This window comes from Manis javanica, chromosome 4 (assembly GCF_040802235.1).
Source record: "Manis javanica isolate MJ-LG chromosome 4, MJ_LKY, whole genome shotgun sequence".
NCBI lineage: Eukaryota > Metazoa > Chordata > Mammalia > Pholidota > Manidae > Manis > Manis javanica.
Genome location: NC_133159.1, coordinates 170,197,110 through 170,485,467, shown reverse-complemented (window position 1 = coordinate 170,485,467; position 288,358 = coordinate 170,197,110). Strand labels below are relative to the sequence as shown.

General features: G+C 41.8%; 3 protein-coding genes across 3 annotated transcripts in view; 2 read left to right on the top strand and 1 right to left on the bottom strand.

The window, feature by feature from the left end:
- Nucleotides 1-20,563: 20,563 nt before the first annotated feature.
- On the bottom strand, nt 20,564-43,534 carry PSMD12 (proteasome 26S subunit, non-ATPase 12). Its single transcript, XM_017652793.3, has 11 exons — nt 43,342-43,534; nt 36,566-36,625; nt 36,351-36,479; nt 33,116-33,223; nt 30,925-31,029; nt 27,740-27,889; nt 27,518-27,652; nt 26,688-26,800; nt 25,853-26,027; nt 23,995-24,072; nt 20,564-23,017 (listed from the first exon to the last, which is right to left on the bottom strand). Exons 1-11 carry the CDS (start codon nt 43,447-43,449, stop codon nt 22,808-22,810), a joined length of 1,371 nt encoding a protein of 456 aa, XP_017508282.1. The 5' UTR covers nt 43,450-43,534; the 3' UTR covers nt 20,564-22,807.
- Nucleotides 43,535-60,277: 16,743 nt separating this feature from the next.
- On the top strand, nt 60,278-268,469 carry PITPNC1 (phosphatidylinositol transfer protein cytoplasmic 1). Its single transcript, XM_036996854.2, has 10 exons — nt 60,278-61,155; nt 160,398-160,546; nt 172,803-172,891; nt 173,923-173,930; nt 193,523-193,594; nt 229,955-230,050; nt 252,777-252,932; nt 255,733-255,796; nt 264,422-264,540; nt 268,316-268,469. Exons 1-10 carry the CDS (start codon nt 61,108-61,110, stop codon nt 268,319-268,321), a joined length of 807 nt encoding a protein of 268 aa, XP_036852749.1. The 5' UTR covers nt 60,278-61,107; the 3' UTR covers nt 268,322-268,469.
- A 17,939-nt stretch (nt 268,470-286,408) lies between these two features.
- NOL11 (nucleolar protein 11) overlaps nt 286,409-288,358 on the top strand; it is a 26,493-nt gene continuing 24,543 nt past the window's right edge. Inside the window, exons 1-3 of the mRNA XM_036997374.2 lie at nt 286,409-286,592; nt 288,012-288,125; nt 288,237-288,293. Of these exons, the coding sequence (XP_036853269.2) occupies nt 286,452-286,592; nt 288,012-288,125; nt 288,237-288,293 (312 nt within the window). The 5' untranslated portion in view covers nt 286,409-286,451. The remainder of the gene's footprint in view (nt 286,593-288,011; nt 288,126-288,236; nt 288,294-288,358) is intronic.

Genomic DNA, 288,358 nt, shown 5'->3' with positions numbered 1-288,358 from the left:
CAAGAGTACTAGGTTTTAACAATCAAAGACCTGATAAATAGAACACAGGAAATCATTTTGACAAAATGCAGAATTCTTGTTTGCTAGCCAGATTACTTTTAAAAGGTAAAGAAAAACCTTTTCACAATCTCTTATCAAAAGCAAACGAATAATCCAAGAAAACTTAATCCTGTTAACAGGGTGAAAACTAAATATTTCATATCAGTTTATTTATGATAATAAACTCTTTTACTTAATTAAATTCATTCTGTTCTTAGCCAGTTCTACCAACACATAAAGTTCTTTTCCCTTCTTATTTTTAGTAGTTTTAGTTACATATATTAAATTTTCAACAGTCAGAAACTTTTCATTTCTAGTGAAAACTAAGAACTAAGCAATTATGAACTCTCTTTTACATTAGCATTCTGTGGATTGGTAGACTTACGGTTTTTATAATTTCTAGAAACATGCTTTCTTGTAGAAAATTTCAGTATGGCATAAAACATGTTTACTAGTAAACCCAAATATCTTTAGTTTCTCTGGAAAAGGAAGCAAAAAGTAGCTAAGCCTATGTGCAGTAGTTAATGTTTTGGTGTTTTATCTTATTCAGAAAGAATCCTGATATTCAATGCATTTAACTAGACTCATCATTTAACTTAACCTAGCAAAACTTTAAGGTTTCAGGTTACCAAAAAAGATTTGGAGAATCAATTTAAAAATTTTATTTAAAACTGCTTTTTAAAATTAAGTTATCATTGATATATAAAACCTTTTTATCCTACTTGTATCCTACTTGCTCTTAACAATAGTGTTTAGATTACTCATGAAAATTTCATCCTACGAAGTTATTTTTCTTGCTGACAAATTTTGTAACAGAGATAAAATGAACTTATTTCATTAACAAACCTAAGTAGGATAAAAGTTGTATGTCTGCATTATATTCAGTGCTGAACTCTAAATACACATACAGTTTAATTAAACCAACAAACTTAAATTAGCTTTAAAACAGGATATTTTCCCAGAACACATGAACCTGAAATGCATTTGGGTTAGTTTTTCTTATATTTTTGTGAATTTTTATGATACTAAGTTTGTATAAGTGCTTGTTTATTTAACCTCATTAAATAGAGCTCTTTTACAAGTTAATTTTAGTAATTCCATTCAGGTAGAAAATACCACATATCTACAATGTGCTCTTTTAATATCAAGAATACTAGGTTTTAACAATCAAAGACGTGATAAATAGAACACAGGAAATTATTTTGTATGTAGGCACACAAAAGCATACAGACAGGTGCAAACAGAGGCCTTACAGTTTCTCTACACTTAAAGATTTCCTATTAGCCTGAGTTCTAAATTACCTCTCCCCACTTCTTTGTTCTGTTAAGAATTACCTCCTTGAAGTTTCTACTTTAACATTCACACCTCAAAAGTACAGGGAGGAATGCAAATTACAATATGCCTTCTAAGACAAATAGGGTAGATCTGGGGATTTCTAAAATGGAATAGGTGAAGTTTGAACCGCCTCTACAGCTGCAAAGATTTGTAAGATAAGGATAGTTGTTCTCAATTCCTCAAAGAATTGGGTTGTACCGTAAATGACATCATAGGTTGATTCACCCATAAATCCTTTTACAAGGACATTAGATAGTTTTTCTTCCCCTCTGGGTCTTTTTTAGCTCAGGGGAGAGGACCTAAATTTTTTCTCCACTGGGCTTTGCATTTTAGACAATTTCTGATCACTGAGCTATGTAGTAGTTTTTAGCCAGAACAAACAGTAGATTTTTCTGGCAATACTGGATAACCCCTTCGACTCAAGAGGCATCCCTAAAGAGGATGCAAAGGATATTTTATTTTCCTCTTTCTACAAGGCACTATAGATAGAGGTCCAGGAGAGCTGACACTGGCAAAAATTCTCACCCTTAGCAGACTTCTGCCAACTTTTCCAGGATCCTATCTATAGCTCTGGTATTTAACAGAATTTGGCAAGGCTTTTCATCATTTTTAATTTTAGTTTTCCCTTGGCTGTTTAAGAGAATGACATAGTAGTTTACCAGAAAATATGCCAGAGTCCCATCAACTTTGGGAGGGAACCATATAGGGGCACTCCTTTGAGGGTAAACATGAGGTGTCTGTAAGGTCATTAACATGGCAGGCTTTTGTTTATGGTTGTATAATGGCAGTTCAGACAAAGTATTACTAGAATCTGAGTACTCATTGAATAGAGAGAAACAGTAAAAGTTATATCAGTCTTATTGTTTTTGTTTTTAGGTACCTCTTGTATCTTTAATTTTTCATTAGCCTTTGCAACAAATCTTTTAATGAAGCTATTTTGGATTTTTGAGGCCTTTTGGAGGCTTCTGAATGCCAATTGAAATGGGTATCCTATTTTGTTTGTTTGATTTGGGAGCTCTTGGTTTTAAATGCACTTCATAAATGATCTTACCTAAGTGGAACATTGCTCATACAGGCCATTATGACTAGGTTGTCATTCTCCTGAGGGCTGGCCCCACTTTGGTAAGACCATAGCCACAAAGGGAGTTTAATCCACATTGTTTTGTCCCACCGCATCAGGCCCCAACAGTGCAGTGCAACCCACATATCCATCTGGCCATATTTTGAGGGCCCCAGTCAGATGGTTAGGAAGCCAAGTTCTCAGGACACAAAATGAACTGAGTAAGATTTTGCCATTTTTGTAGATATGTACAGCTTGCAGGACCACAATTCTTAAATACAAAATAAGCAGGTAGGCCAGAAGGTGGTGTGCTTATCTCTATAGATTTTAAGGGTCACATTTTTGATATTTTATTTTCAGCTAAACGTTTGGGTTCCTCAAAGTCAAGCTAATACCTAAAAGGGATGTGCCCCTGTATTGGGGACTATGCAGTAATTTATAATGTACCTTTTACACAGAAATTTTCTTGAAATTGGTGGTTGACATAGTGTCAACCTAACCCATTCCATGACCAACGTATCCTAACACAAGTGTCTTTGAGTTAAGTAGCAAACACTCTAGTAGCTTTTAAGTGGTCATCCTATGCGCATCAATTCTTGTGAGTTTTGCCATCCAAGATCCACATTAGCAGTAGCCTTTATCTATATAAAACTAGGCAAACTGTGCCCCTTAACATACCAGCAGCAACCAGAGGTGTTGTGGTGGACTGACCAAGAGGAGGCCACACCCACCACCAGCAATCCCCAGCACAGATCAGACCAGCCGAGTCCAATAAATGGGGACCTCACACTGGGACTGGGGAAAGGGATTCCAAACAACTGGGAACTTGTGGAGTGACACAAGGATTCTGGATGGAACCCTCTTTACCTCAAGGTGACCTGATTAACTCTGGACTGAAAGCAGATTAGATTGGGAGCACAACACAAAGAGGGCAGAGCTCAGAAACAGGAGAAACTTACCACAGCCCTTAGAAAATCAAAAGGGTCCCCAGGGTACCAGGACACCTCTCACTGTCCCCAAAGCTGTCAGAAGTCTCCTTTGATCCCATCACTGCCACCAGATCTGTTAAACAACAAAAATTCAACTGATCAAATTTAAAGATCAAATTGGCTTTAGTCAACAATTCATGAATTGGACAGCATCCAATCTAACAATAGGAAAGAGTTTCACTAAGCTATAGGAAAGGAAAGGTTTTTAAAGGCAGAAAGGGGACAGAAAAAGGAAATTATTAGCAAAGAATGCTTTGTTTCAGACAAGGCCACCTTCCCCAGGGAAGTAGAAGGGGCCTATCAAGTGGATTATCTCACTAGTGCTGAACAGGTAATTCCATGTTCACTAGTCAAAGGTTACAATCCCAGGGGGTTGAAACTGCAGTTAGGTATTAAGTCTTGGTTTGCTGATATGTGGTGTAGCACAAGTGACTCCATTTTGAGCCTACTGTCTTTTTTTTTTTAACAAGTCAAATGTTTAACTTGCTGAGTTTATGGCTTCAGTTTTAAGGAGCTTTAGATGATGAATTCCAGATTGGTATCATATTTTTATTCAGCAAAACAGCTGGACCTTCTTGCTGTTGACTGAGCTTTGTCAAAAAGTACCATAGACCCGGGTCAACCTAGGACCCTGATACACCAGGGTTTCTAAGCTAAAGCAGTGGATCTCAACCTTCTCCCCACTTTCCTCCGTACATGTAATCGATCACATTCCATGCTCCCACATCAGTCTGCTTGCTGCTCCTCCAGCAGATCGAACTGTTCAATGCTCTATTCCAACAACAGCCTTCCCCACGGCCTTTCTTGCTGCAGGATGCCCCTTCATAGAAGCTAAAAACCAAGACTTGCTCTTACCCTCATTAAGGCTGAAGTATGGGAATGTAGCGTGATGTTTCAAGGAAAGATTTCCCCCTATTACAGAGACTCATGGGGGGAAATGGCTTTTTGGCTGGATGTGTGCATGTCTTCAGTGCCTGGAACTGCTTACCTGTCTTTTGGCCATGCAGAAGGGTTGCTGCTGACAAGCTGAGCATGGCCAAATGGGAAGATGGAAAACACCCTGGTCCTTAAAGTCATGACTGAACCACTGCATCTACCCCCGAGCCCACCACTCTGCCTTTTCACGTCCAGTTATGTGAGATAAATATCCTTATTGGTAAAGTTGGTGATTCTCAAACTTCTGATCTCAGGGCCCCTTTAAACTCTTAACAAGGACCTCAAAGAGCTTTTGTTTATGTGTGCTGTTCTTCAATATTCAGCATGTTAGAAATTGAAACAGAGAAACAAAAAAGTTTAAATATTTATATACTAGTTAAGTTTCAAATAAAATTAATAAGCTCATTTGTTAATATAACCAACAGGATTATATAAAAAAGTAATTATATTTTCCAAAAGCTAAGGAACTAGTAAGAAGAGTAGTTGTTCTACCTGTTTACAAATCTCTTTAATGTCTGAATTAACAAAGGACCGCTGAATTCTAATCATATGTGCTTCTGTACTTGATCTGTTGTGATGTCACACATCATATGGCCCCTAGAACACCCCCACTTTATACCTGTGAAAGAATGACGGCAGTCCTGGTATTATTGTGAAAATGCTTTAACCACATGGACGCCTTGAGAGAGTATTGGGAATTCCCAGGGGTTTCCCAGATCCCACTCTAAGAGAGGGTGGCCTACGCCATTCTTGATTGGATATTCTACTACTTGGAACAAAAATCCCGTAATTGATACACCTCCTCAGGGTTGGTGTGCCTACTGAGTCTGCCCCACCCCTCCACACTCCTTCCTCAGACTTCTGCAGGACCTCATTCATTAAAGTCTCCATCAAAAATTTCACCTCCTCAGAGAAACCATCTTAGACTTCTTGGCAACTGTTACCTTACATAGCATTTATTGCCACCACACACACACACACACACACACACACACACACACACGCACGCACACACACACACACATATATATATATATATACTTTTTACTAGTTTGTTGTTTAAGAACCCAAGCTTTATGTGGGCAGGTGTTTTGTTTTATTCACTGGCATGGGCAGTCAGTACATGTTTGTTAAGTGAATAAACGAATGTGAGTGATGATATAAGGATAATCTTAATACACTCTAATTCGTATTAAAAATACATTTTCCAGAAAGTAGGATAATGGTTGTCAGAGGCTGGGGGTGAGGGCGGGAGTGGGGAGTTCGTGTTTAATGGACAAAGTTTAAGTTGGGGAAAATGAAAATGTTCTGGAGAGGGCTGGTGGTGATGGTTGGACAACAATGTGAATGCATTCAATGCCTCTGAACTGTACACTTCAAAATGGTTAAAATAGTAAATTTTATATGATATCTGTTTTATCCCAATTAAGAAAAAGTATTTGCAAACCTTGTTATTTTAACCATCACAAGGAACACATTTCCTACAATCTGGCTCACACCTGAGGAAAGCTACTCCTCTACTAAAGCATCGATTATTTTCATCCTCTGCACAGCTCTGGTCCAGCTGTTAGTTAGATTCATTTGCAAAAATTTTCATTCACAATCACCTCTTTATAACTGCGTTGGCTAGCAAAGGATAGATTATCTACTTGCACGAAAGCAGGGGGAAACAGAGCCATACCATGTCCTGAGCTGTTTCATACTATCACAGAAATAAAATCACAGGTCACGCACACACACACACACACACACACACACACACACACACACACACACACACACACACACACACACACGGTATCAGGAAACAGCCTGTCCATTTTGGCTGCAGAGGCAGGATTTTGGTTTCCTTGCCTTCTGGGATGTTCTTGGAGCCGAGCCATCTAGGGAAACTGAGCAAGTACTCGGGTCCATCAAACTTGGGCCTGATCCATCAAGGACACAAGAAACAGACTATCCAGCCCTCTCCCCCGAGTGGAGGAGACAAAAGTGCCGTTGATGTTGAGGCTGTGGAAAGCTTCAGAGGGCCCCGTGGGAGGAAGCTTGGCATGAGCAGGCACGCAGCTCTGACTGACCCTGGAAGGGAACAGCGGCTGGGGCAGGATCCAGGCCTGTCCTCAGCCTTAACTGCTGACACCCGGTGCTTCCAGGGAGTGAGGGAGGCAGCCTGGGCCCCGCAGGCTCTGCCTGCTAGGTTTCCCTGACATCTGAGGAATGTTCTCAAAAGGACACCAACCATGGAAAAAATGGTCATGATATAATGTTAAATGGGAATGTCAAGATGAAAAGATTACAGATATATTTGTCTCACTAAAATCCTTTTTTTAAAAAATGCAAAGCATGCATTGAAAAACAAGACCGGGGGAAAGACATTATATTAGTTATCAGTGATGTTCTCTGGGTGTTTGGATAGCAGGTAATTGTTCATCTCTTATTTACATTTTTCTGTGGTTTTAGAATGCGCTATTTAGTAGTCATAAACACATTTTGAACACCACCAACCAAGTAGCCCCTCAGTATGGGGGAAGGTATGGGCTATGGAAAAATGGGTGGGGAGCGCTGTTGAAGTATTTGGCAGTTGCAATAAGCTTGCTGCTGCGGGGCAGAGGGGAAACGTCTGGAAGGCTAGAGCCAGGGTACACCCCTTGCTTTTTTGCCTTAGCGTTCCTCTCAAAGTTACTCCAGTTTCCTTGACTGTGGGTCTGCTTAGCAAGAAACACAGTAACAGATGTTATTTTTCCCAGCAAAATGTAGTCCAAACTCCTGGAGCAGAATCAGCCTCCTGCCTGTGCTCCCCACCCCACACCCCTCACCTGACATCCCGGGAAAACTTTCCACAAAGGGTTTCCTGGCTGCATAGTTCTCAGACCTCCATCTCTTGACACTCTGAGAGTGTGACTGTGACCCAAGGCTGGGGGTGGAGGGGGTGGGCCTGGTTGTTCTCCTACCCCATGCGGCTTCTGCTTCAATTTAAACAACCCCTCCTGCCTCCTCGGCCATATTGGGACCATGTTACTAACACCAGCCGCCACTGTGGGAAATGACATAGACAGTTTGTCCTCTGGAAACGTTCGGCTTGTTGTTGGAAGGAAAAACTTAGCTCATCCCAAGAAACAGGAGTGAGTTGGGGATGGTACAGTAATCTTTGGATTCAGCAGAAATCTATTTCTTGTCCTGTTGTGTGTTTGTTTTTACTATCACCAGATTTTTTCCCAAAGAATGAATATTTTTCACTGTGGTGAAGTGATATCACAGCTCACCTCGGGATAGTAAAATCATGCCCTCTTCATAACTTAGTTTCAAGGTACTTTCTCAGAATTTGCATTTTGTAGTCTGGGCTGGATGGAGCCTTAGAATGTAGCTTTAGGAAAGTTCCAGTTGCTTTGCAAGATGGTCTAAGAGTTTAGGGTACAGTGAGGAGATACAGGTAAGTCTGAAACTAGGTAAGTGCTAGAAAGTGGCCCCAGCTTGAGTGAAATGTGTGGTGAGGAGAGCTAGAACTTTCCCTGCTGCTGCAGCAGCTACTCCTCACCACTCCCAGGTGTAACATGCACACACACACACACACACACACACACACACACACACACACACACGGAGTCACAGCAGATGGGAAGATGTGGCATCTTTAGGGCATGGTGTGGGAGGCTGCCCTGCTGCTATGATCTCCGAGGTGTAGCTCCAGAGATGGCAGTGAAGGAAAGCAGGAAAGGAAGGGAGTTAAATGTCAAGGAGGATGCTGGTTCTCTGTCCCTGGGCAGTACAGACGTCTCTGTTCTGAGTACCCTTGGCCTGAACTAGACCCTGATGTGTTTTTTGTTCTCGTCATCCTTTCCCTGCTACACAAGCGGCTTCGTCCTCAGAGAGTAGGAATGAGGACATAGTTTTCCCACCCAAGGGACCAAGGCCACTGCAGGGTGTGCCCTCTATGTCATGCCATGTGTCCCTGCAGGGCCTGCCTCTTGGCTCAGTGGGGAGGGGGGACAGCCCCAGTTCTGTGCACCAACAGCAGGGCATCAGCCACAAGACGCTGGCTGTGGTTCATACCCCCCTTCCTCACACCACCAGCACCTTCACCATTCTCCCGGGCCTTCCCACCAGCTCCCGGAAGTCAGCCACCCCTGACCTGGAGGGAGTTCCCTATCCGCACGGCACCTCCCCTCCGTGCGTCTGTCATCCCAGTGCGGGATGTGAAGGTGCTGGTGGTCTTTCTAGCTATCCTTGACTTAAACAGAACCGAGCCCAGGGAGTGGCAGTCTACTACAGGCTGGACTGTGTCCCCAAAATTCATGACAAAGGCCCAACCTCCAGTGCCTCAGAATGTGACATACTTGGGGAGAAGTTCTTTGAAGTGAAGACTGGGATAACGTGAGGCTGTTGGGGTGGGCCCTAATCCTGCATGCCTGGTGCGTTTGAAAGAAGAGGAAAGAGGCCTCAGAGGAAGCCAAGCCACCTTGATCTTGGACTTACAGCTGCCGGAACTGTGAGGAGATAAATTAATTTCTGTTGTTTAAGCCACCCGACTGGGAATTTGTTATGGCCTGAACTCACACACGCACAGGATGGCTGGCCTCTGTCGCGGGGTGCTCCCCCTCAGTTGGGTGGGCAGGGGTTTGTTTGAGGTGGAGAGACGGACAGAAGACTTAGTGAAGAAACTCCTCAACCGTCCACAGCTCACCTTGCCCGAGAGTCGGGCCCTCTCCGATTCCCTGCCTGGGAGGGGGAGCGGACACCCCCCAGCCCTGTTAACCTTGTGGATGAACCCAGCCTTGTGGGTGGGTGCTGGGGAAAAGGGAAAGTCCGTCCCTCTGCCTGCTTTCCTCCTGTTCTCCCCGCTGGGCTCCTCCCAGCCCTGTGCCTCCAAGTCACAAAAGAAAATGCCCCAGGGCTCACTCAGCCTCTGCGCCTCCGGCAGCCCCCATTCACCCGGGGGCTGCAGGCCTTGTGATTGGCATCAAGGCCCGGGGCGACTCAGCACGCGAGCCACCAGGGCCACTGGAGCCCGCTGAGGGAGACAGCGGCATTTTCTCCTGCCGTTTGAGAGCCTGGAGAGCGTGCTTAGCACAGGCCCAGCACGTCCATGGGGGGCTAGCGGGAGCCCGGATGGCCCGGGTTTCAGACCTTCTAACTGGCGCAGAAGGGAGAGCGGGCGGGACCGTGAGCAGAGCTGCCCCCTAGTGGCCGCTAGGGGCCATGCCAGCTTCTCCGGGAAGTCTCGTACTAGAATGGCTTTAAAAAAAAATTAAATGTGGGAGAGAATGCTCATTACCCTCTTTTCTTTCTCTTTTCCCCTATGCCTCTGAGGAAGAGGGGAAGGAGACGGGAAAGAAGATAAAAAAAGCAAGATGGGGGTGGTGCAAGAAGGACCAAGGAATTTTTAGCCTGTTTAATTAACATAAAGCGAAGTTGAATATTCTCCTTGAAGAGCTATGAGACCATTTGCTCTTTGCCACCTGAAGCCTGACCCCTTTTGGCAAACTAGGTAAGAATCCAGCCTGGTAACTGTGCCAAATATTTTACTAGATGGGTAAATTAATTTAATCCTTATACTAACCTTATACTAACTAGGCAGAGGTATGTTTACATTATTATTATTATTATTATCATTATTATTATTATTATTATCATCATCATCATCATCATCATTCCATACAATTTGGGAAACTAGAGCCCAGAGAGGTTAAGTGACTTACCTAGGGGTCACAGAGCCATTGAATAAGGAAGTCTGAAGTCTGGATCTGTGTCCAGGCTGGAACGATAGGACCACATATTAACCACTGTGCTGAGCCGACCCCCACCCAGGTTCAAGGCTCTCCGGGTTCTCCTGTCTGGGGACTCACAGCACGTTAGGCCCTCCAAGCCCTGACATTCTCCAAACCCACACAGGGGGGAGGTACAGGATGATTTTTGCTTCTCACAGTCCCACCGCTCTTTGGTGATCCTGACTCTTTAGGCAAATGAATAATGTAAATGTAATGAAAGAAAGGCAAAGGAAATTTATCTCTTAATGGGCAGAAAAGTCAGTTATTTCCAAAGATTGCAAACCACACTCTTATCCCCTTTGTGTCAAGTCTTTAAAAATAACCTATCAGGGGGAAGTAACTAACCTAGAATTCTCCCACATACCATTCATTAATTCAGAGTGAATTCCACTTGTGTATTCTACTTTCTAGGGACATATATTAGAGAACAGGACAAAGGTAGGTCCACCCTCCTGGGTCTAGTTTAGGACACGGAGACAGGCAGTACTTAGACAAAGGAATAAAGAAGGAGGAAAATAAATAGTGAGATCATTTCCAACAGATAAGTGATGTGGCTCAAATAAAGCTGGGTAATAGGATAGAGAGGCTCTAGCGACCCAGACCACCTTGACCAGAGAGGTCAGGGAAGCCCTCTTGTGAGAAATGTCATTTGAGCTGAGCCCTAAGTGATCAGAAAGAGCCCAAGAAGAGCCAACCATTTCAAGATCTGGGCAAGAGTATTTCAAGGAGAGAGAGATTAGCACAGTGAAGATGCTGACCCAGGATAAACTCAACAAGTTTGATTGAGAAAGAAGAGGGAGAGGTGGATCTGGGCAGGAGACCAGGGAGGTCAGCAGGGGACCTAAGGGTTAGGACCATGTGGATTTTATTCTCCCTGCTGTGGAAATGCTGTTGGAAGATTTTTTAACAGGAATGAGATACGATCCAATTTAAGTTTTATAAAAATCACTCTGATTGCATTTGGAGGGCACAGAGGTTCTTGAAGCACAGGCAAGATGTGCCAAGTGGCTTGGGTCCGAGCGGTGGCGGTGGCAGTGGTGAGAAGTGCTGGATGCAGGCTGAGTCACGGAGGTAACACCAGCAGGCCTTGCTGATGCACAGGAGGAGGAGAGAGAACACTGGGATGCCATCTGAGCACTCTACCTGAGCAACTGTGTGCATGGCAGTGTCGTTCCCTAAAATGCTGAAGACGTAGGAGAAGCAAGTTGATGATGAAATCAAGTTCTCTCTGAGCTGCCTTTTAGATACCCGAGTAGAAGTGAGTTGATGGCTGGAGTTTGAGTTCAAGAGAAAGGCAAGGGCGAAAAATAGTAACTTGGAAGTCATCAGCCTAAAGCCATGGGGGTGGATGAGATTATCTGGGGAGAGATGGATGGAAAGGAGAAGGCTGAGGAGAGACCTCATCACCCCTCAGCTGCCGGCCTTCTGGCGGTGTTGGAAGAGGAGCAGCCACTGAGGAAGGGTGTGGGCGCAGCTCCATCGGAGCAGAAAATGTTCTCATGAGGCAGTGGGTAACTGAGCCAAATGCGCCGAGAGGCCAAGTAAGACGAGGCTAAATAAGAGCACTTCTCACCACCTCCACTGCCACCAACACCTGGCCACTGGACGTGACGTGATGGAGGGCACTGGTGTCCCTGGAAGGGCCACTTGAGAAGAATGGGAGGGGCGCAAGCCGGATGGCAGTGCGCTGAGGCCAGAGCTGTCGGAAATGTTTGTGTCAGTCTCTGCCACGTCCTGGGCGCCTCCGGCCTCTCACGCCTCTCTCACCCAGAAGGGCAGGGAGCGGCTCTGCATTTGCCATGCGCCCTATTTTACAATCCCGAGAACTCGAGATTCTATTTCAACATTGGTCACTGGGAAGATTTACAGATGGCTTAATTTAAAGTCAGTATAATCATGTGGAAAATACCAACGGTCTTACCCTGGATTCCCCTGAAAGTGAAGCCTCAGGCAAGAGCTTAGTGCTACTAATTTCCCGAGAGTGCAATTTCAGGGAGCGGGAGGGGCCAGGGGAGGGAGGCCGGGAAGAACGGAGAGGCCCTACCGAAGGAGGACGCATCATCAAACTGGCCACTGCTACATGGGGCTGACCGCTCCATTCTGGGGGACTGTCCTCTAAGAAGTCGTGCAACCTGCATCATAGGACCGTCTGTGCAGTGGGGAGAAATAGGAAAAAAAGCCCCCCCCTCCCACAACTTCCTTCTCTGATTGGTCCAAGGTTCACCTTATGAGATGGTGATTCCCCTCCCTTTCGGTAGCACAGGCTGATGTGGGTGCCAACCTGGGGTCCTGTCAACAGCGCAGTCCCAAAGCAAGACATGGTGTGGCTGCCCCAGCTTGAGATGAGTCCACACAAATGATCACTGTATTGGTGGCTGGACAAGTGACCCATGAAGCCGAGAATGTCTGAAGTGGTGCCCTAAGGGCACCAGAAATGGCATCTGAATAATAATCTAAAATGTCACCTTAAAGAATATAATAAACAGAAATGTCAGTGAGACCATGTCTGTAAGAGCACTGAATCTGGGTAGGCGATCAAGGATGTTTACAGCAGTCCTGTTTGTCATAGGAGGAAAAAAAAACCTCAAAATCTAGAACAAAACCATTCAAACTGTGGGGACTGGTTAATAAATTATATTTAATAAAATAAAAATAAATGCCCTCATGAAAAATAAGGATGATGGGGGATGGTAGGGAGGGATTATCAAGGGATACCAGGAAAGTTTTGGGGGGTCACAGATATGCTCACTATCTTGATATTGGTGAGAGTTTCATGGGTAAATACATACATAAAAACTGATCAAAGTGTACACTTTAAATAGGTGAAGTTTATTGCATGTCAGTTATACCTCAATAAAACTTATAAAAATAATAAAAATAAGGGGTGGGAGGAAATGGGGGATGTTGGTCAAAGAGTATAAACTTAAAGGTAAAAGATGACTAAGTTCTGGTGCCCTAAATACACAACACAGTGACTTTCACTAATAATAGTATACTTGAAATATCCTGAGAGAGTAGTTATTAAGTGTTGTCACCACATACACGTGACAGGTAACTATATAAGGTGATGGGTATGTTAATTAGTTTGATTTCACAATTTACACATATAACAAAACATGGTGTAGTAGTACACTTTAAATATAGACAGTTTTTATTTGTCAATCATACCTCAATAAAGCTGGGGGACCATAAAAATAATAAAAAATGAAAAAACGAAAAAACCCATCAACAACCATTCAATCAATGTGGACTAGTTAATAAATGATGGTATTTAATACACTGAAAATATGCATCCATTAAAAATAAGAAGTTATGAAGAAATATATTAAATGGCAAAAGCAAAGCACGGAGCAGCAGTCTCTTTTGTGTACATTTTTGGAAAAAGTAACATGTAGGCACATCAGGATGTTTTGGGCTGCAAAAATAACAGAAAACTGAGACTACGTGGCTTAAACAATAACATTTCCTTGTCTCATAATTTATAAGACCAAAGGTGGCTCGCGTTTCAGACAGGTGTGACCATCCCAGGCGTGGTCACCTCTCTCCTCAGCGAGGGAGTTATGCCTCTTTCCCCCCAGCACCCTGACCCCAGCATCTACCTCCCTGAATAAATTGCTCAAGACAAATCCAGCAATAGGGGAGAAAGTTTCCTCATCATTTCCCTTCTCAGCCCAACACCACGCAATGAGGGGTGAGACACAAAAACACAAAGGCTTGAGGGAAAGGAGAGGGAAAATTACCCCTCGTTCATCTCAGCAGGGGGAACACCACACAGCTCCATAAATTATCTCCACATGAGTACATGGCAGAAAGAGCCCCACACTCCTCACGCTCTGGATGGATGCACAGTACCTTATCTTGCTTCCGTTTGCCTGTATAAAGCTCCAGATGTTTTCATTTCCAAATGTTTTGCCCAGAGTGGTGGGCGATACTGTAGCACATAAATGTTGAAAACCACTGGGTGTCTCTGTGCTTCCAGGTACTTCTCAAGGAAGGAAATGAAAAGAGTTCTCAGCGGTTCTCCAAGCCTAAGTTCACTCTGAGTAGCAAAGCTGAATGGCTTTCTCACAAACCCCATGATTCCAGGAAACCATTTCGACATTCAGTTTATTTACCATTTATAGATGTAGCAGGTAATGCATAAACATACACATTTCAGCATGATACCATCTCAAGAGATATAGCATCTGATGCAACTCTACCAAGCTGTAGTGCAATTACGATGACTTGCAATTACTATGATTTTCAATAGCTTGAAAATACTTCTCACAGAAAGAGCTTGAATCTAGTACCGGTCAATGTTTTCCTCAACATAAAACCCTGCCATAAATATTCACAAATAGCATGGGAATTTAAAAACCCGGAAGGAAATAGGTGATAGTTATCTCATGGGAAGGAACACGATTTCCTTACAAAGACACAAGTTTATATATTCACTTGTATCCCATCCAGCTACTCCCTGACAATTGAGTATACTTAAAATGACTTCAAGTAGTAAATAATTTGCCTGACCCTATCAGCAAACATTCAGTAGTCACTGGAGTTTAGCAAACTTATTTCAACAATATCATGTATCTCAAAAACCAGAAAAGTACATAAATGATTAAACACTTAATTTCAAAATATGGAAAAAAGACAGTCCTGGCCAAAGATGAAGTTGTTAAAGTTCAAAATAAGAAAAAGACTTCTTCCTCTGACTGGAGATAGGACAAAATGCTATCAAGAAAGATTTTACTCAATCATATTTGTTACTTTGGACAATTTTCTATGCCCAAGTCTGACCTCTGGCCTTATAGGCCCAGAAACTCTGTGTTTCCAGCTCAAAGAACAAATCCATCTTTTAGAGATAGATAGACGTTATCCTTCCGTTGGAATGCTAGTATATGAATCCAGAATGACCATTTACTCACCACTAATGAGAAACTGAACCATCATCCAAGAAACCACACGATCAACACTCCTTTTCTGGCAGGCAGGCATTTATAATGTCTGAAAAACTATTGAACACTTGGAAATAGGTAAAAGAGTATTGGGTTTTCTCTTGGAGCAATGCTGAGCTTGACTTTCTATTATCTGGGTTATTTAAAATGCTGTAGGAGCAGAGACTAATACAGAGATTTTTGTTCACTAGAGATGCAAATAATACCTGTCTGGCAAAACAGATAACAGATACCATAATAGCACATGGCCCTGTTGGACATTTACCAATTTCGTGTCTCACTAGCAATCTTATTCTTATATAAATATCCCTTTGAACTGGTTTTAACATCACGCTGATCCCTTATTAGTTGTAAATTGAATAAAATCTTTGGTACGTGTATTTTATATATTTATATGAGTCATAAACTTACTTACCTTTTAAAAAATTGAGGTGAAATTCACATAATACAAAATTAACCATTTTAAAGTGAAAAATTCAGTGGAACTTAGTATATCCACAATATTGTACAGCCACCACATCTATCTAGTTCTAAAACAATTTTATCACTACAAAATAAAGCCCCTTACCTATTAAATAGTCCCTGGTAAACACCAATCCATTTTTTTTTGGATTCACCCATTCTGGATATTTCATATAAATGGAATCATACCACATGTAATCTTTTGTGTATGAGTTTTCACTTGGCATGTTTCAAGGTTCATCCTTATTGTATGTATTAGCATTCCTGCTTTCCCTTTTCATTCAATATTCTCTTGTAGGGACTACCACAATTTATTTATCCATTCATCCCCTCATGGCCATTTGGGTGGTTTCTGCCTCTTCGCAATTTCGGATAATGCTGCCAGGAACATCTGTGGACAAGGGTTTGAACACTGTTGTCAGTTCTCTTGTGTATATACATAGGAGTAGAATTGCTGGGTCAGATGGTAGTTCTATGTTTAAGTTTTTGAGGACCCACTAAACTGTTTTCCAGACGTGGAAATGGTTCCACATGACTGAACCATTTTACATTCAATTTTACCCTTTTGAAAATAAAACTTGGTAAGTTGCCAAATAGTATTTGATACATCATGTACTTAATGATATTAAATCATAAGTTTGCTTATTGAGCATGGGGTCAGATAACGGTGAGCTCCTTACATGATATTAGGCTATTTTTGCCTGCTGAATTTCATTGTTTCCAACAAAGGGATAGTGGACTTCTGGCTGTTAATTCCTGCCTGGAGCCATGCTGCTCAAGCTGTGTAGCGAAGCTCAGGCTGGAGGAAGACCCCCACAAAGCAGGGGCCTTGGCAGCTGGCTCCCTCTAGTACTCACCTTGATTTTGTTATTCTCCATTATACTATTGGCTTTGTTTTTGCTTGCATTGTTGCCAAGGGCTAAGCTAACCTTTGCTAAGCAGCACCGAAAGGAGGAGAACATAAACTTCCCAGAAGCTTTTCAGGACAGTGGTCCTGAAGAATAGAACATGCAGAGGCCAGACGGCGATCTTGGCATGGAATACCAAAACCTGCAGGTGTTAGTCAAACATTGACTACCCCATCTCCACCTAAGTGGGAATGCCCCCCTTTTTTGCAATGCTAGTGAAATTAGTGATGGAGAGTTTTATAGAAATAGAGTTATGAGAGAATATTGAATAGAATAACTCTGACAATCAATCTTCTCATGTTTTCTTCTATTTGCTACTTCTACAACTTTTCTTCTTCCTTCCTAATTAGAGCCATTTACTAAAATTTATGCCGTATATGTGAAATTACCAAATACCATAATTTTCCAAGAAGTAAAGATACCTCAAGACAAGTGCTGGGCATAGAAGCCACGGAGCATAAATCTGCAAAGAAGTGAAAAACTAACCTTTTCAAAGAACATTACTTCTCTCTCACTTACCAGCTTTACATCTCCCTGTATGGCCCCAGAAGATGGCTGGTTAGCCAGAGATGGGTAAGAGTCCTCAAGGGAGGAACAACCTAAGACAGGCACAGTCGCAGGGGGGCCATCAGGTGAGAAAATGGGGACCAACAGAGGTGAGGCTCAGAACCTCACCCCCCCCAGTTTTGAGAGAAATTGTCTACACCCGTGGGTGTTTTGTTGCCCTTGTCTGGCATGGATTAATACCTAGTCTATAGGCACAAACCTGATCATCTACATTTGCCTTCTTACAGTTCTAAATCATGCTTTCTATCTTTATCTTGCATCTACCTACGATAGAATAAATATTATGAGATAAAATGTATCCATTGCATTAGAAATATAGATGATGATTCCTGCCTAGCTAACTGAAGTAGTGAGTGACCTGTATTTCACCCTGAGCTGATAGACTCCATTGTCACTGCTACACACTGCATGCTCCTGCGGTCACATGCGCTACTTAGAAACTGCATTGCATAGAAACGTAAAACATGCTAGAGTACATGTTGTTAGGAAAAGTTTCGGTCAAAGAACAGAAAACGATCACCTGTCTAATACTTGACCAACCATGAATAGATTAGAAAGAAGAAAGAAAAAAGCTTGCCTATACCTATTAATCAACTGCCTACATCAATTAATCAACAGAATAAAAAATTATCATATCCTTGTGCAAAATGGTATAAATAAAGCTGTCATCGGCACTTTGTTAAGAGACCACCTCTATCTGACTCTGTGTCCTGTCTCTCCGTGCACCGACTCCGTCTCATCCTTTTGGGCTTCACCCCCCCACCCCACCCCCCTGCTGGAGTTGGACTCCCGGCAAATTCCTGTATCCATTTCCATGGTTGGGATGGCTTTGCCTCCAAGTTCAGAATACTTGGATTCAGGTGGATTCTCTCCCGTACACACTACCCGTATGTGCTTCTGTAACTCATTTTTCTAGCTTCATGGCTAACTCCTTGATTAACACATTCTTTCTTTAGTTATGCACCTTTAAGGTAGCTAAGTTTTCTGGCAATTCTTCGAGTCCATACATTTTGTAACTATGTCATTGTTTCAGATGTTAGGAATTTAGTTGTCAACTAGTTGTAGAAGTTGCCCTCTAGAAGTTTCCCTTCTTTGGGGTCATATTTTGCCAGCCAGGGAGCCATAATGTATTTGCTTAGTCACTCTGGTCCAGAATCTGTTACTATTATAATCTAAATCTTAGAAGAATTATTTCCATATCTTACTATAATCTCTTAAGTACTGCTAGCAGTAGAAAATCACTTTATCCCCTTTCAAGATTCGCATTCTAAAAGGGGAAGGAAAAGTGGTCTTATGGAGCAATTCCATTAAGTGGGAACACTTTGAATATCTGCCCTGCATTCCACACGCAGTGGAAATCGCTGCGGAAGCATCAGGAAACCAGCTATTTAGTATTCTGTAGAGAGGCATTATGCTGTGCATTCAACAGCAGCAGACATGATATGCATTTTAAGAAACATCTTCTTCCTTCCCAGCATTATCTTTATTTCTTGAAGGTTAGTTCTTTTAAAATGATCTAATTTTCCAAATCCTCAAAAATTTTAAATGAATATACTAAAATTTTGATCAAGTAAAATTAGTTTACATCACATTAACCTTTTTACTTCCTGCACTTTTGACATTTAAGCATTAAAAAAAAAGACATGAAACTAGAAATTTTTCTTTCAGTTCAAGGAAAATGTCCAAAGTTGAAATTAAGATGTGAACTTGAACAGGGTACTAAATTTAGAACTATTAGACTTCTTAAAGACGTAGACAAGTTTTAATGCAGAGTTGGTACTCACTGCATATTAAATAAGGCTGTATTTATTTATTTAGCTTTTATGATTCATACTGAAGAATCCTTTTCATTTGTACCAGTGATACCAAATGTTCTTTAGTACTTTGGTTCTATGACCCTAAAAAGTCCTTAATGGGTTTCAGGTATAAGACAATCTACTATGAAAGCAGTGTCTGTATTTAATGCTAATTTACTGTGGTTATTCACCAAACAAGCTCAACATAGCTGATAACTCTGATCACAAGTAATTCTATTCCATTGACTCTGCGCCCCCTTGACAGTAGGTACAAGAGAGCAGTTTTTGTGGAATTTGTCTTTGTGCTTAGTGTGATAAGACTTAAAATAGTAACAGCTCTGCCAGCATTTGGTCCCTCTCTGGTCTACCGTATCATTCATTTGTACATAAACATCCTTTTGGCTTTAAAAGCCAATGTGCAAACTGAGTGAAGGGCATAAAGAACCTCTCTACACAATCGTTACAATTTCCTCTGAATTTTTTTTTAAAGCCACTATGCAGATATACCTAGACTTCAAACAGATACTCATACTCCCATGTTTACAGCAGCACTAATTGCAACAGCCAGAAGGTAGAAACAAACCGAGAGACCACCCATGGATGAGGAACAGCACGATGCAGTACATATACCCACACAATGGATTCAGCCATAAAAAGGAATGAAGTTCTGATGCACGCTACACAGTGGATGGGCCTGAAAACATGCTAAGTGAACAAAGCCAGGCACAAAAGGTCAAATATTGTATGACCACTTATATGAAATGCCTAGAGTGGGCAAATTCATAGAAAGAGCAAGTAGATTAGAAGTTCCCAAGGGCTGGGGAATTACTGCTTAATGATTACAGAGCTTCTGTTTGGAGTGGTGAGTTTTGTAAATAGTGGTGGTGTTTGTACACCATTGTGAATGTAACTAAGGGCACTGAAATAAGCTTACAGGAGAATATAAAGTTGGAACTGATGGAAACAAAATCCCAGCAGCTATAACAAAGGGTTAAGAAAACTGGTTAGGAAACAATTTAACTCAATAAATCTTTGTTTCTACTATGTAACAGAAATGATGGACACACAGAGAAACATGGTTCCTAATATTATGGAGAGAAAAATAGCATAACAAACTTTTGCAATCTTTAAATAGCTGTCATTCAATTCTTTCAATATAGTAAATACAAGGCTCTAAGTTAAGCAACTTGTTACATACCCACTCAAAAAGTAAGAACATCTAAATCTCAGGTGGGATAAAACTGACCCTTCAAAATCACTAGACTAAAAAACAGGCACTAGCTAGTCGTTTCGGCTTTTAAAACCAACAAAAGTATCACACTGTAGAACAGGCCCAAATTTTCTGATGTCTGTGTTTATTCAGTACTTTTTTCTCACAAAGATCTTTAAAAAACCCAACATAGTTGTAGCATTTACTGCAAATGTCGTGAAGAGGGGTGCTTCTCAAAGTGCAGTTATGGTCCAGCACAAACTCAGAAATCTGTTAGAAATGAAACCAGCTATCTGTACTGTTAACAAGCCCCACCAGTGATTCTGACATGCTCCAAGTTGGAGAACCACTGATTTAAGGGTATACAGTAACGCACAGATAGTCAACAACCCCAAATCAAAAAGAATTCAGTGGGAAAAAAGCCAACCAGTTAGCTCCCCAGCTGTGTACGATATTTTCCCACTGCTTAAAAACACATTTAGAAAGAACATAATTTTTAAAGAAAAATGACGATCATCTATGGCTTTCTGTTTAAACAGCAAGAGCATTGAAAAGAAAGTGATTTTTTAAAGTTTGAGTTTATTCTCCATGTTTTCTTAAATACCCACAAATTAGTGCTTTTATTGCAGCTATATCCAGGAGCTGAAAACAATTTAAAATACGTTTTTATCATACATTTGACACTTACAAGAGATAGAACAGAACAGTTATCAATTTTAAAGATAAGTTTTTCAGTGATTTAATAAGCATATGGGAATTGAGGATAATTACAGAAATAGCTATTGAACTCTAAAATAAAAACATAAATTATATAGAAGTAAGACGGTTCAAGGTATTTCATTTAAAAAACAAAAACAGAACAGTGGCTTATCACCTCTCCTGCTTTTTAGTAACTTAATGAAAATGATAGTGAGTCAAGTGTTATCTTTGCCATATTTAAAACAAAGTGGTTCAATCCTTTTCATGAATGCCAGTTTGGGTCAGAAATGTAAGGCAGGATTTGGGGTTCTGAACATGTTGAATATTTCACTGCCCTGTGCTGATGGCGTCTTCCTTTTAACACTAAGAAATTGGTAGTAACTCTTAAGTTGGCTTGTACAGAGAAAACAAGAAATGGATGAGCTGTGAATCAAGTCAAATGAAATTTGGTCACTGAGACAGTTACAAATGGCCCAAAGCTTTGTTTGAGGGTGAGCATGTTAAATAAAGGCCAAAGAAGAGTATTTGAGATCTTTACAGCAACTTATTTGGCCATTTAGTCTAGATTTGACAAGTACAAGGAAAATGAGTTAGTGAGTTAATGAGAAGCTAGAGTCAAATTAGCTCTAATTTGATTTATAAATTAACAATGCAAAATGTTTTTATTTTCTATCCTTTTTTTTCAAAAGAAAATCCAAACCATATTCTTACTGCTAGTGTGAACTTCTAATGTTTCTGAACCTGCCATTGTTTTGGTTAGACTTTTAAAAATAAGTGATAGCAGATGTTGATGTTATTCATGTGACCAATACATTAAATTTCCAAAGGATGAAATTAGGTTAATACTATGTTATTATTCACAATGACTCAGTAAATAGCAGAGGTCCCACAATTGTTCCCAGTCCTGGGATCATGAAATAGGACAATTTAGTAACCATTAAACAGAAAATGAATTATGAGAAATGCTGTTTCCACAATGTTTTCGTTCCCCCTCATTTCATTTGCATTTTTAAAAAAGTATATCTAGTACTTTCATTTAAACATCATTTTAAATAACCTAACATTGTGTCATTTTTCTATTTCCCTGAAATAAATCAAATTTAAAAACTTCCAAAATTTTCTCATATTGACCTCAGATGTTTCTTTTGACAGTAAGACTACTTTCCTTCTGTAAAAAAAATGTAAACACTACACCATTTGCTAAGAGGGTGATTGAAGTCTTTTTTTTTTTTGTTCATTTTAAAAAGCATTTTAGGTTGTTATCCAGTATTCATAAAATGTTACTTAAGTTCCTACAAAAACATGATGAATTTGAGCATTAATGATGTAATTAGACCTCTAAGTTCAAGCCACAAAGAAATAACATTAAAACAACTTTCTTTTAAGTTGTGTCAATGCTATATCACTTGATTTTGTTTAACAGAACAGCTGGTCAAGTCAGAGAAAAGGGGTAAAAATAATCAAGCTCCCGCAATCGAAACCAGTTTGACTAAAAATAAAAAGTGAATAGCCTACCAGATCGCTCTATGCATACTCAGTCTAGATTCTCTGCCACATTACTAAAATACAAATTCTTCACAATTCACAGCTCTATCCCAAATGTTCTTGTATGTTCTATGATGCTTTTTAAATTCTACTAAATAATCAGTATTTTTACAACAGAATTTATTTTATTTAAAAAACACTTAAATCACTGCCCGACAAAATGTTCCAAAACACAGGTAACAATAGAACATAAATGTGCATATACTGCTTTTATTATTATAATGATGGGTGTTAGCTGAATGAAAACAAATAAAAGTTAAAAAGATGTCAAATGATAGAAAAACATGTTGGGTAAGTCATGACACAATTTTTTTGAGTACTCAAATAATAGAAATAAATTTTTGCACCAATTGTAAATGCAAAGTTAATAATGAAATTAGGGCATTGAAAGGTTGAAAGGGGCCTTAAACATATTCACTATCTCTTAAATTTTAGACAAAGTAGCTGAGAATAGGAAAAAACAAAAAACAAGCCCAACATATACACCATAACAGTCTTTTTTAAAAAAAGGACTTCCAATTTTAACTCTTTTCTAAAAGCATCAAGGGTGCTGAGATCTTTATTGTAGATTATGTATCATCTCCTCTTTGGCTATGAGGTGTGTAGTTTTGTTCACTAAAGACATCAATGAGTTCAGTTTCTGAGACCAGTCATTTAATAAATTATTTGGATCCTTGGGTCTCTGGAAGTTGATAATTCCTGCCAGCCTGTCTACTTTAGCAAAGATGGTCTTGTTAACTACTAGATTTGATAGAAAGGCCTCTGACTCCTGCAAAAGAGAAAGACAAACTGGATTAAGACAGTATAACTACAGATGATAAACAAAACTTGGGAAAAACCATTTTCTAAACTCTTCACCCAAGAATATGCAGGGCTAAAATTCATTATTAATAGTTAGCCAACTGTTGATTTCCCATAATAACATTTACTTGAGTGTGAGTCTAGGGAATGAACGGAATCTGAGTTCACTCAGTCAGGGCTGACTGTGAACCTGGGCACTGCTGGCACAGGCAAGAGCCTGCTGCCAACAGCAACCCATCCTTTTCCACCATGTCTCCCTCTCAAAGGCAGTAGCATACCTGTATACACTCACTATGCTATGTTAGAACAAATGCTTGGCCCCTTGGCAACTGCATAGCCATAGTCAAGGCACTTTACTGCTCAGGACTCTGGTACCTGTGGTCCAGAAATGAGCTAACCAACCAACGGTCAAGACTTCCCATCCTAAAACCCACAGCTCTTCTCTTTCTCCTAGGCGGTCACAATTCCTTCTCGTAACAGACATGGCTTTTAGACCACTCTATATACTTCACTTAACTTTATCTCTTTGGTACTGTGCAGTTTATCAACATGAACCTGGACCTGAACACAATATGGATCCTCCCACACATGTCCTGGCACCTTTTCAGATGAACCACAGTCAAGTCCCCTGACATCTTTTATTTCTAGAGTTCACTTTTGGGAACCTAGACGTAGTTATTATAGAAACACATACCCTGGACTTAGAATTCAATGTAAAACTAACTTACATAAGTGAAGATTTTAACTAGTATATGTAGTATTAATGTAACTAAAAGGTTGATATTTAGGTTATTTTTTGGGCATTCAAGACAGCCTGGGGAAACTTCCTATCACCTAAACTTAAATTAATAATTAAAAAATGATTTTCTCATTTGATTTTACAAGTCGACAGATATTCAAAATGAAGAGCTACAAACAACTCTAACAGTGGTGTTTACTACTTACATCAACAGAAAGGTCCAGAAGTTGAGCCATCCTCTTCATTGTTATCCTCGTATAATACTTGGCCATTATTCTAATATTCTGGGGAGATGATAGAGGGCAAAGGAGGACAAAAAATAGTTGTCAGGAAAGCTAGAAGTCCATTTGTTTTTACACCCAAATAGGTTTGGTTAAAATGTCAGACTGAGAGCTCTTATTTTTCTACAGCCCACTACTGGAATGAAGCCCATTCTAACTCCAATGACAAAATGAAATATTTAGATATTTCAGTGTTTGCCATTATTTGTAAGTTATTCTGAATACTCTCCACAACTCTATTTAAATATATATAGTAAGAATATAGACTTCCCTTCACTAAATTAGTGGTTAAAAATTCTAAAATATTTTTGCTAAATGCCAGACTCTAAAGTTAAGCTTTTCTAATTATGATACAACTGTTTAAAAGGCTAAAATTCAAAAAATGATCATGATCATCTCAAAACACTGCTTCATAACTAAAGGTAACTTGAAATTAAATGGCGAAGTTAGAGACCTCCCTTTATTACTCTTAAAGTTAGTAACAAAACAACAGCATTCACAAGGAAAAAGAGGGAACAGTGGGGAGAAAAACAAACCCATCTCTGAAGATGCTGTACCTCCTCCGTCTGTATCAGGGTTGACGGCAACACTGACCTCTCAGGAAGCATAAGAACCATTCTAGACCCCATCTTTTCCTTCATCCTTTTAATTTTATCATTGACTGAATTCTATTTTCTTCCTTAAAATACTTTCGTTCCACCCATTCTTGAATCCCTTGGCCACGGCCTTAATTCCATATAGCTTGATTCATATAGCCTCTCACTTGACGAGTCCCATCTCCATGCCAAACCCGTTCTCCATACTTACTTCCAGAGGGGTCTTTGTAAAACACAAGCTGGTCATTATCCTCGCAATTAGAAGTTCTCACTACTAGGGTGCGTCAGCTGTAAGACCCAGACCCTTTCTGCCTCTCTGACCACCTTCCTCACTGACCCCTTTTCCTGGAGGCTCTAAGTTCCTCTGCTGGTTTGGGGCCCCATGCCCTTCGCTCAGACCGATCCTGTGGCCTAAAGCAATGGCCCTCCTTTGCCTCCCTGCTGACCACTTACTGTTCCTACAAATTCTACCGCCTCTGTCAATTCCTATGCATCTGGTCTGACGACTCTTCCAGGTAGAACCAATAAATTCTTCCCTTAAGTTCCACTCTACTTGTACCATAATACTTTTATAAATACATCCTTCCTTATGATTTATTCTTAAGCTCTTTGAAGGTAGAGACCATGTCTTATTCTCACAGGTGTCTCAGCAATTTGTAGTATCCATCACATAGAAGGCTCATGATGAATGGATGCTATGTGAATGAATAATGACAGAACTCCATTTGTAGTGACACCAAGAAGATCAAAGGTCAGGTCTAAGACAGGTTCCCACTTCCAACACCACCAAGTGAGTATCATATAGAAACCACCCTCTCCCCCCCATCCATCTCACACATTCTCAAGAAATTCCTTCTAGTTTTATGCTGTACAATTTCCAATTCTTGAGAGGGCCTCTCAAAAAAAGCATGCTAAAACACAGTTATCTTTTCTGAAAAGCTACAAATAGGGAGAAGACAAGAGGAATGAGATAAATTCTGATACACTTTGGGAAATAACAATAAACATTTGAGCAACAAATTTATATCACTACAGTATGCATAGAAAAAAAAATCCTAAAGCAAAGAATTAAAAGGCATAACATCTAAAAGAAACACTTGACTGCCAAACTTGAAAACTAAAAGTTTATGCTCAAATTTGCAAAAGTTTACTTCTAAGTTGTCATCTCTATCATGCCAGATTCTTACATGTTCAACAACTCTGTTCTTCAAATCTTTCCACCTTTTTTCACCTTCCTCTGTATAACCAAAAACATCAGTGGCAGGACTCTCAAGAGAACCTTTTCTTAACTCCATTCCATAGTCTTCAACAAGTGTGGACCAACGCATCAACTCCATTGTGGTAAAAAGCTTTAAAAGATCCCTGTAAATTGTGTAAAATTTAATATTCCAAATCTGTAAAATTTAAGTTTCATCTAATATAATAGCAAACATTTAAATGTCAACAGACCATTTTTATAAATGTATATTTGTAGAACAAGGCAAAAGTTGATCATTATTTTATCTACTTCCCTGCCATATTTTCCCACAGTAATTCTGAATGCAGCATTCCTCTACTTAACATTCTGCTAGTTCTCCTGTATTTTATTTTCCAATCTCTGGAATAACTATAAACTTACTAATGAAACAGATGAAAGAAAAATAGCTTTCAAAAAAACAAAAGCTTTTGTGCTTGTGAGGTTTATGTCTGTTTTACATAATATGTAAGTACATGCTTATGAAAATCACAAAGCCCCGAAAAACTGATGATAAAACTATCAAATGGTTAATTAACCAAAAGCTGCTAAGGTGAGCCTGAAATACAACTTCTAGTTGATAAATGATCTAGAATGAAGTGTTACAATCTCATTACATTCATTTCTAAAGCAGAGCTAAATAACATCTCACCATTTTCTTATCTCTAGTTTTATTTTTTCATACAGTCTATCAGCAACCAATTAAAAGTATATACTTAGGTTAACCAATTTCCTTTCAAAATGAAATTTCTATTGAGATATGCTATACTAATTACAAAAGTACTTACTTGTACTTTGGAATTTCTTCTAACTTCTTGTCACCACTTATTCGGTGAACCAAATCTGACTGTTCATTGTCAAAAGGAGCCAATATAACATAGAGGACAACACTTTTCAGAGCCTAAAAAAGTTGTGCAGCACAATAGATTACATACAAGATAGGACACAGGTAAACTGGCAGGAACTGAAAAATCACAGAATAGTTGTATATAATCATTTTCAATATTGTACTCAAATATCTTAAGGGATAAACATCTTTCCAGGCTGTCCTTTTCATGTCTTTCTGTAATATTAAGTTTTAAAATATTTAGTGTTCTTTACTATTACACATTATTATACAATAATACAGTGAATAGAATCATTAATAAGTCATAATTATTGATAAAAAGTATTTAATATTAATAATTGTAAGAAACAACTATAGTAAATCTTTGCTAATTTGAATTACTCCCTAGACTGACATATTTTTGGATGACAAACATATAAAGAAAGTTCTTACTAATAAGTTAACAGCATAAATGTGGAATACACATTTACGTTGTTTAAAGTAAGTTTTTGTGAACAATTTTCCAAACTAATACTAGGTCTTTATCTGTAACCTTTATTAGCAGGTAACCTGCTATACATATTTTAAACAATAAGCTTATACTTCTTCAAAAGTGTTAAATAATTTAGAGTACTTCCACAACTCATTTGAATAAGCTAAGTTAAATTATCAATACATGGAACAGAAAACAATCAATTGCATATCATTACTGGTTAAAGTTATTTCAAAACAAATTAAAAATATAATTCTTCCTAATAAGTATCAATGTCAAGTATAAGAATATATTCTTACCTGTTGCCACTTTTCACTCTCTGCCTGTATACAAGGAGTATCATAGATTGCTCTATAGTGTTTACAAATAGACAAATAGGAACCCTCATGTTGATCCAGCTGAATCATTAAGTTATAGTATTTCAACTTCAATTTCTGAAAAACAAGTTGACAAAATAAATAGGAGTTTATGTTTTTTTCCAAACATTTTTAAAGTTAGCTTGTAGAAAGAAATTTGCTTGCCTCTGTATTTTCCTCCTGGAAAAACTTGGTGTTAATTTTCTTGCTGATGATTTGTGTACGAATATAATCCTTCACAGCTAGGCAGAGCCTCATTTGCTCCAAAATAAATTCCACTCGCTCTTTCTTTTCCATTGACCCGTAGGTTTCCACCTAGCAGAGTAAGTCCCCAAGTAAGTTTACAATATTTAGTAATTTCTAAAAATTTCAACAAAAGTAAATGTATTAAAATATGCACCCTTGTCAAATAATAAGATCCTTCACTCATATTGGGAGACTGTTGACAATGATATAAAAAGCTAGTTTTCTCCAGGAAATTATAACTTTAAAAAATTATTATACAGTAAAACAGAGTTTTTTCTTTTGGTATAGAGTTCTATGAATTCTAACATGTATAGATTTGTGGAACCATCATCACAATCAAGATATAGAATAGTTCTATCACCCCAAAAACTTCCTCATGCGACCTCTTTATAGTCATGCTTCCCCTACTCATAAACCGACAACCAGTGATCTGTCACCCATCACTACAGGACTGACTCTTCAAGACTGAAATGTCACATACAGTATGCAAGCTTCTGAGTCTGTTTTTGTTCACTCAGCATAATGCTCTGAATACTAAGATTCATTCAAGTTGTCATGTATATCAATAGTTCATTCCTTTTTCAGACTAAGTAGTATTCCATTGCAAGGACAAACCAGTTTATCCATTCACCAGCTGAAGGGCATCTGGACTGACCCCATTTTTTGCCTAACACTAATAAAGCTACTCTGAAATTAGTGTTTTGTGAACTTAAGTTTCCATTTTCCCTGGGTACCCAGGAGTGGGACTGCTAGATCATCTGGTGAACATGTGTTTAACTTTGTAAGAAACTGCCAAACTGTATTCTGTAGCAGCCACACCATTTTGCATTCCCATCATCAATGCATGAGAGCGCCATTCGCTTTGCTTCCCTGCCAGTGCTTGCTTGGTATCATCAGTGTTTTTCTTATTTTACTATTCTAATAGGCAGATAGTGGCATCTTGTGGTTTAAATTTGCATTTTCCAAATGGTTAATAAGGAGACTGTAATTCTAAATATAAAAAAGACAGGTTGCAGACTATTTATATAATAGTTGAAACCATTATATAAAAAAGAGGTAATAAGGCTGAAATTCAGGTAATAAGGCTGATATGACTCCTAATGGATGTAGAGTGTAGAGTTGTAATAGATAGATACAAATACAATATAGAAAATCAATTATAGCAAATACTATGAAAAAAATTTCTTATATTTGGTATACATATATTACAAATGAATTTGTAAAATGCAGAATGACATATTTACAAAGTAGAATGAAGTAAGGCTAGTACTATTATTACTATTATCATTATTTGGTCTGTGAAATGTCTTTATCTCACTATTTTATATTTTTTCCTAAGGAAAATAAAAATACATACGATGAACCACCAATGTTTCATTTATATATCTTCACCCACTCTCCATGTGTCCATAACTTTGAAGCCAATCTCAGACAATATTATGTAAATATTGCAGTATGTATCTCTAAAAGATAAACTTTGAAAAAAAAAATTATCATACCTAAAAATTACTTGTATCACCAAGTATCTAGTCCAGTCCCCAGAAGTGTTAAAAAATAAAATAGTCCTGAATTTTGACTGGATCAGAATCCAAATAAGGCTCCTACTTTGCAATTGGTAGCTATGTTTCTTAGGGCTCTTTTTTCCTTTCCATTTACTTACTGAAGAAATCAAGTCACTCATCCTATACCTCCCTAGAGTCTGAATTTTGTTCACTATGTTATCTGTGTTAACATTTAACAGGCTCCTCTGTCCCTGGTAAAATCTGTAAACTAGTAGTTAAACCTAGAAGCTTTATATAATGGAGGTTAATTTTTTTGTCAAGAGTATTTCACAGGGGATTTTAATTCATGAGGCATGTCATCCTCCTGGTTAAAAAATAGAATTTGAAGCAAAATTATGGAGACAGTAAGAAGACTGTGATTATGGGGATTAGGGAGAGGGAAGGTTGACTAGGCAGAGCACAGAGGGCAGTGAAACTATTTTATATGATACTGCAGTGGTGGGTACATGTCATTATATACTTGTCCAAACCCACAGAAAGTACACCACTAGGAGTGAACCCTGTATGTAGAACCCTGTATGTAAACTACGGACTGTGTGATAATGATGTGTGGGCTCATCTGTTGCAACTAATGCACCACTGTGGTGCAGGATGCTGAGGGCCAGGGAGATGGTGTGGCAGGCAGGGACAGGGATGCAGGGAGTATATGGGAGCTATTTGCACTTGCCACTCCATTTTGCTGTAAACCTAAAACTGCTCTAAAAAATAGTGTTTTAATTTTTTTTTAAAAAGAAAAGAGTTTGAAGTCAAACAGAACTAGTATGAATCCAAACTCCACCATTTCTGGGCAAAGACTTTAGGCAAGTCACTAATTTGAGTTTCAGCCTCCTTGGCTGAAAAATGGGGATAAAGACTATTGTGTGAACATTAATGAGATAAAAGTATACAGAGAATTGGACATGCTAAGAAAAAAAAAAACAGACAATGGGCAGCACACAAGATTCCCCCAGTATTATTTTTTCCCTTCATAACTGAAAAGTTAGAATAATCAATTAAACTTAATCCTTGATGTGCCAAAATAATATGCAAAATTTTGAGAGGAGTTCAGGTGCATTTTTCTGGTGAGAGCCTATAGGCTTTTCTTGTATTTCTTGGCTCTTTGTTGTCCCATTTTAAGGTATCTTAAAAATTGCCCTGAAATATGGCAAACTATTAGGCAGTTTTTCTTTGTTAAACCAGTTTAGCCTAGAAGTTGACCACCAATCAAATATGCATTAGTACAAAGCTAACAGTCAACAGCAAATCTCTGATTCATAGTATATGAATCACTGATTTTATTTAAATTCTAAAGAGAATTAAAATGTACAAATGCACAAAATCAAGACTAATTTGTTGATTCTAACTTTTCTTCTAAATCTTTTTAGCTGTTAAACCTAGCTGGGGCCATAATTACACAATTTCCAGCTACATGAATAACCTTACACTCTACTGCACTCACTCTTGATCTTGATAGTTTAGAAAAAAGTGCAGGTGCTCAAATAAGCTATTTCCACAGGAAAATATTGCTTAATATGATGTCACACAGTCTAAAATGTACCTTACCTGTAACTCTTGTAAAATGGAGGCTGCCTCTTTCACATCACCATTTTGCTCTTTTATAGTTGCTAATGTTTTAGTCAGTCGAGCACGCTCAATTTCAACATAAATCTACAAATACAAGAAATTTATATCATCAAAATTTCTATAAAAATGTGTTAAAACTTAAAAGGTAAAACTGAACTATTACTCAAACGAGGTCTCAGAGTAGTTATCTTGAGGTTGTTGTGTAGTTTGACTTCCATGTACAGAGAGCTGGGTGACATTTTACACTTCACAATCACAGTTTTTAAGAAAATGTCTGTATAAAACATTATCCATATGTTGCAGCTTTGCTTTGAGAACTTAAATATGAAATCACTGTGTTTAATGAGTAACAGGACCACAAGCTACATAAATGACACAGAAAATGGAAAGTACCTTTCAAGATTTATCTGAAAACACACTTTAGAAAGAACATATCGTAGACCAGTATCTACATTTCAACCAGTACTCTAATTCTGATTTATCTTTAAATTCAAGGTTACTTTCTTTAAAAAAAAAAAAAATCTGACCTTGCTATTAAGTACAAAAGTTACTAGCACTTTTTATAGCTATAAGTAACATCAGTGGATTTATAATTTCCAACAAATTAAACTTCAAATTATAACTAGCCTAGTAGCCTTAGGAACTAATATTCACGGTTAGGCTTGCTTATTACCCCTTCAGCCTTTGCTCCGGAGCACTCCTCCCTTTCCCCCTCCACCCATCAAAACCTTAATCTCCAAGAGTAACAACCTACTTAAAGTTCCCTAAATGTACCACATGTTTCTTACTTTGCTATCTTCGGATATAATCTCCCTCATGTCTAAAAGGCCCTTCCCCCTAACCTCTGGCTCTGCAGAATTTCTTTTCATTCTCAAAAAGCCAGTTCCATCATCACATACGTTTTGGTACCTGAGCATCTGGGCACCGGAGCCGATCAATCCCTACCTCTGTGCTATAGGGAGCTGCAGGCGCACTGCTACTGCCATGACACAGCACAGTGACTGTCCCTGTGATGGAGCTCTCTGAGGTACAGATTAGCGTCTTGCTCATTTTGGACCTAGCACAACAGAGGTGCTCAGTAAACATTTACAAAGACCCAGTAAGTTAAATATGGGCTCAGTTTTCATCCTTAAACCACAAAATCTAGAAGGAAACATATTCACTACAGTCACCACTTCATACTTGCCCTTCTGAGAGAAACATGAGATTAGGGGGAAAAAAGGTGGGGCATCAGAAGAAATACAAGCAGATTCTGGCAAGACAGTGGAATTTTGAAGACTAACCTTACACTGCATATATCCTACTAACTTAAATATTAGAGTGAAGCCTTGGCTATCCTAAAGCGGTTTTTTTTTTTTACATTAAGAACATTATGTTTACTAGGCTCCCCCCTTCACCAAGTCTCCCCCAACACACCCAATTACAGTCACTGTCCATCAGCACAGTAAGATGCTATAGAATCACTACTTGTCTTCTCTGCGTTGCACAGCCCTCCCCCATGCCTCCCCCACACTATACATGCTAATCGTAAAGCCCCCTTTCTTTGCCCCCCGCCCTTATCCCTCCCTTCCCACCCATCCTCCCCAGTCCCTTTCCCTTTGGTAACTGTTAGTCCCTTCTTGGGTTCTGTGATTCTGCTGCTGTTTTGTTCCTTCAGTTTTTCTTTGTTCGTATACTCCACATATGAGTGAAATCATTTGGTACTTGTCTTTCTCCACCTGGCTTATTTCACTGAGCATAATACCCTCTAGCTCCATCCATGTTGTTGCAAATGGTAGGATTTGTTTTCTTCTTATGGCTGAATAACATTCCATTGTGTATACTTACCACAACTTCTTTATCCATTCATCTACTGATGGACACTTAGGTTGCTTCCATTTCTTGGCCTAAAGCAGGTTTTTCAAGCAAATCTAGGCCAGGGTGAAGAGTATTACCTTTAATTCATTAGCACCACAGGTAAATTTGGTATAAGATCAATAATCCCCAGAAAAATCTAGATATATCAAGATTGCACTGTTTAAATATATTCATTTGCATACAAGAAGATATGAGAAGGAAAGGTACAAAAATATTGGCTGAGTTGAGGTGATGACATTTTGTGTATTTAAGTATCTCCAAATACAGGTAAGACAGTACTTACTGCTTTGAATTATGCCAACAGAAAACTCACCTTTCCTTCTGTAACCATTCGTAGAGTATCAATTAGTCGAAGTTTGATTGGAAGGTCTGTAATTTCATCAACATAAGTACAACACTGTTGAACCATTTTTGCAACAGCCTAAAATAATAAAAACCACTCATAAGTAAGATTCATTCTTCATACAGAGAAAGGAAATATTTTACTGATGGAAGGACTATGGTCAAATCTGATCTTCCTAGGTAACCCTAGATACTGAAATGCCTTTAAAAGAACATCAAACTCTCCCTGATAGCCAAGTAGTACTGAATACCCAGTAACAAATTAATAAAGGTTGGGGAAACCTGAGATGCAAAGATTTTACCCCTCCCACTACAAGTGGGGAACTGATTACACAAAAGGAAAAGTGGAAGACGTATGCATGTCTGGCAAGGTCTATTAGAAGGCTTGCTAGCTGGATTTTTTTGCAGCCACGCAGAAAAGCATGGAAGAATTCTCAAAAAGCCAGTTCCACTTTAGTGGGAACATAAAAGGGAGGAGAAAAGCAGAGTTCAACAGTGCTGGATAGCAGTGAAGCCATGACCAGTGGATACTGTGAATGAAGAAGTGTCAGTGGAAGAGGCAAAAGGTAAAACAGTTCCATCACCTGGGTGGGGAGAAGAAACAGTCACCCAGACACACCTCAATAAAATGTGATAGTGTAAGTCACAGCATCTCTTTCCCCCAGATTCCTCATAGGTAATATAAGCAGGTTGGACTACATCTCCTCCAGCTCTAACATTTGATGACCTAGGTCAGGGGTCAGCCAACCATTTCTGTAAATTTTGGTAAATATTTACATAGCAAATATTTTTAGACTTTGTGGGTCATAGGGTCTCTGTGTCAACTATTCAATTCTGCGGGTGTAACTCCAAAGATGCTCTAATAAATGGACATGGCTGTATTCTAAACATTTTATTTACAAAGCTGGCAGGTGGGATTTGATCCATGGCCTATAGTTCACCAAGTCCTAATCTAGAGTCTAAACAGTGTATCATATCACTGGCAATAATAATTAGGACTCTCATGAAGGAAATGTTAAGCATATTTTAATATAAGAGAAAAGTACATGTAGTATCTTGCTGTCATAGCTCCATCAAGATGAAAAAAAGTACCACAGTATATCTTACAAAGATTTCCTTGAAAAACATTTAATGCTCATGCAGCTCAGGTCAGACCTTTAATTATCTGAAAAAAAAAAATGGCTTTTCAGAGACCCAGAAGTTCCAGAAAACTAGGGTTTTGATTATAAAATATAACTTTTAATACGTACAAGGCTCTGGGACACCTAGTACCTCATAAAATATATGATCCCTCTAAAACCAGTTATAACAATGAATTCTAGAAGGGTATACTACATGGTCAGTCTAAAAGCTGTGCAAAAACTACATTAACAGAAATCAGATGGGGTAAAAGAAAAAACAGAACAAACAAAACAATGACACCAATTTCCTAATGATAAGTGAATGTCCTGCTGCTCCCTGAAAAAAATGTAGGTAAGTCATTAGGTGACTTCTGGCTGGAGTGCAGTTTATCCCCTGGGCTCAAGGGACAGACAATGAGTTAGAAACCATGAACTTTAAGTAATCTGGAAAAGATTATTTTAAGAAAAGCATTACTTTCTAAATCCGAAAGGAAAAAAGAGAAGTTTTAGGTAAAAAGTAATTATAGGAAAAGCAGAGGTATTTTGAGTCCCTAAGCACTTTCCACAGCTAGAAGACAAGAGTAGCCATGATTCCAGTTCTGGTTATGTCATTAGTTGTATGACTAGCTCAAACTTCTTTCTCCAAGAAGTCTTCCCTAATAAACCTAATAAAAGACTCTCTCTTCCTCCTTTCCCATCTCTTAGCATATTATTATGTCACTTACAACAACACATTGCTATGTTTGAATATGTGCATGTGTGCAAGTTTTTTAAAAAAATCAACGTTAAGACACTTGTTAAAAATGTACTATGGTTACTTGTGATTTATATTCTGTACTGAACTGTAGGTTATTTACACATTTCTTCACATTCCAAGAGGCTTACATATAAATTTGTTTCTCCCTCAGAAAAGTAACAGAATAAACAGTCCTTTCTACTAGCTCTGAAATTTTATGAAAATTAAATTAAATCTGTATTTTAGGATACATACTTTGAACTGTACTAAGACTGTATAACACACATATTTAATATTTAATCCAGGTTGCCCCAAGACTTCTAAGTAAGTAGCCCTTTCAAAACTGTTTTATAGAAAGCAAGTACCTGAGAAAATCAAAGGAAGATGACAGCTTCCCTATGTCGGACTCTCAACAACTCTGTGATGATCTGTCTCTCAAGCCACCGAATTTAGCACCAAAAGGCAAATTTAAATGAATCTCACATTCACATTAACTAGACTGCCTCAGTTAAATCTATGTTAATTCTTAACAATTTTAAATGTATATAAGATTATCTTTAAAAAGGAAGAAAACCAATTACAGTAACTTTGTCAAAAATAATTTAACCTTCTCTAACCCTAGCAGCAGACTAATAATAAAATAAGGAATTTGGACAAGAACCCTGTTTCTGTTCTTGGTTTCACTACTACCCTGTTCTACAATGTCATTAACTTTATAGCTTGAAAGCAAAAAATGAAACCCCTAGAAGCTACTCAGGGAATAGCATTTTAATGATAAGATATAAATGTGAAAAGTGGTATCTACTTCTACAGAGGATCATTTACATATAACTTAAGCAGAAGAATAAGGATAGTAAAGAAAACAGTAAAATAATAAAGAAAAATAGTGAAGAAAAAATAGTAAAGAAAATCCGGCTTCACAAAACACCAAAAGAGAACTTACTTTAATAATCTTTAAGCAAAATGAGTAACCAAAATAGTGTCTGAAAATTGCCTCAAAAATAAGTTATATCTAGTGTTTGATAAAAGACATATGATTAAGTAAATTACAGACTAGCAACTTAAGGATTATAACACCACCATTTAAAATAATAAAAATGAAGATATGGAGCAACATGGAAATGGAACAAAGCTGCATCAACATTCTCAGTACAATTTTATAAAATATGCAAATAAGTAAAAAATAGAAGAAAAAACAAAAATAAAAACAGCTGTCATGAGAACGTGCACAGAAATGTTAAAAACTCTTTAGAATGTTGCAATGTCGACTTAACGGTAGAGTTAAAACAGGTTCATAGAAAAGTTTCCTAAAAATCCTTCTTTAAGTTTTTGGGCAATCATGAACTCACTTGTTTTAACTGACTCCGTCTTTTTGACAAAAGCATAATATTTTCATTGAGTAAATCCCATTCTTTAGCTTCATAGCACATCTTCACTACTGCAACTAAGATACGGGATGTGGACACCATATCAGAAGCCTGTAAGAATGAAAATATATTAAAAGTTAAAGGAACAATGTTAAATTAAATTACTGTGATTGAGGTTTTCACTGTAATCTACTCACAGTACGGGTCTGTTTTTCCAAAGAGAGAAGGGTTTCAATGACTTCTTGAAGTCTTCCTTCCTAAAACAAAAGATAAAAATGAACAATGAAACCACACACACACACACACACACACACACACATGTGAGATGCTTCTGATACAGAAAAAATCCATGGCCTATGTAGAAGACAAGAACCACCCCAGTAACGACTTCTGTTTTTCTCTTATTCTTGATAGCCCTGCTTCTCCAGTGGATTACACAAGTCAGCGGTTCCCAATGTGGGGTCTACAGCCTATTTTTATCATTTCAAAATGCTTAAGAGAAACTGAATATAGAACGATTTAAAGAAAAATCATCAACTGAGAAAAACATCATCTTTTAGATTCTAATTTATTAACTTGGTGTGGTAACAACCTGTTTACCTTGTTCTACACAGACTTAACTGGCAGTCATGTGTTTTTGGAGGAAAAAAATGGGAGAAATGTAAGGTTTCTTTATAAATTCACCATAACAAATACGTTAAAACATGAAATTTTAAGGAGAAATGAAAAAGATATTTGGTGGTAAAAAAATAGGAAACCCTGGTTTAATTTTCCAGTGACTTTGAAATTATAACTGTGCTTCAAGGAAATGAAGACCATCTGAGAATACCCACACTACATCAAAAGTTATGCTTTAAGCAGATATTGATCCAAATGAAATACGCCCCTTTTTGTCAACTGATAGTAACCTCTCTCTCACATGCAAAAACAAAACATTCTCCCTGGAACATATATTAAGAAATGGGAATAATAAAATTCAAATAATATAGAACTAAATGATAATACTTCAGGAATAAATAAGCCATCCTATTAGGAACCACACACATTTAGATACAAACAAAACCACCCACAACTCACAAATTGCTTTTTTTTAAGACATTGATATTAATAACAATGAATGAATTTGATGTGATGAGTAGAGTTTTACTTGGAAATTGTTTTCCAACGTAATTGTTCCTTATTGAATTGTTTTAGATTTTAATGACATTGACGCATAGTACGTGAGTACTACTCTTCACTGGTGAAAGAAATTAATTTCAAAGAACCCATACACATGGCCAACAGACACATGAAGAGATACTGAACATCCGTAATCATCGGGGAAATTCAAATCAAAGCCACCAGTTACCACCTTACATCAGTCAGAATGGCTATCAGTGAGACAACAGATAACAAGTTTGGCAAGGATGTGAACAAAAGGGAATCTTCATGCACTGTTGGTGGGAATGTAAATTGCTCCAGCCACTATGGAAAACAATATGGAGGCTCCTCAAAAAATTAAAACTAGAAATACCATTATGACCCAGTAATTCCACTTCTGGGAATTTACCCAAAGAAAACAAAATCACTAATTCAAAAAGTATATGCACCCCTATGTTTATTGCAGCATTATTTATAATAGCCAAGATATGGAAGTAACCAGTGTCCACTGATAGATGAATACAGAAGATGTGGTACATCTATAAAACGGACTATTTATTCCTCAACCATAAAAAAAAGAATGAAATTTTGCCATTTATGACAACATGGATGGATCTAGAGTGTATTATGCTAAGTGAATAAGTCAAAGACAAATGCAATATGATTTCACTTACATGTGGAATCTAAAAAATAAAACAAATGAACAAACAAAACAGACTCATAAACACAGAGAACTGGTGGTTGCCACAGGGGAAGGGAATGATGGGGATGGGCAAAATAAGCGAACGGGATAAAGAGGGTCAAGCTTCCAATTATAAAATAAATAAGTCACGTGGATAAAAAGGAAAGCACAGGGAATACAGTCAAGAATATTGTAATATCTTTGTATGCTAATGGTGGCTACCTACACTCGAATGGTGAGCATCTCTTAACTGCTGAATCATTATGTTGTACACCTGAAACCAGTATTATGTATCAACCATACCTTAATTAAAATATTGATTAACTAATTAAACAGCTTTTGAATTAAGGGCACAAATAATATTTGGACTTTCCAAAATACTGTTTCCATATTTTCCAAGATAATTATGAAACTGAATTTTCTATGTAGAACAGGATATGTATTATACAGTCACTGTTCAAATTTATTTTAATTAAACCTGAAACATATATGATTACTAGCATTTTAACAATGTTTCCTATGAAAAGGGGAGCACCCAGTTCTGAAAGCTGGAGAGACTCATGTGTATAATAAATACTGGCTAAATGTCCATCAGAGGAAAAGAACAAAGAACACATTATAAATTCCCCCAAGTAAAAGGTTAATGAATTACAAAAAATTCAAGAGTCTTAGAACTGGAAATACTGCTAGATATTATTTAATCCAGTCACCTTACTTTAGAGATTATTAGTTTAAATTACTCCTTTGCCTCAAAGTAATTTCCATAGGGAAATGGTTACTATCTGGCAACAGAATGTAGTGTAGAAATGGTTAAAATGCAAAAATATTGTTTCCTGATGGTCACCTCCTGGCACTTTGCAATTACCATTAGTCATATGACTATGATCAACTACTGTAAACAGTTAAATCTACCACATGGTATTTTAATCCAGAAGTAAGGGTTTTAAAGCACTGCATCCTACAGGTGAGGGAATCACACCATTCTGGAGCCATTGGTCTACAGTTATCAATGAAATATTTAATGTCATCTTCTCAAAAAGACTTCTCAGATAACACTCTCTAAAATCAATAATTACTCAGCACCCCCTTTTATAACAGCTCACTGACTCTCTGCTTTGCAAGGACCCCAAACTCCTTTCTGTTTTAATGTTTACTGTTACTCTAATCTCACTAGACAGTAAACTCTGTAAGAGCAGGAACTGTGTCTATACTGTTCACCACTGTAGCTCAGTGCCCTGCACCTGGCCAAGAACATGAAGTTGCTTCCGAAGATATGGTACATCCCTTTAGACTTGTACTGTAGTTGTTGATGTGCATGTACTGCCTCTTAAGAGGCATATAAGTTCCTTCAGGGCTGGTCCTTCCTTAATTGTACTTTCCCTTCCACCCACCTTGTAAATAGTATGCTCTGAAGGGACTGACAACTGACCTGACTTATTCAGTTGATCTTGATGGCTTACAATTTCTGATTCTTCTATCAAACAACTCAATGCTACTAGAGGGACACTACCATCCTATGGCTAAATATCTTCCTCCTTTCCTGTTTCCCATCCATTCACATAGTTTTTGAAATTTCATCTACTTTATGCTGCCTCAACCCAGAAAAACAAAGATGGTCAGAGCTATCAAAACCAGCTTGTTAGGACACCATCAGCAGAACCAAAAGACATACTACAGTGTGGGAGAAAATATATGTAAATGATTTATCCAATAAGGCGTTAACATTCAAAATATATGAAGAGCTCATATGCCTTAACACCAAAAAAAAACAAACAACCCAATTAAAAAATGGGCAGAGGACCTGAACAGACACTTCTCCAAAGAAGAAATACGGATGGACAATAGGCACATGAAAAGATGCTCCACATTGCTAATCATCAGGGAAATACAAATTAAAACCACAATGAGATATCACCTCACACTAGTTAGGACGGCCAACATCCAAAAGATGAGAAACAACAAATGCTGGTGAGGATGCAGAGAAAGGGGAGCCCTCCTACACTGCTGGTGGGAATGCAAATTAGTTCAACCATTGTGGAATGCAGTATGGAGGTTCCTCAAAAAGCTCAAAATAGAAATACCATTTGACCTAGGAATTCCACTTCTAGGATTTTACCCTAAGAATACAGCAGTCCAGTTTGAAAAAGGCAGATACACCCCTATGTTTATCACAACACTTTTTACAAGAGCCAAGAAATGGAAGCAACCTAAGTGTCCATCAGTAGATGAATGGATAAAGAAGATGTGGTACATACACACAATGGAATGTTATTCAGCCATAAGAAGAAAACAGATCCTACCATTTGCAACAACATGGATGGAGCTGGAGGGTATTATGCTCAGTGAAATAAGCCAGGCGGAGAAAGACAAGTACCAAATGATTTCACTCATATGTGGAGTATAAGAACAAAGAAAAAAACTGAAGGAACAAAATAGCAGCAGCATCACAGAACCCAAGAATGGACTAACAGTTACCAAAGGGAAGGGGACTGGGGAGGATGGGTGGGATGGGAGGGATAAGGGTGGGGAAAAGAAAGGGGGCATTACAAATAGCATGTATAATGTGGGGGCGGGGCTCGGGGAGGGCTGTGCAACACAGAGAAGACAAGTAGTGATTCTACAGCATCTCACTACACTGATGGACAGTGACTGTAATGGGGTTTGTTGGGGGGACTCGGTGAAGGGGGGGTGTCTAGTAAACATAATGTTCCTCAAAAAACAAACAAACAAACAAAAAAAACGAACGGCTTAAACTTTGCCAATCCTCATCCTTGCTCCCCAGAAAAACAACCATACGTACACTGTTCAACCGGCACACTGGCATTTAAAAAAATACAGATCGCTTTCATTTTACATAGTTTAACAAGCCCAAACATTCCCTGTTTTAAACAGGGAATTTCGTCACCCATTTGATACCTAAAAAGGCATTTGGTATTTGAATTTGCAAATCTTTTCAAATGCCTTGAACATAACAATGTCCTAAATAAATACCATACACTTGATCACTAGAACTAGTAGTAATGACATTTCTTTCTAACCAGCCTATAAGCTATTTGAGGACACAAGCTTTCTTTGCCTAATAATCTTTAAACTCTCCACAATGTTTAGCACTGACTAGGTCTTGCACACGATAGGCTACCAGAAGAAACTGGTAAAGGGAAGATTTTTTCCTACCAAGTCTCAGGTCTAGAAATAGCTGTACTTCTTTAAAGCAAACAGTTTCTTCTTTGCAGACACTATCAATCTATTAATTCCAAAGTGATGATTCAGGGTCTAACTTTGGCCTCCAGTTATGTTTTGTATGATCTACATGGTATCGGTTCAAACAGTATTTTAAAACATTATAGTGTCCACTGTCTAAATACAGAAGCAATATATATTCGTGGTTTCTTCCTCAAATCAGAAGAGTTAACAAGGCTTGGCCTTCATCCCCAGTTGGCAAAGATTAACTGGAAGTGAAGAGTCACTGCCCCCTTTCCATGGGCAGATAGATTCTCAGAACTTCAGGTCTTCATTACCCTTGGCTCACCAGGCAGGATGGCACGGTGAAAGCACAAGCTGTACAATCAATCTGCCTGGGTTTGCATCCTGGTTCCACCACTTTACTAGCTGTATGACCTTGGAGCATGTGCCTCCACTCCTCTTAGACTGCTTTCTTGTCTGTAGGATATTAATATCTACCACAAAGGGCTAAGGTGAAGATCAAATGAGTTAGTATGTGTGAGCACTTAAAATATGGCCTGGCACTGTGTAAATGTCAGTTATGTTATCTGCATGGCACTGTAGGTGTTTTGAGTGCTCCAAGCCTTGTGTAACTGATGATATTTCTTTACACTAGCTGCTAGAAAGCTCCGAGATGAATTTATGGATCCCTTTCATCAAGTCTGCTGAACCTAAGATACACAGGTGTTTCAACTTCATCTTTCCCTATTTTTGTCTTCAGTAAAGCCCCACTAAATTATTTTCTGGGAAAAAAGGAAAGCATTAAAGAGGTTTCTTTGTAAGTACTAAATGTGAAGTATTACTTGACACTCCTTCCCCGCCTGAATTTGTTACACGTAATGTATTTAATGCAGTAAGCACCTTCAGGAACAAAAGCAATCCTGTTACTGAAGGCATCCCAGGTAAACAGCAAAAGATGTTTGTGGCTGGACTGATCAAGGCATTTAATGAGGTGTGAGGGTAAACCTTAGCAAACAGCCCAGGATTGAGCCGATTCACCAACCATCTGAATCCTGGACAGGCAAACCGTGGTTCTACCTATTACTAACTGTAACACTGGACAAATAGCTCTGAGCCTTGGTTTCTTTATATGTAAAGTAATACATAAAGTTGCCCGGCGCTTGGCAGGGGGCATGACACATGTTTGCATCAAGTTAAATTTCTATTCCATGGGGACTAGCAATTGGGCTAAACGACTGACCTCCTCTCAGGTTTTCCTGCACTTTTTGTGCCTGTGTGTCTTCCTTCTGTAGTTCCCGCTACAGGGATGATTCTTTCCCATCCGAACCGTACTCATTCTTCAAGGCCAAATACGAACGTCAGCTTCTCTAAAACCTTTCCCCTATTCCACCAGCAGGAAGGGACGGCTTCCTTCTCTGTGTTCCGGTAACACTTTTACACTCGTATAGCACGACCATGGGTGACTTGTCGAATACGTTACGTACACGAACTCTTTAAGGACGGGTCTCGTGTTAGTCACCTTCGTACTATCACTTTCCTCTTCTCCTGGCCAAAGGCCAGGCACATCGCCATAACCCATTAAAAAACGTAACGCCATACACTGATTTCAGCAAGAGCAATACAACTCAACTCTGATCTAGCCTGAATGCTGAAGCGGCCTTAACCACTGGAATACTACTTAACAGCATACAAGAAAAGGCAAGAAGTACCAGGGGTCCACACCTCCTAAGGGAATTAAGTGAACATCTGCCCTGGGGAGGGTTTGGGAAGCTGTATGAATGACGTATTGCGGCTGCGGAGTCTCCCTGGCCTGCCAGACCTGGGATCTCCTACTCACGCAGGCCCAACTCGGGCTGGGCTGCCAGTGGGGGGACGCGCACTCCAGCCCGCAGGCCCCCTGAGGCCTAAGTCAGCTCGGCGCCGTGACTCAGCCCCTGGCGCCCGCCAACAGCCAGCCGGCGTCCTCACCTTGGCCAGCTTCTCGCACTCGGGCAGTCGCTGATCCACCGTGGCGCTGTAGTCCACCTCCATCTTGACAATGCGCCCATCAGCCCGCTCCGAGCCCCCGTCCGCCATGGTCCCTGGCTGAGCGTCCCTTGATGTCCCCCTACTTCGGCCACCACTCGTCACCCACACCGGAAGCCGCCTACGCACCCGCTCAGGCAATGCGACGGGAACCCGAGGGAAGGACCCCACGAGGCCCCCTGCGCCGGCCGCCAGTCAGGCACTGCCGCGGACAGCCCTGGAGGCGGGGCCCTCCCTGTAGTTTGCGTCTGGCTGTGTCTTGGTAACAGACCGTTCATCTAAAATTCGCGGTGAGGAGATAGTATAACAGAATAGCTCTCCCATATATTCTTACACCCCTGCTTTGAAATATTTCTCAGAGCCATGGCAAATCGCTTAACTTTTATTGGATTTCGGTTTTCCAATCTCTACATAAGCAGGCTGAAAGAAAAAAGTTTTTAGGTTTCATCTGGTTGAGAATCTTGGTGGCTTTATCTGTGGGATCTCTAAAAGCTCCTAGAGAAGATAAGGCAGTGACTCAGGAGTATAACAAGTATTTTTTGTTTTTGTTTCTACTATAAGGCACTACGTTGGTAAGAAAAATCTGTAGTAAGACATTTGCTTCCTGTGAGAAACACATTTACTGGTCCAAATTCATTAAGTGGACATGGAGACAAAGAGAACAGCGGAGCGAGACTTTAATGACGGTCTTGCAGGATCGGGTGTCTTAGTGGGCAGGCACACCTGGGGAATTTGGCACCAATAATTTATCTCCTAGTACCTGAGTCCCTCCCCTGGTTTCTCATTGGCTGAGTACTACAGGGTTCACAGTCTTCCCGGGATGTCGCCTAAGCCCATTATATCTTTCCTTTACATTTGTCTTATTGGTAGGTTTAAAAAACTCAAACAGGTATAGCCAGGCCCTTATCAATTCCCCCACCCCCACTCAGCCCGAGCAGCATCCGCTACGTGGCCCTTTGTTAATATCTTACTGTTAAAATGTTTAAACATCTTAGTGGGAATAAATCACATTTAGGTTTTATACTCTTTCCTAACAGTTTCCCCCTTTTTATTTAAGAATTTCTGATTTTATTCCCAGTAATGTATTTTAATTTATGCTTGGTCTTTTCTCAAATTTCTCTAAATAGCTTTTTACTCTCTTCCTCATAGTTCAAATTTTCTTCTAATAAGATTATTTTGGGTATAGGTCATAGGTATTTGCTTGTTTATGGCTGCCTTTATAAGCTTTTTGAGTCAAGCTTTTTATACAAGGGATGATACAGCATCCTACAGCAGTTAAGTCTGGCAACTATAACAAGCGATGTTAAAACAGAGGCAACTATACCTTTCTATTTTCCAAACTATCTTTCCAACTAAAAGGGTCACTGGTGCCAGTTTTCAGCTAATTCATTAGCTAAAGTGGTGCTTTGTAATGATCTACAACTTCTATGAAAAGTTTTTTTTCATTGGGTGTGGAAATGCCAGGGTAAATGGAATGGCCAGTTGGACTAAAGCACAAGTCCTAGTCCAGGTGGGTGGCAACAAGTAGCGCAAGCTTCCCTTTCCACAGTACCACCAAATATACACTCGGGGGATGTGTAATTTTGAGAAGTTGCCCTCTTTAGAGACATTTAGGACATGGGTACAAGTCAGTAGTTCCCCACAGGAGTTCTGAAACCTTCCCCTTGCTAGAGAGGCATGAGGAGTGATTCATCTTCTCTATGGAAAAAGAGGGGATTTGCCCTCTGGTCTGACTTCTTTAGTGCATGAAAGAGTAAAGACAAGCCCTTGCAAGTCTCATTTCTCTAAGCATCCTTGTCCTGGTACAGCGCCAACATGCAGTTCATCCCAGTGGGGTCTGTGTCCCAGCAGAGATGGAACGGACCACCTGCGCCTGTGGGCATCCAGCAGCACATGCGTAACAATCGCTTTTATTCAAAACGAGTACTGAAAATTTAACTCACTCTATCCAGGCATTGGTGGCTCCATAACCTGTCTCTATTTCAAGAGTCTGTTTTAGATATTTTATCTCTGTTACAGTAACTAGTCTAGGGTCATTTTGGGGAAGCTCTGGCTTAGTATTTCCCTCAGGATTGGGGGTGGCCACTATGGGTGAAGGCTTGCCTTTAAGACCAAATCTTCCCACAGGATATACTCCAATGATATCCGCACCGAGTCCATCTTGAGGTTTATGTATAGTTAATAAAAGGGGTTTACACTGTCTATTCTGGCAATTGTCAGGAGGAATTCCTTTAGCTAAGCGGAGCTTTTTTTTTTTTTAAAGATTTTTCTACTGCATGAGGGGCTGTCCACCCTTGAAACTGGGTAGTCTACCAAACACTGCTCTACCTTGGACATGGGGCCTACTTGCCTTTTTTTATTCTATTAAGATTTGTCCATCCAGGACAGAGATACTTATTATCTCCAGAAAGCTGTCTTTGGTCATTTAGGTCACCACAAGAATCAAACCTAATGGTTTGGGGGCTTGATGTTTTAGTGATATTGATGACTAGTTTGACAGGATAACCAGGAGTTCCTTCCCATCTTAGGGCTCTCTGCAACTTGCCTGTGAAATAGTTAGGATGAAAGTTAACATTTTAGGTTCTTTTTAGTTTCAGCCTTAAGGGTTGGTTAGCCACCTGGGACACCTGCCAAGTCTGTTTTGTCCCCAGATCCCCCAGTCAGCTTCTTTGGTGTAAGGAGTCCAACCCTTTCCAGCCGCCGTCTCCGCGGTCAGGAGCACTTGGGCGGGGCCTTCCCAGCTGGGCTGGAGTGGGTCTTCTTTCCAGGATTTTACTAACACCAGGTCTCCAGGCTGGAAGCAGTGAGCGAGAACTTGAGTCGGGGAGTCTGGGTTAGGAGTCTTTTCAGCTTGAGAGAAGATAAGTTAGAAGACATGGCCAGCACATACTCTCTTAAAACTTGATCTTAGTAATTCTTTGGCACGTTATGCAGCTCTTACAAACCTTTTTAGCAATGGTGTAAATGCTAATACACCCGTAAACCTTTAGCAAAGCATCACACATCGCCTGAGGACCCCAATGGCTCCCCCTGTGTAACATGTTCATCAGCTCTCTCATAATAGGCCGGTCCATCATTTCTCTCCCATCTGGTAAGGTCCACTGCCCTTTCTCATCTCGAGATGCCCCCACCTCTTGTAGCTTCTTAATCTCCTTCTTGGAAAACTTTGGGATCAATGAGATTTTAGGGATATTTGGAGTGAGGTTCAAAAATCTAATTTTATCCTCAGATGCAGCTTCTTTAGCAGCTACATCAGCAATTCTATTATCCGTAGCTTCATAAATAAGAACTTCCTTTCTGGTGACTGTTTACATGCGTTATAGAAATCTCAGCTGGAAGTACAAGATTTTCTAGAACCTCTTTAATTGATTTCCCATGAATCAATTCTTGTCCTTTACTATTTATAAGACCTCTTTCTGTTCAAATTTTTCCAAAGGTATGGACTACTCTGAAGGCATGTTTGTGTAAATGGTGCCTTCCTTATCTGAAAGTAGTTTTAAGGCCTGATCAAGAGCAAACAATTTACAGGTTTGAGCTGACCAATGATTGGGTAATCTCCCCTTTTTGCAGATGGATAACTGGTCTCTATCAATGATGGCATAGCCATTATGTCGTTTGCCCTCTTTCATCCAGGAAGACCCATCTATAAAGTTTCACACCCCCACCTAGAGGAGTTTTCCTTTAATCAGGCCTGACTGTAGTCTGATACTCTATGAGGTCTATGCAACTATGGCTCAATTCTGCTTGACCTTCAGCCTCCCCTGCCCATAGGAAGCTGGTCGGATTGAGACAGGTGTTTGTGGTTAAGATCAGGTCATCTTTTTCAAGTAAACTTGATTCATACTTAAAAATTTGAGAATCTATTAGCCAGTGCCCAGCCCTCTAATTAAGTAAGCATGACCCGAGCCTGGTGAGGAGTACTGATTGTAAGGGTTCTTCTAAGTTAATTTCCTGCTCTCTTCCACCATTAAGGTCATGGCTGCGATGGCCTGAATGCATTCAGTCCATCCTCAAGAGACAGGGTCCAATACTTTAGACCTAAAGGCTATTGGTTGTTTCTTTTCTCCCAGGCTTGGGTCAAAACTCCTACAGGGACCCTTGTTCAACAGTAATAAACTAGTGAAATGGCTTCTCTAAAGATGGGAGTGCCAGGACTGGGGTGGTGACTAAGGATTGCTTTCAATTCCTCTAGAATTTGCAGTTCCGCTGGGTCCATTGGAGAGGGTCTGGCTCACCCTCTAACAATTTGAAATACAAGCCTCTAGCCTCTCTTCTAACACTTTTTGAGCTTCTCTCAGTAATTCTTCTATAGGTTTCTCATTCCAACAATCTAAATTCTGTAATTTCTTAGCAATATTTGGCCAAATCTAGGTCACAAAATTGACTTTTAAATGACCCTGTCCTACCTGAGCTTCTGGGTTGTCCTGAATACTTTCTCATCTGGTCCCTGAGTCTCTATGAAAATGCAGTTGGGGTCTCTTCCTTTTCCCATTGGACTTCAATCACCTTAGAAACATTTTGAGATCTTGGGGCCAATTCCCTAATTCCCTTTAAAATTAGCCCTCAAAGATCCTGCATTTTAATTCTGTCTCCTAGATTATTATCCCATCTTGGATCTACATTTGGGAACTTTTGTTCTGCTGACTGGACGCCCTGGCCCGGTAGGTGTTTTTGTTCCGAAATGGACACAGCAGCCCTCCTGATATCCCCCCTCACCACCAGGGAATGGGATATTCATGATGGACATCAGTTCAACCTAAATATATATATTAGGTCCCAGGAATTGATCTAGTGGGTCCACCAGGCCAAGGGGATCTTCTAGCAATGCTTAAAACTTCTCACCTCAGTACCCGTGAGGGGAGCATTAACAAATTTCCCCTTGTCCTACGGGGACCTCTCTCAGTGGAACCGTCTTGGGAACACTGGTGGATTCCCCAGAAGGCAAGGGAAACTCTAAGTCCTTCTTACATTGTTAAGTCCAGGCAGAGGAAATCTTGGGGCAAAATACCTCTAAAATGAAGTCAAAGGGAGAAATAAAGTTTAAAATCTATTTACTACTCACAAGCTGCAGTCTGGGGCCATTTCTCTCTTTCAGGCACCAGCATCAGCCAAAAACTGGCCCTCCCCCTCACCTCTCAGGTACAGAATAGCCCTCCATTGCCCAGGTAATTACCCATTGATATGGAGATGAACTTCTTTCTACCGGAGGAAAGCTGCAAATGCACTAAAGCCATACTTTGTTCCACCTCTGAACGTCTGTTGATGTGCAGATATGCTAAAGCCAGGTGAGACATTCTGGAGATGTTCCAATTTTACCCACAGTGCGGGAGATATGAGTTTGGTGGAAAGAGAAAAAGGCCAGGAAAGTCCACTAAAAAGACCCAGAGTTAATTAATTAAAGCTCAAAAAGACAGAAGCAACTTGGCCTGGAATGTTTGAATATTCTTCAGATAAAGGAGAGGGTACCTCAGCATAGCCTGTCCTTATTATGTTAATCATACAGGCCCAGCCTCTTTTTTTTTTTTAACTTTACCTATATGCTATTTTTTTTTCTTTCTGACCCCAAATAGTCTGCAACCCTGGAAATCAATTTAACATGCAGCCGCAGCCATAAACAACATAGTAAAAGGCAGGAAGGATTTCATCCCAAAGATTGCATTTTAATACCCAGGAAGTCAAGAAGCAAGATTCTCAACTTACTCATTAGCAAACAGACAATAACTCTGCCCCCCTTTGGAAGAAGGGCAGCCAGTCCTGATATGCTCCCAAACCAGGAAGCTGCCATCCTGGGAGGGGACTAAAAGCGGTAAATTTCTTGTGATAAGCTAATTTTGCAGAATTACCCAGAGGACTGATAAGAAATACTATGTCTCATCAAAGATACTTGAGACCACTTAACAAGTCTACACCCTAGGTGCCAGCCACACTCCTAAAGAATCCTTAAAAAGGGAACCCCCAACCCCTGGGGCGCTCATCTCTCCAAGGCCCAGCACCCTCAAAGTGCGCAAACTTTTAACTTAAAACTTTCTCTCTCCAACCTCCCAGGGTGCCCCTCCCTCTTGAGGCAGCCTCACTTTCTCCCCCAGCAACTCCAAGACTCTCGCTCCATCTCACCACCGTGTCCCCGCCTCTCACTCTCCACTGTGGCTACAGCAGGGAAAGGGACCGAGGAAAACACACAACGCTCTCTCAACACCAGGGCTTGTCCTGGGAGATCTCTTGTATTTCCTCCTCCCTAGTTTTCCCTTCTCTGGTGTTGAGGGGAAATAGGAGATGTGCCCTTGGTAACCAAAAGATTCCTCAGGTGAACTGGAGGCTTTATTACCATCAAAAAATAACTCAAACCTGGCAAAGCCAGTTTTCATCTAATCTAACTTTAATCCAGACAAAACAGCACAATTTGATCATCTTCTGTTTGTCCTTAACCGGTACAGGAGGCGTCCCCCCAGTACCATAACCTTCACCCCAGCAGGCTATCTGGGGGGAATTCCAAGGGAACTCATCTGGTTCCCTTTCTCTGCTTCCCTAGGCTTAGAATTTGTATTTCCCATCCTTCAAGAGGTCCCTGTGTCTGAGTTCCCTGTGTACTCAACCCCCCATAATGGAAGTTTCTTGCACACACCCCGAGATTACACATCTCAGCCACACACACTCGACTTCTGAAAAATGCCCAACCACCAAGGCAGTACTTATAGCCCAATTTTTCTACCTTGGCTAGTGCACGAGGTTGCCTGGTTGCCACGGTGCCTGCATTTTCTCCCCTGCGTCGGTCACGCTGTCTCCACACAACACTCTCAGGTCTCCCCTCGGCTTCCGTGCAAAGGTGAGATGCCCAGACACAGTGGGCCGCCCAAAGCCGGGCGGGACGCGTCTTCCCACTCCGCTTGGGCCCCCACCTCGCACAGGCAAGAGGATCCCAGACGAGCCCCCAAATTGTGAGAAACACATTCACAGGTCCAAATTCAAAAAGTGGACATAGAGACAAAGAGAACAGCGGAGCGAGGCTTTAATAACGGTCTTGCAAGATCGGGTGTCTGGTGGGCAGGCACACCTGGGGAATTTAGCGCCAATAATTTATCTCTTAGTACACGAGTCCCTCCCCTGGTTCCTCATTGGCTGAGTACTACAGGGTTCACAGTCTTCCCCGGACGTCGCCTAAGCCCCGTTATGTCTTTCCTTTACATTTGTCTTATTCTTATTATTGGTAGGTTTAAAAAACTCAAACAGGTATAGCTAGGCCCTTATCAATTCCCCCACCCCCACTCTCAGCTCGAGCAGCGTCCACTACGTGGCCCTTTGTTAATACCTTACTGTTAAAATGTTTAAACATCTTAGTGGGAATAAATCACATTTAGGTTTTACACTCTTTCCTAACACTTTCCCTGTAGGACTCTTGTGAGCATCAAAAGAGATCACGTATGTGAGACTTAATTCGATTATTAAGGACCTTTAATTCTTTCTTTTTTTTATTAAGGTATCATTGGTATACAATCTTAAGAAGATTTTACATGAGCAACATTGTGGTTACTACATTTCCCCCTATTATCAAGTCCCCACCACATACCCCATTACAGTCACTAGGACCTTTAATTCTTAAGTTTTCATTGGTATCGCCTGAACCACCTGGGCCCCTATAAAAAAGTTTAGGATCCTTGAAAATGTGAACGAAGTTGTGTGTGGTGTGGTCAAAAGTAGCTTGGCAAAGGAGAAATCTTGAAGTGTCTCTAATTTAATCAGCACCAATATCCCTATATATGCTGAATAGACCTTTTAAAAAAACCTGTTCTGTAATGAAAATTATGACTAATATAACCCATCTACACACATAATTAAAACTAGCTGTTCTGTAAAGGAAAAAACATTGTAAGTAGCAAAATAATATGTATCTCAAAATATAGAGGCTAAAACATATCTGCAGTAGAAAATACAAAAGTAGCCATTTGCTCATCATACACAGTGACTCTAAGTGCAAAACTCGACAACTGCAATAGGCGTTCTCTTGGTTCCTGAAGCATCACAAGGGCTTCCTATTGGCATGATTTTCCAAAATGGCATACAACTTCTTGGTAAAGTTCTGACTGTATCAAAGTATCATTTTCCATTGTTTTTCACATAGAAGAATTCTTAGAAATTTTAGTGCATTTTAAAACTTAAAAAAAAAAATAGTTCGGCAAATGTAATAGAATTAGATTCTAGGCCTAAGATGCAAGATCAGGTGTTTGGGAGAACACTGAAAAGTCTTTCAGAATATGGGACATTATTTTCTCATGTAGGTTTGTTGCTTTGCAGATGTCTAGCACCCTAATGACATGCTGTTATCTCCCTTCCCCCACCCCCACCACTGCTTGTGACAACCTAAAATTCCTTACAAATTTGTAAAACACAGTCTAGGAGCCAGTATTGTTAAGATGAATTAGGCTAGGATATTTTCTGGCTCTATATTCAGTGTGCACTTGGTTTGACTAGAGTAAACAGAGGTTTGGAGATCTATGTTTTGTAAGAAGAGTCTGAAAAGACAAAGAGAACAAGAGTGTGATGGAATAAAGTTTGATGGTTTCCAGAACCCAAAAACTAAGAGTGTGAGGGGGTCTAAAAAAGAGATAAATAGGGTGGAGGACATACCAAACTGAAGGCCTCCCTTGCTAAGCTTGAAGATAATGAAAAATGAAAGTAAGTTAAGATCTAAGGAAAAGCTTGCAAAGGAAACAAAAAAATTAAAGTGAAGTAAATAAATAACTCATTAAAAGTTTAAGCACCTGTGTGGCCCTGGAAGATGACTGGTTAGCCAGAGACGGGTAAGATTCCTCAAGGGAGGAACAACCTAAGACAGGCACAGTCACAGGGGGGCCACCAGGTGAGAAACTGGGGATCAACAGAGGTGAGGCTCAGAACCTCACCCCCCCTGTTTTGAGAGAAATTTTCTGCATCCATGGATGTTTTGTTGCCCTTGTCTAGCTTGGATTAATACTTAGCTTATAGGCACACACCTGATCATCTACATTTGCTTTCTTACAGCACTAAACTATGTTTTATACCTTTATCTTGCATCTACCTACCACTTCAGCATTTTATTTAAAAAATAATAATAATAATAATGGAGAAATGTGGGATTCACAATCAAGTATAAAAATCAAACTAATGTTCATATTTGACCTGATTGTTTATAGTTCATAATGCGTGGTCAAAACCAAAAGTTTCTGTGACGACTGCCCTTGCACTGTTCACCATGTAAGAACTTATTCACTATGTAAGAATTTGTTCACCATGTAAGAACTTGTTCGTTATGCTTCAGAAGATCCGAGACTGATGAGAATTAGACTTGGGGTGGATTAATGATTGTGCATTGAGTCCCCTGTGCAGAATTTTATTGTTGTTAACTGTTAACATCCATTTGATCAATAAATATGAGAGATGCCCTCTCAAAAAAAAAAAAAGTTTAAGCAATGGTCAGAGAAAATAGATGAGTACTATATTACAGACAGACTATTAATCTTTTATTTGGGTGAATCTGACATTAAGTTTGTGGCTTTGAAACAAAGAATTTAGTTTCAGAAGAGGCAAGTTGGTGGTGGAAGAGTAAGGAATCTAAAAGGCAGGGAGGAATGCTGATTGAAAAAGTTTGTTCAGAAAAAAGTGGTAATGTATAATATGATATTAATTATTGAAAATAATGGGCCTATCCATCATTTCTACATTTGGTTTTTTTTTCAAATGTGGCATTTCTGGCGTGTTCAGTTTGTTGGCTGTGCACAAATCTCATCCAAAGTTCCTGCCCTTGTGAAGTGAACATCATAATGAGCAGAAGGCAGAAAATGAACATGGTCATATGCCAGGGGGTGATAGGGTTGGGGGGATGGTCAAGGGAGGCATTGCTAGTGACCAAGACCTGAAGGGAGTCTTGCAGATAGGTGGGGGATGAAGATTCCAGGCAGAGGAGGGAGCCAGACCAGTAACTCTTGAAAGCAATCAGATCATACCTGACCTCTTTGAAGACCGAAATGAATGAAGGTGAGAGTTGTAGAAGATGAAGTTCAGGGCAATTTGGCTATCATAAAGACTTGATCTTTCTTTTTCCCTTTTTTTTTTTTTTTTTTTAAGACTTGATCTGTTAATCTGAATAAGACGGGAAGCCAATTGGGGGTTTGGGCAAAGGATAGGCATGAGCTGACTTTACTGACCTACATAGTAAAAGAATCACTCAGGCTGCTGTGTAATGATTTGGTTGGGCAGAAACTGGGAGACTAGTTGGGAAGTTATTACAATAATCTAGGAGGAAAATGATGGTGACTTGGCCTAGGTGGAGGCATAGTACAAATGGTGAGAAGTGGCTAGATCCTAATCTGAAGACAGAGTCAAGGTAGGATTTGAGCAAGTTGAGAGGAATAGGATGGGAGGTCAGTTTTGGATATGTTATTTGAGGTGCTTATTGGATATCCAAGTGACAATGCTGAGTAAGCAAGTGGATATACTAATGTCAAATTAAGGGGAGTCATTTGGGCTAGAGATTTGAAGTTTGGAGTCCTTGGCATATTGATGGTATCTAAAATCACAGGCTTACACTAGAGAAATATTCCTGAAATGCATGTAAAATATTTGTTTTTGTAAATCACCTAGTATAGAGGCAATGGGAGAACTTGGAGTTTTTAAATCTGTTGTGAATCATTTTGTAAAGAAAATTGTGCTGTTTTATCTTTTGAGTAAATCTCTTGGACCTGTGTTAGAATTATTTCATGTTACGTGCAGTTATATCAGGTGAATAAGATTAAACCTAAATCATTGTATTCATTTGCTCTTGCTACTGAAACAAATAACCACTTATTGACTTAAAACAACAGTCTCATAATTCATCTCATAATCTGAAGTCCAGAAGTCTGAAATCAGTATCACTGGGCCAAAGTCAAGGTATAGGAAGACCATGCTTCCTCTGGAGACTCTGGGGGATAATGCATTCCTTGCGTCTTCCTGCGTCTGGTGGTGGTGGGCCTTCCTGGGCTCGTGGCCTCATCTTCGCAATTGAATTGCCTTCTCTTCTGTGTGTGTAGCAAAGCTCCCTCTGCCTTTTTCTTGTACATACATTTGTGATTATATTTAGGGCCCACCCACATAATCCAGGATCATCTCCTCACCTCAAACTCTTTAATTTGATCATATCTGGAGAGACCCTTTTTCCAATATGGTAACATTTTCAGGTTCCAGGCTTTAGGACCTGATATCTTTGGGGGCCATTATTCAGCCTAACTATGGTCACCTAAGCCATTTTAAAACTGGGATTTTGATGTAAATAATACTGTTAGTAGCAAATGTAATTCTTTCTCTCTCTGGAACATTTAAAATGTTCCACAAAAAGTCAAATTACATGACATCACTGTGGTACTACGTTGCTAAGAAATACTATGTGCACATCTGTGTTGATATAATTTGAAGATACTAGGTCAAATATGCTTCAGCATTAAAGAACTACAATAATGCCTCCTCTCAAAGGACCCTCAGAGTCAAGGAAAATGTCTTCTTTCATCACGACTAATCTTTACAGTTCAGAAAAGGCCCTCTTTAGATTAACTTTTAACTCCCTAATACAAGAGTCAAGCAATGACCATTATTAAGAACTAGTACCCCTTTTATTATCTCACCAGCCTGATGCAGGGTCTTCAAATACCAATCACACAGGCGGTCGAATGCAATTAGAAACACAGGCTCTGCAGCCAGAGTGGGTCTAAACCTCAGCTCTGCCACTGTGTTACCTTGGGCAGGACACTTCCCCTTCTGACTCTCAATTTTCCTTTGACGAGTGAGCATAGGTTATAGATAGTCTCATAATTCATCTCAAAATATTCCAGTGCCTTGCCAGTTTCTATAAAAATAGGCAATGTAATAAAAAGTAAAACTTTGATAAATTTATTACTAGCTTACTTATCAAAAAAAAAAGAGACAAAACTTTTGGCCATAGAACCTCCAGGTTTTTTTCCTATGTGAAGCAATTTGTACCACATCATTGTCAATAAATTTTTATTTTATGAGCATTTACAGCACAGCTACAAGCAGTTACATATCAAAGACATTCTCTGTGTTTAATAGAAGCCTAATGAATGGGTCTACACATAATAATTTCCTTGGGACTTGCGTTGTGTAGTTTTAAGAATGAATTTAACCTTTGTTTAGTACCTAACAAGGTCAGACATACAGGCCTTTAAACAGATCAGACATACAGGTCTTTAAACACATACACACATGCAGAGAAACATAAATAGACATAGACTTTGCCGGATTTAAACCATATTTAATAAAAAATCAATTGCAAAGGATAACACTTGATTTTCAAAAACAATCCTTAAAAAAGAGAGCCTGTTGAAAGGGCACAGGAACAAAAACCTGCAACGGCTATCAAGGGCCAAGAGAACCATTTGAGCAATTGTACCAAGGAACAATTTTAGCAACAAAATCAATGTACTGAAGTACAACTCAAAAAGGATAGAATGAATACACACAAGTCCACACTGATATATATATATATTGAATGAATGAATAAATGAGGGAGAAGAGACAGGTTTTGCAGAATTCCACATTAAAAATATAATTTCCCCTCAAGGAGGTGAAGCTTAATTCCATTCCCTTGAGTGTGTGGGCTGGACTTAATAACTCACTTCCAAAGAATAGAGTATGAAAGGGAAAAATAGTAACTTTACAGTGGAAAAACTTGGCAGACATTACCTAACCAAGTAATTGAGGTTAAGGTCAAACCCTTTATCGAGGGCTTTTTGGTAATAAAGGCATTGGGAATGAGGAGACATCTTTATGTCCCTGGGATGTAACAGCTTTGCTTTATTGCTTCTCTCCTTAGCCCTAATTTGACAAGTTGCAAGTCCGTCTCTTCTGAAGCTCCTCTGTGGAGGAGCAGCTAAACAGATAAGATTAATGAATGTTACACTAACAGAGGGGTGCTTCACTGCAGGAGTTCCCTGTTCTGTACCCACCCATTGGCAATGTGTGTTTGTGAGCAGGGTGTTTGCTGCTGATATTTAGTGGGTAGAGACCAGTAACGTCACTAAACATCCTGCAGAGAGCCTCACAACAAAGAATTATCTGGCGCCAAATGCCAGTAGTGGGAAGGTTGAGAACCCTGAACTAATTAATATATACATATGTCGAATAGACATTTATTGGGTACCTGCAGTATCCCTCACACTAAGCTCCATTTTCTTGATGACACAAAGAGGACATGGTCTGTCTCCTCAGGAAGCTTGCCATAATTTTGGGGAGTTGGAGAATAGGTGAAACACTTGCAGTACTGCGTATGACATTTTATATATATATATAAAGGCCAAATTTGCATAGAGACAAGAACCAAAATTAATATTCCAGATAAGTGTTCTGGGTTGTCTGGAAAGATAGAGAGTTATCTAGAATGGCTCTGTGTAGGAGAAAAGACTTTCAGTGGGCCCTGACAAACCCACACACCTTAGGTATAGTGAGTAGAAAAGAGGAAGATGGGAAGAGCCAGATTCTAACATTAGAAGTACCAGGAATATTCTAGGAAAACATGATTTGTCTACTCACAAAGACTCTTGGTCGACTTTTCTTTCAGATACTACTTGCAGAAGTGGTCAAGACCTTTTAATAGTTTTTTTAATGCAAACTGAGAAGAGATTTCAGTGGTGGAAAGGAGTGTATCATCAGAATTCAGGTGAGGACAGTGGGTTAAAAAAGCTCCTCCAAGGGCTGATTTTGATCTCCTTCCATCTCATGTTCTGAGAACACCTGCCTTCAATAGGTTGTCACTCAGCTGAGAACATATGCTGTCACAGACATGCCTAGACTATTCTTTTTTTTTTTTTTGAGAGGGCATCTCTCATATTTATTGATCAAATGGTTGTTAACAACAATAAAATTCTGTATAGGGGACTCAATGCACAGTCATTAATCAACCCCAAGCCTAATTCTCAATAGTCTCCAATCTTCTGAAGCATAACAAGTTCTTACATGGTGAACAAGGTCTTACATAGTGAATAGGTTCTTACATGGTGAACAGTGCAAGGGCAGTCATATCACAGAAACTTTCGGTTTTGATCACGCATCATGAACTATAAACAATCAAGTCAGATATGATTAGTCGTTTGATTTTTATACATGATTTATATGTGAATCCCACATTTCTCCCTTATTATTATTATTATTATTTTTAATAAAATGCTGAAGTGTAGGTAGATGCAAGATAAAGGTAGAAAACATAATTTAGTGCTATAAAAGGGCAAATGTAGATGATCAGGTGTGTGCCTATAGACTAAGTATTAATCCAAGCTAGACAAGGGCAACAAAACATCCACGGATGCAGATTTCTCTCAAAACAGGGGGGATGAGGTTCTAAGCCTCCCTTTGTTGGTCTCCAATTTCTCACCTGATGGCCCCCCTGCGACTGTGCCTGTCTTAGGTTGTCCCTCCCTTGAGGAATCTTACCCGTCTCTGGCTAACCAGCCTAGACTATTCTTACTTTCCTTTTTACCATATCATTTCTCACTGGTAACTGTGTTCCTCTTTTTGACCTTTGGGCCCATCCCTATAATAAGTGATGATCCGTTACTGTAGACTGTACGTTGTAAATGGAATATCGCTATTATCCATAATGGTGATAACAACATCTTCAAGGCTCTTTGGAAGTAAATATTGTAGACTCCATTGGTGGAAACGGGAACAGTTAATAATTCTCTTGCCAGACTTGCTGAGGTGACTGACTTAAAACAGTTTTAACCATTGTGTCTGACCAGTAGATGGCGCTCTCCCCCCTTTGTGTAAATGAGTTATGAATGAATAATCTCCCTTTGCCCTCCCCTCCCCCAAGCGCTGTTGTAGGAAAAACCAATCCGTAATCAAGTCTTTTCCAGATCTTTAAAATTCCTCTTTTCTCTGCTATCTCATTCAGACCCTCCCCATATGTCTCCTATAGTATTAAAATAAGATAATAACTCCTGTGTTTGATACCCTGTCCTAACCCATTCAACAACCCATGCCATCAGAATTACTTTCCAAAAACACAAGATTGTCAATGCCTTGCTGAAAAATGGTATTGTGAAGGATGCAGTCAGGGAGGGATTCTCTCGGAAAGCAGTGGCAGGGGCAGGAGGGTCCTGGTAAAGTGGAGGCCTTCTCTGGCCATCAGATTTGTCTCATTAGGTTGGAATAGGGCAGAGGGAGGGTAACTGGCTAATGTAGGGAAGGTATGTTCAGAGCCTTTCTCCTCCTAACAAGGAATTTCAACTTGCTCAGCAGGCCACGGAAAATCATTAAGAGATTTTGAAGGTAACAAGATTAGACCTGTGCTTGAACAAGATTAATGTGACCAGGCATGCGGATGGACCAGGTGAAGAGGAAGCGAAGGGAGAAGCATATACATGTTGGTTTGCAGTTTGGGAAATTCAGAGAAGTAGTTCTTTAAAGTCAGGAAGCATCTAAAAGCCAGAAACATATCCACACATCTGATGTCCTGTATGCATACATATGTGTGGCTAGCCAGTACATTCCCTAGCTGCCTCTGGGAAGAGTGTGAAGTGCCAGAAGGAAAGCCACTACACTTGTTTTCAAGTAAGAAGTAGAAAAAAGAAAAAACAGCTTGAGCTTCTTTCCTTATCACAGACTTTCAATGTGTTATTCACCACTACAGTGTCAGATTTAGATTTTCCACCTCGAGGAATTTGGTTTAGCTTTAATTAGTTGCTGGGAATATTTCTGAGCCAACTCTGGGAAAGCATTTATCTAGAAAAAAGTTTTCACTAAACTATAAGCTGGATATAGGGTGTTGCTTTTCCAACAGGCTTTGTATCATGTTCACACAGTTATAAATTCTCTCCAGCCATCTGGATGATTTTTGCCAGAGCCCACCATAATTATATCGGTTATTTATTAATCATAGTTTAAAATATTGTAATATTGAGGCTAAAGTATGCCATCCAAGCTGTATGAGTAGCTGCAGGACTTTAGCACACAAGTATTTTTCTCAGAAGTGATGATGCTTGCAGGTTCTTCCGCACAGAGGGAACTGATATATTTTTCATCCAGCAACTTTTCAGAAAAACAAGCTTAAAAATACCAGACAAATGAAAAACAGACTTCAGCAATAACATGCAGCTTCCTGAGTAACTGAAGAATGTGCCTCTTGTGGTTAAAATGAGGGATCTGTTTAATATGGATGAAATACCAACACTCCAGGCATTTTCATTGACATTTTCACTGTGACTTTTTGAACTTAGGAGTGCTGACACGAAAGCCTATTCTTGCTGCTCTGCGAAGCCTGCAGTCAGCCTGCAGAGCCAGGGCCAGGAGAGGGAAAGGCTCTGTCCGGTTCTTGTTCTCTCTGCTAGTGTGTCTGTTTGTACTTTGTTTTCATTCACACCGTGGCACTTCCCGGTTTTCCAGTATGCGCCCAGTGAAACCAGTTAGGAAATCAGGTGAGGGTTTGTTCTCTGCTCTCAAATTCCATCGCCTCTCCAGCGCTGAACTTGCTTTCTGGATCAAAGTGAAAAATCTCGGGTGGGCATTTGTAAAGACCTTTTCCAAAGGTCAAGGAACACTTGTGTACCTTGGAAGCAGAAGATACCCAGAGTGGCTGGGCAGGCACTGGGACACCCAGGGCACGTTTGATAACAGAGTCAAAGGGTAAAAGAGCCGAGGGAAGCCCGCTGTTTCGATTTTTGTCAATGCCAGCCGGCTAGGCTGCGGGGCACACCTGCGGTGTGGACGCAGCCGGGAGAGACATGCTGTTTTGTTTAAATCCTCCACATTCTTTGCCATTTCCCCATTGGCCGGATGGGGCTACCCTCCCCGCCGCGGCCGCTGCTGATGTCAGCCTCGCTCGCGCTCGCTCCTCCCGCACCCGCCTCCCGGCCCCAGGCTCGCTGCAGCTCCGCGCGGACTCTCCGGCCCCGCCGAGGTGGCTGCAAACTCGCGGGCACGCACGGGCTCGGGGAGCCGAGGGACTCGGGGGAGGGGACGCGCGCGGAAGGCGCCAGCCTCCTTTCTCCCGCCCCTCGCTGCCGCGAGCTGAGGTCGGAGGAACCCGCGGCCCCGGCCGGGCAGAGCCGTGCAGCGGCCGCTTCCCTTTTCTCCCCCAGAGCCCTGGAGCGCCTCGGGGACCGGCCCTAAAAAGAGCAGGAAATCTTGTTTACCGCTCGGGGAGAGGAACCGATCGAGCCTTTGTCTGGAAAGTCAGCATCTCCGGCTCCGGCTGCAATGTGTTCCTGGTGACATTAGCATCGGGCAGACGCCGGAGAAGGGGGGTCGCCAGGTTCATGTCTGGTTTCAGAGGCGAATCAAGCGGGTGACTTTTGTGCATTTGTTTTAATTTTGGGAAATCTCTCTTTTTTTCCCCCTCGCCGGTCGCCGGGCATGTTCTGATCTGGCGGCAGCTCCGACCGCCCCGGGCTGCCGAGGAGAGCGGTTTCCAGCGGGTCTCCCTTCCTCCCTGACTTTGTAACACCGCGTTCTGGGAGGACAGACCTCTGCGAGGAAGGAGGCGGGGGAGTCGCGAGCAGCCGGACCCAAACCTTGACATGTTCTCGGGCGGAGAGGAAGAAGCCAGGAGCTGAGCACACCGCCGCGGCGGCTTCGCCGGCCGGCTCCGAGCGCAGGGCTCCGGGCGCCCTGCCCTGCGCCTGGGCGGCAGGCTCGTTGGTCTGGGGGGCGCCCCCGCTCCCGCCCCGGGGGTCCGCGGCCGGCAGGACCATGCTGCTGAAAGAGTACCGAATCTGCATGCCACTCACCGTGGACGAGGTAAGCGCCGGGCCCGGCCTCGCCGGATCCTGGCCCCCAGACCCGGGGCGCCGCGTCCCCCCGCCGCCACCTCCCGGCTGGCGGGTCCACTGCGGGCGGCAGGGGAACCCTGCTGGAACATGACCCCCCAAATCAGAAGGCTGGAAGGGGAGGAGGAAGGAGAGTTGCTGTTTCCACTTGTCACCCCAGGCTTGGGAGGGCGGCGTTGGGTGGGGCGGTGGACGCCAGGTGGGCGTCCCACAATCCAGATTTTTTGGGGGCACCCACAATCCAGATGCTGGGGATCAGTACGCCAGAGAGAGTGGGTGCACCCCTCCTTCCGATTAGGAAAATGAATAAAGCAAACCCAAGCGTCCCCGGCGCGCCCTGGTAGCTGTGGGGGGCATCCCGTCCTAGCTTGGGCCCAGCCTCTCAGTGTAGGGTCGGGGGACGGAAGAAGCCCTTCGCTCCCGGGGGCTGGAGGCCCCAACCCCCACTGGGGGGCACCTCGGAGCCCTGAGGGGGTCAGGCTGGGCCTGGGCCTCTTGCGGCGGTCGCCGCCAACCTGGGCTCCGCTCCCGCCACGCCCTCTCATCGAGGCTCCGGGACCTGGCTTCGACCTTTCACAAGCAGCTTGGCTCGGAAACTTTCTGCGTCTCGTGTTTCTTCAGCCGCGGGGAGCGCGTTCTGCGGGCGAGCCGGGAGCGGCGGGGGCTGCGGCGCGGCCGCAGGAGGGCGCTCGAGCACGTGGGTGCGGGCGGGCAGCGGCTGGGGTCCCGCCGCAGCTGGGCGGGTGGGGAGCCGGGGACTGGTGTCGAGGGGCGGAGGCAGGCCCTGGCTGGTCCTCAGCGTGCTGCTCATTCTCCCGGTGCCCGAAGCAGCAAGCTCCATCATTCAGGAAATGACTCAGTGAGGATTATTCAGGCCCCGGCTTCCCCTTATTCCCGCCTCCCTACCTTTCTGCTGATTTCAGAATTGCTGAGTGCGGGTGGGGGGATAGCAAAAGAGCTTGAAGCCAATCTGGACAATTTGAAACTCACTAGTGCGGTTTGATGTGGCAAAAGAAAAGAAACTGGCGAGTCAAACAGTATTTATATTTAAATACAGAGCATTTAATCTATCAGATGTGTTACTGAACCATTACTTTGTGGTAGGGGCCAGGTGCTTTGGGAGAGAAAAAGAACGTGGGTGTGCTCCCGAGGGCACATCAGTCCTTATTTGTCATCTGGAGCAGGTGTTCAGGCAAGACCCAAGTACAATTCAAGGCAAGATCAAAGTAGCTCGAGTTTACAAAGCATATCCTAGGGACATTAGCTGCCAGAGAGAAAATCAACCCCCACTAAAATGATACACGTAGTTCCTGCTTTTTGGCATTTGAGGAGATAGCATTTGAGCAAGGTCTTGAGTGATGGATGCCATGTGGGTAGGCAGTTTTGGGGGTATATCTTAACTGCGTAAATCAATAGAAATAGTACACATCTGTGTACAAAACTGGGGAGGCAAGTGAATGAAACTGGTTCACGGAGTATCTAGAAAAGGTTGACAGCTTCCCACTCCCTGGGCAGCTGAGCTGAAGTCATTCAGCTTAGAGGTGTGTAGCATCTATTTCTTCTCTTAAAGACTTTATTTATTAATGGGAGTTTGGAATCTAGGGGCAGAATTGGCGCTGCATGAAATAATCCCCCAAATGCAGCTGATTGTCAAGAAAATAGCCAGCTCTGGAATCTCTACTATATATAAAATCTCTTTATCCTGGTTGCTTCCCTTTCTCAGGCTTTCTTGAAGGCTCAGGCACAGCACAACCAGGCCTCCCCCCCTACCCCCCACTCACAACGTTTTGTACTGAAATACCCACCGCTTCAGAGTGAAGTAATCACATTTGAGTGGTACAGGTGGAGGCCCTTCCTTTCTAGTTGCATGACACACATCACTTGGCCAACAAAGTCAGAATCCACCTGTAATATATAATGTATAATTGTAACTTAATTAATGTTTAATTCCTTTTGACTAAAGCATAATTCAGCTTCCATAAAGTTATATTCTAAAGTAATTTTCTTCTTTGTCAGAGAAGCAGGGGGACAGTTTAGATTGACAGAAGTTTCAGACTGAAAGGATTCCGATAAACCAAGTCAGCTGATAGATGAGGAAAGTGGGCCCAGCTTGCCAGAGGTTATATCCCTAGAGTCTGACTAGTAGTAAACCTTACAGTGTCCACAATCGCCCTTTGCACTATGTCTTGTTGACCTTAACATTGAAAATGAGGAAACAACAGTGTCTTCAAAGATGATTACCATCAACTTAGGTGGACTTTTAGAAGTCTAACTTCTGCTTCAACTCTGAATCAGGGCCTGATTCAGCCCCTATGGAACTTCAGGACTTGTTTCTGTTTAAGCACTGCAGTTAATTAGTAGCAGTGCCCATATTTTTGAAGGTGAGGCAAAAACTCTCCTTGTTTTGGAGAGTCCGTGAGAGAACCAACACTGTCTGTTTTTTGCCTGGTCTTACCTATTTAACTCCTGGTGGCAGAGAGTGTAAGGGGGACTGGTGTGTTATTACCCACATTTTGCAGATGAGTATACTGAGATTCAGAAAGGTTAAGTAATGTGTGTCATGCAACTAGTTAATAGCCAAGCCAGAAACAGATCCATGGTAAAACCTTTTTTTTCCTTACACTGCTTTTTGCCAGTCACTCCCATTCAATACAACTAAAGGAAAACACATTTCTTGAAAGCAGATGAAGTAGCACTATTATACAATGAAAAATCAAAGATCTTTTGAGTTACTAAACTATTTCTGTAGCCTTATTTTAACTCATAGAATGTTCCTTAGTTCCAGGAAGGAAGAACAGCTCTGGGAGATAAAGGAAATGAAGCTCAACTACAGTCTGGGTCAGAGTGTTGGTGTTTTATTTTTTAGACATTAATTTCAGAATAAGGAATTATAGAAAGTAATACCCCATGGATTAATTTTAATAAAGGAAAAAAATCTTCAATGGAACAGTCTCATTTATGTTCAGTGTTGTCTCTGAACTAAATATAAGTCCATCGGAAAGTTCTGAATAATAAAGGTCCCTGGGGATAGCTATAAAAAGATAGTTGTCATTGTCTTCATTTGAAGCATTTGGTGATGTAGGTTCTAAAATTTTGATTTAGAAGGGCTATTAGAGATGCCATTTCATTTTGTGGAGGAGAAGACTAGCAATATAGAAGGTTCAGTAGCTTCCGATCTCATAGCTAAGTAGGCAGGGTCTAGGCTGAGAACCCAGGCCTTCTGATTGGTGGTGCAAAGCTGTTTTACTGTAGACCAGCGTTCTCCCACTTGCTTCCCCTCTGGGATTCCTTCTTGGAAGGAACTCTTCTCCCTAAGGCTGATGTGCAGAGCATGGATGCCCAGCTTCTCCAGTCAAAGGGTGGTTGGAGATGCTGACATTCTGACCCCTTATGGGACATTTAGGGGGCAGCTGACCAGAATAGTGGCCAGGGGAACTGTATTGGAAGTTGCTTTTGTACAACAAGCCCCCTGGTTTTCCTTAGATTATATATTTATTTGGGGTGGCTTTTGCTTGTGTGGCTTGATGGAGATTATGGTGGAAGTCAAGGCCCCTCCCATCCAAGCCACTCCTTTGCTGCGCTGGTCATAGCATCCTGACTATATCTTCAGGACTCCTTGGAGCACAGATCATCTCTCCCTGACAGGTGCTCATCAGCAAGATAAGCATCTTCCAAGAGCTACTAAGACGGGAATCCTTTCATTTTCATTGCTTGCTTTGGTGTTTAACTGTCCCTGTTCTGACTGCATTAACATTAATGTGTGTACTTTTAGGGATTTATTTGTGGTCTTTAGGGATTTGGTGCACAATGAAAAATAGAAACACTCCCCTCCCTTCCAACAAAACAAGAAAATAAGAAAGAGGAAGAAAGAAAAGAAAAACAACTTATTAATACAGACGATTATTTTGTTCTTTGCCTGGCAGGGAGCCAGTGCATTTTATCCAGACTTCCCTGGTTCCCCGGGGAACTTTCTTGTGCACATTTTTGAGAACAGATTTGTGTTTGGGGTGGTGCCATCTCTGGAATGACATAAATGGAGATGCCAAAATCCCTAATGGTGATCCTTTAACTCTGGTTTAAATGATTTTCATGAAATGTGTCTCCAGACATGTTGGGGCAGAAATTCAAGGAAAGAGAGTTTGATATTGGCATTGGCACTGTTTTTTGTACAAAATGATACACCTGAATATAAAAGGTAAAGGCCCCTTGGATTAATTCGTGTGCCTTCCCCATGGTTCCTCATAAACATAATTTTGAAAATGTGTTTTAAGAATGAGCACTGTTTTGACTTTTTTTTTCTGACTCTTAATCTAGTTGGGAGGGTCACGAGTCACGCTCATGAGTTTGATTTCTGGGCAATCCTGGTAGCTTCTCTTGTTTATTCCACAGATGGGGAAACAGTGTTCTTCGTGCTGCCCAGCTATCTTGCAAAGCTTCCTTCTTGGTTGTGAGGGGCACCAGGGAAGGGGGGCCAGTTAATGGATAAGTGCAAGCCTGTCACTGCTAATGGAACAGACCAGGAGCAGATGCCGTCCTGGTTGGTCAGTGAAATTGACTTTGTGCACCAAGGACTCTGTATTTCCCCTGTGATTTGGATGGAAATGATTGTCACAGGAAACAGATTCTGGACCTCAAAAAATATGCACACTATTGTTAACAAAACCCTAGTTAAAAGTGGGTAGTAATTAACTTTTGCTTTTCATTACAAAGGCATTGAGTCCCTAAGGCTCTTAAAATCAACTTAGAAACACTGAGTCTGAGTATTACTGATAGTCAGAGAAAAGCAATTCACCTTCCTTTCAGAAAAACTCTCCATTTCAGGTGAATGGAAAACACTATTTTTTTATAAGCGGTTTTAAAAAAATTAATTTATTTTTCAACACTCAACCTCTTTAAAGATTTCACCCTTACCCCAGAACGTCAGTTAGGTCAGAGTGTACATGTGTGTAGGGGAGAGGGTTCTCTTTTTTTTTTTCAAATATAGTGACAGGCAGTAAACGTGTCTCTCTGGGGCAGTAATTACTGGAAAAGTATGTTGAGGTTCATTGCATTAGCCGCCTGAGTGAGGGCACAGGTGCCCTGGCTGGCCTGTGTGGGCTTTCGCCTGCTTTCTGTTGCCTGGAGGTCTGTATGGTCAGGTAACTCTGAAAACTTTTTGAAAACGAACTAACACTTCTGCCCCTGTTCAGAGAAAAAGACAGATATAGCAATCAGCTGATTTGTAGCGAGAAGTCAGGAAGGTTTTATATATCTTTTGTAAATTCAGCCCACTGGGAAAGGAAAAGGAGAATTGCTGACTTCCGACTGCCAACTGTCTGCCCTCTGTCTCATGCTGGAAATAGGAATTTTGTGGTATTCCCAAGTGGGTTTTTTTTGTACGCTACATGGCAGATGAAGTGTAAGTGTGTTATAAATATTAAAACTGGAAAACAGATCCTATCTGGAAAATATAAAGTTGTTTGGGAAAAAAATGGTCTTGGAAGCCTGACTTCTACTACTATATATCCTCCAATTTGCAAAACTTACAAACAGGATCTCGGGGGCGGAGGGAGGGCACACCTCCAGGAGGTGCTGTTTGTGCAGAACCCAATGGAAAAAGTGGAGTCTATTCCAAAGGTTGGCATTGCAACCACTTCTGTCAGCCTTCTTAAGCTCCCCAGCCCCTGCTGCTGTCATGTGTTAAAACTTGAACATTTATAGCAATCTTGTGGGTTTATAAGTGTAAGTGTCACCTCCTCAGAGATATCTTTTCCTGACCACTCCATCTAAAGTCATTTCTCCTATTATTCTTTGTCCCTGCACTTATTTATTGCTTCCTTCAGAGTGTTTATCATAACCATAACCAGTACTTACTGACTTGTTTACTGGCTTGTCACTCACCCCTATCACTACCTTTTCACCATGTAGTCCACACAGGAAAATACTTATTTTTCTTTCAGACTACATCTTTGAAATCTGGTGTGTATTTCCCATCTACAGCCCACTAGCCACTTTGCAGTGCTCAAGGGCCACATGTGGCTGGTGGCTGCCTATTGGCCAGGGCAGCTCTAATGTTTAAAACTCAGGTCTGGCACATGGTAGATACTTGCTGAATGAATGGATGAAAAGAAACTGAGAAAAACAGGGACCTTTCAGGAAAGCTGACCCTTTCTTCTTTCACACTGTTTAAATTTTTTTCACCAGAGGTTTTACTGCCTGTAATTTTGAAAACTAGAGATTCTTTTATGCTAAAAACATGCTCATTTAAAAATTCCTGAGCAAGATCCCTGGAAAGTATTGAGAGAAGATGGAGGCCAGTTGTTCTTTGGAGTTGGTGTAATAATTGTGTTTTCCTCCCAAGTCTTGGAAGAGTGTTTCCATTGCCATGCAACAAACTGTCACAAACTTAGTGGCCTATCCATTTATTATTTCACAGTCTCTGTAGGCCAGAAGTCTGGGGGTGGTATGGCTGGATTCTCTGCTCAGGGTCGCACGAGGCTGAAATCAAGGAGTCCGCCAGTTTGCATTTCCTTCTGGAGCTTCGAGTCCTCTTTGAAGCTTGGGTGGTTATTGGCATAATTCAGTTTCTTGTGTTTGTAGAACTAAGATATCCCCTCATTCTTGCTGGCTCTCTGCTAGGGGCCAGTTTCCTAGAGGCCACCTGCCATTTCCTGCCATGTGGCTCTCTCCACAACATGGCATTTTGCCCCTACAAGGCCAATAGGGCATTTGAATCTCTGACTTTTTGTCTCTGACCTCTGGACTCTTTCAAAAAGACTGGCCTGATTAGGTCAGGCCCACCCACATTTAAGGGGAAGGAATTATACATGTATAGGCTATACACACAAGGGAGCGCAAATCATGGGGGCCATTCTGGCTACCACAGGGGTATGTGCTGCGCTGAAAGTTTCTGTTGGAGGAGAGAAGAAGTATTTATTTCTAGGTTGGCACTTGAGGTAGCATGAAAGCATTCATGTTGCAAATCCTTAATGGAGCCCCACTATATGCCAGATGCTAGGGATGGAGCAACAAGCAAGGCAGATGGGATCCCTGCCCTCCTGGAGCGTACAGTCCAGAGGCCATTGGAGAAGTTTCATTGCCATTTTTATAACAGATTATAGTGATGGTTGCACAACTCTGTGTAAACATTAAAAATCATTGAGTTGGTGTGTAAAATACATATCAATAAAGCTGTTTAAACAAACAACAAAATTAGAGGTGCCTACACATTTTTTTCCAGCAGAATAGACATCTGTGTTCAGAGAGAGAAGAGCCATTGACAGAAAGTACTGACTTTGAATTGTTAAGTATAAGGAAAAGTTATGGTCCCTGTCCTTGAGGTGGCCCTGGTTGTCCAGAATTTAGATGGCTTTCCAAAGGTTGTTCTCTTTGGCAGGAGTGTGGGGAAAAAATTGGCCAGATTTGGACCAGAATGACCGCAATTTAGGTCAGAACTTGATACTTAGGGGAAGAAAAATAATCACAGCTTGAGTAAATAGCTGCCCTCAGGCCAACTGCAGGGCTTGGGGAGCTGGGGAACCTTCACTGATCTCACAATCCTCAGCAGCCTCCCACCTCCTCCCCAGGGGACAGAGGCTGTTGGCCATCAAGAGTAGAAGGAACAGTACAGTACCTGGGGACCTTTCTGGCTATGGTTTCCCATGCATTTCTCTGCATCCTATGCACTTTGAATGGAACATAATGTGCTAGCAGAATGAATCTCAGAATATACTTTCTAGAGGAGATGGTTCTTCATGGGAGTTGAGTCCTCTGCTCTATTCATCTCAGGCAGACGTCCTTAAGTCTTCCCATCATGGGCTTTATTGTAAAGGAGGCTAACTGCCTATTTAAACTGTGTCTCAATAGTTGCCCTCTAGGATGGGAAAATGATACCATGTTAGGCTGGGCGGATCTCCCAGGATGGCAGATCACTAGAAGGGAGAGCCACTGCCTAGGACACACTCACTGTCCTGGCCACTGGCTTTGCCCATGACAGGAAGGAGACGAGGGTCACCCTCCACTTCCTGGTGACTGCTGAGCAACATTATACAGTGCTGTTTGTTGATTTAGAAACATGAAAGCCAGAGCTCTCCAAGATTTTGACATCAAGTATTAAAGTGACTCATTCTTTCATTTCCCAGCACGCTGACAAAAGGGGCTGCTCTTAAAACTCCTTTTTAGACCTTAGTGGAAGTCGACTCATGTATGTGAACTGGTAGCTAACGTCAGTTCTTGGTCAGATTTACCTAATGATGCTTCACTTCTTTAATCTCTCTCTCTCTTTTTTTTAATCCTTTTAAGTTTGGGTGAAACATGACCTTCTAGAATTCTTACTGTTCTGAAGCAAATTAAAATAAAAGCCATCATCCTTTATACCCTTTAGAATTATATCTGACTAATCTTTAAGGTGTTGTTTCTTTCTCAGAATGAATCACCTAGAGAAGACTGGCCAAACAAATGTAACTTGATGACAACCTATAGGAATGTTGTCTAATCACCTAATCTAAGCAGCTTATCTCCAAAGACTAGCCTCAAGTCACCTACACACACACACACACACACACACACACACACACACACACACACACACACACACACACACACACACACACACACACACACACGCTGTTCAGGTCTGATTATACTTGCTGTATTAGGGTCAGATCCAGGTGTTTCTGAGTACTAGTTTGCGTATCTTTACACAATAACTAATCTATATTTATTTGGAAGAAAATTTATCAACTGAGGAATGAGAAGTCACCATTATCTCAGATGCTAATATAATTATGTTTATTATAATAATATAATTAACCTTCAAATGCACTGGGTCTTACTTCCTGGATTGTATTTCTAAAAAGCTCCCCTATATTTTCCAGTTTTAACCCCAGTGTAGAGGGATTTATTTATTTTTTAAATGGCAAGATTTGACTTACCTCTTGACTCCCAGTAAAAATGTTTCCAACTTGTATGCATAGTTTATAGAGACAGTGATATGACCTGTTAATACTGTACACAGGTTTCCTGAAAAGTACCATGGAGTATTGACTAGTGCCTTGGAAGCTGTGGGTTGTGATATTCATTCTGCTAATGTGAGCCATCTCCATTTTCGTATCTTACATAAATTGTGAAAGTTATTTGCTCTCATCCTCTTGATCACAGCATTGAGGATCTAAGCAGTTACTTGCGTCACCAGGTCTTGGCTGAGCATGGCTTTGCAGTAACCTTGCTTTTATGTACATAACAAAATAGTACTATATGCCTCAGCAATGCATCCTAGGAAACGTTTTGTTTCAAAAGTAAGTGTTTTAAAATATGGTTTCTATTTTAAGTGCTTGGATTGAGAGTAGTCTCATTTCACATGCAAAGGAGGGAAAAGAAGAAATGACATTTGTTGAGTGCCTTCTTTTCTCACCTAGTCCTTGCAACAGTCCTACGAGTTAGGTATTATCCCATTTTACAGATGGGTGCTTGTGTGACTGGGTAGTGATAAACCTAGATTCAATCTGCACTAGTCAGACTGCAGAGCCCATGCTCTTTGCTCCACCCATTTCTGCTTTCCCTAGAGTCTTAAAACTGGAAGGAATGTTAGAGGTTATCTAATTCTATCATAATTAAAAAAAAAAACAAAAAACTAGATTTCTTAAAGATAAAATGAATTGTTCAGGATTATCAAAGGAAATAATTGGGGGAAAATAATTTTTCTGTTCTAAGATGAGTGGTCCATAAGTTTTATTTCCCATTGAACAGTTTTTATCCAAGTATTAAACCAAGTGACATTCCTCAGTTGAACTTTGATAAATGAATCATGCTCCTCTTTGAAAATAACTTGTAGTTCATGCTCTAAAAAGAGAACCACCCCTACATTTTTGGAAATTATTCCTTTTAATGGCAGTAAAAACCTTTGACTTTCATAGACATCATCAGCAGAGATGTTCGCTGATGAGCACCTGTGAGTTTCTCAAAATTAGTGTCAGGAAATAATGATGGGAAGAGATAAGTGACACCATGTTTTCTGGCACATTTAGTTGAAAAACTTGAAACTCTTCACATGGAGGTAAACAAATTGGAGGGTATGACAAATGATCCAAATGTACTATTCAGAGTTGTAGGTTTCCACTTCCTGCTGCGATGGCTGCTCCTTGGAAATGTCCAGCTCCCGCTTACTAGCAGTGCCTCCAAAGACAGTTTACAAACCACATGCATAAATTACTATTGTTCCTTGATAGTCATACCTCATACGGAGTAAAATAAAACTTTTTAAACTTGATAAGATTATTTTGAAAATAGAGCTGTAAGAGAGTTTTTCAGAATTAAAAATTATCCTCAAAAGACATTTACTGTTATTAAGAATGTTAAAAACAGTGAAATAACCCAAACAAGTCGGCCTTAAATTCCACAGTGGAGATTCAGAAATGTTTTGTTCTGTGTCAGCGCTACTGAAATAAACACGTCATCACCTAAAATGAACTCTTAGAAGGGACTATACATTATTGGATGTGTACATTCTGGTCAGTGTTTTAAATAATGATTTTTAAAGACTGTGGTAAGACATATAGCAGAAAATTTGCCATTTTAATCATTGTTAAGTGTACATACAGTTCATTGGCATTAATAACATTCACACGGTTGGGCAACCATTATTGTCATCCATTGTTGGAGTTCAAAGCTGAACTCTACATTCTGCAAAACAAAAACTCTGTCCCTGTTAAACAAGAACTCCCCACTCCCACTACCTGAGATACCTAGCAACCACTATTCTACTTTCTGTCTCCATGAACTCACTATTCTAGGCAGCTGGTCTTTTTTTTTTAAGTATTGGTTACATTCCTTTATTATTAAACTCATATACCATTTCCTGAAACAAACCCAATAAAGCTTCAATTAATGAATTCTAACTAACTAGATTTTTTTTCTGAATGTTGCCTTTTTCCAGAGGAAGAAAAATCCCATATCCTTATTTTAGTGCCCTATGTCCTTACAACAGCAAAGTGCTTGACAGATTTAATTCAGCAGTACTACTGTGTGTGCTCATTTAACAGAAAAAGTGCATTTTTGCTCAGACTACTTGCTAAGTCAGAAAAAAAGTACTGGTGCATTTTACAAGTGTTTCAAACAAACAGGGTTGGCACTGACCAGTGTTCTATTAAAGTAGAAGACAGAATATTAAATTAATGATAATGCTTTATTCCTGTGCCAGATGGAAATAGAAGTTAACTGGACACTTTTTCCAAGTTAAAGACAAACAGTTGAGATGTTAGCTTATTTTTTTTTAAGGATTTTATACATGTTTAACTTAGGAGAAGAAAATAAATTAAGTCAGTGTTATGGATTTTAATACATTTTCTGTAGCATTTTCATTCTTGTCAATTCTCTCAGTGATGTCTGTAGATAAAGTTTTCAACTCACTAGACAACAACCTGTATTTCATTAGCTTTTATAGGATGATGGTCCTGCCCCTCTCAAGGAGCGATTTGTTCTGTGCATTATCCAAGAAAGTAATAGCATCTAGAAAAGTGTTGGTCCTCAGTTTCAGTCCAGTCTGAGAAGCCCTTGCCAGTATGCCTGGGACACCTTACAGGTGTATGTAACCTCCAATGCACCTGAAATATTTGACATCTGCAATACAAAGTCACACAAAAAACACTCTTGTTAAACCAATAATTAGCAATTAAGCAAAATGGAGAAACAGGCTGGATAGATGTTTGAGAAAATGACTTGTAATCACCTGCCTGTATGGACAGGTAGTCCTGAAGATAGGGGTTTACCACTAAAGCTTATATTGGAGCCCAGGGGCATGTCTTCTAAACTGTGTGAGTTCCCTAGCCTTTGTACCCTGGTGACAAAGTTCTCTGTCACAGCATTTTGCTGAGTTTGCCCTGATCTGGAAAAATGATGCTGCTAGGTGCTGATGAAAAGACTAATGTGGCCCTTGATGTCACCTCACACAGATCATCATTCTGGAGGACTTCAGCCTCCATAAAAGTGATGCGGTGGACAGAAGTGGTTTTCTGAACACTTAAAAAAAGTGCTGTGAGAATGGATGGTTCTTTGGCTCAATGAGACAGGTTTAAAGATACAACATAGGCTTGTTTAATCCCCACTACCACCAAAGTGCAGAGTTTGGTAACTAGAATCGCAATGAATCATTGGGGTATATAGATTCAACCAAGCACACCAGAGTCCCAAACCTTGTGCTATTGAAGGCCATGATGGATGCTCATTTTTTGATATTCTATTTTTGCTGCTCCCGAAGAAGTGTTGTGTCCAAAATGAAAAACCTTAAGATTCAGGATTTTGGATTGTGTCTGACGGCAACTTGAACACAGCTGAGTGTCATTATGTTTTTCAGCAGTCTGACTGAAATGGGTGCTGCGGATATGGGTGTACTTAGAGATCTCTTGCCAAGATCTGGCTGAAAGGGAGCTTGGGTGGTTGTGGTATTTTGTTTTTTTTTTTTAAAATAGTAATTAGAGTATTAGTTGTCCAAATGGAATAATCCCCTTAAGCCTTTAAAAGGAAAACACTTCCAAAAGGGTCAAGTCTATTTAAAATTAGCCATTATTTACATAGGTGCTAGCCTTTTGTCCATGTTCCTCTAGGAGTTATTTCCTTTTTAAAAAAATGTTCTGTCTGTCAGAAACCATCATATTTTTTAAAGGGGTTCAATCATGGTTTTAGATCAAAAGCAGCCCAATTCCTGGCATCACAGAACCTGCCTCATAGACTCACCTCTTTCTCATTTGCAGAATGGCTCAGTGTTGTCCTGGCCTTTGCACAATCACAGTCTCTTCTGTGGACCTGGAGAACTGCCCAGAGGCCTTACAGGCCTCTATTTTTGAAAAAAGAACAAAGTAAAAAGAGGCAGCAGGAGGTGGTGGCCAGGATGGTGGGTTCGGAGTCCAGGCCCATGTCACTGACCACAGGGCTCAGGATACCCCAGGGGTTAGAACCTGACGCAGGCTCCAGGGTGTGGCCACCACCCCATGCCACCCCTTTTGGGTGTGTCTCATCTTCAAGCCAGATGATCAGCTTTCTTTCTGCTTCTGCTGGATATTTTTGAATTGCAAATCAGCCACACCTCACAATGTTCGAACTCTAAGTCCTGCTAATCGGCCCACCTCTCAGAGGGAGTATCATCCCAGCAAAGAGGAGTAATCATTTTCAAACATGATTTTTCTTTCATTTTTTTTTTTCTACCGTTTCACTGAATTAAATGCGGTTGCATTTTATCTCCTTGAGCCAAAGTACTCGTGTTGTGCTGCGTTGGGGTTTCTGGTTTAGGGTGGTGTCATATAGTGAGGGGTATGAACATGGAGTTAGAAGAACTAGCTGAGCTCTTACTAAGTGATATGCATGAATTGATTTAGGAAGACTTGATGTTCCAGTGCCTCAGTTTCCCCAACTATCAAATACCCCTCTTTTTGCCTCCATCACAACTGATCACATCAGATCTGGAGCCTGCTTGTCAAATGTGGGACGTGATTGTCTGGTCGATGGGTGCCACAAGAATACCTGATACTCATGCATTATACCTGAGCTGTGTGAAAAATAATACTGTCTCACGCTTTTAAATACCTTTATGTTAGGGGGACCATCTGGCACATGAGACATTCTGGAGTCTCTACTTTCCAAATGGCCCATGGAAAGGTGTCCTGAGGTGTCCATTGGATCTGAGTTTGCCCAGTGGGAATCTTATGTCATAGTAGTAAATGTATAAGGATTAGTTTATTTCCAGCCCTGCAGAGGCTATAAATTGCTTCTTAAATTTTTATTCTCTAACACCGTGATGTTTATGTTGCTATGGTGGCATATCTCTTGCTTGGGTGTCAAGATTGCCCTTGTAAATAGATTGGCCAAAATAACAGCTTAACAGGTGGCTATACTGTGTGGCATTTGTAAGACTATTTTGTGAGGAGATCCAGTGCCAATAAATCACCCAGCTGGGCCCTTTACTGTATTTTATATTTTAACACGCCCTCTTTTTTCCTTTCTTTTCAACACATCGCTTCCCTTTCTGTTTTATATATAGACTATTCTCTTCTTTCGAGCAATGCCATGCCGATTTCCTGTAGGAAATCACACAAGGCAAGATTTCAGCTCATTTTATTTAGCCTTGGATGTCCTTTCCTTATTTTGTGTAACTGGAGCCCTCCTTCTAAAAATAACTCTTCTTAATGTGATTCTTTTTATGGCTGATGTACTCTTTATTTAAATGGAAAACCTCTTTTTAATATTCTGTTTATACACACACATATTCCTGTGGGGTGTGTGTGTATATATACATATGTGTGTATATATGTACATGTACATATGTGTGGTGTGTGTGTGTGTGTATTCCTGTAAGGTATATATATCTTCCTGTAAGGTATAATTCTTAGTAAATATGTGGTAGAAACTATTTCTGTTAATCTGCCATGAAGCTCTCCCCTGCCATTTATGATCATTTGCTTTCTTTTAAGATAAAATCATAGAAAGAACCTGAGCATTAAAAAAGTCCAGTTTCTTACCTGCTGTAAGAATCCTTTCCATAAGAATCTTGCATGGTGATCTTTTTACGTATGCAGCTTAAAGACCAGCATGGAGGAGCACTTGTTCTTTTGGCCATGGCCTCCTCCATGACTGTCCACCTCAGCACTCATAGATTGTTAGAAGTGTTACAAGATGTTTTCTTACGTTTGGTTGATGTCTGCCTCCCTAGAACTTCCATGGGTTTCCTTGTTTTCCCTTTTGTAGTGGCACAAACAGAAGCCACTTCCACATGCTGGCTCCTTAAATATTGAAAGAAAACAATAATGTTGCCCTTTGGTTTTCTTTCCTACCAGGTTAATATCCACGATCTCCTCAGTGATTCACCTTATGAAATGGTTTCCATATTTTCCTTACCATTCCCATGGTCCTTCTTTGTTTTAGCCCTTTAAAAAATATTGAACACAGTTCTGTGGGGCAAGGGGCAGCAGACCTTTCCCATAAAGGACCGGATAGGAATATTTCAGTCTTGCAAGCCATAAGGTCTCGGTCACAGTAACTCAACTCTGACTCAGTAGTAACATGAAAGCAGGTAAAGACAATGTGTAAATGAATGGCTTGTATTCTGATAAAATTTTATTTACGGACACTGAAAATTTGAATTTCATGTAGTTTTCACATGTCTGGAGATATTCTCACTTTGATTTATTTATTTTAACCATTTAAAAATGCAAAACCCATCTATGTTTTTTGGGCCATACCAAAACAGGCATGGAGCCAAGTTTGGCCCAAGGTACTATGGGATCAGTCCTGAAACCTGGGAACTGTTACTTCAGCACCTTACACTTTGTTGATGCCTGAGCATGACTATGTCATTTTTAGAAGCTGTATTAAACTGCTGGCTGCTTTTGACATGGTGATGAGCTCACTCAAGTCTCCTGGAAAAGCTGTTCTCCTAGCCGGTGTGTGTGAGACTTAGAAAACAAGCCGTCTTATGGCATTAACAACCATTATCCTTGGGACTTTGAAATGTAAATGTGGTGAATGGCATCTGCTGAGTTCAAGTTTGACAAAATGTTTTTGATTCTTGCTTCTGTTACTTATCATGTTAGCTACTCCTCTTCGGTTAGTGGCAGATATGTAAGCATGCCTTTCTTTGTCCAAGCCACCGACTTTGCAGGAACATCCAAATCATAAAATACAGACCATAACTACTTACCTTGGTTGTGGAAACCAATAGGCATTTGGGTGTAGAAATGAAGCCCTCAGTTATGTTAATAAGCTTAAGGATGGATTATTCTCTACTTCCTCATTAGTTTTAATTTTTAAAATAAGTTTCTCATTAAATGTTTTGTGAAACAGTTTAAGGTTATAATTTAGCGTGCAGAGGAGAAATTTAGTAAATGCTGAGGTCAATTTTTTTCTTTAGTGTATAAACATTTAATTAAAGTTATATTTTTACCTATGTAGACATGATTTACCAAGGCTTTGCTTTCACAGGGGCCAACATTTGTGGAACATTCTAGTGTGTCAGGACCACTGTGTTAATATCTCATTTTATCCTTGCAAGTCATTCTCCAAGGTGGATCATACTATCTTCCTTTTAACCAAAGTCTCCTAGACAAACAATGGCAGAATTCATACCCAGGGCTCTTTGGCTACAAATTTCATTGGCTTTCTCCAATAGCACCATTGCTTCCTACAGCCAAAGAGAAGTTGACATTCATTATCAATTGTATCACAATAAATAGTTGATCCTAAAATGGATATATGTTCCTCAATTATTTACTGGGATGGTACATTTTGGGGTATAACTGTGATAAAAAATGAGAATATTGACCTTCTTAGTAGAGAGTATTTAAGTTAAAACTTTTCATTTGCCATTCTTTGGTAAAACTGGAACTATAAATAGAATTATAGATTACCTTAAAGCTATTTTGAATCTTGAGGGAAACCTTGTTTTTAAAAAGCTATGTTTATCTAGACTTTACCTTGCAAAAAGAAGACACTTCACAATGTCATTATGAATATTCAGAAACTTAATAGAGCCTAGATGAGAATGTATGATAATCTAAAGACATCATTTAAGTCAGGGCTTTAAAAAAACATCACTTCAAGTGAAAAACGGAGCCTTGTAAACAAGTTCTTTACAATTCACTATGTATACTCTAATTCCACCTATATTACGAGTTCTTAAAGGCAGATTTATAAAAGGGAGATGAAACAAATTTTCAGAATAAAATTTTGAAGCTCTGAAAGTAACATATTTCATATTTTAACTGTTTAATTGTATAAAATAGATTCTTTAATAATAGCTGGTGATGGGAATGACCATCTCTGCAGGGATTATTCTATAAGGAAGATGGTTTATAGCCTGGAGCCAGTGGCCACTTGTGCTTTAGATTGAGAGTTCCTGGGAGGATCATGTTTCTCATTGCCATTTTTTTTATTTTAACTCCCCATGATTCCTTTTATGGTAGTTTGCACACTGGTTATATAAATTCAGATCCAGTTTTTGTGTTGATTGTGGTTTGAAAAACAGGAAAAAATGTATTTATCTTTTATGATGTTTTTGTTTTTTATTGCATATAGAATAGGTATGAAGCAATACACCCATGAACCCACTGTTCAGCTTAACAAGGAGAATGATACAGGTTCATTGAACACTCTGCATGGCCCTCCCTTATCCAAGGCTCTCAGTGCACAGGGCATCATAGATGAGGTAGTCTTTAACAGCTTGCCATTTTTTTTCTATTAAATTTTTGTATTGAGATATAATTCAAATACTATAAAATTCAGTCTTTAAATAAGTGTATGTTTTAGTATATTCGCAAAGTTTTGCAACCATCACATTATCTAATTCTAGAACATTTCTATCCCCCCGAAAAGAAAACTGCCCATTGGCAGGCACTCCCCATTCACCATTTTCCCCTACCTCCTTTCTATCTCTATGGGTTTGCATATCCTGGATATTTCACAATATATGGCTTTCTGTGTCTGGTTTCTTTGCCTTAGCGTAATGTTCACGTTTATCCATGTAGCGTGAATCAGTCCTTTTTATGCTGAGTAATATTTGATTGCATGGATATACCAACATTTGCTAGTTTCTCTCTTTTTGATTCTAGTCATTCTAGTGGATGTGAAGTAGTATTTCATTGTGGTTTTGATTTGCATTTCCTTAATGACAAATAATGTTGAGCCTCTTTTCATGTGCTGAATTGCTATTTGTATGTCTAAATAGGATAAATTTCTATTCCAGCTCTGTCTTTTTTTGGGGGGTTTGTAAGAGTTATTTCTGTATTCTGAATGTTAGATCCTTATCAGATATATGATTTGCAAATATTTTCACCCATTCTGTGGGTTGTATTTTCACTTTCTTGATAGTGTACTTTGAAGTACAAAAGTTTAAAATTTTTAGGTAGTCCAATGTATCTATTTTTTCTTTGGTTCCTTGAGCTTTTGGTATAATATCTTAAGAAAGCATTCCCTAATCCAGGTCACAAAGATTTCTACTTATGCTTTCTTCTAAGAGTTTTATTGTTTAAGCCCTTCCATTTGGGTCATTTTGAGTTGATTTTTGTGTATGGCATAGGATAGTGGTCCAAATTTATTATTTTGCACATGACTATCCATTTGTCCCAGCACCATTTGTAGAAAAGACTGTTTTTCCCCATTATATTGCAGAGTTCGCACTTTTTCAATCAACATTTTGATGCTGAGATTGATGCGTGTAACTATAATTCATTCATTTTTATGGGTATATAGTATCTTTTATATGAATCTGCTATAATGTATTTATCTATTCTTTAATCCAGAAACTTTGTTTCAGAGTTTTGCTTTTATGAGCATTGTTGTTGGGAATATGCTTGAACATATTTCTTACTATCCATCTGTAAAAGTATCTTTGACATGCCTAGGAATGTAGAGTTATTATTCATATGTTTTCCAATGTGATTGTGCATATTTGTGCTCCTATCAGCAATGTTTAAGAGTTACATTTGGGAAAACTCCGTTTTTAAGCATTCTATTTATTTAGTGTCTCTTTGAAAACAGTCATTACCTAAGGAAAGAAGTAGTATTTGCAAGTGAAATTTGCCTTTTAGGCTTCTGATCTTTTGTTAGGAAGAATTATTTTAACTAAGCAAAAGGCCAATAGCTGGAGAACCTAGTATGCAATTAGTATCTCCTTAAATTTGCAAATATTAGTGTAAGATTTAAGCAGATCTTTGGCTGGTTGATGTGATAAAGCTTTTGCTCATAGTAAATGAGGCTGTGTGCTCATTAAAGCTACATCACACCAGCCTACTGTTGCTCTCTTGCACAGGGTCCAGAGAGAGTATAAAATAGCACGTGGCAGAATCAGGGTATGGAGGGGTGTGGGGATGCTTCCCTTTCTTGGTACCCACATATCAGTACACAGTGGTTATGCGAAGACAATGAGGGTGCAGGGGAAGGAGAAGATTGGCAAAATGCCCCAGCCCTAGGGGCATATTAGTAGGTAATCAGGCCCTATATTAAAGAAACTGGAGCTGGAATACAAGGAGGGAACTTGGCCTCAGGAATAAGTCGATATTACGATAAATGCTATAGACTGAAGGTTTGTGTCCCCGGCTTCCCAAATTCATATGTTGATACCCAATCCTCAGTATGATTGCACGTTAGGGAGATGAAACCCTCATGAATGAGATTAGTGTCATTATAAAGGAAACCTCAGAGTGTTTGGGGTTTGACCCTTGACCCTTTCTTCATGTGAGGACACAGAGAGAAGACAGCTGTTTATGAACCAAAAAACAAGCCCTCACCAGACACTGAGTCTGCTAGCATTTTAATCTTGGGCTTCCCAGCCTCCAGAGCTGTGAGAAATAAATGTCTGTTTAAAAGCCACCCAGTCTATGGTATTCATACAGCAGCCCAAATGTACTGAGACAATTAGTTATTAGAAATGTTGCACAAGACCAGAACTATGTGGTCTTGACCCTGAGTTTTTCCACAGAGAGTAATAATGGCTATCATTTTGGGGTGCTTCATGTGGGCTAAGCATTTGTGTATATTAATTTATTTAACCCACACAACAATCCTATGATTCTAATACTGCCTCATATTGCAAATGGAGAAACAGAGGCACAGAGCAGTTAAATGACTTGCCAAAATCATGCAATGAGTGAGTGGCAGAGCCAGAATTTGAACCCAGCCATTCTGGCTCCAAAGCCTAAGCCCCTTTGCCATGATGCTCTGCCTCCTCTCGAGAAAGCTGTGCTTTAGGGAGTCACACAGTCTTGGATTCTAGTCTTCAACCATGTACTCTCTTTATGGTCTAAGTTCATTTTCTGTTACTCAGTTTCCTTGTTTATAAAATAAGAAGCCTGGTTTGCAGATTGTGTATGGAAGTGTCTAACACTTTGCCTACTCTGAAGTAGGTACTCAGCAAGTGTTTATTAATACTCCTCCTCCTAATAAACCTTTCCAAACTGAGGGTAGGACTTGGCTGGAGCCTGGAACAGGGCCTAATGTGTGTACATGAGGATCAGGTGCTTATCTAGGTGGGGAAAAGAGACACGGGGGACAAAATTCCAAGCAGGACTGATAAAACTAGGTGCTCCTGTCACTGGTCCCAGGATGTCTAGAATTGACCAAGTCCTCTAGCTCAACTGGAGACTAATGTCCTGATGACTTCTCACTTCTTTGCATCCCTGTAATTATGCTCCTGACCTCCTGTGACCTTACACAGACTCTGACTTGACCCAGAAGGGAAGAAATTGGGAGACAGTAAGGACTACCATTTCACTTCCTCACATATTTCTTTTTATACTTAAATTTCCCCCCTTTTCTTATATTATTTCCCATTTGCAGATTTCTTTCTAGTTCCTATCATTTCTCCACTACAGTTTTTCTCTGTAATTAGTTGGTTTCTGGATATCATTTCAGTGTATTTGAGAATTTAAGGAGAAGAAACAAAATGTAGGAAAAGAAAGAGATGATGGTGGGAAAATTGAATTTAATTGTTCCTCTTGTTCCAATATGAAACCAAAACTGGAGGTTAGATCATTCAGAGAGAGAGAATTCAGTGTTTTCCAAACTGCCTGCTTATCAGTGACTTGTTGGGGTGACCTGATATACTACTTCTGAGGACAGCATTAAGAATTCTTATTTTTAGCAAACATTCCCCTTGACTATAGTAAATGTGGTAATCAAACTTAAACCTTCTTTAAATGAAGCCACCAAGTTTGACCCCTAGCTCAGCTATAGAATTATGAGTACTTTTAGTATTGATACACAAAAGAACACTTTATAAAATGTTTATTTTTTTATTATTATTATGGAGAAGTTGAAAGCTTTGCAAAAATAGAATGGTGTGATAATCCCCCATGTATTGTCACCCAGCCTCCCCACCACTGATCAACCCATAGCCAAGTGTGGAGGCCCTTTTGAAAGAGAACACAGGTATTACTACATCATCAAGGCAAGAATTAAAAATGAGCATGCCCGCATTAGTTGTTAATACTCAAAATCTGGGAACGACCAGATGTCCACTAACAGGCACATGTTCAACAAATTGTGGTATATCCATTCAGTGGAATTGGAATTGTATCCAGTAATAAAAAGAGCAAACTATACACACACAACATGGAAAAATTTCTTACTAATTATGCTGAATGAAAAAAGCCAAACAAACAAGTATATATGCTTTAAGTTTGCCATCCCCTGGCTTAGAGGTAAAGACAGACAGTAAACAACAAAAAATAAGCACAAATACATAGGAATAATGACAAATCATAATTATTGCTATGCCAGGAGAGACAACAGAAGCAAGGGTAACCTCTTTCTGTGGGGTGCATCCCATGCACCTTAATCTGAACTTGAATTGAAATTTTCATTATTTCCCATTTCTTAGCACATTCCTTCTATCTATTAGGCTTTCCTGTTGCCTTCCACTACTGTCAAATTCTAACTAGTTGTGAGGCCCCTGCTGAAATGCCACATCCTCAGGGAAGGTTCTCCCATCTCTCAGTAATAATTCATTTCTCTCCTGCCTTTCTCTAGCTCCTGAACCTCTCTCACTGTCACTTTCGTTAGATTGTAAGTTTCCTAATAACAAGACCCAGGTCTCATTCTTTTCCAAATCCCCTGGGTCAGCACACCCTCTTTTACAGTATGAGTCTAAACCCCTTTGGGGACATTTAAAGTCTTCCTACGTGGACTTCTCCCAGGCTTATCCTCTGCCTCTCTCCTGTATTCTGTGCCCAGGCCAAGTCAAACTAATTATGGTTCCCCAATGTACTATGTGGTTAACTATTAATATTTCTTTTTTTTATTGCTTTGGCTCTCTCAAAAATCAGAGCTAATGAAATGTTGGCTATTACAGTTACATGGATGGTTATATAATGGCCTTACAATGCCTTTAATAAATGAAATCTAAAATGTTACATCTCTTTGAGCCCAGAGACTCATTCTAACTTTATTCTCTCTGAAGCTTTATAATATTTTCTAAAGATCATGTTGTAGTCTTTCGTCCGGATGATTTGCAAGTTTTGGTCGAAAGTGATTAAGTCCCAATTTAGACATGATAAATATGCAATAGTCACATCTTTTGGAATGGAAGCATTGGCTTTTAAAAATCATGCTTGCATGAAAAACAAACCTCAAATTGTTTTATATTGATTATAAATATAATAATTTATATTATATTTATATGTGTGTAAACATGTACTGCCCATTCTTACTCACATTTGCTTGTAAGTAGAAGAACAACTGCAAAGTTGAAGGCACAGCAATAAGAGTGTTATATACAGATTAATATGGAAAATAGTGCGGCTATGACTAGAGTCTTAATGGGCACATACCCAACTCTGAAAATTCACTTAGCTTTCCACATAAGACTTTGTCTATTTTTTTTACATAAATGCACACCCCCTTTTCACTGTTCATATGTATTGCTATTTTATTTACAATGGAATTTTGCATAATTTCACCCACCAAAAGAAGCTGTATTTTTAGCTAAGGATACAGAAACCTAGGAAAAACAAGGTGGTCACGGGGAGCTGGGGCAGATGCAGTATATTGCCGCCTAGATTCCTTGGCCCCCTGTCTCTTGTCAGGGTATCCAAGGGCAGGGGTACCTGGGTAGGGTGCTGCCATTTTTTAGTAACTCGATTTTTGCTATACTGCTCTCCTCTTTTCCTTAACTTGGCATCCATGTCACCATTCAAGAAGAACTTACATCAACAATCTAAATTGCCCTTGAAAGGAAATTGTCCCAACATCCAGGACCCTCCTCTTTCTCGAGCCCAATGTGGTGTCTGCAAGGAAAGACAGAGGCAGAGTGAACTGAATCTGCATGTAATCGCTTGCTTGGCAGCCTTTCTTGGCCTTCTAAAGACCATTGCTCCACAGACCTACAGTATTTAAAGGTCTAAATGGAATCTCTTCTATTTTCTGTAAAATTCTGGATGTCTTCTGCTATGGGTCATATTTGTTTTTGCACACACTTTAAATAACTTCTCATCCGCTGTCCTGCTGACAGCCTACCTTTGCAGTCACTACCGTTGGAAAGGTCCCCCTGATTCCCTTCAGACATGGGAGCTCTGCCTACTCAGTCCATGAAATGAGGCAACGTGTTGGGGTATATTTTCCTTGGGAAGTGTGCATGATAAACCTCACCCACAGATGGCTTGGGTCTTAAGGCTCCCAGGCGCATGACCTCATTATGAGGAGATGATTAGGCAGTGGATTAAGATCTGCCTATTGCCTTGCAGACTATATAAAGCCCCCAATACCTATGTCTATTAGAGATTAAATTTCTAATTTGCTTACTTGGTTTTTTTTTTTATTTTATTTTATTTAATGGCAGTGCTCTGCTGGTCCTGCTGGGAGAAGTTTTATTAGATTTAAGCTTTTTATTACATTTAAGTGGAATAGTCCAACTTTGTTTAGTAAGTAGTGACTTCCTAAATATTACAGTGCAGGGAAATGGAATTTCAGTGTTTTATGCAACAATTTCCTATCACAAGAGAATCACATTTTTCACTCTTAGAATAGGTAGGCAGATTTCTGCATGTTCCGTGAAACAGTCTTGCTGGAGGGGAGGAAACAAAAAAGAAAGAAATCAGCAACTGAGGATGGTGTCATTTTTGGAATTCTGCTTACTATAATCATGATGAAAATGAAATGCCCTTGGCCAGAAAAAATGGCTACCGGTGAGGCCTTGGGTTGTGTCAGGGCTCGCTCAGCTGTGAGAACTTCATGTCGCTTAGGGTCAGCTTGGCATTACAGAATAACTAGCTGTTTTTATTCCAGGTGACCTATAAAGGGCAGAAGATAGCATCCTCTTTGCTGAAATTAACACTGTATCGTTGAGTAAAATGAAGCAGAGACCATGGCTCACAACCACAAGTAAAAGCTTGCGTAGGGGGAGAAGGAAAAAGGGCGAGAAAAATGGGAAAACAGAAAGAGAAATGGCAATAGGAGGCTGGAGAAGACAGGAAGGCGCAACACGTGGCAGGGGAAAAACAGGTGCATGTGGTGGAGAAATGGAAGATTTCTCAATTATTCAACCAGCTCCATCTCATTGGCACAGATTCTAGAAGTTTCCATTTCTGGGGTAGAGCATAGATGTGGTATGTTTCCTACGAAGATAGATTTATATCCAGAAAACATCATCTCATATTACTGTGCCAGACTCACGTGTCTTTGCTTCAGGTTTTGTGGATTCGGTACGTGCTGTAGATCTAAGAGCTAGCCAAGCTTTCATACCTACTTGAGACACTTTCTAGTTTTGACCTGAAATATGGCAACAGGAAAATTCTGAGAAAGGGAAGACCCTCTTTTTCCTGAATTACAGTTAATTTGACTTACTTAAAAAAAATCTTTTGTCTCATAATTTTTGGTCACACTTACGGCACAAAGTTATGAGAGACAAGTCACACCCTCATTCTGGTTTTTGCTCATGGGTCTGACATTACGCTGTCTTTGTTCCCCTCGGGGGTGGCAGGAAGGCATTGCTTTTCAGATTGGAGCTAAAAAAGGCACTCCATGAAGGGAATATATTTTATTGATCAATGATTAGTAAGTCTTTTTATGACATGCTTTGTATTAAATACAATTTGAAAACCTTCAGAGGAAGCTTCTCAGGAATTACCAAGTGCACAGCCTGTCAGCATATGCCTGTGAATGCAGTCAGAAACATTGGAACAAAAATCTCCGTGCATGGCTGTTTCTGAGTTCTTGGGGGTGCACAGAGATGAACCTATGTTGTGTCTCTATTTCCATTACCTTTCCTGACATTTAATATGTTTTCTTATCGTAGAAGCACTTACTGTCAGTACTCAGGCTTATTTTCCACTATTTCTTCCTACCAGATCAATAGTCCTCTATTTATACAGTCTTCATGTAGGGAAGGAAAGTCAGAAATGCCTGATGTGGGTCCTAATGGATAATGAAGCTGCTAAGAATCTTACCAGCCATGAGTAATGTATTTATTATCCATGATGTTAACTAGAACATACTCAGCTCCAGTCTCTTTTGGGGGCTCTGTCAGGTCTTTCTGGGTATGGTGGGGAAGATGGCAATTGGGGAGACCTCTACACATACCCCTTCTGGCTTTGTCCCTCCTGGGTAGGTTGAGAGAAGTCTTTCTTTAGTGCTCATTAGAACTTGGCAGGTGGAGCAAGAACTGTTAGTTTTCACCCCGTGTTGGATTCATTCACACATACAGCCCATACATGGGATGAACGTCTTTTGCCTTGGTACCAAAGATTTGGAAACAAGAGATGGTAACTTTTCAACCCCGTATATGTTATTCCAAACACCTTTGAATTGTGTGATATTAGGAAAGATCCAGTTTGGTCTACCAGATGATACCCTCATCCAGGTTTTGGCTGTTGTTAAATTAATTTATATGAAGACTCAATATTGTGTGACCTTAAGAAGTTATCTTTTCTTAATTTTCCTGTGCTTTAGTTTCCTTACCTCCTCGGAGTGTGGCAAGGATGCAGTATCCATTTATCTAGTAAATGTCAAGTTCTGGAATACAATGGTGAATGAGCCAGCAAATCCTTCCTTGATGGGGCTCACAGTCTAGTAGGGCAAAGGCAATTCGAGACTTTCCAGAAATAATATTGAAAGGCAAATCACACATGTAGGTGTTACATGAGGCCAACAGGAAATGACCTCAAATTGAAGATTCACAGTATGAAGGATGAGCCAAGAATCTGTGAACCCTCAGAACCCAGCGAGGTGAGCTGGTATAACTTGCAGGAAGTATGACTCAATTGTGACTGTAATGAAGAAAGCCTAAACCAAATCATCTGAAGAAAGGATGTGCCAACATGTGCTTCAAAAGAATGAAAGGAAAGAGACAGAAAGAAAAACAGAATAGCAGTTCTCAGACCTGTCCCAGGAAGAGAGGAGGTCAGAGACTTTTGCCATTGTCTGTCTACCATTGTGTAGGATGGGAGGGGAAAAACGAAACAGGGCTTTGGAGATAGACTGCCTTGGAATCCCAATTCTGCCACTTCTCATTAGGCACTTGACCTTGGATAAATCACTTAAAGTCACTTCAACTCTCTGAGCTTCAAGCTGCTTATCCTAAAAAGCAGGCTGAAAAATAGTGGTTGTGTGTACACGGCTAAATGCCTTGCATGTAATATGCATTTAGTAAATGTTAGCTCTGCTATACGGGATGGAGTGCAGATTTGAACCCAGCTATGTCTTGATTCTGTTCCTCACAAATCTTCAACATACTTACTTTTTTTTTTATATGAGAAGGAATATAAGGAAGAGCTGCATTTCAATTGTATTACTGTTAACTGCTGTTAATTGCTAACTGTTTTGATATGTTGAACAAAGTCCATTGATTCTCAATGGAGGAGTGCTTGCCGGAGAGTGTGAGTCAGGCGGCTGTGTTATTAACTTGTTCCGAAGCTTTTCGTGGCAGATTGATTTGAAAAGTCCCCAACAAAACAGTGGATGTTATTTAATGGAAATATTGTCAGGATGGCATTGAGATTTGGGTTTGGCTTTCAGATCATGCAATGCAAGTTGAATGAAAGCCTTTCCCCCGACAGACATAAGAATCATGGAGTGTTGCGGGGATAGTCTCCATCACCTCACAGGGCCTTACGTGGGGATGGCGATACTCATCTGGAGCACCCTTGTGACCTCACTTTCTTTTCTAGGGGTGAGGACAGGGCTTGGTTTAAAGAGATGGTGAAATCTAGTTACAAGTATATTCAAGCTACAGGGTTGCATGGTCTAGCTGCATTTGAATGAGGACAGGTATGTGCCCAGGTCTGTCTGTGTGGGTTTCCATCCAGGGGTTCTGGGACAAAGAACAAATAGAAGCAAAGCTGTTAAAGAAAGGAGGGGAGTTTCAAAAGCTGTCTCCAGATTTGTATTCTGCATCCTACAAGGGGTATGTGGCCCGAATTCCCGGATGCAGAGAGTAGCAGTGTTCCTTTGGGCGTCTTCATCCTCATTTAGATTCAATGCTGAAATATCTGGCGGGTTTCATGGAAGAGGTTTTGAGTAGATTCCTTGCCAATGAAAGTCACACTTCTACGAAAGTGGCTTAACACCAATCCAAACCCCACCGGTGTTCCTGTTACATTTCACATCTATTCATATGCCCTTTAATAATGACCTCTGTGCAGAAAGAATCACCAGTTCATTGTGCAGGAAAGTGAGGCTCTCAGAAATGGCCACCTTACCCAAGGTATGCCACCTGTTAAGGAGGCGCATTGCTTCACCAGAAATCCTTGCTATAGACTCTTTCCTAAGGGGCTGTCAAGGAACTGTTGGTGGCTTTGCAGGCCGTAAGGTCTCTGTCACAGTCGTTCAACTCTGCTGTTGTGGCTCAAAAACAGCCACAGACAATAGGTTAGAGGAACAAGTGTGACTGGTTTCAGTAAAATTTGATTTACCAAATAGACTGCTAGCCTGCAGTCCCTAGTTTACGGACACCTGCAAAGTTCCTATATGGTGTGAGTATGAAAATCGTACTTCGGAGTAAGGAACTAATTTGAATATAAATATAAGTATAAATATACACACACGTTTAGAGACAGTTTCCATGTCTACAAATCATAATGTTTTCTTACAACTTACTTAATTTTTATATAAACATGCTACATTTGTTTCCTGAAAATTGGATTCCTCATAAATGCTTAGTTTAGGGTACCCATGTTTGATATGAAACAAAGCAATTGGTGATGTTTGAATTCCTATTCACTTTGAAGTTCCATTTCATTTGCCAGTGAAGTTCTCAGCACCAGTTTTCATGCACTCTCCTCTGCAGCAAATCCAAGTATGAGGTCCCTAAAATTCCTTAATGTCGCAGAAGTGCCATCCCAGGTGACTCTATCCTAATATTGAGCAAGTCTCCCCCGGGACTCCTGGGAGAAGTTCTCCTGGTTGTCTGAGATGAGTCCTTACTAGTACGTAGGCTTTGTGGTACTAATTTGTGGCATTGTGAGACCCTGCCTACTTTAGTCCCTTCCCACAATTTGCAATTTCTTACTATTAAAACCTCCTCCGGCTCTTCTCACAAGAGCATGTGAGCCGTATTTGCTGTATTTTCAAAGTCATCCGTCACTGCACATGAACATTGTCTGTACCCTGAGCTTGGCTGTGAACTGATTTTTCTCACCCAGACCTGTTAACACAAATTCCATCATTCCCAAGGTTAAAAATAACCCATATCTAACACTTTGAGGCAAAATCCCAGGCAAATATGTAATCTGATCTGATTGAATCTTTGTTGAAAATGTTAATGGTGGAATCAAATGCTTACCTTTAAGATTTGGAAGATTGTATTCCTTCTGTGAACACGTGGTTAGAAGTCAATTCCACATATTAGTTGGTGTACCCAGAGAGATTGATGGATGCCTAAGCATCCGAAATGACACTAGTTCATCTCGTTTAAGGGCATTCCCCCCATTTGTGACACATTGCTAGTAAGGGTCAGTCATCTATTTAAATCATGTTGCAACATTAGAGGATTTAAGAATATTTAGTATCTGCCTGTCTAGTTAATGTCAGCATAATATAAAAACATACTGTGCCTAGAAGATACAAAGATTAATTATTGTCATTTTTGACTGATGGAAGTATAGATTGTTTTAAACTTTCTTTTTATAATCTTTCTGTGTTTTACAAATGTTCAGTAATGAGTATGTATTACTCTAAGAGAAACAATATAAAACCTTTAAAAGTCTTTTGATTGTGACCCACAGTAAGAAGTACATTTTACATCCTGAGCTCGTGCAAACATGCATTTATTTATTCATAAAATTAAAACAAGAGTTCTGTGAAACATCAGTTAACTTCTTCTCTACCTGTCCTTATCTGCTGATGTTTTCTATTTTCCTATTCTATTTTATTGAAGAAAAAAAAGAAAAAAGAGAATGCAGGTGTCAACCAACTAAAATGATTTCATGAGCCACTGATGGGTAAATGGAAAACTACTGACCACAGTGCAGTGTTTCCAGTCTTTTATTTCATGGGTCAGAAAAATTTCAAAAGACATTTTCGTGATTGACCTAAGATCATCTACTTTTTATGTTGTAGAAGATTATTTTAAAGCTTACATGATTCTTTCATTAATTTTTCATATTAATATTTTGCTTTTATGATTGATTGGGGAACTTATATGTCAAAATATCTTCTCTTTTATGAAAGAACAGTTAAACATGAAACACTAGGAGGGATACAATTTCAGGATTTAAATAGTGAATAATTTCATAAAGTAGACTTTATACAAACAGACCACACCCACTTGGTTGTTTCTGTTTGACAATGAACTTGTACAAAGTTTGTGGTGCAGCAGCATTTAGGAGTCACTGAGGAATTACCAGTGTTGCTAAGATCTTGAGCACTGCACTGAAGAACACAGTTTCATTTCCAGCTCTGAATCTCGGCTACGTCAGGCAAATCAACTTTTCCGAACCTCATTTTGCCCATCTGCAAAAAGGGTATCTTTCTCCTGTGGAGACAAGATTATATTACGAAGAGAGTTCCAGATGTAGAGGGATTTATAAATGGTAAGATCACAGAATCATTGAGTCTCTCTGCTGGCTTGTGATATAAAAACTTGGAATATTGAAATAAGTTTATTATGTGTTTCTGCTTTATGAGGAACTATCCCCTTAGTGATCATTAATATGATCAACACCAATTTTTTTTTTTTATTTCCTATCTTGTCTTATCCTCAAGCTTTATTCCTCTTATAACCTCCTGTCATTCAGGACAGTGCATGACAGGAACACAGCTTGTCTGGCAGTTTGGTTTTAGGGTACAGTTAGAAAATATTCCTTGATAGTACTGTGAGTTTGCAGTGTTTAAGTTGCAGTTTTGGCCACAGAGGACTTGCACATCAAGCGGAATACTAAGAATAAGGAAAGGATAGGCTTAAAATAGATCTCATGTGCCTTCTGTTTAATTACATGGTAATTTGTAAAACAGACTGGTTTCTGTGGCCTTGAATACTAATATAGATTTGTCCCTTACCACAACTTATCTTAGAAGTGTACACACGAAAGGTAGTTCACATATCTCCTGAATTTTTAATCTCCGAAAGGCTCAGTGTGAATCACTCTGAAAATCTTATCTTTGTTTATCTTAAAGTCCTGACTTCCTTGACAATGGACTGTGTGTCTCCTTCAGCAGCAACACCTTTTTTTAAAGGCTCCTCTATTTGGCTCAATCAGGTATTTTCGGTTTTGGACCTCACGGACCACACCCAAATCACCTCCTGTTTCCCCAGTGGATTAGCCCATCAGGAAAACTCCAACCTACTGAAATTCTCAGGAAATGAGCTGGGTGTTCCTGGTAAGGCAGGTTTACCGAAATCATGTCAATCTTTCAGGAATGTTTTCTGAAATAATAGCTAACATTTTTTTGTGGGCTTGCTAGGCACTAGAAATTTTGCTACAGCCTTTATGAACATTATCTCATTTAATCCTAAAAAGAAACGAATACTTCCCTGCCTCAATTTCTTGAGAGATCCTCGTAAACATTAGCTGTTATAGTGTGTTGTTCCTACGGATTTCAGGTACGTGGAGACTGTTGTTCTCATTTAGCTTTCCACTATGTATGGAGTGGTTTTATGTGCCAGGCATTGCTCTGGTACCAAAGATATGCAATAATAGCATATAAACATTAAAAAAATACAAATATATAATGTCAGGTAGAGATTTTTTTTTTAAAGGCAGAATAAACAGGGAATGGAGATGGGGAACAGTAAGGGGGAAGGCCCTTGCTGAGGTAGGTGACATTTGAGCCTAGTCCTGAATGAACTGTAAGAGCAAGACTTGCAGATATTTGGCAACAGAGCCTGTTGCTTCTGCACTAAACGGGTCTCCCTATTCTGCTTTTTGTAGTTTTCTTGTCTCCTCCTTGCCATCCATGGTAGAAAAGAGCTTCGTTGAGCCAGGCCAAGGAAAGACACATCTAGAAATTACTGAGAACTACAAGAATGAAGTAGAGAATACAGGGTGTTAGCTGTAGGCTGAGGGAACAAGTCTGGACATGTGGGTGACACAGCATCAGGAGAGTGTCGTGGTTGTGTGTGAGCAGCTGCGCTTGCCAAATGCATCCGAGGGCCAGTGAGCCCTGGGCAGTAGGAGCACCAGCCCCTGTGAAGGATACACCCAGAGGGGCCTGGCGGCTGCACAGTGGCCACACCAGCCCAGAGCAGAGGGGCCGAGACTGCAGGTGGCACTGCTACCAGGGCTTAGAATAGGACCTGGCTCTCCTGGGAGATGGAGCAGAGCAAGGCTGGAGCCCAGAGGCAGAAGCTATGGTGTAAGAGAGAGTCCTGGTGACAAATGTTAAGGTGGCAAGAGCTAAGTGCTTAGAACCAGGGCTGCAGTTTGGGAACAAGTCTTACAGCAATGGGACTTAATGCTGACACTTCAGACATGGAGCTAGAGCCCTGTGTCCCTCCCCATGATCACATAGGATGAGCACACACTACTTTGCATTCCCCTGGATGCAGTCTGCTCTCTGCCGTGTCCTCCCACCATCGGTCCATTTGCACGTGTTGATTGCCTCCTCTGCTTAGGAACACAGCAGCAAAGGGAAGCCCTCACCCCCACTCAGGCAGAGTTTCCTCTTCCAGCCCACACAAGCCCATTTTATAACCTTCAAATGCCCATTGGCAAAGCGCTGTAATCTTTGTTTGGGAGGCAGGCCAGGATTTGGAAGCTAAGAACACAGGTTCTAGAGTCAGACTGCCTGTTTTGAACCCTGGCTCCCATTGAACAAGTTACTCTATCTCAGTTACTTCATCTGTGGAATGGGAATAATAATAGTACCTACCTCGCAGGATTGATGGGAAGATAAAATCCACGGAAGAGTGTCTAGCTTTTTACCTGTGTGTATTCCCTCACTAAATCATAGAGCACTGTTGGGACTGACATTCTTTTAGTGGTGGCAAACTGTAAATAAACAAACATGGAAATAAATAATATAATTTAGGTAGTTTTAAGGTTGGTAAAGAAAGATTAAATTAGGGTAATGTAATCAAGTATGACCTAAGGGGTGAGTGGAGTCGGGCTGGAGCTGAGTTATTTTAAATAGGATGGACTGAGAAGGCTTTTTTTTTTTTTGCCTATTTGACATTTGAACAGTGGTCTGATCCACGTGACAGGGTGCAGGACAGCCATGCAGACAGAGGGATCGGCAAGTGCTGTACTGACCTCGGTGTGTCTGGGCAAGCTGGTGAGCACAGGTGAGGTCAGGTGAGCCAGGCGGAGAGCCGAAAGTGGTGAAGCAAGGGAGGGGAAGGCAGGAGGGCAGGGTGTGCACAGGGCAGGCTGTGCGGGGCTTTGGAGGCCCAGCGGGGGTGTGGGACATACCTTCCTTTGCAGTGGGGCTACCGAGAGTGATAAGCAGGGGAGTGATGTCATTTGATTTATGTCTCTGCTGTGTGGAGAGTGGAGGGAAGAGTGGGACCAGAGATAAAAGTTGGGGACTCCAGGGGTTCTTGGACTTCTGGAGATGCCGAGGTAAAGGGGTTTGTTGTGATGGCCTTTTCGGGAAGATGGGGAATCAGTTACCAGTTATATTGATAGCCTTCTATAGTGAGTTGAATAGTGTCCTCTTAAAATTCACGTCCACCCGCAATCTCAGAATGAGACCTTGTTTGGAAATAGGGTCTTTGTTGATGTCATTAGTGAAGGACCTCGAGATGAAACCATCCTGGATTTAAATCCAGTGACTGGTGTTCTTATGAGAAGAGAGGACACAGAGGCTCAGAGAAGAAGCCATGCCTCCTGGAACAGACAGAGATTGGATTCCTGTGGCCATAAGCCAAGGAGCTGGAAGAGGCAGGGCAGGATCTTCCCTTGAGCCTTCAGGGGGCGTGTGGCCCTGCCAACACCTTGATTTGGGACTTCTAGCCTCCAGAACTTGTGAGAGAATAAATTTCTGTTGCTTTAAGTGACCAGTTTGTAGTACTCTGTTATAGCAGCCACAGGAGACTTACATACCACCTAAGGGTCTTCGGTCTCTTAGGAGATTTGCACAACACTGGGGGTCAGGGCATACGGTCTTATCAGGAGCCTTGGCAGCTCTGTAGACTTCTCTTAAAGTCGTGGAGGGTAGCCCTACCAAGAACTTGAAGGAGCACTAGGAGCCCAGAGGAGGCCTCTGATGGTCATTGTTTGAAAGGAATGAATGAATAAATGAGTAAGTGAGTCCAGCCTGCCCTGCAGGTCATTAAATAGCCCAAACCATGGTAATTGTAACTGGCCACCTACAGTGTGGACCCTGCTAGTCATGGCAGTTACCACCCCTTCTGCTGTGTGCCTTCTAAGCTCCTGTGCCTTGAGAAACCAGATTAACTAATTCTTTAGACTTTGCTAGAATTTTTGGATGAAGACAACAGTGTTCCTGAAGGGCCTAAGTGACTTTTCATACATAGGATGTGTGGATTTCAGAATCTGGACTTCTAACATTGATTTTCTGAGCTCAGAAGTGATTTTTTTCTTCCTCCCTTTTAAATGTTCATTAGGTAGGTCAAGTTAGGAGAACTGGAGAAGCAATCCAGAAGCATAATCCTCTGTCCCAGCAACAAAAAGCAGTCCCGTTGCTGGCTTATTGCTACTCTTCTTTTTTTGTTTGAGTTGGAGGTGCTGAAAAGGGAGCGGAAACTCCAGGCCACAAAAATGTGATTTTATTGTAATCCTGCCAGAGGGCCACCCCTTCTGCGCCTATAAATTTCTCTGGGCCTGTCTTGTAGATAGTGTACATGGACTGTGATCAAGAGTTTTTTGTTTTGTTTTATTTTGTTTGATTAAACTAATGGACTGCACTCTCCTCCATAAAACACAGGTCCAAATGGCAATGTCCTGTTCGGCCTTGGTCTCTCCCAGGAAACCTGGCCCTTTATCTTGGTGATACAAATTCCTGGTTGTGTTCAGACCCAGTAGGTGCTGAATGAATGCTCCTTTAGCTGAAATCGAGGCTGAAATGTCAAAATTGGTTAGGCATGTGTACCTGGACAGTGTCTATTTCTATGTCATAGTTTCTCTCCTGTGTAGGTTGAGCCTCCTAATGTTGATTAAAAAAAAAGAATCAAGCACTGTATTTAGTTAATAAAAAATACAGAGTAAGATTCAGAACAGCTGTGTTTGCTGTTGGCGGGGCTGTCACCCTCCTTGTACATGTGTATGTCATAACAGTACCACGTTTGTAGAAACAAAAGTTTGGAAATTAAAAGGATGACTTTTCTCCCTCCAGCTACCAGTGACAACTCAGAGCCTCAGCCTATCATAGTATTTATTTAATTCTGTATCTGGCAGTGGGGCTCAGAGACCGTTCTGTGACACAGATGTGTGAAAATGATCATTATAGAAGAGAATTCTTAGAGAAATAAATATATTCTCCAGCCTAGGGCAGGAGGCAGGACATTACTCTTGGATGCTTCCTTTCTAAGTGTGCTTGATATATCCCTGGATTGCGTGGAGTCTTTTGCATCCCATTTTCTAATTTATCACCTTCTGCCACATTCCTTGCTTTAAGTATTCCAGCTGCTGGTGAATAAAGGACGAGGATAAAGGGGAAAAAATGAACCGAAAAAGCTAAAGAAGCAAACAAACGAGTGAAAAAACAAACCAAAACCCAAAACCTCTTTCCCAGTAGGCAGTAATTTTGGATATAAATCGTAGGAGGCAGGAAGGAGGCAAGTGAAAAGTCGGCCTGAAGTGATGGCTGCCTGGAAGTTTCATTCAAGTTATCACAGGGCCTCTGTGGCTTGGAGCTGAGCCAAAACGAGGGTGAGGCTAGTGAGACCCGCCCGCTGGGTGCCAAAAGAAACTCATGAATAATATTTTAATACAGTATATTTAAAAAATTGTAATTTATGCAAAATGCTCCACGATGAACCAAATACCAAATGTTGAAGACAGGCTCTGACCCTGCACTGGCAAATAAGCTCACTTGCCTTCCTCTAACCAAAAGGAAGGCTGTTGAGAGCTTGAAAGGAAAAGTTTCTGCTTCCTCTAAGCCTGGCTTTGCCCCAGGTGTAATTCTGGCTCCATTAGGATCTGCTCTGTGACCTCAGGCAAATGACTCAATGTCTCTGAGCTCCCTTTTGTAAAATGCAGCTAATGTGTCTCTTGCAAGGCTTTTGGGTGGTTCAAATATTATGCCCAAGTGAAGCCCTGGGTGCATTTTTAGATGTCCAAAAAACAATGGCTTTAAATAATTTATGATTATTCACAGGGAATTAATTTCTTCAGCAGATAGTAGCAGGTACTACCTAAGAACACGAGTCTCTCACACATCTGTCAGGGTTAATGCAGCTTTGTTCTCACTTCATGGGATGTATCAGAGTACCCAGTTCCCTGCACTTGTGCTTTGAACCCTCATACATCCGTTCAACTGCTAAGTAACCGATTTCCTGTTTAGTCATAGCTCCTTGCCTGGGCTCAGTCACCAGCCGCCAGTTCTCAGCTCTGTACCTCCTTCTCTGAGCAACCCAGCCTTCTGAAGCCATCTAGAAGTTAGGTTTTTTGTAGTGACTCTTATTTACTAAGGCCTCCCCAGTCATTGTGAGCCTCTCTCAGCGCATTTCCACACCTGATGATTTATCTGGATGACGCCTCGCCCTTGTCATTTGAACTTTCCACAGCCCTGAGCTGGCCTCTGATTTGCTCTGCAGACGTGGGGCCATGTTCCCATCCTGTAAGACTGAAGCTAACACGGGCAGAATGGAAATCGCAGAAAGAGAATGAAGTGAGAATCCAGCTACTGTTTGATACAGAAAACTGTATAGCAGCTTAGTTATTATGCTCTCCAGTTGCACAAGGCAGGGGAAAGCAACAGTTTTGTCAGACTTTCTTCTAATCTGACCGAAGCTGCAGAGACCATAAAACTGAGCCCTCACTTCAGTTATTCTGAATAGTCCTAAGGATGCCAAATGACATGGGGAAATGACAGGAGAGTGTCACTCAAATAACTTACTAGACATGGAGAGAGGGTCTTAGTCTTCATTAATGGTTTATACATGTTGAATATTCATCAGTGCGCTCTGCTCTGCATTGAAAGGGGCGGTATGAACTCAGAAATGCACATTGTTGCTTTCAGGATGAGGTGCTTTGGGTTTTGACTCTTCTTTTTCCACTTAATTAGTTAACAGGAATTTATTGAGCTGGGTGCAAAATGATACAAAAGACTCAGAGAACAGGATTTTTGCTGGTGAAGCACTTGCAATGTTGTTGGGTAGAATGAATTGTGCTTAAGCTGAGCTTGAGGCTCTCACTCCTACTGAGTTGCCACATTGTCTCATTTCTGTCCTGGCAATGTTTGAATCTGGCCCCTCCTCTTTCCCCTTCTGGGCATTTGCTCTTGCTTTGGGGTTGGTCCCTCCAGATATACTTCCTGGTCTTTTGCAGAGCCATACTGGAGTCTGGGACAGGAAAACTGTGCACGCATATGTATACTTACCAAAACATCCTCTTATACTGTAAACCAAGTGGAAAAAGTTAGTAGAAGCTCTACAATAAAAAATATATATATAATATAAAGCCTCATGTTGTCCATTTTCTGTATTCTTGTCAACCCTCTTAAACCCGCCAAGCAGGGTGGGGGTGGGGAGATGGGGGAGGTTTCCAGGGCCAGTCACATAATAAGGCAAGATTGTTAAACAGCCTATCTTTATTTACCCTTTGGATATTTTTTTCATCGTGGGTTTTTGCATTGATTTTGATTTATAAAAAGTATTTCATTAAAGTAATTACCTGGATTGCTGAGTTTTTCGGCGCCCTCCTAACTTTTGCACCTCACTTGCTCACCCTAATCCTGGCTCTGGTGCACTGCAAAAGCCCACTCCCAGCTGTCATGCCCACAGCTGCCAGTTACCTCCCTCACAGACCAGGAGTGATTATGTCACTTCCATGCTGGCTTCTCATTGCTTAAGAGGTAAAATCCAGCCCTTTAGGCTGGGTTGAAAGCTGGTCACACTCTGGCCCTCCCCTCCCTGTTCTTCCTAACCAGGCCTCTTCAAAACTGCACCCTTGCCCATGCCTGACCCCAAACTCCTTAACCTAAAATAGCCATGCTCAGCTTGTGAGTTCCACCTGGGATACTGCCTTCTGTCCGGGCTGCCCTTTTGGGCTTCTCAGGAAGGCGTAATTGCTCCGTTTTCTCATAGGAAATCGTTTGTTTCCACTGGATTCTTATCCTGGCTGCTGCACTCCCTATTCCACTGTGATTTATCTGTTTCCCTGTGTCCCCAGTAACACTGCCAGCTCCTTGAGGAGAGCACCAGGGCTCTTCATGTCAAATGAATAATGAATACAATCGAATACAGTGAAGAAAGCAGTAAAGCAATGTGAACTAATCCATGAAAATAATAGCACAGCAGAGAGGGACCCCTGGTCTTAACAGGCAGGAGATCTTGAGTTTGAGTCTTGATTCTGTCATTAGCCCGCTTTATGACACTAGTTATTTTGAGATTTTACCGTGGAAGCTTTCAAACATAAGCAAAAGTAGAGAAAACAGTATGATGAACCCACAGGCACCCATTCCCCAACTGTAACAGTCAGCTTCAAGGGCAGTCTGGTATCTCCTAAGATCAGACCCCCACCTCCATCCTGGATGATCCGGAAGCAAATTCCAGACAACATACTATTCCACATACAGTTATTTCAGTAAGGACTTTCAACTTTCATTGATTGAAACTCAGTATGAACCATGTATAAAGAAGAGCTCACAATAGGTCGGGCTCTTGGGGAGGCCCATTGAAGCAAGCGCTGAAGAATGAATACGGATTTTGTCCAAGAAGGTTTGTAGGAAGCTCTAAGATGTGTGCTGCACGTGGTCAGCAGTATTTTCGCTTGTGTGGGGCAAGGTAGGGAGCAGTGTAGGGAAAGTGAAATGTGGCTGCTTCAGAGGCAGCCTTTTGGGGAGGGGGATACTCAGAGAACCTTTTGGTTTTATGTGATAATATATTATTCTTAAGAGTTGTGCTCACAATTGTGAGCTGCAGACAGTAGTAATATTTATTTGGCCCCCCTTCAGCTCTCTCAAAGCACTCTCCTTGTTAACTCATCTCTCCTTTAACAGTGAGAGAAATTTTAATAGGCACATTTAAAGAACCTGGTTTCTGTGCCAACTGTCAGGCTTTAATGGGAGAAAAATGAGAACCCAGTTTTCCATACTCAGCCTTATACGAAGATGATCTGGCAACTGTGTGTTTTGTCCCACTGGGTTTAATCCATTTGTACAACAGAGCAAAGCTTTGTTACTCATGGGAGTGAATTTCTGCTGCTGGGAGACTTAGCTAAATCTTATTTGCAAGGTGCCTTCTGAAGCAATGAGGTCTTTGGAGCTGTGCATAAATAGAGGCCATTGTTTGGACATTTGGACCATGAGTTGAAATTGCTCCAGAAGTTCTGATCAGACTCTAGGTATCTTTGTTTGGCTGATGCTTTTTTTTCCCCCCCGCAAGGCCACAAGCAGTAGTTTTTTCCATATCAAGTTAGAACGTACCTCTTCATTACCTCCTAAAATTAGGGCCCAACCAACCCTTTCACTGGAGCCTTTTCTGCCTAGTGAGGGGGGAAATTCTTCTGGGTCAGAAAAAAAAAAGAATGGAAAATAAAAGTATGTGGAAGCTTAAGCAGGATATCACACAGAAACAGCTTTTAGAATATGGTAAAAAATGATTTTGTTTTGGGTTAAGTTTTTTTTTTTTTAGGAGAGAGAACAGTGTAGGGTGAACCTGATGATTTAGCGCTGCCCCAGAATCTTTTAGGAGGACAAGATACTTTAGGAATCTCTAAAGGAAAAGTTGATTATTTGTACAAGTCTCAAACCCTGCCCACCCCAACTCCCCAGCATAATAAGCCTTTCTGGGTCCTTGGAGTGGTGGAAACCACAGAGAGAATCACCTTCTTTGAAGGTGTTTATTTTCTAATATTTTTACCTGAGATCCCAGCCAACACATTGCTGGCTTTTTGTTTTTTTATCTTGTAATGGGAACTTTTAAGATCTACTCTCTTAGCAACTCTCAAATATACAGTATAGAATCGTTAACTGCACTCACCATTCTGTTCATTAAATCCTTATGAAGTACTTATTACGTTGCTTTTCTGGAAAGGCTTATTGAAAGTGATTTGTGGGCGTAATCTGCGAGTTTTCATTTTCTTTTGGGCATTTCAGTCTGCATGTGTGCTGAGTGCATGGCCGTCTGTGGTTCTTCCACCCAGAAGAGTGAGTTTCTCATCTGGGACCAGGTGCTCTCAGAACTAAGGCAGCTTCCCTGCCTTGGAGGAGAGGGTGCAGGGCTTCTCCAGGACCTGGGAAGCTGCCTTCTGTGGGTATTTCATACATGCTTTATCTGGGTCTCCACCTTCATAATGACCTCTGTTTCTCTCTGCACTGGGCCTATCTAGAATCACTAGGTGATTCTCCTCTCATCAGGCTCTGTGTGATTCTAGTCCTTCCTGGGGTAAAAGATTTGGTGCAGAGTTCTTTCTAAGCATCCAAAATCACCATGAGGCCTTATTAACTGAATGAAAGAGGTGGTGGGTACACTGATCTTAACATATTTATTGCTCTGCTCCCTTAAGTGCCATTTTCATCTCTTTGTTCCTTCCTGTGGTCACCTGTGCAATGTCACCCAGACGATGCAAACCATTTGGCTGTACTTACTTAACTTGTGCTCACCTTCTAAGGGGTGTCCATGTTGACACAGCAAAATCCCTTGTCTTGCACTTTCTCCTCTTCCATGTTTGGGTTTGGGAAGGCTTGGTGTTTGGAAGAAGTTAAAAGTGACCCAGATAATTGCTTTTGCTACTGTGGCTACACACATCTTTTGAAGCCTTAGATTGGGGGTATCATCAACTTAATTTGGGGTCTGTCAGCTTATTATATTCTCATCACATATTTTGAAGCTTTGCAGAGGATCCAGATTATTTGTTAAACTGCCATTGGAATAAACAGAACACTTTTCTTTAAAGGGAAAAGAGCTTTTTTAAAAAAAAATATTATGTATATCTCTTTTTTTTTTTGACATACCAAATAAATAATGTCTTTACCTTGAAAAGAATCTAATATTGCTGGGCAGCTTTGCTTGCTTGAGAATTCCAATTTTGTAATCTAGAAATCTCGGGGGAATTGAAACTCAACAACTTTCTCTGGGGGTGGGGAAAAGGGACAATAAAATAATTACGCACGGCTAGTTAGCAACATAGTCAAAGGTGAAAGCTAATTTATCTCCTTTTCAAAGATTAATCCTCTGATTTATGAATCAAAAGTGATACTCATAGGGAAGTGTTAGAAACATTAACTTTTTTCTCTGTTAGTTCAGAGAAATTTTAATTACTTCACTGATTATCTTTCTGGCCATAAGGGTAATATAGTAGCCAGTGATTACCAAAAATTAAAATAACAAGTCATCTACAACAACACTTACATTCCCAGAAAAGCCAATTAAAATCACACACTTCATTTTTGCTTTCATGATTTAGAAGTAAATTTTGAATCAGTTTCATGGTTCTTGTGGGATTTTCCAAATTAAGGACTTTATAGACATTTGGGCCCTGAGCTATGTGAATGCTGTGTTATTTTCCCCTTTGCTTTCGATTAGCTATTTAAGAATCCATGAAGGAACAGCCACCTCAAAGTGGGCCACAGGCCACACAGTCCCATACCATCTTCCCCAGGTGGAATATTGCACAGGAGACTTTTAAAATTCATGGTAATCTACATATGACATCAAATTACCATTTTAAACTTTTTTAAGTGAACCGTTCAGTGGTGTTAAGTACACTCACCCTGTTGTGCAACCATCCCCACTCTACCTTTCCAGAACCTTTTCATCATCCCAGACACTCTGTCCCCATGAAACACAAACTCCCGGTTTGCCCCTGGCCATCACCTTTCTATTTTGACTTTGACTATTTAGGAACCTCATGTAAGTGCAATCATGTAACATTTGTCCTTCTGTGTCTGGGTTATTTCACTTAGCATAATATTTCCTAGGTTCAATGTAGAATGTATCACATTGTAGCATGTGTCAGAATTTCATTCCTTTTTAAGGTTGAATGATACTGCATTGTGTGTATGTACCTCATTCTGTTTTATCTATTCATCTGTTGACCTGTTGATGAATGCACAGGAGACTTAGTTTTTTGGTCTCATCACACGCGCACACACAGAAGGAAATTGTTAATTATCTTGACTAGTAATCATATCACTGTATAATGTATACCAAATCATCATATTGTATACTGACGTGCATACAATTTTTATTAAAAAATAAAATAATGTGCCCTTGTCTAGCTTGGATTAACACATAGTCTACAGGCACACACCTGATCATCTACATTTGCTCTCTTACAACACTATGTTTTCTACCTTTATCTTGCATCTACCTACCACTTCAGCATTTTATTTAAAAAAATAATAATGATAATAATAAAGGGAGAAATGTGGGATTCACATATAAATCAAGTATAAAAATCAAATGAATATTCATATTTGACCTGATTGTTTATAGTTCATAATGAGTGATCAAAACCGAAAGTTTCTGTGATGACTGCCCTTGTACTGTTCACCATGTAAGAACTTACTCACTATGTAAGAATTTGTTCACCATGTAAGAACTTGTTTGTTATGCTTCAGAAGATTGGAGACTGACAAGAATTAGGCTGGGGGTGGATTAATGATTGTGCATTGAGCATTGACTCCCCTATACAGAATTTTATTGTTGTTAACAACCATTTTATCAATAAATATGAGAGATGCCCTCTCAAAAAAAAAATGAAAAAACCCAAAACTGAAGTATAGTTGATACACAATGAAAAATAAAATAAATAATGTAAACATTTTTTTGTCCTGCTATCCTTTCATTTAGAGGTCATTTCTTGAGCCCTCACTTGGTGCCAGGTGCTGAGTATATGATGAAGAGCTCTAGTCTGCAATTAGGGAGCTCGTCTGCTGGGCCAACAGAGAGGGAAGTTGGGGACCCCGGCTTGGTGATGGCCACTCAGGCAGAAGGCGTAGGGGAAGGTGAGTGGCTACTGGAGAAGGGCCCGCGTTCACTGTGGGTGGGAGCCCTGGGGAACACGGGGCTCTAGGACGCGTTCTAAGTTCTGTTACCCATATGGCTAGAAATAGATATGAGCAGAACTAAAGGTCTTATACGGGGTCTGTTGTACTATAATTCCTCCACCCCAGGCATGATTTCTTGTCAATTATTTTCAATTTTTACTAGTAATGACTCCTCTCTCCTAAAACAAAAGAGCACAACTTTAAATAAACAGGAGGTTCCATGTAGTATGATCAACTTGCAAGCAGTATTACCTACCGTACATTGTGCCGTAATACTTAAATACTTAAATTTTCAGAATTTATTCTGTGCATTGTATTCCCATTTGTGCATACAAAGAATATAATTAACTTGTCCTCGGTGGAAAAATAGGCTGTAGAATCTGGATCTCCTGGCGTTCAGCCTACTGTGCTTCTGTCTACATTTCTTAATACCCTGTATGTAATAGCGTCTGAAATGTTTTGGCCTCTCCATGTGTCAGTTATTTTTGGGCATTGGGAAGGTCCAAGATGGTAGGTCTCCAGAGTACCAATCTCGTACTATATTATGGACAAGATGGTAGAACTGATGTGCATTTGGATGGTTGTGGATGAGCTGAGGGGAACAGATGGAATCTGACCCATTCACGTGAAAGAGCAGGCTTCTGCCGTATTGGCAATGGGAGGTTTCAAAGGCAGCTACAGCACACACCTTGCTTTCTAGACTCAGATTCTATGGAGTCTAAGCTGCCTCAGTTACATTCTGCTATTGTGCTCTCCAATCTGTATGTTTGTCCCGAGTTCGATCATCATCTCTGAGCATGTTTGTTTTGCAGTCTCCAACTCTTTGTAAAAATCTGTTAGCAGTCTGCTAGAAACAAACTGACACTAATAACAGCAACAGAGGAAAAGGTGCTTTCTTCATGTCTTTGCAGACATGATGGGGAAGGTAGACTTTTCTTGACCTTTTTAGTCTTGAGCCTTGACTTCTTACAATTAATGTGAGTCCTTGTGAATCCTAATTTACTTCAACCGTTTCAGTGACCACCTTTTTTGCTAAGGATTCCTTTCCCAAGCCACATCTTCAACCCCAGACTTCTACAATTTTGCAGCTGTGCACTGGATGTTTGTCTATATCTTCATGGCACCTCAAAAGCAACCCAAACCCAAATTTACTGTTTCCTCTTCCCCCTAAACTTTCCACTGTTGCTGTGGTCCTTATCTGTTTTGGTGACACCACCACCTTCTCAGCGGCTGAGACCAGAAGCTGTGTACCCGCTCTCTCCCACCACCTCCTTAGAGACTAACAGGCTAGTTCTTTCTTCCAAATATCTCTTAGATCTTCTTTCCACTTTGCTTTCATTTATATCTTTTATCAAGACTTAGCCTCTTGCTTTTTTCCTTGTCTCTAAGTCATCTTCTTTTCACATTGTCTCAAGATTTAGCTTTCTAAAACTCAGATTTGATTATCATTCACCTCCTACACTTCTTGAATGACTTCCCATCCCCTGTGAGATGATGTTCCAACTCTTTAGTGGGGCCCTCCTGTTTTCTTACTTACCCCTTCTCTAAGTGCACACTGCCCCCCACATATTCCTTTTCCTTCCCCAAATACTTCCTTAGTTTTTAATGCCTTTTTGCCTTGGCACACTGTTAAATCTCTGCGTCAACAAAATGTCTTTTATCACAGGGAGTGCCTCAAAGTTTCCCTCTCTTCTGAAGCCTTCCCTGCCCTTTCCTTCACCTCGGGAAGTTAGCTGCCCCTTTGTTCCTATAGTTTTCTTTCAAGGAGCTTTATTGAGATATAAGTTGCATAAATTCACCCATGTTCCACGTACTGATGAGTTTTAGTAAACCCATACATTTGTGCAACCATTACCAGTCCAACCAAACAACCCAGTTTTGGAACTTTCCATCACCCCCAAAGTTCCATCACACCTCACAGAGTTGCTTGTGGTCAGTCCTTGCTCTCACCTCAATCCCAGCCAACCACTGATGTGCTTTCTGTCTCTGTAGTTTTGTCTTTTCTAGAAATTTCATACAAAATCATCATTCACTGTGCAGTCTTTTGAGACAAGTTTCTTTCACTCAGCATTCTGTTTTTGAGTTCATCTATGATGGTGTATGTTTCAGTAGCTGGTTCTTTTTTTATTGACGAGTAGTATTCCATTGTCTGAGTGTCCCATATTTTGTTTACCCAGTTACCAGTTGATGGCTATTTGGGTCATTCCATTTTGGAGCTATGAAGTCTTGGTGTGGACATGTTTCCTTTCCTTTTGGGTTATATACTTAGGGGTAGACTTTCTGGGTCATATGTTAAGTGTATGTTTAACTTCTAAAGAAATTTCCAGACTGTTTTCTAAAGTATCTGCTGTATTTTATATTCCAACCTGCAACATATAAAGGTTTTGGGTTTCTCCACATCCTTGCCAATACTTGGTATTGTCTGCCCTTTTGAGTATAGCTATTTTAATGGGTGTATGGTGGTATCTTCCTGTGGTTTTAATTTGCATTTCCTGTAGTTTTTGAAAAGTGCTTTCTGTTATAGAATGTATTGTGTTGTATTGATACGTATCTTCTTCTAATCTGTGAGCTATTCTAGGACTGATCAATCCATTGTGCCATTGGATCAATCCATTGTGCCATGTGTACATAAGTGTGTACATGGTACATACTTAGAGTTTCTTGAATGAATGAATAAATAAACCAGTACTTATTGTAAGTAGCTAATTCTCAGTTATTTTGATAACAGAAAATACTGTTGAACTCCAGAGCTGATATCAAAGTCAAATCTCTTCCTCTGAACAAAATTTTGCTGAAGTTTCTAAGAAGCAATAACCTTTACTGAACTTTTACTTTTCTTTGCTCACCCATTAGTGGAAGGTACTGGATAAAAAAATAGAGATATAACAGGAGAAGGAGGAAAGAAACTCAATCTCTACATGATTAAGACCCTGTGGAATAGTTTGGGAGTTAGAACCATTCGGGCTTTTGGTTAATCCATGGTTCCAGATGTGGCAGATTTCTGTGTGCTGACTATGTGCCGCTTGTCCCTGCTCACTTTTGTCTGTCAATTTGAGCAGTGGTCTGCAGACATTTTCTGTAAAGGGCCAGGTAGTAAATATTTTAGGACTTTTGGGCCAAGAAACAACATCAAGGACATCATGTAAGTGCTTATATAATGAGAGACAAAACAAATTTCCATGATTCTTTTATTGATGAAATTCAAAACCTAATAATAATAATTGGATATACTTTTCTGTAATACAGGTTTACTAATGAGAAGAATTGACTTCTTTATGGAAGGATAATTTTTTGCTTAACTGGAATTCAAAGTTAGTGTTTCCTATCATCATGGTAGAAGTGGGGCCTCATTCTCCACATTTCTGAAACACTGTGGTCTTTCACCCTAAAAATTCACCAGAATGTGCAGTCTGCATTTGCCCTCATAATGTTGGAGGACTTTCCACTTGGGGAAAGTAGGTTAAGAACATAAGCTCTCAGGTAAAACTCATTGGGTTTGAATTCCAGCACAAAGACTCGGTAAGTATGAGTTCTTTGACTACTTAACATTCCTGTCTAGAAGCTTCTATCTCACCTATAAAATGAATATAGTACCTGGGTCACAGGGTTGTTGTAAAAACTAACCACAAAAATTTAGAATGACGTGTTGCAAATATTCTTCCGGTATTTTTTTCAATCATATAAAAATGTTAACTCACTAATGTTCTCAACTCACAAGCAATACAAAAATGGATTTAGCATGCAGGAGGAGATGGCTTGTGGGCCTCTACATTAACATATGAACTGGAATGATTGCCACTTATTTTAGAGGTAATGATTGCTTTTTTTCTAATTGTAAAGCACCATATGCTCACTGCAGAAAACATGGAAAATATAGAGAAGCACAATTAAACAAAAGTCATTCAGAATTTCCACCATCCAGAGATGTTTCATCAGTAGATGTTTCACCTTACTGTGTATCTGTACAGCCTATTGTGTACACATATTTTTAAATTAAAACAAGCTCATACTATGCATAATGCTTTGTATCTCTTTTTCACTTACTAATATGTAATGCTTGTTATTAATATTCCTCTATAACCTGAATTTTAATGACAGCATACTGTTCTGTTATACAAATACATTAAAATTTACTAAAGTAATTTCTACCAATATTAAAGTTTTTTTTTCAAGTTTTCACCATAGACATAACGTGGCTATAAGTTAGTCCATATATGTTTGTACACATCTCTAATTAATTCTTTGGATAAATTATAAGAATTTAATCACTGGATCACAGAGTATCTACATTTTTAAAGCTTTGGTGTATTTTGCAAAATTGTCCTCTAGGGAAGTTGTATAGTTTCTACTCCCAAGTGGTATATGAGAGCATTGTTATTTACTGTGGTCTTATATTTTTACTTGGTTATTGGGTTTCTGGATTTAAACAATTAAAACATTTTTATTTATAGAACAATTTAAGTAAGTAAAAATGAACAGACAATAATGAAACACGCCTATGTACCCACCAGAAAGATTAAACAGGTGTTAACATTTTGCTGTGTTTGCTTCATGTTATGAAAAACATGTTAAAAGATTAAAGAATAGTCTATTATTATCAGTCCATTTTACTGATGTGAATGGGATCTCATCTCATTGGTAAGATCAATCAGTCTCCAAAATCTTGAGCAAATTAACTAGTAAGAACCCATAAGTGGGCTGTCCTAATGATACTTTTGCCTTGGTCTGTGTGATGATATTAGTATAGTTATTCCAGTCCCTTTTCGGTCAGCATTTTTCCAATATATATTTCCTAACATCACTAACTTTGAACTTTTCTGTGTTGTTGTATTTTAGCATATAGCTAAATTTAAAAAAAAAAGTCCAATCTGAGTTTTAACCAGCTATTTTAGCTTGTCTGCATTTACAGTAATTGTTGATACATTAAATTATTTATCTTATTTCATGCTGTTCCCCATACTTTTCCTTTGCTTTCTTTTTCTCTGGTCCTGTCTTTTACTGAATTGAGTTTTATCAGTTTCTTCCTTTTATTCCTCTACTGGCTTTGTTATCCTTCAGTGTTTAATATGTGTACCTAAATAGCAGTCTAATATTAGCTCTAATCATCCCCCCTTCCAGTTTATTTTCTTTTTATTTAGTATTTTAATTTCCCCCCCCCTTTTTGGTATTTTACTGTATTTAATATTCTGCAGTCTGACTACAGTATGTGTTGATCTGTTTTGGTTAATTCTTCTCAGAATGTGATATTATTCTTTACATGTTGGATCCATGGCTTTCACAATTCTGGAAAGTCACCATTATCTTTTAAAATATTGCTTTCCTTCTTTCTGGCATCCATAAAAGTGTACCTCTCAGATCTTCTGTTGTGGGAAGCATTGTTGACTGATCCCAGGTACCAACATGGAAGGATTCACTCAAAAGCCACACTTCCCCTGGGGTGCACCCAGTCGGTGGCTGAGTTTGAAGGGGGTTCTAGGACTGGCCCTTTCCTACAGAATGTGAGACTCCTCTGATGGGGACTCTGGCTCAAGGACTCCTCATCAGTGTGGCCAAAGCTTTCTTACAACTGTGCCTCACTCTTCTCATCCTACCCAGTATTCCTTTCTTCCTTTCCTTTCAAGGGCTGCAATTGCATCATGGTCTGAAGGTTCTCCTTGCCTGTTCCTGCTTTTCCCCAACATCCTTCCTTCGCATCTGCTACTTGGAGGGATCAGACTAAAGCAATCTCTCTTTCTTCGTCATCTGGATCTTGCACTAAGAACATGTGGCACTTATTGTTTCCTCTATTCCTATAGCTATTCTTTCATGCCCTTTTTATCTTTCTGATGCCCTTTGGTAATTTCTCAAATATGTTTTCCATTTTACTCAATTCTCTCTTCATCTGTGTCTAAGCTGGTATTTAACCTATCAGTTGACTTTTTAATTTCGGTGATTATAATATTCATTCCTAGAAGTTCTATTTGGCTCCTTTTCAGATATCACTATCTTTTTCATATTTTTTCCCTCAGGGTTTTATTTCCTACTTTTTTGTTTTAAGTAGTTTCAAACATATTTATTTTATCTACTCTTTTTCAAATTGTAATTTTATTATCACAAGTGCTTGGAACTCTAATAATCTTGTTTGTTGTGTTTGCTGTTTTTATGGTATATTGTAATTTAAAATTTTTTATAAGCTGATCTTTAGTGGGGATTAGTTTTTTCTGTGGAGATCTCATGTGGCCTGCCAGTGGGGCCCCTCCAGAACAATTTACATTGATTTTTCTAGAGATCCCAGTAGTATCACTGACTTGGGACCAATGTTTCTGCTAATTTACTAGTTTTGACATTTCCTGGCTTACTCTCTTAAGGCTCAGATCTCGGAGATCCATTTTTCAGGGGAGAGTTTTTTCATTTAGAACCCAGGTACACACAAAATTGTCCTCTTGAACCTCTTTCCCAGGGTGAGTTTTTCTCCATAGTTTTTCCAAGGATGAGTGTTCACCAAGGAAGTAACCCTTTGAGGATCCTCTCCTCAAAGGTGTGTGTTTCAATTCTCTGCCTCAAAACAGCTCAAGGTTTCACCTCCTTTGTCCACTTGGGTTTTAAAATCTAACTCTGTAAGTTACCAAAGCAGTCTCAGGATCAACTCACGTGCTTTGCTCAGTTTTTCCCTTTCTTTTTCAGGTCATATTTTATCCAGCATTCCTATGTGTTTGTAGTGGGAGGTTTTTTCACATTATTTTAATCTGCTGCCATATTGTTGACCCAGAAGTCCCATTTACCACATTCAGTTCTGGGCTTCAAGCCTTCTCAGGGTACCAGTTTCTAAGCAGTGTCATTAGTGAAACCTGTAAACTCATCCATTACTAGAAAACTGGAAGTATTTGAGATCCTGTTGACAGTAGATATATATTTAGTATATTCTGAGTGGTTTAGAAAGAAAGCTACCTTTATTTTCCAACCCATGGTAGTTTCATTGGTAAATCCAGGAAGCACTGTAAGATTTTACAAATGGAACTGATGCTTAAAAGACAATGACATTGTTTTATTATCATTATTTCTTTTACTGCACAGGCCTTCTAACAGAGCTCTTCTGTTTTCCTCCATTCTTTCTCTTGGCTTGCCAACTATCCCTCTCAATTTGTCCTTTGTCAACAGGGCAGAAAAGAGAGATTGAAGTGATATATGTGTATAATCCACTGTATACTGCTAAAAAGATAAACTTAAATGAAGTGATTTATTACCTGTGGCAGGTATTCTGCACCTTGAGTTGTCTGTCAAAGGGAGTGCTCATTCATTTTCCATACCTTCCCTGTCAGCCTCTGGATTGCCATTGTTCGTTTGAGGTGGATGAACAGTTTAAGGTGGCAGGGTGTTCTCTCAGTCTGGGCACTCTGCTACAGGGGTTAACCTTTATTTGAAAGTAAAACATACTTTATACTCCCATGTTGAAAAGGCTTCAAGAATATTCTACTTGAGTCAAATAGATAATAAGTCCCAGTAGAACAGTACAGGCTAGTGGACAGCTGTAGGGGCAGTACCTGAGTAGGCCTAGTCTGTGTTAGGTGAAAGATACCAAGCATCCTGTGGGAACTAATAAAACAGAGAGTCACCCGGGACATGTCTTTCCTGTTTTCCTCCAAACCCATCCCCACTGTGTTGGAGAGTGACAAAGTAAAATCTTTCCAGCAACCATGGTGCAGCCTTGGGAGTCACGACCAGTGTAATTGATCCTCAGCAATGCCCAGTTATTGAAGAGATTGTCTTTAAAATCTTAGAATTTTGAACTGGCATGAACCTTAGAACACTTAATCCACTCTTCTAACTTTATAGGCAAGGAATCTGAATCCAAAAATAATTGATAACTCATTCTTTGTCACAGAACTAGTCAGTTACACAGCCAGCATTACAGCCTAGACTCTGGACTTCTGCCCATCACTGTTCCTGGAGGGCTTCTCTCCTACTTCTCTCCTAGGTAGTGTTCCATTTGCTTTCACAACATACCTCTTGGATTTGAAAACTGTGCTATTGGTGGCTCTCATCTTTGAAGTTCATTTGTTTCGTCTTTTAATCAGGAAGAGAGTTCTGTTCTGTTTATTCTGGTTGTAGCTAAGTACAATTTTTAGCTTAGCTATAATTTTTCTTTTCCTTTTTCTGTTGTTTGCTTAAGGTATAGTGATCTGGCATATTAAGGTATAGTGACCTACTACCATATAGTAGGCATTTTCCAAATGCATATTGTACTGGAAAAATCCTGCTTTTATGCAAATGAGTAAAGCCAGGGAAATTACTTACATGAGGTAATGATATTTCCTAATTGCAAATTTCAGAGAAAAAGAGACTAGTTTGATCACTAAATAATTATAGACAAATACATAGGTTGTATTTATATGTATACACACACATATAGTAAGTAATTTGCTGATATGTGGCATTTGTGATTTTTACAACAATAAGCATCCTGTAGTAATTTGAACTTATGAATAACTTTACATAGCAAGTAACAGTTTATAATAGCTGAAGACGGATAAATACTGGTAGTATTTCACTCTTTGTACCTCTGATTGGCAGATGGGGGAATTGAAAGCTTGATTTAGATTAGGTTTTTGGGTTTTCTTTTGTTTTTTTCCTTTTTGCAGACTTGATTAAAGACTTTCTTAATTGAATTTGTGGCATATACTTACAGAATATGCATTTGTGGCAACACTGATTCAGCTTTCCCTGAGCCCAAAGTTCTAGTTCTTACAAGTTAAGTGGGATGTTACCTTCATGGTGTAATGATTTCGTGCTTCACGTAGTGCATTGGAGGTCTGAGGAAACAAAATCAGCTTCCTTAGATCCTTAACTTAGGGTCAGGAAGCATCACAGATATCAGCTACCAGAATGTGTTTACTGGGGTAAAAATGAAAATATATTTTACATGTTCATATAAGCAGAGACAAAATATATAGGCCTGCATTATGTCCATTTTCTTTCTGTGTTCCTTTGTGGCCTGATTATTCTTCTGGCTGAGATGTAAGATCTTTTGAGCTTCTAACATAATAGTTATTCATAAAGGCATTTAGGCTGATGGCTTTCTCAGAACGTCCTGCTGTTCAGGATGGACTTCATCTATATTTCAACGAATTTCTAAATAGGGGAAACAGAACATTTTTCCTTTGATTAATTCATTGGTTTTTTTGGTCCTCAAGGACTCATACACTGGTGAACTCCAAAAGGAAGTCAGTGAAGGAAGAATGGTAAATCGGAATTGGAACCGTGGAACTGGCCCCATAAAAATCTTTGAACGTTGTTCTAAATTCAACATCTGAAATGTAACGCACCAGGCAAAGATTTATGAACGCTAATTTAAAAAGCTAATTTAAAATTGCACCAAAGAAGCACAGTGTTATAAGTCATATAATGTTCTTAGGCTGTTTTAGCCTACTCTTTGCAACTCTCTGGCTTTTAAACTACTTTGCCCAGGAATTGAGTACTTCAACTAGCACAGTTCTACAAGTTAGGTCACAGAGGTATGCTTTGCGTTCTTGGGCTATTCACAGGGAGTATGCCCCCTGGAACTATGATTTTAAGATGTTATTGGATGCACATCTGTCTTGGAGTGGTCCCCAGAGGCCAACCTTAAGATGAGGATTTGGGGAAGTGATCCAGGGAAGCCCCAGGAGAAGCACCTAGAAGAATGGGGAGGGAGGGAAGGTAACAGAGTTACAGAGGTGTGTAAGGAGAGATTTTCCTACTGATTACTCTAGAGGAAACAACCTTGAGAAGCACAAAGGAAAGATTGTGTTGTGATGGGGGCACCAGTCGCAAATCCGATAAGTACCTTGTTGAGAAAGACTTGATGGCTGACGTAGCCCTTTTTGCCTTATACATGATCTGTGAGATTGCTCTTGCCAATGTTGAGTTTTTCCCAACTGGGTACAAGGTGCCAAGGAAATAGCAATGTCAGCCTTTTGTTGTAGAACTGCTTGAGGACACAGGTCTGTCACCCAGGTATGGCAGCACACTCTTCTCATGTCCTTTCTCCAAGCTGAATAAGGAAGAGCCAGGACATGAGCCTCCTCTCCGGAGTTTGGGGCACCCACTGGGCTTGGGTCTGAGTCCTCCCTGCCTAGTTGTCCTCAAGAGAGTGGAGTGCTGAAGTCCTTGAACTGAAGGTTCTCTCCCAGCATTTGCCAAGTACTCCTGAAGCTTCTTGGAAACTTAACTTCTAGTGTCTTGGGTCAGGTTCCTTAGAAGTTGAGGGATTCTTGTGGAGATGATGTATGGGGCCAGTGGGTACCGGGGAGAGGGACAGAGCACAGGGGAAAGCTGAGCTTCAGCCAGGAGCTTGGGAGCATGACTTGCACCCCAGAGCTAGCCTCCCCTACCCAAGGGTCGGTCCTTGTACCTCTCTTCCATGTCAGCCATGGTTTGGTTGTGCTCCTCCCTCTGGGCAGATAGAGCTTCCCAGGCATAGTGGCTCCCAGAGGCTGAAGGCAATTTTACAGACTAGGGCGCAGATGAGACCCATTAGCAGCTGGCACTCACAGCAGCCATACCTGGTGAAGGCATCTGGGCAGGATGGTCCAGCGTTTCCCAGGGAAGAGAATAGGGCCAGGCACTGGCCTTCTTCTCCCATTCCTTTTGACACCATTTACCAGTCCTCCAAGTGTCCCTCTTCAAAGTGCCCCTCTTGCCCTCCAAATTCAATATCCTTGGCTCCCTCCCTTGAGAAACTCCACTCCTGGGCACGGGGTAAAGGAGAGTCAGATGCCCATGCCTTCTGGCCCCTGTGGCTTGAGCTGGACATGCTGGTGATTTGCCAGGTGGGCCCTGACACTTGTTGGGAGGTAGGGAAGGAGATGATGGACGCTTTAATCCTGATCAGCTTTTCGACCACTTTCCTCCAGAGCCAACTAAAAGTAAATAGCAGTGAGTATTAATTTTCTGCCCCAAACAACGCAGCAACCAATCAGGAAGCAAAGTACTTTCCTCCTAGGAACAAGGCTTTGACCCTGATTTTTTTGCAAGATGAAATCCCACATTCCTGTGCAAAGGACCATTGGAATCCTTCTCGAACCTGCTTTCGTTACCCTTTTGTAGCTAAAAAGGGCTCCGAGGCCTGCAGGGAATTGTTTTTCTGAACTTAAATTTCTTTCCAGATAGAAGATTAGGGGTGGAGGGTGGACTGGTGAGAGTGGTGTCAGTGGTACCTTTTTCATCTTTATTCTTACCCAGAGTGACCGGGTTATTAACCTGATGGATGTTGTCATTGAGGCTTTTGAAGTGGCAGAGCTTGTGATTGAACGGCTGTTGCAAGATCCTAAATTTTGAAACCAATTATTTTTCTTTTGCTATACCAACATGTCCTTTTAGGAATCTAATGAGGTTTGCTTTGCCTGCCCCCAAAGCAGCTTTGTTCCACAAGTTATTGTCACTCAGGATAAACACCAAGCTCGGTATCTTGGTGGAAAACTCAAATAATCATAAAAAAGCCAAGCCGACCTGCCAGCCACACCCAGGTGTGTGTTGCATTTGGATATTGTGTTAAAATATCTTCATGACCTAAGAATAAAACCTCCAAAGAGGTTAGCCTGATATTCTAGGACATACTGTATCCATTAGAAGTGATTAATTAAATCCAGCCCACACTCAAGGGTAGGGGAATTAAGCTTTACCTGCTAGAGGGGGGAGTATCAAAGAAAGGTTACATGTGCTAAAACCACTGCAGTAATTCATCAATACTTTTGGAGAAATGCTTTGAAGTGGTGCAGTTTCATACTTTTCCTTTAAAAACTTGGAACATTCTTCAGCGGATCTTTGCCTGAAGCCATTATTACTGTAGTGTTTTACTGGCAATTTCTATCTCTTATTCCTTTGTGTTCATTACTTTGAATTTTTCTGAAAGGAAGATTTGTCCCTTCTCTTCCATTTATTTTTTATTCAGTCATTTGTTTATATCAGTATTGACTCACAGATACTTGGTTCTCTGAGTAAGAGAAGTTTTCAGTAGGAGAACAGCCCATCAGTCAGGTAGACGGGGGTGCTGAGGAAGGGCACATGGCAGATGGAGGGAAGTTCCTGACGAGGTCAGCAAGAGTGAGATCCAGAAGGGGAGGACTTGGCAAAAATGAGGGACACTCTGTTCTCGAAAACAGGGACCAAGAAAGCTTGGGAGGGCTGATTTTGACGTCAGGAGGGAGTTCCCATTAGTTAGCTTTTGTCTTCTCAGTCAAGTGGGAAATTGAATTTTGGAATTTGAATTTTCTTGGCCAAAATTCCTGGCCTCTAGAGCAGGGTTTCTCAACTGTGGCCCTGTTGACATTTGGATGGATAATCTCTGTTGTGAGAGGGCCAGGGACTCCTGACCAGTATTTAGTGGCATCCCTGGTCCCCCACGCACTAGATGCCAGTGGCATCCTCCCCTTCTCCCCCAGTGTGACCACCAAAATTTCTCTTGTGCCACTAAGTAGAAGGCAGTGCCCCCAGATGTCCCCTGAAGAGCAAACTCACCCCTGAGAAGCACTGATCTAAAATAACATGCACGGTTCTGGCAACCCACAGGATTCCTGACCGTCACGTTTGGAAGACCAAGATGACGGCATTCACCTCAGCTCCAGCTGCAGGAATTAAGCCACTTCAGCCCGACCGACAGCCCACATTGCCGTGATTGACGGAGGGCCCTGTTTTATTGGGAATAGCTGGTGGTGTCTGAGCATACACGCCAGACAGAGGAACCAAGAGGAAATGGAGTTCTGGTGCTCAGAGGCTCTGGTTCTGAAAAGTGTCACTGTGGTTATAGCCTTGCCTATATGGTAAAGTGGAGGGTTGTTTTGCTTTCTATGTGGTTTCTGTGTGGGCCATGAGAATCAACTTCTTTGTTATGTCAGTTGGGGACACAGAAGCTCTTCTCACAGGTGAGCCTCTGAAAGCCTATTTATTCTAAATCCGATGACACTTGCCAGCTGGCTTCGCATCGCTTGCTGGTAAAGCTGTTTCCTAAGAGGGCCAGGGACTCCTTTACAACTGTCATTTTATTATCTAAAGACACTTGCATTTTGACCTAACTTCTTGTTCCCCTTCAGTAAGTTTTTAACACGACGCTGCATTTCAAACAGCAAACATGACAGAGAATAAGGAACAAAGCCAAGGCCATGACTGAACCGACCTTGTGCGACCGCTGATGCCATCTGTTGGCGGCTGGCAGAACTGATGTCCTTTGGAGCTTTGTTGATGGCACAGAAAGTTGAAAATTGGCTGCAGAGGAACTTCCTTGTACCCAGGAGTGTGGGAATGGAAGGATAGAGTAGGAGTGGAAGGTGGTGGAGGACGTGGGCTAGATCCTGCATCCGCCATCAGTTGGTGCCAGGAATCCATATTTGGCATAATTTTAGGAGCATTTTTCAGGGTACTGCCTGCAATGTTATTGGGACCCAAAATCCATTTATGAGTCAGCTGTCATTTAAGAAAGTCAGAGTCCCAAGGCATTGGGCTTTGGGTTAACAGAACAACAGGGAGGTCTCTTAACTGAAAACAATCTCTTCCAGAGAGTTAGCAGGCATGATATTTGTGAAATTTGATTACTCAGGGACACTCTTAACTCCTCATTCTATCAAAGAAACTAAGACATGATCATGTAAAATACTACATTTTATCTTCTTTCAAAGCACTTTCAAATACTATATATTTGTTTCTATACCAGTCTCTTTTGGCCAGCTTATCCCCTTTTCTGATACAAAACTGAGATTCCCAGGGGTAAAGTTACCTGGGTCCACATTGAGTTGATAATGAGTGCCAGAGTAAGCCTGGCCGGTAGATTCCCCGACTCTGGCTGTACATGAGAATCACTTGGGAAATTTTTAAAAATCCCTGTGCTTGGCCGCACTGCCGTGTATATACCGGTTTAATTCAGCTGGGGAAGGTCTGGGTCATGGGTTTCACCTTCCAGGAACTACAATGGTAGCAATGTGCTATCTGGGTTGAACTGCTGCCGCCCTAAGTGTGGTCTCGGGACCAGCAGCAGCAGCATGTGGAAGGTGGTTAGAAATGCAGAATCTCAAACTCCATCCCAGACATCTGAGTCAGGATCTGTAACAGTGTAACAAGATTCCCAGGTGGTACCTGTTGCACAGTGAAGTTTGGGAAATGCTGATGCTGCCTCCCAGGCTAGGCTTACCGAGCTGCCCATTGGTATCTCCATGGAGGACACCTCTTTTTATTTAATTTTTATCATTGAGACAACATTGAGGTGTGGGTGGTGCATATTGAGGGCACTGTCTCCAGGCTCTTCTACTGAGACCGATGGCCTGTTGGTGCCTGGTTAACCAGTGGTGGAAGGTGCAACTTGTTTTCTGCTCCTAAGACTTCTACTTTACCTCTAGCTTGGAAACTGCTTGCTTTGAAAGGGAGGGTGGCAGCACCTCTGTCTTCTTTTCTTTTTTTCCTAAATAGAAGGTACTTGTGGATAAAATGAGAGTTCCTGTGGCCAGGATTTTCACCTGGCCCTGGTTGACTAGCTCACTGCACTCCTGTGGACAATATGACTGTTGACTCTATATAAAGAGCTCTGCCCAGTGCTCTGGGCACGACAGGGTGGCAGGGCTGCAGGAGAGCAGAGCAGAGGCTGCAGTGGTGGCAGTGCTGAGGACAGAGGCCCAGAGGACGGCTGTGTGGGACGACTGTGTGCAACAACTGTGTAGAGAGGCCCAGAGGATGGCTGTGAGGACAGAGGGGCCCAGAGGCAGAGACTGGCTTGCTGCATGCAGACTCGCTCTGAGTGAACGAGATTTTAGTGACTGACCTGCCACCTGGAAATAAAGTTGTGGTATAACCCTTTCACCCCAAGAAGGTTTTGCTGTCATTTTCTTTGGTCACATTGAATCCATAGCGAACTTGCCCAGGGCTGAAACTCATTGGCAAGACACTTGGTAAATGCTGGTGTTTGAATGAAATTAAGACTGGGAGGAGGGCGGGGTGCATCTAGGAGGCATTTGACATTACAAACAGGCTTCATTCATCCCAGCTGGGCCTGGGTTTTGGCGGAAGGCCCACTTAGTTGGGCAGCAGAGCTACCCAGGACATCCATCTAAAAGAGATCTTTACTTCGTTTCCTAAAATCCAGTGCTGTATGAGGGATCTTTTCTAAATCTGTAGTTTCATTTTGGGTAGTGCTGAAAAGAGACACAAGTCTCTGTTCAGCCTCTTTTGGGAAACTGAGAGCCTCGGTTTCTTTTCCACTCCTTCTCTGCCGTTTTTAACAACAAACCGCCTTTGATGAAGGGCCATTCAGAGCCCGGCAGAGCAGTTTCTCCTTTTCTCAAGCCCCCCACCATCTCCTGTACCCCTTCCAACGTTTTTCCCGAAAGGAACAAAACAACAGCAATAAACCAAACTTGGAGAAACAAGGGAGGCTTGTCCCCATTTGTGAAATCTCTTGAAAGGGTGTCACTGAAAGAGGATTCAAAGGCATGTGGAGGGTTTCTGTGGCTCTCTTTTTCTGAAAGCATTGGGAGGTCTCTGTATATCCGACAGGGAGAGACTGGAGTGCTAATTTATGCCCAGAAGCCATTCATTAGTAGCCACGAGCAAGAGATCCTTGCCAGTTGCTTGCAATTCCTCTACATTCAGAGGTTTTGAAAGGGCCCTAAAATGGTCTTGTGGCTTTCTTCAATCTGAAATACATCTCTTTCTTGATATTTCTTCCCCCAGTGGCCTCTGTTCTCTGCCACTCTTCTCCCCTCCCCAGTGTTTCTCTGTTGCCCACAGCAACCCCAGCAGTTGGTACTGGAGTGGAGGGAGCAGGCCAGGTTACCTCAGCGCCAAGGAATCCTTGCTGAGCAATGCGCTGGAGCCACACAAAGGAATAGGTTTCTCCAAAAATTTCCCGATTCAAGCCACTGTCAGCAGCTCCCCACCTTGCCTTTCTTCAGAGGCCTGTTTCCTCTGGCACCTGAGGAATCAGTTAGGGAGACACTCCCCACCATCACAGGCATCTCGGAGGCATCTGCTTGTAACAGTGCCTCGTAAATACTTTAACACATTTCCTTTATGCTCACACTTTCCCTCCACACACACATATTCTGAAGTCTCCTATGGTAGAGGGTGTTACTGAATCTAATGTCACTCTGATTGAGCCAAGAGACAGACTGGAAAGGGAATTAGCCAACAGCCACCCGTGTGCAACAGGCCACGAGGCTGTAAGGCCTCTTCTGCTCTTTACCACCTGTGGAGAAAGTGAAGGTTGTTATGGCCAGGATTCTCACCTGGCCCTGGTCGGCTTGCTCACTACACACGTGTGAGCAATATGTTGCTATTGACTCAATATAAAGAGCTCCGCCCAGTGCTCTGGGCTGCTGCACGGCTGCAGGAGAGCATAGATTGGGGTGGTGGCAGTGCCGAGGACAGACTGAGATGGCTGCGGGGACAGAGGCCCAGAGGCAGAGACCAGCTTGCTGCATGCAGACTCGCTCTGAGTGGATGGGATTCTAGTGATTGACCTGCCATTGTGGGAATAAAGTTGGGTATAAACCCTTTCACCCCAAGAACGTTCCATATTGTCATTTTTCAGTCTCATTGAATCCATAGTGAACTTGCCTAGGGCTGAAACCCACTGGCGAGACACCGCCAGAGAGCGCTTTGACAAAAGTACCAAAGCCATCAAGGAAATAAATGATCAGCCTGCTGCAGCCAGATCGATGGAGCCATCCTTAATTTGGGGGGGACTCTTCCATTAATATGTCTAAACCACAGCTTAAAAATGAGCGTGTGATGACTTGATCCATGATACTAATTCTTGGAACCTCAATTAGCCAACTTCCTTTCTCTTTGCACCACAACACTCCTCCAAACCAAGCGAGTAAAACCCTAAAAGAGACCAAATCAAAGATGATGATTTTTCTGAAGGAGAGAAAAAAGTAAATTTGGAAACAGAAAATAGTGCTCATCATTTATGTCTTATCTTCTGATTTTTATGTGTACCAATTCCTTTAAATTCCAAGGACTGGCACATCCCCTGAGGTATTTGTCATGACAAGTGAAGTATGCTTTGAGTACAGGCATTTTCTTCTGCAATGTTCATGTCTGTGTCAATGGTTTGCCCCAGTACTTTTCTTTAATTAATACTGTTTATGCTCACTGATGAATAATTCAGTCATACAAGCAACAGATGTCAGAGGATTCAAAATGACTTTCCCTGAATTATTTATTATTTCCAAAAAAGTAACAGGTTTGTTGAGCAAGTAATTGGCAACACAGATGTAGATCAAGGTTTGTCAGTGGCAAACAAGGTCTCCTACTGCTTTGCTTTTTGTGCATGTTACTAACCAGGACTGCATTGTAGAAGGGGAACCTGGCTGATACCACTGAGTAGGGAGCCATTGATTCATCCTGGGTGCTGACTCGAATCATATTTGGCTTCCCAGTTGTCTAGGGATAACAAACCATTTCTATCCAAAATATAATGAATGACGACGAGGCCTTGCAAATACCCATCAGACATAATGGCTTAGTGCTGGTACCCAGAAAGAGGAAATGTCTTTGTTTGCAAAGATATGTTAAGAATAGAGACCTAGAAAAAAAAAAAACCTGCCTGGTATGTAAGGGTTTATGTACAAAAATGGTTTCTGAGCTGTTGCTTATAACAGTTTTAAAAAGGAAAAAATCCAAATGTCCAGCAATGAAAAACTAGTTAAATAAATTCTAATAAATCCAAGCAATAGAATATTGGATAGCCATTAAAATGATACACATGTGTTTTTGATTTAGAAAAATATCAATATATTCAGTAAAAGATGATACTGTGAGAAAAAGGCTCTAAACCAATATGATTTTATTTCTGTAGGACAATATATGTATGTGGTGTTTTTTATAGGCATAAAGAAAAATCTGGAAGAAATAACTCCAGAATAGCAGCAGTGGTTATTTAGATGTAATAGGATCTAGGGTGACTTTTCTTCTGTTTCTCATATTTTCTCATCCTTTCCATTATAAATATTCATGTATTAATTACAGTAAAGGTCAGGCTACTAAGAGATTCCAGATATTGAGACGTAAAGAAAGGAGTTTGTCTCTCATGAGTATGAAGTGGGTGTTCCAGGCGTGCAGGTAGCTCTGCTCTGTTCAGATGCTCAGAGACCCCAGTTCCTTCCATCCCGTGGCTCTTCCATCCCCCAGGGCCTTGTCACATCTTCTACCTGGTCAAGGCTGGGTGCTGCCACAGGAGGGAGACGGGCATGGATGAGGCACTGGTCCAAAAGTGGCACATATCACTTCTGCTTGGTCCTTTATCAGAGACATAGTCACATGGCCTACCGCACTGCCACCTTCAAGACAGGCAAGAAACAAAATCCTTAAAAGCATCTGTGTGACCAGCTACAACACTATGCTATGCACAAGGAGAAAATGAACTTTGCTGGACAGCTTTACATCTCTACCAAATGTATTACCTGTATAATAAAAAATAACAAAAAACTGTAAAGGATAGAATTTTAGACATCTTTGGAGGGCATTTCCTTTAGGAATTAAGCATACAGTATAAAATTTTGGATTTTATACTTCAAGGGATTTACTACCTTCAAGGGATTTACAGCCTGATAGAGTAACTGGACCAATAACAATTCAAAGTCGTATATGCAAAGGACCGAAAGAGTGGCAAGATAAATGCAGAGGAGAAAATTGGCTAGGATCATGGAGTAAAGCTTAACTGAATTTAAAAGCTTGCAATTCTGCCTTGTTGAGCTACCAGGATTACTTGTATCTTTGGGAGAAGTAAAATTATTTATGTTTTGTGACATTTTAGGGTAACGTGACCTCCTGTTGTTATACCACAGAGGAACTGAATCATGTTTTCCTACTGACCTAACAATAATTTAAAGCTATAATTGATTTTCAGTTAACTGTTGTTTATTGTAATTCTTTGTTGAATCAGTAGTGGTCTTTAACATAAAATCTCTTGGAAAGGCTACAATGTAAAGGAAACTCTTGACTTGGTAATATATAAGTTGTTTTTTAAATAAACTTTTAAAAATATGGTTTTAAAGTTTTAAAAATATTTTTATCTTGAGTAGGGTATTTCTAGACATATCTGGAAGGCAAACCCGAAGTATGCTATAGATAAAGGGTTTTTGTGTTTTTTTTTCTCCCTTGGGCACAAATTTTTCTTTCTTTGATGGTGTATTACCTCCTTCACAATAGGATCAAATTTTGCATGTGTTTTTCCTAGCATTAGGTTTTTCAAGTCTGTCCAGTTTAAGCTAGTAAACCTTCCCCTACCACAAAATTTCTGGTTTTCTACATAAAACCTCTGAAAGTTAGTTAGTAGATTTTGGACTCTTGTTTAACGCTCCCCAAATATGGTCCCTTGAAACCCGCTGGAATCCAAATGCCTGTGATTTGGGATTCTTCTGGTAGTCCGTAAGATGTAATAAAATATTTGAAGGGGGACAGTGAGAAGCATTGGTGCTGTGATCGTTTTTTGAGCAATACTTTCACAGCCTCAGATGCACGGAAGTGATGGGTTGGGACTGAGAGGTGGTAGGATATTAAGTAAAAGATGATACTGTGAGAGAAAGGGTCTAAACCAATCCGATGTCATTTCTGTGGGACAATATATGTATGTGGTGGCAATATATGTATGAGACCATCTTTATATTTCAGTCTTCCAGCCCTTTTCTGGATGCTTTGCCTGCAGAGCATCTGCAGAGATGATAGAGTACACTTCTTGTTTCATATTAATAATAAACCCATTTGGGAACTGGGACTTACAGCCAATTTTGTAAGGAAGTTTCATAGCCAAAACAGCTCTAGATAAAGAATTTCAAAGTTTTCTCTTTTTCAAACCATGACTCAGAGCACTGAGAGTTTAAATCTCAGTGACAACAAAAATAAAATATTTCCTTCTTATTATAAAGTGGTCAAAGAGCTGAAAAACAATACTGTCTTTTAAAATAATTATCTTACCCTTTCTCTGATAGCATTAAGTTGAATAGCTCCTTTGGGGATGTGATTCTGGTTTAATCATTATTACAAATGTTTTGGGAAGTGTTTTATGACCTATAGTTGTATTGATTTCAAAGCCTGTTAATCCATCTGTCCATCTACCCATTACCCACCCACCAATCTGAGAACAGAATGGGAGAATGGGAAGTTTCCAGTGAAGTACCAACAGTGTGAGTTGGCAGGTAGCCTTGGGGGCACTGGGGACTTTATACTGTGGTTTTTCTACTTGAAAAGTGTATAGATCTTAATTTTCACATTAAGCAGGAAGTCTTACAGTGTAGCGCACACTGTTGGTTGTCATGGAATAGCCATTCTCCCTTCATCCCTATTAACCCATTTATTTTATCTTGCTTTCTTGTCTGTGGTAGGGGCATGATACCCAGCTCAGGAAGTTGTTGGCAAAGTGCCTCTATGACAGATAACTCATGCTAGTTGCTGCTCTCTAGCTTAGCCTGATTATATTTCTGTTTAACTTCGGATAATTTATAGCCAACATTTTCCAAATTAAAAACATAGGCCTCTATTGAAATGTTTTTTATTCTAAACTGGGACCATCCTGACTTTATATCAAAGAATCCATCTTTAGTTCAGTCACCACATAAGCCAGAATAATTCTCTCGGGGCCACTGTCATTACTTTACATATGACCTGGTTCTGAAAGAAAACATTTAAGGCAGTGGAACCCTAATTTAGAGCTTGTGGGTTCTTGCTTTGCCCATTAGTCTGGACCTGTGAAAATAACAGCCCAATTCTCTAAGAAATCAGACTTAAGATTTTAATAAAAACTTCAAATGCCATCCTAAGTATTAGGGTGGCTTTTGATTCTTGGTCATTGCTTCAGCAAAGGTTGTTACAACTATTACTCCTATCTTACAAATAGAGAAGCAGAGACTCAGAGAGACCCAGTGACTTACTTAAGTTTGGTAAGAGTGTAACTACAGGTTTCTCACTTCCCACCACTTGGCTAGACTGTGTGTGTGTGCGTGGTGTGTGTGTATGTGTGTGTGTGTTTGAGAGAGAGAGAGTCTCCTGGTCATCGTGCTACTGGGCGCTGGGCACAGTGGGAAATGTGTAGAGCATGCTGGGAAGCATCTGGACTTTCATGTGGCTCTGTGGATTTTGTAATAAGGTGTCTGCCAGACAATGGGCTGCAGCTGGTGGGTAATTCAATGGGAGAACGGATTTGCCAAATCTGTTTGGAAGGTCAGGAGTTGAGAAACTACAGAAAAACATTAATAAAGATGACTTTTAAGACATCAAGAGGAAAAATATGACTTCTTAGGTCAGAAAAATGAAAGCTACCACACTTTGTGAGCCACAAGCTCAGCGATGGCTTCTCCAAGGCAGCTTAAATGCATTAAATTAGTCTGCAGTGTGGATTAAGGGACTGTGGGATTTAATGACTTCTGAATTAAAGAATGGCTCTGCAAATGTTACTCTATCATAAAATGTAACCACTCAAATTGAATTTAGAAACAATGTTTAAATTATTCTTTTGGTGATGCTTCCTAGATGTATTAAATAAAATATCAAAAGTCACACTTGAATAAACAGAAACTTGAGCATGTGAGAATTATTAAGCACTAAATTCTGTTGCTGGAGGTATTTTTTATTTTTGTCTGAAATTATGTAAAGAAATTTCTGTCTTTACATAATTTATGGTCATTCAGCCACCTCAGTGTGCCAAAAAATGTTTTCAGTGTCTTGGCAGTGTTTGGGATATAGTATATTGACTTAGTGTTGGGCCAGATACCTAACATGCACTCAGTATATACTGATGCTGGTATTTTATGAGCTGAATTCCCTCTTTTGGGAGAAGAAAGGGATAAACTATTAACTTACATATGGTGCTTAGCATGCCTTTAAGGAGTTGTGACAGAAAATACACTTTTTCTTCCTCCTCCTGTGGCAGCATATAGTTTTGCTCATCTTACGTCTGAGCACAAAGACCTAATGAGAAGCTGACTTTGATCTGAGGTGGTACCAATGTACAGCTGGGATACTGCCATCTGCAAACTCCATGGGCCACTTCGCGGTTCTAGAGTGCCAGAGACTCCAGAGAGCCTTGAGGAAATCATGAAGCATGAGTGGCAATTACGAGCAAGGGGCTCTTCAACTTGCAGATGGGGCGAACATGAGGGTCTGGTAGGCAAGGAAGATTACATTTTGAATCCAGACACATACTGAGCAATAGAATTGACTGAAAGTGTCTGCATTTGGAGCAGGGGTGTGGCAACTAGGGGCAGCCAGGAAACCCCATCCCCTCTTGCCCTTCAATCTATCTTCTGGAGTCCTAAAGTGGCATGTTCTATATTAAACAGGATTGTGGAATTTATTTCTAAAATCCTAAATACCCATATAAAAAGACATCAACTGTCAGCGGTTTGAACGTATCACAGGTGAATCACACCGTTAAAGTTTGGTTTCCTTTTCCCTCCACGGACAAGAACCTCTCCCCTTTTCTGGTATTCCTCAGATTTAGAGAAATTTGTTTCATTGTGCAAAATTTCATGCCAAAGAAACAAGTGTTCCGCTGTGTCTACCCGAGTTCAGTAGAAGGATGTCCAAGTACTTAATCCAACTCCTGATGAATGACTGGCTTCTGTGGAACTGTTAATTTGCAAACTCTTAAGAAAGGGAAAAGTTTACCTTTTTCCTGCTGCCAGACGTTGAGCTTCGTGGTGAATCACTGGAGCAGACTTCCTAGGCCAAGTGTGAGTGCTGCACTGGGGGGCTGCTGGTCCCAAGCTGGGGGAGCTTGACAGGTTTATTTAGATGCCTGGCTGGGGCTCAGACATGGGCTTGGGACCAGGACCTAGGTGCCTTCCCCTAGGCAAAACCTTCAGATGTTGTCCCTTGTATTTTTCACCAGGAACTGATGGTTGAGGGAAAGGGTTAGGACCACTGATCAGAGAGGAGTGTGGAGACCTTCTCTCCTGCAGGGGTGTCTGGAGAGGAGAAAGCTTACTCACTTGAGAGCTTTGGATTACTGAGCAGCTCAAAAGAGCTGTTGCTGGCAGACTTTTCTCCTTGCTTAGTTTATCTTTGCCCCTAGAATACTAAGCAAAAAGGAAAGAAAAGATGAAAGAGAAGCCCATCTGTCAAAAAATGTTTGAATTGACCCACCAAAGAGAAAACCTAAGATTTCTCAAGTGACATGACTGCATTTGGAGATGAGAGAAGGGCTTGATGGTGAAGTTATTTGGGAATTAATCATCAGTCATCTCCTCCCAGGCATGGAACGCATTGGAATTCACCCCCTGGTGTTTGGAAGCTGGCAACCTGGTTATATAACATGAAATGCAAGGCCTGCCAGCCGGCCCTCAGTGTGCCCTGGGGGAGCTGCAAGGCTCGGTAACTCTTGAGTCAGCCAGGCCGCCAAACAGATTCTGGTGGCCTGGGGTATGTTGGGCACAGACCTCAGGCTTCACAATTTTACAGATGACGTGTCTGTCTTTGGGATTTTTGTCCTCAGTAACCTCCACCAACACCAGAGAGAAGTAAGTGAGGGCTGTGCAATGGGCTCCTTTCTTTCTTATTTAACTTTTTTTAATGTTTGAGATTGCGGTAAAATGGTCATAACAAATTTACCATCTTAACAATTTTTAGGTGTGTAGTCCAGCGGCATTCAGTACATCCACAATGTTGTGCAACCGTCCATTCACAGAACTCTTCATCTTGCAAAACCCAACCTCTGGCCCCACTGAACAATAACTCCCCTCTCCCCTCTTCCCCTAGGCCCTTCCAACCACTCTTCTACTTCCTGTCTCTGTGAATCTGACCACTCTAAGTACCTCGTGTAAGTGGAACCACACCGTATTTTTCTTTTAGTGACTGGCATGTTTCACTGAGCAAAATGTCCTCAAGGCTCAGCCAGGCTGTAGCACATGCAGCCTGTGTTGGAATGTCCTTCCTTTTCAAGATGAATAATATTCCATTATTAATTATAAATATTATTAATATAATTATAAATTATATTAATATTATATAATTAATATAATTAATCCCAGAATTAATGATATTCCAATACACATTAAGTTTAGCCATGCATCTGTTGATGGATGAATGGAATGCTTCCACCTTTTGGCTGTTGTGAATAATGCTGCTGTGAACATGGGTGTACACGTAATTCTCTGAGTCCCTGCTCTCCATTCTTTTGGATATGTTAGCAGAAGTGGGATTGCTAGATCATATGGCAATGGGCTCCTTTAAAAAAGAAGTTGTGCTGAGAACCTGTACCTACTCTAAGAGTGGGGGCCCCAATTGTTTGCTCTGTCCCCTCTCCCCTCACTTGAAGCCCACGGGCCTCTGTGGTCACCGGCTTGGTCGGGAAAGATGGCCTTGCCCCAAGTTGAGGTCGCCAGTGTGGACTTTATCAGTTGGCTAGAGCACAGAGAGCATAACAAAGTAAATGAAGCATCAGTAGAAGGATGTCCAAGTACTTAATCCAACTCCTGATGAATGACTGGCTTCTGTGGAACTGTTAATTTGCATATAAATGACTCCTTCCTCTTTTTATTCTTCCCTTGCTTTCCCTTTCCTTCTTTTGGAAACTATGGTTTTTGGCCTCTATAAAGGTATTTTAGCCTAAAGTCCAGTAAATCAGTGGCATTTCACATTGGCTGCTCATTGGAGCCACCTGGTAGCTTGCAGACATCTAAACCCTACCTCCCAAGATTCTGATTCGGGTGGTGTGAGGCCTGGCCTAGGTAGGCATGGGGATTTTGGAAAGCCCCCAGGTGAGTCTAATGCGCAGCCAGGTGAATGACTGAAGATGAATTTTTTTCCATCCCCTTTTTTCTGTCTCCTTTTTGGTTATTTCTTTAAAATACATGTGCAGATTTGTAAACCTCAGCCCAAATTTGAAAGACCTTTAATAAACGTTTCTGTTTTTTAATTAATGAGGTTGCATGATATAATTCTGGAACCATGAGGAGACCTGGGTCATACTCTTGTGTATGTCATTATCTAACCAGGGATGATGAATCGCTTGTCAGGATTGCTGGTTTTTTTTTTTTGTTTTTTTTTTGCCTTTAAAATTAGAGCATGGATTGGCAAACCAGCTAAAGAATGAAATTAATGATTTTTTTAAAACTATCCCCTCTCGCTCGAAGATGTTCTGAATGAACAGGTGGACATGATGGGGAGTGAGGGAGGCTTGTAGTTCTGTGAGTGTGAACTACGTCATGTTCTAGCAATAATGAGGAGGAGGATAAAGAACCTCTCCTCAGGGCGCTGCTGGGAGTTCTGTGCTCCACAAGCAGTCTTCAGGGCAGTTCTGATCAGTAAATAAAAGGATGCAAAATAAAGATCTCCAAGGATGTGTGGTTAATAAGGAAGCAGGAATGTTGTGCCAGGGAGACATACTGGGGACTTTTTAATTGATGGAGATAAGGTAGCAGGACTCTGGTCCAGCAGAGTGTCAGAGGCCCCTGTCTCCATGAAAATTATCACCTCCTTGCCACCATCTGCCTTGTGTCACAAGCTGCTTAAGTCAGATTTCTTCTTTGGAATTCTTTCAGAGTTTATACTTCTTCCTCTCTTGCTCTGATCCTATTCGAGGAATGTGAGTGGCTCAGGTTTTTGTGTTTGTTTTTCCCCTCTCCGGTTTAGCCCAGCTAATGGGATTGAGTTATGGCGCCAGGAGCTATTAATGTAGGAAACAGAAGAGAGTGCTGCCTCGGATACCTCTCAGCGTGGAATTCTACTTGCCTGGCGACTTCTTAGGCCCATGGGAAAGTGAGAGGAGGTGGCTTCCGGCGGGTGGGGGTGGCCGGCTCAGCCTCTGGAACTGCCCCATAGCGTGTGGCCGTCAGGATGACGCAGAGAGGCGTGTGAATGCAGCCGGCTGCTGCAGCTGGTGCACTTGACTCTGGGCAGCACGTTCCCAGGAACCCGCAGGACACGGAGGAGCGTGAGTGATATAACCCAGATCTGCCAGATGTGGGAGGCAGCGTGAGTCAGGCTGGACGATTCATTAAGAAACGTTTTCTGGGTCATCTGGGTGAGCAGCACTAGCCGCTTTCCCTGCCATCTGGGCTTGGAGGAACCCAAGTCCACACACCAGGAATCCCCAAGTTCACTGACATCTGTCTAAAATTACAACCTAGTTCTCTGAGCTGATGCAGTGCAGAGCCCAGACTCTCTGACAGTCCCTGCCTTGTCATTTGTTAAAGGATTTCACCACTCTTGCTAAGTGGAGGGTGGGAGGAAATCAGTTAATAAAATCATACATTGTATGTTGCTGTGAAATTTATATATATTTTACTACATCAGAAGTGGGATGGGATGTTGTGAGAAGCCATAGACTTATGGCATTTTGGCCAATGACGTGCCAGGAATCGTGGTCTTTTTTGTTAAATGTGTGCAAGATGTCTAGTCTTAACTCTCCTTTCCAGCTTTCGAGTTCTATGCTCTGTAACTTAGGAGGCAACTGAAAGATGTGCAGCATTTCTAAATACTTGCTTTAATAAGTGTGTGGAAAAAGTTTACTCTGCAGCAGAGTGAACTAGATTAAAATTCCGGATACCCAGCTGTGCAAAGAGGTGGTGCCGCTTCTAATTTGCCTGATACCTAGGAGATCATGGATTTGACCCTGAAGTACTGGAATGGTAGTTGGAAAGGGGAGGCACCGTCATTGTACAAGAGAATATTTGTCCTCCTAATACAACAGCAATGCGTCTTCCTTGGAGAGGAAGAAAAATTCAGGTCTGCCAGAAAATACCCACCAACTGGACACCGAGAGTTAACCACTGTTGAATATATTTGTGTATATACACTGCCTACATACCCTCTTCTTCTTTTGTTTGTTTGCTTACTTCTTTTTTAATTTTTAATTTTGGTATCATTAATATACACTTACATGAGCAACAACGTAGTTACTAGATTCCCCCCACTATCAAGTCCCCCCCACATACCCCATAATAGTCACTGTCCATCAGCATAGTAAGATGCTATAAAGTCACTACTTGTTTCTCTGTGCTGTACTGCCTTCCCCGTGCCTGCCCCCTATATTATGTGTGCTGATCGTAATGCCCCTTATTTCCCTTCTCCCTCCCTTCCCACCCAACCTCCACAGTCCCTTTCCCTTTGGTAACTGTTAGTCCATTCTTGGGTTTTGTGAGTCTGCTGCTGTTTTGTTCCTTCAGTTTTTGCTTTGTTCTTATGCTCCACAGATGAGTGAAGTCATTTGGTACTTGTCTTTCTCCACCTGGCTTATTTCACTGAGCATAATACCCTCTAGCTCCATCCATATTGTTGCAAATGGTAGGATTTGTTTTCTTCTTATGGCTGAATAATATTCCATTGTGTATATGTACCACATCTTCTTTATCCATTCATCTACTGATGGACACTTAGGTTGCTTTCATTTCTTGGCTATTGTAAATAGTGCTGCGATAAACATGGGGTGCATATGTCTTTTTGAAACTGGGATCCTACATTTTTAGGGTAAATTCCTAGGTGTAGAATTCCTCTGTCAAATGATATTTCTATTTTTAGATTTTTGAGGAACCTCCATACTGCTTTCCACAGTGGTTAAACTAGTTTACATTCCCACCGGCAGTGAGGAAGGTTCTCCTTTCTTCACATCCTCACCAGCATTTGTTGTTCCTAGTCTTTTTTCTGCTGGCCATCCTAACTGTTGTGAGGTGGTATCTCATTGTGGTTTTAATTTGCATTTCCCTGATAATTAGCGATGTGGAGCATCTTTTCATGTTTCTGTTGGCCATCTGAATTTCTTCTTTGGAGAAGTGGTTGTTCATATCCCCTGCCCATTTTTTAATAGAGTTATTTGCTTTTTGGGTGTTGAGGCTTCTGAGTTCTTTATATATTTTGGATGTTAACCCCTTGTCGGATATGTCATTTACAAATATATTCTCCCATACTGTAGGATGCCTTTTTGTTCTGCTGATGGTGTCCTTTGCTGTACAGAAGCTTTTTAGCGTGATGTAATCCCATGTGTTCATTTTTTATTTTGTTTCCCTTGCCTGAGGAGATGCATTCATGAAAAAGTTGCTCGTGTTTATATTCAAGAGATTTTTGCCTATGTTTTTTTCTAAGAGTTTTATGGTTTCATGACCTACATTCAGGTCTTTGATCCATTTTGAGTTTACTTTTGTATATGGGGTTAGACAATAATCCAGTTTCATTCTGTTACATGTAGCTGTCCAGTTTGGCCAACACCAGTTATTAAAGAGGCTGTCATTTCCCCACTGTATATCCATGGCTCCCTTATTGTATATTAATTGACCATATATGCTTGGGTTTACATCTGGGCTCTCTAGTCTTTTCCATTATTTTAAGACATTGGACCAAAAACTCAGTCTATATTACAGTCTCATTTTTAGTGTTTTTGAAAAATTATTGGTTATTGTTTGTTGCTTTTTCAAATATTTCTAGTTATGTCACATTCTGGGCACTTGAGAGACTGGTGCTTCTGGTCCCCCTGTGGCGGGTGAGGCCACGTGACTAGTTCTGCTGGTGAATTGTAACGAAAATGACATACTGCCACACTCCACATTTGCTTGCTGCTGTGAGCCCTCCAGAGCTCTCTCTTCCCCTTTTACGTGGTAGCCAGCAAAGTCGGAGGTGGTGACTGCTCTGCCAGCCTGGGGCCCTGAGTGACCCCAGGAGGATAAGCAAGTACCCCTGTTTCAATAAGCAAGAAAGTAACTTTGGCTGTTTGGAGCCATGGAGATCTTGGGGTTCTTTCTTTTTTTTTAATACAATTTTTTTTATTAAAGTATTATTGATATACACTCTTATGAAGGTTTCACATGAAAAACAATGTGGTTACTACATTCACCCATATTATTGAGTCCCTCCCATACCCCACTGCAGTCACTGTCCACCAGTGTATAAGATGCCACAGAGTCACTACTTGTTTTCTCTGTGCTACACTGTTTTCCCCATGATCCCCCCCCTCCACACCACATGTACTAATCATAATATCGGGGTTCTTTCTTATCACAGCATAACTGGCCAGTCCTGAATAATACAGCCACAGGCATAACATACCCCAACTTACGGGGAGAGAACATTTAGCTAATTCTGTTATGTTGTCACAGTGACATTAATAGAGAGGTTTTTGTTGTTTTTAAAGCTGAAAACATAATCAGTTATGTAAAAGGTACTGTAGACATACATGTTTTTGGATATGGAATAGTTTGTCAGTATTTGGCCATCTTTTGTTTGGTTATTTCCCCCTTTTTATGCTGAAGATTTTGGAAATTCTGAAATACAAATTAATTTTTGGTGTTGCTGGGAATTGAATTCTGAGAAGAAAATGTTGCAGGAATTACAGAGAGAGCTTTTGGCATAGTGGCAAGCATGATACTCGTTCTTAGAGGGAAAATTGCGGAGCACAACTTGAATTGGGAGAAAAAGAACAACAGTTCAAAATACCACCCCTTTAATAAACAACTTTTATAACAGAGCCATTTTCCCTTCCCCATTACTTTTCTTCTCCATTTCATCCTCTTATTTAGCTATGGATTCTTATGTGAAATAATTCTCCCAGGTAAATTACATAAAAATATTTTCCAAAAAAAAATATTTTCAGTCCTCTAACTGCATAACTGAACAGGCAGCTTTTAATTATAGGCTTACCTCATTTTATTGTACTGTCCTTTATTGCACTTTGCAGTTGCACTTTTTACAAATTGAAGTCTGTCAGCTCCATTTTCCAACAGCATTTGCTAACTTTGTGGCTCTGTTTCACATTTTGGTAATTTTCACAATAATTCAAACTTTTTAATCATTATTATATCTTTGTTAATGTGATTTCTGATTATAACTTGCCAAAAGCTCAAATAATGGTTGGAATTTATTAGTGATGAAGTATTTTAAAATTAAGATATGTACTTTGTTATTTTAAGACATAATGCTATTGCACACTCAGTAGACTACAGTGTAGTGTAAACACCTTTTATATGCACTCCCTTCGAGTGTTTTGGTTGGGGGCCTGTGGTGGATGGCTGGGTTGGTGAGGGTGGTCGTGGTGGGTGTGGGGAGCTCCCTGGCAGAACGTTGGCTTTGCATGACTGAGGACATGGGTCTTGTCCATGGCTTCCCGTTGACTGTTTAACTGCAGATGCTTCCGCAGGAGGCAGGATTTCTCAGTAAATATAACTTTGTGACCTTAATAAGGTATGTTTTGTAGTTTTATCTCCAAATTTGAACGTTTTCTTTTTCTGTTACTTCTATTTCCTTCTTTTCTACCATCTTTATTGGGTATCTTCAGAGTTGCTAGATTAAAAAATACAGGATACCCAGTTAAATTTGAGTTTCAGATAAACATTTTTTTTTAGTATAAGTATATCCCAAATGTTGCATAGGACATAGTAATACTAAAAAATTACTTGTTGTTGATCTTAAATTCAGGTTTAACTGTGTGTCCTATTTTCTTTTGTTGAATCTGGCAACTCCTAATCTACCTGATACCAGAGATGAAACCTCTTATCAAGAATTTACCTTCTAGTGATGTAGAAAGACTGTTAGGAAACTATTTCTGTTTTCCTTCCTACTGCTGGAGAGATCTTCCTGACAAGATTATAAACTCTCCTTATAAAGGTGAACCTTCTCATTCATGGTCTGCCCCTCCTGCCGAGTGCGAGGCACATTTCCCCACCGCTAACAGCCATATGCCTTCTTAAGCCCTATTCATCCTCCCCTTCTCATCTCTCTTTTTTTCTTTAAATTGTGGTAAAGAACACTTAACATAATTTACCCTTTTAACAGCTTTTAAGTATATAGTATGGTATTGTTAACTTTGCAATACATTGTCGTACAACAGATCTCTAAAACTTTTTCATCTTGCATGAATGAAACTCTGTATTCATTGAACAATTTCCCATTTCCCTGGCAACCACCTAGATTCTACTTTATGTTTCTGTAAGTTTGATTACTTATATAAATGGAATTATGTAGTATTTGTCTATTGTGTGGTTGGCTTATTTTGTTTAGCATAATATCCTATGACAAGATTCCCTTCTTTTTAAGGCTGAATAATATTCCATTGTATGTCTATACCACATTTTCTTTATCAATTCATCAGTGGATGGGTGCTTCCACATCTTGTCTATTCTGAATAGTGCTGCATTGAACATGGATGTAAAATATCTCTTTGAGATTGTATTTTCAATTCTTTTGACTCAGAAATGAGATTGCTGGATGATATGGTAGTTTAATTTTAATTTTTTTGAGGAACCTACCATCCATATTGTTTTCCATAGCGACTGCACCATTTTTTGTTCCTACCACAGTCAAGGGTTCCAATTTCTCCATTTCTTTGCCAACACTTGTTATTTTCTTTTTTGATAGTAGCCATCCTAAAGGGTATGAAGTGACATCTCACTGTGGTTTTGATTTGCATATTCCTAATGATTAGTGATGTTGAACATCTTTTCTCCCTCTTTTACATTGTCAAGATTCTGGATAAACTGAATGGCATATCCATCCAATGGAATATTATTTGGCCATGAAAAGGTCTGAAGTACTGATACATGAGACAAGATGGATGAGCCTTGAAAACATCATGCTGAGTGAAAGAAGCCAGATGCAAAAGGCCATATTGTATAATTCCGTTTACCTGAAATGTCCAGAATAGGCAGACCCATAGACAGAACGCCGCCAATGGTTGCCAGAGTCTAGGGGAAATGGGAATTAACTGCTTATGGGCATGCGGCATTTTTTTTTTTTTGTAGTGAGGAAAATGTTTTGAATTTAGATAGTGGTCATGGTTGCACAGTCTTGTGTATATACTAAAGGCCACTGAATTTTGTACTTTAAAAGGTTAAGTTTTAAGATCTGTGAATTCTCTCTCAATTAAAAAACTCTCAACAGTTACATTCCAGTCTCTAATCCTAATGTCTTTAGGTTGTTTCTAAAAGTTGAACAGCAGTGAACAACATTTATGGGATCATTGCTATGCAAATGTTGTTCATTGCAGGCCCAGGGGTTAGGGTTATATTTTCTGTAAGGGATCAACATCACAACCCACAGCCACCTAGAAGACAGCATTTCATACACCAAGGTTCAAATGAATTCTTCTACGTACCATCATACCATCAACTACAGTTTTTTTTGTTTTCCTGGAATTCTACTTATCTTTCTTTTTCATATGGACAAAAAATAATGTGCTTTCATTATCTATGCAAGTAACATACTGTTGATTATGTGACATCCCCTTACTTCTTAGAATCGCCGTTGTCTTGTTGCCACCCGCCCATCATTATCCCTGTCTTTCACAGCCTTAGCTCAGTAGTTCTTTGAATTTCTTGTCTTCTTCCTCTTTTGTTCTGTTTTCTTCTTTTGCAGCCTCTTGAATGGGTATACCCCTGTGGATTTTCCACATAAGAAAAAGTATGGGAAAGGTAAACTTTCTCAATCCTACATTGGCTAAAAATATCTTAATTTTGATCTTCTACTTTGCTTATGACTCAGTTTCTTCATCTGTACGGAGGGGTGGTGGTGATCATAGTTGCACCTACCTCTTAGAGTCATTATTGAGGATTAAATGAGTTAGTATTCAAAAAGCTGTTAGACAATCTTTGGTACATAATAAATTTGTTCAGTAAACATTAGCCATTAATGTTATAATCGATGCACATTAGATGTACTATAGCATTCCGCACTCTGAAAACATTGTATGGATTTACAGTAAAGTAGTAAGGTGAAAGTGTGTGATTAAGTAAATAATCCTGTTACCATAGTTGCACCATAGGCTTATGAATTATTCCTTAGTGCTTTTCCTCTTTCATAAAATCATAATCAGTGTTTTAGGAATTACTCGTATTGCTTTGTTTTTTTAGGTCACTAGGCTGTTCTCAGCTCTCCAGATTTTTAGTAAAAGCACAGTCATTTCCAGGAAATCGATTTAAATTGTAATGCAAATTTGGTTTAGATGTATGAAAACAGTTTTGAAGAGTAACAACGTGAGCTACTTAAGCAGGATGGAAACATTTAGGATATTGAAGAGTTAAGGAGTAGGTTGTGCCAAGAACAAAAGCAGGAAAACAACACCTGCAGGCTGATCAATCTGTAGTGTCTGTGTGGAATACTGTGCTGAAGAGGATTCCAGGCAGCATGGAGACTGCTGACCGTAAGTGATGTCTGCCATGGGATAGTAGTAGCATTTGTCATCCCTGGTCTCCCTTTAACCCTTTCTCATGAAGGAAACGGCGAAGTGTTATTGAGGCTCTGACCAGGAGACCAGGTCTAGTCCTGGGTACTCAGGGAGCATCTGGGGAAGTTTGGGTGAACTTAGTAGGGTGATGTTCATTAGGCAAAGGGAAAGTTGTTGAGAGAACCATTAAGTGTAAAGGCTCCTAGGACAAGGGCAGTAGGCCAGTGTGTCTGAGGCGCAAAACTCTGAAGGGCACAAGGGCTCATGCTCGTGCTGGATGAGGCCGCACTGTCAGCCATGGCATCTATCGTGGGCTGTGCTGAAGACTAGAGCTTCATTCTAAGAGCAGTTGGAGGAATTTGTCTTGGAAAGTGATAAAAACAGATTGGCAGTGGGAACAGGAACAGAGAGGGTCAAGAATGGCTTTGGGCACGCTTCAGAAGTCATCTAAGGTTCAGAGGGAAGTACTGGTAACTAAGACCAGGATGACAGCTGTGGGATGGCGAGAAGTCAGGGCAGGTGAGAGTCATTGAGAAATAAATCTACAAATGTGCTGGGGGTGGGGGAGGTTGGTAGTGAGGAATCAAGGATGAGGACCCCTGGATCTGTCCCTTGTAGAACTGAGTGAAAAGTGGTAGGAACGGGGAGAAATCATATCACTTATTGAACCACTTCATCTGACAAATAAGTGTACTAAAGCAGCAAAGGTAAGGGCGTCTGTCATTCGCAGAGCTGGCAATAGAATCCTGGTGGCTGGCTCTGTCTTGAAGGGATATGGGGGCCCCATTGCTCAGTAACCATCTCACACTTCTTTGTACCCCTGGTATTTTCTCTAATCTTCCAGGAGTCCATGGAACATCCTTCCCCAAAGCAATAGTTCTGCTTGACCACGCTATTGAACATAAGCTCTTTTCATTTTATTTTGTATCTGCCTTGAAGTCTAGAACAAATGAAAATATGACAACACTATATAAACAAAACACAAAAAGCTACTCAGATCTTCCTATTTCCTCAGGTAGGTGCAAAACAGGCCTTATCTAAAGCAGCTGAAAAGGTACACAGGCAATAATTGTTTTGCTATTCCAGGAACTGGCAGCCAAATGTGCAAAAATATTGAAGAGTAAGTTTTCCACCTTCTCCTGAGACGCTATAAGGAAATAGCTAAAATCTTTCTAGCACCCATTCCTCCCTGGGGCAAAGGGAATACTCACTTTTTAACAATGCACTGCTAATAATATTTGTAATTTGAGTCATCTCTATTTATTTTTGGTCAGTATAGCTTAAGGTTTGTCAATTTTGTTGATCTTTTCTATTGTAAGCTTTCATTTCATTGATTTTCTCTGTTGTTTTTCTGTTCTTTATTTCATTAATTTTCATCCTAATCTTTATCATTTCCTTCTTTCAGCTTGCTTTAGGTTAAATTACTCTTCTCCTGATGTCTTTTAGTGGAAGGTTAGGATATTGCTTTGAGGTTTTCCTAAATTTTTAATAAATTTATTTACAGCTCTAAGTTTCTTTTTAGTCCTGCTTTAGCTGCATCCCAAAAGTTTTGGTATGTTGTGTCTTAATTTTTATTCATCTAAAACAATTTATACTAATTTCCCTGTGATTTCTTTGACTAATTGGTTATTTAAGAGTGAGTTGTTTAATTTCCACATCTCAAATTTCTGTTTGCATTCCATTGTTGTCAGAGAATGTGCTTTGTATGAAGTCAATCCTTTTAAATTTACTCACGTCTGTTTTATGGGCTAGCATGTGGTGTGTCTTGGAGACTATTTTCCATGTGCCCCAAAAAGAATGTATTCTGTGGTGTTTCATGGAGTGTTCTATAGATATATTGGGTCTGGATGGTGTGTACTATTGTTCAAGCCTTTTGTATCCTTGTTGTTCTTCTAACTGTTCTATCCATTACTAAGAGTGGAGTGTTGAAGTCTCCAACTGTTAGTTTAATTGTCTATTTCTCCCATCAGTTCTGTCAGCTTTTGCTTTATGTATTTCAGGGTTCTGTTAAGTGAATACATGTTTATAATTCTTGTATCTTCCTGATAAACTGACCTTTTATCATTATAAAATGTCTTTTATGTCTTTTAACATTTTTTAAGGTCTGATATACTTTGATATTATTATAGCCATTCCAGCTTTCTTAAGGGTACTGTTTGCATTTTTTTTTTTACATTTTTACTTTCAATCTCTTTGTAACTTTGAATCTCAGCTCTCTTTTAGACAGCATATAGTTGGATCTTCTTTTTTTATTAAATTTTTTATCAAGCTTGATCTCATCTCTACATTTTTATTGGCATGATTAATCAATTCACATTTAATATTATTGGTAAAATTGGATTTACATTTGCTAGTTTTCTTTTTTGCTTTCTATATCTCTTGTCTTTTTTGTTCCTCTATTTTCCCTTTACTACTATCTTTGTATTAAGTAACCATTTTCTAGTGTAGCATTTACATTAATGATTTTTAATACTGGAAAAAGTTATTTCTTTAGTCGTTACTCCTAGGCTTACCATAACCATAACTTACCAGAATCTAGACAAAATTTATACTAACTTAATTCCAATGAGATATAGAAACTTTAATCCACTATGAGGTCTATTACCATTTCCGTTTTTTGGTACTATTATTGTTATACATATTTCATCTCTGTATGTTACAAACCCAACAATGCATTGTTATAATTATTACTTTATAAAATTTTAAGTCTTCTGAAGAAGGTGAGAGAAGAGAGTATCTATCGGGTTGGTTATATTAAACTTATTTACTGTTCCTGGCACTCTGTTTCTGTCTGTGGATATGAGTTGTCATCTGGTACCATTTCTTTACTCTAATGCAGCTTTGCTTACAACACTCATCTCCTTTGTGTTGTTATTGTCAAATGTATTACATGCTATTGCTTTTTAAATCAGTTCAGACAAAAAAGGAGAAGAAATATGCGTTTATACTATTTTTTTTAAATTACATAATTGCCTTTCCTGACATAGTTTTCTCATGTGAATGTGAATTGCTGTCTGGGGTTGCTTGTGATATTTGAAGTGCCATTTATATTATCACCTATCTGTTTGTTTTTAAAAAACAAAAAGCCAAAGCAACACACCACAAAAAAGGAAATACTCTTCAACCCTACTGTTTTCTTCCTTGTTGATTCTGTAACATAAATGCTGTTATAGGAGGTTGTTAACCTTAAAACATAGTAGTCGCCATGCTGTCCGTGATTGCCCGACAGTTTGAAGGCTTGATTTTCCCTGAAAAGAGAGGCACAACGGTTAAAATTTGTCACTGCGCATCATACCTGACTTCTAGGCACAAGACCAGAGGATAGAACTGTGCTGGAAAATATAATAAAAACAGGCTTGTAACAACTATCACCAGGCTAGAGCTTAAAAGTCAAAGCAAAAGAGAGAATTTTAATTGCCTTGATCATTTTGGCAAGATGGGGTTTTGTTTTGTTCCTACCCTCCTATGTCTGTAAATTATGTTTTGTTGTGCTTTTGTTTAATCTTATTCTGTTTATCAAAGTTCTATATGGTCATTGAGACTATTAAGGAAATTCAGAAGAAAATAGAAATTCCATTACTCAGAGATAACTACTCTTAATATTTTGGAGAGTCTTTTCTCTCTTTCTCTCTGAATATGTACATGTTTAACATACATATAATATTTAAATGGCATCCAAATTTGGATTTAGGTTGCTTTAAGCCTGAATTATGTAACAGTTGTGCTACCCTGTGTTTATCTTGCCTCTGATCACAGCTCTGCCTGTATCATCTAAGATCTACCATGTAGGGCTTCTACTGTTACTTTCTATGTTTTAACTGCTTGTTAACTCCGGTTTCAGTTTCCACTATGACCAAAACTTTACACAAAAGTTCTAAATTTTCAGCTGTTGGGGTTTTGCTTTAGACTTCTGATATTTTTAGTGGGACTTTTAGGGGTGAGGAAAGGGGTGACAATGATCTTGTATAGTTTCTTCTTGGAATTTGGATTTGTATTGTTGTTTACTACATGATTAATTATTGTAAGTGTTCCATGAACACATAAAAAGAAAATATAGCCTCTGTTATCACAAACTAAAATCACTTCTTGTTCATACTGGTCTTCTAATCTTTGATCATCCTTTTATTGTGACCATTTCTGTCTCATTTTGTTTTAGTTCTGTCTTTTGTCAGCAAAATGTCACTGGGTTTTATTTTTCCAACCCAATATGAAAGTTATTTCCTTTTAATAGGGAAGTGTGACTTACATATATTTATTATTATAACTAATAGTGATCTTATTTCATCCTATTTTGTTCATTTTTATATTTTACTTTTCCTTTAACATCTGCTGTTTGCTGTATGCACTCTATCTTCTCTAGTGACTCGCAAATTCACATCCTGTTTTTAATTCTCTTGTAGGTACTTTAACTTTTTCAAAAGCATTCTCAGCCTTTGCCTTTCCTGGTTATCAAAGTCAAGGTAATCAGTACTTGGAGCAGCACAGTTTATCCCCCCTCCCTTCCCTCCTCTATGTTCCGTCATGCCACTTCCACCTACAGCGATAGGTGGAACTCAGATGTTATTCAGACGTTTTTTTGCATTGTATGTTATATTCAAAACTTTTTATTTTCAATCAATACTATACAGTGATTATTTAGACATAACTGTTTTTGCTAGTTTCATTATACACTACTAGATCTTTATACCTTGATTTACCTGATCTTGAGCTCTTTATTTTAATATTTCTTAGGCATCTGGAGATCTTCAAGTAGCTGTTCTTGAGAACACCCTTAGGGGTATGTGTATGATCCCTACCATGTGCTACCCTTTCATGCAAGTGGCAGCTGGACCATTTGCACAATTTTGGAATAACTCTTTTCCTCCCCAAATTCATTTGCTGGTGCTCCTTTGTTTTGTGGCTGGCAACCCTAGCTCCTACCTCTGTACCTAAACTGCACTGGAACTTGACATGTGACTTTTATCTGTGTGCTCTGTCCAGGGGTCAGACTTCTGCTGTTACTCTCCACTTGAAAAGCCCCCGTTCCTGCCCTCGTGGGGACTGAGACAATCTCAGTCCTGCCCAATTCCTTTACATTTTCCCTCCTTCCTCCCTCAAATCGTCATGGTTGGGACATGAAACTGTGTGCCAGGTAGATATTAATTAGTGATACTGACAGTTCACTTTGTTGTAGGCAAGTACATTAATCATATTAAATAGGCTTTTATCAGCTGAAAATTTCAATATATTTTAATGTGAAGAGAAAGTACTAAGAAAAAAGAAGCAAGAAAAAAGTGAAGATTTTGCACAAATTTTCAGATTAGGTGATACTAAAGATCTATGGTTTTTGACTATATGATCTCCCTATCGATTTAAAACATTGTTTTTTCCAAATCACTGTCTTAATCATAGATTTCAGTCTTTGGAAGGTGTGGTGCCCCTCATAGGCTGGGGCAAGCAGTAGTTTCTTTAGATTTAATTGGCTTTTAACACAAAAGTTTACAAATTCTGCAAATATGTGTTATCACAAAACTAAAAACTAGTTTTTTTCCCCCCATTTAAATAATTTGCTATTTGAATGATAAAGTAAATTCAGAACAGGACTTCGCTGTTGCTATTGCTTTTATTGGTAATAAAAATTCAATTCAACAAACATCTTCTGGATACTTAGTATGTGCATTGTACCAGGGAAAACAAAAAAAAAATTTGATTCTTATTCAGTAATTGGGAATTGATTGAATTATATCCATTCAAGACATCGTCTTATGAAATCACAAATAATTTTTGAAGAATATTTAAACATAACAGGAAATGCTGATAATATATTCAGTTAGTAAAAGCACTTTACAAAGTGATATATTCAGTATAATTTCCAATTTATCTAAAAAGTGTTTGAAAGACTAAGAAGGAAATGTATCTAAGTGTTAATATTGTTTATTTCTGGATGAGTTTTTAAAACCCTTTTCCATATTCTAACTTTTCTATAATGAAAAAAATTTCTAACCAACTTTTTTGGTTGTTTTTTTGTTGTTTGAAGAACATAGTCCTCCTCTGTAGGATCGTAGAGAATGGCACCTTCATCCTCACTTCAAGGCTCTATTTTAATCCCTCAGAAAAGGTGGGATTGAAGCTAGTTCTTAAAGGGAAAGCAAAATATTAATAAACAAATACACAGAAGAATGACTCATTCATGAAGCAGAAGAGCCCCGCTGGGAACGTGGGCAGAATCCCAGCAAGTGAGCCGGGTGGCTGGTCCGGGTGGGGGTGAGAGGCAGAGCTGAGTCGGCGGAGTGTCGACGGCTTCAGTGAGGAGTCCAGGTTTCGCTCTGGACATTGGATAGATCATTCAGAGTTTCAGATTTAGGGTGAGAGAATCAGACCAAAGGTAGATCTGTGTTTTACACAAGTGATTCTGGAGGGCGTGAGAATGAGTGAGGGATGGGGGACCAAAAGCAGGGAAATGCTTGGGAGGCGTCATGCTGGTTCCTTCTGTTTCTCTGGCTGATCTTTCTCAGTTGCCTTCCCAGGTGTTTCTTCCTTCTTCTCCCCATTGGTTGTTGGATGCCCCTAATTATGTACTGCTTGCCCTCCCCATCATGCCACCACCCCTCTACTGACTCGGCTGTATAGTCTCAATCCACAGCTCCAGCGTGGATCTCCTTCCTGGGCCCCAAACCAGGGTGTGTTTAAATATGTCACTGTCACCTAGCTGTTCCCTGACTCCTCAACCTCACAGAAACATGTCTTTTATCCAAGTTGGCTTCTTCCCTTTCTCTATCAAGACTCCGAGAATGGATAGTCTCCATTCCCCTGTCCTGCCAGTTACTCAAGCCTGAAACTCGACTGTTCTCACAAAAGACCCAAAAGGACAAACATTGTGTGATTCCACTTCTGTGCAGTCAGATTCCACAGAGACAGAAGGTAGAGCGGTGGTTGCCAGGGGCTGGGGGAGGAGAGAATGAGGAGTTAGTGTTTCAGGGAGACAGTGTTTATGTTTGGGAAGATGAAAAAGTTCTGGTGATGGGGCCACAACATTGTGACAGTAATTGATGCCACTAAACAGAACACTTAAAAGTGGTTAAACTAGTAAATTTTATGTTATGTATATTTTACCACAATTAAAAAGTAAAAATTAATAATAATGAAAGAAAGTCCATTTAACTCAGTGTGGACTAGTTTCCTCCAGACTTCTTTGACTGTGGAATTCTCTAGTCAAAAGAAAAAAAAAATTTTAAATTGTAATGTGTATTCACGTCTTAGGTGTTGGAGGGGAACACACTTTGGGGAACATTCCCACATACTTGGGGAGAGGGAAGAGGAATTAAGTTGTTTATTTCCTTGAACCCTGCTGGGACTTACTGCATTTCCTTAAGAAATATTGGAAACAATGGTTGGGCTTTTATTTAGGGGAATTATGGGTCAGTTAGTCTTCTCTGGGGTGACCTAATGATGTTATGTCTGTGAGAGAGTCTATTTGGAGCTTTAAAACACTTTAGTCTGAAAAGGAAATTCTAGAACACAGTCCACTCAAATGGGAGACAGATTTACTTCAATAAGCCTAAGTACACAATCTTCTCAGTTTACACAGAGTTGTGCAAATTATTTTGAAAGATAGGAGGACCCACCTATTGGTAACTTCAGGCTCTATTTTCACTAGATGTGCTGACACAAAGGTTGAGCACAGGAAGCTGGATGGTGAAGACAGAGTGAAATGGACAGCCTCCAGCACTGCGGTTTTACCCCTTCCTCCAGACCAGCCTGGGTCTGAGGCAAGAAGTACTTAAGAGGTTCAGACCTGGAGGCATGATGTCACCTATCTGCAGATCCAGGAATCAGAGCGAACTCAGGCTCCCTTTGCCCCTGGGTTGCCCACTGTCAGGGCATACCGACCCTACCTCGTCGCTGACCCCTGTGTCCTGAGATGACCAGAGCTGACAGGCACACCCTGTCCTCTCTGGGCCCCGCTCTGGTCATAGTCCTCCCGTCCTGCCTAAGATGCCAGGGCTTTTGCTTTGGTTGCCTTTCTGACTTGCTGTTCCAGGAGCCTATCTAATGCCCCAAGCTCTGCACAACTCATGTGGGCTCCCTTGTGTAGTGCACAACCTGTATTGCTGCCCATGTCCATAAAGACTTCTGCATCCCTTCCTTATTCTGTCTACCCTCCTCCCAGGAATTGGAATCCTGCCCTGCAATTTCAGCATAGGGTCTCTTTATGCATGGCAGCTTATTTCTTTATTTGAAAAGTATATGGTCCTTATAAAAACTTCAAACCTTATAGACGTACATTTCCCAGAATCCTCTCTTAGCGAATTATCATTAACAACTGAGTGTATTTTTTTAGTTTTTTTCCCCCTGTTTATACACTGGTACATGTGTGCATACTTTACTGAAACTCCTACTGTTTTACAGCTTACTTTTTTTCATTTAACTATTCATCTTGGGTACCTTTCCATTTTGGCAAGTAGGGATATATTTCGTGATTAATTGCTGTATTGTATTTCATTATTTGGATGTACCTTGATTTAGCTAGCTGGTCCCATTCATAGATAATTGGAGTTTTCCAGCTTTTTTCTATTGCATATAATGTAGCCTTGAATAATCTTAAGCATATCAATCTTTGCACAATTGCAAAAGAGTTTCTCTAGGGCAAATCCCTAGGTAGAATAGCTAGGCCAAATGGTATAAATATCTTAAATTCTAATAGACAATATCATCTTGCAAAAGATGTTCTACTACTTCAGCATCTGAGGGTCTTTGCAGCCACCTCACTGACACTAGCTCGACTTCTAAATATATACTAATCTGATAGGTAAAAATGTTTTCGTTTGCATGAAACATATTTTAATATGTCCTTTTATTGCAAAACCCTGGAGTGATACTGATTATTTGAGGCTGAACATTTTTCATATGTTTATCAGCCATTTTATTTCTTTAGACTCATGCCCAGGCTTCTACTTTTTATGCACTTCAGTGCCTCATTTGTGTGCTCTTCTTGTCAGGATGAGAAATCCATTTCCTCCTTCCAGACCTCTATGCCAACACTACTCAGTCTCAAAGCTAGAGAGTGTTGTCCAGACCTTTTGGTGGGACAGGACTTTTGGTGGGTAAGACCGAGGTTGACTCCCAGCTGCTCCACACACTGTGTGACCTTTGACAGTTTTCTTAACCTCTCTATGCCCAGTTTCTTGGAAAATTGAGATACTAATTTTGCCTACCACGAAGGGCTCTCTTCAGGATTAAATTATATAATTTTTATGTAAATGACTAAGCCCTTCCCTCTTACAGTGTAAATGTTCAGTAAATACTGTTGTTTACTATTGTGTAAGTTGCATTCTTTGTTGTTTAACTTAGGCTTTCTGACCAGTATTAATATGGAAGTCTTTTTCCCCACTATTTAATATTATGTGAAGCTGTGGTTTCATAAAATCACTAAGGAAATACCAGTGTAGATACTACCTGTAATTAGATAGTTGGTGGTTCTTAACATTTTGGGGAACATGGACCTTTTGAAAAATTAATGGTGGGAGGGATTGTGCACAATGTATGCATTCTTTGACGCCCATCCAAGACCCCTTTGATGGCTAGGGAAAGCAAAGAATCCCAGGTAGGAGGGATGTGTGTGGGCAGAGACAAAAGAGGCTGGAAAAGAGGGTCTAATTCAGTGGCATTCAGCTTCACTGTTAGGGAAGGGATTGTGCAGGGAGAAGCCACCAGAGCGCAGACGGGAGGCCAACCTTGGAAAGCCTCAAATGCCTGGGATAGAATTAGCAGTCCTCAGTGACTGACTGAGCAGGAAGGTCAAGGGAGGTACGAGGCCAAAGATGACTCTGCTAACAGAGATGAGAGTCACACTGAGATTATTTACAGAAATGGCAAAGTCACAGAGCCAAACTTCAACATGTCAAAACCTATGTTATTATCATGTTGAAATGCCCCAACTTGCCTTTATTAACTAGTGCTGAGTCTCCCAACTGAAAATTCACTTTAAGGATTGAATTTATCATCTAACTGGGCATCCAACTTTGAACAGTTAAAAATCAGATTGGCCTGACTTCTAATTTTAGAGGGAATCAGGCTGACCTTCATTGCGCTGTTGCTAACTGGAGCCGGTTACCTGGGTGACTAGATTTACAATATGTCAGTATGCAAATACCATCTGCCCAGGAGGAGGAAGGAAGAAAGGCCTTCCTCCTCTGAGGGACGTCAGCAGTTCTGGAAATGTCTTCCTCCGAGAATGGTGTGGAGGGAAGAGAGGAAGAGAGGAGAACAGAAAACCAGAGGAAAAGATGTGATTTTTCACTTTTAAAGCCTTTTCCTCCCTCTTTCTGCACAAAGGAGTTTGTGGTTTGTTTATGGATGGTCCTCGTAGGTACGTCATTAGGAATATATATGTGGGATTGAGATTTTACATTTCTTCTAGGAGAGCGAGCAAAAAGGGCGGTCAGTATACATCACTTCAGTGTATCACAAAACACTTAGATTCAGATGATCGCAATAGCTTAATGAAGTCTTTGCATATGCAATTCTTGCCTTCCGCAATGCCATTAGGAATCTAATTTCCAGTTGATAAGAGGGTATGAGCTAGATAGGGAGCTTGCTTGCTTTATCCCATGAGCTCTCAAGAAGGGTGAAGTAGAAGTGGATATTCCATCTCATTTTCCTACACATCAATTAGACTGGGTGAGCTGAAGGGATTTTCTCCCACAGAATATCTATATTCAGCTCTTGCCCTGCATATTGTTTCAGGCTGGGGCTTAGAACCACATTTGGAAACATTCAAATCCGCAGGCAGGGAAGTTCTATTTCTTTCCATGAAAAAAGTGTCACATCAGCTGTCAGCTGCAGGAATTTCTTCCACCCACGCATTTTGCGAGTCCAAATTAGATGGACTCATTAATTTTAATTTTTACTTCAAAATCTCAAGTACTTCCATGGGTGGGTGTGCATCCTTTAATCACTGTGTCAGAATTTGTGTAGGAGGAAGAGTTTCCAGGAGCAGGGTTGATCTTAGCTTCTAATTTTGTCCCCCCTGGTAACTTGCCCTGTGACCTCCTCTCTTTTGGCTCTCTTTGACACTGCCATCTCCCACTCTTCAGACTCCTCCAACATCAGCCTAAAACTGTCAGCAGCATGCAACAGTGAGTAAAGGCACTTGACTTCCCAGGGTTCTCTCACCCAGCCTTATAAATAAATAGCCTTGCATCTGGATGTCAAGCAAGTGGTCAAGGAGACTGATGCCAGAGACAGGGGAGAGTGGATCCAGGAGCTTGACTGCCTGGGTTCAAATCCTAGCTCTACTGGGTGACCCTGGGCAAGTTACTCAACCTCTCTGTGCACCAGTCTCCTTATTTGTATCACAGGGGTGAACATACTATATACCCCATAGCGTTGTTGTGAGGATTAACTACATGTACACATTTTAGAACCATGCTGACCCTAGAGAAGTTAGCACTGCATGGCAGCTTTTGTTATTATATCTGATGTGCATCTTCAGGAGCCCTGGGAAGTCATGACGTCTTGCTGTGAGCAAGTAAATGTCCAGGGTTTGTTTGCAACCTGAGACCTCCCCCTTCCTTCTTGCCTACAGTTAGTTCCTACCTATACACACAGGTCAAGCCCCATCTTCCATCTGATGTCCTCCTGGACATCTACAGCCTCTTCTGCTCTGCTCCTAGGGGGTTGCCAATAATCCCCTCAAGTTGAGAAGGGCCCAACACATTGCCAGCCCCTCGCACACTTTCCGTCTGTGCCATATAATTAGGACGTTTGGATATGCTATTTTAGCTTCTAATTGTCTGTAGTGTCAAGTTTAGCTCTTTGTTGTCCCTACAGAATAATGAAAAGATGCCACGTTGCTGGATAGTTGCCATGAGATTTGTTGACTGGATGTGCCCAAGTGTGAAATACAGTGCCTGGGCAACCAAGGCCGCGCTTGTCCCAGAGCTTAGCTGGTTTTTGAATCACTTGTTTGACTTTTCTTATTTCTACAAACAACTTGAAACTATCCAAAGTAAGTATGAGACAGTATTGGCGGGATGTACAGTGAAGTGCAGCTGCTGTGGAAAATAGTTTGACAGTTCCTCAAAGTGAGGTTAAACATAGAGTTAACCATATGGCCCAGCAATTCCCCCCTAGGTATCTCCCCGAGGGAAATGAAAACATATGTCCACACGAAGACTTGTATACCTACGCTTCCAGGCAGCATTATTCATACTAGCCCAAAGGGAGAAACAACCCAGATGTCTATCAACTGATGAATGAATGGACAAAATGTGGTCTGTCCTTACAGTGGAACATTATTTGAGAACAAAAAAGGAAGGAAATAACTGATGAATGCTACAACATGGATGAATCTTAAAAACATTATGCTAAGTGAAAAAAGTCAGTCACAAAAGACCACATATTGTATGGTTCCAGTCATAGGAAGTGTCCAGAAGAGGCACATCCGCAGAGACAAATGAGTGGTTCCAGGGGCTGGAAGGAGGGGAGGATGAGGGGTGAGTGCTAAGGCACATGGAATTTCTTTTGGGGTGGTGAGAATGCCCGGAATTAGGTAGTGGTGGTGATTGTACAACTTGTGAGTATACTAAAAACCACTGAATTATATACTTAAAAAGTAAGTGTGAGAGACACCCTTATAGTCTACTGCAGAATTTAAAGTCATTTTCGAGAGTAGCTGTCACCGAAAGTAGAATAAAACATGCCTTAATCTGTAACGAAAAACATGAAAAATGCAAATTACCAAGAATGGCTTTTTCACCCCAAATCTTTGAATATAAATCATCCACATTCAATTAATAAGTAAATTCTCAGGACTGTTTGCTGCCTCCTTTGTCATGATTCTATACTTTACTACAATCCCGGCTGGGCCATCAAAATAATACTGAATGCAGCTCCTATGACAGAAATAGAAGTGCCCTTTTTTCAGGTCATGCCCACCGCCATTCTCCCTGCAGTAATGATTTGTCGCTGCTCTTTGTGATGTCCTTACAAAGAGTGACTTAACTGTGAATGTGTTGGGGCCTTTTCAACTTAAAGGGATTATTGCCAACCTCCTGAAAAGTAACCCTCTCAGTTCATCAGTGTTTCATCAGAAGGGTCTATTGATTGACATTCTGTTTAAATAAATAATAGAATTAAACTCTCTCCCAGGCTGTCTTCAAACTTATTTGGGATAAGCATCTGACATGCCCAAGCACCACCCAAAGTGAACTTTAAAAGAATGAGAGATCTGAGAAAGAACCTAGAGTTGACCCAGTTATTCCACTTTTAGGTCTAAACTCAAAAGAATTGAAAGCAGGGACCCCAGCAGACACTTGTATGCCCATGTTGACAGCTGCAGAATCACAGTAACAGCCAGAGAATGGAAGCAACCCAGATAACCATCAGCACATGAGTGGCTAAACAACATGTGGTCTGTCCACCCCATGGAATATTATTCAGCCTTAAAAAGGGATGAAATGCTGACACAGGCTACAGCATACATGACTCTTGAAGACATTATGCTAAATGAAGTAAGCCAGACACACAAGCACACCTACTGTGTCATTCCACTTACATGAAGTACCTAGAATAGACAGATTCATAGAGACAGAGGTAAATTTGAGGTTACTGGTGGGGAGCGGGGCCTAGGGCGTTGTTGTCTGATGGGTACAGAGATTCTTTTTGAGATGAGAAAGTTGGGAATGGATAGTGGTGATGGTTGTCCAACACTGTGAATGTACTTAATACCACTGAACTGTACATGTAAAAATGATTAAAAAGGTAGATTTTGTCATGTATATTTGACCCCAGTAAAAAACTGGGAAAAAAATTTTGTTGAACACTTCCTGTTCCTCATTTTGTCTGCTACATTCTTTTTTCTCCCAACTCTATGGAAACAAAATAAATTATATTTCATCATTGCCTTACCAAGGGGGCTTTTTCCCACCCTCCCTTAGGAGGAGACACGCAGAGAGATGGAAGGGCTACCAACTTGGCCTTAAAAGAACCAGATATCACTGAATTGCGTGCTTGAAAGTTGTTGAGAGTAAATCTTTACTGTTCTCACTATAACAAGAACAAAAATGGTAATTATGTGAGGTAAGGAATATGCTAACTGACGTTATTGTGGCAAACATTTCACAATATATACATGCATCCAAAAATAATAATAGCCAGATATCTCTCCAGGTCATTAGAATAAGTCAAAAATGCAGGAGGAGCTCAGAAGGTAGATTTTTAAATGTAGCAATTCCTGGAATTGTGCTCAACTTATTCTCTTTTTGCCGGTCTTCATTAACTGTCTCAGGAGAGCAAGAATTGACAACCATTTGCTTTTCTCAGTCTTGTTTATCTGCTTCTTGTTACCAAGGAAGAAACACCCTTAGGCTGCCATTGCTTTCTTTTCCTGCAACGAACCGCATACTCTACAAATGCTGGCTACCTATGGGCTACAAGTACCATGCATGTGAATCCTGGGACCTCTCCTCTAAAATGGGGTGAACAAAGATGCTGGAACTTTCCACACTTGGATCTGCAGATACGACTTGGTTCTAACTCTCAGCATTGCTGGTCAGTTAGCAGAGCCCCCAAACCACTTGCCATGCCAGCTAGCACTTAAGCAAAGGGGTTCAGTGACCTTCAGATATTATGCTAGACATGAAGTGGCTTGAATAAGTCTTTGCAGACATTAAGAATGCCCATTGCTCAATTGCACAGGAAGCAGAGAGTGCATCTCTGCATTTAATTTGTCTCTGTTCTCTGATGGTCCCAAAGACACTAAATTGCTGTTATTTCTGGCTTCAAGCTTTCTTTGATGCTACCAGTCATTTTCCTAAAGGATGGATAGGTACAACAGGCTTGACAAACGGGGGCTTTTCTAATGCTGAAAGATGCTACTACCTCCATAGGAGACAGACCTCTGTCCTGGAAACACCTTTGGTTATGAGGCCAAGGTTAAGGAGATGAGCATTGACAAAGGGGGCAAGGAGATTGTACAGGATGCATTTCCCCGGAAAGCTCTATCTCAATTTTCTCCCTGTCTGGTTCTGTGATTGGCTGAGGGTTCCTGTTCTGTAGTAAACACAAGAGCCTTGATAGCTTCTAAAGGTCAGACCTGTCACCAAACCTCTCCATTTACTTGAGTCGCGCTCAGTTTCACATTTCTCAGCAAATGGTTTGATAGCTCTGATGTAAGTTCCAAGTCCCTTCAGCTCTAGCCTTATGTCTTCAAGGTGGAACTCCTGCGGAAACCTTCCTCTTCGCCAGAGACCAGGTCTGTCTTCTTCATAGCTCTGCCTCTATTGTGTACAGGGCCTGACACACGCGAAATGCTGGTTGAATGCACAAACCAGAATTGACGAGACTCTCCAGAAACAAGACAGTCCCTACAACCAATGTATGGAAAAATCCCACATTCTACTAAGATGGTCAACTACCCTTGAGGCTGATTTCTAGCAGTACTTGTCTTTACTCTCTTGATGGTTCTTCATGGCATTTACTAATGGCTGATTTGTTCAGCTTCTCATTTAAAAATACAAGGGGGTGACGCCTCTGGCTTTTAGTGGAAGCTTCTAAAGTAGCCTATCTGCGCTACATGCAATCATTTTCAATATATGCTTCAAATGAGTTCTTAGCTAGAATATCACCCCCAAGGGTGAGTTGGTGCTGGAAGGAGCAGATAAAATGTGTGCTCTTACTTTTCATGTACTATAAAGAATATTGTTTATATTCTTAATTGTTTACATTCCATATATACTCAAGGCAGTTAGGCTCCTAAATGGCCAAGTGGACCGGAAACAGTTTGCAGAGTCTTGGGGCAGTTCCAGGCATAGAGTCATGCTTGCACCAGCACAAAGCAGATCCTCAGCCCTTCCCTTGGCATTAAGTTGCTCTATTTCTGTTCAGTTTGGTCCAAAACTTAGGACAGGGTAAGCTTCAGCGTATGATGCTGTTTTTATTAGTTTGTCACAAAAAGGGGATTTTTTTGAATAAAATGTCAATAACCCAGCTCCTCCTTAAATCTTTTCATCAGCTTTTTCATTCCCACACCCTGGCATAATGACACAGGTATTACGTAAACAAGGCATCTCAGAAGGCTGCTTATAAAAATCCAGGAGAAAAGATAAATCTGTGATGATGTCCTGATATCCTGAAATATGAGCTGCAGGTTTGGTGTTTTCTTTGTGGGATCGGATATTGGTTTTTGTGGTTTATTGACCTGGCAGGGAGAAGTCTGACGAAATACTGAAGAACTTTACACCATTTTTTTTTTAACCTCCCTGTCTACATGGAGAAATGTGGACACTGAATCACAAAGCCAGAAAGGCTGAAGGTTTAGCAGTCATGTCCTTGCAGAACCCAAATCAGGTCCATCCCTTAGAGATAAAAATACACACGAGCTTCCCAGAGGAAAAAATCTCTATGGAATCGCTGTCTGGCAGAACCCCAGGCTAGGCTGTGAAATGTGGCAGTCATGTTTTGGGGAGGGTGGGGTTTTCATTGACCTGTGTTAGGGATGGTGGAATCAGAGTGGGTTTGTATTCAGTTAACCACCCTTTCCCTTCTGTTAGGGTCTTTGCAGCATGTCCCAGTCAACACCATATTACTTGGGAGCACCAGCATCATGAGTCTTCAGAATCCTAATATTAAAGACATCTAACTTGAGGGCACAGTGAGCCAGACAACTAACAGGCATGGCAGGGATCCCAGTGTCTCATGGGACATTGTCTCTGAGGCAAGTAGTTTTCCAGTTCTCCTGCCCACCTGGCTCAAACCTTCCAATAAGCTTCCAAACCCAAGATCTGTCCAATGTAAAAGCTCCTGTTCTTCTAAATAAACTTTTCCATAATCATAAAATAGCATCATTGTAGATGGCCACCTTGAGGTATGAAGCAGGTGAGCCACACTCACTGAAAAATGACGTTCCTAGGCTCTCCAAAAAAGTTGATAAAATATACCTCACATAAAATTTACCACTTACCCTTGCACTGTTCACCATCTAAGAACTTATTCACTATGTCAGAATTTGTTCACCATGTAAGAACTTGTTCGTTATGCTTCAGAAGATTGGAGACTGTTGAGAACTAGGCTTGGGGTTGATTAATGACTGTGCATTGAGTCCCCTATACAGAATTTTATTGTTGTTAACAACCATTTGATCAATAAATATGAGAGATGCCCTCTCAAAAAAAAAAATTACCACTTAAAACATTTTTAGTGTATAGTCCAATGGCATTGAGTGCGTTCACAGTGTTGTGTGACCATCACCACCCTCCACCTCCAGAACGTTTTCATCATTCCCAAGTGAAACTGTCCCCAGTAAACAGTAAACCCATCCCCATCCTCCCTGGCAACCACCATTCTACTCTCTGTCTCTGAATTTGACTACTTTAGAGAACTCATCGGGGAAGTTCCCAGGCTTTTTGTAATGTCTTGGGAAGTATTCGATCTGAATTACCATCTAAAATTTTTACAGAAGGCAGGTAGTCTTGGGCAGATGGTCAGGTTTTCTTGGGTTTTTGCCTCGTACAGGTGTACAGCAGACACTTTGTTCTCTGAGCCTTTGTACAACTGCAGCCCACAGGGAAATGCAGGAAACAGATCTTCAAGTCTCAGTCAGACGTGTTGCCAAACAGAAGGAGCCCTCGCTGTGGCAGTGTGTGTACAGTTCTACTTTTTACAAAGCATTTTAATTTGTAAGTTTATTCTCACTTGACTCTATGTCCTGTGAGGTATTTTGTTAGCCCCATTTTAATGATAAGAAACTGTGGCTCTGTGGCTCAGATAAGTAAATTGTCTAATTTTTGCACAATTAATCAAAGGCAGAATGAGGACTTTGGCTCCGGGTTTTCGATTTTCAAATCCCAGTGCTTTCTACTATTGCACACTGTGAACAATTATCACCTTTCTGGAGGTCCAGGTAATCACCAGTCCTCAGAAAAGGGAGGGCTTCTCCAAATAATTACCCGTGTTCCACGTCACTGGCTTGGACGACTGCGCAGCCAGCCTCCCACATCTTGGTGTGGCTGAAGGACCTGACCCTCAAACCCTGCTGGTCTAGATTTGGGTCCAGCCCAACACTATCTAGTATGAACTACAAATGCAAGCCATGGACATAATTTTAAATTTTCTACCAGCCACATGAAGGTAAAAAGAAAGTGGTGAAGTTAATTTTAAGAATATATTTTAGTTAACCCAGTATGTCTAAAACTTTTTCATTTTATATTTCAATATATAATCAACATAAAAATGATCAGTGAGCTGTTTTATGTTTTGCTGTTATTACTGTATCTTCAAAATCCAGTGTGCATTTTACACTTACAGCAATCTCAAGTCAGAAGCTAAATTTTTATTGGAGGTACCTGATATGAACTTAGATTTCTATAAGTAGAAATTTCCAGTTGAAGAAGGAAATTCATGTATCAAAGGTGTTTGAAACATACGTAGTTTTCTAATAGCTGAATTGTCCATTTTTAAAGTTAAATTCATGAAAAGTAAAGAAAATCTCAAACTCAGTCACTCCATTACACAGGACACGTTTCAAATGCTCACTAGCCACACAGTAAATGACTACGATACGAGACAGCACAGGTCTGGGTGACCAGCTCAGGCTGGTCCAGACGGGCCTCTGAACCAATGGACTAGAACATAAGTTAGCGAACTTTTTCTGTGATGGACCAGATAAGAAATACTATCAACTTTGCAGGCCATACAGTCTCTGTTGAAACTATTCAACTCTGCTGTTGAATGGTGAGAGCAGCCAGAGTGAATGAGCGTGGCTGTGTTCCATATAAAGCTTTATTTTAAAAAAGGCCCTGGCTCACATAGTGTGCTGACCTCTGGACCAGAACATCTGTCCTGGTGCCTTAGCAGTGCGGTGGAATTACAGAAAACAGCCGGCTCTAGCCTCCAGCTTTCTGAGATGAGGTTGTTAAAATCTGGATTCATTGTGTCCCCTTTCCTGTGTGTAATTACAGTTTTGGCACTGCTTGGCATGAAGACCATGATGGGCCTGAATCCTATGCGATGTTTTTTCTTCCAGATGCTTTCTTCGGTGGGCTTCTTGCACATCGTGAGGCAATCACTCCACTGTGCTTTGAGTTCCATATATTGAGAGTGGGGAAAGCTGGCAGTTTAGACAAAAGCATTAATAGTGACGTGAATAATGTGGGAAACTCCCAAGAATGCCATTGTCCTCCTCCTCTGCTCTTTCCTCTCTCCACACACCCAGAGTGAGAGCAGGAGGAATCATGCGTACGTCACAGATAGGAAAGTGTACAGTACCCATGAAGTCAGAGGGACGGGTGTCTCCTCACGGTTATTAGGCTACGCAGCACCCATCCATTTTGAAGGAAAGGCAAAAGCAGATGTAAGTTCTGATTCCTGACGCTGGGGCCTTGAGGCCCCCCATCATATCAACAGGGAATAACTCCACCTGGAGTCGGTGATGTTTAAAGCACTGGTTCCCACCTTTTACATCATGATGTTTGGAAATGGTATTGGGACAAATGGAGGAAGAGAAAGGGGACCGCAAGGGAGGACATGGGGGTTGATTGGAAGAAGATAACACCTCCTTGGTTCTTTAGGGTGGGAGAATGTGGGAGCTGGCCTTGCAGGAGCTCTATGGCTCAGTAGTTGGTGGGCTTTGGTCATGTAAAAATCACACATAGTTTAGGGTTCTGTTGAGCCTAGAACTCTTGCAGCAGAGATGATGTTTCAGGTGGTGGGGCTCAGTTAGTAGCCCTTCCCTGTACTCAGGAGTCTTGGCTTGAGTTCGCCTTTTCTAAAATCAAGGTTTGAGGTTGAACTGTATTAGGTAACTTGTTTGTGCCCAGTTACAGAGTTTGCAAAAGTTCAAACTGATGAAAACTCTCGGCTTCTGCAGGCACATTATGCAACTCTGCCTTCCCTCAGATTCTGCAGCTCTATCCAACGTGGAGTACTGTGTGCAAGCGGGAAAGATCATGATAATTATTTGTGGTAGCTGTTCTGATGGTGGCCCACAGGGAGGCTCAGCCCTGCAGCGCAGAGCTGTCTCTAATCATGATTGCTGGTAATGATGATTACCCAAACTCTGGAATTATAACAATAGATTTTATAAAGTTAGAGCATAATTGCTCCACCATTCCATATGTGAGCACAGTTTAAACAACTTTGATCTTTCAAATGGTATCAGACATGTGTTATTCGTCTTCTAAAATAGCAAACTTCAGAGGCAGTGACTCTGAACTATCCCCCTTTTTAAATCACAGTAAGGCCTAGATTTGCTCAAGCAATTCATCCACTAGAGAAATAAGGGCTGAAGTTGGGTGAGGAACAAAGAGTACAGATCTTGATATTCAAATCCCAGCTCTGCCACCTACAAGCCACGTGGCATGGAGAAAGTCTGTAGCCTCTCAGAGTCATCTTCCTCATCTGTAAATACCTACTGGGGTGAATCACTGAGAGTATTAGAAATGAATACAAAGCCCCTAATTGGTGCCTCAAACTAATAGGCAGTCAATTGTTATACTGTATCACCATCATCTTCATCATCGATTCTATGATCAGTTCTCTGGCTTCAAGTCTTCAGAATCCTTCTGAGTCTCTGGATTTTGCAGCCTTTATTTGACATACAAATTGGTTGGAGGTGGTGATTAGTTTAGGGATGTGGTATTTTCACTGAACTAGTGATGGAGCTTTGTTAAGAAATTAGTATTAAAGGGGACAGAAGAAAAGTGCCTCCTAAAAATGGAACATTTTGGCCTTGGACCCGTTTAGTACTGAGCAAGTCCTGATGAATGCTTTTGCACTCTCTGCCCCCATTGTTCTCAGTATTTAGTGTGCATCTAAGTAAGATTCTCAGATTCTGTCTCCCCCAGAGTCTGAATGTAGGAGGGCTGGAATGGCCCAGTATTCAGCATTTTTAGGGAGTATCTCTGGTGACAAATGGTTCAGCCACTATTTGTCCTGCCCTCTACCCGCAACTGAATAACTGCCTGATGCATGTGTCTGGGAGTCAATTTTCGATTTAAAAACCATAAAGCCTCTGCTTCTGGATGGCCCAGCTCAGATGGCCGCAACCAGCAGGGCAGGCCTGATTTGCTTGGGAGGGGCAGAAGAGACAGCTGCAGAGCCCTGGACCACCTCAGCGTCTGCGCTTGAGTGTCCTGCTAGCCCCTCTAAAGTCACCTATGTTACTGCATCTAGGGTCTGTCAGTCGCCTCCAGGCTGACGCTATCGTAGTGACCTAAGGCTGGTGTCTGCCCGGCGCTGGCTCATTCAGGAGCCACTGGAATGATCAATGACCGGGCAGCCGGGCTCTCCTTTCGCTGCCGGTGAATCAGCTGCCAGCTGCCTTGTCCTGTTCCCTTCTCCATGGCGCAAGAAGCACTTGAGCCAAGGCTGACTCGCGTCTGGCTAATGGCTTTTCTGTGTCATGCTTTGTCCTTGATCCCATATATTTTTCATACGTAAGTGGGTTAGAGCTCCTGAAGACGTTGCAGTGGCAGATATTTCCCTTCCGCCAAGCTCCCCACTGAAGCCCCTGACAGGATCTGGGTTAAGGGGTATCTGCCTCAGAGGCAGAATCAATACTTTAAAAAAAAAAATCAAGGTGAAAAATCACATAACTTAAAACTGATCATTTTAAAGTCGATTCAGTGGCATCTGGTGCATTCAAAATGCTGCACAGCCACCACCTGTATCCAGATCCAGAACGCTTTCATCTCTGCAAAAGGGAACCCTGTGCCCATTTCATTCGTTTGCTAGGGCTGCTTAATAAAGCACCACACACTGGGTGGCTTAAACAACCAGATTAACGGTCTCACAGCTGGGGAGGCTGGGAGTCCAAGATCAAGGTGTCAGCAGGCAGGGGTGGTTCCGTCTGAGGCTGTGAAGGAAGGATCTGTTCCACAGCAATCCTTGGCTTGTAGATGGCCATCTTCTGCCTGCATCTCTTCACATTGCCTTCCTTCTATGTGCATCTATGTCCAGCTTGTTTCTTTGTATGAGGACACCAGTCTTGTTGGATTAGGGCCCACCCTAATGACCTCATTTTAACTTGGTTACCTCTGTAAAGACCCTATATGCAAATAAGGCCATATTTGAGGTCACAGATAAGGACTTCAGTATGTGAATTTTGGGAGGCACGATTCAGCCCAGACTACCCATTAGGCAATATCAGTACTTCATTCCTTTGTATGGCTGAATAATATTCCATGGTAGGTAAACACTAATTTTTTGAACATCAGTACAAAGCAACTGCCAGGGAAATTTCCAGCCTCTGGGCAGCTGAGCATCCCCTTACAAGCCGGTGTGCCTGCCTGCATAGGGTGGAGTGTTGATCTCACAAGCGTATCACAGATTCCCAGCCTGGAAATGCTCTTTTCCTGTCTTTCTCCTTGAAAAGTGTCTTTATGAGTGCAAGTAAGAGCAGGACTGCTAAGAGAAGCCAGGTCAGGCATCTGGTTGAAGACACATTTAAAGACGGATTTTATATTTGATTTTCCTCTTTCCCTTTTCTTGTCTTGTCAGCACTCCCCATCCACCAGCTCTCATTCACTCATACGTGCACGCATGCTCACACACACACACACACACCGTACACACTCTCGTGTTAAAATAAAAGCATTTTAAATGCAGATCACTCTGCGGTGGGGTGTGGCATGGGTAGGAGACACTGCCCTCTGAGAAGGCCTGCTGTGCCCATTGTGATGGTTACTGAGCCTGGATCCTCGCACCAGCCTCAGACCAGAGCTTTGTGGATTCTCCACACTCTCCCCTCCTTGCACCTGCCTCAGAGTGCAAGTGGGACCTTCAGACACGTGTGTCCTCCTGACTTTGTTGCTGAGTGTGCTGCTGACTTCACCTGCCCTCTTGATTCAAAGTCCGTTTCTCTCTCTTAGGCAGAGAGCCAGGAGTCCTCCATCCCTGCTGGCCTGGGATCTTTGGGCATAACGCAGAGACATCATTAGCTCATTCCTGACTCCGGCTCCTTCCTCATCCCAGGGCCTTGATGAGACCCTGTGCGTGTTGTTTCACACCGAATCTGAGGGAAGGACCACAGCAGGGTTGCACGGTCCCGCTTCTTGCCTCTGAGCAGGCTTCCCTCGCACAGAAGCTGGTTTTACCCCCTCCTTTCTCTCTCTCAAACTCTCTTCTCTGCTTTCCCCCCATCAAATTAGTTTTGCCACTTTGAAAGTTCACTGGGAAAAGAAGTACCTACTGGCCCAGGTATTTTCAGAGAGAGAGGAAGGAATGTGGAACAGCTGAAAAATGAAGACAGGGCAGAAAATGTTTATATTGTATGTTGTTCTATAGTGATAATTTCCTGTAAGTACATGTGGCTTCTGGGACCTTGGACTGGCAAGTCCCACACTATTAGCAGAATTGGAGAAAGAGGGGTTAAAGTTACTGTAGGTTCACTGATGGACAGTGACTGTAATGGGGTATGTGTGGGGGACTTGGTGAAGGGGGGAGCCTAGTAAACATAATGTTCTGTAATTGTGGATTAATGATAACAAAATAAAAATAATAAAATAAAATAAAAGTAACTTTATATTAAAAAAAAGTTACTGTAGGTTATCCTTTTTGTGTATCAGCTTTTAGAACACAGGTCCCACTAATGGAGGGGCCTGGTCATCTGGAGTTTTTAAAAGCTTCTAGGTGATTCTAATGTCCAGTCACCTTTGAGAGCTGCTGTTCTAGAGGACAGATGCCTCCAGAAGAGTTGAAAATTCTGAGAGCGGTGATGGAAGAGATAGGTGACATCTACTCCTCTTGTGCAATGCAGTTAATTAGAAAGAAGGGACTGGAATGACACATCTTAGCCTTGTCATTTGCCAGACAAAACAAGACTTTAACTCCACTTAACCCTGTAGACCCAGAGTGAAAGGGAGACCCCGGTGTTCTCATCTCCCTGCTGCTACCCATGGGCTGGCCGCATGGGAGGCTGCAGCGCCCCCGCCTGCACTGTCAGGGTGACGCAGAATGTTCACGGGAGCGCCATGTCTGCCTTCTACTCACAGCCAGGTCTCTTCCACGCTGCACCAGGCCCATGTGTCTGCTTCCTTTATTCAGCTGAAAGTGCTGATAATTTAGTTGCCTGCTCTGCTGTGGTTGAAGGGGTTGGGGAGTGTTTTCCAAGGCAAGAGGTGGGCTGACCTCTGTGTCTGTGTGTTTTGTAGTACAAAATCGGTCAGCTCTACATGATCAGCAAACACAGCCATGAACAGAGTGACAGAGGAGAAGGGGTGGAGGTTGTCCAGAACGAGCCCTTTGAGGATCCTCACCATGGCAACGGGCAGTTCACCGAGAAGCGGGTGTATCTCAACAGGTAAGCCGGCAGTGGGTGGCCAGCCTCCAGGCTCACCCACCCACACAGGGGCACCCACACAGGCGCCTCCCACCTGGCCCCGAGCACAACTGAGGGGGAAACAGTGTCTGGAATAAAAAGGTGACTTAGAAAGTCATTGCTTCTGCCCTGTGCATCCACCACCCTGGTTGCTTCCCAATCGCCTGCGTTCTGCAGAACAGTCCTCAACTGCATTTTCATTAGGAGGAGCTTTTCTCTTGCCTTTCCCATCGCTTGCATGACTTGTTACGATGAAATCTGATCTTAAGGACTTCGCCTTCTCCCTTGGTTCGGTGTCAGCAGTAGGAAAGATGGCTTTGCCTTGTAAGTTGTAGACAAGTGCGGACGGTGGCAGTGTTGTGACTTGGTGAGAGTTCCACTTACTGCCAGGTAACCACTAACGTGGACACTAAGGGAGATGACAGAGCACATGGTCCCTGTGACCAAAGTGATATGCATTGCTGAGGTATTTTCCATTTTCCAAGTGGACCCATCCTTTCTAAGGTAGAGGTCTCGCCTCTCCTTTTGGAAGGGTAAAGAATGAGGATTATAAACCAGCTCTAACCAGGACTACTGTCATTTCTGCTTTGCCAGGTGTATTCTTTAATCTCTTGCTATATTCTTATCATTAATGGCATAATTGATTATTGCAGCTTGTCTGATCTTTCCACACTGTGCTCCCTTCCAGCCCATTCTTTTCCATTCTTCTCTTCTAGGTCTGAACATTTGTAGTCACATGACATATGGAATGTATTTTATTGAAATAAACTGTCTACTCCTGTGAACCAATGTATAACTAGCCTGGTTGTTGCTATCATTTCCATGAATATTTTTTATTTCACCTGTGGCCTCTCCTTTTGGCCTATTCAGAAAGCATTTCCAACACAAAGTGGACAGTGCCCCAGTGTGGTCACTGACACTTGTGAGTATTTATCCATCCCCAGGGCCTTGACCATGGTCAGATGTTCCTGGGAGGAGCCACATTTGGAGTCCACCATTCGCACATGGCCTTCCCCCCTCCTGCAGGCTGAAGTGATCTATTCCTTCTCCATGGGAGAGTGTGAGTCTTGTCACAAGGGCATGTGAAAATCTTTCAGGCCAATATCCTGACAGTGAAGGCCTTGAGCTGGTTAAACCAATACATTTTAATCTGTCCAGGGAATGCAGTGTCAGGGAATTCCTGAATCACTTTGAAATGCAAATGAGATTGATCCTGTTTGTCTATTAGGAGCTGTGAGTTCCCAGGATTTGGAACCAGTTCAGCCTCCAGCCAGCTGTTGATTTGCAAGAGTAACTGAGCTCTGGGTCTGGCCTGGGGAAGGCTTCCTTACAGAGACAGGTTTCTCTATATGCTGCTTTGGCATTCTTAGTGTGGAGGGTGTTAATCAAATTTGAGCAGGGATTGCCTCTGAAGAGCAAAGAGAAGTGAAGGAAATGCAAGAAAGTAAATACAGACCTGTGGAAAATTCCATTTCTTGACAGACAATTGCATTTTCCCTAATTATTGCCTGGAGAATGTTCCCTATGTACCAAATTCAAGAAAAATGTAAGGAAACTTCATAACTTTTCCTGAAGCAGGATAAAGTATCCAGCTGTCCTATCATACCTGTTTTCTTTATCAAAATATATGATATTTATTTTAAAAGAGAATAATAAACATTAGTAAGAGGGAAATGTGTTATAAATAGAATATTTGGACTTCCAGTAATAGTAACTAAAAAGATTAATGTGGATCCTCCCCCCAACTCCCATGACAAACACAGGATGAAATACATAATATAAAGCTGAGTTCAAAACAAAGAAAGGGAAATCCTCAGGTACCAGAAATAAAGAGGAAACTCAAACCAGTGTAGAAAGCAGATGACCTGATGCTAAAGAAGCTGGCAGTGGGGGGGGAATGTTAGAATTGAGTGCAAGCCATGACAGCTAGGGGTGAGGGTGTTATGTCCACTGGAGCACTGGAGGTGAGAAATGCGGCCCTGAACCCACTCAGATGAGGGCTTGGAATTGAGAACCATACATCAAAGTTGGTTTAACAACCAGGGTCTAAGAAAGGTTACTACTCAGAGACACACCTTGAAATAACTACTCAAGGATGTACTTGAAGTAAAAGGAAATTGAACCCAAGGAAGAAGAGACATCTGAAAGTCATAATAAACAGATAAACTGGTAAACATCTGGGAAAATCTGAATGAGCATAGAATGTTTTAAAAATACCAATAATGAGTACTTGGGGATATATACATGGAATCTAAGTAATAGACAATAATAGCAGAGGATGAGAGGGTAGTAATTAAAGCAAATTATAGTTCTAATACTGCTTAGGAAGAAGAGAGAAATGTTAATTAATTAAAAAAAATTTTAAGGCAGGTGCGCATATTCAAAATGTAAAGGTACCTCTAATGGAATAAAAACAAAACAAGAGAAAACTTGATCCATCCAGTAGAAGGTAGAAGAAGAGTAAAGAGAAGCCTACAAAAATGTGGTAAATAGGAAACATAACTTTGATGGCAAAATAAAATAAAATATATCAGTGGTCACAATAAAGTTATGTGAGTTAAATCATAAATTGGAACTTAGCTCAACCAATATATGGCAACACTGGCAAAATCACAAGGACCCTAAAATTGTAACGGGAAATTTTACCATAACTTTAATGGACAGACAGATCAAGTGGACGAATAATCTAGCTAACATAGACAGTATGTGAACAACAAAATTGCAAGGTTTTAGTGGACATTGATAGACCCTGGAATCAACATGCTTTTCAAATGCATATGAAAATTTACAGACTGGCCAGAAGTCAATCCCCATAAATATCAAACAATATTATGTAAATCCTTTTGCTGATTACAAAGCATTATAATAAGAAATTGATAACAAAAAAATCAACATTTTCATCATTTAGAAATGTAAAGAGGTCTAAATAATTCATGGGTTGAAATCTGGATACTTACTTTCCCAGCCACCTTTGCAGCTAGGGATGGCCATGTGACCTAGTTCTTCTGATCGATGAGGCATTAGATTTTCCTCCCAGATAAAAAGAGAGAGATGTTTAAGAGAGGCATGATCTGCTTCTAAGAAAGGGAGAGGAAATCGATGGTGACTGCTGAGAAGGTAATTAATAGGGCTTACCACATGAACTTTCGACAACAAAACAGAGCAATAATAGTACAAAAAGGAAACTTATAGACCCATCTCAGTATCAAATACATGAAAATCCTATATAAAACATTAGCAAATCAAGCATCTCAGAGTATAATAATAATAATAATAAGTTATAACCTGATCACATTTATCCTGACTGTTAATGTCAGTATGTGAATTCAGCAAGATTGCTGGGTATAAAATCCATATACAAAAATCAATAACACTGTTATACAGCAGGAACAGTAAAAAGAGAATATAATTTTTTTTAATTCCATTTCTAATAGGAAAAGAAATTTAAGGCACCCAGAAACGAATCGCAAGATATACAAAATCATTTTGGAGAAAAATATAAAACATTAGTGGAGGACGTTTTAAAAACCTTAGACAAATGGCAATATAATTGGGTGGGGCACACTGTATTATAAAGTTGCCATCAATTCCCAAATCAATTATAAATTTATTGCAAATCCAATTAAAATGCCAACAGGTTTGTTTCTAAAATAGAATTTGATAATATATAATCATAAATTGCCTAATTACTATAGCTTTATAAAGATCCTTGATATCAGGTAGGGCAAGTTCTTCCTACTTATTCCATTTTTCCAGAATTGTTCATATGAATTTTAGGATTAGAAACCCAAGTGATAAGAATGACTGGACAAACCAAGGATATTTTCCATAGAAAAGCTAGACTCAGGGTATACAGTGGTGTAGTCAGGTGGGAGAAGAATTAGGCTTATATAGTTTATAAGACCTCAGAAGGGCCAGTTGGACCAAGACCAGTGGGTGAGAAGGCCTGGAGAAAGGTTTAGGCTCAGTTTAAGGAAGAACTCAATTCGAGTCTGAGAGCCACGTGAGAGCGCAGTAGGGCGCCTTATAGGCGATTACAGTGTCGCGGGGGCACTGGAACAGGAGCGGAGCATTCACTCCGCAGGCTGTCCTCCAGCAGATTCAAACGTGAGATAGGTCGTTAAACCTTTCAGATCGTTTCGACCCTGATTCTCTATGCACAAAGTGTGTTTCAGACACTCTTCTGACTCCTCCAGCATATACATAAATGAGTACCCACTGAGGCACACGAAGAAAAGGACTTTCATTTCTTTTTGCACAAGTCTAACTAAGCCCATCATTATATAATTTAAAAGGCTCTTGGCATATTTAGGAAAATATGGGCACCTCTCTTAGAACCAGGGAGATTATGGTTTAGTAAGAGAGAAAGAAAAATTGATATGTGCCGTGACTATAAAACAGTAAGATGAGTTTCCATGACCATTAAATGAAACCAAATCCATCACTTTGATACAAACTAGAGCCGCCTCAAGTTAACACAAGTTCTTCATGCATAGTTCATGGAACTGTCATGTTGGCAAAACTGCTTTGTAATCAAAACTCATGTATTTATTGAAATTTTTAATGTACACCATTGTTCTATATTGGAGAGAATCCCTTAATAAGTAAGACCTGGTCCTTGCCTTCCGATCAAAGTGGGGTCCTAGACCGCTGGTTCCAGCACTTGTGAGTCCTTCTGTCTATTCCTGTCAGTAGCATCAGGGAGGAAAAGTTTTCCTCGACCCACTTAGGGTCAGTGACTAGGGGCCTGCAACTTAAACTGAAAATGACATATTTACAGGAGAAAAGAAAGATTTTTATTCATATATGTACATGAGGGACCAAGAAAAATGTGACACAAACAGGAGGTTAGAATTTGGGCCTTAAATAACATTTTAAAAGGGGAGGGGTAGAAAAGTACTTAGGCAAAAACAAATGACTTTTATGAAAAACAAATTGGGCCTTACGAGAATGGATAAGGATACGACGGTTTTGTGACAATGTCTGTTTAGGCGATTTCTTATCCTGGTGCTTACTTGTCATCACTCATTATAGGAGTCAGTCTTGCCTGGTTTTGAAACTGCCAGGAAGGGATTTATGGCAGTGGAATTCTTTAAGGAGGGTCTGGCTTTTATGCAGATAAGGGGGGTTCACAAAAAAAGTCTTCTTGCAACTGTTGATTCTTAAATGTCTTCAGCTCCAAATAATCCTTACGCAACTAGGGCACATTGTGGACCTTTTCACTGACACAGTCCTGAGAAGCAGGTCCTGAGAGTTGGACTGGCAGTAGCTGAGATGTCCCAGCCCCCATTTAATAAGTCATACTGACAAATATTGTCCTGTGGACCTGAATTCACACAATGGCCGGGCGAGCGGATTCTCTTCCTACCATCAATCTATGGAAAGTCAAATCACATTCAGGAACTAATTTATTGATTTATTATCCAAAGCAGCTATTAGGCACTAGAAATACTCAAAAGCTTATGTAGCCAGGGACTTCTCTCTGAGTCCATCCTGAGCAGAAAGGACATTTCATGGAATGAAGGGAGTGGCCCACAGAATTATCTGGAGGCTTAAGAATGGGCAGCTCTCAAGGTAGCTTAAAGACCAAGAACAACAATGATGACTACCGTCTTTACGTAGAATCAGACTGCTTCAGTCTGCCAACACCACCACGACTGCCATGGGGAGGTCTGAATTGCCCTTGTTTTCTTATTATCACTTGTTCCAAAATCCCAATCATGAGTTTTCCATTGAGTTCCAATTCAAGCCTGAGCTACCAGTGGGAGGGGAGAGAAATTTCCACTGTTTTCCAATGTGGTTGCATTAAAACATTTTTTCTCTCCAGCAATATAAGAGGGTTCCAATTGCTCAACATAATCACCGACACTTGTTATTGTCTGTCTTTTTGATTATAGCCATCCTGGTGGGTGTCAAGTGGTATCTCGCTTTGGTTTTGATTGGCATTTCCCTAGTAACTAATGGATGTTGAGCATCTTTTCAATTTCATGCATTCATTGGCCATTTGTATGTCTTCTTTGGAGAAATGTCTGTTGAAATCCTTTGCCCGTTTTTAAATTGGGCATAATATCTCTTTCAAATGCCGTTCACCCTTTTATTACTTGCCTTTCATCTCCTAGGGTTGTGAGGTTGCTCCGTCCACACTGTTGAGTACACAGTACACTTTGGCAGTTGCCTGATGCATTTAGGACATTGCATTAGTACTAATACTTTAGTACATTTGGGCAGTTGTCCTTGGGGCTTCGATCCAGTTTGGTTAACCATGTAAGTGGTATGTCTTGGCTTGTCTTCAAAAACCCTGGTTTCAGCTGGCATCCAGGAAAAGGAGGCAGATACTAATGATGTCCTGAAAGAGTGAATACAAGTAAAACCTGTCACCCAGAATCATATGAGGGTAGGGCTTTTCTTTTGTCCCTTCATCTGTAGCATCTCTCCAGTCCCTTCTCACTGAAGCGCATGAGGGGAGGGAATCAGAGGAAAGGTGGAGGGGCATTGGAGAAAAGATGGAGCCTATTTATAGGCTTGTTTTTCAGTCATGAAGTGTCATGTTCTTCCCCACCACGGCTGCTGGATTAATTAGGCAGTGCTGGCAGCTGCCAGTCAGGGAGGATTGCCAGCTTCTAACGGTGATTCCACCTAATGCCTGAATCAGTTTGCACAGAAAGAACAACGTTTCTCCTGCTTCATGGCTCTTGCCTCAGAGGGCAACCTCTCCTGGCTGCTAGTGGCTCTGGGTAGGAGAGGGTGCAGCTTCCCTAAGCCATGGATCCTATTTAACTGGACAAGCCAATTCACCAGCTGGTCACTTTACCGACTAGCTCATTGGTAGAGTCTTCTTGGCATGTCTCGGTCGTCCTCCAACATTTCTTCTTCCTCTTCTCCCAGGACTGCCAAGCAAATCAATCCCATTTCCCAGACCTTACCCAAAGTAAGAGCTCAGTGCCCAGAGCTTGTGTGGCATCAGGTCATAGAGAAAGCCCATTGCCCAGGCATCAGGTCATAGAGAGAGTCAGAGCCAGAGATTCTGACCTAAGAGCTTATTTCCATGCTATTTCGAAAGAACCTTCGTGGTCATTATTGACTTCCGAATATCCAGAGACAATCTTCATTTATTCAGGAAATATTTATTGAGCATCTGCTGTGTGCCAGGCACTGTTCTTAGTGCTGGGCATGCAGCAGTGAGCACAGCAAAGATCACTGTCCTGCTGGGACTTGCATTCTAGTTGTGAGTGACAGATAATGCACAGTAGCCAGAGCAGTGTATATTTTAGAATATTTAGTCTTACATATTCTGTGTAAATATATTCAATTTAATTAATTAATAAACAGTATTTTATATATATATTGGGAACAGTATTTTATATATATGTGTGAAGGACTGTTTCCTGACATCCCTTGCCATCCGTGCTGTCCATGCTACTCCATTCTGTCCCCATCTCAGCCCTGAAGAACATGCCAGGAGTTCTCGAGCTGCCAGGAACACCCCCTTCTGCTCCCTCAGCTACTCCCATGGAAGATGACACAAACTGGATGTGGTGGTCTGGCTGGGATCTTAGCATCCAGTTAAGGGTTTGTCACCATGTTCCTGCCTCACTCCTGACGTTGACACATGTGGCCTGCTCCCCTGCGTGTGTCCCAGCACCCTTGCCATGTTACCTAAATGCTGCCCAAGCAGAGTCTTCCAAGAACCTGCAAGAGGCAAGCCTCTTTTTCCAGAATCCCAGCACAAACTGCCCTTTTAAGTGGGGAGAGTGGTGGTGGTGTCCAAGTACAAGGCACTGCCCTTGGGTGAAGTCTAGCAGCCCTGCCTCTCACAGGTGATGGCTGTAGTCCGGAAACTCTGCTCATCTCTTTGCTGTCATATAAATAATTATGTTAAGAGCAGAACTAAAAGAGCAGCCAGAACAGCCATTAAGAAGAGTGAGTGAATAAATCATAGCAGCTGGAGAAGAAACTTAAAGACCTCAGAGGTCACTGTACATGAAACTGGATAGGAACAATTGATTATTATCAGATAATTGTCAAATGCCAGGTTATGGCCCAAAGAGAAAACAGAAGGTCAGGATATCCCTCTTGGACGAGTGGGAAATGAGGTCATGAAGGTAGCATAGTCCTTTTCAAAAAGCACTTAAATGAGCTGCAGTTATGCTATTTGAGCAAAACCTCCTCATAGCCAGTGGCAGGCTCCAGGCGCATCATGGAGGAGAAAAATCCTGAGGGAAGCACTGTTTTCAGGAACTCAGAAGAACCGTCTTTCTGCTGGGAAAGTTAGGTCCAAAATGTTCAGTTAAGATCCTAATTCTGATCCTGTTGAGAAAATGAAATTAGACTCCATTTAGACTCCATTTGGCCTAATAATGCTCAGTACTTCCCAGGGCCAAAAAATATCCCCAAACGAGTATAAATTGCCAAGTGAGATTAGGTATCAGAGAGAACTTGATGATAACCTGGATTATAAAGCACCAAAAGCTTCTAGTGGAGGGCGGTTTAGGTTTCAGTTTAGAAGTTCTTTATGAAGTAGATACACACTCTTAACCTGAGACCTGCTCCCATTGTGCCTGCCTGTGGGGTCCTCCCACCAGGTCAGCTGTGACTTAAGGAAACCTAGGGAGTATCTGGGAAGGTGGCAGGGACTATAACCTCTTAAGTCCAGGGCCAGGCTTCTCAACCTTGGCACTGTTACTATTTGGGGACAGTTAATTCTTTGTCGTGGGGGACTCTCCTGAGCATTGTGGGGCTTTGAACAGCATCTCTGGCCTCTGCCCACCAGATGCTAAGAGCATCCCTGACTTCCCCACCACCACCACCAAAACCCCAGGGTGGCAATAGAAGATGTTTTCAGACTTTGCTAAATGTCCCCTTGGAGACAAATCCCCCCCACCAACACCCGCTTTGAGAGCCAGTGCTCTAGGGTGACCTGCTGTCCCAGTTTGCCCAGGACTGAGAATTCAGCATGTGAGACTTTCAGTGCTAACACCAGGACCATCCCACGTAAACTGGGGTGAGTTGGTCACCAGGCTGTGTCAGTGATACATTCTATCTTATACTAACATTTAAAGGTAAGAAACAAAACATCTTGAAAAGTACCTTTTGGGAAATGTGGTATTATTCCATGTCAGCCCATTTCCCGAATCCATAAGAGCTTTAGGGTTTTTATCCATGTTTTCCCTCAGTGTCTCTAAAGCCTGAGCTGTGATGAGATGGTCATTGGGGGGTTTGATCCTGGTCAGTGAACCAGGGACATGAGTTCCAACCCTGCCACCTTTCTAGAAGATAGACTCTTGTTTGACACCTGGTAGTGAGTTTGAGTGACAGACTTCTCTTTAGAATCGTGGGCTGTGTGACAGTATATATCACTAAAGTGACAGCAACAGTGGGGACTAATTTAATTCCATTTTCTTTTGCAGCTCTGGTAAATCATTGCTACAGAGAAAAATAATTTTTACTTTCTCAGACAAAAACTATTTGAATGATGTGCTCTGGGGAAATCGGGGGCTGAGAGAAGTTCTGTTAGTGGGCTTTAAAATTAGCACGCATGGAATTTGCTGCCAGTGCCTCCTGCGTCTGGCCTGGTAAACAGCTTATATGAGAAAGGCCTCCTAACCAAACTAATTAGAAGAGTCATGTAAAATCGTCTTGGCCATCTTGGCTAAATGTTGTGTTTTTTAGGGCATCTCATCAGAAAAGGTGATTGATTATAGTGCTGTGTATCCTGCATGAGTTGGTGAATTAAACAGCTGAAATAAAGATTCTGGATGCTGGATTCCTGACCATTTACAAATAGGAAAAGCCTCAATATGAATGGAAAATTGCCAGTGTTTCCTTCCAGAAAATGATTGTTGCTTGGGAATGTGGTTCTGCTGGAAGGCTTTTTAAATGATGTAGGGAATGAAGTATGGAGGGAAGGGACCCCAGAGTGCTATGCATGAGGAATGTCACAAGTCTGGGCAGGGCTGTCGTGTAGATGGAAGTCCTCTCCTGTCGGAGACTGGAGAGTGGGTCCTACTGCTCTTAGGAAGATACATGCTTTGTGTAAGCTAAACAGTGCCTCGTGTACTGTGGGGAGATTCTGCAGTCCTGTTTTAAGTCCACTAAAAGCACAAGAAAACCATTTGCCTATGAGTAGAATCTATGTCTTCCTACGCTACCCATTGACACATAGCGCTTTGGGGCAGGGGGCAAAAAGAGGGGGAAGTTTTGCTCATGACCGGTTTCCGTAAGCAAGTCCAACGTGATTTTCCCAGTTGAAACAACAGCCGCTGTTGCATTCCATCTTCAGTGACTGAAAGGACAGATCGTAGCGGAAAGTTATAAAAACCCTTGTCAGGAAGCCACCCCTTCCTTCTGAGCAGTGTGAACGCAGGTAGATGAGCAGTTAGTTACTGCAGACATGATTTCATGGGAGTGAGACATTCTGCCCTGGAGCAGCAAGAAGAGCTGTTACCTAAATTACAGAACTGCCCCGCTCCCCCCCCCCCCCCCCCCCACGGCTCACTTGAGAGCAGCACCATCATGGGACACTCACCTGGCTTCAGGGGGACTTGATCTCCCTGTTTGTTTTAATCCTGATAAATGGCCCCGAGCTTTGCGTTCAGCCAGTCAGCCGTTGAGAGTACATATTTGTCTTTTAAGAAGGGGGACCTGGATTCTGTCAGAAATAAGGGAAACAACTCGAGAAGACATACAAGGTACACAGTATTTCACTGTCTCTGGTTATCATTTAAATTCCTTGTCCAAGAGGGGCTGGGGACTGGGGTTCCAATAGTCTGATGTCCCGCTTTCCTAGTCATATCAGCTTGGAATTCAGAACTGCTCGGTGGTGTCCTTACTGCCAGAATGCCGCCCTCGGGAGCTGAGAGTTTATGGCACCTCTTTGGGTCTGAGGCACTGCTAAACACTGGCGTCCCAGCCATTTAGCTGTAGGCATCAAAATAGGAAAGATTCAAAATGGTAGCAACTGAAAAGATAGAAAACCCCAGGGTATAGTGCTGGGGGGAAATAAAATCATGCAAACATATTTAAGGAATATAATGCTATCTATTTAAAGATAATACTTAAGGAATTCTCTAGGCCTGTGCTGTAGAGTTTGCCTCTGAAGGAAAAGAAAACAGACCAAAACTTAATTAGTCCTTGGTTACAAACGATCTTGGGACCTGTGCCCTTGAGATTTCTTTAAGAATTTGTTTTCTACAAATGGCTGCCTGGGTCCCTGCTCTGGAGGAATGGATCTGTCACTGTATCCATTTCCTAGGGCTGCCGCAACAAATTGCCTCAAACTGGGTGCCTTTACAACAACACAAATTCGTCCTCTCACAGCTCTGGAGGCCAGGAGTCTGAAATCCTGGTGGCGGCAGCGCTGGTTCCCCGTGGGGGCCCCCAGGGAGCCTCTGCTCTGGGCTGTGGCCGTCCCCGGAGCTCCTTGGCCTGTAGGGGCGTCACTCCAGTCTCCGCCTCCGTCTTCACGTGGCCTTCCCCTCCGGGTACCTCTGTGTCTCCAAGCTCCCTCTCCTTTTTCTCCTAATGACACCGGTTACTGGAGTTAGGGCCCATCCAAAACCCAGGCTGATTTAGGCTGATTTTCATCTTGAGATCCTTAACTTCATTACATCTACAAAAACTCTATTTTTCAAATAAGGTTAAATTCACAAGTGCTGAGGGTTATAGCCTGGAGATATGTTTGTGGGGGACAGAAGCCAACCGACTACAGTCATCCAGGGGCTGTATTTGCTCCTCTTCATCTCTCTGAAGTCGCTATGCTCTGTTGCTTCAGTCATTTTCAAAACATCGCTCATATGTGAAGCTGGCGCCTGGCCCTGACCCTTGCCTCTGTCCCGCTGTCGTGTTTGGGCATAAACATCCCTTCATTCTGCTTCTGCCATGTCACTCCTAGGAGACAAAGGCCAGGCTGGCCAAACCCTTCAAACCAGGCACCTCCCAGAGGTGTCTTTGTAAATCACATCCGAGAGGACAGGCTTAAAGTCCTATGAGGCGCCCCCGCATCAGGTTGTAACCTGCTGCCTTCACACATCCTAAGAGCACATGAGTTTGCACAGAAAACTGACTGCAGTCAAGACCAGAGCCGGGGAGGGACGGCTGCTGGAGGAGAGCCGCCTCAGAACCCCTCTGATTTCCCTTGCAGTCAGTTTATCTAGAAAGATACCATAGCATGTATCTAGCACGTGTCTGGGTTCTGGACGGACTCTAATTGCCTTTTTTTTTCTTTCTCCTTTCTTCTTAGCAAACTGCCTAGTTGGGCTCGAGCTGTTGTTCCCAAAATTTTCTATGTTACAGAGAAGGCTTGGAACTATTATCCCTACACAATCACAGGTAAGTCCTTCGTACAACCAGTATTTCATGTGCAGCAACAGAGCATAGCCGTGGTCAGATCTCACTGATTTAGGGGTTATTGTCCAGGCAGGAACCTGTGGGAGCCCTGTAATAGCTCCCTCACCCTTTGCCACCGTCTGCTTAGGTCACCGCTCCTCTGGCAGGGATGGTGGGGGTTAAGCTGAACCGTTCCATCTTCTCAGAGTGGTTGTAGCAAATAGCTTAGAGAAAGGAAAATGAAGTGAAGTCCTTTTTAGTGACATTTCTAGAGGTTTCGTTTTCCTTTTCTCCCTGTTTCCTCAGTAATCCTCAGGTAATTTGGGGGTATGGTTTGTTTATAAACGAATTGTTTACTTTGCCTTGTTAGTTTTACAGCCCACCCCACTTCCCCACCAACACCAAACCAAACCAAACCAAACCTTGACTGTAGTTTTGTAGAAGATTCTGTTAGGTCTCTCTGCCCTAAAGCTCCTTTGCAATTGGTTAATATGAAAATCTGTAAGGTTGCTTTCTATCTCACTTGAAAGGGATTGATAATAACCTCTGTGTTGATACTTCAGCCAAAAAATGTAGGTTTGGTTCCTGCCCTCAAATAGAGGAAAATTCAAGATCCCACTTGAATATCATCATAACAAGCTCTTGTTGGGTATAAACGCTGCTTCTCCACTTAAAAGATTTCCTTTGTGTTTAATGAAATGCTCTATTGGAATTATTAGTCTTTAATTCTGCTTTTATAATGCCAACTCTTTGGTTTTTAATTAGCAACAAACGTATAGGCTAATTGAGTCTTGTCCTACAGTCCTTATCTGCCCAACCACAGAAATATCATATGAAAGACTTCTAAGAGCAAACATGGTGACATTCAGTATTTATGAAAGTTTAACTTTTATAAGGTTTCCTTACAATAATTACAATTCACCAGTATTTGTTAGTTCTGTGGTTTTATATTGCATTATGTGTGGTCTGAGTCATCATTTATCTCTTTTTTTTCTTTTCTTTTCCCTCTTGTCCGAATGAACATCTGGGACCAGAATACACAGTAAGTTTCATTTCATCATTTTAAAATATTCAGCGTAAGATCAGTGGAGTAATTGGAACTTATACTTCTCATGTTATCAATGTAATAAAAAAAGAAGAGAGAAATAATTCAGAATCAGAAATATTTAAATGTAAGCTATTACATAGTTAAACGTAATGCAATAACTTGAATGTTCTTATTTGTTCAAGAATATGAATGTTAATTTAAAGTGCCTTGCTAGTCACTTTCATAATTAACTTTGCTTGTATTTTTAAATAGCTTGACTATTCTGCTTGTGACAGTTCACTGTAACAGAAGAACAGTTTCTAGAAATGTGGTATCAAAGAGATGATGGCGGTAGTTATTGATGGAAGGTGGGGTTTATACTTACAGGCTGTGGCCTGATCCCTTAATGGAGAACCTTGAAACTAGAAAAACGTGCTTTCCAGCTGTTTTACTCAGAGCTCTAGATTGGACAGTTTTCTTGGTGGCTTGACAAAAATCTTTTAACTTCTTCCTGCCCTAAGTGCCTCTAGCATCATTAATTACAATTAACAAAAAGGGACTTTTTAATATCATTGTGTTGTAGTATTTTCATTTGGATCCTTTTTCCCAGTGATCAACAGGTCAGTCTGTTATAACAGGAAAATGGTTAACTGAGCTGTGATGGAGTTAAGTTTTTGGTCTTAATCAAAACAGCCAAAGGAAAGAGAGATGGTGAGAGAGAAACAGAGGGAAATGACTCATCACGGCGTTGGCGTGAGCGTAGTATCCTGCATATAGAAAATGCTCACTAAATAGTTATTGAATGACAGGAAGCATGTGTGATTAATCAAAGACAGATAAACAGTCCCTACAGATACAGGAGAAGTGTCACTCACTGGTTTTGGAGTCAGAGAGGCCTGGGTAAAGTTTTCGTTATAGCTTTAGAAAGGATTTTATATAGCATTTTCCCCAATATTCTTTACTTTTGAAACAAGTTAATTCTGTAGAAAAGTACAGATTTTCATTTCAGGAGTCAAGGAACCACTGCTCTAGAATAAGCAGCTTAACTTCTCTGAACCTAAGTTTCCGTATCTCTAAAACTGAGATGACCAGTCTCTAATAGAGCTGTCAGTAGAAGGATTCAGTCATCTGACACCGGGGTCAGAAGACTTTTTCTCTGAAGGACCATATAGTAAATGTTTTCTGCTTTGTGGGACAATCTCTGTCACTGCAAAAGCAGCCATAGATGCTACGTAAAGATACTGGCATGGTTGTGCTTGCCCAGGCAGTAGGCCAGATTTGGCCCCCGGTCTAGATAGTTCACCAGCCCCTGATCTAACATACAGAAAGCTGTTAGCACATTTCCTGTATACAGCAGGCAATTAAATGGTCCACCACCAACTCTACACCCCCAGTTCCATGGCTTCTAACAATTACACAGTCTGCAAGAGGAAGACTTTGGAAGCTTTTGAACCCTGCCTTCATTAACAATTGTGCAAATTACTTCCCCCTAAGCTTCCATTTTCTCATCTGTAAGTGGGGAAAATGTAGTAACTGTCTCATAATAAGGGTGATATGAAGATTATATTCAATATTCCCTGTGGAATCTTAGCCTCATCCTTGGTGTATGGTAAATGCTCAGTAAATGTTCGTTGCTATTTACTGTGCAGTGCTGGACGCCGCCATCATTAAGATGGAAGGTCTGTGGGCAAATACGTGGAAATAGATCTTGGTGTCCTCCAATACAGACTGGGCTCCAGTTCTTAGAGTGGATAGTCCTAACTGTCTAAGATATTATTTGGTTTTAGGGATACCTGATGTTCTTCCACTTCCTACTTCTCCGAAAGCTTGTGGATGGACTTTTCATTTGAAATGTAATCCATAGTTACAAGGACAAGAGAATTATTTTCCCTATAACTACGCCAAGGCAGTTATTTGCCAGGTGAGCCTTAGAATTAGGTCACCTTGACTTGACCCAAAACTGGTTCCCCATAGGCTCATGACAGTACTGTGAGATATGGGGGTGATTAACAGAGAAATGAAGTCTGACTAACAGAGAAATGTTTAGTGCCATTGTGTTCATTTTTTAAGACTACATGTTAAAAGTTCTGAGGTTCTGAAAACAACACCACAGAATGAAACTAAGGCTTCTGACAGAGCCATTCCCGCAGGGACGCACCTCCCGGGGGAGCTCCCGCAGAAGCTTGTATTACGATGGGCCCCAGACCCCAGGTCAACCTCTGTGCAGGCCACGGGGGATTTCTGAGGGCCTCACGGCCTTTCCTTCTGCCCAGTCTCTGCCCCACGGTACTTCTGGGGTTCTAATCACAATTCAGACTTTTAAAAGGATGTACATTATTTTATTTCTACTTGAGAAAATTAGGGGACAGCACTTAGAGAAGTTAGTTACAGCTGTACGGTCTCATACTCACCTCCTTCTCTTTGACTAAATATTACTTGATTTCTTCTAGAAATTTTTTTTTTTTTGCATTTCCTCCCTAAGGCCATCCTTGGGATAGTTTTCTGGGGCTGCCATAACACAGTACCACAAAATGGGTGGCTTAAAACAACAGAAGTACATTGTCTTACAGTTCTGGAAGCCGGTGGTCTGAATCAAGCTGTCCGCGGGCTGTGCTCCCACTGAAACCTGTAGGGAAGAAGTCCTTCCCTGCCTCTTTCTAGCTGAGGTGGCCCCAGGCATTCCTCGGAATTGGCGACATAACTGCAATCTCTGCCTGTCTGCACAGAGCTGCCACTTCCTGTATGCCTCCGTGTCTTCCCGAGGTATCCTCTTTGCTGTGTCTCTCTCCTGTTCTCACAAGGACACAGTCATACTGGATTATGGACCCACCCCATTCCAGTGTGACCTCATCTTCATTTAACTAATTGCATCTGCAAGGACCCTGATTCCAAATCAGATTATGTTCTCAAGAACTGGGGCTAGGACTTAAACATATGTGTGGGGGGTGGGGAGAAGGGCACCCCATTCAACCCATAACACCATCTTTCAACTTTAGAGTGACAGTCATTTGTGAAGCAACAACATTGTGTAAAACATCATGCTGGAAGGTTTTATTGAGCAATAACCCTTGCCCTTTGGGGAGTCATAATCTGGTGAGAAATAGCTAGACATTCCAGTCAAACCCTGGAGTCACCAGTATGTCATAGGGTTTTCTAGAGGCAAGACAAGACAAGGCCATCAGTCAGCCCAGGGGACAGGCTGGCACCAGGCCTGCCCACTAAGGTGGATGACCTCTGAGCTGGGCTGACAGCAGAGGTTCAGATCAGAGGGCAGAATGAATGATACTGGAGAATCCAGCCAGACAAGCAATTGCAGTGTGAAAGAGGGGCCCTGGCCTCTGGATTGGGCCTTGAGCTTCAGGGACAGGGCTGTAGTCCTCAAGGAAGGAGTACAGGCAACAGGATAAAGCCATCAGACACAGCTACTTGGTCATGAGATGCTAAAAACCAGAATGTCTCCTTAAATTTGAATTAGGAGGTTAACAGCAAGTAGTTTTTAGTATAAGTATGTCCCAAATATTGCATAGGATATACTGAAGAATTATTGATCTCGTATCTTATCTGGCAGTCCTTATGGGGGACAGATAGCAGGGCAGAAGTACAAAAGTCAGGTTGTAAGAACAGGGGCACATTGGTATACCAAAGGAAAATGAGGAAAGATCATTGTGGTTGACATGCTACCTTAACACTAAGGCCAATCCAATGACCTGTCAGAATAACTTAAGTACTTCCTGTCTCAGTTAGGATTGACTCAGGAAGTGAAATAGATTAAAGTGGGCAGAGTTGGGGGAAATTAAGTGAGAGCTGATGAATACATAATTGGCAATATTTCCAGGAAGACCTGCGCCAAGTGTTGTAGTTGAAGTGTCAGAGTGGAAAGGAGAGAAATTCTTCCTAGGAAAAGTACGGGCAGATTCCTTGGAGAAGGTGGGATTTGAGCTGGACCTTGGGGATATTAGAACACCTGTCTGCAGGTACCTGCTCTTACTCTGTTCAGGCTGCATAACAAAACTATCACAGACTGGGTTGCTTCAACAATAGACCTTTATTTTGTACAGTTCTGGGGGCTGGGAAGTCCAAGGTCAAGGTATGAGTGGATTCCATTCCTGGTGAGGACCCTCTTCCTGGTTTCCCGACAGCCATCTTATTGCTGTGTCCTCACATGGCAGGGAGAAAGAGAAAGCAAGCCCTGTGGTCTCTTCTTAAAAGGGCGCTAATCCAGTCGTGAAGGTCCCACCCTCATAACCTCATGTAAACATAATTACCTCCCCAAAGCCCCACCTCCAGATGGCATCACACTGTGGGTTAGGACTTTAACATACAGATTTGGAGAGGGGGCATGGTTTAGTCTATAGCACACTCATTCTGGGTACAGGGGGCCGGTTGTCTCTGGATCCGCAGCCGGGACCCATGCAGGCCAGGTCATGGCAGCTTTGAATGTCAGAGCGAAGTCTAGAGTTAGTTCTCCACAGGGAAGTCACTTGGTTCCCAGCTAGTCCGCTTATATTTTCCATCCCAAATATAGCACAGCTGCTCTTTCCATCTCCTCAGTGCCTGAAGGACTCAGGCTCTCCTTGGCTGCAAGTGCCCTCCTCAGGCCTGGGTGTTCATTTGGAAGTTGCCTCCTCCCCCTGGACTCAGACACTCAGCCGTGTGCTCGCGCTCTCTACCCATGACAGCCCTGGTGGAGCGGCCCACTCTTCTCTCTGACTAGAGGGTCTGCACCCATGAGATGCTTCCAATTGTCTTCATCATTTCCCCTGTCTCAAATGCTTTTTTCACTGCCTTCTTTATCCCCCAATAGTTTAATCCCAGTACCTCTTCATGGTATCATTTCAAGCCCCATATTTCCTGTCTATGTACCAAAGCAAAACTTCCCCAATGCCACACCCTCAACTGGGGTCACCATGTCCTACCCCCCTACCCCCCAGGGAGGCAGGGGCTCTTACTACTCCAGCCAGGTGTCTCATCTCGTAGGATTAGCCCAGAGCAATGCATGTCTATTCCTGGGATCCCCTACGTCTTGTATCTGACTGTCCAGCCTGTTACTGAGACCTCATGCTGCCCTCATTTGTGACAAAACCCAGGCAAGAGAACTTTCTATTTAAGGTCATCTAGGGCTTCAGCATTACCACAGTTATCAAGACGTAAAAGCCGTTTCATCACTGTGTGACTCTGTGTGTCTGGGATTATGTGAAAATGCCATTTGCCAGGAAGTGGAAAAATATCTTTAGCCTGGTTATAGGAAAGATCATAATTATACAGTAAACAAAGAACAACATGACAATTTTCGAGAACAGACCATCTGACCAGTTCTTCAAAACGTGCCTGTTCTTCTGAAGTTTGTAAAGTCACAAAGGAAGGTGCCAGAGGAGACTGGCTGCCTTCCAAAGTCACTGATATTGTTTTTCTAGGGCTAAAAAAAGGCAACGCTGGAATATGAATATAGTTCAGCCTCAGTAGTAATGAAGGAGGGAAAAAAGATTTTCTTCTCATTTGTAAGAATTGGAAAACTCAAGCTACAGTAAGTAGATGGCAGTGACATAGGTACACAGTTGCTATATATACTTCACTGCCATGACCATCCCACTCCAGCAAAACATCTTTCAATGAGAATCTGTAGAAGAGGGGATGGCAGTGGGAAGCTCCTTTCTGTTAGAATGGCTGGCCATTACCCAAGGAGCGACGGGGGTAGTGGGCTGTCCAGTGTTCCCGGCATGTCAGTTGTTCAGTTGAAAGAGGAAGAAAAGGTGAATTGTAACAGACTAGGGAGATGGAAATGACCCTTGAATAGGAACTTCCAGTGGTATCGAGCCACAGTGAGAGATGGGGGCGGTTCAGGTTGGTTAACTGGAGCCAGAGAAAAAGACTCAAGGCTGCTCAGGGTGGGAACAGGTCGTCCATCACCCGAGGTGAACCTGGGTTGTTTTCCCAGGAGCGGCAACAGGGAGATTGAGTTATTTTTCTGAAAGCACTAACTGTCCTGGATAGGAATTTCACCGCAATCTTCGTCCATCAGCTCCCCTAATAATTGAAAGAGCTGATGGGTGCTGTGTTTGGGCGGTGACCTCCATTTGTCTTAAGGCCCTCCTCCACAACTGAGCCCCAGCCAAGGGTGGTAGGAAGCACTACATTACATAAGTAGGAAATGGGGACGAGTCCAGGGAAGGAAGGTACACTGCTATACAAGAACACTAGGGTTGGTCTCGTTTAGATGGGAATTAGAGGACAATCTGGCCATCTCAACTGCTCTGCAAGCAAAGAGAATGAAGGCCCCTAAGCTCGTGGAGACAGGTACAGGGATGGGGGCAGGTGGTTAGGAAATAACTTTTACCTCTACACCACAATTACCCTGAATGTCCAGGGCAGTACATAATTTAGAGGAGGGGAGGGCAAAGGTCCTTTTTTTAAAAACTGGTAAAGCAGGAACCGTGGAACTGCCAGTGATTTTTGTCTGATTTACCCCACTTCCATTTTCTCTGCCTATTCCCAAGCTTTTCTTTGTACTTCAAAGAAAATTATTTCAGCCATTTTTGGGAGTGGGAGAGCAAAAGATAAAATATGTATCTCTACTACCATAACATAACATTTTTTACTTGTTTTTGTTTTTTTTTTTTAACTACTCAGAATGAGTTTACAGAGGGCAGTCATCAGAGAAAGAAATACTTGTTTGAAGGAATTCTCAGTAGAAGATTTTACTAGAAAATTGTCCTTTCTTTGTTTTCTACTTTCCATTTGTGGTACTAAAAATTGGCTTCCTCTTCTACAGTCGATTAATGCCTGTGAAACTGTGTTCAGTTCAAGTAGGTGAGATCAAAATAATACTACCAGAAAGGTTTTGTGGGACAGATTTCTTTCTGTAAAAATAAAATAAAATACATATAACTATGGATATGCTGAAATAGTACATTTCGGTGATTAAATAAACTGAATGCAAAATTATCCCCATGTCTTTTGACCTTTCTAATCACTAAAATGCTCTCAACTACATGACAGCATATATTTTTACTCTGTAGACAAGTGTTGCTACAAGAATGTAACTATCTTTTCAGTTCAGAATTTTAAGATTGATTTTATTTTTAACAGTGAGTATTTTTTTGAATGTATTTGTAAGTGAGGAATTTTTCCAGTTGGTAAGGAGGGGTGATTCTAACAGTTTTTAACCGAGAAGGCTTGTAATCTGAAAAGTTTCCTATATACAGGCCATATGCCAGCCTATATTTATTTGGGGTGTCACTCTGATTATTTCTATTATTATCTCGATAATTTACATGCAGTTCTTGTTCATTTGATGTGTTCTGCCTGTCTCTTTAAATTCCTGTCCTGTCTTTATTGGGAGTAGCTATCAGTATTCACAAGCATCCTCTGCTTATTTCTGTCTTGACAGGTCCAGCTCTAGATTATATGAGGCTGAATTTAGTTTCCCAGCTCGATTTCCATAGAAGTGCCAGCAGCAAACCGTGTTCCATTGAGAAAACATACTTTCATTCATGTCTTTGCTCTCTTTCCCTCCTGGCCTTGCTTCTGCAGTTAGTTGCTGTTACTCCGCATGTCAGAGGACAGAAGAGGCCCCAGCAGTCAATGAACTAATGAATGAACAGAAGCCTCAGTGTAGGGTGCAGGCTGATGAGAGGCTGCCGAGAGGCTGGGATTCATTTCCTCCCTGTGGGCTGGAATACAAGCAGCTGTTTTCCTGCTGCATCTCTGTGCTCTGCCTTCCACACTCCCTGCCTCTCCTCCTCCTCCGCTTCTCTTTCATGTCCATTGCTCTTCCTGGCCACATTTTTCTTCCTATGCAGCATATATTTGGGATGTTACTCTCTGATTCATCCTCATCTCTATTATTTATATGCAATTCCCTTTCTCCTTTTTTTTGCTTTAAAAATTTTCTACTTTTTAAAGAAATATCCATATGAGTTCCTCTTCTTGCTTTTCTGGAACTATCTTCTTTGCAATTTTTTCCAACTACCCTGTCACTATTACCACCCACCCTATTTATGTATAAAGCCATATGTGGCACCCAGGACCCAGAACAGCAAAGGAAACCCAAATATTGCCTCCTTATTTCTTTTGCATATTTTCCTGCATGATGACTGAGATTCTGAGTAGGTGGGGGGACAGCCAGACATACACCTTCTTGAAGTTGGTGTGTGTGTTAAAGGTCTTCTGTGCACAAAGAGAATATTAATATTACCTTCCAGTTATAAGGCAACATTTCTGTCAAAATGCAAACATAAAAATTTCCTGATGAAGAGTAAAGTTGGAAAGTACTTTAAAATCTAGGTATCTATCAACTGCCTCTACATACTGATGCACCACTCACAGTGAATTTTGCAAATAGCATAGGCTCCAGCCCCAGATTCCTAAAAGATAATAAATCCTAAACTCTATAGACTTGATCTCACTAGCCCTTCTGGATGCAAGTCTTCTGTCGGTGAAAGGTGGAAACATATACAAATCCAGTTTTATTAATGATCCCATCTCAAGCTGAAATTCCCTGTGTGGTCTTGGAGTGCATTTAATATGATAATATAGAATAGAGTACCAGAGAATCAATGTCTTCAGGGGGAATTCCATTATAGAGAAGATCAAGTCTATACAGAGTTTAATGTTCATTGATAGCAAGGGACACGTGTTGTGTGGAGGCGAACAGGATGGCCAGAGATGAATGCACTGAGTTCCAAATAAAAGCTAAAAAGAAATGATCTTTGAAAAATCTATAAGTGCTTAATCTACCCCAAGCCAGCTTCTCAGCTCTTCCATTTAACTTTCTTGATTTCAAGCTTCTTGTAAAGTTTGCTCTCGGATGGAAAGATTCTGCAGGTAACCAGGAATAAAGTGTGAAGGTATTGGGCTCACTCAGCAATTTTCAGACTTTCTTTTCTTGGTCCAGGAAGTTCCATCGACATGCCTCACTGGCTGCCACATCCCTGCATAACATTTTATTTGAAGAAAAAACTCTGATGCCATTTAAAAAGTGGTTTGAACTACTGGACTAGATCACCTCTCAGATCCTGCCTTGTTCTAAAATTCCATAAGCAGGTCTGCTATGTGAGACGGGAACCACTTGAAGTAGCAATTTCCAAACTTCCTGGTTTGTACCTCCTCCATCTACTGAACAGTGCTGTTTATAATCTAGCCTCTTTGACTCAAAGCAAACTAAAAGTAAGAGCATTTTTAGAACATCCTATGACTTCCCTAAGAGAGAATACAGCTACTTTGGGATATCACTGACATGTTTGTTTACTTTTTTATTGGATTTGGGTTTTTTTGGGTTTTATTTTTTGCTTCCTGAAAAAGGAGATGGTTGTTATAAAATACAAGCAGTATAAAAATGTATATCACAGAAAATAAGAGGGCCTCATAATTTCCACTGCCCTCGTCCATGAGAATATTTCGGTGTCTTCCATTTTTTTGGCGCATATACTAACATGCTTTTTTCTTCCTTTTACAAGAAATGAGATCATCCTGTCTTACACTTTACTCTTTTAATAGCTTCAGAGTCTACCACAATGTTATTAACCAATCTTCTACTGGTAGACCTTCAGTTGTTTCCATGTCCTTTACAGGACCAGCAGTGTGGTAATGAACGTTTGTTCATTTGTAAACCTGAGAATTCACTCCCTTCTTGGAGTTCCGGGCAGGGTTTTAAAAGAACTTCTTTAGTAGGAATGAACTTACGCCATCATATTTAAGTTCAGTTTTTGAAAATAATTGTATTTTAAAGGTACGAGGATACCTTTGGCATTTAAAGGAATACCACTGAATTTCTTAGTGAATAATTATTTCCCAGTTTATCTTTTGGGCAACTCCTGATTTTCCTTCTTTGGCTTGTTTGAAGTAGGGTACATCTGTCTTCTGACAGATGCATACACACACATTCCCTCTACTCTCAGTGGCCACAGGACATACTAAGAAGCGAAGCCTGTGCCTTAGTCACTGTTACTCCTGCCTGAGTACGCAGCGCCCCCAGAAGGGCCCACGTGCTTGCCTAATACCCAAGAGGCAACAGGACATGGGGGCTCAAGCACGAGCCTCAGAGCCGGACAGCCTGAGCTGGATCCCAGCTCCATGGTGAAAGTGTTGTATGATTTGGAGCATACAGCTCGACCTTCCCATGCCTCTGTTCCCTATCTGTCAAAGGGGGATAAGGGGGGTAATAATGTACATTCCTCATAGAGCTGTATGAGGATTAATGAGCTGATAGGTGAATTATTATATATCAAGTACTTGGAACAGTGCTTGATGGTAGTGAAGCACCGTGTCCATGATATCGTTGTTATTACCTCGGTGTTGGGTCACGTCTGTCTGTCTCAGACTGGACATGAGGAATGTTGACTGTGATTACCTTGGATCATCCGATGTATTCCAAAATGTCCCAAGGTTAAGAAACACCAGGACAATAGTGTTAGCAAAAATGTGGAGAATCTGGAACTCTCATACGAACTGGTGGGAATGTGGAATGGTACAGTTACTTTGGGAAACCATCTGGCAGTTCCTCAAAAGGTTAAACATGGTGTTATGACCTGCATGTGATCCGGCAGTTCCACTCTAGGTATATACCCAAGAGAACTAAAAACATATGTCCGTACAAAAACTTGTGCAAGATTGTCCATGGCAGCATTGTTCATAATAGCCAAAAATGTGGAGACAAATGTCCGTCAACTGAAGAATGGGTAAACGTGGAATATTATTCTGCTATAAAAAGGTTGCTGAGTGAGAGAATCCAAACACAAAAGATCACAATTGATGAAATATCCAAAATAGACAATCACAGAGACAGAAAATAAATCGGTGGTTGCTTAGGGTATAGGGTAGGAGGGAGTTAGGAATGGAGGGAGACTGCTGATGGGTACAGGGCTTCTTTTGGGGGTGATAAAATAGTCTGAGATTAGGTTGTGATAATGGTTGCACAATTCTGTGAATATACTAAAAATTACTGACGTGTATACTTGAGATGGGTGAATAATATGGGATGTGACTAAAGCTATTTAGAAAAAAAAAAGAATCAATTCCTGGTTTCAGGAGTAGGCTCTGGGAACTCCACCAACTTTCTGAAAGGAAATCATCAAGAGAGGAACCTAGAGTCTGTTTTTAACAAGTCCACCAGATGAGGCATCATTAAGTAAGGTTTAGAAATGTATTGTTAGAATATGATTTTTACATTCCTTTGTAAGCTGGTACAGGGTGGGATTCCTACCCATCAGCTTCACCATGTGCTGGGTGCTATGGCAGTGTAGTAAGACGGTAATGATGATCTTCAAATGAAGTGTGCACATTCTTCCAGAAGTTCTGCCACTGCACACTTCTGAAGAGCAGATTGCCCAGACAGCCTCAGACTTGTCTCCCCTGGCCCATTCTCTACAGCCACCATCCCTTCTCGCTGTGCTGGGGTGGAAACTGCAGCAAGGGCTTTCAGCACCATCCAGAAACTAGGCAATTCCCAGTGTGGTTGCTTCTTTCTCTTTAAGCCTTGCTTACATTTAGTTTTGTTCACCTAAGTATTGCTTATTGCCATAGCAACCCTAATCAATCACTGGACTAAAAATAGCTCTCATTTTCCCACAGCATGTCTGTAGTGAATTGAAAATTCAGTTCTGTGTGCATTTTGCATATGCCGCTTTTGCTTCCCCACACTGAACCTGGGTGTGCTTGTGTCTGGAAGTTATTCATGCAGAAGCCCAGGTACTTCATTCATCTCTCCTGGCATTTTTTTCCCCCAACTGCAGAGTCCCTCATCACTTCCAAAAGATGTATTTAAATATTCAACAAAGAACCATCACTTTTCTGCATGCTCGGTTTTAGATGCTAGAGACTTCACAGGTACTGGCTGATCACTCTGCAATAAGAGGTTCATCCCAGTGGATGCCGCTGTGTTTGGAAGGCAAATTAAAGATGCTCAGATACCGGGCACAAAGGAAGCTGGTCATGGCAGGGAGCGCATGGCAGCAACCCTACTTGGTCTGAAAGATCTAAGCTAGAAAATCAGAGGAGATGACAGGAGAGCTTCTGCCTTGTTTCTCTGATTTCTCCATGACACTGCTCCAATCTTTTTTGGTGTCGGGGGGACAGGTAGGGGCAAACCAAACTCTGGATGTAATAAAGTGAATTATTTGTTAGGATTATCCTGACCAAGCTGCTTTTCTAGTCAAAAAGAGAGGAACAAAAAGATTTTTCGTGAGAAAAAAAGAATGGGCCCAGGGGAGGAAGGAGAGTGGGTGGGGGGTGGAGGCCGGCGGGGGAGGGCAAGGTGACTCCTGCTGCCCCCCAGGCCCAGGGGATTAGAGCACTTCGTCACGCTGCTTGGGAGTCACTAGCCAACCCTCTGCTGTAGGCAAGGTTACCATGCAGGACCCCTGGGGCCTGCTCCCAAATGCTGTGTTTTGAAGTTATTTCTTCTCTCAGCCTCGGCTTTTGAAATAAGATTGAGTGAACGAGCGGACAGAACACCCTTAGATCTAGGACAGAAGAAAGTCCACAGAGATCCATAGTATTCTTATTTCCCTATATGAAGTTGTCAGGGGGTTGAGGAAAGCTAAGAGGTGATGGGAGAGGGCCCCTGAGCAGATAAAAGAGCTGCTAGGCCATTAGAAAAAGGAAGACAATGAGAGGATGATCTGGAAGTTCAGATGGCATATTCTCCACAACACAGCAGGTCAGGGGTCAGAGGGAAGCTGGAGGAGCCCGCACCTGCTCTGTCGCTGTCTTGAGAAGGACCGACCAGGTGTCCCTCCTGGTGCCGCCACTCCAGGAGTCCCACAGCCTCCTGCGCATCCTTGCACACACACAGTGCCAGGCCAACACCCACCCTCACTCTGTTTTCTTCCCCCTGTGCCCTGTAGGAGTTCATGGGGGAGAGGGGTACAGTGGGAAGGGCCCACATTTCTCCAGTACCTGTCCTGCCAGATACTGCCAGCCTTGGACATCCATCATGTCATTCAATCCCCACTCCACAGCTATGAAGTTGATAGCATCTCCGTTTTATGGATGAGAAAACTGAAGCTCAGAAGGATTAAGGAATTTGCCCAAGTCACACAGATTGTGAGAAGAGAAGCTGGAGTTGGCACCAAAGTGTGTTTCACTCCAAAACCTATATCCTTTCTACTGAAGCCCCATTCTTGCTCCCTGAGGGCTAGGTACACAGGGCTGCATCGGGACACCAGCTAATGGCAAGCTTAGTGGCATCAGTGACCAGCAAATACCACCCTGGGCAATAAGTAGTGGCTATTATCAAAGCAGATGACATCCCAGGTGGAACTAATAAGCCAGAAAGGGTACAAAATTCCCTATTTCCTTGGAATGTTCAAGCCTCAGAACAAGTGATAATTTACTCAGGTGAAAGCCACATGGGTGATTTGAAAGGGAAGCAGTAGTTGGATTCTTGAGGTTGAGTGTTGTATTGGTTTTCTTTTGCTGTGTAACAAATTTCCCACAAACTTAGCCACTTAAAGCAACACAACTTCATATCTCATAGTTTCCATTGGGGCCCAAGTTAGCTGGGTCCTAGCTCAGAGTGTCACCAGGCTGAAATAAAGGTGTCAGCCAGGGCTCCAATCTCATCTGAAGCTCCGTGTCCCTTCCAGGTTCACAGGGTATTGGCAGGATTCAGTCCCTTGTGGTCATGGGACTAAGTCCAGCTTTCCAGGGGCGGCTCTCAGCAACCAGGCGCCTCCCTCAAGTTCTAGCCGGATGGCCCTCTCACAGTACAGCAACTTACCTCTTCAAAGCCAGGCAGAATCTGATCATCTTGGTAATCTAATCAAAGGAGCCGCATCCCATCATTTGGTTGTGGGCCAAACAGGACGTGAAACATTCAGTGTTCCCAAATGCCTGTGCCATAGAGCATAGAGGAGTCTTCCAAATCCCTTCGTCGTCTTCCAGGTTCGGCCGGGGGGTGACCCCCTCATGCCTCACCTCCTGCAGCATGCTCCAGTTTGGTTCCCAACTTTTTCCCGACTGCCACATTCCTGACACTTCCCTCAGTGATATGGGATCTCCCTCACCCAAGGAAATGTGTCAGAATCCTTAGGGGATGGCGTACATTTTGAGGAAGTCCAGGGTTAGAAGGTGGCTACTCCCTTCTTCTCTGGATATTTGAGAATGACTGGCTTGGCGGGTGTATTCCTAGTTGGAGCAAAGCCCTTAGTCACAGAAAGCAGATCTGAGCAAACTCAAAGGAGATGCCTCGATGCTTGAATAACTGGGTGGCTGTGGCCCATGCCATTCCTCATGGCAGCGGGGTGTAGGGGAGGTGCAGGGTGACTGTTGGGATAGCAGTAGAGCTTATCTGCTTGGTGAGCCAAGCACGTAGACAGCCAATTGTGATGATGGAAAAGGAGATAGGTGCTGTGACAAAGGTACAAACATACCGCACACACACAGGATAATCGTTCTGAAGTGGTATTTGATACGGTCTGTGGCATTTAGGAAGGAGATTTTGGGCTGAGAGAACTGTGGACAAACAAGGCAGCCGGAAGTGTTCCAGGGAATGGGAAGTGGTCTGTTATTGAGCTGTAGAATGAATATAGGAGAGAGACAGAAAGAAAATTAGGGTCAGATATAGAAGACTCTGTGTCTTCCCCTTATGGAGGGAAACTAAGCAAGACTGGGGGTTCATTGGATGTACTGGGTGAGTGTGGTGGGTTAAATAGCATCCCTTCAAAATTCATGTCCACTGGAACCTCAGAGTGTGACCTTATTTGGAAACAGGGTCTTTGCAGATGTAATGAGTTAAGGACTTTGAGGTGTAAGATGAAATCACACTAGATTTAGAGTGAACCTAAATCCCCAAACTGGTGTCTTATAAGAAAAGAAGAGGACAGAGACACACAGAGAGAGTTTAATATGAGACAGAGGCAGAACTTGGCATTATGCAGCCACAAACCCAGGAATACCTGGGGCCACTGGAAGCTGGAAGAGGCAGGAGGGACCGTTCTCCAGAGCCTTCAGAGGGACCCCAACATTGCCAACATCTTGATTCCAGGCATACAGCCTCCAGAACTGAGAGGCTAAATTTCTGCTGCTTTTGGCCACCAAGTTCATGGTGATTTGTTATGACAGCCTTAGGAAACTCATACAGTACAGGAGAACATTTGAATTCAGAATGGACCTGTCAAGTTTGGTGTGCCTGGAGGGCCCTTGTTAGGGATGGCCTCTGGGCAACTGGACATCTGAGAAGAGCAGCTGAGGTTAAAGATGTCAGTTTTGGAGCCATCCATAAAAAATAGTCATGGAAAAGTCGGGAGCAGGTGAGACCACCGGGGGAAAGGGTTTGGAGCAAGAAGGTAGGGTGGAAGGCAGAACATAAGGGACCACCTCCACTGGGGGGTCGGCTAAGGAGGGGAGGAAGACGCTGAGAAGGATCTGCTTTAGGAAGGAGGGATTGCTCAGTCATGTCCAGTACAGTAGAGGTGCAGAAGTGTTGCTGGTTTAAAAATTACTCAATAAGCAGTCATCCCATACCCTCTTGAACTGGTTGAGACAGGTGAGAGGTGACGAAGTAGAGATACAGCACTGACTCCTCATTTCATAGAGTCGGATTGTGTAGACAAGGAGAAATGGGATTGACTGTAGTTGGAAGAAGAAACATACCCACTTGGTACTTTTTCTTAAGACTATGACATGTCATTATATTTTTAGGCTGCAGGAAGGAAGCATATAATCAATAAAACAAGTTTCCAAAGACACCTAATAAGTATTTTTTACTGTGCACATTCTACATGCCAGGCACTGTGCTGGATTTAACTGAATGATCTCGCTGCCCTTCTCAACACCCCTACAGAATAGAGAAGTGTTGCCCCATTGCATGTATGGGAAACTGAGGCTGGGAATGGCAAAATAATTTCCCCAAGTCAGTACAGCTCTGATTTGAACCCAGGTCCATCGACTCCTATGTCTTAGTTCTTCTCACTATGTTATTTTTCATTGGAACAAAAAAAGACAGTGTCTTTCTCTAACTCACAAAGAATAAGAAGCAGCGTAAAGAAATAAGCCCAAGATTTGCAGTGGAGGAGAAGGAAGCTGGAGGTGTTTCTATCACATGGTCTGTGTCCTCATTCAACTATGAATCAAAATTATCAGCTGCAAGGGAGGAAGAATGAAGCCAAGCACAGGTCCTTGAGAAAGGAAGGGAATTAGGATAACCTTAGTGGTGAGATCCGTTAGGGAGCCAGCCAGGCAGAAAGGAAAAACCTCGCTTAAGTCTCTGCTCAGATTAGTGGGCTGGATTTTTAGGGAAGCTAACCTGTGTGAGGTAACCGGAAGTTCATCTCATGGTGGACATCTAGCCAGGACATTTTAAGTGACAGCAGTGAAAATGCCCCAAGCCTGAGATACTTATGATTTTAACTTTAGACACCACACACTGCAGGGCTCCAGAAGCGAGCTGTCAGTAATCCCATAGGGATTATCAGTCCGAAACCCCTGCTGAAGGACAGAACACTGGTCAGCCTGGAGCTGACCTGTCAGATCCGGGTCCTCCCACTGCCGTGCCGAAGCCAGGTGCACTCCCAGCCTCTGCCAGGGTTGCTGTTCCGATATAAAAACAACTAAGATCTTGACTCAAAAATAACAACATCTGCTAATTTGCATAAAGGTTTGCATTTCGTATTTGGGTTTAATACCCAATGCTAAAGTTCATTTGTTTGACCTTAGTTAAGTGGTCTAGAGTTCAGGCAATAAAAACTCCTTGTGGGATTCCACACTGATGCACCCACACCCAGCTCCGCTGTCTTCTCTCCTCACCTGCTGCTGTACACACGTTGGACTGACCCTCACATGAATTATGGGTTTAAAGGGGCAAATCAGTTCACCTGAAGGCTTATTATTTTTAAAAGGGTCCCTCAACAAGGGCGTCTCCCCAAGTGCACGTGTCCATCGAGAGCGCTGCCGTGGGGCTCTGAGATGCTCCCAGTCCTCCAGGGTCTTGATTCCCAAGGAGCAACTTCTCCTTGGGACTCCCTGGGACCCGGTGTGAGGGCAGCAGTCAAGAAGCAAGAGGTTTGAGAGGAGACAGCAAAGAAGGTGTTAATGGATAAATGTGAGGCCCCATTCGCCATAAGGCAATTACTGGGATTGATTGTTTCTGTGTTTCCTTAGTCACGGTTCAGCTTGCTTGTTTCACTCAGATCAAGGCAGATGAATGCTAAACGCACACAGGCATGTGATGTCAGGAGAATTATCAATGGCACGTCCAAGGCCTCTGCCTTCTCTTTTTTTGGGTATCATTAATATACAATTACATGAACAACACTGTGGTTACTAGATTCCCCCATTATCAAGTCCCCACCACATACCCCATTACAGTCACTGTCCATCAGCGTAGTAAGATGCAATAGCTTCTTCTCTACTTGTCTTCTCTGTGTTATACTGCCTTCCCCATGCCCCCCTCTACATTATGTGTGCTGATCGTAATGCCCCCTTTTCCCCTTATCCCTCCCTTCCCACCCATCCTCCTCAGTCCCTTTCCCTTTGGTAACTGTTAGTCCATTCTTGGGTTCTGTGAGTCTGCTGCTGTTTTGTTCCTTCAGTTTTTGCTTTGTTCTTATACTCCACAGATGAGTGAAATCATTTGGTATTTGTCTTTCTCTGCCTGGCTGGCTTATTTCACTAAGCATAATACCCTCTAGCTCCATCCATGTTGTTGCAACTGGTAGGATTTGTTTTCTTCTTATGGCTGAATAATATTCCGTTGTGTATATGTACCACATCTTCTATATCCATTCATCTACTGATGGACACTTAGATTGCTTCCATTTCTTGGCTACTGTAAATAGTGCTGCAATAAACATAGGGGTGCATCAGTCTTTTCCAAACTGGGCTCCTGCATTCTTAGGGTAAATTCCTAGGAGTGGAATTCCTGGGTCAAATGGTATTTCTATTTTGAGTTTTTTGAGGAACCTCCATACTGCTTTCCACAATGGTTGAACTAATTTACATTCCCACCACATCCTCGCCAGCATTTGTTGTAGTTTGTCTTTTGAATGTTGGCTATCCTAACTGGTGTGAGATGATATCTCATTGTGGTTTAATTTGCACTTTTCTGATGATTAGCAATGTGGAGCATGCCTCTGCCTTCTTGTGCAGATGCCACCAGGGTTCTCAGCTGGGCTCAAAGGGGATCACGGTCATTGTGGGGATGAAGTGCGTGGGATGAGAGCCTGTAGCATGGACTGTGGACTTGGGAGTTTGAGGTAATACATTCTGTCTGTTTCCCATGCGTGGTGTAGTGAGGTGGTTTTCCTACTTGAGGCTTCCTCAGCATCCCCTGGAGGGCTTGTTAAACACACATGCCTGGGTCACATCCCCGGCGTTGCTGATTCAGTGAGTCTGGGATTGGACCCAGAAGACTGCATTTCTAACGAGTTCCAGGACTCTGCTGCAGGTTTGGACACCCTACTTTGAGAACCAGTGGGTAACAATCAAGAGCATGGACACTGGGCTCTACTATTTACGAATTAGGTGATCATGGGGCATTTACTTAACCTCTATGTGCCTCTGTTTCCTCATCTTTAAAGCAGGGATGAAAATAATAGTACCTACTACATGGGGTTGTTTACAAGGAATGAAATGACTTAGAACTTGTTAGCACTGAGATGTGCCCGGTATAGAATATGTACTCTGTGCATTGGATAAATAAGTAACGGAGCCAGCCTCTTGGAATCGTAAGCATGGGATCAGTCCAAGTCTCATATCTCCAACACCTGCTGCTCCCAGTGGAGTTGCTGGGTCATTTTACCCATTAGTCTTCAATCCCATCTCTAGTGGCCAAGAAAGTTAATGCCCAGCTCAGTGCCAGAAGGAGGGAGGTTGTATCAGCATTCATCACGGTCCTCCACTCATGCTACCTTAACCCTTTAAATGAGACTGGGACACTAGGTGTTGTGCATTTGGGGTTTCTCTCCCCTCCGCTGGCAAAAAGAAGGACTCTTTTATGTCAAGCTCAGCTGCAGACTCATACCAATTGCTGCCATTTATTGCATGCTTACTCTATGCCCAGTTCTGTATGTTTTATGTGCGTGACTTTACTTAATCCTCACTATGTCACTATTAGGTAATAGTTATTATCCATGTTTTAATACTGCTGGGATTCAGAAAAATTTAATGATTTCTCCAAAGTCACAGAGCTATCAAGTGATAAATCCAAAACCAAAAGTGAGGTCTGTCTGACATCAATAATTTACAGTCATAAAGTTCTATAGCACCTCTAGTTTTATATGAATATTTCTATAAAGGTTAAGTCTGGGTCCCCAGGTATCCAGCAATGGCAGCTTCTCACCAAAGGTAAGCGTCCTAGAACTGAGCTTGTCTGTCTCAGGGATTTGCTTTGCGGAAGCCTGTGGCAGGGCCCACAGAACAACTCCTTTTGGAAATGTCCTCTTCGGTGACTTGCCTTCCATTGATTATTATTCTCTCTGGCCTGACTTCTGGATGAAATTGTATTCACATTGCCAAAGGCAGCTTTTCTTGTCTGGATTTGGATACTGACCTAGTTACCTTAATGTTATCGATTGCAGACAGTGCTCCGAACCAAATAGCACCCAGGGGCTATGTGGAAGGGTGGGAAGAGAAGGATGGTATGCTAATGAAACTTTACTCTTTGTCCACAGTGTTCCTTTCTGCCGAAATTCTCCATTCACATAGAAACCAAGTACGAGGACAACAAAGGAAGCAACGACAGCGTGAGTAGCTCCCCCATTCCACACTGTGCTCGCCTACTGGGCTCTGGGGGTCACAGCACTTCCCACAGGCTCTCGTATGGCCAGGGCCAGCAGCAGCATCTGTGCCTGGGACCTCGGAGAAGCTCTGGCCTTTGACTTCTGAGGGCTCTTTCCTTGGGATTTCTCCCAGGAATTATTTCATTGTCTAGCTTTTCATCTCATTTTTCTTTCCATTCTTTTTTTATTCTTTCCATGGGCCTCTGTGCAAAAACCTCTGTGACCTGGAGTGATTGTCATCAGGGGTCAAAAGGATGGTGGGGGCCTTTTAACTTTTATTTCTGATCATTGGATTGAGCATACATCTCCTCAATGACTATTAACATTTGCTTAGAAAAAATGAATATAATCAAATATGTGTACATCCTGTATATATTGTCTAGGTGGTGTGTATGTTTACCTATATACACATGTACCCACGTATCACACCTGAAAATCAGTGTACCTCCTGCAGAATACTTAACTCATGAGGCTTTCTAACTCTTACTAAATTCCAGCCAAGTGCTTTGTTTATTAGTATTGCCTAAAATTCATCTTCCTGGCTTTTACCCGAGCCTTTCTTTCAGAGCATTACATTTCTAAATTCTCTCTTCTTTGAAGCAAATGTTTTGACCTTTGAAGATTGGCCTGTGGGTTCCATCAGGTCCCATTGAGGGAAGAGCCTGGATTCATGGTGCTGCAAGGCTTCACCTGTTAATTTCTACTTCATTTACATGTTTTGCATTTGTGGAAAACGCTGAAGATTGAGACTGTGTCAAAATGGGCAAGGGAGAGTTTCCTGACAAGGCAAACCCCCCTTGGGTGCCTTCTCTGAGCCAAAGGAATGAAATGGAATGCAGGAGGCTGGGAAGGTACCTAAATGTCATGAAGCAAGATCTGAGGACTCAAACATTGTCAACTTAAAAACCTTTCATGTGAAAACAGTCACAGAGGAAAACTAAAAAACCCTCTAAAAGGAACAGCTTTGGCCAGGCCTGCTCTGTGGTTCTTCATGTGGACATTTTTAAATAACATCTTCTAGAAAGTTCCTCTCCTGGGCAGGAAAAAATTCTTCTGTAAAGTACGGTGTGTTTGTGCAGGACACAGGTTGTCCCATTCAAGGTGGAATCTGCCAGGACAGAGCTTGAATGGTTCCCAAGAGGTGTCACTCAAGAACTACATTTCACACCAGCTTGGTGAGAGGGCAGGCGAGGGAGGATACGCATTCGCTCCTTCTGTATTCAGCAAGAGCATGTCAAGCACCTTCTGTTTATATGTCACTACGTGAGTTACATGGATGGTATTAAAAATGCAGGCTCATTTCTCAAACTTCAGGGACTCGTATTTTAACTGGTGAAAAAGCCAACATATTAAATGCCTCAAAACATAAGCATACCAATGGGCTTCCCTTCCTTTAGTGTGAAGAGTCACCACTGGTCAAACCTCAGTATAGAAGGAGCATAAGGAGGGGCACTCAATAATGATCCATCTGCAGTGGTCCCCCATTATCCACAGGGGGATATGTCCCCAGACTCCCACTGGATGCCTGAAACTGTGGATAGTACCAAACCCTAGATATACTATGCTTTTCCTATGCATACCTACCTATGATAAAGTTTAATGTATGAATTAGGCACAGTAAGAGATTAACAATAACTCGTAATGTAGTCTCCCTCTCTCAAAATTCCTACTGAACTGTGTTCACCCTTCTTGTGATGATGTGAATGACAAAATGCCTGTGTGATGAGATGAAGTGAGGTGATGATGTGGGTGTTGTGACGTAGCCTCAGGCTGCTGATGACCTTTTGACAGTATGTCAGAAGGCGGATCATCTGCCTCCAGACCTCAGTTGACCACCGGTAACTGAAACCACAGATAAGGGGGACTTACTGCATTTATAGGGACTGACTTGGCTTATACCTGATCTCTCTATGCCATTGAAATAAGTCAGGAAACCTGGAATTTATCAAGGACTGGGAAACTAGTTTTACTAGAACAGAGAGCCACACTCATTTATGGATTACCTAGGCTGCTTTCAAGCTAGGACAGTAGAGTTGAACATGAACAGAGACCATATGGCCCACAAAGCCTATAGTATTTACTACCTGGTCCTTTACAGAAACAGTTTGCTGACCCCTGAGTAGAGAGACACTCAAATCAGAAGAGCCCCCACTAGATCTCAAAATGTGACCTCTTGATAGAGCTCCCCACCAGCTGTGCAGCCAAATGCCTTCTCCAGTTCCTGGAGCTGTCCAGAGGAGAGAAGACAGCAGCTGGTAGGTGTCCTCTCCCCCCAGTAAGTTCAAGACCTCCAGTAGGTAGCATCACCTAGTGATGGCGACCTCAAGCAGAAGGCTGAGCGTCATACCCTTCTCAGCAGCCTGGAAGAAGAGGCACTTTGCTGGCCAACTTCACCAACACTTCAGTGTCTAAAATAATGTCACACTGTGCTTAACCTTGAACACTTGTAAAATAATGACTTTTTTCCTGATTGGAAAATGAACACACAATTATTAAAACCTGGAAAATGCAAAAAGGAACCTCCCCCCCTCCAAGAAAGAACAGTAAAATCAATGGTAATCCCATAATTCAGATAATCCTATAATAAAGATGACTGCTGTTAGCATTTTGATTCGCATCACAGATCACTATAATGAATTTATTTTTTAACCAGTTCTCCCAATGGTATGCTGCTTTTAGCATGTCAGAAGGTATCTTTCCCAGTATGATTTTTAATGACTGCACACCATTCCATCCTTAAGTGTACTTTTTTAAACAATTGCCAGGTCCTGGACATTGAAGCAGGCTTGGCCATTTTGATGTAGCTGAAGACCATCAGGAAAAGGGTGAGACACATCAGACAAGCCTGGATTGCTTTTCTTGGCACAATCTGAAAATATGGGGGAATTTTTAATATCTTTTAATCTTTCCAAATTCCCTTGCTTTCTCTTTTTCTCTATGTCTCTGTCCTCACGAATAGTTAAATCCCGCTCCATCTGTAGTGACGTGGAGCAAATGTGTAGCCTCGCCATAATCCTTCTGGCTGGTTAAGACTGGCACAGACCTCTGGTTTATCCTCCACCCAGTTCAAAGAGTCCAAAATATCCACATTATTATCATTTATTATCTTGTAGCCCTTTTTGGCAGGTGCTAAGTTCTTTACACTACTCTGCTAGGAATTTAAAATACCAGGTTAGCCTCCCTGAAGCCAGAATCCATGCTTGGGGTGAGGGCCCTCTGCTCATGCCAAGGACCAGGCCCATCTGGGGCTCAGGCTGGCCTACAGGAGAAGCACAACCCACGGGCACTTGTATGCAGTCCTTGTCAACACAGTTGGCTTCCTCTGAGAGAAGCACCAGCTATTGCGCCCTGTATTACCTCCTTCTCCCCAACTTGCTGACACTAAGACTGCCTGTGGGGCCACCTCCTTATCTCTCTCTCAAGGCACCCAACTTCCCAAGCCCAGGTCATGCCATCTGTACACCGAAGAGGCCCCAGGTCTTGCTCCTGAGGCTCCTGAGCCAGACAGGGCAGCCGCAGCTTGATTAGGCTTCTTTGCCAATTTGCCTTCCTCTAGTTTACATATTCAGCAGCAGCTGTTGGTCACCCAGCTGGTTCAAGGGTGGTCCCCGAGAGGCAGAAAAGGAAGACTTCACTGGTTTTCATTCACGCTTGTTAATGCTCCAAAATCAGAACATGCAAAATATATATTTATGTAAAATACTTTAATGATTGAAAAGATAGCTTTGTCCGGGGGTTCAAAACTCGAGCCTTAAGCAGAGGGCATGTGCTGGCATGCCCCTTTTCTGTCCAGGGATGAGGATGGCATGGGTGGGAGGCAGAGCTGCTAAAGAAAGCAGTGAGGTAGTGGATATTTCTCTTGTCTCTCTGCTTTGCCAAATTATTTAATAAACTCAGTTCATTTCTTTGCATTTTCTGGGTGTATAGTCTTATCACTCAGCGTCCTTCATACTGCTATCTGCACCCTGTTTCCTCCCCTACCTGCCAAAATTTAATGAAATTGATGATGATAAGAAGTAATTAAATTGAAAGACGTTAGTGATAATCATATTGATTAGTGATTGAATAAGAGTACATGCTGTTATCCTATTATCAATTACTTTTTAAGTAATTTTTTTCAAGGCTCAGTACTTAAAAACACTAGTAGTGGATGCTGATGGACAGTGACTGTAATGGGGTTTGTAGGGGGGGGACTTGGTGAAGGGGGGAGTCTAGTAACCATAATGTTCTTCACGTAATTGTAGATTAATGATAATAAAGTGAATTAAAAAAAACACTAGTAGTGGAATGACTAGATATGAATATCTTCTTCCCCTTGTTAAGTAAAGCTAGTATATTCATGATCATAAAAACCTGTAAACTGTGAATCCATTAACCAGAACACAATGGAAGCATTGTTTTAAAATGAGGCCCGTATACTTTGTGCACATACTGATGAGAATTATTTAGGCTTCATTAGTGCTGGGAGGACAGCACCATGCCAAGGTGAGGTCCCGTTGTTTGCCCAAGGCCATAAATCTAGACGTAGGAGAGTCAGTGCTTAGCACTCATAGGATGCGGCTGCCAGGTTACTGCTGTTCAGTGGGGCTAACTGGGGGCAGCCCTGCCTTTACTTCCTCTTCCAAACAAAGCAGGCTCCATTTACAGCAGTGGCTCTCAACCTTGGCTGCACATCGGCCTCGCATGAGAAGTTTGAACAGCAGCTCGTGGCAGGGGTCCACCCATCCTGGGACTCCGATTTAATTGGCCCTGGGTGCAGACCGGTCTAATCCAGCCACCATATGTGAAGGTTAGAACACCATCCCTCTAGGAATGCTGAATTCTCCAGTTGGGAGTGAGGTAGTTCTAAAGTACCCCCTCCATGTTCTCTGTGGGGGACATGGGGTATGCTGCACATTAAAGTTACCTGGCAAGCTTTGGCCCTCCTGCTGCCACCATCCCACCTCCCTGGGATTCGGATTTGATTCCTCTTGGGGGGTATCCAGGCATTGGTATCTGTAAAGCTCCCACAGCTGAACCTAAGGGGAATCAAAGCAGAAAACGACAGCTTTTAAAGGAAGTATTAAGTGCTATTTAAAACCAACTAGGAACACTTAGGAAATCAGGTTCCCCAAATTTCTTCACTTCTTCAACCCTAGAAACAGAACACTTTATAAAAAACATGTCCATAACCACCTCCACCCGTACCACAATAAAAGGGGCTTAGGGCACCATATTTATTCTTGTCAGCTATTAATTCCTCAGTGACAAAACTCCTCTGATCAGATGCTCAGGTTGGTTCCTGGAATCATGAGTCTGTCCTTCACAGAGCTCTCCTTGGAGGTTGCCTAAAAGAAGTACATGGAAATTCTTTAGTTTCTAGTTCAGCAATGTTGTAATGGAAGAACACAAAGCTGTTCTTTATGAAACAAAAGATCAACATGTAAGTCCAGCTATCTGACCTTAACCAATGGAGTCTTCGTTTCTTTATGAAGAAAACAGAGTAAGTAGAGCTTACATCAGAGTGTGGAGGGTTCACACAGGTTAATTTACCTGGAAGCACTTCATAAATGATAAAGCACTGTGAAAATACTAGGTATTTCTTCTGTGACGATCATACCTTGGAATTAACTGGTTAATGATGATTTCCTAATGAGGTTCTGCTTTTGTCTGAATTGTCAACAAATCATTTCTTGTCAACAAATTTGGAGCATCAGTTATGTGCCAGGCATCATATGAGGCACCGAAGAAAGAGCAGTAAGACGGGCAAGGCCTCCACTAGTCACAGGGTGTGGGGAGGAGGGGGCGGAACAGATAAGCGAGTAAACAAATGGAGAATCCCAGCTGTAGAGTGTGTGAAGAAGGCAATAAAGAGGATGGAGGGGGAGCTCAGCTTGAAGCCATTTGGTCAGGAGATGCCTCTCAGAAGAGGTGTCAAGCCTACGTGAGACCTAAGGATGGATGGCGCCAACGATCTGAGGGTTGTCCGGGCAAGTGGACCGTTATGGACTCCCCAAATTCTCCCATTGAAGTACCTCAGAATGTGATGGTATTTGGAGATAAGGCCTTTAACAGGTGATTAAGTCAAATGAGTCCCACCAGGGTGGTCCTTAATTCTGTCTGACTGCTGTCCCTAAAAGAAGGAAACCTGGACACACAAAACTGAGGATGAGCAAACCCGGAGGAAAGACCATGTGAAGACACAGCAAAGTGCTGGCCGTCTGCAGGCCAAGGGAAGAGGCCTCAGAAGAAACCAAACCTGAAAAAAATAGAATAGTGTTGTGTAACCTACTCGAACTCTGGAATTTTGTTATGGCAACCCTAGCAAACTATACAGGGACTAAAAGGACAAAGACCCAAGGCCCTTCCACAGCCTGGCACATTCTAGGAACTGTCAGAAAACCGGTGGCTGAGCCTTAGGAGTGAGAGCAGACTGGGAGGAAATTAGATTAAAAGAAGTAACAGAAGCCAGATCACATAAGACCTCCAGCCATGGCAAAGAGTCTGGAATTTAGTGCAGTGGGAGGTTAGGCAAGGATTTTCAACACAAAAGAGACATGATATTTATGGGATTTTAAAATAAACTTTTTATTTTGGAATAATCTTAAATTTATATAAAGTTGCAAAAATAGTATAAAGAGTTTTCATATACCCTTTACCTAACTTCCCCTAATGTTAACATGTTCTGTAACCATGTTACATTTTTCAGAACTATAGTCTTTATTCAGATTTCACCAGTTTTCCCATGAATGTTCTTCTTCTGTCCCAGAATCCAGGTTAGGCTTCCACATAAGATTAGGTGATTTACATTTTTAATGTTTGCTTTGCCCCTTCTGTGGAAAAATGGGTGGTAGGATAGCAAGAATGGAAGCAGGGAGCCCAGCCGGCGGGCACTGGCATTAATCCGACCAAAGTGAAGGGCGGCTTGGGCTGGGAAGAGGGCGGATAAAGAGAGCAGGATAGATATGCTTTGGAAACAGACTGGCCTGCTGTTGGAATTTGATGCGTGAGGGGGACTGCAAAATAAGTGTGACCTCAGGATTTCCGACTTTATCAACTGACCCTCGTTGGGTGGTGGTGCCATTACCCCAGTGGGGAGCAGGGGAAGAGAAGCAGAGTCTCAGGGAGACCCGGAGTTGCATGTGACACCACCCGTCTGAGATACCAATGGGACCTCCAGGTGGAAATGGCGGGTGAAGGGTTGGATGTATGAATCTGAGTTCAGAGAGAGCAGTAGGTCATGATTCAGAGATGGAAAGGAGTGAGGGTATCTAGAGGGAGGAGTGACTGAAAAAAGAAAGTTCTGGATGCTGCAGGATGGTCCTGAGAAGGATCTTCCATGGCTTTCAAGTCCAGCTTCTGATGATTATCTTTTCTCCTTGTTTAAGGCTCATTTTCAGTCACTGAGTAGAGCTTGGTTTTAGGGAGTTCCATTATCTCATTTAGTTAACTACAAAGGTTTCCTGAAAAATCTAGTGTCTTCCCCTGAGTGGGTGTCTTTTTGGGTGAATTGAGTAAACATTTCAATATTTTGACCTGCAATGCCTTGAAGAGATAGATGGCTAGAAAAGATCCCCCCCTAACCATAAATAGCTTCCACTGAAGTTAACAACTGACAAAGAGTTTTATTATCTAAAGAGAACTCTGTTTATTGAGGATTTGTTATTGTAATAGCCATCAAGAAGTTTGTTTCATTATTAGTATTTTTAATATCAAAAGGGCAACATGGTTGGATATAGGGTAAAATAATTTATTTACACATTTCAGAATGTACTAAAATTAACTTGTAAGGCAAGAGTGCCAGTGAGAACTGTATAATCCATATTTACAAGTCTCTGAAGCCAATGATCTTTTCCTTAAATGGCTTCTAATTGAGGATTATCGAAAGAAAAAAAGCATTTGCTTTATTTTTAGACATGATCTCTGATGTCTTCAACTTTCTGTGGTTCTGTTCTTAACCTTAGATTATAACACCCAGCCACCTACAAAATCTGCAATTTTCTCTAAAAAATCAGTATGTGCTAAAAAGAATCTTGCACAGAACACCCCCATTTGCAATTTCAAAGGATTATTATTCACTTTGGTTCATGAAGTGGAAAGTCAGTGTCCTTACTCACTGTGTGTCTAATAATCTCATTTTGGGGACAATGGAAAACACATTATGTTTGATTCCTTGAGGTGTTGCCTTTGCTATTTGTGGTACAATTTGGGATCTGAGTGTTAGATGTAAAAAAAACATGAGCAAAGAAGCACCCATCCAACATGAAGACTAACTTTCTGGTTCTCTAAGTTGCAGTCACATTGCAGGTTACCTCTGCAGAATTTGCTGCTAATAATCATTGTTGTTTATAGGTATAGCTTAATAGCTATAATTTATTTGCTTTCTGTCTAGATGAGGTTTTACCGATGCTGTGGTAAATCCCAAAAGGCTGTGTTGACCTGTTGGGACTAAGGGGTAGGATGATAGTTAACCAAGCTGGTCAAAAGCAGCGCAAATGGACGAGGCTAAGTCACGGTTGGGAAGCCAGAGGTCAGGGCTAGAAAAACAATACCAGCTACAGGGCTGGGAGACCATTTCATGGCTACCATAGTAATAACTGACTCATGCACACGTCATCAGTGGATGCGGGAACCACGGAGTGAAACAATGTTGGAGAACAGGAGTTCACACTGCCTCAAAGTATCACCCCAGAGATCATGTATTAATTACAAACAGTGGAGAAATCTAGTGGAAACCTTCGAGTGAGCAAATTTTGCATCACCAATAATAGGACAAACTGACATAATGTGCCTCCCAGTGACACAGTGTGGATTCAAATGACCTATGGATTACCCTTACCCAAAATGTTTAACCCAAATTCAATCAAGAGAAAACACTAGACAAATCCAAATTGAGGGACATGCTATAAAACAACTAGCCAAATCTCTTCAAGAAAGAACACGTCATTAAACCCTCAAACAAAACAAAAACCTAGGCAACTACCCTAGATTAAAGGAGACAAAAGAAATTCAACAATGATATTTAAGGTCTAATCCTTGATTAGATTCTGGATTAAGGAAGGGGTGGTGCTGGGGGGGGAAAATATTAAGACATTTGGGGAATTTGAATATGGGCCATATACTAGATAACAGTATGGTATAGTATTAAGTCAATATTAAATTTCTTGCCTGTGATCATTACATTGCAGATATGTAGGAGAATGTCCTTGTTCTTTTGAGATATGTGCTAACATATTCAGGAATGAAGTATCATGTAACATACTCTTTGCCAAAAAAAAATACATGTGTGTGTGTGTGTGTGTGTGTGTGTGTGTGTGTGTGTGTGTGTGTGTGTTTCTACTTAAGACATGTCTTATCAAAACTGAGGAACTATTATATGTTGCAATGAGATGTCAAACAACTTACTCAGGGTTGCACAACGAGTCTTTTGTTTTTGACTTTTTGTAGCCACAAAGCAGAAGTTTCCAGTCTGCTCTCTCTATTAGGTGATATACTGATTTCATTAATGAAACAGGAAAAAAAAATTAGCCTAATCATAACTATTATAAGCATTGGCATTGATTTTTTTCACCAGAAGATGTTTATGAAATGGAGATTTTTGGAACTGCAGAAACCCCAGGCTCTGGGTAATTTCACACTCTGGGTTGTGTCCTGAAGTTTTCAAAAGGCAGATGGGGATGATGCAGGCTAGACTTCTAAGTGTACAGCCCTGCTAAAGGTTAGAGCCCAGGCTCTGCACTTGCCTAAATGTTGGTATACTACCCTATTGGTGCCCAGCTCCAGCACTGATTATGCTGCTGTATAGTAATTGCTCGTTTAATTGTCTATCCCTCTAACTCATTTAAAGCTCTTTGAGGGCAAGCACCATTATTAATACCAAGACAACTTTAAGGCACCTAGGAATAATCTAACTTTTACAAGCCAAATTATTAATGGTTTATTAAAACCAGCACAACTTTCAGGCACGTAGGAACAATCTAACTTTTATGGACTAAAATATTAATGGTCATAGTAAAGACCTGAACAAATAATAAATGCTCCATGTTCCTGGACTGGAACACTAAATACAATAAAGAAGTAAATTATTTCCTAAATTAATCTCCAAATGAAATGTAATTCCAGTCACAATCCCAACAGGATTGTCATGAATTGTTTGTAAAATTAAAATGAAAGAATCAAAGTACAAAAATAGCCAGAACAAATGTTGAACAAAGAACAAGGAAGGGAATCCGTCATACCAGATAACAAACCATATTATGTGAGTGTGATATTGGCACAAAGATAGACATAGACCTAAGCTGATAATGGGAGTTTGATACATAGTAGATAAAGCATCTCAAATTAGTAGGGGGGAAAGACTGGGTCATTCTCTCAGAAAATGACATTGGGTCAGTTGACACTTCATGTGGAAAAATAAAATATTATTAGATCATCGCCTCACTCCATATTAAAAAGCAAATTCCAAAAGGAGTTTACAAACGTAAGAATGGGAAACCATTAAAATAATTTAAGAATATATTCTTTATGGATACATTTACATATTGTATGAAATGCGAAATTTACAAAAATGTGAACCAAATTTACAGCGAATTTATGGTAGCTGTCAGCCTACAGTAGAAGGGGAAGAGGTCAACTTAAAATATGAAACTTCCTTTTGGAAAAAAAATAGGGGCAGAATCAGAATCAAGTACAACAAAATGCTTCCATGTGTTCATTTTGAGTGGTGGGTAGTGGCTATTTGTTACATGATCCTTGGTATTCTTCTGGATGTTTGTCTTTTGAGTTTAAAAAATATATATACCCACTGCTTTTGACTCAGACCTCTCCTATTTTCTGTGTTCCATTCTCAGTTCCTGTCACTTTGCAGTTTCCCAAATGTTTGGCTTTTTTTTTCCCCTCATAACAGACCTGATTACTGTGGGAAAACAGTGCACTTCACTTAGAAAAAACAAGGCATAGCTTCCCTGTTTATTTACCTAGAGCTTTGTGTTTATGTTTGGTGAGCCCAGTTATTGGTATCTCAGTGAATGGATTGCTCATGATAGATGGTGACCAACAACCTTTGGGTCTTGGAGCAATTTGGATGAGAACACTTTAGGAATCCACCCAAAGCTAGCAGCTGGCCAGAACCATTTAGCAGGATAATCCCCTCAATCCAGAAAACTCACCAGCCTTGGACCGAACGGGATCCAAGGCAGGGCTCTGGAGTGCAGTGAAAATGGAACATCATTGTTCTGAACTTCCCAGATGCTAAAAGGGAAACCGATGCCCACTTCAGAGGATTATTAGGAAGATTCAATGAGACAATACATGTCAAATATTCCATAAACAGTGGTTCTTTTCTTCTCTTTAACTTCCATTATACTTCATGGAAACCACTTGAGTTCATCTCTTGGAGATCTGCAAGTGGAGAAATTAACTGGGCATATTCTTTTGGAGGGGAGGGATTGTTTTCACATTTCCTACCTCTGCAGTCCCTGCTCCTTTTCCACCATCTATGGGCAACATCGGACATACACTGAGAAGTTACATGTCCTTGAGAGGTTTTGAGTTCACTTATCCAAGGTGGAGGAGGGAGGGGTCGCTGGCCGGAGCCCTGGGTTCTTCGCTTAGTGGCCTCTTCCCTGGTTTCAGAACCAGTCCTTCGTAGGCTCCCACTTACCGGTAGGGGATCCTGACTGGCACATCTTTGCTACCAGAGGTGACAGCCCTGTTGCTCTAAGGTAGTAATCAACAGGATAGAGGCAGAGGGGATAAAGGCCGCAGGCTCTAGACTCAGACCAGTTGGGTTTGATTCCTGGGTCAGCCACATGGCAGCTGGTTAAGGCATGGTGCTTCACCTTTTTGTGCTCCTAGAAATGGGTGTAATAATAGTTCCTACTCATCAGGTATTGGGAGGATTAACTATGTTATCATGAAAGGCACTCAGAACAGTGCTTGGTACACATAGCAGGTGCTCAACATGTGAGCTGTTATTGGTGTTTCCACATTTCATCAAGTCTAATCACAACAAGGCCATTGTTATGATTTCGTGTTTTGACAACCCTAGAGATAAAATGTTTGTTTGAGTTGATGGCATTATACAATTATAAATGGCAGCATTTGGGGATTTTCGGTGGCATGACTGGTAGCATTTAGAGTCAGTAAATTCAGCATGAGCTCTCCTCCTGCATGGGAGGCTGACATGTCTGATTAGTGAATTAGGCACTGGATTATGTTTGCACAAAAAGTGTGAACACAGTGCTGGATTCCACCAAGAAAAGTCATTGAGTAATGAGCACTTCAGTCATTCAGGCCTGGAAGGTTGTTGGTTGACTTTTTCCGGGGCACTGACTGGCCCTCCCGGTAGTGTGAATGATTTGCTAGAGTTCAGAAAAAGGAACTGTTGAGTCTGCATTCGGAAGTTCAGAGCCATCATCTCTGTAAAATGGGTTTCTCTCTAAAATCCCTGGGTGCCATCAGTCTGGTAAACACCTTTAGGGACAGAGTTCACTGCTAATATTTTATTCTTTAAAAGAATAAAAGTAGGGCAGGGGGATGTTAGAAGCTGACCTTATAGAAAATAAGTTAATGATTCCCAGTGGATGTGGATTCAGGGTAATTTTTTCCTTTTGATGCACTGAAAGCGTTGTTTCCATCTGCTTCTCTTCTTATACACAGACTCTGAGTTTTAGAGCAGTGTTGAGCTGTGGTCCACCAAATTTTGTTCTTGATCTTCTGAGACTAATAGCAATTCTGTCTGAGCAATATTAAGCTATTAAATCATATTTAAATATTTCCCCACTAATACCTATTGAAGGCTTGTTTATAGACCATGAGACTTTACAGCCATTTGGTACATAAACATCATTATGTATGTTACGTATCAACTCCATGAAGCTGCACCTGAAGATCTTTCATCTTGTTCCTAGCCCTTTAAAGATACAGTCATAAATACTTTTGGAATATGAGGACCTTTATGTGGAGTAACATTAATTTTCTTTAGCTATGCTAGTTAGATTATTAATAAATAGATGCTGAAAAGCATCAACTAAATGCCATCACCAAATAATTGACCGTTTGGTGCTGAAATGTTTTATTATAACTCACACCTAGGCTCAGAGGAAATCAGAAACCTGGCAAGAGGTTTAGTTTGTTATTAACTCAACTTCACCTTGGTTGACATGTCAAAGCTAGAGTGAAATATTGAAATGAAATATTAAATGTATTAAGGAAGGTCCTTAGGAATGAAGGACACTGGAAAGATTGATTTTTTGAGGAACCTAATTGTGATCTGTTTCCCCACACTGAGCTAAACGTGCTTAGAACCGTCTGGGCTCTTGAAATTGATGATGTCAAACCAGATAAACCAGTTGCACACACAGTATGCCTTTGTTGAAGCTGTTTGTAACAGTTTGAAATAGCAAACAGTATTGCTTTAAAAAAATTAAAGTAGTCATATGATACCCAGGTGTGACTTAATATTCTGCTTTAACTGAGTTCCTGTACCTACATATTGCTTCCTCTTTCTAAGATTTGCCCTTAGTATTTGACAAATTTTCCTATTTGAAAAAATATTCTCTCTTATACAGTTAAGGATTAAAAAATAACTAGTAACTCCCTCTGGGTACAGATTTTTGAGCATCAATGCCCTGCCAATGGGTTTCAGCCCGGCAAGTTCACTGTGGATTCAGTGAGGCCAAAGAAATGACAGTGAAACGTTCTTGGGGTAAAAGGGTTTATACCCAACTCTATTCCCATGGTGGCAGGTCAGTCACTAGAATCCCGTCCACTCAGAGCGAGTCTGCAGGCAGCAGGCCGGTCTCTGCCTCTGGGCGCCTCTGCCCCTGCAGCCGTCTCAGTCTCTGTCCTCGGCGCTGCCACCACTCCAGTCTCGTCTCTGCTCTCCCGCAGCCTTGCAGCCATGCCACCGTGTCATGCAGAGCACTGGGCAGAGCTCTTTATATAGAGTCAATAATGAAGTACTGCCCACACATGTGTAGTGAGCTAGCCAACCAGGGCCAGGTGAGAATCCTGGCCACAGGAGCCTTCACTTTATCCACAGTGAAGTTTTTTACCAGATTTGTTCTCTAGCTGCCGTGAAGACTGTGTCTTCTGGTACCTGTTTGTAAGTTTGCACCATGGGGTGTTGAGGAACAGAATGTACAACAGGTAAAAATTATCACTATGCACTTGTGCAAATAGGAATATCCAACGTAAAGGGCTTTTCCAACTCTGTATGCTTTATCTTGTACTAAGCCAGAGCTCCTGCAGATAGCAGGTATATAGTTACACTGGACAAAGTCAAGAAGAGGTTTTATTGGGTGAAAAGAAACACTTGGGGACTTTAACAGGTTTCACCTGCTGCACAGGTGGGGTCATGTACTTGAAGAGTCCTACAATGTCTCAAAGGCAGTCAGCACCAGCCTTGCGAGATGGAGCTGGAGCCGTTTTCAACAAACCTAGATTTACTTGTGTTGCTCCCAACCCTTATTCTAAATGGACAAGAATGTAAAGTGTTTTGGTTTAAGGACTTTTCCCTTGAGTGTTCCTTATTCCCTAAAGGGGTAGTAAGTTCTTATGTTTTAAAGATTCTTCCCCCTGGATTTTCCTTGCACATTTTTATCAGTTTTTAATATAATGAATGTTCTGAAACAAATAATTGAGATAAGCCACCTACCACAGTTCCCACAGGTAACAGATGTTTAGTAAATATCGATTATCTCCCTCAATCCCTTTGACTTAACTTCCTAGTGGGAATCTGAGAAGTCCTTTATTTTGTATTGAAAGGAGAAGGTGATCTCAAGAGTGCATTAATTCATTGTACTGGAAACATTTGTTGAGGATCTATTTGGTCTTGGAAGTTGTTGGTTTGGGGAAGCAAATATTGTCATTGCAGCATAATGTGGCAGGCGCTGTAGAGGACACAGGATGGAGGATGGGACGGGAAAGAAGGACAGGAATATGATGCAAGAAAAGGCTAATTGAGAAACTAGGGGACTTGCAGTAGATCAGATAAGAGAGTATGCAGTCCAAAATTTAACGCAGTGATGGGAGAAACAGGAGAGGATTAATGAGGAGAGAGGGATATTGGTGCCCACCTGGATTTCAGAATGGGGTGGGATGCCTGACTCAGGGTTCTGGGATAATTCAGGGTTTTTTTGGTATCATTAATCTACAGTTACATGAGGGACATTATGTTTACTAGACTCCCCCCATCACCAAGTGCCCCCCACAAACCCCATTACAGTCACTGTCCATCAGCGTAGTAAGATGCTGTAGAACCACTACTTGTCTTCTCTGTGTTGCACAGCCCTCCCCGTGCCACCCTCATTATATATGCTAATTATGATAATTCAGGTTTTTGTCACCAATAAGTGGTAAAGCCATAAACTAAGACAAGGAATTTTTTTTAAGTGGTTTAGGAGAGATCGATGAGTTCAGTTTTGGTCCAGTTGAGTTTGAAGTGCTCATGGAAATTTTACTGAAAAGAGTCAGTCAGAAATTGGATATGTAAATCCAAAGCTGAGACCTAGAGATACAGATTTGGAAGTCATAAAGCAAGGGTAGTTTGAATTTTGAAGCCAGTAAGAATTGAGTATTTTGCCCAAAGGTTATGTGAGGAGTAACAAGAACAGAGGGGTGAGGTGGGACCTGTGGGAACAGTAACTTTGAGAAGAAGGAAATGAAAGAGCACCCATAAGCGTAGATGAGAAGGAGCTCACAGAGAGGTGGGAGAAGAACCGGCATACCAGGGTGTCACAAGTCCCAGGACAGAGAGAATGCCAGAGAAGAAAATGTCACCAATGAGAACAGCTCAGAACATAGAATTTAAGGAACACAGAATTTAAAAGATCCTATGGGGTTGAGCAATAAGGAGGACATTGGCCATTTTTATGAAAACGGGTGAAATGGTGGGGGCAGAACCCAGCTGGCAGTGTAGCAAAGAGGAATTCAAAGATGCTTGGCTCTGAGAGGAAGGAAAGGAACTGAACTGGAATGGGACTCAGGACTGAGGGGGGAAGCCTTCCCTGTAGAAGACTTCCCATCTTGGTGAAAAGACAAGTTCATTTCCTAATGCATCTCCTCTGTTCCAAGACATAACAATGACAAAATACAAAAAGAGAAAACCAAAACTATATATATACGGACCGAAATTCAGGAGGCTGGAGGTGCGTGGAATGGCTCAGCTAGATTCTGAGTCTGGGTTTAAGCAGGAGCAGGTAGTGGTCTCATAAGACAATGGACTAAAAGCGTTCCATGCAAAACTGGAGAGCAGAGCCAGGCTCAGTGCCTGAAGAAAGAGGCTGGGATGGGCCTCTTCCGCTGGTGAAAGGAGGCTGAAATAATCCCCTGTGGCTGCTACGTTAGTCATGGCTTAAAGCACTGGTTTTACTCAACTGTAAAACCTGAAGACTGATGCAAAGAGTGGAAGAGAGAGTGCAGATGGAGAAAGAGAACAAACAAAAAGCTCTCCACTCAAAAGACCCCACAAACCAACTATTAGGAAAGATAGCCAGTATGATAAACAATCAGAATATGAGTTGCATGCAAATGGAGATAACTTTATGAATGGTTCTGATTAAAATAATATGTTTGTGCTGCTCAAAGGAGAAAATAAGGAAATAATGCCCATTTTTAAACAATGAGAAATTAAGAAACAAAACCTAACAAAAAAGAAACAACAGAGGATTTGAAAAAGAAGCAGGTAGAATTTGGGGAACCTAGTCAATGAAATGAAAAGCCATAGGTAACATAGACTCCAGACATGACTAAAGAGATAATTAGTGAATTGGAAGATAGAATTGAGGAATACAACTCCTTTCCTAGCTCAGAAATATAAAAAAGTTTTTAAAAATAAATAGCTAAGTGGGGGAGAAAGACTGAGAGGTGTCATATGGTTATCTCATAAGAGCAGAAAAATACAGTGGAAGACATAGCAGAAAAGCATTTAAAATTATAAAAGCTGAGGATTTTCTAGAGCTAAAGAGAGACATGAATCCTCAGATCAGAAGTATACTTTGAATAATAATAATATTGGTTAACACCTACTGAGCACTTATGTTCCAGGCACCATTCTATTTACTTTTCATGTATTAACTCATTAATTCTCTAATAACCCTGACTGAAGAGCATTTTACATGTGAGTAAACTGGAAAAGAGAACATGCGTAACTTGCCCAAGGTCACACAGCTAGGTGGTGGTATTTAACCTTGAGCAGTCCAGCTACCCTCTAATTCCTCTCTAAATACTAAAGAGATACATAAAAATAAATCCAGACCTAGACACACTGTAATGACACTGCAGAGTATCTGAGACTTTTATAAAGGTCTTAAAAGCTACTTCATAGGAAAGACAGGTCGTATACAAAGGGCCAATAATAACCCTGACTCTGGACTTCGGATCAACAGCAGTAGATAGAAGAAGTTAAGTTAATGAGGATATATTTAAAAAGTGAACTCAGCAAAAGGGCATGGGGTACAAAAAACAAATGTGGACCCATCAATTGATAACATGACATAAATTAACTCTCGACTGTGAAATCCTAAGAGCTAGGGACCAGGGGATGGCTGAGAGTTTGGAAGCAGAGGAGGAGGAGTCTGCTCCTGGGAGTCAGGTCGTGAGTGGCCTCCACGCACCTCCGAAATAGAGGGCCAGGCAGGTGAGGCTGTGTTTTTAGGGAGAGGAAACCGGGGTTAAGGTCACTGGTTTCATGCCTGCTGGCTTCTGGTTTCCAGAAAGGGAGGGAAACAGGAACAAGGGCTTCAGGAGAACGACACAGTCGCAGACAACCTGTCTGAGAAATGGATGAGGGACCGACTCCAGAAGAGTAAAAGGATTTTTGGAAAGGTTTTCGTGGTCTGGTGAATTGAGAGATTTTGGAAAAGTTCCTGCCGTTAGCCCAAGTAATTGTGTCATTTTCCCAGCTGTGCTTTGAGGACGGCCTGTAGGTGCAGAGGAAATGGTTGGATTGATTCAGGATTTGCTTTCAGGGTGGGTTCAGCAGGGTATATGGAAAAATTGAGTAAGTGAAGGTCTAACTGAGCCTGGAGTCCAGCGGAGGCTGTCGAGGGTTGGAGAGGGCAGCAAGGTCAAGGAGAGGCAGCTGTCCTGGGAATGAGAGGGAGAACTGGGGTTGAATTTGGAGAAAAACCAACTCGTTTTCAGATTTCAGAAGTGGAATAATTCTAGGGGATTTGAGACCAGGGTGGGGCTCAGGAGGAAATGGATAGGAAGTAGAGCAGAAGTGAAGGTCGCTGGAGGGGAAGTAGAAAAGGAATTAAGCCTCTGGCACCGAATGGTTGTCCATGTGGACACTGAAATCACAGAAATGTGGTCATGAGTTGGGGTGAAGCAGAACCTTGAGTGTGGTACCCTCAGACCTTGTTCAGTGAACCGAGGGGCCAATCAGTGGTCTGTAAATAACACCCATGAGGCCATGTGGCTGGAAAGCACACGCCTGGAGGGAGAGACTCGAAAAGTGCCAAGCATTCAACAGGTGACCGCTAACCTCTAGGAATTTTCTCCTAAGGAGTCTTTATAATCATTTTCTAGAAATGGATTGATTAATGATTCTGAATATAATGACTCATCTATACTGAGCTGTATATTCTAAGGGAGTCCGTCTCCTCTGCTTCATGCCAGAGACCCAGCTTATCACACACGTGCTAAACCACGGGGGCCGTGGTGTTCGCTGCGTTGCAGACCCTGGGCCACCTCTTACCCAGAGCCAGTGGATTGATTTGTTCAATCTGAACAGTAATCACAGATTTCAATATCCTCTCACACCTTTTCCCCAGAGTCCAAAGTCCAGGATCAGAGCCACTTGCTGACTTGGGTGATGCGGGCAGGGCCCCATCTAATGGCCCTTTTGCAAAGTACAGGTGGAGCAAGCAGACTTGTCTCCCTGTGTCCGTGGAAGGAAGGCAAGGAGGGCAGAGGGCAAACCAGCAGGCCCCACCTAAGAAGGACCTTTTTCAAGATGGGGAAGTAGTGGTGGTCATGGTGATGTGGACATCGGCTGGCACTAATGATGGTAATAAAATAGATACTGGCAGGAATACTTACTGAGCATGAACCCACCATCCTCCTGACCTATTTATAGCCATGAGATTTCACCAAATCCTCACAACTGTTATTATCCCCATTCTGCAATTGCGAACTGAGGCTTTAGGAGAGCGAGTGGTCTGCGCAAGATCAGAGTCAGCCAGCATCAGACCTGGAACTTGATTCTAGGTTAGTTCGGCCTCAGAGCATAAACTCTCTTATAACTAACATGCTGTAGTTGGCTCTAAAAATGGAATTAGGTGTGTGGAATCTGCTAACAGAGTTTTTAAAGGCTGGCTGAAGATTCCAATTTTCATTGTGAGGACAGGGAAATGGTCCTTCCCGTGTAACAGAAGCAGCATCAAAAAAAATTATTTTCCTCCTTCAAAGTTTTGTTAAGAGCAACAAATATTCCTGAAAGGAATTGTTGTGGTACTAATATCCTGTTTTTTAAAAAGCTCTTTATTAGTAGGAATTTTCTCAGGGGTTTAGTGCCTTACAGAGCATGTTTATCAACTGGACCAGTCAGGAAAATGACTTTCCAAACATGCCTTTGGTTTTTACACATCCTCAAATACGACTAGAGTTGGGCCGTCCTGATTCTGGCTCTGATCCTCTGCTCTGGGATTAGAAGTTGGGGATGGAAAGCTAGTGGTGGCGCAGGCAGGGGATGAAATGATCAGATTCGGAAAGAGGATGTGGGTGGGAACACCACGATAGGAAAGAGAGACTGGCCCCGGAGGCCGAAAGGCAAAGGAAATGAGTTAAAAATAAAACGAGGCTAATGATAAACCTAAGGCCTCCTTGATGGGGGCAAAGTTGAACCAAAAACTCTATTCCTACAGCCCAGTGTCTGAACTATTTCTTCTTCCTACCTTTAGTCCTCACGTGCCTTCCTCAGCTAAGATCAAATGCCAGAGGACATCTCAAAATATCCACAGCCAAAGCTACTCAGCATGTCTCACCACATGGAGAGGGAGAGGGCTCTGCAAAGTCTTTGTCCTGATCTGTTTATGGATTTTCCACAGTCTGTCTAAGACCTTGGGCACCCACTGCCTGCCACGTGGCAGCCGCCCTCCAGCCTGGGGATGCCCGGAGAGTCCTTGCTGGGTTTATTGAGACTTTCTTGTGTTTTGCATATTCATCCTGAAAACCTCCTGAACTTTTCTTTTTTTGGTACACAAAACTATTTATTGAATAAGATTTTAGTAATGTGTGCAGATATTACTCAGTTTATTGACCATGTAACTGGGGTAAAACTTACAAAACAAATATCAGTAACGTATTTGACATATAATATCAGCAATCTCTTCATATGGAAAAAACAGTAACAATCTCAACTTATATATTGGTTTATGCTTTTCACAAGGTTTCTGTGTGTGGGAGCCTTTGAGATAAACTGGATGAGTACTGCTGTCACCTGCAATTTACAGCTGCCTGAAATAAGGCTAAAAGGCCAGTGTGGTAGTCCTGGGATTAGAACCCATAACCTAGTCCAGCACTTTTTGCTCTGCAAACTGTTTGGACAAGATGTTTGTATTAGTCTGTGATTGTAAGGGAAAAAAGAAGTCCTGACCTTTTCTTAATGAAGACTTTAGTCAGGAGAACTGGCATTAGAGGATGGGTGTGTCTGTCATCCATCCCTCTGAATCTCATGAGTGGTAAGAGACGGTGGTAAAGTGAGTCCTTGTACGTGTTGTGGGCTGTGCCTGGGAGTCATAGGGACAATAAAATCTTAAGTAATGGATAGAATCATGGTTCTAAAACCATGGCCAGAAAACTCCTGCAGTGCCAGATAGAAAAATGCTGCCTGCAGTTACCAGGAAATCAAGCGAATTCCAGTGAGGCCCCAGCACTCAAGCATAATACCTGACCCTGAAGTTAAGAGAGCATTGTGCTACCTGTCATCCCAGCTAACATTCACAACATGTCATGCTGGGTATTGCTGTGCTCTGTTTGCAGATCGGGGCACTGCTGGTGAAAGATATTTAGATGAATTGCCCAAGGCCACCTAATTAATAACTGACAAAACTGAGGCCCCTGGTCTTTTGGTTGTGTGTCCTTTGTTTTTTTCCACTCCACCACAGCTGCCAAGAAGCAAATACTGTGGCCAGAGTGGACCTCAGTGGGAAGCATCAGAGATAGAAGCCTTCTACCCTGAATTGGTTATCCAAACTGATGGAACAAATGGCAGTGGGTGATAAATGAGGGAATTATTCAGTTGAAAAAGTCTTCAGTATGTAAACAAGTCTTACATAAGTCATGAAAAATGAGATTGAGAAAAACGAGAGAGGAAAAGAAAGAGACAAAAATATTTTCTTTATCAAGCCTTCAGGGAAAACACTCTTTCCTCAAACACCCAATGTGGCATTTCTCTTTAAAAAAAAAAAAAAATTGTTAAGACAAGTGACCCTTTTTGTTCCCAAACCCAAATTCAGATGCCTTCAAAGAAAATGTTTAGAAAATGAAACGTTGCACAGAAAACTGGCTTTTGCAAAAAGATCTCTGAAGGAGCACCCTCATAGGCCAAGTAGCCTTAAGAGAAAAGATTTGTAAATGCAGGCTGGAGCCCCCAGGTCCACACTTGGAAGACCAGGCACAGAGTAAGGACCCTTTGCCTGGAAGGCTGTACATCCACCTCAGAAACATTTTTAAAGCCAAGCTTCATAATGGAAATGCTGACACAACCTGCTATCAGCAGCCACGATATTAAACAGGCACAGAGCCAACAGCAATGGCTTGAAGCCAAGGAGGAGAGATTAGCATCACAAGTAAGAGATTTTAGGCTCACGGCCAGGAGAGGGTTTTTTTTTCCTTTCATTAAAAAATAATAATAAAAAGGAAGAAAACAAGGAGGAAAGGTGCAAAAGAATTCTTGTTTAGCAACCCTCCTTCGGATTGTTCTCCCCTGGATATCCAGATAAGCTTAGAACAAACCAATGTCTCTGAAAACTTGGCAGTTGCTTGATGTTAAAATGGTCTCAGCGGTCACCCTTCCAACCGGTCCCACTCTGCTGTCCTTGGTTGGCTCATGTGCTGAATGGGGTACGTTACCTCCATCAGAGAGAAAATAGTGATCAGCAAGGCTCATTTTTTTGCACTTGGACTTGGAGTGAACACCATTTGAGCAAAAATTGGGGTTGCTGTTGTTTCGCCCCAAGGAGCTCTGAGAAAGCAATATGCAGTGGCAAAGACAGTGGTGCCCACTCCCTGGAACGGGGGAGCAGCCTTACGGGCTCCATAAGACCCCCTCCAAGTAGTGCTTTTCTGCTAAGCTGCTCCCTTTGAGTTGCAGCCCTTCTGAGATGTCAGGAGAGGAAGGCAGGCCCACAAGTTTCATGACACAGCAGAACCCAGGTAGCATTTTCTAAGGGAACTTAGGGGCTGCCCACCCCTTGTTTAAGGGCAGGCGGCACTGACTGCCATGGACGTGCAGGAGGTACTCTGTTGCGAGTAACTCTGGAAGCTGGAGAATGTGCCCAGTTTTCCTGTTTAGGAGTTGCTTCTGGCATTTTAGCTGCTTTCTCCAAACCGCAATTTCTTGTGACCTTCATTTCAACTTTTTATTCTAAAAAAGTTCAAACCTACAGAGAAGTTGCAAGAATTAGATAATGATTCTAAATTCACCAATTCTTAAGATTTTTCTACCTCTGCTTTGTCTCTCTTTGCATAAATATTAACACATTATTTTTTTTCCAGAACCCATTGAGAGTAAGTTGTAGGCATCATACCCTTTCACCCTTAAATACATAAGTGTGCGTGTCCTGAGAACAGGGACTTTCCCTTACTTCATCATAGTGCAGTGATTAAATTCTGGACACCGATACAGTACTATGATCTGATACAGTCGTATTTTCATTTTGTCAGTTGTCTCAAAATAACTTTATGGTCACCAACAATAAAAACGTTCATGATTCCTGTTCCCATATAGGGGCACACATTGCACGTAGTTGTGGTTTTCCTTGGTCTCTGTTAATCTGGAACAATTTCTCAGCTTTCTTTGTCTCTCATGACACTGAGATTTTAAAAAACACAGACCTTGTTTTGTGGATGTCTCTTATTCTAGGGTTTTCCTAATTGTGTTCTCATGATTAGCTTCAGACTGCATCTCTGGCAGGAATTCTGTAATAGCGGTATAGTGTCTTTCCCATTACAAAATGTCCTTTCCCCAACATGCGTGACTTCCCTGTATTTTAACTGCTCATCTTTGAGAAGACTGTGGCCTCCTTTCGTCTTCCAAGCAGAGCTGGAGCTGGGGGCCCGTTGTGAGGGGTCATTGTTGGCCAAGGCGCAGGCTGACGTGTTGTTCTAGCGCGGGAGAGGGAATGATAGCCGCCTGCCCTGAAGAGTCACCCTAAGAGGTGGCAGGAAGAATCCTGAGGCAGGGGCAACACTGGACTCCTGACTGGCCTCCAGCTTCTGCAAACTGCTGCTGAATTCTTAACAGGATCATTCAGAGCAGAAGTGGGTCTGATTGGATTAGGGGAAAGAGGACAAATTCCCGGCCTCCATTTTGCCTTTTGTACGCAAGTTGCCAAGCTTGGGAATTCCCTCTGGATGGCTCTAACTCCTAACCAACACATCCATCTGATCTTCTCCATTCCAATTACTGTTGCCCTAGTGGTGGTCCTTATCTCTTTCCCATCTTACTAAACCCATCTCCCACGGAGTTGCCTGAGGAGATGCATTTAGAGCCCAAGTCCAACAATTTCACATGGTTTCCATTGCCAGCATGGAATCCCACACGGCCACACTTTCCCTCTGCCGTTTCTTTATTCCATACCCCTGCCTCAAACGTATATTCCCAAAATATTAGATGTCTATAGACTTCAGCATTAGCACAATGCAGGAGCTTAGTAGCATCTCAAGTCCTACCCCAGACCCACTGAATTAGAACCCGCATTTTAGCAAGATTGCCCACATGATTTGTGCCCAGGAAAGTGCAGGAAGTGTCATTTAGAGCATGCTGGAAGGGTATATTCTGTGCAAGAGTCTTAAGTTGCTCCTCCCCACCCCTGACCCCCAGCTCTTGCTGCCCTTGGACTGAGGCATGATCTCAAACTATTCTTTGATCCAAGGGATTCAGGCCTTAGGGTTAAATTTTGCAGTTTTTTTCCTAATTTGCAGAAAGCAGGAAATTTTGTGGTTGGGCTTTTTCTCAATTTTTCTTTTTTCTCTCACAAATTTTTCTGTAAACTTTAACATCTGCTACTCCTTGTTGGCTAACAAGATGTCACCTGCTGGCAGACCACAGAAAGAATGAATTACTGGCAAGCACATGTTAATGTTAAACTCAAAGTTGATGGTATTTAGTCCAATGGTTCAGTTCAACAACAGCAAAAAAACAAAAAAATCAAGTGTTGCTTTGAATGTGTATGAGACATTAAAAGACAGAAGGATGCACTGGGGAATGAGGTAGACCAGTTGTGTAGCATGTTCCTCCCCCTACGGGGACCACACGTTCTTGTAGTGCTGGAGCAGCTCATGTGAACCAGGCAACGGTCATCTCTTCCCTGGAGCTGCTGGGATGCTGCTGGTCCAGATTTGCAATACTGAGTGAAATGAAAGACTTGTGCTGTCACCTGTGAAGTTATTTCATCTTCCACGTTCAGACAGCAACCAGGACGTTTACTCTGGATTCTCCAGTTTGATAAGTAGTTTTTAAAACAAAAGTTACAGGGAGCCTGTTGACACTTGCTAGATTTGACTTGAGTAGGGGAGAATTCAGAACTCTGAAGCTGAAAGAGAAGTGTTCAACCTTTCCTTCAGTGTTAGTGATTCATGACCCTCCAATTTAACAAAAGGAGAAAGAGCTGAGACAGCCCACTTACTAGAGGTAGTGTTCCTCGGGCAGTTCCATCATGGAGATATACATTGGGATCTCTGGGAGCCCAAGAATTTAACCGTAACCAAGTATCACTCCAAACAATGGATTCACTGTACATACTGTTACTTTACTAAAAGAAAGGCTTGGCAGAGGCCATGCCCTTGTAAGATGAGCTGGTGTGAGCCAAACAGATAGGGTGGGGAAGAGCCTTCAGGGTAAAAGAAGGAACAAGAGCTAAGGGTATGAAAGGTTGGTATACTGAGTCCTTAGGAAGCCTGATGCCCAGAAGGGAGGGCCAGGCATACCAGGAGCAAGAAAGAAAGAGACAAGGATATTCCAGGCAGGGTAAGTTAACAGGTGGAGGCAGGTATACAAATTCTATACATTTGTGTAGCGTTTTGGAGTTTGCAAAACACTTCACCCCCATTATCTCACTTGCTCCCATTGCTTAGTAAGGGGGCGGAACACACACAGTGCTCACCGGCAGATGGTGGAATGAAAGCCTGGAGGCGCTTCTGGGGTCACACACCTCCTAAGTCAAGGATCCAGGGTTAGAACCAGGTATTGGGACTCCTGGGCTGTGTGCTTCCCACCATAAACTGATACCCTAGGAGCAACAAAGAAGCCATTCCGACATATTGGGAAGAAAACCCATGGTGGGGGTGTGGATCGATGGATGAATGAATAGATATGTAGGGGTGGAAAATTTTACCCTTTTTCCCTTCTAGGTTCTTTGGTTGGCCTAAGTAAATTAACATGAGATGGATTAATAAAAGAAAAAAATTTAATTTTGTATGTACAGTAGCATTGTAAAAATTGAGACTCAAAAGAAGTGACCAAAGCACAAAGCTTTTATACCTTTAGACAAACAGTAAATTTGTAAAGAATTGACAGCACAAAGGGGTTTGAGCTTGGGGTAATAAATTAGTGAGGAAGTAACAAGGTTTCTTTACGCAGCCTTCTTGGCCCTATTTCTGGTGATAAGTATGCCTTCTGCCCTCCTGGTACCGGGAGGGCTCCTTTTACGTGGGAGATACACTCCTGCTTTCAGGAGGACGAAGCAAGATAGGAGTGTCCTTCCTGCACCAGCTGTCTCTCAAGTAACTTTAGTTCAATAAACAGTGTGCTGCAGTGGCATATTTTAGGGTCGCGTTTTCTGCTCCCCTTCAGATAGATGGATAAGGGATGGATAGATGGATGGATGGATGGATGGATTGATGGGCATGTGGATTATGGAAACCAGGCCCAGAAGAGAAAGCAAATTCGGGGTCCTGCATTTGTCTGGGTGAGATGGAGAAGGCCTGTCAGGGAGGTGGGCTGGTGAAACATAAAGACAGTGGAATTAATAGGACTTAGTGCCTGACCACGTGTGGGAATGAGAAAGAAATGAGAGCCTAGAATGACACCCAGGTTTCCACCTTGGCTGATTAAGGACCACAAGAGAGGAACAGGCTCAAACCTTAGGAGCAGGCTTGGGGAGGTGAGGATGGGGATTCTGCATGTAGTTCTGAATGTGTTAATTTTGAGCAAAACCAGAGATTGGTGTTCAATACCCAAATTGATATCGACCAAGTTGATATGAAAAGGTCTAGAATTCAGGAAACGTGTCTGGGGATATACAGGAGATTCTTTAGGTCATTAGCAATCAAAGATTAACATTTTACTGCAAGTGTTCACTACAGTATTACAAACATTGTGAAAAAAAGAAAAAACAAAATGAAAAACGAAAGGCCTTAAACATTTAACAGTGGGAAAACTGGTTCATTTATGTACAGACATGTAATGAAATGCAATTCAGACCTTAAAAATGAGTGCCAGCTTTCTGATTTTTCTCCCCTTCAGTGATGTGACATCTAACCGACGGGGCACTTTAGACCACAGCCAGGTCAAGATTAAATGGGCTTTACCTCCTCTGTGTCATCAAGTCGCACTATGACCGAGTGAGGAAGGAACTGACGCTGCTGTCCCTTTAGCAATGAGAAAAATGTCCCCCCGCCCTCGGTGTCATGCCAAGGCCACCCAGCCAGGCAGCAGAGCCCAATCTCAGACCCAGATCTTCTGACTCGAGTCTGGCCTCATCACCACTGCGCTGTGTTTTCTCTCTCTGCAATTTTCTCACTGTATTTCCTGTAATGAAGAACTATAATGGTAAGGAAAACAAGAGAAGAGAGAAGATCGTTATGTAGGAATGACATGATGGAGAGCCCAAGTCGATCCAGAAGCCTGTGTTTGAGAGCTGGTCCGTCCAGGTGGGAATGACACAGCAGGCCCCTCCCCACTGGGGTCAGACAGGACAGGCCCTAGTGGGGGCTCGGACCTAATCATGCCACCTCCTTGGGAAGAACTTGGGGAGCCAACCACCTCCCATCTGTGGCCCACGTCTGTCTTGCCCACGCCTGGGAGTGCCTTCTGGAGGCTTTTGGTCAGCTGCCTGGGGCAGGTCTGTGGAGCTCAGACAGGAGGCCTCGCGTAGTTCCCCAGCTCTACCCTGGGAGGTCTTTAGAACCAATCCTCAGAGAAGGGAAAACCAAACAAAACACAGCCTCCCAGGAAAGTGAAACAATTTGTTCCTTTATTTTGTTTTTCTGACAGTAGATGCAATCTATCATGATTCTGAAGTGGTTTTGGGCTGGTGCGCATTCCATTGTTTTGCCCAGAGAGGGACGCCAGGAATGAGCTGGAAGGAGACACCAGGCCCTGAAGTACCTCAGGACTCTTGTTTGGCGAACAAGCGAAGGAAGCTCTCTGGCCTCTAGAGAGCAAGACTCTTGGCAGCCTGCTTGTGACTCTGCATTGTCTCTGACTTCCTGACGTGGCTGCCTGGCCACATGGGCCTCAGCCAGCCATCTGTCAGTCTCTTACTCTCTTCCCTTAAGGCCGAGTTAGTAGCTTCTCAGGGAAAAGAGTGTTCTCATAGTCTTTCTGTGTCTGCCTCTTTGTGCAAAAGATTCATTGTTTAGGCTCAAAAAAGGTTAAGGGAAAGACAGGGACCGTGGTCACCCTGACATGGCAAACCCCAAACACAGGCTCCTAAAGGCTGCTCCAAAGCCAGCCAACAAGCGCTCCCAGGCAAGGTATCGATTCATCAGCTTGAGAGAAAACCAGCAGTTCTAGTTCTCAGAGACCACCCTGTGAACTGAAATCAGAAGGAACTGGGAGAAATTGAAACTATTTAAAGCTCAGCCTGAGGTTTATTTTAGGAAGCATTATTGATCATACTGCAGGGAAACCATGCATCATTTTAGGTGCCAGTTTCCACACGTGCCCACGTGTGCTGTTGGCCTGATCTCATGACACACAGCCTGTGTGTCCGGAGGGGGCTGCGGCCCAGAGAGAGAATTTGGATTGTGGCTGCTCTGGGCCGAAATTAGATCATGCCTATGAAAAGAACCTTGTTCCAGCTGCCCTGGGAACCGTAACTTAGAAGCGCTCTTGTGCCATTAAAGCCTGTTTAGTAAATGAATTGTGTCATAGCGTTTGTGCCCCATCTGCGTTGCTTGGAAGTACTTTTCTGTATTTCCCTTAGTTACTCTGACCTAGAGCATCATATTGGAACACGGCTTTTCCAACCAGAATCTTCTTCTCATAGGCCACCATGTCACTTTGATTACTGTATCTTGAACCTTCCTCCTCACCTTTTCTCTCACCCAGATGAGCCAGGGTTCACCGTTGTTCCCAGCGTGGGACTTCAGGTCACAAAGTGGTTCAGAACCGCCCCCCCCCCCCCCACCGCCAGTTTGCCAGTGCTCTTTCCAGACACAAATCCCAGAATGGAAAGAAGTGCCCTTTCCCTTGAAGGGATCACGCTGTGAATTCATGTCCACTTTGTGATGCTCTTTACCCTCAGATCGCCTGCCACTTTTCTGGGCATCCTTACCTCTTTTGTCCCTCTGTTCCCATTCCCCAGGTGCATTTATGAGCAGCCTGTAATTTTGAACTTCACTGATGAGCAATGCCTACATTATTCCCGTCCTCCTGTCTCTTATACTGTTGTCATCAGGTTTCTGTCCGCCTTTGGTGTGGGTAGGGAAAGGGCAAGGACAGATCACCGCTGGCCAGTGTTAAAAAAATAATTAATTCATGATGCTTGGTAAGGACAGTAGGCCCCTTCCTTCAGAGGGACCACTACGACAGGCCCGGCAAAGGCCCGAGGGAAGATCCTTTGCTTCCTCCAGTTTCTGGTGGCTTCAGACATCCGGTGCCTTGTGACAGCATCACTCCAAACCTCCTTTATTTCCGTGCTCTCTCCTTGGGTGCCTCTCTATGTCCTCCTCTTAGGAAGACACTCACTGTCATGGGATTTAGGGGCCATCCTAAATCCAGGAAGGTTTCTTTTCAAGATCCTTGTCTTAGCCTGTTCAGGCTGCTAAAACAGAAGACCACAGCCTAGGAGGCTTATAAACAACAGAAATTTGTTTTTCACAATCTGGAGTCTGAAAGTCTACACTGAGGGTGCCAGCATGCTCGGGCTCTAAGCTGCAGACTGCCGACCCCTCGCTGTGCGCTCACATGGTAGAAGGGTGTAGGAAGCTCTGTGGGGGCTTTCATAGCCGTAATCCCGTTCGTGAGGTCTTCACCCTCATGACCTAATCACCTGCTAAAGGCCCCTGCCTCCTAATATCATCACATTGGGCATTACGTTTCAACATAGGAAATTTGGGTGGACACAAACATTCAGTCCACAGCAATCCTTAGCATATTATAACTGCAGAGACCCTATCTCCAAATAAGGTCACATTCTGAGGTTCCTGGTGGGCATAAATTTGGAGGATACACTATTTAATCCAGTATTAACACATCTGCTTTTAAAAAAACAACATACACCCTGCAACCCAGCAATCCCACTCCTGGGTATGTACCCTAGAGAAATGAAAACCTGTGTTCACACAAAAATCTGTCCACAGGTGCTTTTAACATCCCTACTCATAATTGCTCCAAACTAGAAATGCAAATGGATAAACAAATTATTGTACATCACACAGTGGAAAACCACTTAGCAATAAAACAGTATGAACTTTGATGTGCACAACGGGAAGAATCTCAAAGACATTATATTGAACAAAAGGAGCCAGTCTCAAAGGGTTAAAATCTATATGATTCCATTTGTATGATGTTCTCACAAAGAGAAAAATTGTAGTGCCGGAGAACAAATCGGGGGTTGCCAGGTGGTAGGGGATGGGAGGTATGACTATAAATTAGTTTCTTGGGGCAGTGGAGCTGTTTCATATCTTAACTGTAGTGGCAATTGTTAAAATTCCATACATGTGTTAAGATTCATAGAACTGTACCCCACCCCCCAAAAAAGAAGAAAAGTTGTTGAAGGGGTATTCTGTTTAACATAAAAAAGGATCACATGTCTTACTAAAGGTGTTAAGTTGTCATTTATTTTTGTGAATGACAAGGTGGCACTAGATTTTTATATAACATTAATTTTTGAAACTTTGTCCCATGCTAGAAGGATTACAGGCTTAAGATATGTATAACATATGGGTGGTTGCTGATGTACCCCTTGTACTTGACTCTTTCAAATTGGAAACCTCTCTTCAGAGCACTGTCTTTAAGTAATACCACCTTCAGAACAAATAAGTTACCCAAACTCTCTACTCTTGGGGGCTTGAGAGGAAAGAAGCAGAAATACTTTTAGAGACCAAAGAAGACCATCTTTCTTAATGGCAATGTGGAGGCCAAGTTCCATGCTCCTGGGCTGAGTCATAGAACATACATATGCATGAAACAGTCGCCAGTGAACTTCGTGAAAATGTTCTTGGTTAGAATACCACTGGAGTTGGGTGTTCCTCGTCAATAACATGGCCTGTTTTTTTTTTCCTGGCCATCAGTGTTTTTCAGACTCTCCCCTCCAGGTATGCTACTGTTAGTATCATCTATCAATAAACCATAACCTGCTCTAGGCCCATATCTCCTGCCCTCCACCAAACCACTGGCCATTTTGCAAATCCAGGGCTTTGAAATGAAAGCATTGTTTAAACAGTAATTCTGCTTCCGTGTTCCGTCTTGTTGAACCTATTCTTTCTTGGTATGTCTTAGTCAGTTGTTTCCCTCTGAGATCTCCAAAGTGAGACAAAATGAAGTTACAGAGAAGAACAGCAGCTTAGCTGGGATTCCTTGTCCCTTTAATCATATCTGAAGCATAAAACAAGATGACTGGTAGAATTTTCTCAAAATCTCTAGTAATCAGCCACCCCTACCTTGCATCCTTGGTAGCTAAGGCAGATGGCAAGAAGATAAAATCCACAGAGCTACTAAGCTTGGGTCTTTCTTTTTTCCCTCAATTAAAAAATAATAATAATAGGCTTCTTAGAGCAGTTTTAGGTTTATGGAATAGTTATGCAGAAAATACAGAGAGTCCCCATCTAAACTTGAATCTCAAACCAAAAAAGTTTACCATTATAGAGAAAGGGGCTGCAGAATTCATGATTCCCAGGATTATGAATTTCTGCAAAGCAGCTATACACTGTGCTTTTCCTCCATGGCTGTAACAAGAGAGATGACAGAATCTAGAAACATCTAAAAGCAAAAGAAAAAAGATTACAAAATCGGGAAAGACACCTCTGTTCAAGGAAGACATGTAAGTGCCTTGTTAAAATGCATTCCGTATTTATCAATGTACCTTTCCTTTCTAACTTGTGACCACATGATTCAGCACCTGTCTGTATTAAATATGGGGCATCTCCACCTCTCCACCCCACCCCCATGTATACCCTCCTAGGAAAATCTTTTCTAAAATTGGAGTTATTAGTGGCTACATAATAGTTCGTCAAATGGATTTATCGTCATTTCCTTGGCCATTCTCCCATACTGGAATATTTAAGCTGTTTGCTTTCTCTCTCTCTTTTTTTCTTGCCATTACAATAATGTTGTGATGAAAACCTTTGTGGGTAAAGCTTTTCCCTTACTTAGGATCCTTAAGATAAATTCTCAAAGCTTAAGCTTACTAGGTCAAAGTCTATGAATATTTTAAAGATGCTTGATACTTAACATTCATAGTAATTTACAAAAAATGGGAAGTTACTGCCTTTTTATTTTGGAATCCATAAGACAGTGTTTACTTGGGAGATCTGCCTTCTCATTGTAGTATTGCTCAGTTCATATTACAAGGAGTTTATTGACGGTTCATTGTCTAGTTGGGTGGGGGATGGTAAGGAGAGTCCACTAGATTGGCACTGAAATCCACTGCAGATGACCAGTGGGTGAGCAAGTCTCTGATAAATAACCAAAGACGAGAATGTTATTACAGGGCATGTAGGGAAAGTACCACAGTTCACTCCCAAACCCACTTCCCATCTCCGAAGGAGACAAATTCTTTCCAAGAAGGTCCCAAGAGCGCAAACGTGCACAGAACCTGCATCAGGTGCGATCCTGGCAGAGCATCGGCAGATCTCTTACTCTGAGCTGGTGCTCGGACCAGAGTTTACAGCGGCTGCCGCTGCCGCTGGAGAAGCGCAAATGAATAGTCACTCTTCTTGCTGTTCCCCTTCACAGCCTGGCTAAGGCTCTAACAGTGTTGGTTTAATTCTGGATCACACCCTAAACTAAGCCCAAAGATTGGACTGTTTCACCCCAGCTCTGGCCTCCGATTACACCATGACCATCGCTGCTCCCTGTTCTCTCTGCTGCAGCCCCTCTGTGTACCACCCAAGATGGCTGGCTGGAGGTGACGGGGCAGAGAAGAAATGAGCCAAAGAGCAAGATGGAAGACATTAACATGACGCAGAGGTTACTCAACATCACAGACATTTAACTGGAAAGAATTTTAGTGGTCATCTGGGTCACTTGACCTCAGCCTCACTGAGGCCACAGATCTCTCTGATAATAGATGAAAGTGGTCAATCCCTCACTCCAGGAAAATGCCCTCCCCACATTTTGGGTACAATTCCAGGGTGCTCCACAACTCCCTGATACCCATCCATCGAGACTAGGCCTTTTATTTTGCAGATGAGATGGGGACCCAAAGGAGGAGCAGAGTCTTGCCCAGGGTCACACACAGGCGGTGACAAATGCATGCTCGGCTCTCCTGATTCCCAGGGCAGGACCTGTCAGCCAGTACTATGAGGTTTCCACTCTCTGTTGAACCCCACATCGGGAATTGTGGCAAGTCAGGGTACTTACCACCAAAAAACTAGAACTTCGGCTCTTGAAAGAAAGCTAAGATCAACTAGTAGGCAATAGTCCACCACGGAGTCCTCTCTGGAAGGTAGAAGCTAATGCCTTCCGTTAATTCAGCAGGCACTTATTGAGCACCTAAGAGCATCTCCTAGGAATCTTTGGGAGATTAATTATTTCTTGGAAATTAGGACTCGCAATCTCAAGCCTGAAGAGGATGTTGAAGTCCTCAAAGTGGTTTTCTGTGGCTTTGATTAGGTGGCGGGAATCCCACCTGAAATGTTTACTGCAAAGGCGCTTAGTATTTCCTGGACTTCCGTGCGAGAATCTGTTGTCCTGTTAACGAAGGAGACCAGAGATTGAACCGAGGGGTGCCTGAGCAGATTCTCCTGCAGCCTTAGCCATTCAACAGAGGAGAGAAGTTCCAAGTCTGTGGGGAGCTCCCAGCAGTAGTCACTCAGGATGTACATTTCATAACTAGCAGGAGAACGAGGTTCCACTTTCTGGAAAGAAACAGGAAGCACTTTTAATGGATATTTATCTTCTCAGTTGAGTGCCAAGAGGCAGACTTTTATCACAGGACAAGGCTGGTTGTGAAAGCTGGAGACTTGCCCTGAATCTGAGCTTCTTCCCTACTGACAGGCTGTGCGACCTCAGTCAAAGCTCTTTACTTCTTTGAGCCTTGGTTTTCTCATCTGACTGTCCTTATATGTAGCTGGTAAGTCAACATAAGTGACTCCTCTCCTTGGCTTTACAGTCTATTCTTACTTTTGTAGCAAATATTTGATTGTAGCAAACATTTTATTTTTAGGAATATTTTGGGGAATAGCTTCCTAGTCTCTCTCTCTCTCTCTCTCTCCCCCTTGATAGTAATTCCTTAAGGGCAGGAACAGCCCTCCTTATCTTTGTAGCCACCAAAGCAAAGACAGCTCTTTGTATGGGTGTGTCAGTCAGGGCCCAATCAGGAGGCATAAACTGCACAATAATGTGAACAGGGCGATGTGTAATATGAGGACTTACTAAACTTTGAAAGGAGGACCTATAAAGATGTAAGGAGAACTCCAAAGGGTGCCTGAGGCTGACAGGGAACATGCGAGGAAGAACAAACTTGGAAGGGACCCCTCTCCGTGGCTGGGGCTCAGACTTCATTAGAGAAGTTGTGGTTATAGCCCCCTGGATGGTGGAGAAGTTTCCTGGGTTTCCTGGACCAGGACTGGTGCACAGTTCCTGGGCAGCAGACAGCAGCCCTCTGGGCACAGGTGAGATGAGACTGGTGGGCAGGTGTGTAGGGTCAGGGCACCACTGCCCACGCAGGGCCTGCAGCACGGGGTGCCTACAGCAGGAGGGCCCTGGTGAAGGCCAGGGCTGCAGGGACACCAAGCCACTATGCCCTCTGAGCATGCAGCTGCGACAGGGCAACACTCAACGTCCCCACTGACAGACTCTGCCACGGGAGTAAGATCCAAACCGGGAAGAGAAGCCGCCTTCCTCCTGCAGGGCCTTCCAGTACTAAACTTAGTGTCGCACTTGAGGTCCGGGAGAAGTGTTTGCAGGCTCCAGTCTGTTACCTCAGATCAGAGACGACTAAAGGGTGAATTTGGAGCTGAGGGACAATAATGTGATAACTAGTATAATCGGTAATTAAAAATGTTTGGATTAAATTAGGAAAAGCTACCTAATCTGTTAATAACTCTCTTAACCCCTGTTTACTTCCCCTTCTTTCATTCCCATAAATTTTACCACCAATAAATGTCAAACCTCTCTAACTTCCTTTGTAATTTACTCTCTGGAAGCTTGTTTCCCTCAGGGGTGTTCCGTTTTGTTTTGTTTTCTTAATGAGGCATGTGTCTTTCCACTCTTGGCACACACTTAAATGAGCCTCGCGCGAAGAGAGATTGAGAAAGCGTTCGCACAAACAGCCTGCGACCCAGTCGCTTGTGTCACAGCTTATTTCCCCACTCAGACTTGAACTTGTTTCCACACCTTCTCTCTGTTCCATGTCAGAGCAGTCCACCTGCCCATCCCAAACACTTCAGGAGTGTTCCAAGCCCTGGACTTCAAGTGGCAGTAGAAGGAATCAGAGCTGAGTCTTTCTCTGCCTCTAAGGAAAATGTAGTGGCCACCTCAGGTCAGACTAGGAGTTCATCTCCTTGGACAAATCTGAACTGTCCAGCTTCCAACTGTTTTAGAAGGAAATAGGCAACAGAGCAAATAGCAAACTTGGAGGATCATTACCAGCCCAAATATTGTTCATAAAGCATTGGGAAAGGACAAATAGTTTCAACTTGAGAATCAAACCAGGGGAAGGGCCCTCCTTTCTTTTACACAGATGCTCTTCTGTGGGAGATCAGGTTATTAATAGACACCAAATTTGTGTCAAGACAGTGTTCTTAGGCATCAACCACTCTGTTCTTCCAAAATATTTCCTTCTCTTCTGAAGAGTCAGGTTTAATTACTGTTAACAGATGATACCCCTGCAGGAGTGCGCCAAACGGTGAGGTAAGGAGAAGTTAAGACTTCCTCCAAGGATGGAGTGGTTTGCAAACTTAAGCTGTTTACCATCGTTCAGAAAGGCTGGGAAGATTCTCTCTTTCCAGCAGAAGAATGGCAGTGGGAAAGACTAGAGACACTTAATCTTTCCATCCAAATTTATACCTATATATATGGCTGTCTGCCATATTTCTTTGCATGTGATGGACATTCTGGGCCAGTGAGCCTAGAGTAGGCTGGCAGGAAGCCATCGCAGGATCTTTCCAAGCTCTACCTTCTTTACCCCCATGTGTACCAAGGAAACCATGCTCTTAAATGATCAAGAAAAAGATATATGTTTATCCCTGAGTAGTGGAAATGTAACCAGTCTTCAATTCCTTCGTTTTGTGTATCTGTGTTTTCTACAGTAAGCATACATTATTTATGAAATTATATATATATATATAAAAATTTTAGTGAAAAATAGCCCCACATTTTCCTTCTCTAAATCTTGGACTATATTCCTGCTTTTTATCTCATCTCTAGCCAGACCCTTTCTAGCCTCTTTGTTCCCCCTGTTCAGACTAATTGCCGAAAAAACGGCAGACAGCATTTTTCAAAGACTTCTGGAAGAGACTGATTTCTTCCCTCTTAAATTTCTAAAAACAGCCCACTTTTTCTTCTGCCCCTCACCAGGCGGTGATCGATGCTACACCTGCCTCTGCTGTGCCAAAACATAAGCGATGAATGCCTGTCATGATTCCTGCACATTCAGGCAGGCAGAGAGCGCTGGCCAGGGGCCCTGAGCCACGGGAAGATGCCCTGTGGTGGTATTCTGCCTCGGGCCCCTTGAACTATTACCTGGCGTCACTAACCTTTGCTATGTTGCTCTGCTCTTTCAGATTTTTGACAATGAAGCCAAAGACCTAGAGAGAGAAGTTTGCTTTATTGATATTGCCTGCGATGAAATTCCAGAACGTTACTACAAAGAGTCTGAGGTAAGCAGCAGACCGGGTGGCCTGTGGAAGACATTCATTCATTTGACTCAACAAACACTTCTTGTTAAGTACATCCTAACCTGAGAGACTCCCATCTCTCTTTGTGTGGATTCGATTTGGTTTCACATCTTGCTGGGTTCTTTACTTCGCGTCTCAAAACGAAGTCCCTACTCCTCAGGGCCCATCAGGGGGCCCTGGTTGCCACACAATTTCCATTTAGTCTTCCGCTGTGCAGCAAAATATCCACAAGATGAAACCATTCAACACACTGGCCTCTCTGGCTTCCTGTTTTGCCAGGCCTCTGCACAGCGTGCCTCCCTGGCTGCATGCTCCGTGAGGGCAGGAACTGTGTTTGGGGTCCGACACAAAGAAATGCTCAATCAGCCCTCTCTGGGGGGATATGGAAACCTGGACAGCTCTTCAGCATGGAACCTTTCTCTCAAACCAGGAAGGGCCTTCGTGACAGCTTCTTTCTCCATGTTGACTGAGAGTAAATTTAAGACAGTGTCTTTCTCTACAGCTTCTACCTTAGCAGACTCCACTGCTTTTTTACTTTACTGTTGGTGCAGGTCACCATTTATATCCCGTTCATGTTTTGCGAATGGCTGCTGATGGAACTTGAGTGACCCCCTTGTAAGTAATGTCCCAGCCCTGCGACAAAGCAGATGCACGGCTATTTTTGTTGTTCAGCATCATGCAGCCAATCGCAGTATGTTTGGACTCAGGGCTCTAGCAAGCTGTAACTCATGGACCTTGAAACTCTTCTCTCAGAGTCATTAAGGCTGATTTAAGATGTGATAAATAAGCCCGTTGAAAATGAATTCCACCATTACACAACTGGGCTCCCAGTGTGCCTCAGATTTTTTTTTTTTTTTTTGCCTCTACATTTTGGGATTCATTTGATAAAAATCTAACCTGATCTTAGCAGACGCTGAGCTGCTTAATTGCTGGCGTGTGCTCTGCAGCTGCTCTCCCTTCAAAGACCCAGAGAAGCTGATATGAATTACTCGTGGTTCAACACAAAGGCTCAGCTTTTGAACATCATCAGTTTACACTACACTCTGCAGCCAAGCATACTCAAGAATTTACAGAGAAAGCAGTGAAACACTGTCTGCGTAGTGGAGGATGTGCCGAAGAGAGAGAAAAACCTAGCCTCCCCGTGTCCAGTCCAAGGAGGAAGTACTGCTGAGGTCTCATATCAGGTCCACCAGTACTTACGGGGCTTTGACGGTGTGCCGAGCATCACGCAACATGTTGGCTGAAGCTGTTATTCCATCTTTCTGTGGTTCTTGGGCCTGGAGGTGGAGGCTGCGGCCCTACCTGGACATCCGGGCCTCTTTGGGAACTCAGGCATTCCAGGAAGGAAGGTAGTGTTGCCAAGAAAACTCTGGACTAATTTGAGCTCCTCTGCTTGGATTGCTTTGGTGTGTGCCTGCCTGGTGCTCGGACAGTGCCCTCCTGATTCAGTGGAAAGTCTCAGGACAAGTGTGGATCACTGGTTACTAATGATGGAAACAAGTTCATTTCTAGGCAGCGGGTGCCCGACTCCCACCCTTGCTTTGTGCTCCCAAGAACCACTGTTAGCAAGCGTCTTCATTTCCAGACATTTGAAGAGCTTTTTCTTCATGCTTCAAAGTCATTCACTTCCTTGGGTCATAAACTATTCTTTAATGGATGCAGTTCGGCCAAGGAAATGAGAAATGAACAGTCATTCATCCAGGAAATATTCACTGAGCACTCACTGAGCATCACATACGGTCTTACGATGGGGACGTGGCAGTGAGCAGAGGAGACACTGAGCGTCCCTTCTCAGGACACTTCCGATCATGCAGAGGAGCCAAACAATAAACAGAGGGAGAAATCATCACATGAGCACATGTGGAGTTAAAAGGCACAGGGGCCCTCAGGAAGCATGCCGGGAAAGACCGCGACAGAGAACCTGAAATAAAGAGATGGGATCGGGAAAGATGTTCTGGAAGAAGTGACACGCAGGATGAGAAGAGCTGAGGGGTTGTCCCACTGGAGGTAACAGCATGTGTGGGAACCTCCGTGACACGTATTCAAAAGCAAAAGCAGGTTAGCATGGCGGTGGCAGCAAAAACAAAAGGAAGAATGGCACAAAAGAGGTTGGAAAGGAGGCTGGGGCCATGCTGGTGCACTTAGGTTTTATTCAAGTGCAGTAGAATGCCTTTAAAGAAATTAAAGCTGGGGCATCATATGGTCTGATCTATGCTTTTAAAAGATTGCTCTGAATGGATTATGGACGGGAAGGAAACAGAATGGAACTCAGGAAACCACTGAGGTCATTGGCATTGTCTACATTATTGTTATTAAGGTTACATGGTGGCTTGAACAGGAGGGCTGGGAGCAGGTGGCTTCGAGGTGTATTTTGAAGGTAGAGTTGACAGGGATTGGCCGTGGACTGGGCATGAAGAGAAGAGAAGAGGAAGAGTCAGGGTGACCGTAAGGTTTATGCGCAGACAATGGATAGACAGGGGTGCGAAAAGGAATGGATCTTGGAGAACAATGGATGATACCCTCTCTTTTTGTGTGTGTGACTCTAGTGAGACATCTAGAACAAATAGAAACTAGTCTCCAGCTTAGGTGAGAGATCTGGGGGAAGGCACATTTGGGAGAATCTAGCAAATAGATGTTTAAAATCCTGAGGATAGATGAAAGGGAAGAAGCATAAAATATAACGGAAAGGGGTTCAGGTCTGTGCATGAAGGGATGGCAGCATCTAGAGACAAGGAAGAGGATGGGCAGTCCTTATGAATCTACAAAGAATTGTTCAGAGAGTTAGAAAGAAAATAAGGAGACTGTGCCAAGGAATGCACGTTTCCAGAACAAGAGAGTGATCAGTTGTGCTGAAGGCTGCTAGGAGATGGAGTGAGACATCACGGACAGAGGGGGAGACTGTCCTCTAGAGCAGTAGTTCCCGGCCAGGAGTCAGCTTGCCTGCCCCAGAGGATGCTTCCAAAGTCTGGAGATATTTTTGGGTGTCAGAACTTGAGGATGCTACTGGCAACTAGTGAGGAGAGGCCAGGGAGACTGGTAAACACCCTACATTGTCCAGGACAGCCCCCACAATGGAGAATCCTCTGACCCCAAATATCAGTGATGCCAAGGCCGGGAAACCCTGCCCTAGACACAAAGGCCATTGGAGATGAATGGCGCTCTGGCTTCACTCCTCACACCCAGAGACCTCCCCTGCCTGTCCTGGAGTCTTAGGGTTAGTTGATGGATGTGGGAGGAAGGGGCCCCGGAGGGCTCAGCCCTGCACAGTGTGTCAGGCACTCCTTCCCAGAGGACTGCCAGCCTGTGTGACAGGTAGAATTCTTCCACGCTAGCCCTGACAGACCCCAAAAGAAAAGGTGTAATTGGGAGTCCAATAAAGTCTTAGGAGAAGTGTGCTCTGTGGATCTCCCTTGGGACCCCAGCCGCACCATCATTTGACTTCCAAAGTCAAGGCTGAGTGGGAACCCACCAGAAGGGGGGCAAGTGAGTTTCCTCGGCTGTTTGGTTCTATCAGTAGCCAGGGACTGAGAATAAGCAAAACAACTGATTAAGAAGGCAAACCATTTCCTAATAAATTTCCACTCAGCACACTGTAAATTATTAACATTCTCCTCCCCACCACAAGCGTTTCCTTCTCAAATGAAGTCTGACCTTGTCCTTTCCTACCTAACACCCCTCGCTGGCTGGGAGAAAGCCCAGCCCCGAGCATGGCCCTCTGCCTGCTCCGTTCCTCAGTCCCCACCGCCTCTGTGCCACTCAGTTGGAGAGCTTGCGATCTTTAGAGTTCAGCTCAAACATGACTTCTCTGTGGGGTTTCCTGGGCACCCCACTCCCCCACCCACTGTCAGCGGCTTTCTGCTCCGTGGTTTCTAGATCATGCCAGCTTATGTAGCTCATCGTTATATCATGAGCTCCACGAAGACAAGAGCTGTCGTCTTTATCACCATTTCTGAGCAGCTAGTGCAGCACCAGCATATAGCAGAGACTCATGAAATGATTCTTGAATGAATGCATGAACGCCAGGGGCTTTATTTTTTCCTTCCAGCAGCAAGAATTTCAGTTAGCCCACTGGAGAAAATTAATTTGTTGTAATTAAGCTAACAGTTGTGCATCAGAGTTCTTTTTTTTTTTTTAATCTAAGACATATAGCTTGATGGACTTTTTCTTCCAGTTCACCTTTGTGAGGTGACTGTCAGCATCATACACAGACACACATTTTCTATGGGGAGAGCTGAGAGTGGGTGGGCTGAATCTGTTCCGAGATTTTTGATGCTTATAAATTCAGACCAGGGTTATCTGGGTCACCCATCTCCACCCAGCTCCTGTCACACACACTGCCATCCAGGCCAAAGCAGGGGACTGAAGCGCTCGCTTTTCGTTTTCCATTTCTCCCTGGAAACCTCCAAGCCACAGGAGAGGCAAGAATACCTCTCTCGTTAAGGTGACCGGAGCTGGGAATTTTCCGCCGGATGCCCTCTGCCTGGCAGACCTCGTGCTGCTACCACCAACCAGAGATTCAGAAGGACATTCTGGAGACTCGATCAGCTGACAGGCCAGCCTGGTGCTCCCCTTGTTCTCATTTTGCAGAGCTGCTGTTTCCTGTCCACATCCAGGGCTGAGCGCCTGCTCCCAAGAGCCTCTCAGTCTCAAGTTTTGTTCTCATCTCCATTGCAGGACTCTGCAGGTAGTGCTGTAATGTAGAAAAAGAAAAGTCAGGGTGATTTCTTGGGTACAGAGCCCCTCCGTTAGCCTTGACACAGCCCCACGAATGTCCTGCCCCCATCAGAGCCCTAAAGCTCTTTGCCCCGAGTCACATCACCACGAGAGCCACAGAGTGGAGGTGAGGCTGAACTCGAAGCAGGTGACGGCTGCACTGTGGTTGATGTGCGGGTGTTTTCCTCTGCCAAGATTTCCATCCAACCCTTTGTCACTCTGCCAAAATTTCAAGGTGAAGATGCCACCCCAGGAATGAGGAACTCCGGACAGGAAGTCATAGCTGGCCCACGGAGGACACAGGCAGTGAGCCCATGCCTGCAAGGCTGAGGTGCAGGAACAGAGCTCAGCCTCCAGGTCCCAGGGCTGGCCCAGTCTGCACAGCCCCAAGGTCCGACTTAGCGGGCGCCGGCTGAGAGGCCCTCGGTGGGAGGCCCGCGCCCTGTCTCCTCGCTCTACTGCAGTTGTCATGAAGTCTGGTTTTCGTTCAAAGCTGAGGAGGACCGGAGAAAACAGCATCTCCTTTGGCCTCCTACGTGCCACCACCCGCTTCTTAAAGTTCATATGTGCTGTGAGTTACAAGGGGGAAAAAGGAAAAAGAATCGTGATTTCCTGGCAGAGGGAGTTTAGAAGTAGGGTTTTTTGTGTTTTGTGTTTTAAACTTCATTGATTTGTGTAAAGCAAAGGGGAGTTCCTAGACCAATGGGTCTCAACTATGGGCAGTTTTGTCTCCCAGGAGACATCTGGCAATGTCTGGAGAACTACTGATTGTCACCACTTGGCAGACGAGTTCATCTGCTACGGCATCTAGAGGCCAAGGAGGCCACTAAACGCAGAGAACACAGATCCCACAACAGAGAATTACCCAGCCCAAAACTCCACCAGTGGCAAAGCCAAAAATCCCTGCTGAGTGGACCAGTCTGAAGAAAGGAAAGTTAGGAAGACCTATCAGTAGCAAGGCTCATTAAGGGATTCCTTTAGTTCATATTTACTAAGTGCCTACTGTGTGCTAGGCTCTGCTGGGCTCTGAGGCTACCAAGGCCACGATTGTGTCTGCTCTTTGATGCCCTTTGAACTTGATCTTCTCTTTACAGATCAAAGAAATTCCTCTTTCTCTTCATATTGAAGAATATAAAAGAAGTCTCCATCTTACCAGTGATAAATAGAATGTAATTATTTTAATGGGGAAATTTGCAATGTTTTGAACTCCTGTAGCAACGAAGGAGAAAGGGTAACATGAGGCTCTCCTGGAAGCCTGAACTCCTGCAGCGGGACATGAATGTAGGACAATGCTGCGCTGCGGGAGTTGTTAAGCAGAATTTGATTTTGAGCCTTCTCTTGAGTTGGGTGACTAAGAGGACTCTTTCGAACTCAGCCTCCAGGCCCCTGGATTATAAAGTCTCCTGGGCCAAGAAATCCTTGGCAGCCTGTTCACTGGTCACACCGATCTAAGTATCTGTTGAATTCTCTCTTAAGGGAGAGAAAACGGAACAAAGAGAGAAACATCTAACTTTTCCAGTAACTGTCAAAGGTGAGAGATTAAGTGCTGTTTGCAAAGTACAACGGGCCCCCAGAAAGGGAACAGAGAGACAAAATGCACAGATATTGTTGCATTTAGCTGCACCCTTTGGTACAAAGTGTTTCATCCAAACCACTCAGCTCCCTCAAAAATATTTGCATTTAAGTCTACATCTTGGCGGTTGAGGGTAGTAAAAATATTCAGATATCCCCAAATGGCCACATTTAGCACAGCTGTCTCACACGGGGGTATGCTGTTGAGTTCAGTGTGTTGTTATGTTGCTATTGTCATTTTCCCCCTTTCCCTCCGTCCATCTGTTTCTTTCTGAGAGTAACACAGCTGTTTTACAATGAGTTCCAACTTACTGGGACTGGGAGCCTCTTGGATAATGAAAGGACTCACTGTCATCAGCGTGGGGAGTAGGGGGGCAACTGCTGAAGAGTCCCCCTGGTGACAGCCCCTGAGATGGCCCAGCCTGCAAAGGACATCAGCAGGGGAAGGGTCTCCAGCAGCTGCTGCGTTCTCGGCCCTGTGCCCTTCCTCGTCGCAGTCGACACGAGGCCTGCGCTGCCAGGGAGGGAAGCACTTGTTGGGGGCCCGTGGAAGTGTCTGGGGCAGCAGAAAAGGAAAACCGTGGGGAAGCAGAGTATTTTTCAGTGCAGGTTCTCTCACCTGCTCACTCAGGAGCCAGGCCCCAGTGCGGACGCCACATCCCAAAGGGCCTGCCCTGCGGAGGCCCCAAGAGGAGAGCGGAGAGATACCAGCAGTGTCCTTCTAAACGCCCTCCTGGGCATGCAGGGGGAGGCAGGGCCATCTCCTGGGACACTGACTTGCTTTTTCTGTCTCTCTGGGCTGTGCCCCCTTTACAAATTGGACCATGTCAGTCCATCTATCTAGGTTGGCGGCCCTAGAAAGGCAGCAGTTCTCCAGCCCAGCAGACTCAGGTGATTTTGAAGTGACTTCCTCTGTGTGGGAGTGGGGATCTGGTCAGCCTGGCCAGGAAGGCTTAATCCCAGGAAGGCTGGCGGGAAACTCCGCCAGTCCTCTAATCTTCCAGGACATACCCTTTGTGAAGACGCAGTGCAACACACTGGGTGGGGACAGAGACTGGGGGGTAAAAGAAGTAGGACACCTTCCCCTTTAAGAAGCCCCCCATGATCCAGTTGGATAAGGATCTGGGAGGATAAGGTCTAACAACCTACCTTGAAATGTAGGAGAAATGCCTTCACCGCCATGTGATTTTCTCCCCTAAAATGCCCGTGATCCATCATCTGCACACGATTTCAAGGAGGGAACAGCTCTATAAACAGAAGTGGTCAGGGCAGCCTTTATAGGAGTGGTGGAATCTCAGCTGGGCCTTTAAAAAATGTTTATCTTTATTGTGTATCTGTTCACAAAGTAACATATCATCCTTGTAAAAAAATTCCAACATGATACAAATATGCAACATGGAAAAACAGATGTCCTGTGATGCCTCATCACAGAGATAGCCCTTGTTAAAGTTAGTATTCATGGTGTTTGTATTTATACCTAAACATAATACATAAATAATATTACTTCATAAAAAATAAGCTCACTGTTACACAACTATGCCACACTACACCACTGGACAACATGCATTTCTTTTCACCAAGGCTATAAGCTTGTCATCACTCTGTGGTAGCACATCTCCCTACCAGGCTTTGTTAATAACTCTATAATGTGCTCCTGTACGGTTCTGCCATGTTTATGCCATTCGCCATTTTGTGGACATTTAGGGGTTTCCATTCTTCTGCTTTTACAGTATTGTAGTAAACATCCTCATAAGCTATCTTTTGTGCATTGTTCTAATGTTTCTGTAGATTAAAGTGTAAAAGTGAAGTTGCTGAGTCAATGGGTATGTGGGTTTGAATCTTGCTAGATATAGCCAAATGCCCCAACTCTAAAGCTGTACTAAGTTACACTTGTATGGGTGCAAATTACTCTTGTATGTGTGCAAACTTCAGTTTGCAGATGAGGGAGATTGAAAAGGCAATAAAGAGAAAGGGCAAAGGCAGTAACAAAGGCAGGGCTTTCCAGATGGAGGCAGAATGGAAGAGGAGCCCAGAATGCCAAGCGAAGGAATTTGGATTTTATTCTACAAGTAGCAGAGGGCTTTCAAAGCAAGGGTCACCAGCCACCATGCAAAGGAACTCCAATTAGGACTCACCAGGGAGGCTACCTCTCTCAGGGGGTGGTGAGGACAAGTTCCTGGATACAAAGAAGCTTAGGACCCTCCCACCCCTGTAACCTACCCTCTCTGCCCTCTGCCACTGCTTTCAGGAACAAATCGCCATCAGTCCCCTTGACAGCAATAGTATTTTGTTAATGAAACCTTTGGAAATGAAGGGGCATTAAGCAGTAGTCCAGCCCTCAACCCTGGCTACATCATTTTTAGACTAATAATTGGCAACTCACTTCCCAAGGAACAAATAGGTATTCTCTCTTGGATCGTTTCTTCCAAATTAAAGAAAGCTAGGTCACAACGTGCTGATACTTAAAACCAGCACTGCTCTTCTGGCCTCATGATGTGAAGCTGCTGCAGTATTTTCAGCAAAAATGTTACTAGGAAAACGATAGTGCCCAACTCTTATCTCAGAGAAAGGGCTTTCCTTTTCCTAATTTTTCAGAGGAAAAAAATGTTTCAATGCTGCATTAATTTGCATAGATGAAGTTCCCCAAAGATCAGCACCCAGAGTAGCAGTTGCAAATCTTACCGATTGAATTTGGTAGCGAAATGCCAGACCCAAGTAGATCAAACAGAATCGAGACCAAAGAATTCCTAAATACCAGATCAAAACCAGAGATTCTAAGTCTCTGCCAGGAGTGCAGTTGCTAATGGTGGCATTGGGTGATTGACTTGATAGAAAGAGCCCCTTGGGAATGGCTCCTTGTTCTAAAAAGAGAAATGATCCAAGCAAAACATCCATAGAAGGGAGAAACAACTGGGCTTGTAGAGGATCTGTGCAAGAGAAAACTTCTAGAACCTCTGGACGAGGATTCCCAGCCCCCCTTCCCATGGGTAAGTGACTCAACCCCGTGGCACTGGGAGGCCTCCCAGGTGATCGCAGCTACTGTACTTCATCACTGATCACTGCCTCTTGAATCTCTTCCTCTCTTCAATGAAGATGGGTGGAGAGATGAGGTGATGTGAGAGGCAAAGCATTAAAATGAGTAGCCCAGTCCCTGGCACATAGTAGGCATAATAAATGGTCCCTTCTCCCTGCTTTGGCTCTGGCGTTGAGATCTGAAGATGAGTTTCTGGGATGGTTGCTCAGTAGAAATCAGGTGTCTCTGGACAGTGGCTGCCAGGCGTGGTGCGAGGGGAGTTGTCCACGTGTAGCTGTTTAACTGTTGGCGCAAGCAGAGAAGAGAAGGAGAGGATTGGTTTCAATCACTCCAGCTCTCAAGATCACAGAATCCTCTGCAGGTACAGCAAGCTCTTTCAGAAATGACAGCTGTTGGTTTCACTGAACTTCTTAAAAGATGTGTTGTTACTGCTTCTGTGCTTGTTTAACCTGAATCCAGAATGGCATGTGTCTCGGGTACTTAACCTCTAAGAAACCTTCATAGGTACACTGACCGCTCTTCGTGCCGATTTCAGTCAGTCTGTGGCAGTGGAGTCCCAGCTTTCGGCATTCTGTCACCGTCCACCCTGAGCCCCCCTGCCGGCTGCATTTTAGAAGAAAAACATTTAAGATTCCAAAAGAAGGAAGCAGAACCAAAAGGGCGCAAGACTTTCAGCCAAAAGTGAACAGAAGCCGCCAAGGTTTTCTTCAGTCCTGTGTCGTGGAGAAGCTCCCGCTGTGCTTCAAAGAAGCACGCATGACATCCAGGACTTGCTCAGGACTTGGACCAGTGACATCAACCTCAGCTATTTTTAGTTTTTTTCAATTAAAGCGCAAGAAGTTCTTAGCCCGTAGAATGGCGTTCCCAAATCACAATCATCTTGGGGTGGAGCTTGAAAAACTTCAGATGCCTGGGCCCCACCCTGCACCTACCAAACCAGACACTGTATGATGGGACCCGAGGGTCTGTGTGTAAATGCACCAGGTTTGGGGAAATACCCTCGGGACAGAGCTTCCCAACCTTTGGCACACCATGATATGCTTGGCATATCAGGGAGGGAGCTCCTGGTCAGAGGTGACTGACCCCCGGGGTCAGGAGGCCCAGTCTGTTTACCCAAAAGCTGAAAGCAGGATCTTGTCACATCCCATTCAAGGTAGGCAGCTCTGCCTTAGAGAGCCGTTTCCTGTGTTCAAGTTTTTAAACCATTTTATTGTTATTTAATTTTGTGGAGGGAGGAGGAAATAGCGACCTAAGCGTGGAAGAGCTCCCTCTCCCTACAGAGGGAGGGGTCACCGCCTTGGGTTTTGTTCCGTCTGTTGGAAATCTGATACCATCTGTGGAATCACATCCAACGCCTTCCTTGACAGCCAATGGCGTTAATTATAATATACATTCGCACAGTTTTGTCCTAAATTGCTTCTCAAGTGGGGTTGACTTAAGATTGACCCTCATCTAAATTAATTTCCTCCAATCAGAGACTCTAATCTGTGTCCAGCGGGTCCTCTGGCCCCCGGTCCTGTCCACACCCTTTCCTAACTAGCTCTGCAAGGATTTGTGGCGGTGACTCTGTGGCACTGGAACTCCTACTTTTCACCTTGAGAAAGAAGACCTAATCCAGTGAGTCTCTCCTCCACTTTTTCTATTTATTCAGACTCCAAGTATAACTGTTCAGCTTCTCCAAAAATATCCAGGAAAGAATAGGTGCTATTATATTACTTGTCGTCTTCTTGTATTGTTAAGGGACCCAGAGAAAGACATACAATTACTAGCTCATTAACTTGGGCCTTAGAAGTTTCAACAGATTCCTCACAGGATTGCTAAGCCTGGCTTTAGAGGGATAGGAGCTCACTTTTCAGAAAAATGAAACTCGTTGCTCAATTGTTTTATTCAGTTACATCATTTAATCCTAACAAGCCAATAGAATAGATATTGTCTCTAAAAGCAAGGAAACTGAGTCTCAAAGAGTCTAAGTAACTTGCTAGAAGTTTCAAAAAGCCACAGTTCAGACCCCAAAGTGTCCAGCCCCAAAGATTGTGCTTCCCCCCAACCAGGCTGTCTCCTTCAGGTAAATCTGGAGGTACAAGCAACTATTATCTGTCTTTGAAAAACACTGGGAGTTTTGTTTCTGCCTTAAATGTACCTCACTAACCCCAGTCTCACTGACCATGTGAACGGGGGATATTGGGGAAAGACAGGGTTAAGTAGGAGGCTAGGCCTTTCTGCCCCCACAGGTACCCTCCTTAGGTTTAGCGATGTGATGGAACTCTACTCCCCATCTTTTGGGAAAAATTTCCTGTTTGTGAACATTCTAGAAAATAGGGATTAACCAAAACAAACCTGGTCTGGAAGAAACAAAAACAGGCCATCCTACAACTGAGTAATGTAGGAACCCATTTTTTTAAAGAAAAGCCATAGACCCCAGGGAATACATCCACAGACCCCAGTTCAGGAAGCACTCCTTTTCTCATATTATCATCCCACAACAGTCTTGGAGCTAAATAATTTGCCCATGTTCACATGGTAGTAGTTGCTAAGAGCAGAAGTTAAAACCCCGGGGTGTCTCATTCCAGAGCCTTTTCTGCTGACCCCTCCATTCTGCTCCACAGAACCCAGGACCCCACAAAGGTTCTAATGGGCCCAGTAAACAATGAAATACATTGTGTCAAGCAATGGTTGAAATTGCCCAAGGAATCCAGTTGTCAATTTAACCTGCTTTATAGACATTTTGGGATTCCAAAATGTTAGAAAAACAAAATGAGTTCTAAAGCTAAAATAAGTTTGAAATCTATTGCAACTTTAAAAATGGAAATCCTTTATTGCCTTCAAATTACAGATTGATTGGTTTATGGCACATGCCTATCCCAGTTTCTGTCCAACAAGTTGAAGGTCTCAGTTTCCCAAAATAATACAGTACATGAAGAGCAAGCTAGATTTGGGGACAGTTAATCCACTGCTGATCGCTGTTGCCATGTTGCAACTCATCAGGAATATTTGTTAGTCTATTATCAGCTTTTGATTTAATAAGCTCAAGCCATCTATGGGCCAAATTGTATGTCCGCAGTATGGATCGAGGCTATTAATGCTTCACAGCCTGTGTCCAGACAGCACCGCTAAAATCAGTGAGCAGGGACATCCACAGCTCGCAGTCCCAGGTCAGAGGTGCAAACCGAGCCAAGTCCTAAAGGCCCTCCTTTATGAGATAAGCTTGGCTCCCTGGCTCTGGGGAGAGCCGGTGCCTGGCCTCTCGTTGTCACACACAGGAAGGCGGCCTCCTCTTTGGTGTGCCCTTGAATGACCTTATTGGTTTTGATTAGAGATGATCTTAAAAATATAAAGTCATATCTGTTAGTGCTGAAAGGAACAGGTTCGTTTATGTTAGAGGATATTATGGGAGACGTCCCTTGTTGCTCTGGAGTTGGGAACGAGGCCCAAGCTGGGGACAAAGGAGTTAGGACACCACATTCCATAGGCAGCTGCTCACCGTCGAGGCCAGGTTCTCCCCAGGGCCGGCCCAGACGACCCAGCTGGCCCTCTCATCACGGCTCTGCTCACCCATCTCTCCCCTCCTCCTCGACTGTCTTTCAGGATAGGGGAGGAGAGTTCTCAGTCCCTGAGGGAGGGTACCCTTCTTGCCTAACCCCAAAGCCACGTGAAGGGACTATTCCGAGAGAATTAATTATAGAAATTGGAGCATCCACAAAACTATTTGCTGAGCTAGGATCCTGGGGGCCCATGCTCAGCGTTTGCCATCCTACGATTCTGGGGCCAGACTGAAAAGTGGCCCCAGAACTTGTAGGGGAATGAAGAGATTGATGCCTGCTGCCCATCTGGAGATTTCTGGGGGAGAGGCCTTGTGGCAGGAGCCCACAGCAGGGGCTGTGATGGAACCGTGGGAGGTGGGCCTGGAAATAGGATGGGGGCATGTCCCCTGGCCTTTATACAAAATGAAGATAACGGGGAGCTCCTCAAGAGGTTTGTTGAGAATTCTGGGATGTTCGCTCCAAAACCAGCCCGCTCTCCAGTTCTCTTGACACCCGCTGACTGTCCAATTCAGTTCAGTTCCGATGCTACCTGGAGTTGGCCTCAGATTCCACCGGCTGAAGGGCTCAGCCCCACAAGACCCCACGTACATGCCAACCACAAGCACAGGGCCTCTCCTGCTTCTCCCTAACTGGCTACAATTCCCACAGCCTCCTCCTCAGGCTTGAGAATTTGCTAGGAAGGCTCACAAAACTCAGGAAAACATTTTATTTATATTCACTGCTTTGTTATCAAGAATCCAATTCAGGAAGAGCCAAATGGAAAAGATGCATAGGGCAAAGCCTGAAGGTGCAGAGCTTCCATGCCCTCTCTGCAGGTGCCGCCTCCCAACAGGTTCGTGTGTTCACCAAGCTGGAAGCTCTCCACATCTTCAGGGCAAGAGCCGGACCAGGTCAAGTAGTTTCATCTCCAGCTTCCCCTTTCCCACAGGTCCAAGGGTGGGGCTCAAACTTCCTACCCTCTGTGCACTCATCCTTATGGTAACCAGCCCCATCCTGAGGCTCTAGAGGCCCCAAGTCAGCTCAAAGATGTGTTTTTTTATTCTACAGGGATTAAATGACAGGGTGTATCTAAAGTGCTTGACACAGGCTCTGGCACACAGCAAGCATTTAATAAACATTAGCCAGGGGTTATTTTCCCTCCTTCCCTTTTCCCCTTTCTTCTGAGCACCCCTCTTGGAGTTCTCTCTTGCCTTAGTCTCCTCCCTTCCCCCAAAGAGCCATCAGCAGTGGTCGTCTTCAGGGCTAGAGACCACTAACCATTCAGTTATTTTGTGGTTTGTGCTCAAATTTTCCATTCTCATGCTCTCTCTTCTTTAAGTAGAGCGTTGGAGCCCTCTGGCCCTGAGTGATAACTGGAGGGGGGCTCAGAATGCACAACAAAACACCCCGCCACCGCATCCCCCTTTGCCTCTGCCTTTTAACATGTCAGACGCACTTTACGAGGCAAGCTCCTTTAAGGGGGTCACTTTGCAGAGGAATAGCACGCATCACTCAGTGTTTGCAGTATACTCTAGTGCCAAGAGCAAATGCTTTAAAAATACACTTTAGGCATTAACTGCTAACAAAGCAAGAATTGGCTGCTTCTGGCTACAATTTGCATTTAGGGTTTTTTTAAGCTGATGCATAGCAGTTGACCTTTTAAGTAAAGTTTTAGATCACTTCTCAAGCACACTCTGAAAGCTCCTTTGTTCTGTCGTGGGTTGTTTTCTTTTTAACAGCTTTGTTGAGATAGAGTTCACATACCATACAATCGACCCATTTAAAATATAGAATTCAGTGGATTTTAGTATATTCACAGATATGGGCAGTCATCCCCACAATCAAGTTTAAAACAGGTTCATCAACCCAAAAAGAATCCCTCTGTGCCTTGGCTGTCACCCCCGTAATGTTTTATCTCCAATCCCGCTCTGACCCTAGGCAACCACTAATCTTTCCGTGTCTGTAGATTTCTCTGTTCTCGACATTTCGTATGAATGGGATCCTTCAATACGTGATCTGTTGGCACTGGTTTCTTTGGAAGTTCCTTAATTTTTATGTATATCCGTTTTAAGATTGAAGCTAAAGAGATCTCGGCCCAAATTCAGGGCTAAATTCTACCTGGTTGAAATGGCCATTCATTGGAAGGGATGAGAATAATATCTAACACTTTGGTTAGACTCCAATCGTGCAGGAGAAAATCTGGTCTGGGTTGTTAGTTTGGCCCTATTTTCAGGCTGAGCATTATAGTTACATAATAGAGCCATTCGTACCTAGTTACCACTTGGCCCTTTTTTATTTAACATTTATCAAAAACTTCTAGTTTAAATTAACAGGGCAAGCCCCTGTTGGATATAGTCCTTTGTGGTTCAAAGTGAAAGTGTAATTAATCACAGAGACTTTATTTCTCAGTGAACGTTGGCTTATAATATTGCCTCTGAGACGCAAGCTGTGCTCCAGCCGGGCCAAGATCTCCCAAGGGCCGCTTCTTGCACCTCCCAGGTGTGAGACTGATTCTAACAAATGCCAGGGTGCAGTTTCACCCAGGCTGCACTAATGAAGAAGCCTTAGCTTCACCTTTTTTTCTGCTTCAAGTGCAAGGTGACTGAGGCCTGAAAATGTGGCTGACCCTGCAGAGAGGAAGCCATCTAAGGAAGGTGTGCCTGCGGGGAAGTGGTCTGGTCCATCTGGCCTGGGGAGACAGCCCTGGCACCAGCTCGCCTCCCTCCATACAGATGGGCTTTAACTACAAGGGTCCAATTTGCCATCTGCCAAGCCCGGGGAGTACGTAAAGGATCTGGAGCCAGAGCTTTCATTGTGGATGAATTTAGAAGCCCCCAGCCAGAAGAACTTGCAGCCTGACATGTTCCCAGCCAGCCAGCTGCTGGGTTAGAGGGCTGTGCAGTGCCCTGGAGACAAGAGCTTTGCTTTCAGAAAATTTCCACTTCACCCAGTGGATCCAGCCGCGACTAATGTGAGATTCAGTGCGGCATGACTGAGTGAGCACACTAGTTAAGGCAAAGTTAGTGACAGGGAATCTGGAAGATTTGCCTTACGGAAACCTCTCTGACCTCACAATCCTGATAGGTTGAAGTCCTAACCCCCAGGACCTGAGAATGAAACCTTATTTGGAAATAGGGTCTTTACAAAAGTAATCAAGCTATAATGAGTTAAGGGGGGCCCTCATCCAGTAACACTGGTGTCCTCGTTAAAGGGGAAGTTTAGTTGCAGACAGACGTGCACAGTGGTGAGACAGTGTGGAGACGCACAAGGAGAATGCCGTGTGACTGGAGTACGCGACTATAAGCCGATGACACCGAGGTGCCAGCAAACCAAATCACCAGAAGCCAGCAAAGAGGAGTGGAACGGATTCTCCCTTATAGTGCTCGGAAGGAACCAACCTGGCCAACACTGAACTCAGACTTCTGACCTCCTGAACCGTGAAACAATGAATTTCTATTGTTTAAGCTACCCAGTTTGTGGTGCTTTGTTACGGTAGCCCTAGCAAACCAATACAGAGGGGTTCCCCATGAAGGAAGAGAGCCCTGCCCTAGCTTGGAAGATGCTGGAAGGAAAGGATGGCATTTGTGTGTAACTCTCAACTCTTCAAGAGCTGCTGTTAGCCCCGAAGATGCTTGGAGCCTGTTTGACTCCAAGGCCGACCATCCTGCTGTTGAGAGATGGCTGCCCAGGTGTCCACTGGCCAGGGAAGCTCCCAGCCTGGCTGTGACCAGCTGCTGCCAGTGCCCACACGTGGTTCTGGAGCCCCGGGGGAGTCGGTGAATCTTGTTTCCTATGCCTCCTTAAAGGAGTAGCCCACAGGAGGGCAACCTGCTTTGCCAGCTCGGAACAGGGTGTTCCTGCCTCTGAAGCTTAAAAGAAGGAAAGGAATTGGTGCTAAGACTGAAGACTCACTTGTCCTTGGCCCAGATACTCAGCCATTGCCTCCAACAAGCAAAAACCCTTCTCTTGGGATTTCTTCCATCTTTTTATTAGTGCTTCTCAGCACTTTTGTCTGTACCTCAACCACAGGATAACAATAAAGTAATAATGATCCTGCAGCACTTCACATACCCCCGCTGTCTCTCTTTTGAGGAGCTGAATGAGGTTTGAGGAAATTACATTATAGTGTCGCTGAGGCTGTTCCTCTGTCACGTGTTTCTTATCACTCGGGGTGTCTCCTGTATATCAGGTACCTTCTATTGGGCCCTTTGCCTACATTATCTAATTGAAGCGTTGCAGCAGCCCCACAGGGGAGCTAGCATTAACGCCGTTCTGCAGATGAGGGGGACAGAAGCTCTCCTCTGAAAAACTGTGCCAGAACTTCAGAGGGCATCCTGTCTTCATGGTATAAAGGTTAGGAGCCCAGGTCTGAGCATCAGGCTGCCCTGTGCTTGAATCCTGGAGGACTGTGGCTAAGTCAGCAGTCCTCTCTGAGCTTTGGGCTCCTCATCTGGACCTCAGAGCTATTGTCCCTTAGCAGTAGTTTAACGCTGGCAGTACCTTCAGCTCATCTGGGGAGCTTTGGAAATGCTGGCTGCCCAGACCCCAGCCAAGACCAATTAGATCAGAAGCATTAGGGCTTTAGCCTTACCCCTCACCCCCGTTCTAGAGCCCCTGGGGGAGGATCCGACCTTCCTCTTCCAGCTTCCGGTGGCTCCAGGAGTTCTTTGGTCTGTGGCCGTATGACTCCAGTCCGCCTCCACCTTCACAGGGTCTGTGTGTCTCCCTGTGTCTTATTTCTGTCTCTTAGAAGAACACTCGTTGAATTTAGGGCCCACGCTCTTAATCCAGGATGATCTCATCCTGAGATCCTTATATTAATTACATCTGCAAAGACCTTTTTTCCCCACATAAGATCACGTCCATAGGTACTAGAGGCGAGGGAGGACTTGAACATACATTTGTGGGTTGGTGGGGAGGGGATTCCCATTCAACCTGCTAAGAGAGCTCTTGCCGTATTTTCTGATTGCACTGGCTGAGATCCAGGAGTTTCGAGATGCATCATCTCTTGGTCACACTCAAGTCAGCCTTTCATCCTTTTAAAATAGGCTAAACTCTGAAATAGAAGTGTGGGAAATCCTAGGGGATTTGTAGTATCAGAGATGAAGGAGGTTTATAGACCTTATTTTAAAATAAGGAGACCTGGAAGTGAAACTTTAAAATGGAAAAACAATCTCTTATAAAGTTCTTTTATAAAGAATGATGTAAATGATGAAACACATTCAAATGATGTTTGAATCAGGACTAAAATACTACAGAGGCTGTAGAAACACACAAGGTTAGAAATTTAAAAAAATTTTTCAAGGTGGTAAGAAAGGTGAACTTTCTTACATGTGAATGGGGCAGTTTAGATAGTTTTATTCACAAATTCAAGCAGGAAAACGAGAGTTGAAGAACATGATTCCAAGAGGAATGGGTATTGGTGGGGAGGAAGAATGGCAGGAGGGCGTGGAACACGAAAAGGGAGACGAGTTAGCGGTGGCCAGAATATTTCAGAAAAGACCCAGTGGTTTGATTTTTTTTTTTTTTAATCATCTTCATTCCAAGGCATTCAGCTGGATGTTCATTTCTGATCCTGAGTTTTGATTAAAGGAGTCCTCTGGTAAATCCTTCTCCCTTACCTCCCTCTAGCTCTTTGAAAGTGCATCCCTAATTATAGGCCATGTATGAGATTTACTAGATGAAACCAGCAGCTGTAGATAAGACACCAGACTTGCAAACAAATCAGCCCGCTGTTGCCATAAAAAACCCAATTGTTAATTGCTTCTTTGGCATCTGGCTATAACAAAAACACCCTTTTGCTGTTTAATATTAAAAGTCAATGTAGTGGAAAGAACATTGGCCAAGAATTAGGGGCGGCTGGGTTCTAGTCCCTGCCCTATTACTGAGCACCTGTGGGTTGGAAGCAAAATATTTCATTTCTCCCAGGCTTCAGTGTCCATATCCATAAAATCAAGGACACAAAAGCCAAATTATCACTTCCAGCCTAAAATTTCTACTCTGCATCTTGAAAATATAATGCACTGCTCCTTCCCATCTAGCCTTTCCCCAATTTTTACTTTATAATTTTATGATTTTGTGGTGCAATCAGGAACCATGCATGCATTTAAGCATCTACATAGTTGTTGCGCAGGCAATATTTTCCAGTCTTACTCAGAGCTGAAGTTTGCTGTGAGGCCCCGTGATTGTTACCTGTTTTGGAAATGCCATCCACAGAGTCCCACATTTGATACTGCAGAGTCTTGTTTTATTCTTGAGAAGTCTGGACCTGCAATGCACACAAAGACTGTGAATAGGTACCGTTCCAAACTCAACTGAAGTTAGCCCAAGAGGCAAGCTGAGGCTAGTCCCTGAATCAGGATGGGGTGCAGCCAGCTGGCCCCGGGGTCTCGATCTTCAGGCCTCTCTCAGGCCCGCTGTGCGGGATCTGAGGGGCATGAGAGTGGCTCAGGCCACAGCCCTGGGTTTTACCTCATTTTCCTATGTCTGGTGCCTGCCCACCTTGCTCTGTTGGCTGGGTCCTTTGTCTCCTACACTTCTGGGTTGCCAGGAACTCTGCCCTTCTGCTCTCTCTGCTTGCAGGCTCTGTAACTTTTTGTTTGTGCAGTTGCTAACTTGAGTAGGACAGCCCCCGCTCAGGTGGCCCAGGGTTTACCTGTGGACATTCGGGTCAGCCACACAGTGCAGGCCATGCATTGTCTTTTGAGCCTCAAGATAGTTAGTTGTCTATGTGTCTATATGAGTATAATGTAATTATATTCATCAGTTGCCTTCTGTAGGAAAGCCAAAGGGCATATAGGGAAAGAAACCAACTTTCCCTGCTTAAATCCAGCTCCTTCCTGTATTTCTAACTTAGAGGACCCACTTGGCAGCTGTGATTCTCCTTGCTTATAGCTTTCAGGCATGTGGCTTATTAAGTGAACTTTTGGTGTGTTCTGTGAAGGAACGAAGTAGCATTCACTCTCTTCATCTTTGGTGACCCAGCAATTGCATCTGTTTTGTTATCTCTTGATAAGTAACAGTCCCCGCTCAGCCCCAGTGCCGCAAGGATTTCATGGCTTAAACCAACACTGCATTACTTCTCCCAATTCTGTAACCTGGGCCTTAGCTGGCAGCTGTGCTCCTCATGATGTGTGCTTGGACTGCAATATCAAAGGTGGCTTTTTCACTCCCACGCCTGGCTTCTCAGCTGGAATGTGTGAGCATCTTTCCACAGACTCTCAACATGGCGAGCTTGGGCTTCTTCACAGCATGGCCGTCTCAGGGCAGTCAGACTAGAGTCTCTACATTGAGGCAAGCTTCCTGTTTCTAGCTTCCCTTAACAGCCTGAACTGACACGCTGTCTCTTCCCACCACGTTCTGCAGGCCAGTCCAGATTCAAGGGGAGGGAAAATAGCCTGGCCCTCTTGGTAAGTGGAGCAGCATGCTGGTGCAGAAAGGGAAGAATTGATGGGGCCCATCTTTGCTGATTAAATACCATAGTCTCCCTGGTGACAGTACTTGATTTATCGGTCTTCTATTCTTACTCTTGACAGCCTTATAGGCATTCATTCAACAAACATCTTTTAGCATCTATGGTGTGCCAGGATCGTGGCCATTCAGGATCCACTGGAGGATTGTGGTCTTGATACACACGAGCAACCGAATGATGCCAGTCCTTCCTCCCCGCCAGGTTCCTGGCAATGGAGCCTTTGGAAGCATAAGAGGGGTCCTCCGTCCTGAACTACACAGGACAGTGCTCTTGGGGGAGGTGACGCTCAAGCTAGGTCTTCCAGAAAGAAAAGGAGAGTCAGGCAAAGTGGAGGAGTTGGCAGGGGAGAATGAACTTCAGGACGAGGAGCTGACACCTGCCTGGGAGGTTCAGGACTTCCAGAGCTCTGGGGCATGGGGATGCCAGTGTGGCTCTGGGATGGTGGTCCCGAAAAGATGAGAAAGGTAGGCAAGAACATAAAGGGCTTTGGATTTCATGCTGGATTTTGAAAACGGAAACTACAGGATCGAGTCTTCATTTGGGAGGTCACCCTGGCAGTGGGCTGAGGAAGGTCAGATAGAGGGACTGAGAGGGCCAGGGCAGGGAGGCTGAGGGCTCTGCCTGGACACACAGAAGGCCTGGTGTCAGCCTGGTGTGGGACTCGGGCCTTGAGGGTGTGCTGTGTTTTCTGGGAGAGCTGCCATTCGTTGTGGGAGTGGCCACCCAGCAGAAGGTCTTCACAGGAGGCAGGTCTGTAAGTGAAGGTGGGGGCAGCTTGTAAGCCCCTCAGGCCAGCACCAGGTGGCCATGCCAGGTCCTCAGCCAGACCCCAGTGAATAAACCTGTATGTGTAAGCAGCCTACTTTTACCTGCCAAGCCTGTCCCTGAGGCACTGTCTGGTCTGCCTTCAAAGGGCTGGGGCAGTCCAGCTAACCCGTTCCATGTCTCAGTCGGCCTCCCTTCTGCACAGGGCCCTGGGGTCTCTCCTGGGAAGAGAGACCCTCACTCTGTTTCCCCTCGTGGCCTCTGCTGTATTTATGAGGCTCCTTCCCCTCCAGGATCCTACATCCCCCTGAACCAGGTCAGGATCCAGTAGAGGGGCCCCCATGCAGGACTAGACAGCAGGTCCCCCAGAGCAAAGTCTTTGTGATCACGAAAATTATCTGACATACATTTTAAAACATCTAAAATTTTACATGTTGTACACCTTCAACTTTCACAATGTCAAAAGCTGGAAAAAATTAAAATATCTTTAAATATGTATATATACATTTCTCCTACTTAATCAGTTTACACATTCCTTTGGAGGTATCCCTGAAAAATAGTCCTCGAATGAAATAATCAGTAGCTAATTTCCATGTGGCACTCATTGAGCAAATATTAAATGGCTAAACATTTTTTTTAAACTTTGTCTTTCTTATTTCATTTCTTAATAGAAATATAATGCAAATCTTATGTGTAAAACTCAATGAATTTTTACATATTACATCGAGATCAACATGTAATCATCCCAGAGATTTCCCTTGTGTCTCTTCACACTTCCCCTCCCTTCCAAGAGGTTACTGCTGCTATTCTAACTTTTAACACCATGGGTAAAGTTTTCCTTGTTCTTGAGCTTCAGCTGGAATCATATAATGTGTACACTGTTGTGTCTGGTTACTTTTGCTTCCCACAGTGTCTGTGAGAGTTGTTCTTGCTTGCATCAGCAGGCTGTTCTTTTTCACTGGTGTGTAGCAGTCCACTGCATAACTATCCCACAATGGATCTGTCTTCCTGCTGAGGAACATTTGAACTGTTCCCAGTTTTTGCCCATTATGCTTAAAGCATTTGTGAGTTTTCTAGTTCAGTCATTTCACCCAGATATGGAACTATCAGGTCATAGGTAGGCATATGCTTAGCTTCATAGATATTCATAAATGTTGCTGGATATTTGCCTAAAGTTGCTGAAATAATTTACACTGTGCATTAATGGAGTTGACTTCTATAAAGTGTATTATCCCTAAGATCAGAGAAAGAAATACAGTGCAATGACACAAATCTAACTTTAAATCACTTTTTTTGACTTGTAAATAGATGAGCTACTTTTTCACCACTTACTTATACTGTAAGCCCCTTTTTAATTGAGATGCTATAAAATTCACCCTTGTAATTACATGTACAATTCTGTGGTTTTTATATTCACAAGTTTGTGAAACCATCACACTACTTAATTCCAGAACATTTTCATCACCCAGCAGGAAACATTTTACCTATTGGCAGTCACTCCGTCCTGCCTTTTCCCTAGACCCTGACAACCGCTAGTTTACTTTCTGTCTCCATGGATTCACCTATTCTGCACATTTCATATAAATGATGGTTCAACTTTAAGGTACCATTTCTTTGATAAATTTTTTCTAGGATCCTAAACACTTCAAGTCAGAGAAGACAGGAAGGGGACAGTTAAGGGAAGGCTGGAGAGATAGTCATCAGCCCATCATGTGTTCCTACAAGCTGGTGACCGTGAAGTTCGAGGTCTGGGGGCTTCAGACCAGAGTGGAACAATTTGTACACAAGGTAAGTGAACAAATGGCAGTTACAGGGCTGGAGACAAACTGACTGCCTTTATTGTAAGCTGGAGTATATATTATATCATGCACATCACACATACCCGTCCTTAGCCAACACGAGGTGACTGCATCTAAAACACCCTGTTTTCATGAAAATGGATCTCACATAGGGGTTTCATTTTCTTCCACTTCATCTCTCATTCCATGACTTCCATGTCTGTGGGTGAGTATATTCAGGAAGCTGGGCTTTCAGAACATACTTCTCCCTTTGGCGTTGGGCTAATGTAGTTGCAGGCAGAGGTCCTCATACATGGTACTTGGGTACGTGGATTCCAGGCAGGGGTATAGGACTTATCTGTGTATGCAGCCTCCAGGAATACTTACCACTCAAAAGCCCCTGCAAATGGGATCGCAAATGTGTAGAAGACATCCCTAGAGACAAAACAAGAAATCATGGTAGTCCATTACATGGGGCACCTCAGCACTTCCGCTCATTTAATAATCCTGTTGCCAACATATAATTCACGTCTTTAAAACACAGATTTCAGTTGTATACCCCCTTTGCTCTGGCACATGTCAGTTTCATAGCAAGAACCCACGTGGTGATGACTTCAGTTTGTCACGGGCTTCCAACATGACTCTTAAGCCTCATGGAAACAAATGGGAAATGTGTTGCTGATCATTGCCCTTTGTAATGCCTCCCATTTTCATAAAAATAAATACTCCCCAAGTTGTCTCTACATTCCAGATAGACTGGATATCTGTTTGTTTTTCCACTTAAAAACTGATAAAGAATAGCTTTCTGAAATTCTTTCAGACGCCCTGGAATTTAACCCTCATGGGCCGAACTTTTTGTTATTTGGATGGATTTGTCTACTGAGACTGAGGGCCAACTGACAGTAAAATGTATAGGTCTTGAAATTATGTCCAAGGAATAGATTGAACTTGGGCTCATGATCATAGCAGACTCTAGAATGAATGTGAGAGCTTTGGTCTTTTCTTGAACAGAGAAGTGTGCCAATCTGCTGAGCTCCAGGAGCCGTTCCGCCTTACCAGCCGTGGCAGCTGAGTGAGACCCATAGAAACCAAGTTGTGGGAGCTCCTGTTTTCCTGCTGTGTCCCAGTTCTTAAGCAGGAAGATAGGGCTCCCAGAGAAAATATTTTCCAACCTCAGCTCTGTGTCTATCTCAGGCCCTATCTTCCTTGACTTCCTATAGCATCTCCTCCCCCAACCCTTTTTTTAAACTCAATGAACTACATAGTGCATTTCACTATATATGTCTTTTACTATATCCTCCTCTCACAAAGCATTGTTAGATGGCCACAGGGCTCATTGTGTTTCTTTTGGCTAGTTTTGAGAATCTATTTCTTTAAAATACCTGTAAGAATTACTGTCTCTGAATAGGCATCCCTAGTGCCAATTTCCAAATATAATGAAGTGCTATCAACGCCCTAAAAACACACCTGCTCTGGCACATGAGTCGCTAATGAGTATCTGAGGCTAGAATTTGCATGGGCTTTAAAGTGCCAGGGATGCCTTTCTCTGAACACCTTTGTTTTTTAAGAATCTATTCACAGTCAAGAGAAAAAAATGTTCGAAAGCAAGCCATTAGCACATTATTGAATTCTTGCTTCCAGCAGACAGCTGTGTTGTGCTTAATGTAATAGGGTATATTTTACTGATGCCTCAGTGCTGTTCTTTTGATGTCCATGAATTTGACATACTCAGCACCCGAGTGTGCATGGCTTCGTGCTCCTTATTTTCATTGCATGGTTCCTCCTTCCAAATCATAAAAGCCTCATGAGCTATCCAGAGGCCTAGAGTAATAAATACTTCATTATGAACACTCTCCTTGTTTCTGCAAATTCACCAAATTAAAACCCTTCCTTTATTGAAACATGCTTGAACCTCCCATGAGAATTTTCTGACAATTGCTAGATTTGTTCGGCAGGAGAAAGAAATGTTGTAGGGAGAGTGTGAACCTCCAAGAAACATAAAATGGCAAGTTTAGAGAGGACAAAAAAAGAATACAACAAAATAAAAGCAAATGAACAGTGTTAGACACTCACAAACTACTTTTTTTTTTCTCTTAGTCTCCTGTTGCCATTATGTGTCACCATAAGAAACAATTTCATTCCTTTTGTCTCCAGTCAGGCTTTTCTTTCCCACTGTGTTCAATTCTAGTTTAGGTCTCTTACTTCATCTCTTTTCGATAATAGTTGACCAAACTGTTTTGGTTTTTTTTTCCTGCTGTTACATGAAAATCAAGCCTAAGAAGATACTTATCTTGATCCCACACCTTCAGTTATTTTTAAAAATTAACTAATACTTACGATATTTCACCAGAGAAAAAAGGATTAAGTGCTCTTTGCTTGGAAGTGACTTGCTACCCAGTAAAGTGTTGTTAGTTTCCAACTCATGACCTCCTGGCACCAGTGAGACACACCCTTCCACAAAGGAAAAGTAGAACCTGTTTTAGGTAAAGAGAAATGAAGAGCAAATCTCAAGCTGGTTAGTCTAGAGACTCATTCCAGTCACTGCCGTGTGACTGCCAAGCAGTTGTCGTTAGTTTTACACACCTCTAGCCTGACTTTCAAACGAGAGGAAGTGACTAATTTACAGTAAGTATGGCTGGGGGTGAGCAAGCACAATGCCTGTGCATGGCGGACTACAATTGTCATCACGTGGACAGAGGGATTGAGAAATTGGTAAATGCCAGGATTCCCAGAATTGGGAACGACCTGTTTTCCAGATAGTTTTACTCCAACATGGTATTATTTCAACCCCCTTATTTTGCTTTTTTTAGGTGGTCCGAGATATTCTGCTGATTGGACATAGACAGGCTTTTGCATGGGTTGATGAGTGGTATGGTAAGTCTAACTCCCCAGAAGAACTCACAGAACAAATTCATTTCATGTTGACTTGGGAGCTCAGTCCATCTGGCTTGAACTGGTCCCTAGCAAGAAACACGAATGGTAGGGCTACCGCCTCCTATATTGGATATAGCGCTGTCCACCCAACATAATGAAGAAGAATGTGATGGTAGAAGTTCAGTCTAAAATAACTACGGTATTCAGTTACTAAGTACTCCCTCGGTATGTTTGAGGCTTGCATAGTTGATAATGCAGGGCTCCATATTTCTCTGTTGGATGGGTTTCAAACCCATCTTGGTTTATCTCAAACTTCCATTCAGGATCAAAGCTGTCTGATGCATCATATCAAGCAAAAGCAGTCCTTTGATTCAGAGAACACTTAAAACGTTCCCTCACCAAAAGCACATAAGGATTCGGCAAGAATTCAAGGGCAGAGGCATAGGTGTCCCTTTACCCTGAGATATTGTTGTGGCTTTTTTTTTTTCATGATTTGGGAAGACTTAAACAAATTCTGCACATTTCCAGTAAATGAAAACAAGGTTTACTTGGTCCTGTGATGGATGAACCACCTTCCCAGGTCCTCAGCACTATCATTTTGTCCACGTGAATCCTCTACATTCCCAGAATCAGTCCTTGGGGGGCCAGTGTCCTTGACTATAAATAGAAATGAACACGCCTGGTTGGTGACTTGCGTTAGAGCTGATTATCTAATGAAAGGCCCTTCTCCTTGGCCTTCCCCGAAGTCACAATGAATTTGTTCTGAGTGTAACCTAGATTGCATTTAGTGCTCTTCGGTCATTGTCCCACCAAGTTCCTCCCTCCTTTTAGCAGAAGGTATCAAATTTAAAGTGAAAAGATACATCTGACTGCATGGGCAAAGGAGTGATTGTTATTAATGTTGTTGTCAGCTATTTCTGAGCCACATTTAAAAAGACGGGGTTCTGCAGGCACGGGGCTTCTTTTTTTTTTTCACCCCCAATTTTCCCCCATCTGCATCTTCTAAAGGGCCAATGATGCGTTTTTTGGGGTTTGTTTCAAAGCAGACCTCTGGGCGAGACTCTGTTCAAAGCTCATTATTTGCTCTCTCCCATCACACACCCACAGGAGGCTGCCCACAGGCCAGTGTGCTGGTCCACCCCGCTGGCATGCCGTCTCCCCAGGACCTGTCAGCTGCTCGTTGTCTTTTGTGAGGCCAGCGGACGGAGAGGCTCCTGAGCTTACTTACCTTGGTCAAAACAACCTTTTGATTGCTTTTTCTGGAGTGATTTTCTCAGACTCTTAGAGGGAACGCAGACCGCCCCCCCCACCCCCAAAAAATTAAGAACTGCTGGTCTTTCCCAGCTTGCATTCCTCCAAGCCCTGGGTGTCTTTGCCACCAACACTAAGAGAATATCGAAAGGGTATTCAAAGAATAATAGGCTTAAACTGGTTAGACCTTTGGCAAGTGAACGGGGACCAGGAGGGCCAAATATCTACCGCTCTGCAGACCGAGAGACAGGGCACTTTAATAGATTTCTTTCTAATGCCAGAATGCCATAGAGGACTTTTCAGAAGAGTTGACATATGTCTTGCCAGGCAAGTTCGCTATGGATTCAGTGTGACCAAAGAAATTAACAGCAAAACATTCTTTGGGGTGAAAGGGTTTATTGCCCGGCTTGTTCTCCCTGCGGTAGGTCGAGCACTAGCTTCTCTACCCCTGCGCAGAGCTCTGGGCGGAGCTCTCTATACAGCGCAGTAATAGTTTATTGCCCAGAGGTGTGGAAGTGGCAGCCCAGCAATAGGCCAGTTACATCATCAGGTGGTTTAAATTCAGTGAGGATCCCGGCCATAGGAACCCCAACTTCCCCACAACATATAAAGGGCAACTGAGTCCTGATTAATTGGACAAAACGTTGCAGGCTGGTTAATCAGGAAAGATGTTTTGAGTAGAGGTAGGATACAGAAAAAGAAATGTAGGTGGGCATCTAATAGTGAATGGCTGGGGTAGGGAGAATGGGGGGGGGGGCCAACTCTTTTCTGTTTCAACTGAGCCTGGAGCGAGGATGAAACTTAATGACTTTTAGTCCAAAAAAGTTTTCTTAGACTATTACAGGAGCCCAAAGCTAGAAGAATGCATCTAAGGAAACTGAAGGTCTCCAGTCCGAGAGACCTTAGAACACCTACCTATTTACTTAGGATGGGTTAGCTGCAGACAGGAACAACTCAAGGAGTCTATTGACAAAAAGCCCTTTCTGTATCTGAGCGGAGAAAAACAGCCTGTGGTTTCATGGATGTAGATCAGGCACCCTGTACTCCCTGGAGAAGCTCTCCACCCACTGTGTACACAACCCTTGCTCCAACCAAAACAGGCAGCCTTTTCGCTCAGTAAGGGGTCTGAGAACCACCCCATCAATTTCATGTAAATTACCAGCATCATCCTCCCCAGCTGAGCTGCTTGCCAGGAAAACAGGGGCTCCTACCATTTACACAGATGCAGACATTCAGTGGATCAAATGAATGAAAATGGCTCTGCCCACAGAGTTGCCTTCTCGGCCCCTCATTCAAGGTAATACTGGGGACTGTGGCCCTTTCAGGTAAATGGGTGTGTCACTGCGCACCAGAATAGCACTTTGGTTTTGGATACCTGAAATTGCTTATTTTTCTTTGTTCTGTATAGTCTCAGTGAAGCTCTCGTTGGTTAACATGGAAGAAACCCTTGCCTGTAGCTTATAGTTCTGGTTCCCAAAGTAAGGTCCCCGAGCCAGCAACATGAGCATCCCCTGGGTACTTGTTAGAGATTCAAATTCTCAGGCTCCACCCCAAACAATCAGATACCCTGGGGGCATAGCCCAGAAATCCTTGTTTTGACAAGTCTTCTGATGCTTACTAAAGTTAAAGAACAGCTTTAAACCAGATTAGATTGCAAGGATAATTTAATTAATTCAGTCCAAACAAATTAGAAAACGGTAGATGTCTTCAGGGCCAGTTGCTAAACTTTGATGCCTTGTGAGAATTAGAAAAAGGGCACCTTCTGGGCAGATTCAACAGGTACTATTGATTTAGAGCCAAATTTTAGCCCCACTGAACTTCTGGGCCATGTGTTGGTAGGGTGCACAACCTGTACACCTTGGTGCAGTGCAGCCCTGGGTGTCTTTCTCCCTAATTAGACTAACCACCTCCAGTGCTTAATTAAGATAGAGGAAAAAGAAAGAGAGATGTTACAGATGTTGGTGAACTTTTCTTGCCTGAGGATTAATTTTGTATCTTTTCCAAGTTTCAGCATTTGGCTGTCACATAACAGATTTTATTCTGCTCATGTTCATTGTAAAGGGTAACCCTTTTCACTGTTGGAGGAGTTGTGTTTGTCTTTCAAAGCCTTGATTGGTCTTTATCCATGAGCCTTGGGTCTCTCCTGCATGATTAGAACACTAATCAGAGAAGAAACAACACTTTTCAGAAAATGGGTGAGAGGGGATGTGGACAAAAATAGGCAGCCTAGCCTCATACAAGCTTGGTTTTGCTTCACAAATCTGACATTATTTTGGAGGGAGAACACAGAGGCTTGCCCAGAGGGAAGCTGTGATTGAGTAGAACCTCATTAATGTCTCTGAAATCCTGACCCTGAAAAGCATGGGAGGTAGTTCTGACTAATATACATAAGACTCTCTTATGAAAGAGACTTCAAAATCATTCTGGAGTCCCTAGAGCAAGCCTAGTGAGTGAAGCAAGCTTAAGGTAGAGACAGACGCTTGCATAGGGACTAGCTTTAGCTGGTTGTATTCACGAAGACAACATTGTCCAATGGCCTCAGGTTTCCTTAAATACAAACTTGAGTTCCATGGTTCTTATGCAGCATTTAACCTGTGTGTGCTTATGTTTTGTTGTTGGTTTTTTTCTGGTAAGAGAACTGAGAGCTTTCTGCCAGATTTTCAAAGGGATCTATGACCCCCACCACCTCCCCATATTCAGGACTATGCGAAAAAAATCACAACTGTAGATAAGAATTCTAGATCTTAGTGGTCTGAATTACATTTTAGAAAGGGTATGCACCAAGCCTTGAGGATTGGCTGTTTTCACTACAGAAACGTGGAGCCACCCCTAAGCTATTTATTATGAGCATGTATTGAATTTATAACCATTTTAAAGAGGTTTTCTTTTAAAAAGGGCTCTTCCCAAAGGTTGGCTGCCATTTCACTGGCATCAAAGGAGTATCTATTAGACCTAATTCATGACTGCTGGAGCCTCCCCCTACCCCTGACCCAAATTCTAGACTTCCATTTTGACTTAGGGCAAGAAAGAATTACTTCTGTTTAGGATGAGAAGCCTGGAAGTGAAGAGAAAACATTTGTAGAAGGAAATAAAACATAATGTGCCATTGGCCAGGTCATTGAATTGAAGTATATGACTCTATTAAAATTTTAGCTACTGCAGCTGTGTAATGCAGTAAAGGAAAGTTCTTGCATACAGATATTTTGTTCCACGGCATTTGTAGTTTCTCTGTATGTTCAACTGACTTCTGTCCTAAATGCCTTGCAACAAATATATGATCTTGCCTCCACTTCTAGTGGTGTCTAGTGGAAATCATCCTGACTTCTTTAAAAACAAAATGATTCAAAGAAAATTGCTACCATAAACAAAGTTGAAAGACTAGGAGAAGATATTTGCAACATATGTAGCCAACAGAGGGACTAGTATCTATGATATATAAAGAGGTCCTATAAATAAAAAATTCTTCAACTCCATAGAAGAAAGGTGAAGAATACCAATAGGTGAACTGTAGAAGAAGAAATGCAAATGGCCAGTAAACTCACTACTAATTACAAGAAATTAAATGAAAACAAGACAACATTTGTCCATTTGATAGCAAAAGTTTAAGAAAGTGATAACTGGTTAAAGATAAGTAGGAGCACAAAGTAACAGTTTCTATAAAAATGATAAGTGCAAATAAATTATAGCCCAGCAATTTCACTTCTAGAAATGTATTCTTAAGGAATACACATGTGCTCATGAACATAGGTACAAAACTATTCAGTGTAGTGCTATTTTAAAAGCTAAAAATTAATCTCACTGTAAATGTCCATTAACAGAAATATGGTCAAGTTAATTATGATATGCCCATACTGTGATTATTATGTGCAACTGTTTAAAAAAAAAGATAAGGTGGTTCTGTGTTTACTGGCATGGAAATATATGTATTTTCCCATTAGTGGAAAAACCAAGTCAGAAAAAATATATAGCATATATACTATAGCATACATAGTATGATCCCACAAGTATAAAAATAAATGAGACTATATGTGTGTATAGTTAATATACATGTGAATTCATAGAAGAATTCAGCCTGTGCCTGAAACTCTTAATAGTGTATATCTCCAGAAGGAATAGGATAAGTGAGAGAGGTTAAAAGGAATTAAACCTTTTTCACTATAATACCCAGTATTTTTTAATTATTTCTTTGGAACATACCATAATTTATGCATTACTTGAATGAGTCAATAAATAATCATCAAAACCCGTATTTTGTGAAAATGCAGAATATGGGTGAAGCAGATCAAGACTGTTACAGCTGAGGTATATTTTGCTCTTTAATGAAAGCCTTTATTTAGTTCATGGTTTAGGAAATGAAAGAAGATTCCTCAGTTAACAAACCCCCTGGGTCCAGAGCTGCTTCCACAAAGCTGGGCTTTCTAATCTATAAATTAAGGGATGATCATTTATCAGTTTATTTGCAAAATAATCAGTAAAGCATTCCTTTAAGAGTTTTTCTGATACACATAAGTATTTGCTGAAAGAAAAGAGATCTGAGCCTTACATTGTTAAAAGTCACTCTGATCATTGAAGATCAATCAGTAATGAAGATGAATCATCTCTGAAAGTATAATCTGTCATTGGGCACATGTAATTGAATTTGCTAAAAAATTGATTCATATATAGATCTTGAGGTAATATACTTTGCAGAAACAAGACGTAATGCATTTTACCAGATAACCTGAACGGGAACATTTTCACTTGATTAGGCTTTCCATAAATTACTGAGGAATATTGAAAATGTTTATATCATTTCCATAAGCATGTATGGTGTGTGGGGAGAGTTCAGGATTTAGACAAATATATTTTCTTTCAGCATCAGCAGGGACCAAATTATCATCATCTTTTAGAGAACCACTTTACTAGAAATGTTCATTCTTACATGGTCTAATCGGGAGGGTTTTTTCTGTTAAATGCAACTTGTTTCTTGACTCCTCATTAAAAAAAAATAATAATAAGTGATCATGTTTCTAGAACAAGAAGAAATACTCAAGTGTATTTTCCCCTTACCAATTCCAAACTGACGGTATTCATCTTCTACTGACCCCAAGTAATAGGTTTTTAAATAGTGTTTTTTTTTTCTTTAACACAAGTAGTGCATATTTGTTGTAGAAAATGTAGAAAATACAGACAAGTCAAAAAGAAACAAAAATTACCTGTAATTCTTCAGAACAATCACTGTTAATACTTTGAAATGCATCCTTTCAGTCTTTTAAAAATGTACATAATACATTATATACATAATGACAAAAATAACAAAATGACAAATATTCTACATCATTTTTAAAGGCCGTATAGTATTACCAGTCCCCTGGATTGTTCTCAATTTTTCACTGTGAGCAACGCAGTAATGAGTATCTTTGTTGTTAAATCCTTCTTCACATCCATAAAATTGGTATGCCTTTGAAAGCTTATCGTCACACAGTTTGAGCCCTTCTCTTAACACTGAGCTAATTAAAGATAAAGAATGATTTCTGTTAGGATTCACTAGACCAAAGAAACTAAACGCCTTTGTATTTGTTTTCCAAATTACTGTCCCACCAGTGAGAAGGGGGAGGAAAGTATCTGATGAATACAGGAATGGAGAAATTTCTTGAAATTTTAAACTTTTAGCTTAAAATGACCTTAGTAGTTACTTGGGTATATTTGTGTTTAAGAAATCTTCATGACCAGCCATTGAAATTATAGTGATTGCATTGAGAGAATGTGTTATTATTGTTATAACTAAGATGCATTTGTTCTAACCACAAGGCAGCATCTCTTTTGCTTTCCAGTTACCTCGATTTTCTAAAAGAAAAGCATGCTCTTTGCTTGGCCAGACTGCTGCTTAGCACTCTTGATACTTACATTGCTTGTGGACAGCATTTTTCATTGACAGTTTCAGGGTGTTGGGGGCGGGTATCTGCCACTAAATAAAATAGCCCAGGTCTGGATGCAGAATCTGCCTCCCTCTTGGCCCCAGACCACACTGAATTAAATCATAAACTTCTGGCAACTCTGCCCTTTGGAAATGAGAATCTCAAATGACACACATGGATTGATACAAAAAGACACCAAATCACATGATGCAGAAAACACTTGAGGAAAAATTCCAGCTGTGAATACCTGCTCTAAACCCCCACCAGTTATATTAGTGATCAGGGGGGTCTATTAACCCATTGGTCAGCATACTTCCATTATAAAGAGGCATGAAGTCAGATTCCACCACAAGAACAACAGAGGGAGGAATACCTGTCTGGGAAAGTTGCTGGTGAAATTTTGTAAAATAACAAAGGAGTGCAGTAGGGGTGGGAGATAAAACAACAGAAGTATTTTAAGTGAGACTAATCGTTATTTTTATTCATTTCACGAACTGAAGATGGATGGGTTCTTGAAGATGGATGGGTTCTTAGTTCAAGTTTTTTATCAGTTGGATGTAGACAGGGTTTCTCAACGTTGGCACTGTTGACATTTTGAACCAGGTGATTCTTTGCTTCGGGGAGGTTCTGTGCTTCACAGGATGTGCTGTGGCATCGCTGGCCTCTGCCCTCTGAAGCCAGTAGCATCACCGTCCCAGTTGTGACAACCAAGATTGTTATAAATTGTGCTCCCCTCCTGCCCCATTAAGAACCACTGGATTATGAGATCTTTATCCTGAATTACTGTAAAAACTGCAGACTTGGGCCAGATAGCAAAATGTCACGTGCCATTTTATTTATAGATCAGTGTAGGTGGAAGTAGTGCCAGCCATCTCCAAGCTGTTAGACTAGACGTGAAGTTCAGTGTAGACCTGCTCTCTCTGACACCATGTATTCTGTGCAAAAATACCTCTCCCTGTGAGCACTGCACCAAATCTCACTTGTACCAGTGAACGTGATTTGTCTGCCTTTTACGTCGTGTTTCCTGTAATAGCAATGAAAGTGTCCTCTCTGTTGTTGAATGCATTGATTTAAAGAATCTCAAATCTGTTTTGAAAGGCATATGGAAGGTAAGTATGAAACCAAACAAACCTGACCCTGTCCCTGCAGGGATCTTCTAACAATGCTTTAGGAGATCTCAGGCTCTGGCACTGCCCACGTGCTAATATTTTCTGCCCATGTAGCTCATTTTTACAAGAATCACCTCTAAATAATTTCCACTCTTCTCTGTTCTAAGACTATTTTGACTTGACTTCCTTGCACTCACTCCCCCTTTGGCTGGTTTAGCTAACTTTATGTACTCTTCATAAAGTTAGTGAATTCCCTGCTTTTTAAATCTCTCTTTGGCTTCTGCTAAGCTACCGTCTTTCCCTAAAGTCTCCCCATTGAAAGTTTGCATTTAATAACGGAAGTTGCCAAAATCTTGACCTTCTTTCAGATATGACAATGGATGATGTTCGAGAATACGAGAAAAACATGCATGAACAAACCAACATAAAAGTTTGCAATCAGCATTCCTCCACTGTGGATGACATAGAGAGCCAGGCCCAAACAAGTGTATGTAGAATTTTTAAAACGTGTTGCCCACCCTTTACCATCATACACATAAACTGATCTTTGAAATACTTCAAACGCTAAATTCTCAACCTTCCACAAAAATGAGTTGTTTCCCAGAGTCTGTTGGTGAAGAAGCCAAGCTAGGTCTAAATTGGACAGCGTCACCTCTTGCTTCCAGAAATTGCCATTCTTGAAAGCCACTTGACTTGGGGATTGTAGGGTTGTATTGGTCATAAAATAAGAACATGGAGACAGGAAACATTTTGTGTTACTAGTGAATGACCCACATTGTAAAAGAGCCAAGGGGTAAAAATGGATGTCATAAGAAAACTAGAACATCATGCCAGTAACTTTTGAAAACATAGTGAACACTCAGTCATTCATTCAAGGAACAGCTTATGGCTCCCCTGGTATTTTAGGTTTCTTCACATTTGCTTTGAGATGCTTTCTATGGTTCTTTATAGCTGTTTTGGCCAATCAGTTCCTTTTTATTTAGGTTAATCTCAAGCTGGGGCTGCCATCTGTGCAGGCACTGGCTGAGCAGTGAGGGTGTATGAGCTGAGAATGTGCTGGGCCATACAGTAGATGTAGCCTGGGACTTAAGCCTCGAAAACAGAGGGTTATTTAGTGGCACAATAGAAACTGAGAGCTGACTGTATGGTGTATGCCCGCATTGGAAATAGGGTTCTCTCTGGATCATTCAAGCTAATGAAAAGGAGATACAGATAACAAAGAAAAATGTAATCTCCAAGTCATTTATTTGTATCTTTGGCCAGACCTGTGGTCTCTTTGGGTGCCAGCTTGAGCCCACATGTCTGTTAGCCCCAGAATAATACATTTTTAAGAAATTGATAATGTGGTTACAGAAAATTGAGAAATGGCTGGTGATGTCAATGGACCCTTTAAAATTGTGAAGACCTTTTGGTTGCACTTTGGAAAGGTTTAGTTATGTTTTCAGAGCACGTCTTTGGAATATGCCCTGCAAGGTTCCTGCGCTGCTGGGAGATGCATGTGACTGCCCTTGAGAAATGAAACGGCCCTAACTCGTCCTCCCCATTTTGCATGCAGTGGTTGGATTTGCAAAAAACTGTTTGGACAAGACTTCTGTGAGGTGTTCCTTCCTCTGCACAGAGTGATTCCAGTAGGACTATCCCATCCTCTCTCCCTGTTCTAAAGTCAGAAATGCCTGTCCAGGAAACTGTCTTCGAATTTCCATCACTTTCAACTACCTTTTCTTTTAGGAATGTTAGCACTAGTTCTGTCAGCCACTCTCTGAAAACGGCTCACGCCAAGTATGACTGGACAAAGGAAGCCAGAGGGAGGGGCGGCGCCACAGGTTCAAAACATACCCCACACAGGGCTTTTCGCGTTCAAAGTTCTCAGGGCTCACAGCGTTAAGGCGCCTTGCTTGGTTTTCTTTCGGTTTTACTGCAATTATTACCACTAGAAAGTCAGTTTCTTATTTGCACAGTGATACCTAGAATGCTTGTTCCCCGGGGAGAGCCCGGGCACTCTGGCTGCAGCTCACTGTCTTTCCCATGACTTCGGCGCCAGAGATGCCTATCTGCCCAGAAGTTACACAGAGTGTTATTTTGAATGCTTACAGCATTTCCCTTATTCGGAATTCCATCAAATTGGGCAGCATTTATTTTTCCACTGTCTTTCTTCTCTATCATAATAAAATGCACTTGAAGTAAAGAGGCTGCTGTCTACCTCAAAGAGAAATTGCATGGGTGCTCAATAACATTGAAATCCTCAACCTGAGTAGGGACAAATTAGATTTGAAGTTATGCAAAATTAACATCCATGAGCACAGCAATAAGGAAATAACAGTCTGCTTTTCAACTGAGCAGTCTCCATGCCTTCGAGGACTGCAACTCTGCAAAGGAGTGTGTATAAAATCCAGATTCTGTGCTCTGGATGATTTCTGCCCCCTGCTGGCTGTGTGGAGTAGAGCACTGCATTCAGCCGCTTGTTCAGCAAGTCACATTCTTCAAAGATCCTCATTTATTATAATAGAAACATACACCAACCACTGAAATTTTTCTGAGAATCTTTACTTTGAAGTAAAGACCTCTTTTTAATAATTTTTATCTGATTTCTGGGCTTGTTTAATAGTGTGAGCTTTTTCAATTGGTCCATTCACAGGGACTTTTCTTGTTGCATTCTGAATTTTGTATTACATCAATGCAGTCATGATTTTTTATTTTGATTTTTTAAATTTAATTTATTTAAAAAAATTTTTTCTCTTTCAGAAAATTTTAATAATTGTTCCCAGGAAATCCTCTTAAGGAATTGGGTTTTTTTTAATATTTCTGGTTTGCTCATATATGACCTAATACATATGGAGGCTAATAATTAATACTGTGTTATGAATATTCATTCCATAGTTAATATTTCCAAAGTGGCTATATTGTTTCATGCTAGTTCATGCAATATCATCTAATGAAGGTTCAACTGTTGAGTTCATGGGATACAATAAAAATGAAAAATGGGTCTCTGGGAAGCTAAAACAAACATAGAAAATCCATGGGCAGCAGATTTCACCTTTTACTCAAAGATGACCCCTTAGGCTTTCTCTTACTGTTACTTCTAATAAGCCCAGTTGCCCATTTTCCCTGTTACCAGTAAAAAAAAAATGGCAAAATGTACCAGGGATAGTGAGACTGATAGTAATTAATAATAACCGTGATAATATTAGCAGTGATAATAGTAATAATAATAATATTGGAGTTCCCAAGAATTAAAAAAAGATATCAAATTATAAAATGCAAATAAGCCCTGAGAAAGAAGTCATTACTTACTGATTATAGCATGGTGATGTCTTTTCATTATGTCTAAAAGGTAGCAAGTGTTCATAACGCATTAAATATATGAGGGAAAGATTTAAATTTAAAAGAATTTTCTTTTTACTTTCTCAATAAGAACAATTCAGATATTTGGAAAATCTGCATCATCTGACAATTCCTGTTAAATGAGGCATCACTGGATTTTCTTAATTGCTAAATAATGCTTTTTTTCTTTTAAATCAAATTCTCACTCATTAAAGGATCCTCTTTTTTTTGTTGTTCTCTATTCTTTTTCTTTTATGTTTCCCTGAGAAATGGTTTTATTTTCTTGGATTTCCTTGACTTTGGGGATAATTAGAAGGGTTTGCTGTTATTGGTATCTTATTTTTTAAGCTGAATTAATTAAAACACTGAAATCTAAACAGTCCAAGGAGGGATACACACAGTTAGGAAATCAGTAACTCCCAGAATGCACAAAGTGTATTTACTGAATAAGAAGATAGCCCATTGAGAAATTCTGATGATTTTTAATTGTTTTACCTGATAAAGGTATACTTGTATTTTCATGATCTAAAGTAGATAAATAATATGCATCATTTTGGGGGCACTGATCGCCTTAATTACCTTCCCCTATTGAAAAGATGGCCAGTTCTAATAATAGCTCCACACATCACACCACACACACACACCCGGTCTAGTTCTGTACTCTCCTGATTGGCTCTTATTCATACTAAAATACTCACTGAAGAGTGCTTTGAAAAATCGTGGATGGATATTCATAAAGGAATATTTTTTCAGAGGTTTGTCTCAGTGAAAAGAAAAATTACAGAGTTTAGCATTTCGGTGACAATTTGGGTTTGTAATCTGGACAAGCCTCTTCATGATAGGGTTCCTATAGTTCCTTTAAAAACGGGCATAGAGATGAAATCCATTTGCATGGCCTCTAAATAACTGCTCGTTTTCCTTTCTTTTTTTTCTCCCTGAAGACATGACAATGGATGAAGTCAGAGAATTTGAACGAGCCACTCAGGAAGCCACCAACAAAAAAATTGGCGTTTTCCCACCTGCAATTTCTATCTCAAGCATCCCCCTGCTGCCTGCTTCAGTCCGCAGTGCCCCTTCCAGTGCCCCATCCACGCCTCTCTCCACAGATGCACCAGAATTTCTGTCTGTTCCCAAAGATCGGCCCCGGAAAAAGTCAGCACCAGAGACTCTCACACTTCCAGATCCCGAGAAAAAAGCCACCCTAAATTTACCTGGCATTCACTCTTCCGATAAGCCATATCGGCCCAAATCAGAGTAACTTCATAGGAATACGTCATGGGGTTTTGTATTTTTGTTTGGGGTTGTTGTTTTTTGTTTTTTTTTTAAGAATCTTCTGATATTGAAAAAGACTGTTTTGTCACTTAAACATGTTCCTTTGATCTCTGAGTATGCATGTGGTCAAGTAATTTAACATATAATATGATTCCCTAAGTATGCCACACAGCGTCATGTTAGTTGTAAATGTAAGACTTGCAAAGGACAGAAGGAATCTTCTGTAGACACAGCTGGAAGCCAGGGAGGAAGCCTTGCTTTGGGCATTTGATGAGGTTGGCGTGGACTTCGAAGGTTAATAAATGAAAGCTTTGCATCATTGTGTACAAGGTGTGGTAAAATAGTGAAGTCAGTTTCCTCCCATCAAACCTGAAATTCTCAAAAATACTCTCAGGCGTTACATACCTAATTGTTAAATTTTGAACTGCTCATCACCAGTACTTGAATACCAATAGTTACTGAGATTCCTATTTTGGTTAGTCTGACTCAGGATTTGGGGCCTAATTAACTATTTAAATTTTTTGAAAATTTTAACTATCAACATATGGAGGCTCCAAGTGCAATTAATGGCAACTTATTTATATCTTTCACAGAATTTAATAAAGATTCCACTTGTTTCTGTCTTTTAATAACTTTTCCCTTTGTACCCTTGTGGCCTCAGAAATTGCTAAGAATTACATGGATAAATGTAATCTTAACTGGACCATAACTGACTGATTTTGGAAAGGTTTGGTTTAGGAACCAAGAGGCTCAGAAGAGGTGAGAATCTTTTTTTCTCCACAGGTACCAAAAAACCTTGACTTGTCAGCTTCCATCATCCATTGAGATTCTTAGAATTTGCAATTAATTGAATAGAATTCATTGACTATTTGCCCATTCAAAGAAGTTCAAGGGTTGAGTAAGCTAACTGGATTTTAATGCTGTCAGAACATATGATTCAGGAACCCTACAAAAGAGAATTGCCTCCCATCCCCCTCCTGGTTTTACTCATAATAACATTCAGATTTACCAGGAACAGATTGCCCATCACCAGACCTTAAAAAAGACTGTCACTCTCTTGCTCCTTACTTGAAATCTAAATATTGGGAATGTCACTGAAGTAGAGTAAATACCATCAAGTGGGAGGAGAGAATGAGCGGAATTGCTGACTCCTATTTCTTTGTAGGGTAAAAAGGAGTGATGAAAGATGCCCCTCTGTCTAGCTTTCTTTCCTGCTAGGAGTGGTAGAATCAAGCTTGACGGGAGGCAAGATCATTCACCAAAGTGACAGGAAGAGATCTCGCCTTTGATCAAAAAGAACAATCTCCCACCTTTGCACCTCGCTGCCTTTAAATGGAATGGCAAGCAAAATCTAGCACTTACTTTTGTCCTCCAAGGGAGGAAGAGAACAAGGTAATTGAGCAAGTTCAAGGCCCCACCTAGCCTTCATGACCGTAACCTTCCAACCTCAGGAAAAGGACCTTCCCAAAAGAGATTCCAAAGGAAACCATAAACCAAGGAGCATGTTCTCCTTCCTCACACAGCCTCAGCCATAGACCCTGCCTGCTTCTCTCTCAGTGCTCAGCACTCTGCATGGTGTCTTTCAAATTGACAAACTCTCCCAAGGTGCAGGCGCTGGCCCCATGAGCCCAGCACCAAGTGTTCTAAGTCATTTGTCAGACTGTTAAGATAATTTCTTTATTTATAGGTCGACATGTAGCTTAAAAAATAAATAAACCCAGGACTCAAAGGAAACAGGTTGCAAATAGCTTAGATCAACAGTACATCTCTTCCCTAAGAATGATAGCATTGTAGTAAGACATCTTTGCATGAGATGGTAGCATGGTTTTTGCTTGTGGGAAAACAATCTTTTATCAAACCCCTTGGACTTCTCAATGGCTTCCCCTCTCCACACAGCAGTACTTAACAAGAATGTTTGGCTTTAGAATGCAAAAGTCTACTTTGAGAAGACACTGACATAGTTGTATGTATTTGCTTATCATTTGCAAGCTGAAATCAAATGGGATGGGGTCATTATTTTCACATAGAAAGTACATATTGCGTGCAGCTTGCTAATACATCTGGCACCTAGTTTTTCCATTAATGCCATTGCTATTTTTCCTTTTTGTAAAGTAGCTTCCGCTATCAAAAGATCAACACTTCTTTAGAAAGTGCTTTAGAAAGCTACTTTCTGATTTTCTTCTATGAGTTTTCTTTCTCTTATGGCCAGTACATACCACGGACATCAGTTGCAAAGCCATCAATGATAGTGTGATTCTTAGCCAACAAATGTGTGTGCTCTTAAAGTATGTTCAATTGTAGTTTGTGTGCACTTAAAGGAGGGGGTGCAACTATTCCTTTAGCTGCTTTGAATATTTAATCCAGTGATCACAAGGCATAAATGACTTCAATATTTTATCTATCTTGATTTCCAAGTGTCATTTCACAGTCTCCATACATGAATTTGTTAATTGTGGGATACAAGAATGCAAAGATTGTATATATAGAACAATAATACCTATAAGGATGGAAACTCAATGGCTGCATGATGGAAACTTAATAGAAGAAAAAAGCAGAAACTTGAATTTATTAAGCATGTTTTGGGGAAAAATAGAATCTTAACTCAGTGCCTCTGTCTGCAATGTGGAAACCTTCAACTTTGTTCACCAAAACTGTATTATACCTGTATATATATAAATATAGTATAGTGAATCAGACACCACCCATTTTAAGTCTCTGGTAGCCAAATAAAATAACTAATCTGTAGAATAATACATACGTTCACCCCATCTTCATCTCTCGTGTTCGTGGAGACCATCAAAATGACCATAAATTTCATTCCTTTGGATGGAGTTCAAATTATGAAATGCTTTTCATTGGCTGTAGCACAGCATTGCTGCTTTGGCTATGCTTTCCCTGGACAAGAAGGTCTCGGTGTTTTTACCACATAAACTTTGGCGCAAGTCAGCTCTGAAGACCATTTCGTTTTCCCACTTTTGGGCTGTGATGACCAAAGGCCAAGCATGACAAGAAAAGAGTCCATGGCATTTCTCAGTCACCACCGTCACACCCAAAACAATACGAGCTTGTTCGTTACAAACCCTTCTGTTTTGGTTTTGCAGCTGTGTGTGGGGAAAATCGTTTTGATTTATTTGGAGGTATTTATGAACCATGTTTTGGTTGGGATAATAAATCTCCAAATAGCGCAGTTATGGGTGCAAACACTTAAGAACACAAGACCCCTAAGAGTAATCATTTGGCTTCCTTTCAAGACACTGTAATAAACAGTGTCATATATAAAAAGAAAATAGGTTCTGACACTTCTCAAAAAATCATTTTTCCATGAAAATTTCAGAGCTAATGTATTTATGTGTATTTTTAACTTCTTTCCTCAGCATCTCTTCATGGCTCAGAGACAACAAGGTCACTGGCTGGCTTAGGTCAATTGGAATCTTACTTTTCAGAAGGGCCAGAGTATGATTTACTCTATATGATGTGAACTCAGAAAAATCTAACAGAGAAAAATTGTCTGAATAATTTAGTCCCTTTCTGATCATCTGATTCTGGAGGCTCGGTAACGGTCTGCCGTCTGAGTTGTATTCTTGAAATTTAAAAACAAAAAATCTGTCCGGTGACTGCAATTGATCATAAATAGGCTACTTAAAGCTATTCATTCTTGCTGAAACTGAAGTGTTACACAATAGCACACCATCTGCGTACAGAGGCAACACATACCAGGTTGTTCTGTGTTCTACCTTCAAACGGTCTGTTTGCATTTGAAATATAAGTGTTTAAGCTTTTTAGGAATTAGTGCAATAAGAGAATGTGAACATGTTGAGAACTTATAAGATGCCGTTATTAATTGTGATTTTGTTGTTAAGTTAACAAATGCTCTAGGATAAGCCTCAATGTTTTTGCTAAAATTGAAAAGCATGTCTGTTGAATTGCAAGTCTCCCTTCAGCTCCTATGTATGGCCAAGAAGGGGTTTTTTTGAGTTGATGTTACACCTCTGCCACTTATATGTAACTTCAAGTGTGATTGTTAGTGTTTACATTTCAAGCTGGGATCTTGATTAGTTAAATAAGTCAGTATACCACTGCACTGCCACTGCTGAAGGACCAAGTTTTGGAATGCACAGTGTTCTAGACAACAGGCAAAGCAAACAAAAGTTGATCCTCACACATGTCATCCTTTTGTGTCATTTTATGGCTGTTTTGTGTTTTTTTCCCCAGTTATTTATTATTGTTAATAACTTACTTTTTCTTACATTCTATTGTAAATAAAGTACAAAGCAATCTCCTTTCCAAGTGTAGCTTCCCCTCTCTTTCTCAGCTCTTCTCAAGGGAATGTTCACAACTCTTCACAAAGGCAATTGTGACCTGCGGGTTGGTGGAAAGGGAGCTACCGAGGAAGAAGGGACAAGGAATTGCCAGTACTTAGACACGGTTCTAGGGGACTTGTGTGCAGGGAGACTTGGCGGGCTGGTAGGCATATGGTGCATTCAGGGCAGGGCCCTTGGTAGGAAACAACTGGGTGCCAGTTCCAACTACCCAGTCAAAAAATACCCAGTGTGGATGTCACCTAGGAGGATACCCAGATTCATTCATCCATCCAACAGGTGCACCCTCAGCACATGTGAGACAACAGACTGAGTGGTAACAGAAAAGCCACCCTGAGGGAATCAGTCACACCACCACCCCAGTGGGACACCAGATCCTCTCCGTTGCAGGGTGACTCCGTCTAAGGTGAGCCAAAATCGTTCTGATGTCCATCTCAAGTAGCTCCTCTTGTTCACAAAGGGACCTCTGGGCATGAGTAGAAGGAAGAAATAGTTTACTGTCGTCCCTTGTTCAACAGCATCCCCAGAGCTTAAGCAGCAACAGGCCTCCCGCTCCACGCGCTCCTCTTCAGTCCTGAAGCTAATGTGAACACGCACATCACGGGCCTTAATCTCTGATTGCATCGGGCCAGAGCTTCGTACACCAATGCACCTAAACTAGGCCCTCTCCACTGACAATTACCCCCAAATCATGTAACACTGGTCCAATTAACTAAAACGTGCTTGCTCTTAAAGCTCTGAGTTCACCATTTTAATTCTCTTCAAAACGCACAAACTTCCCACACACAGTTGCTGATTGACTTCGAGCCGCAAACCTGGGTACAGCCCGGCTGGCTGTTTATTCCTGGGGCCAAACTATGTCGGTTCTTAAACATTTGGATACTTAATGTTAAATATGTAGACGTTTGTAACTCACCCTCCCCCCTTCCCCCCACTCATCGTTTCCCAGGACCACAATTAATCGTGGAGGATCTCATTTGAGGGTTACTCTTAGACTTCCAAAACCCACATTCCTCTACAAAATTGCCTGTTTTCCTTTTCAGTACGTTCCACTGGGGGGTTGTGCCTCCAGTAGCCAACTGCACCTTGGCCTTTAAAGTTCAGGATAAATCGTGTTCTGAAATATCCGTTACTCTCAGCCCTGAAGATTTGGTGATTTAGGAACAACAGCCCACCTGGCGCGCGCGTGCATTCGTGCGTGAGTGTGCGTGTGAGTGAGTGTGGGGGGTGGGAGTTAATTCTGTGTGGTGGATCCAGGCAAGCCCTGTTTTCAAGCTTGTGATATTGACATTCTCTGATAATTATTAGCCCTGGAATATTCCATGCTGTTAAAAATTCTCTCATTTCTGTGGCATGCAACCTAGTAGGATATCCCATTCAAGTCCAAACACTTAAGTACTTCTCCTGGGAAAATTGGAAACAGAGTGTAATTTACCCTAATGCTCTTGGTCTGGTCCCATCATTAAGGACTCAGACTAATATGTCACCAAGGAAACTGTATGTCGCCTGCATTCAGCAACATCACTGAGCTGAACTAAACACCTGGAATTCAGGGGATAATTATGTTGAGCTAGATGTACCAACTATCTCAACTGAACTGGCCAGATACAAAGGCTGGGGCTTGTCGTTCCCCTCCTTTAACCTATAGAAGGGAGAATTGGCCACTCTGTCACTCAGGAGTGTTTAAGAGCAGCTAAATCTGAACCTTTGTGATTTTGCACAAATCTTATTCCAAAATAGCTTTCCTGCTCCCAAGGGATTCTACGTGCAAGATGCTGGCAGTTTACTTCTCATTAGCAGCCCTTGAGAATCATTTTGTGATCTTGAACACTCAAGTGATATATTCAGAGCATTCCAAAGATAGCTTGCTGTTCTCTGTGTGCAATTGGCCATTCAGGTCAGTCTTCATTACTAATGCATGTGGTGCCTCTTCTCAGAACACAACTTGAAAATTTAGAAATATTTCTACAAGTTTGGATATTACCCACTCTCAGAGTTTTTCTGTTTCTTTGCATTTTGTTAAAATCTATTATACAGTACCCAAGGCTGTGAATTTTTTTCACCTTTGTCAAGTACTTTAGAATTTGCTCTTTCTTCAGTGGGAGAAAACTTAGAGATGCATGCCTTTCTACAAAATGCTTCAAAGAATGTGAATTGTTTTATAAACATGTTTACATTTGGTATCTATCACGGTTATCATTCTTCATAACTGTGTAATATTCCCCTAGGTTGGAAATCCATAAATTTCCTTAAGCATTCCTTCATTATTTGGCATTTAGGTTATTTTCTGGATTTTGTTATTATAAGTGAGTATTGTTAGGAACATCTTTGTAATGTAATTTATGTCCTCCTTTTATTTTTTTTTATAAATTCCTAGAAATTGATTTACTGGGTCAAAGGATATGGATATTTTTGAGCTTGGGTATTTACTGCCAACATCTCCTCCAAAGAAAATTGTACCAACTTACAGTTCCATTGACAGCAGATGAATGAGAATATTTGTCTTTTTAAGCAAGTACTTGTAGTTTTAAAATTCACTCTTCTCAACTTGTTAAGCAATTGCTAGCATCCAATTCCCACATAAGCCCTCTGTTGGCTTAATGTATTAATACCCTCTTTTTGGCTGCTCATGTGAGGATTAAGGGCAAAACCAGACAAAGAAGTTGTCTGATTTATCAAGATGTTCAGTGCCTTCTTTAGCTTAGTATGCTGCAGAAATGTTGACTGGCTACTATAAAAACAAAAGCATACGGGACTGCATTTAATTGAATAAACAAACATCAATTCTAAGCCATTTTGTTTTCATGCTTTCAGTGATAACAAACATTGAATGCATCTTTACTTGCAGATTTCCTGAAAACACCAGGTAAGTGCCAACACATTTTTTTGTTTGTTTTTGACCAAGAGAGGATCAGAGTGAAAACTTGAGGTCACTGTTCTTTTAAAATCAGTTACTTCCTGATTCTAACAGAACCTTGGTAAGTACAGAGCAGAGTGCTTCCTAATTCTTTCCTTTAACTTCTTGGGAAGAACGGGATGATGGATTGCACATGTCCTCCAAAAGAGAAAGGTAGCAGTCTGCATGTCATTGTCTCTTGAACCCTGTGAGAGCCATTCCTGAGGGATGGAGAGTTCTCCAGGAAAACGATCACTCCTCTCACATGACAAGGACAAGGTATAAAAGTCACTCCCAAGTTAGTTTGGGATCTGACTGCAGCCTTTACTCTTTTGTTGTTGGTCTTGTATATTTGTGTTCATTTTTAATTTTGAAATAATTACAGGTTCACAGGAAGTTACAAGGACATATACATGGATGTCTCTTCACCTAGCGTCCCCCAGTGATAACAGCTTGTATAAGATCATATGCTGTCACAACCAAGAAACGGACATTAGTATAATCCACAAAGCTTATTCAGATTTCACCAGTTTTACAGGTCCTTGTGGGTGTGTTTGTGTGTGTAGGTCTATGAAATTTTTCAAAAGGTTTGATACAATATTTTTCTATGCAACTTTACCACCTGTGTAGCTTCATGTAACTACCACCACACTTAAGATACAGAACTGTTCTATCACTACCGGACTCTCTGATACTGCACCTTTATAGTCACACTCCCAGGCCTCATACATTTAAAAAAAAAGAAAATATTTCACTGAAGCAAATAGCCATCTCATTTTTTTCTGCTATAACACACTCGTCACAGCTCTCAGGTTTTTTGTGGGGTTTTCTGACTATTTTTTAATTATGGTAAAATACATGTTAATATAAAATTTACCATTTTAACCATTTTGAACTGTACAATTCAGAGGCATTAAGTGTATTCACAATATATTTGTAAACATAAGCGTAATTTTTTTCTGGACATGTCTCCCCAGGCAAGGGAAACAAAAGCAAAAATAAACAAGTGGGACTACATGAAACTAAAAAGCTTCTGTACAGCAAAGGACACGATCAACAAAACAAAAAAGCAACCTACCAGTATGGGAGACTGTATTCATGAATGATTTATCCAGTAAGGGGTTAACATCCAAAATATAAAAGGAACTCATACACCTTAATATCGAAGAAACAAATAACCCAATTAAAAAATAGGCAGAGTACCTGATGGATGTTTTTCCAGAAAAGACATACAGATGGCCAACATGCTCCACACTGCTAATCCAAACCACAATGAGCTATCACCTCCTCCCCGTTAGACTGGCCACTGTCCAAAAACACAAGAAATAACAAGTGTTGACGAGAATGTGGAGAAAAGGACATCCTCCTACACTGTTGGTGGGAATGTAAATTGGTGTGGCCACTATGGAAAGCAATGTGGAGGGTCCTCAAAAAAAACAAAAATAGAAATACCATATGTCCCAATAACTCCACTTCTAGGAATTTACCCAAAGGAAACAAAATCTCTGATTTGAAAAAGATATAGGCACCCCTATGTTTATTGCTGCATTATTTACAATAGCCAAGATACCGAACCAACCAAAGTATCTATCAGTAGATGAATAGATAAAGAAGATGTGGTATCTATACATAATGGACTGTTATAAAAAAGGAAATAAATCCTGCCATTTGCAAAATTGTGGATGGATCTAGAGGATATTATTCCAGGCAGAGAAAGAGAAATACTGTATGATTTCACTTAACATATGGAATCTAAAAACAAAACAGCAGTAAACCCATAGACATTAAGAAGTGACTGGTGGTTACCATGGGGGAGGGGCTAGGATGAGAAGGTGAAATAAGTGAAGGGGATAAACAGGCACAAAATCTCAATCATAATATAAATTAGTCATGGGGATGAAAGTACAGCATAGAGGATATAGTCAATAGTTCGTTAACCTCTTCCTATGCTGACAGTAACTACACTAGTTGGGATGAGCATTTAATAATGTATGTAACTGTTGAATCACTATGTTGTATACTTGAAATCAATATAATATTATATATTAACTATTCTTCAATTTTTTAAAATCCAAAAATATATATATACTGTAAATGCAACAGTCACCACTGTCCATTTTCAGACATTTTTCATCATCCCAAATAGAAACTCAGTACTCATTAAACAATAACTCCCCATCCTTTGCTACCTCCCACCCCTGAGAGCCTCCATTCTACTTTCTGTCTCCATGAATTTGCATATTCTGGGCATTCCGTATAAATGAAATTGTACAATATTTGTCCTTTGTGTCTGGGTTATATCACTTAGCATGTTTTCAAGGTTCATTCATGTTAGAGCATGGATCAAACATTTTAGAAGCTTATTTTATGGGAGAAAAACCTGATAAGATGATAAACATAGAAATAAAGTTTGTCTAATGCTCTGGGATGTTGGTGACGCCATCTTCAAGTGTAACAACCGGTAATGACAGGTGGCATAGATTATAACTAATGGCAAGTAAGTAAAAATAAGATTGCCAGTTGGTGGTGGAAGCTGCTGCTGAAGAAACATGAGCAAAAGAGAGGGTACAGGCAAATTGAAACAGGCTCCATAACACAGAGCAGGTAGCCCATAAGAAAAACAGAGAAGACAGCCGTTCCCTAGAGCTCCATCATTACATGAACTTGCTTTTACTCTGAGTTTATTTTGAGTGAGTTCTTCCTTTCAAACACAGGAGGTAACTAAAAGCAGTTGGGAAGTACCTTATTTCTAGAAACAAGTTTGTCAAAGGAAACAGATATAAGAAAAGCAAAATTGGGGTCCCTTTCTAGGATTTCATCAAACATGAATAATCCCAAGTAGAAAGAATCATGTTTCAAGAATAAGGTGAAATATGTTTCTGCCTGAAAAGAACTGTACAGATGATATCACACCTGTAAAATCATTTTCATGCATGAAAATTATAAAATAATTACGTTTTACTCCTATAAAAAGAATTAAATGAGGGTGGCTTGGATTGTTTTTTTTTTTTTAAATGGCTAATTCAGATTTTCTGATAGGTCAGCAGAGGGTTATATTCAGATTCTTTTGAGTACCATGACCTGCTATTGTCAAAATATAAAAATGTCAAATGCCTCTTTTTTCCTGATAGCTAGGTCCAATTTACATCTAAATAAAAAAGCTTTTAGCACAAGACGACACCCTCCCCCACGGTTTTTGAGACAGATCTGAGTGATACACCGAAGTTTAATTAGAAAAGCCAACATTTTGTTAATTGGATTTGCTAAGCAATACCACTGCCTCAGCTGAAACTCTTCAGTGATTCCTTTAAAATTAAACCAGATGCACCCAAAGAAGCATGCGTGTCTTCAAACATGAGCCTCTTCAAATCTGGATCCAAATATGAATCAATTATTTGAAGTGTTCTCGGTGGGTTCTCCTCCTTCCCCTCCCCACTGCATCTTTCCTGATTCTTCAGTTTAAGGCCCAGGAAAGGTGGGTTAAAAAGTAGAATATCTCAAAGCCTCCTAAAGGGACAATCTGAGAGTGTTTCTTCCCAGATGGAGCACTGGAACCTAAAAAGCAGACGCCTAAGCTTTCAAAAGCATCTTGCCTTCCCCTTCTCTCCCATTTTGAGGCATTTGCTGTTTTGCTTTCCTCTAAAAGGTGATAGTTCTCCAATTCAAACACTTGAGTTATTAATGACCTATACACACAACGGCTCCTTAAGCCTGGTCCCAGCCTCCTTAGTGCCTGCCACTGGGTCTCCTGCCCCTACCCACACTCCAAACTCCTCTCCCCTTACCCAGCCCCACTCACTGTTCACTGTCAGCTCTTGTCTAGTTTCCAGCGGGTGAGATGTCTTCCTGACATCCCCCGCTAGAACTCTAAAAATGTTTTCCAATTGAAGCACAGCCACCGAGTTTTCGAATGGTAACAGAAAAGTGATATTGATGTTCTTTCAGCTGCACTGAGTACGTTTACTGCTGGTCTAAGTGAGAACCTTGTTTCCCTGAACAGCATGAGGAAATATGGCCTGAGTTCAAAACAACCAACTCTCAAACTAGCTTTGGGAACACAGCTCTTCTAGAATTTAGAGATTGCATGTATACGGTATATTGTGAATAAAATTTATAGATCCTAATTAAACGTACATCAGGTAAGAAGCCTTTTTTTTTTAGGTAGTGAATTTAATTTTACTGGAATTAAATCTAACTTAATTCCATAAAAAATAATTTCTTGATCTGAAAACACTCTGTAAACTACAAAGTTCTAAACATAAGTTGCTGTTCTCTTTATTTCCAAATATTAAACTTTAGATTTAAAAAAATCTAGGTATAGCTGACATTTGCCATGACAACAGCCAAAAGAAAAAAAATGTTCATCAGAGAAATGGAGGTGTTTGTGTCAGTGGGACCAGCTAGCTTGCTTCTTTCCTACACACTTCATTACTAAGACAAAAATTAAGCAATTTATAAATCTATATACAAAAAAACTAGTCAACTAGAAGTTTAGGTTAAGAATGAGACTGATTTATTTGGAGGGCTGGTTGCAAAGGAGGGACTTAGCTGTCCTGGTTGTCTTTAATGCACACACACCCTCATACTTACTCATACTAAACTTACCAAGGCGAAGCCCGGGACATGGGAGTGGAGAGGACTTGTTTCCACATAATTGAACAGGGTCCTAGCCCAGACCCTCCTGACTTTTTCCGGAGGTAGCACTTCCACCAAGAAGCTCACTAGTACCTAGCTCTATGCTGCCCCATTTGCCAGACCTAATAGAGGTTAGGGGTAGAAAGTGAGCAGCTGTAAATCTCTTTCTCAGCCCCATCCCCAACATATTGGGACAAAATATTAAGTCACCCTCTTCCAGGGCTGACCTGGGTGTTCTACTTCAGCCCACATCCACTCTACCTTCCCTGTGAACTGGTTCATGGGGGCAGCCTCTGCTTTGGTCCTCGGTGTTCATTTGGGTCCTGATATAACTCATTCTATAATCTAATACTGTCTCTTATCTGTCTCTCTTTTCTTTCCTTCCTTCCTTCTTTCCTTTCACAGTGCCTATTACATACTAGACATGAAGAGAGGCACGGAGGATACAAAAGTAAGCAAAAATAAATCTGGTCTCTTACTTTACAGTTTAGGGGAAAGCATATGTACTCCTTATATAGTCACACAAATAAATGTGTGATTGCAACTGGACACAGGGTCAATGAAGGAAAATTACATCATGCTAGGAGAGTATATAGCACAAGGAAAAGAGGGTTGTTCATTTGATGCAGAGATCTGAAAAGTTAGTAGCAGTTAGCTGATTCAGGAGGAGCTAAAAGCATTCCTCCACAAAGGAAATAATATGCAAAGGCCCTGAGGTAGGACAGGGCAAAGCCTATTCCATGTTTTGAAGAAAAATAATATAGCTTGAGTCAGAGAAAGGGCCATGTGATAAGAGGTGAGCCAAGAAAGATTGGTAGAGGCTAGATCCTGCAAAGTTCTTGTGGGTAGGGTTGCCAGATTTGGCAAATAAAAATACATGATGCCAGGTTGAATTTAATTTCAGATAAGCAATAAATAATTACATGGGATATATTTACACTAAAAAATTATTTGTTATTTGAAGTTCAACTTTACTGGGCAGCCTGTGTTTTATTCGGCAACCCTATCTGTGGATCAGGTAAGGATTTGTCTTGTTCATCTTGAGAACAAGGTATTAATGGGTTTTAAGCAGGGAATGGCATAATCTGATTGGAATTTTCAATAGATCTACTAGCTACAGATTCGAAGGGGGACAGGTGGAGAGGCAGGGAAATAATAAAGCAATTACAGTGGTCCAAGGGAAGGGGGTTGAGGTAACCATGCAGTAGGAAAGAAGTGGACAAGTTGAGTTACATTTAGAAGACAAAATCAACAGCACTTAACGGGGGTGCCACTGCTTTAGGGACCTTCCATGTGCAGGTGAATCTCCAACCTGAACCTTTGCCAGGAACTCCAAGCTCTTAGGGGCTACCCCTTATTTGACATCTCAGACTTAACAAAGCCAAATAGAACTCTAGGTCTGGCCTCTCCAAACCGCTCCCAGCAAATCTCCCCTCCCCTGCCCATCATCAGCATGTCAGAAAAGACCACCCAATCCACTTGGTCACTCACGGCAGAAGTACAGGACTTGTCCTTATTCCTCTCCCCCTCTCTTTGCCATCCTCGGTCCATTCACCACCTTGTCCACTCTCTCTCCCAAATCCCATTCTGAATTTTCTCTCTCTTATTCCCACCTACCACAGGTCGCCATCTTGTGCATCCAGATGAATGAATGCTAGAGCCTCAAAAGTAGTCTTTGTTTTTCTACTTTGATTCACCCATGACCTATTCTCCACTCAGGAGCAAGAGTGATCTTTTCAAAAAACAAATCATACCCTAGCTTAAAACTCTTCAATGACTTCTTATTGTATTTAGAAGATGCTGACTCGTCACCCTCACAGAGAGCCCTGCAAGATCAAGGACCCTGCCTTTCTCAGCCTCACTGTCTTCCATTGTCCCCTTCACCTGACTCCTTGTCCATCAGATTTCAGTGGGAAGGTCCCACCATCAAGAAGACTTTTCTTGAGCAGACTGTCTTCGCCCTTGGGAAAGAGAGCTCCCTGGGAAGGGGAGCCTCATCTGCCTCGTTCACTGCTGAATTCAGTCCCTAGGCACTCATCAATATTTGTGAAATGAGAGAATACATTGGAACAGTTTGGATCTGGGAGACAAGGAAGAGGAAGTGTCAGTGGTTTCTGGCCGGATGTGAAGCTCTGTCTTGCTCTTGTTTCACCTTGATCCTCCTCCCAGTAACTGGACACCACTTTTGGAGGCCAGAGCCCTCCTAGGTTGTTTACTCATTCACCAGGCAGCACTTACTTTTCCAGTGCTCTGGTCACTGCTCAGGGCTCCTCTGACGTCACCTTGTACCCCTAGTGACAACAGTTTGCCCAAAGTCTTCCTGAAGTTTGTTCAGTTCCTTGGACTCTATACTCTGCCCACCCATCTAAAAATTTCAGCCCAGGTTTTTCTCCCACTTCCCCATCCTGGTGCAACTAAATCACAAGTGCCTGCTTGGCTTCAAACTCCAAATCCACCCCCTTGGGTTTGGGCACTCATTGGGAGGGCACTAGCATCAGATTGAAATGTATGCCCCAAATCATGACAAAAGAGCTTAGATTTTTCCTTTTTCACTGATATTTGCTATGGGAAACATCTTCAGAAATGTCTGCCTGAGTTCAAATTACATTGTTCAATTCATTGCTGTGATTTCAACATTTACCTCAAAGGAGTTTTGAGACTTTAGAACTGGAAAACATCTCAGAGCATCTTAGACTTTATTTAAGAACTACCACAACTTCTATCTAATATGGAGCCTTGATGGAACATATATAGGCACCATCCATTCTCTTTTCGAAATGGTTTTTCTAGAAATGTTTCCTCAGCAAAGTCCTTACTATATATATCCCACTCATGCAATGTGCATGCCACCAACTGTCAACCTTGCATGAAAAATTAATAATGGGTAACATTCTCTCTTTTGAATATGGCAGGCATCTCCTCCTACTCATTATATAATTAGACTTGCTCATTGTACATTTATCTCCTAATTCTATTCTAGGAGCTGAACGTGAGAGGCAATATCTTCCCCTAGTCTTCACAGCAAGGCAGGCAAGCAGCCTAATAAATGTGACAAACAATCCAGAGAGAACATCCACAGCACAGATAAAACGTACAGGGTCACAGCTGCCTTTGAAACTAGCTCTCAAAAGTCTCTAAGCAGTGATGGAGAGCCCCGCCCTGTTCCTGCTCATTGAACTTGATTATGCATCTTGGAAGTAGTGCACTATAACCCACTCCTAACTTAGGCTAGGTTGCAGAAGACCCTTAGTTTCCCTGTTACAGCTGATGTCCTTCTGAAAAGGACTGCAATCTCCTTTAACAGTTTACTAAACTTGGACTCAAAGTTAAATACAAATATGAAAGGGCACTTTTAGCTTTCTTAACCAGTGTTACTGTGTCCTAATGGATTGAGTCCACATCTCATTTATTACAATGGCTTGCCACATAAGTGTGATTTATTTGAACAAAAATGTATTAAACTCTTTATATGAATCAAATACAATTGCTGGTGCTGCGAATACAAAAATGTAAAGTGATTCATTCAATCAAACAACACATTTTTACTGAATGCCTACTAAGTGCTAGGAAATAGGGATGACTATCACAGACAGCCCCCCCTTCACCCTTAAGAAGCTTATGATGTAGTCAGGGAGCCTAGGTAAGTGAGCAAACAGTTAAATAATTACAAACTGTGATGAAAAAGAAATAGGTTGTTAAGAGAATATGGACAAAACTTGTTTTAGACAAGGTGGACAGAAGGCCTCTCTAATGATGGGGTCCTCATCACCTCTCATCTGGATAACCACAGTAACTACAGCCTCTGAGGAATGTCCCTGCTTGTGCCACATGACATCGCTCTTGCTGTTGCGTGCTCTCATCGCAGCTAACTAGGAGATTAGCTCCCTCTCCTCCTTCACATCATTACTCAAGGAGGCGCATCCCAACTAAAATTTCACATACACACCTCCCCACTTCACTTCCCCCTTCCTAGCCTTATTTTTTTTCTCCTTGCCACTTTTAAGTTATGAAGCATAATATGTATGTAATAAAACACATCTTTGTGAATCCACCTCCCAAAGTTAGAAATAGAATATTACCCATATTCTATAAATAGCTACATATTTCACGAAATCCCCAAACTATCAAAAATCAGTTCCCAATTATGCAAGAGTAAAGAAAGGATGAGAGAGCTCTTTATGTAGTGGCAGGGAATGATCTTCAAGACGTATTGGTTAGGCGAAGCAAAAGGCAGAGCACTAGATATACTATGTTGTCATTCGCGTAAAGGGAGCAGGAGAAAACACGCATGCCACGTGGATTAAATACAGAAGTAGATGTGAAAATCCAGTTGTCTTTTATTAAGCCAGACAGTAAAGAGATTTGCAAGAAAGGAAAATAATGCCATTCTTTTCACTAAATTGTTTTTCAAATTTTTTTCATAAGTAATAAGTTTATTTTAAATGAATAAATATGTATTTCTGAATTTTTCAGTTTTAATTTTTAATACAGTACATACCAATATATATAACCCATATAAGCAAAAGCTCTTCATGGCCCTTGATACTTTTTAAGAATGTAAAGGAAGTCACAAAGTCTGAGAACCCCTGTCTTAAAAGTTTTCAAGCTGAAGAAGAGGGAAAGCACAAATTCATATTATGAGTAAGTTTTCACTGCTTATTCATTAGTACTACAAACATTTATGGGACAGGCACTACTAGTACAAATACTAGTGATAAATCCAGCATTCCTTCAAAAAAATTAACATAATGGGAGAGATATATGAGTAACACTTGTTACAGTAACATTGGTGCTCTGGATCAAACATTTAATCCAGTCTTAGAAAGTCAGGGAAGACTTCCTGGAGGAGGACAAGTCCCGGGATCTGAAACATGAGCAGTAGGTACCCAACCAGGTTCAGTAGAGAAGCTGATTGATTGTGCTGGCAACAAAGGTAAGGTTTCACAGAGGACAAGATGTCTCTGAAACTCTCAGTAATTCTTTTCCAACTAACAAAGGGGCCACAAATTCAAAGTCAAATTCCTTGGTCACTAGGAAAAATAAAAGGCCTGTTAGTCCTTTTAAGAATTTCCGGCATTTGATTCCTTCACCATACCTACATATTCTCCTTTCTCCAGTGCTATAATGTTGTGGCCATGAGGAAACGAAACGTAAGGGTGAGTGGTGTGGATGCTTAATCTAAATTTTGCCGTGTGATGTAATATGGTATGTTTGTTTAGTAATTGCCTATTTGCACAATGTATCATTAAATTTAAAAAGTTTTTAATTATTGATTGGATCAACTACATTTATCTGAGAAATCAATCCCAGAGACGACGCTTGCTAAATATTGCCCAAGGACACCTTCAGCTGCACCTTGTCATCAGCCAAGTCTGAAGGTTCTGTAATCTGGACTTCCGGCGGCTGCTCAGGGAACACCGGAGACCGAGACAACCCGGGAGACCGAAAGGCAGCAGGACTGGGATCAGTGGCGCGTTCCGAGATGCGGCATTTGGCATTTCATTTAGGAACAGCACGTTATTAAGAATTTATCTAAAGAGGTAGTTTTTTTCCTTTGGCACATTGCTCCTTGAGGCTGTGAGACAAGTGGAAATAAAAATCTAGTTTATTTAGTATTTGATCATTTGCCACGCCCACGCTTCAGTCTCTCCAGTCCTAGGCTGGAAAAGGGGCAGCAGCTTCCGCTCGGAACAGGTAACCTGTTCCCCGTCCGCCCCCGCCCAGCAAGGGAAGTACATCCGGGATTCTGGGAGGCGGAGTCTAGGCGCAAACGGCACGCTCCGCCCTCCCGAAGTCGCTTGCAGGCCCCGCGCGCCCGCTCTGCCCGCCAGAGGTCGCAGACTCAGCAAACAGATTTCTCGTTTGGCTAGAGTCCTCCCAGTCGGGCTCTTAATTCTCGCGAGACAAGGCGCGAAGCCTGCCGGGAAGGATGCGGGGCAGTCAGGTTTGCCCAAAATGGCAGCCCTGGAGGTTGAATTCACGTTGTCTGCGGTACCCTTGGGTGCCGGGCCTAACGGCCTCCTAGGCGTGGAGCCGAGCAACAAGACAGACCAGTTTCTAGTGACAGACAGCGGCAAGACCGTCATCCTCTATCAGGTGAGGGCGATAGACTCGGAGAGCCCCGCTGCGGTCTCGTCCCCTTCTGAACGCGGAGCTGGAGCCTCGGGTTTCTCACAGCTTCAGAAATAGATTGTCGAGCTGGCTCAGCAGAGAGCCGGCATGGCCTCCCCAGGGCGCTGAATGAGGTTTAGGATGTGATTCGGTTGTTTTCCTGAAGAGAAGCCTGTTTCCGAGTTGCAGGTGGCAGAACGTCGAAGTGCACGTGGGCTAGACTCGGCCAGGAAACCTGTGCCTCCGCTTGGGGTCTCTTGGAGATGACCTTGCCAAGTTCCCCTCCGGGGATCGCTGTCACCCAGCGGCCCACAGAAGGACTGAGCCGAGATTGGTTAGGCAGCAGAGGAGACTTACAGCTTGGGAACAGAGGTGTATCCTCGAGTCCCTGCACTCGAGCACCTCTTTCCTCCCCTTAGGGAAAAAAGTTGTGCAGATTCTTGTTTTGCTTTGCTTCCTTGGTAGCTTGATGGGAAACTTGATTCCCAGATCTGTTACCAACACGCTGTAGATCCTGGAATTAAAGAAATCTATACGCCCCGCCCCCTTTACATCCTTACTCAGGTTTCAACTCCCCTTCTAAGCAGCTTCGCTTTGCGTGGTAGCGTAGAAAGTAATAATTATTATCTGGGCTGTTGAACGTGATTGTCCTTGTCTTTAAGAAGCTAGCTATCTATTTTTAAGTTTTAGGAACAGGTTGCCAACAGTTCCCTGTTACTGTTGGATGGTTTTGGCTCTTGTGATGTCGCTGTTGGTGTTTTACCTGGGCTGTCAAGTGGACAACATTTTGCATAGTAATTAACAGTTCCTGCATAGGAATACAGTGGCCGATGAAAATTGGCAGGATCCCAGCTATCCCTACCTAATTTCCTATGCACCTGTTCAAAGTCACAATGGAATCAGTTCTTTAAATGTGCTACTGTTTAACAGTGTTGTTAATTTACCTTTTTTTTTTTCATTTTAGCAACTAGATTTATAAATATTTTCATTTTAACTACTCCTTTGGAGTTTTTCATATTTTTAATTGTGGTAAAATGCACATAGTATACATTTTTTCATCTTCATTTTTTTAAGTGTACGTTCAGGGTATTAAGTACATTCACATTGTTGTGCAGCCATCACCATCATCCATCCCCATCCACCACCATCATCACAAACTCTTTTCATCTTGCAAAAGTGAAACTGTACCCGTTAAACAGTAACTCCTTATTCCCCCAGCCTATTGCAACCACCATTCTACTTTCTGTCTTAAGTGGAATAATACAGTATTTATCTTTTTGTGACTGCGTTTTAGAAATTTGTTAAATGCTATCATTTTAATGGTTTCTTCTTTTGATTGTAAATTTAATTGCCTTTAATGTCTGAAATTGACTTGAGTATTTTATGTTATCTTAATTTTATTAGGTTTCTGATCAGAAACCCTTGGGGAGTTGGTCAGTGAAACAAGGTCAGATTATAACATGTCCAGCTGTATGCAACTTTCAAACTGGAGAGTTTATTGTTGTACATGATCATAAGGTGAGTTTTATAACTTTTTATATATACAGTATAAGTCAAATGATTTAGTGACTTCATGTTTATGTAAATGGAATTGGAATCCTTTTTTAACTTGTATGTTTTGATTTAAAGGTTTTGAGAATATGGAATGATGAAGATGTAAATCTGGAGAAAGCATTTAAAACTACAGTAAGTCTTTAGATTTTCCAAAATATTTATTAGCTTATTGGTGAGGTGGAATAATTTGTAATATA

Coding starts and splice junctions, on each gene's coding strand:
- PSMD12 (XM_017652793.3), bottom strand. CDS start 43,449: ATGGCGGACGGGGGCTCGGAGCGGGCTGATGGGCGCATTGTCAAGATG. Junction 31,030..33,115: donor GAATGGTTACAGAAGGAAAG/GTGAGTTTTCTG, acceptor TTGTATTTGTAG/ATTTATGTTGAAATTGAGCG. Junction 26,801..27,517: donor AGAGTGAAAAGTGGCAACAG/GTAAGAATATAT, acceptor CAACTTTTTTAG/GCTCTGAAAAGTGTTGTCCT.
- PITPNC1 (XM_036996854.2), top strand. CDS start 61,108: ATGCTGCTGAAAGAGTACCGAATCTGCATGCCACTCACCGTGGACGAG. Junction 61,156..160,397: donor TGCCACTCACCGTGGACGAG/GTAAGCGCCGGG, acceptor TGTGTTTTGTAG/TACAAAATCGGTCAGCTCTA. Junction 255,797..264,421: donor ATGGGTTGATGAGTGGTATG/GTAAGTCTAACT, acceptor ACCTTCTTTCAG/ATATGACAATGGATGATGTT.